This window comes from Prionailurus viverrinus, chromosome E1 (assembly GCF_022837055.1).
Source record: "Prionailurus viverrinus isolate Anna chromosome E1, UM_Priviv_1.0, whole genome shotgun sequence".
NCBI lineage: Eukaryota > Metazoa > Chordata > Mammalia > Carnivora > Felidae > Prionailurus > Prionailurus viverrinus.
Genome location: NC_062574.1, coordinates 39486947 through 39775304, shown reverse-complemented (window position 1 = coordinate 39775304; position 288358 = coordinate 39486947). Strand labels below are relative to the sequence as shown.

Sequence of the window (288358 nt, the reverse complement as noted above, 5' to 3'; positions counted from 1 at the left end):
CCGTAAAACAGGATTCATAGGGCTGCTAAGAGGCTCGAATGAGATGAGACAGTCGGAGCACTTAGATCAGCGCCCAACAAACACATCACTATTTTATTCCGATGCTCCTACTCTGGAATTCTTAGTCTTTCTCCGTCGTAACACTCAGCCAACTTGCAAGCAGATCAAGATGAGAAAATAAACTTAGCAGAGGTGCGTTAAGCATGCGAATGTGACAAGCTTTGCACTGTAGAGAAGGACACACCCCATGACTCCAAGCAGCCTCTGGGAAGAAAAACCAGTCCGAACCACGCCGACCCCTAGAAGAGCGTAAAAAGGACACACCCAGCAAAGGCGTTGGGCATCTTAGCTCTACGTCGACAGGCCACACATCGATGTGTCCTTTCCTCTAGGATTTTCAGAAGTTCTCATCATTACTCAAGCCTACTATTTGATCTGCTTGGTTAATCTGATGTCCTACATTGGAAGAAGAACAACACTGGCAATGAACCACAGAGGGGATAGAAAACCCAGTCTTAAGGCCACAGACGCCATGATTCTAGACTTCATAATGGAAGTCAGAGAGGATCAAGAGGCAGGAGTACAAGCTCCCGTTGTATGCAGAAGTCTTTCTTCTCCGTAAGAGAATAGCCTACAAGCCAGTAGAAAACCGGGCAAAGGTTTTGACCAGGAAGTTCGCTGGAGGAATACTAAATATCTCTTCAGTAAATGAAACCATTCTCATAATAGGAGAAAAACTATCTTGAGGTATCTCATATTTTACCTAGGAGACGGGCAAAGAAAGAGAAGTTTGATTGTACAGGGTTGGAGAGTGTAAGAGGAAACAGGTGTTCTTGTACATTGATGATGGGGAGGAATATGGTAGAACCTTGTATAGGTCAACTTGGCAAGATCTATCAAAATTACAAGCACACTGTCCATTATCAGCAATACCAGATTTGCACATGTGCGAAATGACGTATATACACAATCCTGAGGCATGTTTTTTTTGTTGTTGTTGGCTAAAGATTAGAAAAAACTAATCAAGGGGTGCCTGGGTGGCCCAGTCAGTTAAATGGTTGACTTCCGCTCAGGTCATGATCTCACGGTTCGTGGGTTTGAACCCCGTGTCGAGCTCTGTGCTGACAGCTCAGAGCCTGGAGCCTGCTTCCGATTCTGTGTGCGTGTCTCTCTCTCTGCCCCTCCCACACTCATGCTCTGTCTCTCTCTGTCTCTCAAAAATAAATAAAAGTTAAAAAAGATTAAGAAAAACTAATCAATAGGGACCTGGTCAATAAGTTATGATATATCTACATAACGGAGTAGTACGCAGCCATAAAAATGAAATAAGAAAGATCTTATATACAGAAATGGAATTATCTCCAAGATATACTGATAAGTTTTTTTTTTAAAGCAAGATATACAGGGGTGCCTGGGTGGCTCAGTTGGTTAAGTGTCTAACTCTTGATTTCGGCTCAGGTCATGATCTCACTGTTCATGGGTTCGAGCCACGTGTTGGGCTCCACGCTGGCAGTGCGGAGCCTGCTTGGGATTCTCTCTCTCCCTTTCTCTCTGCCCCTCCCCCAGCTCATGCTCGCTCTCTCTCTCTCTCTCTCTCAAAATAAACAAACATTTAAAAATAAATAAATAAAAGCAAGACACACCATATCACTTAGAGCATGATGTTATATAAGTGACATGGCCAGGGTCACACAGCTTGTGTGTGGCCGAGCTGGGATTTGAACTCAGGGCTGTCAAGTTCCAAGGCCTCTGCTTTCAGCCACACTGCTCAGCACCATGGCTCTGAGGCCCGGCTGTGCAGAAGTGAGGTTTCCAAGAGAGGGATGTGTTTCCAGGTCTCCGGTCCTGTGTGAAACCAAATGCATTCGGCAGAAAATTAAGTAACATTGGCTGTGGCCCTCAGTGAATTGTGAAGGTCAAAACCATGGCCTCAGACATTTTCTCCAAATTGCTGATTTGAAGCAGTGAGGGCTCTCAAAACACAGCTCCCCGAGCTTTTGAAAATGACCAGGAAGGATGTGCTAACGGGTAATGAGAGTTGGATAACAGGTCTGCAGACCAATAACTGCAGAGTAGCTATTCCGTGCCTCTATTTTAAGACCTGGTCTTAGATGACCAGACCCTATTTGGGGATGAGGAATCTCTGAGTCAGACGATGCATCCATCACGGTTTTTAGGTGCAAACACCAGGATCCACTCCAGCTAGTTTCAGGGAAAGAGAAATTTATCAGGACTATCATGTACACATCAGGCAACCAGCCTTGGAAGAGGCAGCACGTTAGTGGCTCCCAGTAAAGATAATCCTGCCACCAGCTTAGGCACCTCCGCACGGGCCAGAAATGTGCCCTGCAGCATCATCACCACCTCGACCTGTGCCACTGCTGTCCCTGAGACCTCCCCCCGCCCCACCACTGAATGATAAACTGCCAGCAGTGTCTCTGACTTGAGCAGGTGGGTCTGCAGGAATGCGGGTCACATGACACCCCCCGCAGCCGCCAGGGAGGCTGGGAAAGTGAGTTCTGCTTTCTACCCGAGGGTGGGGAGAGGGGAACTCCTAACGTGGGCAGCTCTCCAAACCTAGAAAGGGCCATCTTCAACACAACGAACGGAAGGAGTCCTCAAGGCCACACTTAACCTGACACTCTCAATCAACAGATGAGGAAACTGAGACCCAGAGAGAGGGAAGGGGACTGGCCCAGCCAATCACCCAGAGACTGACCACAAAGATCATCGATCTTCACCTTGGCTGGCCTCTGGGCTCGTGTCTTCTGGTTATTCACAAAGTCTCGTTCTTTCTTTGAGTATTTAATGAATGCCGACGCCAGGGAGGTCGCTCGAAAGCACAGCTGCGCTAAAGCAAGACGGGGATGTAGTGTCTAATGTGACCTCAGTCCTGCCTTCGAGAAGCTTACTTATGGTAGGGGAGACCCTGGGAATGAGAGCCAGCCAGTGCCATGGGCTAAGCACCATCCTCCCTGCCACCTGGCCATATCCTGTAATCGCTCAAAGTCCCCTCCTCTGGGACGCCATCCTGCACCAACTCAGCCCGCAGGCGTCACCCCCAGTGAGCAGTCCCAACGTCAACTAGCATTTACCGAATGCCAGCCATGAGCCGAGTCTGGAAACCACTGAGATGCTTAATGTATTTATAGCTGCCATGGGAGCCCAGAGAGGGACCAGAAAGGGATCCTACCCCTCAGGTCTGAAACCTTTCTCCAGAGATGCTGCTTGAGTTGGCACCGGAGAGATGGAGAAGAATTTTCTAGGCAGCTGACGTGAGAAAGAGCTTTCCAAACAATGGGACCAGCACGGACAAGGTCACGGGCATGGGAACGGCCTTTAATCAACATCAGCCACAGGACCCTGAGGCAGACACCGTCCTGGCCGCAGGCACGTCTTTCCAGACCCCTCTATGCATGTTCCAACCCGTCACTCTCCTGCACCTGGGCCTCCCAGGCCCCTGCTTGTTATCCACATGGGACACGATTTAAACCTCACAGTGCGTGGCATTTTCCTTCCCTTTCCTTTGCATGTAAAACATGTCACCACATTTCCGTAGCCCCAATTGCTCTCTGGTGAAAATAAATAGATAAATAAATAATTTTTCACAAAACTAATTAGCGGAGAGGAAGATGCTAATGTATTTTGCCAACTGTACGTCTCCCCTGCTCACTCCCAGCCGGCCTGTTTGGAGCCCGCACCGCCAGAGACGGCCGGTAGCTCCAAGCCCCGGGGGCACAGGGACTTCTCTCCACCTGCTGGCCAAGCGGTCTCTGCTTTCGGGATGAACGAGTCCTTGGGTTAGCGGAAAGGCCGGTGGTGGGGTGGACCCAGGTTCTGGAGCCAGACACACCTGGGCTGGATCTCTGCATCTGTTTACTAACCATAGGACTTTCTTAGCCTCAGTTTTCCCATCTGCAAAATGGGGTTGCTGAAGACGCCAGTCTCTCGGGGTTGCTGCCTCGAACCGATGGCTGGGAAAGCCCCAGGGGGCCGGGTAGTGTGATCTCCACAGCTAAGGACCCTGCAGCTCACAGGGGTGACGTGACTTGCCCGAGGTCACACCGTCGGTGAGCTGGAATACATCTCCACGTCTGCCCGGTCCAATCTCCGCGATCTCACACTGTGCCCCTCCTCCTGCTTGGCAGAAACCAGAACGTCCTCTGAAACAGCTCTGGGTCCAGGCCCTATGATAGCGAGCAGGAGAGAGAAAGCCAACCCCCGCCCCCCACCCCCTTCCAGGGCAGAGCATCCTGCCCTGGGACAGCTTTGAATGCAGTAACCACACGTTCCGATCAACCCTGGGAAACGGGGGCCCAGCTTCGCAATCAGGAGCTCCCAGCAACCCCTGGGCATGGGTGACACGGACGGGGCCACGTTGGAACCTGGTGAACAGCCAGCAGAGGGCTGCCTCCCTGCTCTCCCACTCGGGTGTTTCAGGATCCGGCTGCACGAGAGGGCGCCGGCATGGTGGCATGGGTAGAGATCTCCTTTGAAAACAGGCACATGCACATTTTTCAGGTCGGTAACTGCTGGAGGAAGCCTCCGACATCTGTTCACGCTGATACCTATAAAAGCACAGCAGCCCTGTGCTGAGCGTGGACACGCAACTCTAGGAGGCGGGTCCCCAGCAGTTCCCACATTCAGATCAGGAAACCGAGGTCCAGAGCCACGAAGCACCTTGCCCAGGGCCACGCAGTTCGTGACCAGCAGAACCACGTAAAGCCAGGGCGGTCCGGCTGCAAATTAGCACTGCTTCCTCAGCCAATACTTCCCTCCCAAGTATTACCCCTTCCTTGATCCCGAGACAAGTAAGCAAAAGACCCAGCAGTGACACTTCTGGGAAGGCAAGAATGGCGTGTGGACAAGGATGCCCACCGCAGCGCTTCGTGGAACAGCGAAACAAAGTAGGCCTCCATCCAAAGGTCAGATCAATCATGGCACACCCGTACCACGGAATTATAGGCACATTTATAAATAACTGGGAGGGGCGCCTGGGTGGCTCAGTCGGTTAAGCGTCCGACTTCGGCTCAGGTCATGATCTCCCAGTTCGTGAGTTCGAGCCACGCGTCGGGCTCTGGGCTGATGGCTCGGAGCCTGGAGCCTGCTTCGGATCCTGTGTCTCCCTCTCTCTCTGCCCCTCCCTTGCTCATGCTCTGTCCCTCTCCCAAAAATAAAATATTTGGAAAATAAATAAAAATAAGTAAAAATAACTGGGAAGCTATCTGTGTCGAAATGGAAGGATTTCTAGGATTTATTGTTCAATGAAAAAAAAAAAGCCAAGGGCAGAGCAGGGTGTTAATATGCTATTTTTGTTTCCAAATAGGAAAAAAAAACGATCAGCTCTGTTTGCATTTGCTTGTACGCACCAAAACAAGTTCCAGAAGGGTGAGTGAGATGCTCCAGTGGTTTCCTGGGGTGGCCGTGAGACAGGACTGTCTGTAGGTAGGCTGGTAAGGCAGAGGGAAATTTTCCTTTTTCACCCTTCTGTAATTTCCCCTTTTTTCCTTGGATTTTTTTAAAAAAAAATTTAATGTTTACTATGAGAGAGAGAGAGTGTGTGTGTGAGCAGGGGAGGGGCAGACAGAGAGGGAGACCCAGAAGCAGGCTCCAGGCTCTGAGCTGTTAGCACAGAGCCCGACGCGGGGCTCGAACCCACGAACCGTGAGATCATGACCTGAATCGAAGTCGGACGCCCAACCGACTGAGCCACCCAGGTGCCCCCCTTTTTCCTTGGATTTTTAAAAACTGTTAATTAATTTATTTATTTTGAGAGAGAGAGAGAGAGAGAAAGAGAGAGAGCAGGGAAGGGGTGGGGGGAACAGAGAGAGAGGGAGAGAGGGAATCCCAAGCAGACTCCGTGCTGTCAGCCGGGAGCCTGAAGTGGGGCTCGAACCGTCCAATGGTGAGATCATGACCTGAGCTGAAACCAAGAGTCAGACACTTAACCAACTGAACCACCCCAGTGCCCCCCTTCGATTTTTATTTTGAAATACTTATAGACTCACGAGAAATTGCAAAATTGGCTCAAAGCAATTTCACATCCCCCGTATCCAGCTTTCCAAAACGATAGCATCTTACACACAGGCAGTGCATCATCAGGAGAAGGAGATCGCACTTTTTTTTTTCCCTCTGATGATCTTTTTTTTTTTTTACACTTGATTTTTCACAATTGAGGTAAAATGCACATAACATGAAACTCACCATCTTCACCATTGTTCAGAGTTGAGTTCAGCGGCCCTAAGCACATTCACATTGTTGTCCACTCCTCGTGACTGCTCGTCCCCAGAACTCTTTTTGTCTGTGTCCCCATTAAACACGATAGCTCCCCAGTCCATCGCTGTTTGAAACCACTGTTCTATTTCTGTCTCCATGAATGTGACATATAAGGGGAACCACAGACTTTGTGTTCTTGCGACTGCTTTATCTCACTTAGCATGTCCCGAAGTCTCATCTGTGTTGTAGTATGTAACAGAATGGCCTTCCTTTAAAAAAAGAAAAAGGTTTGTTTATTTTCTTATTGAGAGAGACAGAGACGGTGGGAGCAGGGGAGGGGCAGAGAGAGAGAGAGAGAGAAGGAGAGAGAATCCCAAGCGGGCTCTGTACTGTCAGAACAGAGCCCAGCGTGGGGCTCAAACTCATGAAACTGGGAGATCACGACCCGAACTGAAACCAAGAGTCGGACACTTAGCCGACTGAGCCACCCAGGCGCTCCCATGAATGTCCTTCTTTTCTAAAACTGAGTCATATTCCTTTGTATGGATATGCTACCTTTTATGTATCCATCCGTCCACTGATAGACGCTTTGGTGGAGTCCACATTTCGGCTACTGTGACTGACGCTGCTATGAACGTGGGTGTACAAATGTGCTTTGAGTCCTTGCTTTCGATTCTTCTGGGCGTTATCTCCGGCATGGGAATGGCTGGATCACACAGAAGTTCTACACTCCCGGTGCTGAGGAGCCGCCATACTGGTTCCACAGCAGCTGCCCCGTTTTCCATTCCCACCCGCAGTCCGCAAGGGTCCCTATTCCTCCACAGCCTCGCCATTGCTTGCAGGGTTTTTTTTTGGGGGGGGGGAGAGGGGAGATTTTGATAGTAGACGTCCTAGTGGTGGGAGGGGGTATCTATCTCACTGTGACCTCCTCCATCTTGCACAGACAAGCCATTCCTGGCACATTGTTGAGCTGACCCAGGGAAAGCACAGAACCAAGGATGTCCCACAGAGGCTGGGCCACCGAGGTCCCTGGGAGGCTCAACCTCAGGGCGGACGGGAGAGCTCCGCTGAGGGCGACACGTCAATCCGCAGGGACAGAGGAAGACTCTGTGCGGGGGGAGGAAGAGGGGGAGGGGGTTCATGTTCTTTTTTTTTTTTTTTTTTAATTTTTTTTTTCAACGTTTTTATTTATTTTTGGGACAGAGAGAGACAGAGCATGAACGGGGGAGGGGCAGAGAGAGAGGGAGACACAGAATCGGAAGCAGGCTCCAGGCTCCGAGCCATCAGCCCAGAGCCCGACGCGGGGCTCGAACTCACGGACCGCGAGATCGTGACCTGGCTGACGTCGGACGCTTAACCGACTGCGCCACCCAGGCGCCCCATCATGTTCTTAAGGTCAGGAGGCACCACGTCTCCTGGACCCTGTGAACGAGTGGGGGAGAGGGGCTGCCGCTCCTCTGGCTGCTGATCCCCAGCCACTACTCAGTCCCTACTGCCCTTCATTAGGAAGGGACACTCACAGGGCCGCCTGGGTGGCTCAGTAGGTTCAGCATCTGATTCCTGATTTCGGCTCAGGTCCTGATCTCACGGTTCGCACGTTCAAGCCCCACATGGGGCTCTGTGCTAACATTGTGGAGCCTGCTTGGGGTCCTCTCCCCCCCATCTCTCTCCTTCTCTGACCCTCCCCCCGCTCATGCTCGTGCTTTCTCTCTCAAAAATAAATAAATAAACTTAAAAAAGAAATTTTCATTAAAAAAAAAAAAAAAAGGGAGGGGGGACGCTCATTACTGCCTCCCTGATAGTCAGGGGAAACCAAGGATGGGCCAAGCAGGAGGCAATTTTTTACTAACTGTTCGCCGCCTCCCCTCTCCCCTCCTCATTCTATTTCCTAAATAGCCCGGGAATCCACCCATTCCTCTCCATTTTCTTGCCACCACCTTAGCCCAAGCCACCTGTGGTCATGACAGCAACCTCCTGATAGGCCCTCTCTGCCTCCAGCCTCACCCCTGCCGATCCCAACTCCACGCATTACCCAGTACGGACCTGATACTCATTTGCTTAAAATACGTGGCTCTCGTTGCTGTCAGCATAAAACTCAAATCCCTCCCTCAACCTGATTCACAAGTACCCCCACAATCTGGCCAGCCTTCCAGAACCTTCTCTCCCAGCACCTAGAACTCCTAGGTGTCCAATTAAATGTCCTCACCCCTCTTCCTCTTGAACTCGGGTTCTGGCTGTTCTGACCTTTGTTCCGTTCATCGGGACCCCCACGCTCTGCCTCCGCTGTGCCCTCTCCACCTGGCCTAGATCGTCCTGCTAAACCACTTCCAGTCTCCCCAGACGGCAGCCTCAGGGTCCCCTCCCAAAGAGGCCACGAGGCCCGCCCGGCTGCCCGCTGCGTTGCACCACGATGCTCAAGGCCCCTGCCTGTCATTGCGTGTTTACTGCCTGTCTGCCCCGTTCGGTGCCGGCAGAGGTGAGTCCTGCCTTGTGCGTCAGCACGCCTCCTGTCACCCCTCCCTGAGTATCTGTGGAGTGGGTGGTGGTGTGGGGAGATAGTCAGAACAACCCCCATCCCCGGAGAAGAGAGCACGGCCCCGGGGCTCTGCTCGCCTGTCTTGGAAAGCACCGGAGAAGCCACGTGCAGGGATGCCCTGACTTTTGGAAAACAATGCCATGTCCCCTGACGCAAAGTCCTGGGGTTCAGCCTGCACGAGGGGCACTACCAAGCCCTGTTAACAGAGGATGTCCCCTCCCCCTGCGAGGCTGCCCCCAGAAAGAGGACAGCCGGCTGCTGAGGGGCTTGCTTCCTCGGGAGGCCGGGAAGGAGGCCGGGTTCGGCGCTCTCAGCTGGACTGGGAGCCCCTCCCCACCCCTTCTGGGAGCGGCAAACTGGGAGAAGAGGAGAGCCCCTCTGGCATTTGGGTGAGGCCTGCCCCGCTGGAGTTTGCAGGTGACAGAAAGGGAGCAAGGAGGGCAGGGTCCCCTTCCTTGGGGAGGCCGGGCTAAAGGCTTGGAGATGGGGGCTCCCTGGGAAGAAAGGGCAGGGAGGGGAAGAGGAAGCAGGAGCCTCGACAAGGCCTCCGTGGGGGGCAGAGGTGAGTCCCTCCTGTGATGCAGTCCCTGAGGTCAGTAGGCCTTCGCTGCCAAGCCCTCCTCCAGGAAACTGCTCTGAGGGACCGACCCCCGTGTGCGCCCTCTAGTCAGGCCTGATGCGGGACCCCCAGAGGGGAAGGTCAGGGCCGCTCCCGAGTCGTCTTGTGAGGGCTCCGAGAGCCGTGGCCCCGGGGACTCCCGGGCCTGGCCCCTGTCTCCCGACCATGGTGACAGAGGAGACCCACGTGGCTGGCAGTTGACATCTGAATTCCCTGATGGCTCGATAGGCTTTCAAGGAACAGCCTTCAAAACAGAAAAGCGGGGACCCCACCAGACCCAGAAGAGCAGGGAAGGGAAGGAGGGTGGGAAGAAAGAACCAGCCGAGTCTGATATCAGCCTGCCGAGCACGGAGTCCACAGGTACCCGCAGTGGGACCCGGTGAAGCACCCAGGAGCCCTGGACAAGCCACAGGGGGAGGCGGAGCTCACGGGAAGCCAGCTCGGGCTCTGAAACCGGCCTCGGGCCTCGGGACCGGCCCTGCCCTGGGGGAGCTGTGTGACTCGGGGCAAGTTGCTCGGCGCTCCTGTGCTTTGGCCTCCTGTCTCCAAAATGGGGGTGCCAGCCCTCACATAGACTTGCGGCGTTGCCGAGGAGGCTCGGAAAAACGGCTGACTCACAGGAGGCGCTCAGCGCCGCCTGCCATTGTGTCCACGCTCCAGACGCCAATGGACTCTCGGGCCTCAATTTGTTCAGCTCTAGGATCAGAGGGCTGGACCAAATGGCCTCAGAGTTGCCCTCCAGCTCTGGAACTAGTAGCCCCGCACCCATCAGTTGGGTATTTGGGTGGCAAGTGTGCGGCCTGACTCGCAACTCCGGCTGAGCTCTGCAGAAAGGGGTTATGGGATGGAGAGGGAGTGGGGTGCTCAGAGAACCGAGGACTGGAACCAGAGAGGGGTCCGAGAGCAGGGCAGCGGACGCCCCGGAAGGCCTTCTCCAGAGAACCAGCACCAGGAAGGGGTCAGGGGCTGGCACCAACCTCTGGAGCCCCCCACTCCTTAACCGGCGGAGGGCAGGGCCCCGTATCGACGAGCCTGCCCAGGTGCCTCCAAGGGAGACCAGGTCCTCAAGGGGGAGACTGGGTGCTGCCTCCAGGAAGCAGAGCAAAGCCACAGGGATAAAACCAGCTGACATCCCCTGCCTGGGCGACGTGACGAAGGTCTAGAAGCACTGACTTACGCCTCCGCTGAAGACGGCGAACGCACCTAGAAAAACCAGGCGTGGTTGCTTTTTGAGAGCTTTTGAGGTGCTGCCTTTTCCAGCTGTCACGATCCCGGGGCGTGGGTTTTCCCTCATCTCCAGAAAGTCTGGCTTGGAGGATCGCGCTCACCCGAGAGTTCCCCGAGGGCCGGGGCCAGCACTGACACAGTGTCCAGCACATAGCTGTCCTTTCAGAAGCCAACCGGCCAGGGATGGTCAAGTCACTCCGCCCCCCCCCACCCCCCGCAGGTGAAATTTCCAGACTGGTAAAGGGAGGGGGCGGTCCGTGGCCACAGAGGAGAGACGCACCTGCAAGGGAGAGGTGACGACCTCTCCAGCCACCCCCCCCCCCTCCGCCGGGGGCTCCAGGGCTCATCTCTGAGTCAAGGTGGTCAGCTCTGGCGATTTACTAACTTTTGTGACCCTCGGCTTCTTCACCTGTAAAATAGGGGTGATTATAATACCAGCTTCATCAGGGCTGTTGTGAGGTTTCATGCGTTAGTAATTCATTCCACAAAAAAATACAAATAAACAAATAAATAATAAGGGGGGGGGGGGCGCCTGGGTGGCTCAGTTGGCTCAGGTCATGATCTCACAGTTCCCGAGTTCGAGCCCCACATCAGGCTCTGTGCTGACAGCCTGGAGCTTGCTTCGGATTCTGTGTCTCCCTCTCTCTCTGCCCCTCCCTTGTTCGCACTCTGTCTCTTTCTCTCTCTCAAAAATAAATAAACATTAAAAATAATAATAATAATTCATTCCACAAATATTTGCTGAGCACCTAGTATGTGTGGGTCACTATTCTGGATGCCTGAGATTCATCAGTGGTCCAAAGAGACACCTGCCTTCGTGGAGCTTCCATTCCAGCAAACTCATGCGGGACTCTTACCACGATGCAGGTGCCCTAAACGTTACTAAAGTGTGAATGACTTTCCCCTCTTCGAGTAAGAGCTACAGCGGCAGCAGCGTGGCTGGCTGGCAGTTCCAGGCCGCCTCTGTTGGGATGCGTTCATCAGGTCTGTTCACGAAGATTCCACTTCTCCTCTTTCTGGGCACATGTGATTTGCTTTGGCCAAGGCAACGTGAGCAGAAGCAGCAGGTGACCCGGGTGGAGGCGTTAAGACCCAGCGCACGGCTTTCCGTGTTTCCTCCCCGCAGCCGTGGCACTCGTGGACGCATGTGAGCAGACAGGTCCCCGGAGGGGTAGAGGAGCAGAGCCCCCGCGTGGACTTCAAGTGCCCTCCGTGCGGGCATCTCAAGTGGGCATGTGGCATGAGTGAGAAGTGGGGTCTGTGGTCTTAACCCACTGAGCCTTGTCAGAGACACCCATCGGCTACTCTCTGTAGCTATGTCGCCGCAGATCCACAGGAAGCAAACACGCAGGCCATCAAGCAGAGAACTCACGCGTGGAAGCTCCGCCTCGTCCCCTCAGTCCACCAGTCAGGGCCCACTGGACAATGGCCATCTCGAATTCACTCTGTGCATAAACGCGGGCTGGAGCTCCACCAGCACCGGCTCCGGGATATCAGGTGACCGCAGGCCCCAGCGATGCCTGGAGGCCTCTGCTATCCCCCCACCGCCCCCCGCCGGCCCGGCTCCAGCCGTGGATCCCCTCCACCCTCTCGTCCCTGAGCACCCCAGGACGCCTCCTCTCTCTCTCCCTTTCCTCTGATCCAGCGCCCGTCCCCTGCTCTCCCTCTCTACCTCCTTTATCAGGGCCTCTTGTGACCATTCCATCAGGAAACAAACTCCTCTACCCTCCACCCCCAGACTCTTCCTAGGCAGGTGTCTCTGCTAGGGTCCAACCAGGAAAACGTAAGTCATTCTGAATATTTAACGCAGAGGTCATCTAATCCAGGAATTGGTTACCCAGGAGGTGGAATTGCTGAGAAGCCAAACCATGATAGTGAGGGAGCCCAGAGATGGGCGACATCGGGGAGCCACTGTCACTGTAGGGCCGGAGGGACGGCCAGGAAGGCCCGGGGTCAACCAGGGGAAACCGGGACGCCAGCAGGTGGGAGCCGGGCCTGGAAAGAGGAGCAGCCCCACCGCCGAGACAGAGCAGGAGGGGGGGTAGCACCCTGATTCCTCCCTCCTTCTGACCCCCTGATCTCCCCCAGTGCCTCTCCCTGGCGTAATGAGCCGGGAGCCGGGGGAACACAGACATACAGGGAGGGGGAAGGGCGAGGAGTGGGTGTCAGGCAAACAGGGCACCAGGCTCCCTCCTTCCAGCACCCACTTCCTCATCAGTCTTTTGGCCAGAGGCTGCTTCCCCCCCCCCCATCTCATTCACCCCCGCGCAAGGAGGCTGTGCTTCCCCTTTCCCTTTCCCTTTTCCCTCGTGGTTGGCAACACTGTTGACTCAATACCGCATCCCTTTCTTCCTTCCTTGCCTCCACTACTGGTGCTGGAAAGTTTAAAACTCACTTTCCCAGCCTCTTGGCAGCTATGGTTGGCCACTGACTTATAGAAAGGCTTTCTGTTTTCTTAATTGAAGAGTACAGACATGTTCGTGGCCACCTCTTTCCCCTGCTTCTTGCTTTGAATGTCTGGAGCTGCAGCAGCCATTTTGCAGTCATGAGGGGGAAGAGCCACTACATTAAGGATGAGGGAGCACAAGAAAGATCCTAGATCTTTAATGACACCATTGGGATGTTAAACCAGGCTTGGATGGCACACCACCAGACTCCTCAGTAGGTGAGGTCATTAACGCCTTAATTGCTTAAGTCACCGTTAGGTTTCTTTCCCTCGTCTGAGGAAAGCATTCCTAAACAGAGAGGGGCAACGTCACCTATCCAGCCCCCCAGCCTGGATCCCAGGAGCAAAACTCGCTGCCCCCTTCCTCCCCCTTCATGTCGCATAGGTCGCCAAGTCCCGGAGATCTTATCTCCTCGAGGTCACCTCCTCGTCTCCTTGCCGCCTTCACCGCCCGTGTCATAGGTCAGAGTCGCCTGCTCCCCCCATCTCCCTCTGCAAAGCCTCACCCCACCGCAGCCAGAGGGATCTTTCTAAAATGCAGACGGTGCACATTGGGTGGTGTCCCTGTGTGCCTTAACACCTTGCCCCGCCTCCCCGCTGCCCGCAGAATAAAGCCAGAACTGCTTAGCCAGGCAGGCACAGCCCTCGTGACTTGGCTCCCCAAGCCTCGGCCGTTCCCCTCCTTGAGTTTCTGCTAAGAGTCGCCTACCGTCACGTCCGGGGTCACACCGCGAGCCTTTGCGTCCTCCGTCCCTGTCCCCGCGCGGAGGCCGCCCGGACCCCGGGGTTCATCGCGCCCTCCTCCGTTCCCGCTTCTTCCGTGTGCGCCCCCCGCGCACCGCTCCCTCGCTGGCTTCTGGCTTGCTCTTTTCTGCCTCCCTGACCAGAAAGCCATTCCTTGACAACAGGGCCCCATGCCTTATTCATCTCCATGTCCCCAGTGCCTGACACACCACAGGGACTTGATAAATGTGTGTGGAGCGAGAGGGGTGAATGAGTGAGTGAATGAATGAGGCCGTGCATTCAGGAACGTGTGAAGTCAGCTGTGGGGAAGATGGCACAGCAATGACCTAAGTCTTTGAAAACCCGCCTAATAACCTGGCTTCCTGGAACTTTGCCCGGCCGGCTCCAGGAGAAGGAGAACACCCTGCCCGTGTGTAGACAGCGCGGAGTCTTTTCTTCCCTAAGTGAATTTTGTCTCAAGCCACCTGCCGCCGGGGGACCATCTTGAAGCGTGACTTCCCCCCGGCGTGTTACCATTTGTCCGGGGAAGCCTCGGGAAGGGTCCCCTTCCTCCTTCCCGGAGGGGGAGACGGCTCATGTGGCTCTGGGAACTGCCACGGGCGGCCTCGGGTGGGAAAGGGAGAGCGACAGGGTAAGGGCCCGGGGCGGGCGTCCTTATCACGACACAGAGCACCGTTTGTCCTGCTGGGGGATAAATGATCATCACGTGGATTACACAGGCCTCCTGTTACACAGCGACACAGTGCCAAGTCCCCCAAGGCGTAAAAGAAGGCATAATCAAGAATTATGGGACCCAGTAAGACGAATATTGGAATCAATCAGTCCCCTTCAGAGGGGAGCTGCTCATAGAACATTCATTATCTCAGCCCCGCTGCGTGGGGGCGGGGCGGGGGGTGTCGAGGGGAGACCTGCCTCCTTACAAGTGGCCATTGTCACCCTCTGACGCAGCCCACTGCTTTCTCCCACGGCCGTGCCCCCCCTCTCCCCGGGGGAGGATACAGAAGACAACAGATCAAAGGCGCAGTTATTAACTCAGGCAACGGTCCCTGCCACCCCGGGCCTCCTCCCAGCGTGCATTTGGACGGCCAGAGTAAGCGCCTCTCCGATGCAGCTGTGGCGTCAATGCAATTTTCGGTTCCATTCAGGAAACAGCAGTTCCTAGGCTGATGTATTAAATCAATTAGACGCCGGTGGCCTCAGAGGCCATGCCAGCTTCCCGAGAGCCGGTCGCCGGGGCCGTGAATCACACGGGTGTCAGGATGGCGTTGTTCAGTCAATTCTGAGTGACGCATCCTGAAAGCTCGAGACAGGGCCTGGAAGGAAAAAAGAAAAACAAACAAGCGAACGACAGCTGGTGTCTCTCGGGGACCCGAGGGACGGGGGTCGAGGAAGGGTCTGGAGCATACGCGGTCACTTTCCTTCCTCCGTTTCCTTCTTAGTTTAGTTGGGTGGAGATCTCTGTCCGAGGAAAACTCCAGTCACAGCCTCTGAATAAGCCCAGACCTGTCCCCACCCCTCCACCCCCACTGCCCGGCCCGGCCCAGCGGGCACCTTCCCTCCCGACACCGCGGCCTCCCCGCTCGGGGCCTCCCTTCCCAGGGCCTCTGCTGTGGGCTCCACACTCACGACAGCATTCTCTCTCTGAAAGGGGGTTTGCCGTGTGGCTCAGCCCCCTGCCTTTAAATTCCTTCAGTGACGCCCCACAGCCTTCAAGAAAAGACACCAACCCAGCTCGGTTCATTCCAGCCTCAGCTCTCCCCTCCCGCCGCTCCCCCAGGGCCTGCCCTCCCTCCCCCAGCGGCAGACCTGTGCGCCTGGGCTGTGCTTCTCGCCCAGAAGGCTTTTCTGTGTTGTTCCAGTCGTTTGGGGAGTTCGTGTACATGCCCCCTCCTCCAGGAAGGGTCCCTTGCTTCCCCAACACCTCAGCCCCTGCCTTGCCTCCTCACGGCACTTGTCACGGAGAATTTGTCATCACCTGCTTGCTTTGTCTGTCCCCCCTCTTAGTCTGGGAGCTTCCCGAAGGCAGACGGGCCCTTGACCCTGTCTTTAGCTCAGCGCCCAGTATGGCAAATGCTTTCCAGTGTGTGTGGGGCGGATGAGTGAAGGAACATGGGGCCCTGGCAAAGGCAGACCACGTCTTCCGGACGCGGGTGCTGGAGGGTGCAGGGGAGACAGGTAAGGGCCCGAGGGAGTTGGGAGAAAAAGACAGGGAAAGAGAGGGGCCCAGAGCCAGGACCAGGGCTCCTGCTTTCATCCACATGTTTTTCCTCAGTTTGGCAACTGCGTGAGGATGTAGGAAGCGGGGCAGGTCAGGAGACAAGCCAGCTCTGACATCAGATGGGAAACCCAGCTATGTCCCCTCTCAGATCCACTCAGGCTCGCCTAAGCAGATTGGGGACGGCCGGCTAGAGGTGGGGACAGTGGCCAGCGGCACAGAGTGGGGAGATTGGCTTGGCAGACCAAAAAGCTGGGTGTGAATTGTGACCCTGCCACTAACTAGAGACACTGCTTAACCCTTTGAGCCTCAAGCTTCTCCTATAAAATGGGAACAGCACTCACCACTGTGGGGTAGTTGGGCATGTAGACAGTACCTGGGGCCTTGGTGGGGGGCGGGAGGGGGCTTAAATCCAAAGGAATTGTCATCACGATGACCAGGAACCCAGATGACAAGACAGGATCCAGTTAGTAGAGCCGGAGAGGACAGTGGGGACTTGCTGATGACGACTGGAGCCGACGTAGGGGTCCCTGAGCTGGGTCACAGGAGGCATAAACTCGGGCTCCTCCCTCAAAGTCCACACGAAGATCCTGTGGCTTGGGCTGAGCACAGGAAGCTTCGCGGAGTGTCTGGGCTTGACCTCCACCTTCTAGAGCCCAGATTCTGGTCCTCCGCTGACCTCCCACTTGCCCAACCAGCTGCCATGCAGGTGCAGACATGAAGCCAGAGTCATCCTCAGAGCCCAGACCGTGCCCCCAGGCAGGGCCAGGGCACCACCTAGGCCTCCGCCTGCCAGGGAAGGGCTCCAGCTCAGACCCCGGGCTGGGGGCACCTGCCCGGCGGAGCCAGCTGCAGCCTGGCAGGGCCTGAGGCGCCCCAACTCCACAGGGACAGCTTTTCAGCAGGCTTGGGAAATTAATTAAATGCCCCTTTCCATTCTGGCTGATAGCCCATCACAGTGCTCATCCCTGCTTTTTTATACTAGAAAATAATGGCAATTAGGCCTTAAATAATCAATTTTTACAGTTTTACATTTAATTTATGAAGGGATGGCAGGCGTGGGGCTTCGCCTGTGACCACGGCTTTGTTTTCCATTTGACTTTATTCCTCGTGCCTTTGCCGGCTGGGAAGAGGCAAGTGTTCGGAGGCTGGGGAGACAGGGCCAGTCTGCAGAATTCTGACCACTTCTTTGAAGCAGGTCAAGAAATACCGAGGGATCCAGACTCAGCTGGGAGGGGGGGATTCAGAGGCTTGAATGGAGAAGGTACAGCTCCATGAGAAAGGTCCCACTGCCTTCCCAGGAGGGTGACCCTTCTCAGCACAGTGACTGGATAAGCTTTGATTTTGATCAACTTGGCTCTATTTTTGACATGCTCTGCTTCCGGCTGTTTTCTCTGGTCAAGTTGATCAAAATATGTCAACCCCCTGTCACAACGCTTCAGAGGCTCCCCCACAGCTCTCCAGATAAAAGTGCAGCTGTTTAGTTTAGCAGTACAGTGCTTAGCTAAGTTTGCAGTGCTTAGCTTAGTTCACAGTGCCTAACCTAATTCTACAGTACTTAGCTCATAGTGCCTAGCTTATCTCTACAGTTCTTAGCTGAGCTCATGGTGCTTAGTTCTATAGTCCTGAGTTTAGTTCTATAGTACTGAGCTTAGTTCTATAGTACTTGACTTAGTTCTATAGTCAAGTACTATATAGTCAAGTACTATAGTACTTAGTTCTATAGTCAAGTATAGCTTAGTTCTGTAGTACTTAGCTTAGTTTTATAGTACCAAGCTTTGTTCTATACTACTGAGCTTAGTTCTATAGTACTTGACTTAGTTCTGTAGTACTTAGCTTAGTTTTATAGTACCGAGCTTAGTTCTATAGTACTTGACTTAGTTCTATAGTACTTAGCTTAGTTCTATACTACTTAGCTTAGTTTTATAGCACTTAGCTTAGTTCTATAGTACTTATCTTAGTTCTATAGTACTTAGCTTAGTTCTATACTACTTAGCTCAGTTTTATAGCACTTAGCTTAGTTCTATAGTACTTAGCTTAGTTCTATACTACTTAGCTTAGTTTTATAGCACTTAGCTTAGTTCTATAGTACTTAGCTTAGTTCTATAGTACTTAGCTTAGTTCTATACTACTTAGCTCAGTTTTATAGCACTTAGCTTAGTTCTATAGTACTTAGCTTAGTTCTATAGTACTTAGCTTAGTTCTATACTACTTAGCTTAGTTTTATAGCACTTAGCTTAGTTCTATAGTACTTAGCTTAGTTCTATACTACTTAGCTTAGTTTTATAGCACTTAGCTTAGTTCTATAGTACTTAGCTTACTTCTATACTATTTAGCTTAGTTCTATACTACTTAGCTCAGTTTTATAGCACTTAGCTTAGTTCTATAGTACTTAGCTTAGTTCTATAGTACTTAGCTTAGTTCTATAGTACTTAGCTTAGTTCTATACTACTTAGCTTAGTTTTATAGCACTTAGCTTAGTTCTATAGTACTTAGCTTACTTCTATACTATTTAGCTTAGCTCTATACTACTTAGCTCAGTTTTATAGCACTTAGCTTAGTTCTATAGCACTTAGCTTAGTTCTATAGTACTTAGCTTAGTTCTATACTACTTAGCTTAGATTTATAGCACTTAGCTTAGTTTTATAGCACTTAGCTTAGTTCTATAGTACTTAGCTTAGTTCTATAGTACTTAGCTTAGTTCTATACTACTTAGCTTAGTTTTATAGCACTTAGCTTAGTTCTATAGTACTTAGCTTACTTCTATACTATTTAGCTTAGTTCTATACTACTTAGCTCAGTTTTATAGCACTTAGCTTAGTTCTATAGTACTTAGCTTAGTTCTATAGTACTTAGCTTAGTTCTATACTATTTAGCTTAGTTCTATACTACTTAGCTCAGTTTTATAGCACTTAGCTTAGTTCTATAGTACTTGGCTTAGTTCTATACTACTTAGCTCAGTTTTATAGCACTTAGCTTAGTTCTATAGTACTTAGCTTAGTTCTATAGTACTTAGCTTAGTTCTATACTACTTAGCTCAGTTTTATAGCACTTAGCTTAGTTCTATAGTACTTAGCTTACTTCTATACTATTTAGCTTAGTTCTATACTACTTAGCTTAGTTTTATAGCACTTAGCTTAGTTCTATAGTACTTAGTTTACACTGCCTAGCAGAACTCTGTGGTGCCTGGTTTAGTTAACAGTGCTGCTTCTCTCAGCAACACATTCCAAGCCCCTCCACCCCTGTTGGTCATCTCCTCCCTCCATCCTGGACATCTTTACCCCAGCCTGTCTTTCACCAGGCAATCCTTCAAGTCCATTTTTCAGAAGTTATTTCTGGCACCTTCCCTGAGCTCAGCCCTCTGCCATCTCCACAATACTCCACCACCTAACATTCCTGGGCCTCCACTGTTGACTTGCCCGGCTGGCCCCTTCTCTGGACTAGAAACCTGGTGAGGGCAGTAGCCCTGCCTCAGTGGGGTTCCTGCCCCCCCAGAACCTGGTGCAGGGGCTGGCACTTGGAAGGCAGGCTGGGGCCCTATGGCTGCTATTACAAGCGACACTTCCCAGGGGCCCAGAACCACATAAACCTCTTATCCTAGCTTTGTGTAATTCAAAAGTCCGAAACGGGTCTCCCAGGGTTAAGGTCAAGTGTCGGCAGGGCGGTGTTCCTTTCCGGAGGCTCTATGGGAAAATCCAACTCCTGGCCTTTCCAGCTTCCAGAAGCTGCATTCGGTGGCTCGTGTCCCTTCCTCCGTCTTCAAAACCAGCTGTGGTTCTCTCGTGCTGTATCACTCTGACCCCCTCTTGTGCCTTCCTCCTCCACTTGAAAGACCCTTGTGACCACCCAGATAACCCACGACAACCCCCCATCCTGAAGTCAACTGATTAGCAACCTAATTCCACTTTATAACGTGACGTGATATGTTATTCACAGGTTCCCAGGATCCGAACGTGGGCTTCTTTGGGGAGCCATTATCCAGCCTCCCGAAGACAGGATTCGATAAATGCACGTTGAACGAGATGAATGAGTCAGATGCCCTACAAACTCCATGGACTGCCACCCCGCAACGGTCTTGGGCATGAATGTTCTTTGTGCCTTTTTGCTACTAGCAAACCCCTTAAAAGTACTTCTCTGGGGCAACTGGGAGGCTCAGTTAAGTGTCTGACTCTTGATATCAGGTCAGGTCATAATCTCACAGTTGTGAGATCAAGCCCCACGTTGGGCTCAGTGTGGAGCACAGAGCCTGCTTGGGATTCTCTCTCTCTCTCTCTCTCTCTCTCTCTCTCTGCCCCTCCCCCACTTGTGCACTTGTGTGAGCACTCTCTCTCTCTCTCAAAATTAATTAATTAATTAATTACCTTAAAAAAAAAAGTGTTTCTCTAGACTCACGTGCTCAACGGATAATCCGCTCAGAGAAAACAGCCAAGGCTGGGCTGCTCGCTGACCAGGACCACCACATTTCATTTTTTTTTTTTAACGTTTATTTATTTTTGAGACAGAGAGAGACAGAGCATGAACAGGGGAGGGGCAGAGAGAGAGGGAGACACAGAATCTGAAACAGGCTCCAGGCTCCAAGCTGTCAGCACAGAGCCCGATGCGGGCCTCGAACTCACGGACCGTGAGATCATGACCTGAGCCAAAGTCGGACGCTGAACCGACCAAGCCACCCAGGCGCCCCGCCACGTTTCATTTTAAGAGCCATGCCTGCACCCACCCTCCCTCGAGCCAGCATGGTGCTCTGCTGCTGCCCTTGTCCCCCATAAGTGGGTTGCCATTCCCCATGAACCCCCAATGCACCATCGAGAATCACCTCTGCGTATTCACTCCCTGCTCTGATACCTTTGGTGAACTCTCCTGGCACAGGTGGGTGGATTCCACTCTCGAAAACCATATATAGATAAAAATCTGAATCTACAATGAGAATCTTTTGGAAGTTGATTACTCATTGCCGAAGGACCCAGAACAGGGTGTCTTTCAAGAGCAAGTATCCAAGGTCAATTTAATACAGGGGTTGGTGTGCCACGTTGAGAGGGGCAAGAGGCATTGTCTGGAGGGCATCGAACACTCTGCTGCCCGTGGGAGCCAGCCAGGAAGGCAATGGAGGTGGCGAATCAGGCTGGGGAAGGGACTCGGCCGCCCAAACCGAGGCAAGCGTGCAGACGTCCTTCTATACTGATAACATGAGACCTCTCCCAATATGGCCCAACAATTCCCATTTGGGCAGCTCCTTCTCCCAAGCTTAGACCAGAGTTAGCTGACTTCTTCCCACCCCTCTCTTCTCTTTCTGTGTTTTTCTTCTGGGGGAGAACCAGGCCTGGTTGCTAGAGCAACCAATTATTTCTGCAAGAAAATTTAACTGTTGTTGAAATGTTCCGTTTGACAGGAAGTTTTCCTTCTGGGGGTCTTGACTTTCGCAAGCACGCTCTTTACTGGGCCCACCTTCTCCTTTCCGCCATCCTAGAGGTGAAGATGATATTTACCCCCTTAAAGCACACCAAACTTTAAAAACAAGGCTTTTGGAGGAGAGAGGAAAACAAAATAATTACATTTCCAAGCCTGCCATCAAGAGATCATAAACTCAGGGTCTCATGAGAAGTTTGCCACACAAATGTGGGTTCTTCCTTACTACTCCGCTCCCCCCTATGGCTCAGAGAAGCCAGCTATTCATTTATATTTGCGTCCAACCAATATTTATTGGGCATCTCTGCATGCCAGGCCCTACGTGAGGGGGCGGGGAGTCAGAACTGAATAAACCAGAAATGGCCACTGCCCTCTTGGCGTTTGCCAAGCGTGGGAAAATCAGACGTTAAACATACCAGCCCTCAACTCACTACGTGAAGCTAAGAAGAAAGGTACATAAGAAAGAAGGAGGAGGCACTCAACACAGACTGGGCGGTCTGGAAAAGCCTCTCTGAGAAGGTGACATTGAAGCTGAGACCCCTACTCTTGCTGTGCCTGGTGACTCCATTGTCTCGCACCTTGGAGCCTTCAAATGTCCATTGTATTAGTTTTCCACGGCCGCCATGAACAAACCACCACAAACCGGGGGGCTTAAAATAATGCATATTTATGTTTTCATATTCTAGAGGATAAAAGTCTGAGATCAAGGTGCTGACATGGTCTTTTCCTTCTGGAAGCTCTGAAGAAGACTCTATTCCATGCCTCTCCCTTAACTTCCGGTGGCTGCCAGAAATCTTTGACATTCCTTGACTTATGGTTGTGTCACTCCATTCTCTGCCTATGCCTTCCATGCCTGTGGGTCTTTGCCCATTCTCTTGTAAGGACACTTGTCATGGGGCTTAGGGTTTACTTTAATTCAGGATGATCTCCTCTCAAGATCCCAAACTTGACTACATCTGCAAAGAGCCTTTTCCCAAAGGAGATCACATTCAGAGGTTCCAGGTACAAGGACATGCACTTTGGGGAGCCACGGTTCCACCCATTACATTTGCCAAATGCGTTAAATGAGTGAGTGATCTCATTTACTCTCCTAATTACTCATCAAAGAGAATTCTAGCGACCCGAGGCCAGACACTAGCGAGAACCCCATGAGTTCTGCTGGGTGGCCGAAGAACCATGTGTGATTCAGATGCTCTGCCAAAAGCCAACCGTCTGCGTTTCAGCCAGCCGGCTTTTCAGGGTGTTTGTACTTACCATCCGTTTCTCTGAGGTTGGCTGGAACTGTGGCCCGAACACAGCATTTCAGGTAGAGCTGACTCATAGTCATTATACCAGAAGAGAATTTGAGTCATAGTTAAAGACAGACTTCTCCTCCCAGGGGTAAACACGGATCCAGCCTCATGGTTGACGCCACTCTTGGGCTGCTTCCTGCCGGGAAAGGGACAGAGAAGAGACCGCCGTCTTGGGGCACGGGTTGCATGGCCCAACCCCCGTGCTCTCCTGCTCTCCACCTCCTTCCAAAAGCAGTTACTATTCCAATCTATGTGCTTGAAGAGGAGGCAGACAGTGATGGTTCATTCTGTGTGCTAACGTGATTGGGCTGAGGGATGCCCGGATACCGGCACAAGATTATTTCTGGGTGGGGCACCTGGGTGGCTCAGTCAGTTAAGCGTCCAACTTCAGCTCAGGTCATGATCTCGCAGTGAGTTCGAGCCCCACGTCGGGCTCTGTGCTGACAGCTCAGAGCCTGGAGCCTGCTCCAGATTCTGTGTCTGTCTCTCTCTCTGCCTCTCCCCTGCTCGTGCTCTGTCTCTCTCTCTCTCTCAAAAGTAAGTAAACATAAAAAAATTTAAAAAAAAAGAGATCATTTCTGGGTGCATCTGTGAGGGTGTTTCAAAGAGATGAGTATTTGCATCAGTAGACGGAGTAGAGATGGCCCTCTCCAGTGTAGGTGGGCATCACCCAATCCACTGAAGGCTTAACTACAACAAAAAGTCAGAGGAAGGGAGAATTCCCTCTCTCTCCCTCTCTCCCTCTCTTCTGGAGCTGGGACATCCATCTTTTTCTGCCCTCGGACATCAGAGCTCCTGATTCTCACACCTTTGGACTAAGACTGTGTTATACCCACCAGCTTCACCGGTTCTGCAGTTTGCAGACAGAACATCGTGGGACTTCTCGGCCTCCATAATTTTGTGAGCTGATTCCCATAATGTATCTCCTCTTCTATATCTGTTTCTCTGGAAAATGCTAATACACAGGCCAAGAAGAAATGCTGCTCCAGGGGCGCCTGGGTGGCTCAGTCGGTCAAGCGTCTGACTTCGGATCAGGTCATGATCTCATGGTTCATGCATTCGAGCCCTGCATCGGGCTGTCTGCTGTCAGCACAGAGCCCACCTTGGATCCTCTGTCTCCCTCTCTCTCTGCCCCTCCCCCGCTCTCAAAATAAATAAACATTAAAAAAAGAAAGAAAGAAGGAAAGAAAGAGAGGAAGAAAGAAAGAAAGAAAGAAAGAGAAAGAAAGAAAGAAAGAAAGAAAGAAAGAAAGAAAGAAAGAAAATGCTGCTCCCAATGTCTTGATCAAGGTCTCTGTGACCTCCCATCCCATGCCAGGGGACAGACATCTCATCCCAGCCACCATACTTCATGGGCAGCCTCCTTCTCACACTCCAACCTGTGGGGAAGGCCCCCCCCTTCTGTTGTGATGCCACCAGCTATGGAAACTGAAAAGTGTCAGCCACTAAAAAGCGGGAGGGTGGTCCGTGTACCCACCTCTCAGGGCGGAGAGGCTCTAGAGTACAGGGGACCTTCTGCAGGATATACGGGGACTTCAAGGGTCTCACGCACATCTGCCTAGTTAACCACAGGCGCCCACACTTAAACGGTCCACCCCAGGGTTTTGTCTTCTAAAGACCCTGCCCTGGCCCAGCTCCTGCTGACCATCCTCCCCCCACCCCCCGGGGACGCAGAGTCCATCTGCTGTGACCCAAGATGGGCGGGAACCAACTTTAGCCTGTGCTCTGTTCGTAATAAAGTCCCAAAGCAGTCGGGTTTAAAGACACAATTATGCATTATGGATAAAGGGCAGCTTGGCATCTGTGCGGGCCCTGTGGCTTCACTAAGCCAGCCGGACGGCTCTGTCCTCTCCCCTGAGCCGCAGGGCAAGCTGAGGGGCGCCGCGGTGCCCGCAGCCCCTGCACCGAGCCGGGGGTTCCCGGCTGCACTCCCTGGGATTGTACCACAAACCGATGCGTGTCAGTGACCCGCACCCCCGTCTGTTAGCAGTAATCACTAAGACGCTCCCAAATGCTGGAATTCGGGGCTCTTTTTTTTTTCTTTTCCTTTTTGCCGGTTTCAAATATTTATGAAGAGATTTTCCATTTATCCTGACACATCTTCTCCACCGTGGGTGTCAGCTGGGAGGGCTCAGACAACAAACTCCAGAAGGTATTTTCCCTAAAGCAGCATCTGGCTCCATTGGCAAGTGCAGCGGGCGGCTTGCTGGGAATTGGCCGAGGCAGAGGGAGGAGGAGCGTGGGGCCGAGGCAGAGGGAGGAGTGGACGGGGCTGGGGCATCCTGAGAGACCCAAGTATGTCTGCCACTTGACGTCCCCCAGTCCCAACCCCCCCGTATGAGCCAGGCCCAGGACCCTCGTGAGCACCCCCCGTCCACGTGCCATCCGTCATGCCCTCTAGTCTGATGCCAAAGCTCCCTAACTCTCCAGCTAAACCACCTGGGGGGTGACCGGCTTCCCCACAGCACATTCCAGTTACCAGTGGGGGGTAAGGTGCCGGAGAAGAAGGTGCTGGTGTGGTCCCTGCATCGCCAGGCTCTCCTGTCCCAGGAGGCCTTCTGTAAGCAGAGTCAGAGCACCCAGCCCCCGCCCCCTCCTTGCTCTCCCTGCTGGGCATCTCCTGCCTGCTGGGTGGGAAAGCAGACAAATGGCAGGACAGCAAGCCCCACGCTGGGGACAGGGCAAGTCAGCTTGGTTGCAGGGCTAGAAGTGGCACTGAAAGCCTTGTAGAATCTCCCAGATCTTAACCAGCCTAACAGCTGCCTTCCCCCACTCACCCTGGGCACAGCCAGCCAAGCTGATGCCAGGAGCCCCCAGCGCCCCCGCCCCCCCCCCCCCCCGTTATTTAGTTAGTTACCACAGAGACTGAGCTGGGCTGTGTGTCAGGAGAACTTGGGTCCAAAGGTATCATGGCTTTGTGCCCTGATTCTTTCCCAGGCTGTACATGAGGAATCACTCAGGAGCTTTAAAAAATATTGATGTTCAAACCCCATTCCAGAGTGGTCAGAATCTCTGGGAGGGGGGGTACCTAGTCTTTTTTTTTTTTTAATGTTTTATTTATTTTTGAGAGAGACAGCACGAACAGGAAGGGGCGGAGAAAGAGGGGGCCAGAAGATATGAGGCGGGCTCTGCACTGACAGCAGGAAGCCTGAGGTGGGGCTTGAGCCCAGGAACTGTGAGATCATGACCCGAGCCGAAGTCGGACGCTCAGCCAACTGAGCCACCCAGGCGCCCCGTATATTCTTAAAGTCCCCCTAGGCCGTTGTCCAGGGGCCCGGGGTTGAGAACTATTGAGCTATGGGAAGAATGTGCTCCCTGGAGACAGCCAGTCCTAGACTGGAATCCTAGTTTTTGCTATTTACTAGCCTTGACCTTGAATAAGTTACTTACCTTCTTAAAAAAAAAATATATATATATATATGTATATTTATATTTATGTATTTATTTACTTATTTTCAGGTGGGGGCAGGGAGAGGAGTAGAGAGAGCCGGGAGAGAGAGAATCCCAAGCAGGCTCCGTGCTGCCGGTACAGAAGGTGGGGCCGGGGTTCAATCTCATGGACTGTGAGACCATGACCTGAGCCGAGATCAAGAGTCAGATGTTCAACCGACTGAGCTACCCAGGTGCCCCGAGGTACTTGCCTCTTAAAGCCTATTTCGTCATCCGCAAAATGAGGGTAACAACACCTTTCTTGTTATAAAGCGCCCTGCCCCAGGTAACATTTCAATAACTGAGCCCTGCTGCTAATCCCGTGGTGTCACAAACCCATCATGTGGGACAAGAGACGGTCGGGATCCGGTGTGCAGAGGAGCCCAACGGGGCAGTGGGTCAGGGAGGCGAGCGAAGCGGTACCCGGTTCCAGGATGCTCAGAACCATTACCTGCGGAACGGCCTCAGGGTGTCCCCTCTGGGTGAGGGCTGCGGGAGGGGAGGTGGAGAGGAGGTGCCATAGCTTCCAGGTGACAGCGCTCTCTGCAGACACAGCACCAGAGAATATTTCTCCTCGGGTTTAGAAAGATCTAAAGCATTTAACTTATTTCCTCTAGGAAGTCAATTCATTTTGCCTCCCCTGTTTATCTGGAAATGGTCTGTTATCAGATGCAGCCGAGTGTGGAGCCAGATGTGAGCGTCTGAGAATTCGCTCTGCTCGGTGCTGCCTTGATCGAGGAGGGGTGGACGAGGCCCAGAGGTGCACAGAGGCCATGCCAGGGAGCAGGGACTTCCGGGCGGACACACCAGAGAAGACCCCAGAGATTCTACGGACCGCCGGAAGAGGACCCCAAAGTCCTAGATGTATCGATCATTCCTATGATAAATATTATTTCTTATTTCCTATTATGTGCATCTACCGGCGACACCTGCTGACGTCAGACCACCTTGGCTGAGTCAGCGGGGGCCACACACCCCGCCCATCACCTTCCAACCTTGCAACGGCTCTCCCAGGGCGGGTACTACTGTGCCAGGTGGTAGCTGGGCAGAACCGAGTAACCTGCCTCAGCTCTGAGTCCTACACACTGCTTGCCTCGGGCCCAGCTCTCCTCCGGCCACAAGACTTCAAAGAGAGTTCTGGCCACAGACGGCAATGATTTCAATAGTCTTTGTCGCCCAGAAGATGCACCTTCGTCGGTACGCAGAGGACAAAACGGACCAACCGAGAGGGCCCCACTGAGCAAAATTCAATGTCTCTGGACTGGAACAGATATAACAGGGACTGGCCCCTCTTGCGAAGGAGGCTCGAGTCTGCGAAGTCAGTGATGATTGGTAGATGTGGATACTGAGTCACTTAAACTTAACTGTTAGGGGGATATTAACGAGCAAGATCATGAGAGCTACCATTTATTAAGTGCATATCAAATCAAAATTGTAAGTGTGAATTCTGGAGCCTGAAAGCTGAGGTTCAAAATCGGGCCCCATACTGTACATCCCTTGGTGAGTGACTTACCTTCCCTGTGTCTCCCTTACCTCTTTGGCAGAATGAAATCGGTAATATGCTGATCTCAAAGGGTTGGTGGGAAAACCAAATGAGTTATGTGTAATATGGTAAAGCATTCAGAATGGAGCCCTGTGCTTCTGAAATGCTCAGTAAACAGCCGCTATTAGCATTGTTGGGTCAGTGTCTTCTTTAATCTGTACATCCCCGTGAGGCAGGTGTTTGGGTCCCCAGAAGTGCAGAGAGCCTCGGCCACCAGTCCGAGGCCACACAGCGGCACGACCGGAAACCTGGCTCACCCTGAAGCCAGTGACCTTGCCTTTCCTTGTTCATAAGGAAAAGCCCCGGAGAGAAAACCGGCCAAGACCCAGCAGCCCTTCCATAACAAAATGAGCAAGTAACAGCCAGCAGAGGAGACAGAGTGCAAACATTCCATTGATATCCATGATCCAGAAAGACATCTGCAGTATAAAGCAAGCCCTCCACTCAGTAGCAAGCACAGCTCCAAAGGGCCTAGAGTCGTCGGCCCCCCTCCCACAGCGGGCAGCCGAGAGAGCCGGGGAGGCAGAAGATGAAAAGCACAGCGCCCCTCAGAAGCAGAAAGTGGCCAGATCGACCCTGAACCAGACCTTGCATTCCGCACAAGGGCACTTAGCTGCAAAGTTCTGCATGAAACGCTGCCTGTTCTCCCAGCTCCGGCACAGGGCTGTTATATTTTAGGAATTAAAAGCTCCGCTTTGGCGAAAGCACAAATGATCCACGTTAGTTCCTGGATGCACAGCCGCTGACTGTCTTCCCCACCCCACCCCCCGTTTTCAAATGTTTCTGCCTTCTGTGCCACTGATTTCTTCCTTGGAGTGTTCTTCTCAATCCTTTGAGAGTCGGTTCAGTTTCAGAGGCTGGCTGTGGACAAAGGAACCTCTCGGCCTGTTTGTCCTGTCGAGTGTTTTGAAAAGAATGTTCTCAGAATAACCGGCTAACTATCAAGCGTGCTGCGCCGGAAGCTTTGGCCAAGTCAGGCCATTAATATCAATATGCTCATCAGCGGGGCCGGTTCTGGAACAAACTCGAGCAGGGGAGACGGCCCAGCCGGCAACCGAGCGCAGCTCCTGGTGGGATCCAGTTTGAAAACACACAGGTCTTGAATAAGCCCACACGGACTTCGCTCACAGTTGGCTGCTTTGTTCCCTGTGTAACAGTGACAGCAGGCCACTGCGTTTCCCTCCCCCGGACAGTAAACAGAAAACCCAGGACAGGGTGGAGCATGGGGTCTAAGAGGAACCCAGAGCAGGGGCGGCCTTCTGCCCGCCACTCGGGCCAGCACCAGACAGGCACTGGGAGTAAGAGCCAAAAAGGAGGAGTGGGGGGGTGAGGGGGAGGGGGGAGGGGAGGAGGAGGAGGAAGAGGGTGGGCAACTAAGGCTGGCTTCCAGCCCCTGACATCACCCTACCCACCCAGGAAATGGGGACTGCACTCCATCCCACCTGGGTTGCGAGATTCAGCCTCTTTCTTAACCTCCCCACCCTCCCCCGACTTTGATAGTCATTTGAACCTGCTTTCCTCCGGATAAAAACACAAAAGAGTTGCTGGGGAGGAAGCAGATGTGGGCAGAGGGACTCTGAGGACCCTGAACCTCTGCACCGTCTGTCCGGGGGAGCCAGCAGACCCTGGCTGTGCTCAGGGTTCAAACCCCAGCTCAGGCGCCTACTCTGTTCAGCTGCAAGTTCATCTTCTACAAAGTGGGGGGCAAAGGCATCTACCTTGTGGAGTCGTTGCCGTGATGAAATGAAACGATGCACACGCAGGGACTGGCGCACAGAGGGCACTCATTAAATGCTGCCTCCCTTCCCCTCTGCACTTCTAGGGGCTGGCCTGCTGTGGAGACAGTGAGCACACCACGGCTTTATTACCGCGGAGCTGAGAAAGAAGGCTGTGTATCCAGTGCCAACCACCTTGAATGGGATAGAAGTGATAAGCAAATGAAATGGAATAAACTTGAATACACAAAGCCAAGAAGCATTTTCTGATCCGCGCTCTTCCTCAAAGGAGCCTACTGAAATTGGAAGAAAAAGAAAAACGTCGTTCCGGCGGCGTGCGTAATCTGATGGAGGGGAGGTTGTCCGTACCAGGATCTGGAGGCATTCTTCTTGGATTCCGAGCAGCTTGGACGGGCCGCAGATAAGCCTCCACACTGAGCCAAGCCCCGGAACCTTCTAAGACTCATCCCCAACCTTTGGCTATAGAAACTCAAAATCACTCTTTATGTCTATTCACCGGAAATATCTCCCTGGCTCTCCAAATACCCCCCCCTCCCCCATTAAGTCTTCTGAAATCAGCAGAACCATCTGCTTTGGGCACATTACAAAAAGTGGCCACACAAAGGTCATTATTTCTGGAGGACAAAGGGGGAAAGCAAAGCTTTTAATAAAGGCTTTCGGAACCACGTCCCCCCTCCCACCCCGTCCTCGCTGGTGGAGGGCCTCTCCCTTCCTCCTTGCCCTGACCGCAAATGCAGCTTCCTCAGCAACTTTGACATGCACGTTACGCAGCGAGAGTCGTCTAATACATATTCCTCTCCCACAGCCACCGGCCGGCTGCCTCACCCTGGAGCTGGGATTGTCGGAGGGTTCTGAGCTCATTTTAAAGCTTTGTCTTCGCAGCCAAAGTAAAGTGAAAAATTGTAGTAATTGCCCACATGATCCAGTGAGAGGGAAAGACAGAGGCTTGTGCTGAAAAAGATGGCTTTGAAGGACAGGTCTAAATATCTCCACCAGCTCAGCTGTCCAGAGAGGTGGGAATATGCGTGACGACTTGTCTCCTCCCCCGACAGTAGAATTCACACTGAGTGCCTCCCTGGAAAGGATGTCAAGTGTCCAGCCTCCCCAGGACAAGACCAACCCAGAGCCTCCTCCTGAGCAAAAGACGCATGCCTTCCTCAGACCTGGAAATGTCACACAGGAGAAACTCCAGGGACCTCAGGCCGCAGTTAAATACTGCCATTCAGAGTCCTCTAATCCGGCTGAGCAGAAATTTCCAGATTTAAATTGTGCTCACCCAGGCATGATGAACGGCCCCAGACAGTCTTGAGTTTGCTCCAGCTCCCTTCACTGGCGGTCAAGTCCTTATGTGACTCCACAGTCTACACCCTCACGATCTCAGGTAGCCAGTTGGGTGTCCACGGATAGAAAGGCAAATCGCCAAGCCCCACTGGTGTCCCCTTCCCCCAAATTAGCAGGTAATACATAACAACACAATCAAGCAGCACATGACAAGGACAAAGAGGCTGGTGAGCGTCCTTGGAAAATTCTGGCCCGAAGTCATCAGGATCCGAGCTGAAGACTTTCCAGGTGTGAGAACTTCAGCAAGTGACTCAACTTCTCTGTGCCTCGGATTCCCCAGGTGTCGTAAGGCAGATAAACAGTGAGCATAACAGATGATGTAATAATATATAACTGCGAGACAGTGTCTTGCTCACCGTCTCCAAAAAAAAAGTAGAAAGGGGAGCACTTACTACTGATTCCACAAATGGTCGCTAAGTGTATACGATGTGCAAGGCTACTGTTCTTGACCCTCAAAATCACTCTGAAAGCAGGGACTGGAGAGGTGTCTTTCTCCCAGGTGGTTCCGGCTTGTCCAAGATCACCTGCTAGTTAGCGTTGGGGCCAGCATGAAATGCTGACATCTTGGCCTCCTAGTCCAGTGCTGTCTCGTCTCTCCTCTCCTCTCCTCTCCTCTCCTCTCCTCTCCTCTCCTCTCCTCTCCTCTCCAGCTCCTCTGAGAGCTGGTGGGAGCCGGTCCCACTGGGCTCTGCTGAATAAAGATTTCTGTTGTTTCCATGGGGTTAGCGTGAGGTCAGGATCGCTTGCCCCACCACCCATGTGTCACCTCCCAGACCTAAGAAAAGATTGAGGGACACTCCTCACCCACTGCTTCACACTGCGGATAAATAAGATCTATGTATCTTGGTTCCATCTGTTTCTCTCAAATTCCCTGAGGAAGACTGCAAGCGGGACGGGCTACGAGGGATGTCCCTGAGGGGCCCAGAAGCTGGCCCAGGCTGTTGGTTTTCACACCATATTTCGTGGAACCCTAGGTCCACAGGGGTGCTTTGGGGGCTGTTGGGAGTGGTGCAAGTGGGTAAGGAAGGGTACTCTGGGTCCCCTATTTAAGCAGACCAAGCCATCTCCTACCTGGTGTGTACCTCCAGGCATAATCGGACACCTGCTGTGTGCAGAACCCCAGATCAGGTGGCAGGTGAGTGCCAGGAAAATGGAGGTGACAGCTCTTGTCCTCTGAGACTTTGGAGAGGCATGGACAGACACCCCAAAGGCAGGAGAAAGGGTCACAAATATGAATCAATGCAGCCAGTCTGGTCCTTGGGCTACACTATCTTGGGTCACATTCATATGCTCTATTTCCCCCAATCAGACTATCATTTTCCAGGGGACAAGAAACACCTCTCACCCTGCAAACATTTCTTCAGCACTTACCATATATGTCAGACATGAGAAAGGCTTACAGTCTCACGGAAGAGAGACCAGCAATTCCAGGAAGAGGTCATTAATTTTCCTTGGGTAGTGGGGCCCAGGGAAGGTGTTAGTAAGGAGGTGAAATTTAAACTGCACCTTGCAAGAATAGCAACTTTGGGTATACCTCGTTGACTCTTCCTGAGGGGTCCAGGACAGCCATCAAGGATGCCAACGACACGAACTTCGGGGAGGGATGAATAAAAGGCACGCGGGACATCCAGGTGCTGGTCTCTGAGGACCTCCTGGAGGGAAGAGTTTGGAACCGGGTTTTGAAGGAGAAAGAGCCTGGATTGGCTCCGAGGAGAAGGGAGTGTGTCCAGTTTGGGATCGTGCCAGCAGCAAAGGCAATTAAGTGAAGCCAGCAGGGCTTGAGGCAGAAGCTGGCAATAAAGGGAGGTGAGGGAAAGCCAGTTAAGCTCGTGTACAGGGAAAGGCAAAAAGAAATAAAGGTATTCAAGGGGAAGCTAGAAGAAAGAGGGAAATGGCTGGGGGCTGGGTGTTTGAATCCGATCCAACTGGGGTGTTCCTGGACTCAAGGTAATAGACCATCAGAAATGTAATCATGTTGGGGATCCCTCTCTTCAATCACGACCTCATCACCCCTCTGCAAAACAGGGATCCTGCGTTCTTCCCAAATGACCTCTGACTGACACCTCTCTCTCCCCTCAACCCCAAAGTCTGGGTCCCCTGGAGGAGCTGGTGGGGGTAGGAGACACCCGGGTGGGGGAGGGAAGTGGCCGGAGGTGGGGGGGGGGGGTGCTGGCTTGGCCTGCAGTGTCTCTCAGCTGTGACCCACATCTGGGGCTTCTGGACATCTGACTTGGACACTCCCACTGCCAAATTGCGCCTACACAATCCATCACCAGGTAAAGGCACAGCTATGTACACCGGGGAAAGGGGGGCCATCACCCGCACAGTCACACTCCACAAATGCAAGAGTCCCCAGGGCCATCTAGGGGAAGGCTGGGTGTCCTGGGTTGAGTAAGCGAGGTGGCTGGCAACGCGGTTTCCCTTCCGTCCTCCCGAGGAACCCGTGCCTCGGCTTCCTTCGCTCTAATAATGTGAATGAACCCTGGGAGAGGAGGCGAGAGCGCGTGCGAGCGCGGAGAGGGGAGAGGAGTGGGGGAAGAGAAAATCCGGGCCGGGGGGTGGGGAGGGGGCGGAGAGGGGCAGAGAGGGGAGGCAAACCCGGGCGGGGGGCCGAGGCGCGAGGGGCGGCGCCGAGAGGAGCGGGGCGCGGGCCCGGAGCGCGGCGGCGGCGGGCGGCGGGCGGAGGCGCGGAGGGCGCGGGGCGGAGGCGCGGGCCGAGCCGGGAGGGCGGGCCGAGAGGGAGGAGCCCCCGGCCTCCGCCGCCAGCCCGCCCGGCGGCCCGCGCAGCCCTCACTCGCCGCCGCGCCTCGGAGTTTGAGCCCCGGCGGGGGCCCGAGCGCAGGCACGCCCGGGGCGCGGGGTCGGAGCGCGCAGCGCGGCGCCGCCCCCCGGCCCTCGGCCCCCCCACCCCAGCCCGGGCGCCCCCGGAGCGGCGCGCGGAGGGAGGAGGGCGGGCGGGCGCGGCGGGCCGGGCCGGCGGGCGGCGGACTATGAGGCGCCCACCATGGTGCGATGCGACCGCGGGCTGCAGATGCTGCTGACCACGGCCGGAGCCTTCGCCGCCTTCTCGCTCATGGCCATCGCCATCGGCACCGACTACTGGCTCTACTCCAGCGCGCACATCTGCAACGGCACCAACCTGACCATGGACGACGGGCCCGCGCCCCGCCGCGCCCGCGGCGACCTCACCCACTCGGGGCTGTGGCGGGTGTGCTGCATCGAAGGTACGTCCGGCCCGGGCACCCACCCACCCCCCAACACACAGACACACACACACACACACACACACACACACGCACACACACACACGCACGCACGCACACCCTGCCCGGGGTGCCGGCCGGGAAGGGGGTGGGCGCGGCACTGGCTCCGCGCGACACACAAAGGAGCCGGAGCGAACGGGCGGGTCCCCTCGCGGCCAGCTGTGCACCAGCTCGGGGTCCCTTCAACCGACCCCACAAACTCTCCACGCACACGCACACCCCCTCGCACGCAGGCACAATGAAACACGCCGAAACTCACACGCGCGCGCGTGCGGCCCGAGACCGGAGCGATCCCGAGGGGCCGCGCCGGAGCCCCCGGGGGAGGTGGAGGATGGCGTGGGGGCGGGAGGAGGCTGGGGTTGGGGGGAGCCGACCGGAGAGGAGGGGAGGAGGAGGGGGAGGGGTTGCTTGGCAACCGGTGTCTGTGCGATTGCTATGGGAACTGGCCATCCTGGGGCGGGGCCGGCCGGGGGCGGGGAGCGCCGGGGCCGCTCCACGCTAGCTCCAGGCCCGGGCCGAGAGGTAGGGGTGGAGGCTGGGCTCCGAGCGGCTCGGTGCGAACCGGGTCGCCGGATCTTGACGCCGCCGAGACCCTGCTCCTCCGCCTACTCTTCTACGGGGCCCCGACCCGCTCCTCCCTGCTCGGTGGGGAGGGGAGGGGTGCGTCACCGAGGCCCCCCGCCCCCCCCCCCCCCGACTAGGGGAGCAAGCTCTCGGCCCTGGTCCCTCGGCAGGGAGGCTGCGGGAGACCTCGGCCGGACACTGGAGGGTGCAGGGGCTACCCGAGGACCGAGAACTGCCTGGGAGGGGCGTGGCCACCCCGTCGGGGCAAGAGGGGCGGGGCGCTGCGCCCCTAGATGCGCGAGGAGGCCGAGGAGAAGGTGTTCTAAGGTGGGAATGCCTCTGGGGGCCGGGATTAGGTGTCCCGGGACTGTGGGGACCGCTCCCTCCGCGGGAGGGGGCCCGGACGCCTCCAATGGCGAAATGCGCCCGACTTCTGCGCCTCCCACCCGCCCCGCTGCGGGACTGGAACTAACAGGTGGCTGTGGAGGGGCGGTCTGGTCCCAGCCAGGTTGTGGACGGGTCTGCCGCTCGGGCTTGGCTTTCAGATCGGAGAAGGAGTGGGGGAAGTTGGCGGAGCGTTCCTTTCAGATATCCTTGGACAGAGTTTCCTCGTTCTTTCTCTGTAACCTTTTCCCGTGCGTTAACTCCGCCCCTCGGTTATTCGGGGAGTTCTCCCACACACCTAGGCTGCCTTACTGCAGCTACAGCCCCTGCAGATAGTTCAACGAGGTTGGATCTTGGTGGAGGTTGGTAGGGAGGTTGGTAGAGATGGCCCTTTTCCTGGCCGCGTTTGGAGTCAGCTAAAAACAGGCTTTGTAAAGCTGGGTCGGCTCGGCGAGGTTGAACTTGCTCCCTTTCCTTCCCCCTAGGCTGCACGCACAGGAATCCTGCCCACCTCCGCCCCCCACATCCTCTCCCAAGCGAGGCTGCCTTGCCCTTTGCAATTGGAGTTTAATGCCAGGGCTAAGTGGTATCTTGGAGGAGCGGGCATGTGCAATCAATAGTTTGCCAAACACAGGCACACAAAGGATCAGTGGGCCCACGATCACACCTTCCTCTTTTCTTTTGAAAAACATCATTTTGGGTGTGCAGTTGTTCAGATCACGAACACCTACTCTTCTCATCTGGAGAATGTACCCACGTCACTACCTGCCACGGCACCTGAATTAGACACAGAACAGGGGCTGCAGAGCCCCCACGTTCTACCCCACAGGCTCTGCGTGGCTCAGTGAGCCATGTCACTGTCACCACCCGGATGCACACGTGGACCCCAGGCCTTCCAGGCTCCCGGCGGAGACTGGAACTAACTCACTCCTCCTCGGTGGCAAGCCCGGCCTCTGCAGAGTGGCTGGGATGCCTCCTTTATTAATTCCTCATCCTCATTAGGATTGATGCTTCACTTAGCATCTTGCCAGCTGCCTGGAGCGTTTGCACTCGGTGTTCATCAAGAGAGCCCCAAGCTGATCTGGGCAGCTGGCTCCGCTGGCAGAGGGAGGGTGGGGAATTGCCATCTGGGGGACTTCACCGTAAGAACTGAGCTGCCTCTGTCCGCCCCCCTCCCCCAGCTCAGGGGTTCTGAGGGCCAAACCAGGCCACATCCAAAGGCTAGAACAACCCAGGGCTAGGAGAGCAGGTTCAGGATTCCTTGTTGTGGCTGGCTTTATCGTGACAGTCCCTCGACCTGGGTGGAAGCCGCCAGCTTATCTCCTAAAAGCACAGTCACCTGACGTCTGCGATGCCTCCACCTGCCAGCCGGCCGGGGTCCAGGCAGCCCAGTAAGCCCAAGCCACTCCCCGGGGGCCTGGTCACCCCAGTGTTGGCTTTGTGTGTCAAATGCATGATTTCCACCTGTTCTCTAGCAAAGTACCCCAAAGCTGTACGTGGGGAAAACAATGCAAAGATCAAACCTCTGAGCTGAAACTGGAAATGCTGCAGCAGGCAGCCCGCAAAGCCCTGGTTGTGACCGTGGGACTCCGAAGCTCTTGCTGGCAACTCACAAACAGCGGATTCAGTTTCCCGGTCGTTTCCCATAAATGATGTTGCTGGGCCAGGAGAGCCCAGGCCTCTGTGTGTTTAAGGCATCCGTGCAGTCTGACAGCCTCAGCAGGGCCGACATCGCCCCAGCCTCTCTCTGCTCCCCCAGAGCCGGGCCTCACCCCTCCGCCCGTCTATCGGACAAGTCAGAATACTCGACCGTGCTGAGCCTGTGCATGTTACCACATGGCACGTTCACAACAGCCCTGAGAGGGTGCTGTCTTCACCCCCATCTGCAGCCGAGGGTACAGAGGCTCAGAGAGGGCAAGGCACTTACCCAGAGATACCCAGGTAGGAGGCTGCTGGGCTAGATTTGAGCCTTTGTCTCACAACAAAGCTCTTCCCACCATGTCATCCTGCCCTTTCCCAAACAGCTTCTGGGTTGCCATTAAAAATAGAACCAAGTACTTGACTACCCAGTGGAGCCTAGCTCTGAGGTTGGGCTGCCAGCAGCATGAAGGCATTCAGAAGAGAAAATGTACAAGTGATGCCCAAATTGTATAACATACTCTCCCTTCCCTTCCTTTCCTTTCCTTTACTTTCCCTTCCCTTCCCTTCCCTTCCCTTCCCTTCCCTTCCCTTCCCTTCCCTTCCCTTCCTTTCCCTTCCCTCTTCTCCTCTCCCCTCCCCTTTCCTCCCCTCTTCCCCTCTCCTCTCCCCTTCCCTCCGTTTCTCTCCTCTTCTCTCTTGTTTATTTCTGTCTCTGTCTCTGTCTCTTTCTCTTCTTCCACCACATTCTGGACTAGCCCATCCTCGTCACAATCAGCCTCCTGCTCCCACCCTTCCCAAGACCCCACCTCATTCTTCCTCTGTGTCTTTGGCCACACTCAGCCCCAGGCTGGTGGACATAGGAAAGGAGTAATAAGTCTTTGCGGACTTTTCTGTCAAAAGTATCACCAGGCAGCATTTGTTCAAGCTCTAATGCGTGTTGCAATCAGGCAAGGTATAGAGTGGAAAGCAAGAGTCATGGGGCACGTACTGTGTGCTGGGAACGAAAACCTCATGGAAACACGGGAGGGGAGGTGACTGGGCCCAGAGGGCAGCAGCGAATGTCAGCATGCCCAAGCCTCCGTGCCCCCTGTTAGCTCTGGGGTGTTCGCTGGGGCCGCTGGAGGCCAGGGTCCATGAGGGACCCAGACACCGCACTGCCATCAGGACTCTGGTCCTGGCAAAATTCAGCCTCAGCCCCGCCCCTCCCCTCCCCTCCCAAGCTCCCCAGAGATGAAGCTGCCCCCCCCACCCCAGACACCCACAGCTCTGTCAGAGCCTGAAGGTGGCAGCCTTGACACCAGGCTGACCCCCGTGCCTGCTTTGTGCCAGCTCTGTCCTGGGCACTGGCTGGGGAGAAGGTGCAGAGAGATTCTCCACCTTCTCCACCCTGAGGGCGAGAGTCCTATGTCCCAGTCATGTCCACCTCCCTCACCTGGGCAGCATCTCTCACACCAGTGTACCCAGACTGAATTCATAACATGGCACACAGAGAAAAAGAAACCATGAGTACTGCGCCCTGGGGCCAGGGGAGAGATGGGACAGCCGGGGAGAGATGGGACAGCCGTAGGGGACTCCCCGGGGGGGCTCCTGCCTGCCGAGGCCCCGCCCAGTCCCCGCCCACTTGCCCAGCGGCCTGGGGGCGGGGCTTCCTCCTCCAGGGCCCTTGGAACCCTTTCAAGGCAGGTGCTGGCCTTAAACTCCCAACATAGGACCCTTCAGAGAGCTTTTGATTCAAATAACACCCTTTCCACACCCACTGCGCTCCAGGCACCAGTTTGGGAACTTTTCCTGTGTTTGCTTTCATTTTCTCTTGCGATAACCCACAGGCAGCCTGTCCAGTGAGGCCCAGGCAAGTGAGAGCAGCCAGAACAGGCCTTCCCCAGCTAGTCCCCTCTCCCCAGGGCTCCCCTTTGCCCTCCGGTGTTGATAATAACAGCCATCCCTTAGGGCTGACCTTTGGGCAGGACTACATTCGTTCCTGCAATGGTCAACGCTTCGAGGTGAATATTATCTGCCTTTCATAGATGGAGGTTATGAGGCTTAAGATGATCACAGCTCTTGAGGATCACAGAATGTCTTCTGTCTGGATCACCGTGGAGGCCGGACTGATGAGCCTGGCTTTCCACCAACCAGAGGATGTCCTTTGTTTGAACCACCCAGATTTGGGAAGGGGCAAGTAAGGGGCTGTCTTAGCTCAGGCTGCCAGAGCAAAATGCGATGAACCCAGTGACTTGAGCAACATTTATTTCTTACAGTTCTGGAGGCTAGACGCCCAAGATCAAGGTGCCGGCCGGTTTGGTCCCCGGTGAGCGCCGGCTTCCAGGATTGCAGGTGGTCCCCTAGTTACTCTGCCCTCAGGTCAGAGTGCTAGCTCTTGGGTCTCTCCTAATAAGGGTGCTAAATCCCATCATGAGGATCCCACCCTCAAGACCTCAGCTAAACCTAGTCACTCACCGCCAGAGCCCCACCTCCAAATCCCACAGGGGCAGGGGCGGGGGGCGGGGGGGTGGGGGGTTAGAGCCTCAACATATGAACGTGGAGGGGAACATGAGCATTCCTGTCCCTGCTCCCTAACAGGTGCTCACTCTCTAGTCATACAGGCAGGAGTCCTGGCAGGTCCTTCTGCTGTCTACCTTCCCTTAATGCTCTGCTTTGTTCTTCACTGCTTCCTCTCTTCTTGTAAGAGAAAACCATATCCTTTTAACTAGATCCAGCCGACCTAGCGAGACGACTTTGGGGATCTTGGTGGTCTGATTCAATGGCCTCACCACAGAGCCAGCTTCGGAGAACCCCCGTGTGAGGGGCTTCAGCAAGGCTCAGTCGAAAACCAGCAACGCTTTAAAATAAGTCTCCTGGGGCGCCTGGGTGGCTCCATTCATTGATGCATTCATTCATTCATCCATTCATTTATTCCTTTGTTCCACACATGCTCACTGAACACCCGCTCCGTGTCAGATGTGTGAGGCTCTTGACCACAGCCGCAGACGGCATAGACTCGGTCTCTGCGCTCCTGGAGCCAGCATTCCCATGAAGCTGACACTTTCGGGTACTAGGGAGGGTTAGGACGGAAACAGAGTGAGGGTGTGCTGGGAGAGGCTGGGGAGGGGTGCGGTCAGTCAAGGGGACAGGAAAGAGCTGTTGGAGGACTGCAGGAAGACCTTCCAGGGAGAGGAAAAGGCAAGCTGAGGCCCTGAGGCAGGAGACGCTGGGCAAGGCTCCATCACCTTGTGAGGGTATGGGGGTGTGGGGGCTCAGGAGAGGCTTCGAGATCAGGACTAGGATCAGTGCTCTGGGGAGTTTCGGGGAGGACAGTAAAGTGATCTGATTTATGATTTTAGAAGATCCTCCGGCTGCACATGGAGAGTGGAGATTCTGGAAGGCAGGGGAGGCCACCAGGAGACCAGTCTGGTCATGGTTGCGGAGAACCAGACTGGCGGCCTGGGGCCAAGTGGCGGCGGCAGAGATGGGGACAAGTGGAGAGAATGATGGGGAGGAGGAGGTGAGGAATCCAGGATGCCGCCTGGATCTGGGGCCACGGCAGCTGCGGGACAGTGGTGCTGCGTCCGGAGGAAAGAGGAGGGTCGGGAAGGGAAACCGAGCACGTACCCCTCGGGGTTCCACATCTGGCACTGGCCAGCAGCATGCCCACCTCCAAAAGGCATGCTGGAAAGTACCGAGGAGAGTAACTCGGGAGGACCACCATGAGTCATCACAGCCCCGAGGGTTCGGGCTCGGGTTCATCATCAGCTACCCCTCACCACGGGGGCGGGGTTTCTCAACCTCAGTACCCCGACATTTTGGGCTGGATCGTTCTCTGTTGTGGTGGCCGTCCTGCGTGGTGTGGGATGTTTAACAACCTCTCTGGCTTCTGCCTACTAGAAGCCCCGCCCCACCCCACCCCCCCTCCGCTCGCCACCAAGCTGTGACAACCACAAATACTTCCAGACGCTGCCGGATGTCCCCTGGGCATGTGTGGGGAGGGGGGGGGAAGCAAAATCAACCCCCTGCAGAGAACCACTGCTCTAAGGAAGCGTCATTTCGGAGGGGAGAAGGGAGAGACCCAGTTCCTGGCAGCCGGTAGGAGTTCCACCTGTTTCTCTTTTCTTCGAGAAAACAAATGTGGAGGGAGCCTAACCCTCCTGGCAGGGTGAGCTGGCCTCTGCCTCCGTGATGCCCACTTCCCTTCTCTTCCTAAGATAACTAGCTGCAGGTGACCCACCTTACCTTGCCTGTGACACCCCAGCATGTGTCCACACTGGGAATGGGACTGCTCAGGTGCCCCGATCCTCACACGCTGGAAGCAAAGACGCAAAGGAAGCTCGAGGCGGGAGAGGCAAAGTGACTCACCCAAGGTCACACGGCGGCTGGCTCGTTCGTTCGTAACAGCCCCCGGAGCAGGAGAGGGTGTGGGGGCGGCCCGGTTAGGGCTTCGTTGGCACAGCTCACCGGCTCCGTCACAGTTAACCCACAAACACACACTCCAATAAAGACGCGTGTGCACGGGCCAGATCCCCGGGAACAGCTTCACCAAGAGAACAGACTGGCCCTAACCCCAGGGCCAGGCCCAGGCCCCCCGCGATTCTTGTGTTTCACCCCCGTGGCGCTCCGGGAGGCGCTGCGAGAGAACATCTCTCCTGAGCGGCAAGTCAGGACATGATGCCAGATGAGAGACGTTCTTTTCCTCACGCATCAATTTCTCCGTATGAAAAACGTTTCAAAGCTGTGAAAATGACATCACGTGATTCTCCCCTGGTTAGTTCTTCTTCCTCCAACCAAAACACAGAGAAAGGAAGAAAGGGACAGGATTAAAAAAAAAAAAAAGAAAAGAAAAAGCAAAGTAGGTGAGGCACTAGGGCGGAAGTAGAGACAAGAGCAGGAAAATAAGGTGATGGTTGAGTCCGATTGAGCACACAGAGTGCCTGCTGCAAAGGCCGGCCCGTGTTGCTGGACATGGGCCACATGCTTGTCTCTGAACTTCCTGGGGCCGGGACAGAGAGGAGAGTGTGACCAACTGTAAGGTGCCAGTGTGCACATAATAAACGAAATCACTGCTGAAGGGGAGCCAGATCGTCTCTGTTACAGAGGCCTGGGACAAATGAATTCCATGTATCCTTCTGTTGCATCCTAATAGACTCTGTTGAAAAGGCAGCGTGGGGTAGAGGCAGGAGGCCAGGTTTTGGGGAGAGAAGACTTGAGTTCAAATCCCAGCTTTCCCAGGTAGCTGTGCAGCTTTGGGCAGGTTACTTAACCTCTCTGAGTCGCTCATGTGTCTGGAAAATAGGATAATGAGACAGCAGATGTGAAAGTGGCCAGTGCACACGTACGGAGTAGGCGCTCCCCGAACACGATGCTCGTCAGGACAGCCCTGGGGAGACTCGGGGCCTGCCCCTGGCCTCTGTATTCCACCAGGTTCCCGAGTGTAGGCCAGGAGCCAGATGAATGTAGTGCCAACCTCCAGTAGGGGGCTGTGGGGAGGCCTGCAGGTCATCCTTCACCTGGCAGCTGTATCTCTCGCTGGATGCTAGCCATCCCTGCCCCTTTGCATTTCGAGGGCACTCCACAGTGTCAGGACAGGGCTGGGGTCCAGACGACCCTCTGAGGGAAGCTCCAGGGATTCTGCAAAGTAGACAGCACCTCCCCTGCATGACCCCAACTCACAGACGGCAGACTGTGACTCCATACTTGGCGTCAAGTGGCCTTGGCATCAGGCCTCCTCCTGCCCTCCTGCTTCCCTGGGGCCGGGATGGGCCCTGGGAGCCGCCCTGCTGGGGTCCTTGGTCAAAAGAATCCTCTGATAGCTTCTGCTACCCTAAACATCAGGATCTCTCTGTCACCCCACTACTCTCCCCCACCCCCGACTTCTGTCCATCCTTCAAGCCAGCCTCTCCCAAGAAGCAAGCCCCAGTTCCCTCCTCGGGCTCTTTGAGCACGTATGCCCCCAGCCGCAGAGTTTGTGCACCGGCTCGTAAAGCTTCGGATTTTATAACTTGTTTTTCAATGTTTGTTTATTTCTGAGAGAGAGAGGGTGCAAGCTGGGGAGGAGCAGAGAGAGAGAGAGAGAGAGAGAGAGAGAGAGAGAGGCAGAGGATCCTAAGCAGTCTCTGCACGGTCAGTGCAGAGCCTGATGCAGGGCTCGAACCCACGAACTGTGAGATCATGACCTGAGCCGAAGTCAAACACCCACCAACTGAGCCAGCCAGGCGGCCCAGGCTTTGGATTTTAACTGCAGCCGCCCTCCCCCCTGCCCCACCTCGAAGGATTGCCGACCTGAAGGGAGGCCTGTCACACAACATCCACCCTCCTGTGCCTCTCACCACGCAGAGCCTACAGAGGTAGAGGTACTCCAGAGTGCTCTCCAGGTGTCCCTCCTCCTCCCAGGCCACTGTCCCGTCTCTGAGAGTGTGGAGTGGGCGTGGGGAATCTCTTGACTCAAGCCCAGCTCAGAGCCTGGGAGAAAACCGATTAACTACAGCTGCTCGGCCTCCCTGGCTCACCTGCCATCGTTCTTGCTCTCTGTCACCTCCTCGCCCCCCGGGGAGAGACGCAGGGCTGGACGCTCATCCCAGCTCACCCTTCAGGACCCCATTAGGCCACACGGAAGTGGCAGCATGGGACGGCCAGCCCGAAGTCACACGGACCCGGGTTTGAGCCCAGCCTCTGCCACTTGTCAGACAACCTCTAAACTAGAGTTCCTTCATGGTAAGACAGGGGCGTGGGCATATTAGCCCCTGGGATCGTTGCAAAGATCGCATGGGAAATCTTTCCAAGGGTTATGTGCAGAATTACCTTCAAGGTGCCTGGCATCTTGTAGATATTCAAGGCGGGATGGCCTTCTCCCTATCCCCATGCGTCCCGGACTTTGGAGATGTTCCCAGAAGAAAAAAGTTTGCAGCCGATTTGAGCGAGGCCCCGGGTCCGCTCAGCGGCCCCCAGGGTCTGGGAGTAGGAGACGCTGGGCCTCCCTGGGGTTGTTTGGGCCAGTGGAGAGCACGGCGTGGTGCCATCATCTCGCAGAGGCAGAACCGCTCCGAGGGGCTGCTGTGAACCATGAAATCGCAACCGGGGGGATCTCAATTAGGAGTCGACATAGGGTCTGCCGTCAAGGTGGTCCCCGTGGCGAGGATGGCAGCCTCCCAGGCCGAGCGTCCCCCCTTCCCACCTCCTGGCAGGCAATGGGGCCACGGCCGTGAACTCCAGGGTGGCGGGATCCGGGCTGTGATGCAGGAGGACAGGCTGCTGGGCTGTGGGAACACTGGAATGAGAGTCAGGAGACCCGTGGCCTGATCCCAGCTCTGTCACTGATCATCTGAGCCGTCTTCTGCTTGTCCCTTAACCTCCTAGAGCCTCACATCTGCTTGTCTGGCAAACGGGCAAATGGTACCTATCCTTCCCTCCATCTTTTCTGCCTCCCCTTCCCTCCCTTCTTTCTCCTCCTTCCCTCTTGCCTGCCTCATCCCTCTGTCTGTTCCCCTCCCTCCCAGGGTCATGTGAAGAAGAGACTTGGGAAGGTGCTGTTAACACACAGTGACGGTTCCCACAGAGGCACTGCAGAGGGGACAGGACTTCAGGCAGCCTTTCGTGGAAACATTATTGGCTTGGCCTCTTTTCACCCTGGCAACCTTGGCCAGGAGCCACATGCAGGTGGCTGCTCACGTGTCAGATGTGCTGCTGGTGGCCAGTGTGGTCTCTCCACGACTCCTCTCCCACCCTCTCGGTGCTTAGCCTGCTTTGGATTCTGGGTCTCCCTCTCTCTCTCTCTGCCCCGCCCCCGCTCACGTTCTGTCTCCGTCTCAAAAATAAAATCAACATTAAAAAAATTAAAATCTGGGGGCCCCTGAGTGGCGCAGTCGGTTAAGCGTCCAACTTCAGCCAGGTCACGATCTCGCGGTCCGTGAGTTCGAGCCCCGCGTCAGGCTCTGGGCTGATGGCTCAGAGTCTGGAGCCTGTTTCCGATTCTGTGTCTCCCTCTCTCTCTGCCCCTCCCGCGTTCATGCTCTCTCTCTGTCCCAAAAATAAATAAATGTTGAAAAAAAATTAAAAAAAAAATTAAAATCTGTAATCAGGGGCACCTGGGTGGCGCAGTCGGTTAAGCGTCCGGCTTCAGCCAGGTCACGATCTTGCGGTCCGTGAGTTCGAGCCCCGCGTCAGGCTCTGGGCTGATGGCTCAGAGCCTGGAGCCTGTTTCCGATTCTGTGTCTCCCTCTCTCTCTGCCCCTCCCGCGTTCATGCTCTGTCTCTCTCTGTCCCAAAAATAAATAAATGTTGAAAAAAAAAATTAAAAAAAAAAATTAAAATCTGTAATCAGATGACATCCTTCCCCAGCTTGCCACCTTTCAACAGGCCCGCAACCCACTTGTGGTCAAGTCATGCTTATTCCCCGATGTCCGAACCCTGCAGATATGGCCCCACTGGCCTCTCTGACAGCCCCCATCGGGAGCTTCACTGTCCAGAAGAAAACAGTGATGGAAGGTGATATCTGGACCAAGTCCACGTGATGGTTAATAGGACGGGGGCTGGCGAAGGTGGTCAAAGAGACGTGCATCCGAATCCTGCTCTACCCTGCATTCCCTGCGGCTTTGGGCAAATTCCCTAGCTTCTCGGAGCCTCAGTTTCCTCATCTGTAAAATGCGATACAATGATAGACACCCGCCCCAGGCAGTGGAGCCATTCCCCAAGACACAGAACCAAAGTGGAGGAGCCTAGGGGGACTGGAGACAGGAGAGCTGGACACGGAAGGACTGAGTGCACAGGGTGGGGGACCACCCCACTCTGCAGGGATGAGGCGGGGCGGGCCCGGAGACACAGATGTGGAAATCATCTGCTGGGTGGATGAAAACAGTGCCCCCTTGTGATGGGATGTCAGGCTGTCAATGTTGAACCTCGGTGCCTTCGGTTCCCCCACGGGACCCATGGCGCTGTGGCATTTGTATTTTCTGAACCCAAACTCGGTAAAAAGCAGGCAACAGGTTTTCTGTTGTTGTCGAGGCTGTAAGACGTAACACAGGAGGTGTTACGGAGATCCTGAAATTTCGGCACTCCTTGATTGTTTGAGGAGTTGGTGGGGCAGGGGGGAGATCCAGACCGTTTAAAATCAAGACTGTCCTAGAAAAATCCAGACCCCAGTAACAGGTCGTGTGCAAAGGATGTGAAATGACTGTTGTCACCAGGGTTGTATTCGAGGGCTGGGGACTTGGGGACTCGGAGCTCGTCTGTGTGTTCAGAGCTCTGCTGACACCCTCCTTGAATTCTTGATCACTCTTGAACAAGAGGGTCCGCATTTTTCGTTTTGCACCGGACCCCATACATGACACAGCCTCTCCCGAGTGTCCTTCTGCCCTGAGAAGAGGCTTTGATGAGAAAAACAGGACAGGGAAGCCGGTGCTGGAGGGCCCTGGGGTTGCACTGAAATTGGCAGCTGGGGTGGGGAGCGGAGGTGGGTGTTGGAACCAGACCTCACCTGTTTCTTGTCTTTTTTTCTTCCAAGGGCCACCCCCAATGCTACTCAAAGCCAGGGGCTGCCTTAGAGGGCAGTATTCCTTAAAACTCCGTCACTGTTAAGCATTTATGGGGCATATGCTGAGTGCCTGGCTTCGTGCTCGCACTGTGGGTACAGAAAGCCCTTGGGGAATTTACCCTCTGGTTCCGGGGAACCCCACAGGAGGCAAGAGGGTGGCATCATACAGGGCAGGGTGTGGGGAGCATCAGACCACACCTGGATGTGGGGTCCTCCTCCTGGGGACTCTAACCAGACCTGCCTCATGGGGTCATCAGGAGGATCCAGAGAGGAAAATACACGCGGGGTTCCACACACATCTGCTTCACAATGGACTTGAAATACCCAGCAGCTGTTATAAACGGCCTCTTGGAGAGGAAGGAGGGCATGGGGGCGGGGCAGAGGGTTCAAATCCCGGGGTGAGTGGGGTTTGAAGCCAGGCTCCGCCTCCTGCTAGCTGTGGGGCCACCAGCCGGTCATTTCACAGTGTCTGTGAGCCTCAGTTGCTTTCTCTGCAGAATGGGGTGTTAGCAACACCTTCGGTGCAGATTTGCACACAGGAGCCGGGATGAGCCAGGAATAAAGTGTGCAATGCCTGGTAGTGATTGGCATTTACTAGCCCGGAGAATGCCCTGCACATGGGGGCCACGGGAAGGGGCCCCCCCACCCCCACCAGCACCCGTGAGGATGGGTCTCAGAGGAAGAGAGTCTTTGCCGAGCCCCCACCCCAAAGCACAAGCAAGGAGAAGAACACGGATCCCTGAGGATTCCTCGGGGACATCTCAGGACACCCAGGCTCCCTTCCAGGGGCCAGACAGTCCGGCCAAGGCCGTGTCACCAGCTCATCTTTGCCACGCGATGGGGGGAGGCCGCCCCGCGCTCGCTTCCGGCCCTCGCTCTGAAAAGCCCCGATAACAAGCGCACATTGACGGCCGGGTTCCCCTGGGCGAGCGTGCTGTTCCCGGCTCGCATCTGAGCCCTCGCCCGAGACATTTTCTCGCTTCAGCAATTTGGCATGTCATACAAAGGGGCTCTGATTTTTCTGATGTCCAACTCCTCTTGCATGAAAAATAGCTTTTGTTGTCTTTCTGCCCACGGATTCCTGCGTGTGAGGCAAGGCCAGATGCCTGGTGGGCGAAGAGTCCCGTTTGCTTAACCGCGTGCAGGGTCTCTGTCCTTCCACCTTGGCGGCCCCTTGTGACCCGTGGCCCTGAGGTTCGGTCCCTCCGGGAGGTGTGCGTCCTGGCCCCTGGTCTGTCTTCCGCCTTCACATGGATCAGTTCCTCTTCCTACTTGGTGGCTGTGTCCCGGGGGTCCCTGTTTGGGTTGCAGCCACTCCCACTGTCCCCATAATCACCACACCCACCCGGCCAACCTGTGGGTCCCCTTCTCTGAGCATCCCACCCGTCCCAAGCTTTTTGTTCTTCCTAGCCCCCAACCTTCCCTCCCTCCTTCTCCCTCCTCCCACCTCTCTCCCTCCCTCTCTCCCTTCCTTGCTTTCTGCCTTGTATTTCTATTTCTTCCCCTTTCCCTTTGCAGTGTGCCATTTTTCCCCCCACATTTATTTATTTTTGAGAGAGAGAAAGAACACGAGTGGGGCAGGGGCAAAGAGAGAGGGAGACACAGAATCCGAAACAAGCTCCAGGCTCTGAGCTGTCAGCACAGAGCCCGATGCGGGGCTCCAGCCCCCAACCCACAAACTCATGACCTGAGCTGAAGTCAGAGGCTTAACGGACTGAGCCACCCAGGTGCCCCAAGAGTGTGCCATATTTAAAGCACACAAACTCTCTCCTACTTTCTGTTCAAGGCAGACTTTTGAAAGTTCTTGAGGCATTTAGTAGATAAAAATGTATTCTCTTAAGTCTGTGATTTTGGGGAGGTTTATTAAACATGGGGAGAATTCTATTAAGTAGCAAATTGAGTGAGTCAAAAACCCATAGATGTGGAACCTGGAAAGGTCATCTGGTACAGTAGATGTGAGTAGGGCTCGGTTTATTCTAGGAGGCCAGAAAAAAGATATTGGAAGGAAATTCACCAGTATGTTAACGTAGTGGTCGTGGGAACTAGGCGTGATTTCTTTTGCCTCCTTCTATCTTTTTCAAATTTTCTGTTATGTTGCAGGGGGTGGCGGGGAACATAGAAACCTGATATTTAAATTTAAAAAGCACCGGGTCCAGTCTCCAGCCCTCAGACAGATGAATGGGTACGTGGGTTCATTCGGCATTGATGCTATTTGTTCTCTTTATTCTTCAGCTCATCCAGACACACACTCCCCGCCATCATGCCCAGTCACCTTTTGTCAGTGTTTTATCACAGGCCACCCCTGACTACTAACCAAATTGATTCCTGGACGAAAGCCTCTGTGAGCTGCCCATAGTTGAGATTTTGTTTCCCACCAGCACAATTTACACACTCGCTTTCCATCCCTAGAAAGCCATCTCATACCATAAAAGTACCCGAACTGACCCCAAAAGTGAGCGAAAAGAAAATAAAACCCAGATAGATGCTTTGACAAACTTTTATCACCTATGTAAAATTAAATACTTCATATAAAAAGCTGTGTCATGCAATGTTCCTTTGGGAGAATTTTTCTGCCTGAGTCAGGCTGGCTAAGGTTTTAAAAATCTGAATCCAGGGGCACCTGGGTGGCTCAGTCGGTTAGGCGGCCAACTTCGGCTCAGGTCATGATCTCGCGCGGTCCGTGAGTTCGAGCCCCGCGTCGGGCTCTGTGCTGACAGCTCGGAGCCTGGAGCCTGTTTCAGATTCTGTGTCTCCCTCTCTCTGACCCTCCCCTGTTCATACTCTGTCTCTCTCTGTCTCAAAAATAAATAAAATGTTAAAAAAAAAATTAAAAAAAATAAAATAAAATAAAAATCTGAATCGAGTGACATTTGAACAGAATTTTCTCTTCTCTTTTCTTTTCTTTTCTTTTCTTTTCTTTTCTTTCCTTTGCTTTCTTTTCTTTTCTTTTCTCCCCTCCCCTCCTCTGTCCTCCCCTCCCTCCTCTCCCCTTCTCTTCCCTTTTCCAAAAAATCCCCCCATGGCAAGTTTAGACATGCTTCATTGCACCAAGAAGTCCTCAAAATGCTTTAAAATAAAGGGTTCTTCTGTCTCCAATATTTTCCACTGCCAATTCCGTTCGTGTAAATTCTTTAGAAAAAGTCTTTGCGCGGCAAATACTGGAGGAAAGGCGATTCCCACTGTGACCTGTACACTACCACCTTGCTCTTTGGGGCAGTGAGTCAGTTGGCCCTTCAAATGCCAGGCGATGCCTGTCAGTGCCCAGGGGTCCCTGCGGCCAGATGCTCATCAGTGATGTCTTTAGCCGTTGGCAGCGGGCTTAGCTAAGATCGCGGTGCAAGATGATGCCCAGAGGCAAACATGAGGTCCCAAGCCCAGCGGCCCAAGGCTGAGATGCCCAGTCTTAGACGGAACGATTATTCCTTGATCCTCATCAAAATCGCTGCGCCTCTGATAGTGATGTTTGTTCCTTCTCACGCAGTCTTTCCTGGAGCTGAAAACAAAGCCCTCGTCTTCCGCCCTTAAAAGTCCTTTATGCTCTTGGAAGTGGTGTTTATGTCCACCCTCAGTCCTCCCATCTCTGAAGGATCGGGAAGGAAATTCACCTGGTTTTGTTTGTTTGTTTGTTTGTTTGTTTGTTTTCTTTGTGGTTAAACCTGGTTGTTTTCTCTAGACCGTTTCTGGCTGTCAGTCAACAAGCCTTCATGGCATGGCTCCTGGTGCAGAGCGCTCTGGGAGGGGCTGGGGTCCAGAGACCCTCGGGAGACCCTCCCCACTTATCACAGGTTGCTGTGCTGCCCATGAAGTGTCAGGCCAGCATTTCCCTGCCCTGGGTGCCCTTGGGGCCCTCTCCTCTCACCTGCTTACCCACCCCACACTCTCTCTCCTACTTCTCTGCGTAGGATCCAAATTACGATTTTTTTTTTTTTTAAATAAGAGTGAACATCTAGTGAACACTTACTGTGTACCAGGCACTAAATGTATCCTTTTCAGAACTTTCCATATGTCATCTCATCTTATCATCATAACAGCTGTGGTTTAACACTATTTAAGTAGTTATTTAATGAGCCGTTGGTTAATCAGGTATATTACAGAGGAAAAGAGAGAGCACGTGTGCACAAACACTTACATGGTGCTTACTATGTGCCAGGAATTGTCCCAAGCTCTTTAGAAATTTAAAAAAAAAAATTTTTTTTTAAGTTTATTTTAGAGAGAGAGAGAGGGAGAGGGTGGGGGTGGGGGAGGGGCAGAGAGAGAGAGAGACACAGAATTTGAAGCAGGCTCCAGGCTCTGAGCTGTCAGCCCAGAGCTTGACGCAGGATTCAGACTCACAAACCATGAGATCATGACCTGAGCTGAGTTCGGACGCCTAACTGACTGAGTCACCCAGGTGCCCCTAGAAAGTTTTTTTTAAGTTTACTTATTTATTTTGAATGAGAGAGAAAGAGAAAGAGGGAGAATGAGTGGGGGAGGGGGGAGAGAGAGACAGAGAATCCCAAGCACAATCCCAGTCTGGGCAGTGTCAGCACAGAGCCCAACATGGAGCTCAGCCCCACGAACCACGGGGCTTGATCATGACCTGTGCCAAGATCAAGAGTCGGAGGCTTAACCGACCGAGCCACCCAGGCGCCCCCAAGGCACTTTCTATACGTTGTCTTAGTTACTCCTCACTGTGATGTAGGTACTGTCACTGCTTCTACTGTATTGATGGGGAAACTGAGGTGTGGAGAAATTGAGTAAGCTGCCGCAGGCCCCAGAGCCAACAGATGGTGAAAACAGAATTCAAAGTCGGGCGGTCTAGCTTCACATCCCATCCCCTTCATCGCGGAGCTGTGACAGCAGTAGCTGCGACTTCTGAGAACCTGTAATGTGTGGGCACTTTGTGGAGTCCGTCTCCTTACAGCACGCGTGCGTGTAACACTTCCCTGGCGGGGGTGGAGAGACTAAGGCAGGCTCACCGGCCTGGACGCAGGCCAACATGTGCGCCCAGCTCTCTGCCTCCCCAAACTCGCTTCCAGCTCCTTCCACGGCCCCGTGTGAAAAACTGTCCCATGCCTGCCGCATGTCGGGGCAGAGAGCAGCCTTCGTCTTCCTGAGAGGAGGCGTCGGGTGGCTCTGTGTCCTGTAAATATCCCAAACTGTCCATAAGGAGCCTGGGGGCCTAGGGGCCAAAACCCAGGCTGCTGTGCCGCTGGTGGGGAGGAGGGCTGGATGTCGAGAGAGAGCAGGACCTGTCCCCCAGCTGCAGCTCGGTGGTTCCCAGATGCTGGCTGTGAGCCGGGCTGGCACGGCAGCCTTCTCGGAAGAGGTGGGCACAGCATCGTGACCAGAACGGTGCACGATGCCGGGCTCTGAGTCTGACTCATGCAGCCTGGAGAGGAAAGATTCTGCTGTCAGACCGAAGGCGGCTCTCAAGATCGGGTGCTCTCAGCAGAGAAGCTGAAAATCATTCTGCTCAAGACAGCTCCTCTAAGGAGACATTAACCATGCGCTTCAAACCCCCACAGCCCGCGTTTCGCAGGGGATAGCACCTGTCAGCCGACTTTCACACCCAGATTCCGATTGTTGGCATTCACGTGGCAACTGCTGGCTCACAAAAAGCGGAGAGAAAACCAGTGTTGATCAGACCGGAGGCTTCCATTCATATCAAGTTCAGATGCAGGCGAAACTAATCCAGGGCAATGGAAGTCAGCGACGTGCCTCCTCATGGTGGAGAATTGACTGGGGCAGGAGGGAGCAAGAGGGAGCCCCAGGCATGTGTGTGACCACGTTCTGTATCTTGATCTGGATGGAAGTCACACGAATGTAGACACAGGTTCATCGAGCTGCGCTCAGGATCGGTCTCTGTGTATTATCCTCAATTAAAAAAACAGGGGCGCCTGGGTGGCTCCGTTGGTTAAGCAACCGACTTTGGCTCAGGCCGTGATCTCATGGTTCATGAGTTCGAGCCCCACATTGGGCTCTGTGCTGTCAGCACTAAGCCTGCTTCAGATCTTCTGTCCCCCCATCTCTCTGCTCCTCCCCCCACCATAAGAAAATAAATAAATAAATAAGCTTTAAAAAAAAAAACAAATACAGGGGTGACAAAGATCCCTCAGGTGGCCTGTCACCAGCCCTTACCTGCCACCATTGATCCCCACCTGCTGGCCTGTGTTTTCTTCAGGTCTAGTCAATCCAACAGACAAATACTCACTAGGAATCTGTGCGCCTAGCCCCTGCTACGTTCTGGAGACTCAGTGATTCATTCATTTGTTCTTTCATTCAGCAATTATGTTTGCACCCAGCCTTTCGGGAACACTGCTTGGGCCCCGCTAGACGAAAAAGATTTCCCCTATCAGGGGCTTGCGTGATTCGGAGGTGACGAGGCCTCCCACTTGTGCATGCCTCCTGATCTAGAGTCTGTCTCTCATGGAACTCTCTCAACCCTGCAGAGACATGGGCTCTGTCAGCCTCAGAAGGCAGAGCAGGGGAGGCGGAGTTTGACTTGAACTTGCATCGTGCACCGTTTGGTACACGGTGCTGTACCCACCTCCTCTGAGAAGAGTCTGCGCCCACCCCAGGGTGCCCGACTCACCCCCACACAGGCCTCATCTTTACGGAGATGTTTCCCTGAGCCCAGCACACCTGCTGAGCAAGGGCTGGTCCCAAGGGTGGCAGAAGCTTGATATGTTTTGGGTGAGGAGGGTGTGGCCCAGGGGCCAAGAGTGACTTTGCTTCTCTGAAACCGTTCTCTCTCTCGGCCAGGCAACTGGGATTCTGAGAGATCACTTGTTGCCCTGCCTGGAGGACCAGTGCTTCTGGCCCTCATCCTGCCCCATGTGCCCCCAGTGCCCCACCAGTAGTATTTCCGAGTCTCTATTCAAATCCATCAACTACTTACTGAGAATTTATTTTTTTCCTCGCCACCCCCCAATACTTACTGACAATTTAAAAACCAGACCCCAGACTGAGTGCTGGGCACTCAAAGTTTATTCATTCACTCAGCCACGTTTACTGAGTGCCTAGTACTCACCAAGCAGTGTTCTAGATGGTGGGCAAAGTTTCCTTCACAGCAGTGAGCAAAACAGCAATTCGCATGATTATATTGTCTCGGGGGACAATAAGCAAGAAAACTCAGGAGAGTGGTGGGGGAGGGCCCCACTGGCAGGAGGAAGTTGAGTAGGCCTGCAAGAGGTGAGGAGGTGAGCTCTGCAGAGGTCTCGGGGACAGTCGTTTAGGGCAGAGGGGGCAGCAAGCATCACAGCCCTGTTCAAGCCTCTCTGAGGCCTGAGTGGCTAGAACAGGGAGCAGGCGATGTTGGTCAGAGAGGGGCCTGTGGCCACCAGTAAGGATTTGACCTTTTACCCAAGCACCGGAGAGCTTGGGGCAGTGGCTTTCATCTGGGTTCCAAGAGGATACTTCTGGCCACCACGAGGACTGCGCTTGGGTTGCTCCCAAAGTGGATAGGGCTCTGCTGGGATCCCTGGCGGGGATCTATCAATCCCAGAGGGGCCTGACGCCCATCAGTCTGAGGAAGTCAGGGAAGGCTTCCCAGAGGTGGTGCCATTGGCTGTGTGTTGCAGATCATGTAGGAGTCTGCAGTCGGGGGGACCTGACCATACAGAGGCACATTCACACATTCATTTACTCCTCTGTTCATCCTTCAGCAGACATTTTATTGAGCACCTGAGTGAAAAAGAGAGTCCTGCCCGTTCCTAGGGGAAATTAGTGCCCAACAGGGAGGGGAGAGACAGAGAGGCAGCCAAATGCATTAGAATTCCTTGTGGAAGTGTGATAATCAATGCATATTCAGGGAGCTGTCACCACTCAGGATGGGGAGGGGAAGGCCCTCAGACACCTTGGGTGTGGTCATAGGAGTCTTTCTAGACGATAGGTCATCTGAGCCCGTTTTGAAAGATGAACGTGAGTTCCTTAAGAATGTGAGAGGAAGAGGGTTCTAGACAGAGTACCAGCACAGGCACACAGGCATTCCGTAGTCACCGAGTGCCTACCGTGTCCCTGGTCCTGAGCTAGGCACGGGGGGTGCACAGAACACGGGGTGTTTTCTAGAATGCTGAGGAAATTTGGGACCACTGAAACAAAAGGCCTAATATGAGAGGAAACCCAGGAGCTGGGATCGGGGTGGGGGGTGGGGTGGAGAAAGGGCCAGAAGCTAGAGCCCCGCATACCATGTTCAGGACCCGGCATTTGGCCCTCCTGGCAAGAGTTGCCCATTAAGGCTTCCACTGGGGGTGGCGTCTAGATTCTGACTTGTGTTTTGAGAGCTCACGGTGGCTCTGCTACAGGGGATGGAGTGGATGGGGTATGGCTGGAGGCAGGGAGACCTGGTAGGAAAATACTGGAAAAGTCCAGACCAGGGTGATGGTCCCTGACTTAAGATGATGGCATGGAGCAGAGATCTCGCAGATGAGATCCCGCCCATCTCGGAGACAGACTGGATGTGGGGATGCAGAGGGGAACCCATCACGGCAGGGGGTGGGGTGCTGGGCGAACAATGTGTCACCAAGGAGGACAGCACCCCTGGGAGGAAGAGCAGACTTTGTGAGCGGGGCCTCCGAGGACAGTTCCAGGCCGGAGCACGGGGACACGCGGGGAATAGCGAGGCCATTACAGGTTGGACGAGACCCTACCAAGGCTCTGGTGCCTTCGCTAATTTTTTCACCACTTGATGATCCCCGTTTTGCAGATGGGGAAACCAAGGCACAGCGAGTTGAAGTAATTGTCACAAGTGGCAGGGCCTGTAAGCGACAGGGCTGGCATTGGGATTTGCACATAGGCAGTCAGGCTCTGGATGCCACGCTCCTGCCCTCCACACTGGCAACCCCCAGCCCCTGGATGCAGGTGAGAGCCGGGAACATCTCTGGGGGGGTGAGAGGAGCCACACGGGCTGATACCTTTCCTCAGCTAGACGTGGGTAGCTCTGCACCCCAAGATCCCGTAGGTGTGGCCTCAGCTATGTTCCCTGGTGAATTCGCACATGGCAGCTGGACGCCCCCACCCTAGTCACGTCTCCGTTCTGAGCAAAGAGGACATCGCTGCCCACTTACTGTCTGGAGACCCCTCGCTATCAACACTCTCGAGCTAAGCCCGGAACACGGAGACCAGCCACGCTACAATATGGGTGAGCCCTGAAAACATTATGTGAGGTCAAAGAAGCCTGCCACGAAAGCCACAGCCCCGTACCCAAGTCCCACACACTGGGAGGCTTGAACACCAGAAATTCATCGCCTCGCAGTTCAGGGGGCTGGAGTCCAAGATCAAGGTGTCGGCCAGATTGGTTTGTCCCGACCACGTGAGGGAGAATCTGTTCCGTGGTCCCCCCTGCCCGCCCTCCCCCCCCCCCCCCCTGCCCAGCTTCTGCTGGCAATCTGTGGTGTTCCTTGGCTTGTAGATCTCGGTCTTTATCTCCCTCATGGCCCGCTCCCTATGTGCACGTGCCTGTGTCGAAATTTCCCCTTCTTATAAAGACATGAGTCATATCAAATTGGGACCCACCCTAATGGTCTCCTTAACTAGATCTGCAACCGCTCTTTCCGAACAAGGTCACATTCTGAGGTTCTGGGGCGTTGGAAGTTCAACATATGAATGTGGGGAAAGGGAGGGGGACGCAATTCAACTCTTAACGGGTTCATATTGTTATCCTTCCATTTATACAAAATGTCTAACATATGCATGGAAACAGGAAGCAGATTAATGGTTTCCAGGGACTCAGAGGAGAGGCGGAGGGATGTGACTGCTTAGTGGGTACGGAGTGAAGTTCTTCACTTGGGGTGATGACAATGTTCCAGAACTAGGAAGCAGGCGTAGAGAGACGAGCTAACTTGCCTGAGCTCAGAGAGCTCCCAAGGGGGTAAAATGATATTTGCCCCAAAGCTTGTGTTCTTTCCCTTCCAGCTGGGCCCAAATGGAGGGTTCTCCTTGGGCAAGCTAACTAACTTCTCTGAGCCTCATTTTCTTTGTCTGCAACGTGGAAGCAATAGATCATTCTTATTCTCTACCCCTGTGAGAATTCAAGGAGATAATGCACGGAAGAGTTGCTGGCACATTCTAAGTGTCTAATAAATGGTCGTTGTTGTTACTCTACCAGTCAGGGTCCGTCCAGGAGGAACCAAAGCAACTCTGTGTCTTTCAGACGGAGGAAATTTAATAAAGCGAGTCGATTTCCCAGGTGATCAAAGAGCTGAGAAGCCAAGCGGGGGGAATCAGGAGGCATCCAGATGTGAGCAACAAGGGGAAACCCCTTCCACCCCTGCGTGAAAGGAAAACACACGGAGGTGGTTTTACCGGAGGCCAGCCCGTCCAGCAAGTGCTTGGCTCCTGGGGGAAACTGGGACCACAAAGGGAAGGACTTTCCAGAAGGAACCGGACCCCCGGAGGAGATCCAGTAGCTGCCACCAACACTGTCCAAAGAAGAGAGAAAGAAGTACCCTGACTTCTTTCCTTGGACCTTCTCATGTTCCATCAGAGCCTCCTATTGGCCAAAACGACCCAGAAAACCATGGGCAAAGGAGCCTGGGAAGTGTAGTTCCCTGGAATGCAGCGGTCCTCTCAGCTGCCGGTGTAGGTGGTGAGCAGTGTTTACCGTTGGTCCACGTGTGGCACCTGCCTGCTGCGTGGACGCGCCCCGGTCTGTGCATGCCACAAGTCTGCACCGAGGGAGAGGGCAGCGTTGCAGCCCATGATGCCTGTAGCCCAGCCCCTCCCGTTGCCATGGTGGAAGAACCACGTTGGAGCACAAGCATCAGGGCTCGGAGTGACTCGGTCGGTCTGCTCATCGGAGCCGTTGGACAGATGCACCTTCCTCCTCCGCTGCCCTCAGCGCGACAGAGGGTAGAGGAGCTGGGAAGAGAGAAAGCCCCGGAATCTGCAGCGCCCGTTTTTCTTTGAGGTGAGGAAGCAGCTTTTACTGTCTTCCTCAGAAATCCATGTCCGTCGTTAGGGACTTTGTGGCATCTGCCCCTCGAGCTCGCACGTAGCCTGGCCTCCTGCCACCTCCATCACTCGTTTGGCTCTTGAATCTTGCCACTCGGACAGCAGGAGAACCGCGCATGGTCCCTGCCGCTCTCCAGACAGTCCCGAGACATACAGGACATCACCGCGGGGAGCGTCTCCCTCAGGCCAGAAGCTTGCGGAAATTTGTTGGCGGAGGCTTCCCATTTCTGGTTCCATCATAGGCAAGGCATCGAAGAGGCTGGAGAGTTGGATAAGAAGAGAGGAGGTCAAGGGCCTTTCACTCCCAGGGTCTTTAGCATCGGGGTGCGACGTGAGTCACATCGCTGGGTCCTTGGAAGAAGACGAGGCACGCAGGGAGCAGGTCCCGTGAAGCTGGAGGGAGAGACTGAGATGACAGAGCTACAAGTCAAGGTGCCCCGAGGATTGCAGGCCAATCTCCAAAAGCAAAGAGAAGGGCACGGAGCAGATTCTTCCCTTGCTCTTTCCGAGAAAGCAGAGCTCTATCAATACTTTGATTTGGGACCTCTGGCCTCCAGAACTATGAGAGAATCAATCCCCTTGGTTTTAAATCATCCTGTCTGTTGTGCTCTGTTACAGAGGGCCTCGGAAACGAAACAGGAAAACTCCTTCAGCCTTGCCGCTAACCACCGAGTCAGCCAGCCTCCCGCAATGTTCCTCGCGTCACGCTCCAAGAGTGGGTAACCTGAAATAAAAGAACTGTGACTTTGTTAGCAGCCGTGTGTCGAGAGCTCACTCTGTAGGCTAAGCATGAAGACGCATCATCTCATTGAACCCTCCCACCCCACCAACCCTATGACGTCGGCACCGTTAACTGTCCTCGTTTACAACTGGGGAAACTGACTCTCAGAGAGCTGAAATAATTTTCCAAGGCAACATGAATATTTTTATTTCTTTCTGGGTCAATGGCTATTTTCAAGACCAGACTCGGATGGGCTGCCCGGAGGATTAGATCAGTTAAACCGTCAGGCATGGCAGTTGCTAGGAGCCCAGTAAGTGCAGCTCCCCCCTTTCCCTTTGCAAAGCGTGGTTCAGTCACGGTGGAAAACACGGCACGGGCAGTATGCCTGGAGGCACCTGGTCCCGGAACCAGAAGGCGGAGCTGAGCTCCAGCCTCGTGTCAGGCCCCACGGTTTCCGCTGCCCGCCTCGCCTTCTCCTGAATGGTAGAATCATTGCAGCTTTGGAGGTGAAGATCCCCAAACCAAAAAAACGAAAAATGCTTCGGAAAGATCTTCCTCGGCCTACGGCGGGAGGGACGGTTCCCTCTGCCCAGAGGCCAGATCCCATAGGAAGGGTGCCCTCCTCTCCTGGTGCTGAGCTGAGCAGCAGGGGCTGTGCAGGTTGGGGGCAGATGTCGTTCGCCTCGTGGGGTCGCTTGTTGGTCCACCTGGCACTTTCAGCGTGTTCTGTCAGGACCCTCACAAGAATCTCGTACCGGCCAGGGTGTTGTCGCTCAGACAGGGAATGCGCCTCCGTCCGCAGCCCCCAAGTGTTAGCCCTGGCTATGACCCGTCAGCTCGAAGCACATGCTGGTGGTTCTTGTGTTGGTGAACAATCAGGAAACTGAGGACCAGGACTGGCCCTGACGTCGAAGCGTACAGAAATCAGAGGTATGGAGGCACAGATCTATAGACTGAGCTTCCTTTGCCCCTTCAGAGGAGAATTCCGGGTTGAAATTCCACTGTCTGCTCAACATTTCCAGCCTCACCTCCCGCCACGCCGGCTGGGATGCCAAGGGACCCTCCCCAGAGGGAGCCACTGCCCAGCCAACTCCATCCATCCTTCAAGAGTAACCTTGGAGGTAGTCTTCCACATGAAACCTTAACCCCATCCATCCATCCATCCATCCATCCACTCGTTTGTTCATTCATTCATGCAACCTAGCACCGGATCTCCCAGGCACAGGGGATTATGTCAAATGAGAAAGTCCCCCCAACTACACAAAAGGGACCCGGCCCTGCCCACCACCATGCCCACCATTCTCAGACAGAGAACACAGCTTGAAGCAGCCTGCCTTCCACAGGTGGAGGGGGAGGGGGTCAGATAGGAACCACCCATGGGAGCCCCTCTGAGGCATCCCAAGGCTCCCGGAGATGTAAAGGCCATCCGTCTGGCAGGAGGCTTCTTGAAAAGGCAACAAAGTGGGAGGGGGCTACGGTGTTCCCATTTCTTTCTCTGCGCAAGATCAACCCCGGGGCCTAAGACCCCTGGCCTGAGTGCGCCCCAAGGCAGACTCTTCGTGATGCTTAAGAAGCTTCAGTCCCTCCCTTGCACGGCTGCTTCCTTTGCCTCATTTTGTGTGTCCTTTTTCTTTAGGGGGGCCTGTCTCCTTGCACAAACTTCAGGGCCCAACAAAAACTGCATCTGTTCCTGATAGGACTGTAGACGTAAACATCACCCAAGCAGGACTTCTCAGGTAGAAGGGGTCCCTGTCTGGGGAGCACTGAGAGGCCCTTTATGAAAGAAAGTACAGGGGCCCAGAATGTAACGCAGACGTCTGTGGGTAGCCCGCTTCCTCCAGCAGGTCTCCCTGAATCAAGCTGTATGGGGACAGAGACAGAGAGCTTCTGGCATTGAAACAGAGCTGGTGTCTAAGGGCAGAACGGGGGATCCAGGCTAACGCCCGTCTGCTGATCCTATAACCTCACTCTCCCCAGGCCGGGGAGGGTGTCCCCCAGTAAGGACTATGAGAATGTTTCCTTTCCTTACTTTATTCTCTGGCCCCCCAGACAGCTGGAAACGCACTACTCAGGCTGACCTTTCAGCCTCCAGCCAGTCATCCTGATCCATGTCAAGCAAACACAGGCCCCCCCCCCCCAAACCTGGCTGCCTCTGGGCTCCCCCGAAGGAAATCCCAGAGGGAACGCCCACCTCCACCTCCAGCATGCCCACCGGGGCTTGGATTGGCTGTCGGGGAGCCCGTGCCCACCCACGAGGGGCCCTGTAGGCCACCTGCCTGGCCTCACTGACCCGGAGGAGGCCGGCTGGCTCCGGGTTGTGTGGACCCGAGGCCCGAGGCGGGGGTGGTCCAGCACCGCACCAGGGCTCGACATTTGCAGAGAGGTTCGCTCTCATTTATTAATGAGCCTTGGCAGTGGCCCTGTGAATTAGGGCTCAGTTGGAGATGTGGGCTCTGAGAGGCTGGCACAAAGGCAGCTGGAAGTAAAGCCTATGCATGTGGGGGCAGAAGGCAGCTTCTCACCCCTGCTGGGGCTGCTCTGGGCCCCTGTGACAGGTGCACACCTGTCCCTCCACCTTCTCCCCCGTCGCCGTCCCACCCACATGCCTGTCCACACACGCACAGGCCGACACATCCGGTCATTCAGGGACATTGGTGTCTTGAGTCGGGGGCTGAAGTTGGTACAGTGCTCCTCCCGGAGGGCAGACACGGAGAGAAGGCCCGCCAGGCACAGTGCCGAGGGCTCGTGCTTCACCTAATCCTCACCTCGGAGGCAGGTCCTGCGGTTATCCTGGCCGTTTGAAGCAGGGAAATGAGGCACAGAGGGGTTGAGCGGTTCACCAGATCTGAACAATCCATAACGGACTCAGTTAACTGCTAAATTGGCCCCCAAGTGGCCCAGTCCTGCTGACCGCTAAGCGGGGTGTCGTATAAGTAAAAAGCTTGCACTTTGGAACCAGATAAGTGAGTTCAAATCCTCGTCCTCTCCCCGGCTTCTTGGAGCCTCAGTCTCCTCCTCTGTGAAATGGGCACAAGCAATAAATATAAGGGCAGCATGGCATGGTACCCGCACAAAGTCACTCTCAGCTGCCCCTTCCCTCCCTCTTGGAGGGTGACTGGTGGGCAGGTCGCCAGTGAAAGAGTGAAACGTCCAGGGTGGGGATGGGGGTAAGGAACGGGGGGCCGTGGCATTGACGTGAGGAGGGCTGGAACAATTGGCCGCCTGGATCACCCACAAATCCGTGGCCTCGTGAACGAAGGTGGAGAGAGCCACCTTGCACAGTGCGATAGACTCCGTGCAACATTCTTTATTTCTCTTTAACAAATTTCCCCTGGGCCAACTTCGATTCAGGTTTGTTCCGGTATCTAAAGGTATAAAGCCTATAACTCAGAGCCATTAGAGGTAAAATATTCAGGCCTCCACGGACACAGTGCTGGCTCCCGGCCACGGCTTGCGCCGCTGACCCAGGTCCCGGCGCCTCGACGAGCCTCCTTTTCCAGCTGTGGTTTGAAGCCCCGGAAATGCGGTCCTGAGCTGCTGTCCGCAGACAGGGAGAGGTTCTGCCGGGGAACTGGATCTCAACAGGGAGGAAAAATGGCTTACTGAATAATGAAAGCTTTGCCATCACATGGCAGTGGCTTCCCAGGGTGCCTGAGGAAGCGCAGACTTTTTAGCTCTGGCTAAGAAAGGGGGAGGGGCGGGGGGACAAGTGTCGGAAGGGGCGGACGACAGGCTCAGACTCGTGCAGGCGTCGACCCTGCGAGGGCTCGTGAGCCCACACCTCCGCTTGCCGGCATCTTCTCTGGGATGGGCCGCACTTCTTCTGAAACATCACGACCGGGAATTTATGGCCGCGTGTGTGGTGTTGCAAAGGGGGTCCAGGCGGGCCTCTGGGTTTCTCTTTTCGTTGCTATCCCTTCAGCCTGTTTCATGAGGCAGCAATCTTTACTTTGGTTATAAGAGTTGGGTAAAATGGAACTTGTCTGACAGCCGGTCACGCTGGGTCCCCAGCTGTGGTTCTCAGACGACCGTCGCCCAAGGATTCGCCTCTAGATGGGTTGTATCTGTCATATTACAATCGGCTCCCAAGATTTGTTGACTTGGGAGAGTTGATGAGAAGGAGCAACCGTTGCTAGACCTGTCGGTGCCTTGCGGCTTCGTCATTGGGCCCTCTGTGCCCTTTCTGGGAATTTTCACCCGCTGGTGGGCAAGACAGATGGGAGGGTGGAGCAGGTGTTGTCTCCACCTTTCCCGCGTGGGCGTGGAACCAGCGGGCCAGGAGAGAGCAGTGACTCCTCCTGCCCTGTCCCCAGTCCCACAGAAACCCCCTTTGGAGGAGGAAGTTCAGTGCCATTCAGCCACCATGGATCAAGCAGACTTGAGCTTGAGATTCTCAGTCCCGTGTCACCAGGTCACCCCGGCAGGTGGCTTTGAGGGAGGCGGCAACAGGGATACCAGTTAAGAGAAAGGACACGCAAACCCGAACCAGGGCGGGTCATGTGGATGGAGGGGAGGGATGGGTCTGAAGCAAGTGGCAAGACTGGCTGCTGGCTGAAATGCAGGCAGGGGAAGAAGAGGGAGGAGCCGAGGCGCCTTCCAGCGAGGACCCCCCAGAGGGCGGGGACAACAAGACGGGGAGGAGGCAGAGGGCTACCAAGGGCGGGATGAGAGTTGAAGTGTGAGCCATGCCATCCAGATGGGGGTGTCCACTGGGTGGTTGGCCGCTGAGTCTGGAATCGGGGAAGGTGTGGCCTGGGGAGTCACAGTCTACAGAGAGTGGGAGGTCACCGGGGGTGTAGGACAGACAGGACATGGGGGCAGACAGAAGGTGGGCACCCCGTGCGGGGGCGGGGGGGGAGGTAGCAGGAGGAGCCCATGGAAGAGAGTGAGAAGGACAGTCAGAGGAAAGTTGGGAGGGTGCGTGGAGTGCCCCCCCAGTCCTGCTGCTTGCCTCGGGCTCCGTTTCCAAGTCCGTCGCTTCCGCGGGCAGTCCACACATCCTTCTCCGCCCAGGCTCTGCCTTCCCTCCCGGCCGAGCTCTTCAGCACACATTCCCAAGGAGACACAGCCATCGTGTTGGTCGGTCCATTTGGGTGCCCCGCGTGGTACGTGCAGAAGGTGGTGAGAAGGAGGTGCTCCCGAGATGGCCCAGGTAGCTCACGGAACATTCCATCAGACGGAGTAGGACTCCCTCCGCCCCTGCGTTGCCATTGCCAGCAAGTGCCGGAACGTACTTATGGTCTGGAATGGTGGTACAGCCGGGCACGGAGGCACGCGGGCTCCGAAGGATGATTGCCTGGGTTCTAATCCCAGCTCTGCTGTTACGATTCGGGCAGGCCCCAGGCAAGTCCCTTAACCTCTCAGGGCCTCGGTTTGTTTCATCTGGAAAATGGAGCGGATGAGAATAGCAGCACCCACGCAAGAGGATGACAGGAGGACTAACCGAGTTAAATCATAAAGCGCTTGGGGCAGTGAGATCCTCCGTAAGCACTGGCTGCTCGTGGTGAGTGGTCACTATTGCGGCAATGGCAGTAGTTAGCGTGGGAGCAGCTGCTGACCCCAAAGGGGCCCCCCTCTGCAGACTCTGGTCCTGTGTCCCTCGCCCATCTCCGCAGACTGGCAAGAAACCAGGGCACCTGCGCACCGTTAGGATAGAGGGGCCTCCAAGTTCAGGCTGGCAGGCGGGGCGGCCTCCGCAGAGAGGGCTTTGTTCAGAGGAATTAGGGAGAGGGCCGGCCCCTCTGCCCCAACTGACTTTCAGTGGACCTGGGAAAGGATGGTGGGCGATAGATTTAGAAGCCCCTGTAGGTGGCATGGAATTGGTGATGTGCAAACACCGAGTGTCTTCCCAATCAGGTGACGAATGTGGTTCCTCGACACCTGCCTCCACCCGGCCTCGCCCTGGGCTCCCGGCGAGCAGAAAGAATCCTGTTGCGAGCTGGGGCCTCTTCTCTCTCTTTGCGTCTTTTCCCAGCATTTCTCTTGCTTAATGGTGAGAAGCTGGGGTATGGCTTCCCATTGACTTTGATCCTCCCCATAAACGGTCTGCTTGACTCACGACGACGGTTGTTCTGTTCTCTTCCTCGAGGCGGGGTATGGGTGGGGGTGGTTTCTCCAACCTAGTGAGCACCTAGCTCACAGCAGCCCTGTCCCAGCCCACCAACACCCACCTTGTGGGCCCTGCTGTGCCTCGGAGGGAGGGAAGCTAACTTTTATATTGTATTATATGCTTTTTTTCTTTTCCATGCAAACGAAAGCCCCAGGCCTTAGCTCCCGACCTCCTGGAGGAAGCTGAGGCTGATTGAGCTGTGCCTGGGAATGAAAGGGCCCCTGCTCTGGATGGGTGTGGGCGTGGCCTCTGGGACTGACGGGGAGGACCAGTGAAGGCCGGGGGCCAAGTCTCCCAAGCCAGGGCTGTTTTCCAGAGGGGATCACTGGTTAGTCTGAAGACGGATAAGAATGGGGGCCCAGATTAGCCTTGGGGAATCCTTCTTCTCTGCCCCAAGTCAGCGGGTGACCTCGAGTGAGGCTCCTATCCCAGAGCCTGGATTCCAGCTGGCCTCCCTGCCTCCACTCTGCCCTCCAACCCTGGAGAGAGGCAGACCTCCCTCTAAAGCAACCTTATTACGTCTGATAACTGGTTGTACACTTTTCAACTGTCTCCTGCGGCCTCCAGGCCCAACCACCTGCCATCTCCTCCCCGTCACCTCCACCTCCAGCCACATATGTAAGCCTCCATGTATCTCCCCAGACATGCCCTGACCTCCCCATTGGGCCTCGGCTGTGCAGGCCCCTCTGTCTGCAGTGTCTACCCTGCCTTTCTTCTTGCTGAATCCTCCTTCAGGGCTCAGCTGCAGGGTCAGTGCCATGGGCAGCTTCCCTGACTCTGCTTCCCTGATTCTGGCTCACTCCCCGCCGTAGTCCGGTGCCCAGCCTGGCATAGGGCGGGCTCTTGGAACGTGGGTATAGACCCAAACTGAGGAGAACTGGATGGCCGTGAATACTCAGCTTCTCTTCCGGGACCTGAGGGCCCCGCACAGCGGGGATGGAATTGACATGCTCTCTCTGGCTCCAAAGAGAATGGAAGGGGCGGGGTCCAAAATTAGAGAAGCCCTTCCTGGAAAGCTGCCAGGCAGGACATCCAGTGCTCTGGGGGTTGGGGACAAAGGGACAGGCCACCACCAGCTATGCCTAATTAGCCCAGGCACTCTGAGGCCTGTCTAAGCCCACGACTTGGTGCATCCTCACCAAGTAACCTGGAAGCACCAGGGTTCCAGCAAGTGAGGGAGAATTTCAACCTGATGCCCTGGGCCACAGGTGCCGGAGGCAGTGAGACAGGTCTTAAAAACTGGGTTTCAATCTGGCTTCTGGCTGCCCAGGATGAGCTGTTCCCCCAGCACCCAGGATACTCTGTGTGCTCCCGGGAGCCTGCCCCACAAACCTGCTCACTTGCACCATCAGAAAATGCTGGTGAGGGGCGCCTGGGTGGCTCAGTCGGTTAGGCATCCGACTTTGGCTCAGGTCATTGTCTCATGATTCGTGAGTTTGAGCCCCACGTCGGCCTCTGTGCTGACAGTTCAGAGCCTGGAATCTGCTTTGGATTCTGTGTCTCCCTCTTTCTCTGCAGCCCCCCCCCACCCTGCCCCGCTCTCGCTCTCTCTCTCTCAAAAATAAATAAACATTTTAAAAAAGAAAAGAAAATTCTTGTGGCCTGGCAGCTGTGTGCCCTCCAGGACGCCGGCTCTCTCTGCCTCCCATCTTTCCTCTGTCCCTTGCCCTGTTCTCAAACAGGAGAGGGAGGCAGGGTGGCACAGTGATGGGAACTCTGGTGCCAGGGTCAGATAGGAACAGAGCCCTGGCTTGGCTGCTTGGGGCTCTGTTACCTCTGGCAGTTACTTGCCCTCTCAGAGCCTTGGCTTCCTCATCTGTTAAATGGGTTCATAGGAGTTCCTACTCCATAGGTTATTTCAAGGCTTTAATGAGAAAAAAATGGGAAACCCTTAGCACAGGGTTTTGCAGGGGGGGTGGGTGCTCAACTGAGGCCAGCCCTTTTCAGTCTGGAGACAACTTCGTTGTAATTTGGTAACGGGGCTAGGAGAAAACAGAGTCACCGAGTCAGGAAGGTTTTGTTCATTTTGAAAACTGCAATAGCATACATATATGCAGACAAGGGAGAATCCACGTGAGTCCTGATAGGAGATAAACCTGGCCCGATCCCTTCTAGTAGGGCCAGCTGTCTCTTTACCACTAGAGCAGAGCTGAGTATAATAACAGCTCACATGTTTTAAACACTGACAGTGTTCCTGGCACAGTTTGAAGACTGCATTAACTTGTTTACTCCCCCCGACAGCTCTCTGAAGATGGCCCCATTTATGATCCCATTTCACAGATGGTAACAATGAGGCACAGGGAAGTGAATGTGCACCCAGAATCACGCAGCTGTGTGACAGAGCCAGGACTAAAACCCAAGCCGAAGGATTTCATAACCTACCGTCTCTGTGGTATCTGGTCACAAGATGATCAACAGTAGGGCATGGAAGGGGCGCCTGGGTGGCTCGGTCCGTTAAGCGTCCGACTTCAGCTCAGGTCCTGATCTCACGCTCCGTGGGTTCAAGCCCTGCGTCGGGCTCCGTGCTGACAGTGCGAAGCCTGGAGCCTGCTTGGGATTCTGTGTCTCCCTCTCTCGCTGCCCCTCTCCCGTTCGTGCTCTGTCTCTGCTGCTCAAAAAGAAAGAAATGCTAAAAATTTTTAGAAAGCATTAGCAGCGCATGGAGCACTACGTTGAGAAGAATGTAGACTGTGATCAGGGGAGAAAAGTACTGTGATTGATTAGCAATGCCTGCGATGGACTTGAGAAGGGAGGACCCAGCTCTGTGCGGGCCACCTCCTCATCACGAGCCCTGGCATCGTTGACTGGGAAGGATCATTCTGTGATGCAGGGGCTGCCCTGCACATCATAACATGCCTAGTTGCCTCCCTGGCCTCCTGGAAACTACCCGCCAGTTTCCAGTGGCACTGAGCTCCCCCAAATTACAACAATCAAAGCTGTCTCCAGACATGGTCCCCTGGGGGGCAGAGTCGCTCCCGGTTGAGAACCTTTGCATTACAGCAGGCAGCGGGGGATGAGCAAAAGAGCACCGAATTCAGAGTCAAGAGAACAGAGTTCTAGGCTTGCCCATCACCAACCAGCCCATCACCATAGCAACAGCCCTTTGCCTCCTCAGGTTTCAGGTTCTTAATGTGTCCAGTGTATGGGGTGAAGTAGATGGTCCGAACGATCCCTTCTAGAAGTTTATGATTCCCCGCTCTGATTCTCCTTCCCTCTCCCAGGCCCTTCAATTAAAACCCTCAGGTTATTGGAGCATAACTTTCCAGAAATCTGCAGAGGCAAACCAACGGAAAAGCCTGGAATCCGCAGAGAGCTGTTTCACCCCCCTTGGAGCTCCGTATTTGCTCCTCATTAAAAGAAAGAAAGAAAAAAAATAAATAAACAAACAAACCCTGAACCTCGGTACTGAGATTTCATCCAGGCAGCAGTTACGAAGCAGATACGAGTAGAAAAATCACAGAGACAATAACTGAACCCCTTACTTCCCTGTGTTAGGAGAGAAAACGAGCTATTGGTTGGGGAAATCTCCCTGCCCTGTTCAATTATGAATCTCGGCAGGAAGCCTGGAAAATCCCGGCCCGCCCTGGAGCGAAGGGTTGGAGGAGGCGTGAGGCTGGCGCTTGGGTGCTTGAAGAACTCACCAAGTGACGGGAGAGATTCGGGATGGCGCGTGAGGGAGGCCAGGCTCCCATTTCCTGCCAGAGGGCCAGGGTGCGGGGGCAGGTGGAGCCTGGGGGCCCAAGAGCCATCTCTGGGGTCCTCAAAAAAGGCTTATGGGGGAGGAGACTTTGCTCAAGGGCTTGGTTTATTGGCCACCAGTAGGTAGGAGGAGGCACCACCATTTATGGGGAACCTTCTGCCTGGTGGCCTCACGTGGTCTCCTTTCCTTATTCCTCAAGGCAACTGTGTGAGGTCCATTATCCCTGCTTTATAGATGAGGAAACAGGGATGCTGTGTAATTAACTGGGCTGATGAGGGTTCTCCCAGGGGACTGAGGCCTCGAGAGGGCGAAGTTCACAGGACACACGACTTCCACCTGGCAGCATGGGGCCCGGCCTTCGGCATTCCTGTCCGCCGACACGTGTCCCTCCTGTCCCCTGGGTTCTCTGGTCTCCCAGGAGCCTGTACTCCTTTTCGTGTCTTGCCAAAGCATTGCACGCTTACCCAGAAGAATGAAGAATGACCGGAGCCCACAAAAACTGGGTTGGAATCTCTTTCCCCCGATGAAGGCTCAGTTGGCTGGGGGTTGGGATTCTCTTGGTTGCAGCCACAGAAACCAACTTCTTCCGGCTGCCTCCCCAAAGAGGACTTTATTGGATGTAGAGGGTCCAAGGGATTGAGGTGGTTTAACAGCAGGCCACTGAGGACACCCTGTTCGTGAGCTCCCTAAGGTCCCTTGGCCCCTGGGTCCCCTCGGCTTTTGATCCCAAATCCAGACTCTCAAAAGAGCTTCTCACTGGTCCGGCTCTTGGGTCAACTGTGTGCCCAGGATTTCCGGCCGGGGACAGAGCCATCCAGCGTGGCCACCGGGGAGAACTCTGTGTGAGGGACCCATCCCAGAGAAAGACACCCTCCACAGGTACTCTCCGGAGGTACATCACAGCCTCGGGATGGGCTCAGCGCCAGGCACGTGGCCCGCCCTTCCTGTCCCCATCCTCCCCCACCCCGAGTCACTGCCCAGCTGTGTAAGCCCCAAGATCCTTAGAATCCAGGTCTAAAGAGCGGCCTCAGTTTACCAGAGTAACTTTGCTCTCTGGGTCCCTGGTTTACAGAGACAGGGTGTGAGGGCAGTGGGAACCCCGCCTGGGGGAAGGAGCGTGAAGCGGAGCCCAGCAGGCACTGAACGGGAGTCTCGCCCCGTCAAAACAGGTGCCGTCTTCCTTCCGTTGTCGACGACCAGAGGGACTTCTGTCACAAATGCGCCACCGGCCCCGCTTCCACACCCTGCTGCTCCAGGGAGACACCCTTTTGGACCTCGCAGCTCACCTCGCCTGTGAGATGGAGGAAGAAGCGTCTTGGAGACAGAGCCCCACGCCCCCGCCCCTGCCCCCGCCATCTGGTTATGCACATGAGAGCCGAGGGAGGAGGCCCGTCCGGGTCCAAGTTGCTGTGCAAGCCGTTCTTCTCGGTCGGAACCCGTCACCCCTCGACGTGGCTCTCTCCTTGTGGCCCATGGTGGGCGAGGGGCGAGGCAGGCGGAGGCCGGGGTCCCCCAACGGCCTCCTGGCCTCACGCTCCTGGCAGCTGCAGGAAGCTGCAAGTTGGGGCCAGAGTTTAAATGCGTCCCTCCTCACAAGGCGTCAATGTGAGGGGAGCATGAAGGGGAGCCTGTTAACCCCGGGGGAGCGGAGCCTGCACTCCCCCAGCAGCTGGGCCCATCTGGGAGGCACAGGAGACTCCCCCTAAGGGGCCCCTGGGCCGGGGCGCAAGCCTAACAGGTCACCGTCCAGCCAGCCAGGCGGGAAATAAGATCACAGACACGCAGAGCCCCCGGGGACCCGGGCTCCCTGAATTAGTCAGGAGGAGGTCTGCTCCAGCTGCAGGAAAGCTCCCAGGGCCGCCTCGGTGCCCACGGCGTGAGACCCAGTCCCCTCACGGGGTGATGCAGACACCTCCATGACTGGAGCCCCGCCTACCCTTTTCAGCCTCAGTTTCCCCTCACCATGTGCGCTTTCTTCCAGAATCTCACTCCCCGGAGCTGTCCCAGACACCCCATCCAGCACGTCTCTTTAATCCTTTGAAACTCCATGAACTGCCCACCCCCCTCCCCAACTTCCCTCATAGCGCGTGTCACCGGCTCGCTTGCTTTCGGGTGACGTATGCACTCACCTTCCCGACTGGGCTGTAAGTTCTTGCCAGCAGGAGCCACGTCTTTGGGCTCCCACGGGGCCTGGCCTCAATCCACGAATACTGAGTTAAAAGAAAGGATGGGCAAAGGGCCGAATGGACGGACCAGGTCTCCGTCAAAGGAAAGATCCCGAACGGATCCTGTAGGTGCAAGGAGGCACCCGCGATGACTCTGAGCTAAGGCTGTGGAAAGAAGGAAGAGCATGTGTGAAATGTGCCCCAGGCACTGGTGGCAGGTGTCATGATGCCCAAAGAGACTGCCCAGGCTCTGAATCCCAAGCACTTGGCCGTGGAGAGGACACGGAAGGCTCGGGTCCGGTCTGAAGACAACCCCGAGAAACTATATATTCGCCCTCAACATCACCAGGATGTCTCCTTCTCAAAGTGCTTTGGCCCACATGGGTCTCATCGGGCCTCACTCTGGCTCTGAAAGATCATAAAAATATTTCTCCAGTTTCCAGATCAGGAAAAGCTTTCCCGACATCCAGTCGGCAGCCCAGGTCAGGTCCTCGATGAAGCGCTCTCTGGACTCCTCGTTCAGACCTCTCCCCTCAGTCGTAACTGCCGACGTTAACTGGAAAGCTCCGGGATGGCAGAGGTCACATCCGCCTTGTTCTCTTCTTGTACTGCTGTTGCAGCGACCGAAACCCACCCGAACGGGTAGTGCCTTAAACATGATCGAGGTGTATTTGTCGCTCATGTCACAGTTCAAAGTGGACAGTCCTCTTAGCTTTCCTCCACAATCGGATTCGGGGACTCGGGCCCTTTCCTACGCATGACTGGTGGGGAAGGGGGTATGGAGATGGAGGGCTGCACCCACTTCTCCAGAGATTTGTCCAGAAAGGGCACACACACGCATCACCTCCGCTCACACTCCATTCACCGGCTCGGTCACGCGACCGCATCTGACTGCAAAGGACGCCGAGGAAGACGGGGCGGCCCTGCATCCACTAAAAAGAAGACGTGAGTTTTTTGGCGAGCAGACACTCCTGCTTCCGAGGGTCCAGCACCCAGCACGTAGCAGGTGCTCACTAAACACAAGCTGGATGAAGAAACGGAAGGTCATGGTGGCTTAAGGGGGTCTCACGGAGAGCCACTCACAAGCCGGGGGGCGGGGGCACCCCCAGGAAAGTCCAGTCCAGCCCACGCTGTCTCTTCAAGCCTGCAGTTGCTCTCCGGGAGCCCATAAAGTGGTTTCCCAACAGCCCGCCTCGCTGCAGCTGGAGAGAGGCCAATGCGTGGGAGGACACCAGAGCGTGCCAAGTGGGAAATCACAGCCATCGGGAGGGTTCTCTGGAGACACAGTCGTGGAGGTGGAAGAAATCAGGAGAGAAGTTTTGGGGGGGGGGGCGGATCAAGGGAGCCGGAGGTGGGGAAAGTGAGGAGCTTGCGGGGGAGAATTCAGATTCCGATATGGAAGTCCTACCCCCAGTACGTCAGACCTTATTTGGAGGTAGGGTCTTTACAGAGATAATCGAGTTATAATGGGGTCATGAGCATAGGCCCTAAACCGTATGGCTGCCATCTTTATGAAATTTGGGGCGCCTGGGCGGTTCTGTCGGTGAAGCGTCCGACTTCAGCTCAGATCATGATCTCGTGAATCGTGGGTTCAAGCCCCGCGTCGGGCTCCGCGCTGACAGCTCAGAGCCTGGAGCCTGCTTCGGATTCCGTGTCTGCCTCTCTCTCTGTGCCCCTCCCCCCCTCAAAAATAAACAAACAAACATTAAAAACCTTTTTTTTTTTTAAGAAAAGGGTAAATTTGGAGACACACTTGCACACGGAAAAGACTGTGTGGAGCTGAAGGCAGAAATCAAGGTGATGCCTCTACAGGCTGATAACTGCCAAGATGGCTGCCAACCGCTGACGCTAGGGGGGGACCCAGAATGGATTTCCCTCAGAGCCCTCTCCTACCTTGGCCTTCTGGCTTCCAGCACTGAGAGACGGTGAACTTCTGTTGGTCGGGCCCCCCCAACTTGCGGTACTTTGTTACAGCAGCCCCGAGAATGGGAACACACTGCCCTTCCAAGCTGGCATGATGGTGCCCAAGTCACTTCCGGCCGGACCTCTGGTCCCTCCCTCATCTGCACACACATCAAAGGACAGGAAACAGGGCCTCCCCAAATGAAGTGTACTGCTTGCATTGCCCTATGCAGCCTCCTTTCTCCACCCCTCGCGACCCTCACCCCATGCGCCTCCCTTCCGGAGTGGCTGTTGCCCACGAGGGGTCACCCCCCTGGGGACCGTGCAGTAAAGCCCCATCTCCTCAGCTTTTCCAGCGAGAGCCCCACATCCAGTTCCGGCCTCTTCTGCCTCCACCTCCCCCACTGCTGCTTGCCACCCAGACCACACCGTCCGAGGTTCCAGAACCTAAGGCTGGCCTCCCTGCACACCTTTGCCCCTCTCTGTGCCTTTGGCTTATGCTGTTCACCAAAGCGTCTCCCGTGTACATATCAGTGCACCTCAAAAATCCTAGCCTTGGGGCGTCTGGGTGGCTCAGTCGGTTGAGCGACCGACTCTGGATTTTGGCTCAGGTCATGATCCCAGGGTTGTGGGATCGACAAGCCCCAAGTGAGGCTCAGTGCTGAGCGTGGAGCCTGCTTAAGACTCTCTCTCTCTCCCTCTCTCTCTCAAATAAAAAAAACCCCAAAATCCCAGCCTTAACCAAGCTCTGCCCCCCGCTACCACTGTCCTGACTGGTCTAGGGCCCTGGGTTACCCTGCCTCCAGCCCGAGCGCCCCACCCTCCGGCCTCAAGTATCGGCCGGTGCCTTTCACCCCAAAGTCTAGGAAAACAAGTTGTCTTGCCACCAGAGGGGGATGGGGACCCGCACTTTCACATCATGCTCCAACCAACCGGAACTAGTTGTAGCTCTGAGGACATACCGCTTCCTGCCTTCAGAGTGAGGGAGGCAAGGACATGGACCCTGAAGCTGGGCGGCCCTGGTTCGAATCCCAGCTAGGACACTTAGTAGCAAATGGTCTTATCCTCTCTACCTCGCGGGGTTACTCTGACAATGGACTGAGTTAATAAACGACAGGTACTTGAGTTAGTGCCTGGCACCTGATCGGGGTTAAGCAAATCCTTGCTGCTCTTCTTAAAAAAAGGATAATACTCCTTTTTTATCCGTGAGGATAATACTCTTCCCCACCTCCCCCCGCCCCATCAGCCTGGCCAAAGCCTTGCCTCCCCTCCGCTCTCCACTCCCTTCCCGAGGTCCCGGGTCCTTTCCGGAATGGCCTGTATCCTCCTGGAAACATACAGCGAATCCGTCCTACAAGCTGCTCCCGCCCCTTCCCACGGGAATTGGGGTCCCGGCTGGGGGCAGCTTGACCCAGGAAGTCAGGGGCGGCGGGGATGAGGGTGCCGTGCCATCCTGTGTTGGAGCAGCCCTGCAGGGACATCTAGGACCCCGCACTCGACCCCCCGACCCCAGCTTTGAGCCCAGCCATAACTTCAGGACAGAAGCCTATAATCTAAGCGCCTCTGATCCCCTCCCCTGCCTTCCAGCCCATTGCCACCGCCCGAAACGATACTAGTGGTCATTTCTCTTATCTTCTTGTGTCGTCGGTGCCCCAGGACCTTGCTCCGTGAGGGCGAGGACGTTGCCTCACTGAGACCTTGTGGCTCAGTGAACGCGTCCGGCACAACAGCGTCCTCGGTGAAAATACCGTTGGGGGACGAGTGGTGCAGAAAAAGCCCCACTCGGCACCCCCATCCGCGTGCCCCTTGTGCTGGATGTTCACAGCCCTCCTGTCTTTGGGCCCAAAGGGGCCTGGCCATGTCAGGCCACCTTCCCGCCTCCCCGCCGTCCCTGCCGAGCCAGAGCGGCCGTTTCCACGGCCTGGAGATCCCATCGCCTGTGGCTTGGGCGTCAGGACACCGCTTCCCTGAAGCCCACCCCGCCTTCTTGGTTGCCGTGGGGCTGCCCGTCCTCATCTGTCCCGGGGCGGCAGACCAGCGGCCCACACTGCATCAGAAGTGCCTCCCACGCTTGCTGAGGGGTCTTGGAAAGGGAGTGGCAGGGATGCGACGCCAAGGAGGTGGGTTCCAGGGGCCGCCGCTCTGCCTCGTGCACACCAGGCCTCGTCTCTAAAAGGGAGCAAAGAAGACTCACCAGCTGAGGCCGAATGCTTGGTGGCTCGGAACTGGGCATCTGCAGTGAGGCTGGCCTTCCAACATCGCTCAGCCTCTTCCTCCCGTCTTCAAAGCAGCGACGTGGCGAAGACGAAATGGGCTGATGCACAGAACGCGCTCAGCACTGAAACGTCTTCCTCCTTGCCTGAGCCCGGGGCTTGCGTGCTGGCGGCGCGCCTTGGGCGACGGTCCTAGGGAGAGGGCACGGGGGACGGCTGGGGAGGGCGGGACGGACACAGAGGGAAAGCCGGTGCCCGGGGCGTCCCTGAGCTGACCGTCACTCGGCCGGGTCCTGCGGGGAGCCGCCCCAGAAAGCAGGTGGGACGGACCCCAAGGACGCGAGACGGGCACATCCGTCCGCCAGCTCCCATCTTCCTGCTCCCAGGTTACCCTGGGCGGGGGGCTCACCCCTCGATCTTCCAGCTCTCCGTGGGGGCGTGCAGTGCAGCTCCCCCCACAGGCAGCCGACCCAGGGCCCAGGGCGAAAAGCAAGGAATAACCGGTGCGGCTGAATCGAGGTGCCAGCAGGAGACGCCTGCCCAGAGCTGGTCCCTGCCTCCATGAGTGGCCGGAGTCAGAGACGGGCGGACAAGTGGGGGGTGGGGCAAAGGGTGTCTGTGCTCTCAACAGGTGTCCGTGGCTGCTTCGAGCGTTGGCGACGATCGGATGAAGTCGGACTTCTGGAAAATGCTTTGCAAGCGATCAAGGAGCACGCGAATGATCACCGTTATCAGTGGCGCCCTCTACCATTCTTTTGTCCGGGATTCCCCTAATTACAAGAGGCCCTTGGAGTGGCCCGTGACGGAGGCTTATGTCAGATGCTAGCATTCCTGAAATGACTCATGTGGTGACCTGCGCCTCCTGCGTTGCCTGGGACTTTCTGCGGTTTCAGCGCCGAGAGTCCCCAAGTCGTGGGGGCCGGTCACCCTCGCTGCAGAGGGGGGCACACCCTGGAAGGAGGGCAGTGGGGATACTCACCGATGAGAGGCGACAATGCCTCTCGCGCCATGCCCACCCCCACGGCTCCCACCCCGCTCAACCCGCTGCCACGTCTGAGCGGATCTGTGGCCAGTTCAGGAGGGCCGTTACGTTTTCGCCAAGAATCAAAGATTCCATTTTTTTTTTCCTCCCTTCAATAAGCCCTGATGGTTCGTCCTCAGACATCGTAGGAAACTCGGGGGGCGGCGGGGGGGGAGGACGTAAAGAAGCTAGCTTTAATTCACACATAACCCTATCACCCAGAAATAAAACCCTGGACGTTTTAAGCATATTTCTTTCCAGATGTTTCCTATGCCTTTAGAAATACCTCTCACAAAAGTGGTTTATGATGCCCATAGACAAAGGGCTATGTTAACATATGCACACACCCCCATATCTTTTCTACACAAAGGAGTCCTAGGATCTCGGAGCAGGAGAGCCTCCCTCCAGCCCAATTCCTGAGTGTTACAGATGAAGAAATAACTGGGCCACGTGACTAACAAAGCCTCCTCACCCCAGTGGTTTTCCTGACCCTCAGGAGGGAGAGGGCCACCGTGTCTCTGGGAGAACAGGCCGGCGACCCCAGGAGTGGCTCGGGATTCCTGCAATGTGGCCCATTCAGGACGTCACAATTAACCACCGCAAATATCACTTAATAGCTAACATGGCAAACAGCCTGCTCACAGGGAGAGAACGCACGTGAAGTGGACTGGAAATGACTTTCTCTCTTCCCTCTCACATCAGCCATTAATTTTCTTCCTATCCGATGCCTTGGGCCAACACAAACAACACTAAACTTGACAGGGATAAATGTGAAGTCCTTAGGAATAGACACTCCACTCAGGAAAAAACAGGTTGGGGGAACGTGAGTCAGTGCTTGAGGAAAAACTCCTGGGAGCCTGAGTCGACACCAGGTCCCATCAACAGAAGCGTAGAGTCCAGAAGAGAGGAGGGGACAGCTCCACTGTGCTCTGAAACATTGGGCTTGGTGATGGGAGCTGTGCTTCTGGGCATCCAGAGTTGGAAGCTGACCCAGAGCAGGGGGCCAGGCTGGAGAAGCCTCCTGGAGACATCAGTGAAGACACGATTGAAGGAACTGAAGATGTTGGATGTGGAGAAGACGTTCATTCAGGGAAAATAACCCAAATTCTTGACTCTGGGGAAGGGAGCAATCTCTTTCACTGTCCGCGTGCCAAAGACAGGCGGCGCCTGCTTCTCCACAGCCCCCCTTCTTTAGACCGGGGGTGGGGTCAAGCTTCCTGCCTGTTAATAAGCTGGGGAAGCATCTAGTGCCAACTGTTGGCAGCTGGTAGGGCATCCCTTGTCCTCAGCTTTGGGCCTCACCTGCCCATCCTGGGCAGCTGGCAAGTAGTTTCACTTCCATCCGGTAGGACACAATTCTTCCGTTCAGTGATTTGAGGGGCCAGTGGATGGAGTTTTATGGAGGCAGGTGATCTTTCAGGAACTTCAACACTAAAGCTGTTGAAAAATGGAATGCCCTGGTGGGGCACCTGGGTGGCTCAGTCGGTTAAGCATCCTACTTCGGCTCAGGTCATGATCTTGTGGTCCATGAGTTCGAGCCCCACGTCGGGTTCTGTGCTGACAGCTCGGAGCCTGGAGCCTGCCTCGGATTCTGTGTCTCCCTCTCTCTCTGCCCCGCCCCCCCTTGAATAAATAAACATTACAAATTTTTTTTAAATGAGGTCGACAGTCGCTGGGTTCAGGGCCCCCCTCCCCCCGGATTCAGTGTGACCTCATCTTAACTTGATTACATCTTCAAGACCCTGTTTCTAACTAAAGGCACATTCACAGGTACCAGTGGTTAGTATTTCAACACATCCTTCGGGGTGGGATGGGATATAATTCAACCACAGTGATGCCCATGCCTTCAGCGTGTGCATAAGAGCTGGGTGTGGAAGGAAGGGAGGAGAGAAGAAAGGAAGGGGAAGGAGTTTATTAGTAGAAGAGTGAGACTTGCTTGCATGTATTCAATGTATCTCCCAGCACAGTTGTATGTACATGTGATCAACAGCGTGTGCAAACAGCCCCAAGAAAGGGATTGCACGGTATAGCTGAACTGATACTCCGTAACTATGGATGGCTATGCAGCCACTAAAAAGCATATGTCTTAAATAACAGGCAATATGTTGGACTACGGCTTACAATTTCTATCCAATGCAAAATATCCCTCCTAAATGTAGAGTTTGATTTCAGCAAAATTGAAGGGACATTTGGAGCCAGGGCATCTGTATGCAAGCTAACAGTTCAAAACCCGAGTTTTGCTTTCCGATGGAATATATAAGTATATTTCTTGCCTCATTTCTGCCAAAGCATATTTCTCTTCCACATTATCAGTGTTGGAGCAAGCTTTATTTCCCTAGGCTCTTTAGTATTTCTCTCTAGGGTTTTCAGCAACTGTTGGATGAGTATCAGTTTATTTTTTTTTTTATGAAAAATAGACAGAAGTTCGGGCACCTGGGCGGCTCAGCCTAGCATCCAACTTCAGCTCAGGTCATGATCTTGTGGTTGGTGGGTTCGAGCCCCGCATCGGGCTCCGTGCTGACAGCTCGGAGCCCAGAACCTGCCTCAGATTCTGGGTGTCCCTCTCTATCTCTGCCTCTCCCCGGCTTGTGCTCTGTCATAAATAAACATTAAAAAAATTTTTTTAATACACAAAAGTTTTTTTTTTTTTTTTAAGTCCAATCTATAGGCTCTGACCTGGAAAGATTTTTGTATGTGTTGTTAAATGAAAAAAGCAGGTTATGGAGTGAAGGGTGGTGAATCATTCTGTTCAAAAAATAGGGATAGAGCCATCCTTAAAATCCATTTATCGGTCCCTTATAAAACTAACCTCAGCAATTGTACCCCTGGGCATTTATCCCAGAGAAGTGAAAATGTCAGGTTCACCCCAAAACGTGTACGTGAATGTTCATAGCAACATTCTTAGAAATAGCTGAACATCACAGGCAGAATCACTAGTAACAATCAGATGTCACAAACTGTGGTACATCCGTGCTGCGCAATATTGCTGCTCAATAAAAAGAAACAAACCGTGGGGGCACCTGGTAGCTCAGTCGGTTAAGCATCTGACTCTTGATTTCGGCTCAGGTCATGATCTCACGGTTCGTGAGTTCGATCCCCGCGTCGGGCTCTGTGCTGGCAGCTCAGAGCCTGGAGCCTGCTTTGGATTCTGTGTCTCCCTCTTTCTCTGTGTCTCCCCCCCCCCACCTTCATGCTCTGTCTCTCTCTCCCTCAAAAATAAACGTTAAAAAAATTTTTTTTTAATAAAAAAAAATGGGGGAGACCCCTGGGTGGCTCACCCAGTTAAGCATCTGACTCTTGGTTTCAGCTCAGGTCGTGATTTCACACTTGGTGAGTAGGAGCCCCCCGGCTCTGTGCTGAGAAGGAGAAGCCTGCTTGAGATTCTCCCTCTCTCTCTGCCCCTCCCCCTCTCACTTGCACACTCTCTCACAAGCTCGCGCTCTCTCTCTCAAAATAAAAAAATAAACTTAGAAAAGCGGGGAGAGCCTCACATACGTGTACGCGAGTAGGTGTGCACACGGGAAGGTGTGGGAAGATACACAGCAGACTGGTTGGCCTCTGGAAAAAGGAATCCGGAAAGAGATGATTTAATTAACCTTTTCGCGTCAGTATTTGACTTGTTCCAACAGGCGTGTGTGTGACTTGGTAAATTTGTTCAGACCCACAAGGTAGCCCCCAAACGGTGTGTGGGGAGAGGGAGAAGGCGTCAAGAGCTCCGCCTGGCCCGCAGCCGTGCCTGGAAAACCCTTGCTCTGTATTTCCACGGACGTCTTGAATCGGGATCGAGGGGAGAGCGTGACTGGCCCACTCTGGCCTCCGTGTGTCCCGCTTCCCGGCCACCCTGACACCACCAGCCTACCGTCGTGCTTTTTCCTGCCCCTCACAGCCTCTCGTGGCTCTCCACCAACCCCAGGCACTCAGGGAAGAGAGCAGGGGCGGGGGGTGACTTCTGGGTCCAGCACTGGCGAACCTTCCCTGAGCCGTCACCAGGGGCCAAGAGTCATCTGAGTGCCTTTCAAGCATTGCCTCTTGCGATTCTCCGAAGAGCCCCCAGGAGAGGAAGACTGTGGTTGTACCCATTCTACAGATGAGGAGATGAGGTCGTTCTTGCTTGGCCTGGCACGGAGAACACCGTCGAAGCGTATCCCACTGGGGGCATCACCGTCCCCTGACCAAACCCGGCCCTCCCACCGATGGCCCTCGAGGCCCGCGGGCCTTCAGGAGGCAGGGGTGTTCACCCGGCACCCCTGCCCTCTGGAGGCGGCAGCTTAAGGAAATCGACAGAGCGGAACGTCTGGCCCGTTAACCGGCCAACAGGTGGGAGGGCCGTGTCCCCTGAGCCCTCTCAATCGGAAGTATGGAGAGACGGATGCCAGTCGGGCGCAGGCCCTGCTTCTGACATTGTGCTTCCAACCGGGAGGTCAGGCTGGGCTGCGGGAGGCCAGCAGGACGCTTGGCAACAGCTGCAGAGCAAGAACTGGCCCCAGTTGGAAACAGCCCCAACCCCAGCCACACAGTGTCATCAAGAAGAGCTCCTGGCCGAAGCGGAGAGGCTGAACCGGGCACGAGGGGGTTGGCCTGCGGGGCGGGGCCTGGCACCCTGTGTGCCCCGCTCTCCGCCCGTGTCCGCTTCTGTGCTGGGCGCCCCCAGACTGCAGGGGAGCAGCTGCTAGGAGAGCTGGACGATAGCTTCTGGAAGGGACGACCGGCTTCTTCTCCTGCAGTTACGAAAGTCCCCAGGACGTCCTGCCTCCCACTCTGCAGAGGCTACTTCTCAGAGTAGGGAAGGGAAACCAGGCAGGGGGGTGGTCCAGGCCTTTCTGGAAGTTTCTCTGGCTGCAGGTTCTCTTCCCTCCATCACCTTGAGTGAGTCAGCTCGGGTCATGATCTCGCGGTTTGTGGGTTCGAGCCCCGCGTTGGGCTCTGTGAGGACAGCTTCGGATTCTGTGTCTCCCTCTCTCTCTGCCCCTCCCCAGCTCGTGCTCTGTCTGTCTGTCTCTCTCTCTCTCTCTCAAAAATAAATAAACATTAAAAAAAATTAAAAAGAGAGAGAAAGGGGAAGGACACAGACACCATGGTGGCAGATTTCATCCCAACTCCCCTGACCCAGACCCATACCTGCCGCCACACGGCCCCCAGCCCCGCCCCCTCTACGGGGCCTTCTGAGTCCAGCCACCAAACTTCCCACCGCTCCCCAGGCTCTGACCCCAGCCCTGCCTTTTCTCGGCTTCCTCCTCTCCCTGGAAGTCCCCTCCACCTGTTCCCAGGGGCAAATTCTTTGTCATCTCTCAAGATGGCTCTGCAGTCGCCTTGGACAGCATGTCCTGCTTGATGCCCCTTGTCCCTGCTTGGTGACTGATGGTATGCCTATCGCTCTTACACATGGTCACACACAGACCACGGTCACCTTTGGGGCACGCCGCCCTCCATCTGGTGCTTCTCTGTGTGCCCATCCCCGCGCCAGACCAGGGATGCCAGAGCGGGGATTTCTCCTCTCTCCGTGCCCAGGGCCCGCACAGAGCCTGGCGCACATGCGGCACGTGGGGCTGGAGTCGACGGATACGTGAGCGCACGGAACACTTAGAATGTTCTTTTCCTCTCGTTGTCTCCAGGGATCTATAAAGGCCACTGCTTCCGGATCAATCACTTCCCAGAGGACAATGATTACGACCACGACAGCTCGGAGTATCTCCTCCGTAAGTGCCAAGCATCTTTCGCTTTCCTTGTATGTGTGGGAGGCAGGGGGGCAGCTGCAGGAAAGACGGGCCCTGTGAGGGCGCAGGGGTGCTGTTCTCTGGATGCTCTTTCTCTCCCTTTCCGATTCAGAATTGTTAGTTTGGAGGATGGACTTATGTCCAACGCTGCCATGGCATGCTGGGTATCCCAGCGGGGTTACTTGGCGCCCAGGCCCATGCCTGGGGAGACTGAGGCCCAGCCAGAGCAGGTGACGGTGTGGGCGCTCTGCTCGCCAGGACTGCTGGTCACGGCGAGCTGCAGAGTCGCTGATTGCTGCCATGGGGCCTGGCACAAGGAGGTTAAAGACACAGGCCTGCCCAGGCCAAGCGTCCCTAGGGGGTTGTGATACCCCAAGTACATTGCCCTCCCGGCCCTGGACCTGCCCACCCCACCCCCCCCACGTACCCAGCATTCTGTTCTTGAAAAATCAGACGGTCCGGTGGGGAGCCACCGCCTCTGCCCCTGTCCTGTGGTTGGGTTGACCCCCAGACTGGAAGTCACAGCATATACTGGACAAGGACAAACCCGTCCCACACGGGAAATCCAGATCTCATCCCTGGGCCTGTGAACACCACCCTGGGAGAAAGGATGGGGCCACAGCCACAGAAGGAGCCTGGAAATGAAAGGACAGCACCCCTTGAAGCCGTTTCTCCCTCTCCCATGAGTCAGAACACGCACACAGCTGCTCGCGGCGTCACCCTCGGGGCCCGGGGCCCGGCTTCATTGATGGAGAATCGACAGCGGCGTCCTCAGAGGGAGCGCAATTCACTCTGCACCTGCTTGTGGGCCGTTTGCTTCTAAGAGAAAGGATTTGGGTTGTGAGTCGTCTGGTCAAACAGTACAGCGTGTGGTTCCCGTGGAGCCTGGGGAAGCGTCAGGAGGCTCTGGCCAGACCCAGAACCGGAACAAACTTGGCCAGCTCTGCCTCCCTCACCTTCTCTTCTTCCTCCTGCCTCTCCTTCCTTTCTGCTTTCTGGGGCCAACGCCGAAGCAAGCAAATGAGATTCCGTAGGGCACCGCAAATGGCCGTGCGGCTTACGCACACACTCACCTACGCTGTGGTATAAACGACACCCTTCGAGTTGTACAGTGCGCGGCCTGCACAGCCATCTGGGGCGACCCCTGGTGCTCAGCCCAGCTGGGATGGCTCATGAGCGTCGGCCCAGAGGTCAGATGATGTAGCTTTCTGGGGTTCCAGCAGGAAGCAGACGGCATGCTCAGATGCGGTGAACGAAGGGTGTCTAGTGAAGGACTATTTACAAAGTGAGGTCAGGGTTAAGGAAAGCTTGCAGGGGGTGGGGAGAGCAACAGGGCTAGTGGCCACAGGAGCCCTTGCACTCCGGGGCCTGAGCAGGTGAGGAAAGCAGGCATGGGAGCCTGAAGAAGGGAAGCCGGGAGGACAGGGCTGCCCGGCAGGCGCTGGGGCTTTTAGGAAGGAAGGCAGTCACCTCACCTCACCGGAGCCTTCAGGAAGGAGGCTTGGGGAATACTGTTTCCCTGCACGCTCCTCCCAAAGCCAGAGGCAACGGAGCCCAAGTATCCCTTGCATGGTGCATGGTGCGGCCTCCCGGGGCCCAGGGCAGAACGCAGAAAGTTCGAAGGAGGACCGGAGGGGCAAGTCAGGGATGTGCAGCACACTCTCCCCTCCAGCTTCAGGCTCCCACTGTCCCCGGATTCCACCTGCGGTGCCTGAGATGGGGGGGGGGGGGGGGGGCGTGAGGGCTAGGAGGGGCCCCTCAGCGATTTTCCCAAATCGATGGGGACAGCACAGACGAAAGATCATTTGGGAAGGAAACGCCCTCCTCAAGTGTGCTCTGTGGGGGCCCGGCGGGTTCATTCACAAGCTGCTGATGGAATTGGGGCGGAGGGCAGAGCTAACCCTCCAACAAGGGGGTGTTTTTCCACTCGGGGCTGGTGGAAAAAGGAGCTGGCCCCGAAACGAGATTCGGAGTACAGGTACCTGTGAGCTTCAGCCAGAGGGAGCAGGCAACGTCCTCGAACTGGGGGGGCCAAGGTCACGGTCACCACGGCCGTCCCCCACAATTCCCAGTATTTGGCCCTCTGGGCCCCAGAGTATTGTGACCCCCAAAATATGCAGAAGCACAGGAGACAGAGAGGAGGGGTCATGAGAGTTCATTTATTCACCCATTTAACACAAAGTTATTCTTGGGCCTATTACATGCCAGATACTGCGTTAGCCACACACGTCACTGCAGTGGTGGAGCAGATGCTCCAATGGGTCAGAGAAGATCGTGGAAGGTTCCATGGTGCTTGCCTGTGGGAGTGGCAGCTTAACCATCCGGGCGAGGGGTATCGACCCTGACAGGTCCAAGGCCGTGCTTCTCACACACCCTGGCTTCCACAATTCGAGAACAAAGTCAACCTTCCGACCATGCATTCTGAAGTCTTCCCGAGAAACCAGGCTTGTGCATTGAGTTCCATCGCTGTCAGAGGGGCTCCCCCCCCAAACCCGGGGGCTCTGGCAGTGCCCCCACTGGTTTGTACATCCACAGGCAGGTGTGGGGTCTGAGCGGTCACCCCACACACAAACACACAGCTTGCCGTGTCTTTTCCACCGGCCCCTCTGGCCCGGGGGGTTCCCACCCATCCCACCCTGGTCCTGGGGTCCCTTTTCCGGGTGCCACATTTCCCATCACAGAGCCGATTTGGGTGCTAAGGCTCGCGGTATTGATGTCAGGGCTGCTGGGAGGCCCCTGTGCCTGAGGGTGAGTGAGAAGGAGGTACCCGTGCTCCAGACAAGACACGGACTCTCTCCAGGGCTTGATTTGGCCTTGAGGCACGGCCCGGACCTCAGCCTTGCTCGTCCCTCAGCTCTGTGCAAGACCCACGCTGCACCATTGTCTACGGCAACCCCAGCTGGCTTCTGCACATCCAGAGCCCTGGGATGAGCCTTTGTGGCAAGGGACAGGCACGCACATGACTGACGTGGGCAGGATGGATGGCTCTGAGCCAGGTCTGGCCTCAGCGACCTTAGAGGCACTGGGCTCCCTTCTCCCCGGCCCCTCTGACCCGTCTGCAGAACAGGGGCATCCAGGGGGAGCTGACCCCGGATTTTCTGGCCAGCATGGCTTTGAGGCATGTTTCCAAAGCCCACGGGAAACCTCCTCCCAGAGCCTGCGGCTGCAAGAAGGCAGAGGAAGGGGGAAGAGATGCTGGAGAGAAGAGCTTTATTTAATGCCCCCAACAAAGCCCCCTCTGTGAAGCGGGGCACACACTGGTGGGCTTACAGGAAAGGAGACAAATAGTGCCTTCAGAGGCTGCAAGGCCACAAACCGGCTCAGCTGGCTCAGGAGTCGGTGCCTGCCAGGGCTCCCCGACTCGCTGTCCCCCGCCGGGGCCACCAAGGGTCCATGTCGCCAGGATTTCTACTGGGCTGGGAGACCTGTAGGCGCATCAGGAAGGCTGAGCTCAGGGCTCCTCCTGAAGCCCCACTTCCCTTCCTCCTGGCGCTTCCAGCCAGATGCTAAGGAAGGGGGACCCATATCCCCTAAGCCCCTACCAAGTGCAGAAAGTGTATTCTTTTCCTAGGGCCGCACGCCGGGTGGCTTAAAACAACAGGAATTTACTGTGAATTTACTGTCTCTCGGTGCGGAGGCTGGAGTCTTCAATGGGATGTTGGCAGGGCTGGGCTCCCTCCACGGCGCCCAGGGGTCTCTTGCGACGCCTGTCGGCTCCCCACCCTCCTTGACGTGGGGGCCCCTCACTCCTATCTCTGCCTCTGCCTTCACACGACTTCTTCCCTGCCTGTGTCTCTTCCTCTGCTCACAAGAGCACTTGTCATCGGATTTAGGACCCACTCTAATGCAGGATGGTGTCCTCTTGAGATCCTTGATTTAATCACACCTGCAAAAAAACCCTTTTCTAAATAAGGTCTCATTCATAGATACCTGTGATTAGGACTTGGTCATATCTACTGGGGGGAGGGGTGCAATTCAACCCCTACAGGTAGGTATTTAATACTACTCTCCCCAGGTTACGAAACAGGAGACTTGGGGCGCCTGGGTGGCTCAGTCAGTTAAGCGGCCGACTCTTGTGTTCAGCTCAGAGCGTGATCTCACAGGTTGTGAGTTCGAGCCCCACGTCGAGCTCTGTGCTGATAGCGTGGAGCCTGTTCGGAATTCTCTGTCTCTGCCCCTCCCCAGCTCATGCTCTCGCGTTCTCTCTCTCTCTCTCTCTCTCTCCCTCAAAATAAATAAGCAAACTAAAAAAAGGGAAAGGAGACTGACGTTGTCAGAAGTTAGCCGCCCTGGTCGGTGGCAGAGCAAGTGTGCAACTCCAGCTTGGCTGGACAGCGAGGTCCACGCACGTCCCACTGTGTTTAGCCACCACACCCCCCCCGTGACCTCAGGAGGCCCCGGTCTGTCCCCGGGGGGGTGGGGAGGGGGACAGTGACAGCAATGATGGCAGTGGAGATAAAGGCTGTCACTCAGAAGTATGTGCAATGGCCAGGCCCTGTGCTAAGCCTCTTAATACACACAAAACCCACCTGCTTTTGTGGGTCCCTGCTCCCAGCTGCTTTCCGCAAACGGGGAAGCTCAGTGTTAAGTGAAGCGGCCTGACAAAATAGCCAGCATGTCCCAGAGCAGACCCAGACCCACCTGATGCCAAAGGCTGCGTCCTCAGCCACCCGTCACCACTTCCCAGCCTTCCAGAGGCTCCTTAGAGACCGCGTCCGTGAAAGGCTCAGTGTAGCGGTGAGGGTGCGGCGTCTGAATGGGAGGCAGACCAGCGTTTTCATGGCTGTTATTGGGGCTCCCAGATACCATTGAGGGGCCCTCCTGCCTTCGGGCTGGCAGGGGGAGCCTGCTGCGGGCAGATGTGACTCTGGGCCTGAGCCATCGCTTGAGTGGGGTCAGGCTGCCCCCGCCCGGCCAGCTCCCAACCCGCCGAGGTCTGCAGGGCCTGATGGGAGGGAACCTTCAAAGTCAGGAGAAGGGCCTCGAGCGTCGTCGGGGCTCCCGGCCGACGCCCGAGGCCGAGGCCGTGCCCAGAACGGCGGCCGCCCTCACCGCCCTCTGCTCTGTCTCCCGCCCCGGCCCAGGCATCGTGCGCGCCTCCAGCGTCTTCCCCATCCTCAGCACCATCCTGCTGCTGCTTGGCGGGCTCTGCATCGGCGCCGGGAGGTTCTACAGCCGCAAGAACAACATCGTCCTCAGCGCGGGCATCCTCTTCGTGGCCGCAGGTGAGCCGCCGGCTCCGTGCCGCCGGCACAGGACGCGCTCCCGGGGCGTGCGCGGGGCTGGGGGCGCCGACGCGAGGTCGTTGCTCGTTGCTCGTAATTGACTTCAAAGGTCCGGGTGCGAGGGGGCTGGCGCGGGGCGTGGGGAGCGGCTGCTCAACGGGCACGGAGTCTGCTTCTGGGGGCGACGAACACGTTCTGGAACTAGATAGAGGCATGGGGTGCACAACACTGTAAATGTACTAAATGCCGCTGAAGTGGGCACTTGAAGGGGCTCATTTGTGCCATGTGGATTTCACATCAATCACAAAAATAAATGTCTAAGTGTGCACAGTGCCACAAAGGGGCAGTGCCGGCTCCTTGTAAGCCTGGCTGCATGGGGGGGGGGGGGGCGCCAGGAGGGTACCCCGAGGGACTCACGGAAGCCAAGACCTGAAGGAGCGGAGGAGGACAGGGTGAAAGGGAGCAGAACGGGCAAGGGTGCACATCAGAGCCACCCTCCGCGACCCAGTGAAGACCCACGGAGCTGCGGGTGACAGTAACACACGCCCTCCTAACTGGTGTGACACTGGCACTCCTCCGGGCCTCGATGGAGAGACTTCAGCGCATGCCTCGCCACTGCAGACGTGGAGGCAGTCAGGCCGGAAGTGGGCTCACAGCTGGCTAGCGGCCGGCAGATGCACATACATGGTGCGGTGGAGAACTCGGGTTTTCCGGCCTGGGTCTCCGGGGGAGTCTTGACGGGGCAAAACTTGGCCGGTGGCATCCTGGAGTCTCCAGGCAGCACCTGCAGAGGTCAGATAAACTTGCAACAAGGGACCCTGTCAGGAGAAACAGGACGTGCCTGACGTCCTAGGCCTTCTAGTAAGTAAATTCGAGATAGGTTACAAAGTTCAGTAAGTCTTTCCTAAGTTGTTAACAGAGCTCCTTGCACCGCCTTATCGGTGTTTTTGCTTTCAAAGCATCCTTTGTCTTACCCCAGTCTGGTGAGGCGACCCTAGATGGGCCTGGTCTCTGCATCCTAAAGCCGTCCAGTAGTCCCATGAGGGTGATAATGAGAATCCCAGTAAAGGTGGTGGTTGGTGGTCGAGCTTCCTTTTTGAGAGTGGGGAGGGGCCTCACAGGGCCCCACCCCGTCTTGTCCTCTCCTACGGTCTCTCGGTCTCTCGGAGAGAGGGAAGGCGACTTCCCAAAGCAGTTAAGGGACTGGTTCAAAATCTTTCAGCCAGATTCTTATGGTCCTTCCTCTACATTACTTCCGCTTCTGTGTCCTTCCAGGGCAACAGATAATGTGTGAGTGTGTGTGTGTGGGGGGGGGGGGTGCTGTATGTGTGTCAAGGGTGTGTGGTGTGCGTGTGTGTGTTAGCAAGAAGCACCCGAGTGTCAGGTCTCCTTCTTGGCCACGTCCCCATCCCTTTGCTTCTTGTCCCATCCAGAGGCAGAGGTGGGAGGAAAGGGCCACACCCCATTCTCTCTCCTCCTTCGAGCCCCCAGATTTCTGAAGGTGGGGACCACTAAAGAAGTCCCGGCTGCGAGGTTTGAATCCTGTGCTCCTTCCTTTCCCGAGGAAGGGAAAGATTTGCAGAACACCAGCTACCAATATACAGCCGTGGTCCCAGGGCTCGGTGAGCACAACCACATCATCCCAGGTTGTGAGGGGGTAGCCAGGTGGCCCAGGTGGCTTCCCTGAAGTCACGTGGTGGCAAAGACACAGGCTGTGCCCACGGCCGTCGGCCTCCAAAGGCGCCCTCTGCCGCTGCCCACTTCCCCAGGGGGAGCCATACAAAGCCATATCCAGATGTCCCAGGTCACTAGAGAAGCTGTGGATTCCAGGGCCCTGGCAGAAGCAGGATTCAAGTGCAGGCAGCTTGGCTCTACTCACACTCACTTATAATAAGATGAAATTAAATAAAGACCGCAACAGGTGACTACATCCCACCTCTCAGGCTAGCAAAGGTCCGGCACGTTGATACAATAAATTGTAGGCTGTTGACACCCACAGTCGTACTCCTGCGTGTGTGGAGCGGTGTGGACGCGAGGATGTCCGTGGCAACTTTGTCCTAGCGGAGGGCCGGAAGCCACCTGACGCCCATAGCAGAGGCCTGGTTAGATATCCATGCAGTGGGTGCTACATGCACTTAGACAGACAGCTCTCCGTGGCCTGACGTGGAACCGTCTGCCAGGTGGACTGTTGAGTGACAAGGCAAGAGGACAAAGAGCATTGTGCAAGGAAAGAAAGAGATGTATGTGTGTGTGAGAGAGAGAGAGAGAGAGCAACAGAGAGGGCGGGGGGGAGAGAGACTAGATACAACGATAATATAAGAAAGAAGATAACAGGGGCGCCTGGGTGGCTCAGTCGGTTAAGCCTCCAACTTCGGCTCAGGTCACGATCTCACAGTTCGTGAGTTCAAGCCCCCTGTTGTCAGTGCAGAGCCCCCTCCGGATCCTTTGTCCCCCCCCCCCCCCCATCTCTCTCTGCCCCTCCCCCACTTGCACTTTCCCTCTCTCGCTCTCTCTCTCAAAAATAAATAAGACATTTTTTTTAAAAAAAGAAAGAAGATAACAGTAATGGCCTTCAAGAGGGGAACTAGGTAGCCAAGTACCTGTGTTTTACATCTCATCTGAACTTTTGCTTTATTACCTCAAAACCAATTACTTAAAAGAAAAGTCGGCAACCGGAATAAAGCAATACCTATCCAAGGGGGGGTGGCCACCAGCCCCTCCTCCGCCCTCCTGTCCCTCGTCCAGCTGTGGGTCTAACGTCTGCCTCCCTCCCTCCCACCCCTCTCCTGCCTCTCTTTCAGGCCTCAGTAACATCATAGGCATCATCGTCTACATCTCCAGCAACACAGGTGACCCAAGCGACAAACGCGATGAAGACAAAAAAAACCATTACAACTACGGTTGGTCTTTTTACTTTGGAGCCCTGTCCTTCATCGTGGCCGAGACCGTGGGTGTCCTGGCTGTAAACATTTACATTGAGAAAAATAAAGAGTTGAGATTTAAGACCAAACGGGAGTTCCTCAAGGCCCCCTCCTCGTCTCCCTACGCCAGGATGCCGAGCTATCGGTACCGGCGACGACGCTCACGGTCCAGCTCGAGGTCCACCGAGGCCTCTCCGTCCAGGGCGGCGTCTCCGGTGGGCCTGAAGATCACTGGGGCCATCCCCATGGGCGAGCTGTCCATGTACACGCTGTCCAGGGAGCCCCTCAAGGTGACTACCGCCGCCAGCTACAGCCCCGACCAGGAGCCCGGCTTCCTGCAGCTGCACGACCTGTTCCAGCAGGACCTACAGGAAGGCTTGCGCGTCAGCGTGCTGAACCGGCGGACGACCCCCGTGTGAGCCACCCCCCTCTCTGCACCGGCCTCTCCCCAGAACAGCTGTTTGGATCCCACAGGAGGGCATCTGACCCTTAGGCTGGACCGACCACGGACTGAAGCCAAAACCCAACCCTCCCTCGTCTCCAGAAAGTGTCACGGGCTGGCTGGGAGCGAAGCGCTGGGAGACGGGAGTTGGAAGCCGAAGGCTGACTTTGTCCCCCAGAGGGGCGTTTTGACGGCCCAGGATTCCGAGATCTCCTGAGGCTGCAAGGCCTTGACCAACCTGGGAAAACAAAATCGAGCCATTGTCTCCTCTTGGAAATAATTCTTGCCGGAAGAACGGGCTTTCAGAGCCCTCCCTCTGCCTGGGTGAGGGGCCACCGGGAGGGATTCACCGGGTACACGGGGACCTTTGGACACTGGTCAGGTGCCGTTTGACCTGAGGTTCTAGGTCTGTGAGCGGGAAACAAGGAAGCTGAAACTTGCCCCCTTCCTGTCTGTTTCTTGCTCTCTCTCTCTTTCTCTCTCTTTCTCTCTGGCAGTGGCCGGGTGTTGAAATAACAGTGATCCTGAGGAGAAAGCCCCTGTGGCCAACTGGTGCTTTGGCCTTTGTGCTATCCTGGGGCCGGCTTCCCTTGACCTGAGGAGACCAAAGCCTGTGGAAGAATCCGCAGTGGAGGAGGCCATTCGCTGGCCTGGGTGTGAGGTAAACCCAGAGTCTGTGGCTTGGCATTCTGGTCTGCTTCTAGAAGTTTCTGCCGTACACAGAAAGGGCAGGACGCTCTGACTGTACTTGAGAGTCTGGAAGATTCCACGGGTCTGAAGGAAGGTGCCCATATGGCCTCTTGCCGTGCCCCTCCCCACGGACCCTCCTCAGAGCAGCTCTGTCCCTTCTTGGGGAGCGGAGGGGGCAGACCCCCCACCACCACCGGCATTTGGCAACAGGAGCCTGAACTTCTGTTCGAGAAAGGGAGACCCGAGGGTGAACAGCGGCCAACACATCAGAACAAACATCCGTTTCCTAAGTGGTTATTGATCGTGACTGGTTGCAAATGAAGGCCAGGGGAGCAAGTGACACTCGGTTCTTCGTCCAGACAACGGCAGCAGCAGCCCCTCCCCCACACCCACTCTTGTCATTTATTCTGCCACCACCCGAAGGGCTCAGCCGAAGGAGTTCGGGCAGTTTGGATGAAAAGGCCGCGCTGTGTTTTCCTTCCTCCTCGCGGGAGGGACATCTCGGCACCCTGGAACCGAGGCGGCGGTTCCGCGTTGGACGTTTTCTTCCAACCACAACCATCTCTTCCCATCCCGAGGCAAGCGGAGAAGGCAGACGCGAGTGTGGGTTCAGAAGACAACCTTTCTGGAACAGGGAGCTCGCCCTCTTTTATATAAAACACGTGCTTTCTAAAGACAAATCCTTTCTTACTTTTTGAGACTTGGTCGTCCGATCTCGAGCGGTCGCCTGTGGTCCCGGTAGCTGTCATCCTGAGAAGTGACCAGCGAATTCTTACCTCAGCCACCTGCTCGCCGACCCCCTGGGCGGACTCAGCCCCCAGGAGTTGAGATCTGGGTCACGGTCATCGCCATCCTCCTTCACCCCCGGAGAGGAAATCTCCCCGGGGACCCCTCGCCTGACTGCCCCGGAGCGCTGGCCAGCCGAGGCGCGGTGTGCTGGGGACCCTCCGCGCTTGCCCGAAACCCCTTCCTCCCGTTGAGGTTGGCTTTGTGTGGTGGTTTGTCCAAGCATGTGCAGCCGTGAATGCTGGAGCGTCAGGGCTCGTGGCCTGCCCTGCTGGGGGCCAACCCCGTCCCGTCCTGCCCCCAACCCGACCGCCCTTGGTGCCCCACCCCCCCCCATCTGTGACCCCATCTTCCCGGGCTCGAAGGAAAGGGGGCAACATCTGGGAACCCATCACCCCGCCAGGTCCCCAGACTCTTCTGTCACTTCCCAAAGCAAGGCAGCCGTGCTGTTTCTTCCACATAAGTCACCTCCTCCCCTGCTGCCCCGGAAGTTTCTGTCATTTCATGCAGAAAGCTGTGTTCCCATGAATCCTACCTCTCGCCCAGTCCCAGGCAGAGAATGTGGGGCCCACTCTAGGGACCAAGAAAGAGTAGAAAGAAGCAACAAAGAAGGACAGAAGAGCAGGGAGCAGAACCACCTCAGAGCCCCTGGTCTTCACAGCCTTTCTCCCCACCATGCCCGGGCTCCCGGACCCTCTGCCCGGGGCCACCCTTCTGCGCACCGCCCCCCAGCCAGGGGCGCCTGGGGAAGTGGGCGGAGCTGGCTCCCTGCCACCTGTCAGGCTGAGACCTTGCGTCCCCAGAGGGGGACGCAGGGGCCTGTGCCCACCTCCTCCCATCCCACCACCCTCTCCAACCAGCCCCTGTGTGTTTCGCCCGTTAAGCACCTGTGAATCCTGTTACCTACTCCTGGTTTTGGGTTGTTAGTTCTGTCTTTTTTTTAATTAAATAAAAACCTTTTTGAAATGTTCTCTTCTTGATGTGGGGGGAAGGGGTCGAGCTCCCTTTGAGTCTTTGTGGGCACTTAGGGCAAACAGTGTCCCTCCTGGGGGACACTGTGGACCCTCCAGGAGAAGAAGGAGGGAGGCTGGGCCCTGTGCCGGCCAAGGTGGGTTTCTCAGGCTTTCATCCAGGTCACCAGCCACCTCCCTGGCAACACCAGCTGGTTTCAGACTGCTGAGTGGTATCATCAAGGTGCCTTTTAACAGATGGGCTGGGAGATGGACGGGCCACCCCTGCGTGTGGTGTGGGCATCTGGGCAGCTGAGCAAGCCAGACCCATCTTCAGAACCTGCCGGGCGGGGGCCAGCCAGCCAGAACCGCAGCCTCGGAGGCCCTAAGTTGCCTGCCAGGGTTTCTAAGAAGTCCAGCCTCCTTTCCCCCTCCAGCTTCGGAAATGATTAAAAAACAAAGGAGGCCAAGTAGCAAAATGACCCGTAAAGCTGGCTCCAACCAGAGGCCAAAAGGGACCAAGCCATCTAATCTCAGGCCCAGCCGCCTGAGTCAGAGAGAGGGACCGCCCCCCGCCACCAGGAGTCAGAGAGAGGGACCGGGTGGCCCCTCGGAGCAGGGCAATACTGACACGCTGCGACAGGCCCCCGCGGGTCACAGGGGACGCCCGCTGTAACCCAGCAGGTTCACCCCTGCAGGTGGGCACGGGCTGGATGTCAACCCTATGCTCTTGGGAGGCATGACAAGGGGAGGACTGCTGTCCTCCCCCACTTCTACCCGAGCTACCGTCCAGGGGACATGTGCATTCAATTACACATCCCCCTTTCTTTCGGGACCCAGACCTCGAGTTTTCCTCCTGAGAGTCAGGGGCTCTGCTGCTCCTCCTGGAGCCTGGAGGCACCAAACTCTGAACACCCGGAAGGTCTTTCCTGGTCCCGGCAAAGGGAGGCCGAGTGAGCCACGTCCCCGCTCTGGTGGCTGCAGGAACCATTCCCCGCACGCCTGAACTTTCTCCCCTGGCTTTTTAACCCTCTTTCCTACCACCTGAGATGGGTCTGTGCGGAAAGTGATGTCCCAGATGCGCTGAGCCACCAGGTCCCAGGGCCCGGCGAGCTCAGCTCCACAGCCCCACCCACTGACCCCCTGCTCCAGCCCGAGCCGTTGCCACCCAGCACCAGCCCCGCGTGCCAGAGGGACTCTGCCTCCCGTTTGTTCTCAGCCCTCAGGAAACTCTGGCTCAGCACAAGCTTTGCAGCCGTTCTGGGGGGATCCCGTGGCAGTCTGAATTTAGGGGCAGGGTACGGCCTCCAACGTGGGGTTCACGTGGTCCCGAATTTCCATCAAATAAAAAACTCGGTCTCCCTAGTTTGCAGAGTTAGATCCACAAGAACTGACACAGAACCGGATGTTCTCATTCCCTAACCAAAATGCGCCCCCTGAGCCCCGCTCCAGCCCTGGAGCCCCCATCCTTGCTTTCACTTACGCTACTCAGAGTAGGCGAACGGCATTACCAGCAACGCCCAGTCCTAGAGTGGCTTAATGCAACGGAAGTTTACTTCTCACTCATGTAAAGTCCAATCGACTGGGTGCGGGACGGGGGGGGGGGGGGGTGGGGGGGGTGGGGGGGGTGGCGGGGGGTCCTGTGCTCCACAGCGTCATTCAGAGTTACAGGCCCGAGCCGTGGGAGCTCATTCATCTTCAATATCGGCTGCCAAGGTTGCCCTGGCATTGACATCCAGGGGGCCGAGGGGGAAGACAGAGGGCAGGCAATTGATCATGAGAGTAGGGGAGTCTTGTGGGGAGTTTTAAGTGACTTTCCCTCCTGCTCATATGCCGTTGGCCAGAATCCAATAACACGGTCACATCTCTAAGAGCCGGGGAAGATACGAAATGTGGCCTGGCCCAGGAAAAAAGGAAAACAGTTTAGGGAACAGCTGGCCAGTCTCAGTTCCCTGGTCTATGCCTTTCAGCACCGTCCTCTTTTCCCTCCCCCATCACCCACCAATGTTCTCGGGAGAGCCTACGTGAAACCGGGACTCTGTCTGGGACTGCGTCTACCTGTGTGGCTTGAGCCCTCCTTCAGCTCCGGCGGGATGCCTGGCCTCTTCTCTGCTCCGGATGCGCCATCCGCAAAACGCGTCTACGCTCCCTTCTCTGTGGACTTGGAAGAACGGGCTTGAGCTTGTGCCTTGACCCCAACAAGAACCAGAATCGCTGGACATCGTGACCAGCAGGAGTGGTAGGTGCCGTAAGAATCATCCCATTTGATGGACTCATCCTCGAAGAGGGATAAGCCAAAAGAGGGAGGAAGGGATTAAGGAAGAATAAAAAGAAGGGAGGAAATATTTTTTGAGGATGTTCATAGCAATCATGAAAGGGAGATGCCACTAGCCCAGGGGCGATTTTGTTCTCCAAGGGCCACTTGCCAAGGTCTAGAGACATTTTTGGTTGTCACACTCGGAAGGGGGTTGTTCTTGGCATCTAGCGGGTGGAGGCTAGGGATGCTGCCGAACATACTCCACCCGCCAAGAACGATCTGGTCCCAAATGTCACTAATGCCGAGGCTGAAAAACCGTGCATTGGCCTGATTTTACGGTGAGGGAGACGAAGGCACAGTGAGGTCACTGGTGCGGGGTCACACCCGGGCTTCTGACACTTGCACCTAGGCTGTGGACATGTTAGGAACACCCAACTGTTTATTCCCAGGATTGCCTGTCCCTGCAACTCTTTCTGATTTTTGCCTTTTTCCCCTTTGCTTTTGAGCCAACAGTTTTGGAAACAGAAATTTGTCACTGCAAGAGGAAACAGGAAAATGGCCACCTGGCCTGGGTGGGCGCAGGGGTGCCTGGGTTTGGGGGCAAAAGGCTGAGTTCAACCAAACGGGTAACGGGAGATCAAGCCCAGAAACCTGGCCCGGCTTGAGGCCGGGACTCCACACCTGGGGCGTCCTCCTCTGCCCGTGCCCCTGTCGGCAGCTGCAGGGACACGGCCCAGAGCCAGAAACACCGATTCATGAGCCAGCAGCACTGGGCAAGCCCCCCAACCTCTCGGAGCCCCCGTTCCCTCCTCAGTCAGATGAGGAGGTAGCACTTCCCCAACCCCCAGGGCTGTTGGGAGAATGAATGAAACTTGAACTTGAAGGAAAGGTTCGTAAATACCTGAGCTCAGCAACGAGCATGAAGAGTGAACTTTCAGGAGTGTTCGCTGACCAGCAACACGTAAGGAGTTTCCAGATGGATGGTTCTAGAACAGCCTTGGGAGGTGGCACGCTGAGGGTGTGGTTTGGGAGAAACCTGTCATCCCGCGGATCCAACACGGGGCAGTGCTCCCCAGGGAGGGCTCCTGCCCCAGCTGCTTCTCTGGCTGAAGCCCATTCGTTTCCACCCTCTGGTCTCCAGGACACCGGGTGGCAGTGGTCACGGCTGCCCCTGTGGCTCCTGCCTTCTTAGCAGGTCCTGCAGTCCCGCGAACCTTATTCAGGCTGGAAAGGCTGCAAGAGCCCAGTCCTGACCACTTTCAGGTGCCCTGGGAGCTGGGCTGCACCGGAAGGTCTGGGTCCCTAGCGTGCGGCTGGCACAGAGGAGAGGCCTGGGGGGCGGGGAAGGGAGGGAGCTCCCTGCAGGGAGCTCAGAGGCAGCACGTGACTTCAGCTCCCTGCACTGGTTCCTAATATAGCACCCCTGGCCGCCCAGCCCTAGACCTGAGGGGTGGGGCGAGGGACGGAGGGTAGGAGAGGTGCTCAGGGAGCTCAGAATCCGAAAGGGGAGATGATGCAGGTTCACCCAATACAGGTATTTTTAAACTTGCAGCTCCCAACAAAATTGCCAGTACAACCTCAACCTCGGGAGAAGTCTGTGATGACAGAGGGTTACAGGTGCTTTTTTTTTTTCCCCTTGTGCTCACAACTGCAGGAAAGGGTCCCTGGAAGGACCTATTTCCTGACCTTTGTCCCCTGATAAGTTTTCTGAGACACACTAACCCCCGAGGGGGTCTCCAAAATCCACCAATTAAATTGCAAATAGCCAGGTCCTTTTTAAAACAAATAATACTACATTTTCCTAATTCTAAGAGTATTCCATTTTGCCTTTTTAAAAAAAAAATCTAAAAATACAGAGAAATTAAAGAAGAAAACACTATCAGCCAAAAGTCCTACCGCCCAAGGCATACACCCAGGTATAACATTTCAGGGTACCCCAGTGTAGGTTAATCCCCTGCCTCTGGTCACCACTTTTCATCATGGCAATCTTCCCATGTCTGTACATATTTCTCAAAGGCACAATCTGTAATGGCTGCATAAAACAGAGATGTGGCCATTTATCTAACCAATGTCCCCTGGCTGCACAGAGCCTATTTGCTCCCTAGATCTTCAATGGTGTCTGAATGGGACCAAAGGGCTGGGAATCTCAGGATGCGTTTGGTTACGATCCAGTGACTTCTCACCATGAACTTCTGGCTCAGCTCTATCCTAGAGGCCGATGAAAAGATAAGTTCCTTGTCCACCCTGAAACGCACTCAGGATCTTGTCTACATGCACACCTGGGTGTCTGGGCTGGGGCGATAACAGATCCCCTCCCCAGGAGCTAGTAAGCAGCTCTGTGCCAAGTTCCTCTTGAAAGGCTGGGGCTGCTTCATCCCACCAGGCTTCACGTCTAGCCGCCCTCCGCCAAGCTAAATGGAATCCCTTCCACTTTCTGAGTGTATCAGCTAGGAGGGCTGTGTAACAAATTACACCAGAACTTAGTGGCATTAAACAACTGTTAGACATGATCGTGGATTCTTATCTCTGCTTGACAGAGACAGGATCGGGATGGCTTATCTCGGCTCCACAGCATCTGTCTGGGGCCTTGGCTGGAAGACCCAAGGCGGGGGGGGGTGGGGGGGGGGCTGGAATCATCTGGAGGCTAATCTGCTCACGTCTGGCAGTTGATGTGGGCTATTGGCAAAGACTGTAGCTGCAGTTTGCAGCCTGAATGTCTACACACAGCTTCTCTGGGTGGCCTGAGGCTCCTCACAGCATGGTGGCTAGGTCCAAGGGCCAGTGTTCCCAGAGCAAGAGGGAAAGGTAGAAGCCTTAGAAGTCACATAGCATTACTTCAGCTGCACGCTGAGGGTGAAGACAGTCAAAAACCTGCTTGAGTTCAAGGAGAGAGGAAAGAGACTGCACTTGTTGATGGGGAGTGACAAGGTTCTGGAAGTAGATGGGGACACAGAAATGCTTCCATGGCCACTTTTGGAAGATGCAATCTCCCCTCCCCCACTTCCAGCCCCTGCCCACCCCACCCAGTCTCTCCAGTACCTTGTGGGGCTCTCAGCTTCTTCTCCACCCACCAATCCTCTCTTCCGTCCTCTGTATCCACGGTGCCTTCTGGAACTCCCCGAATCTCCACCTCCTGGGACACGTGAAACCATCCTCTCTCCTAAGGACACACCTTTCCCTGGCCCTCCTGGTGAAAGCTGTCCCTTCTTTCACTGGGGTTCCCTGCCCAGGTTCCCAACAAAACATTCCTGGCTGTTCCGCCCCATGACCCGTCCTGAGAGGTGTGGGGCTGCAGAGAAAAGGGATCCAAGACACCTCAGGGTCCAGAGGAGGGTTGGGGCAGGTACACTGGATGCTTGCAGCTTCCAACAAAACTGCCAGTACAACCTCAGGAACAGAAGTCTGTGATCAGAGAAGATTATGAACGCATGTCCTTGGACTTGTCTTAGCAAGGCGGGGGGCGGGGGGGGGTGGCGGTGCTGACACCTGCAAACCATTATTCCTCCACTCTCCTGGGGAGGAGCCTTCTCGGAGGGCCAGGGGTCAACCACCCCAACTCCCTGACCTCACAGCTCTCCTGCCTTCTTGCCTCCGTTGACCTTTGTCTCCAACCTGGATATTGGCATCACCCTGGTCTGCCCCCCACTGTCATCTTCAGGGACAGCGTCCTCCTCTCTGACCACAGCTGCCAGTGCTCCAGCCCCTTCACTGCCTTACCACCACTCTACCTGTTCTCAAACCTCACCAAGTCCCCCAGGGCCTTGACCTCTCCAAATTCTCCCAATACATCGACCTTCCCGGTTGTAGGACCCTCGAGAGTCATCATTTAAGCTCATCCTTGCCAATGTCTCCATTGTCTTGGTCCCTCTGCTTTCTAGCTTTTTCCTCCTGGGAGAACCCAACCCTCCTAATCTCACCTTCCATCTTCTCCTGAACCCGAGCTGCAGGATGATGCCAGAGAAAACCAAATTGTAAATCAAGGCATAATGTAGGCGGATAGTGGCCTCCAAGGATGCCCAAGTCCTAATCCCTGGAACCTGTGAGTATGTCACTTTACGTGGCAAAAGGGACTTTGCAGCTGTAATTAAAGTAAGGATCTTGAGATGGGGAGCTCTTCCTGGATTATCGGGGTGGGCCCAGAGTCATCACAAGTGTCCATAAAAAGGAAAGAGGGAGGTAGGAGAGTCAGAGAAGGAGACATGATGACAGAAGCAGAGGTCAGAATGGAGCGATCGTAGGCCTTGAAGGCAGCAGAGTTCTGGGTCCCCTGGGCTCACAGGATGGAATTGGGAGCAGCAAGCCTGATGCAACAAAGGGTCTGAGTTGAATGGCACAGGGAGGCAGATGAAGTGGGTGTAAAGAGGTTGGACCCACTGGGTGGCACCGTGCTTTTTTTTATAGTATCTTAAGATGAAACGCCCAAGGCCATTGCGCAGCCTAATTAAGGCTGCGCTCAAAATTAGATCAGCATGTTGCCAAAGAGGACTTATCCGGCCCCTCCCAGGCGTGCCCCGGCCCCAGCTCCGAATGAGGTCCACCTCTGGGGGATGTTTCCCTTCCCCTAGTCATGTCTGGTCCTTCTTGGGAAAACAGCAGTCACTTGGGACAAATGAAAACTGGTTCATCTGGACGAGTAAAAATATAGACAAAACTCCCAATTAGCTGAGTGCAGCATATCTAAGGAGTGTGGAAAATGTTGGCTTCAGGATGCTGCTTCCCTTTGAACTTGACTGCAGAGGTAGTGATGATGCCCTCCTGGGGTGTCCCGCAGCAGCTTGAGGTAAATTAGCCATTGCTCTCAGCTGTCCTGGGTCTGCCCCAGCTGCCATTTCTAATGTCCCTGTGGCCTCGAGCCACACGGAAAAGTCCTTTGGATCATCTGGTGGGGCAAGTTATTTGAGCTTCTGTCCCTTTCTTCTTTCAGTAAATCTGTCCATCCAGCCAGCCATCAGTCATTCAACAAACATCTATGACGATCCCACTCTGGGCTCAGATCTAGGGGTGTCCTCTGAGGGCACCCAGGACGAGTACATAATAGTCTCACTGTCTCTACCCTCCAGAAGTTTATAGCCCATAAGAGAAAGCTGGTCCATCTGTGCTCTGTAAATAATCGTAACAGGACTAGCCTCCCCGAATCCATTGCCTACCGTTAGCTCAGGCCACCATAACAAAATCCCATAGACTGACTTAAACAACAGAAATTGATTTTTGCAGGGTGCCTGGGTGCCAGTTAGTTGGGCGTCTGACTTCGGCTCAAGTCACGATCTCACTGTCTGTGGGTTCGAGCCCCGAGTCGGGCATTGTGCTGACAGCTTGGAGCCTGCTTTGGATTCTGTGTCTCCTTCTCTCTCTGCCCCTCCCCTGCTTCTGTGTGCGCCGTCTCTCTTCTCTCTCAAAAATAAATAAGCATGAAAAAAACAAAAACAAAAAAAGAATTTATTTTCACCTGGTTCTGGAGGCTGAAAGACTTAGAACAGGGGACTGCACGGTTGGCTTCTGGTAACAGCCCTCTTCCCGGGTTTTACCTTCTCACTGGGTCCTCACGTGGCAGAGAAAAAGAACAAGCCTTCTGGTATCCCTTCTTTGAAGGATGCTAATCCCATCAATCCCATCACGGGGGGCCCCTTCTCATGACCTCATCTAACCTAATCACTGCCCAAAGGTCCCACCTCCAAATACCGTCACATTGGGTGATGCGTCGACATGCGAATTTAGGGGGGACATAATCCTGTCCACAGCACCTAACGCGGGCTAAGCTGGTAAAGAGCGTGATCTCTGATGCCTGCCAGCTCCCCAGCCAGCTGGCGTTGCCCTCATTGATAGATGCAGCGGGACGGCTTAGAGAGGCTGATGACTCCCGGGAAGCCGGGCTCAGCAGAGCAGGCTCTGAGCCTGGGCTGGCCGCTCCATCCCCGGCAGGCTGGTGCCCACTCGCAGGAGACTCTCCTTCCCCACGCCCTGGGGAGGGGAGGGCCCGCGCAGAGGGTGCAGGTGTCTCCCAGCCCTGGCTCCCCAGCAGACACCGGCATCCACGGAGCCCCTTCCCTGGGACCGTGAGGGTTCCCGAGAGCCACACAGGCAGCGTGACTGTGGCCTCAATGAGCAGAAAATGTCTGAAGGAGCTTGGAGGCAAGGCGATGGGACCGGGAGACTCGCCCACAAACCCCTGGAGTCGCCCACATCGCGGCAGATTTACACAAAGAGGACTTCAAAAGGAAGAGGCCATCCATCTTTCATGCTCTGAGGCCGGTGGAGGACTCAGGGCCCCCCGCCCCCCGGCTGCCCAACCCCCTCCTGCCTCCCCCGTCCCCGCCGAGGGAAGGTGCAGCCCGGCCTCCGTGATGGGCCTGCTGCGTGGTCCGCGGTTGCCGGTGATGCTGAGCGTACCCCATGGGCCAGGCCCCACTCAGCACCCTTCCCAAGACCTTCGGCGGCTCCCGCACCGGAGAGCTCAGGATGCCCACCCCCACCGCACCCGGAGATTCAAAGTACATCTCTATTTCTTCAAATGACTTCCCATCTACCTGTAGTGCTGAAATTAAGTCGTAATATAGTGCTTCTTTCTAGATATTCTGTCCTAAACCACCGGAACCTTCTTCTCGCCCCCTGACTGCTGCTTTGCGGGTGTGCCTGGCACACGGTGAGTCTGCCTCGGGCTACCCCACGTCCCTCCGAGGACCCCAGGCACCTGGCACTTGAAGCTGGGCCCACGGGCCGTGTGAGGGGCTGGGGTCCTGGGCCAGGCCTCTGTTCCGGGGAGCTCCCCCTGGAGAAGGCCCGCCCGCCCGGACACAGAAAGGCACTCTCAGGGGGCCAGTCCCCTGCGGGAACACAAGCCGGGGACGGGGAGAGAAAGGGAGCACAGATGAGGGGGGATCTCTCGGGAGGTTATAACCGGAAGGGGAGGCTGGTTTGCAACACAGAGGTGAGCCCAGGCGCCCCAGTATGTGTTTCTCTTGTTACGGGAGCCCGAGCCAAGAACTTGGAAGGGTAGAGGAAAAGGAAACTTGTGCTCACCAGTAGTCACAACAGATCTTGGCCATTCCTCCTGGCTCCGACCATGGCTTCAGAGGTTGGGCTCTGGGTTCTGAGAGCTGGCTTCACCGTTTACCAGCTGTGTGACCTTGGGCAAGTTGCTTCTGTATCCGTACCTGTAAAATGGATGTGACAGTTGCACTCACCTTATGGAGCGGTGTGAAACTTAAAGACAGTGACGTGGAGAAGCTTAGCAGGGCACATGATATATAGTAAACACTCACTGGATGAGCCGTGCCTACGATCATCATTACCCTTAATGGTCTGTGACGCCTGAGTGTTTCTCGCACACAGGCAGAGAATTTTCGTTACGCTACGTCAACCTGAGGCCGGGATTTTGAAGCTCAAAAGGCCGCTCGGCTCAGGGGTCTATTCCCGGCCACACATCAGGCTCTTGGAGCGGCCCCAAAAGGGGCAACTGGTAAACCCGGAAAGGAAGAGAGGTGCAGAATGCGGGAGGGGTGTGGGGGCGCGCGGGCAGGCAGGACTCTCCGAAGGCCGGCCCGCTTTCCTCTGTCCCCTGCTGTATCCACGCACCCATCAGCCTCTTTGTAGTCACCTGTGGAACAACCTACTTCTGTCCTTTTTTACTGAAATGCATTTATCTCGTCAATGAAAACGTACGTGGCAAATCTTTAACGGAAGTAAAATGAAAACCGTAAGATAAAAGCAGAACTACAGTCAGGTCCCGCCAGATTCTTTGCCCTCTCTGGGCTTTTCTTTGGTTTGCAAGCATCAGAAAGGTGTTCGACACTTGCCAACCCTAAACAGAGCTTTCTTTCTGGACCCAGTTGGGGGGATGGGAGGAGAACCGAAAGGGAAATAGTGTTCTCACCCCGGGCACGGTGCTGGGCAATGCCAGGCCCAGGAAACACCTGAAATCTTCCTGCAGTTTGGGGATGGGCTAGGGCTTGAGGCTAATGCCTGGGAGGGCGGATCCCCAAGATGTCCCTGGGCAGGATCCTGGGTCCCCCAGACTCCCAGGACAAGGACCCATTCATCCCTTCCACTGGTGACTGGTCTGCACAGTGTGAGGGCACAAGGGTCCCCTGTGTCCCCAGGGTCCCCTGCCCTTACCCGGCAGTGTCCCCTTATCCTGCAGCCCAGAGCAAGCAGGTGCCCCCTGTGGCCTGCCCCTCACTACCTCCAACTCAGGTATCCGGAGCTGCCAATCGTGGCGATCTCTAGTCACCATCTAGAGCCTTCTTTCCTCGCCTCTCCCAAAGGTATTTCTGGTCCCAAGAGGGAAAGAAAGCCCTGAAACCTGAGCAGAAGTTATCCTTAGTGACACGCCTGAGCAGTGCATTAATAGAAGCCTCCCTCAGGCCCCTGACACGTCTGGGCAGCTGCTCAGTCCCGTCTGGTGTCCCTCAGCCCCAAGGCCAGCCCCCTCTGGCTCAGCCGGACACACTAAACTTAGCTTCCACCCCCAGCTCATAACCGCTGCCACCTCCCAGCCCGGCTGCCACCTGCCCGGGAGCCACCGCCACCAGACCGTGCCGAAGGCGCCCACTCCTCTGCCACCAACATGTCCCAGACCAAAGCGCCCAAGGTCCGCGCGACCCTCTTCTGCATCCTGGTGGGCATCGTGCTGGCCTTGGTGGCCGTGGTGACCGACCACTGGGCGGTGCTGAGCCCCGAGGTGGAGCACCACAACGCCACCTGCGAGGCGGCCCACTTCGGCCTCTGGCGGATTTGCATCAAGCGTATTGTCACGAGTGACGGCAAGGACAAGACCTGCGGACCCATCTCCCTGCCTGGGGGTAACGTACCCACTCTCTGATCCCGTGCCCGCCTCCTGCCCTCCCTCATCCCCCTGGAAAAGGTGCCTGTGGGAAAGACCAGGAATAGCGCCCAGCCCCCTGTGCCCAGGGAGGAGGATCTGGATTGCATGTGTCATCCCGGAGGCCAGAGCTGCCGGCTTGTAAAATAAGGCCGTCTGTCTCTAGCTATTTCTGTCTTGCTGGGGCCTCGGGCTGTGCGCCCAGAGCCGAGGGCTGCGCAGGTGGGACCAGAGGCTCCCGGAAGAATCCGTGGATCCGTCAGACTAGAGGCTCCCAGCCCAGCAGCGGCCACTCTTCTGGGTGTGCCCGGCCCCACTCTCTCCCCCGCACAGACAGGCTAAGCGGCCCTCCGTCCTCGGGCCGAAGGGACACGTGCGGCCGGCACGGTCGCTCCCCAGCCTCCAGGTTGGGCGTGTGACGGGATCGGCCGCGACACGTATGGGGCGTAGCGCAGAAGGAAAACGCGGGGCTCCTTGCCATTGTCTTTAAGAATCTCAAGACGGGGACAGCGAGGCCTGGAGCCAAGCGGGGGTCCCTTCTGTGTGCAGGGCCTTGGCCGACCGCGTCGGTCACACGTCCGTAAAGCGGGACCTGGGTGTAGGTGAACCACCCACTTGGTACACCCCCTCTGAGCTCAGACCCCTTCAGAGCCGGGAAGCGGCTCCTCCTGCTGTGACTTAAGCGCACTCCTCAATCTCCCACCACGTGACTGAGCCGCACGTCAAAGGCGAGCTCCTTGTGAGGATACCTGGTAGCAGGGTGACCGGTCTATTCTGCAAACGTGGAGCCTTCCACGCCCGTGGCAAACAGCACACGCCGAGGAAAGAGCCCTGTGTGCAGAATCGAAGGTCTGGGCTCCAGTCACGCGTTGCCCACGACGCCCCAGTGACTTTGGGGGCGACAAAGGATATGGTGACTTCTGCTTGGCGCTCGGGCTCAGCAACGTGAGTCCCTCCCGGGGCTCACGAACAGCACTCTGAGGTGGCAGTGGACCGGGCCGAGGGCGGTCTCCCACCTGGTTTTCTGAGGCTTTCCCTCTGCTATCAGACTGGGGGTTCCCTGCACCCTGCCCTTCAGAGAAGTCAGTGCTAAGTCCCTGGAGACCTTGCAGTCTGTGTGTGGGACAGAGGAGCCCAAAGCCCATTGCCCCCACTTCTCTTTTTCCTCCTCCTTCCCCTCCCGCTGGCTCTAGGAAGCCCCTGCCTTGCTCACACCCCCCTTGAAATGCGGAAGACTTGTCGATAGATACCCAGCTGTCCTGGAAACACCGAGTCCTGGGGCTTTAACAGACGTGGACATGTGCTTGAAGGGTATCACATGCCCACGTTCCTCAGCCACAGCCGAGCACACCCGTAAACAGATGCATCATGCAGCCAATTCCCCCCCGGCGGGGCAGGGCAGGGCAGGGCAGGGCGAGGCCGATTCTCTACGGACCGTGCATGGGAATGCACGTTACGGTCCCGTCCATCTGTCCTCAGAGGCCCTACCTTTTAAAGTCTGGGGAGTTTACAGAGCAGATGAGCGGGGAGGCGAGGCAAGTCCATACAAGGAAGAGACACACTAGCAGGGGACCAGCAGGCACGGATTGGCCTCGAGCCCGGCAAGACAGTCCATGTGTATGTCTCCTTGCTCTGGCCCAGAGGGAATCCTGCTTCCCACCCTTGCGAGCCGGGCCCTACCCCAACAAGCTTCTAAAGTATGTTCCTGCCTCCTCCCCTCTCCTCTCTCCGCAGATGCACGCACCTTTTGCCTTCCCCAGCCACCTTTCCGGTGCTCTGTGGGATTACTCTTTTCTAGAGGGAGGAACAGAGCTCATCTATGTTCTCTCATTTATTATGAATGGCAATAATAACCACCACAAACACAAACATAGTACCATCTGCCAAGTATTGTTTCAATTCCCTTCCCTATTTTAACTTTGTAAAAAAAAAAAAATGTTATGTTTATATTTGAGAGAGAGAGAGAGAGAGAGAGAGGCAAATGTGAGCGGGGGAGGGGCAGAGAGCGAGAGGGAGACACAGAATCTGAAACAGGCTCCAGGCTCTGAGCTGCGAGCACAGAGCCTGACGTGGGGCTCGAACCCACAAGATGTGAGACCATGACCTGAGCTGAAGTCGGACGCTTAACCGACTGAGCCACCCAGGCACCCCCCCCCCCACCACCCATAGTTTAATTTTGAATGACATCAGAAGAAATTACAGACCAAGAATCTCCAAAAATCCTCTTCTCCTTAAATACAATGAGAGCTCGAGGATGGTGAGCTTTGTGGCACTTTAACTTGCTCTACTCCTGTTCCCCACTCCCCAACTCTGTCATAGCCTTGAAACCCAACAGCCTGCAAATAGTGAAAATTTAGCAGCCTGGACAGGCTGGGCTGGGTCTCTTTCACAGCCTCATTCCCAGAGAACTGTCATTATTTGATCTGTCTGGTGGTTCCCTGGAAGTCCCCACTTGCAAGGCTGTCTTTATTTGACCCGACGCTGAGCTCATCCGGCGGAAACGGTCTTTTTCCAAGGGGACACTTGCCAAAAACAATTAGAAACAATTGTTTAATAGCGTAACTTCCCGAGGCAGTGGACCACGGCGAGGCAGACAATAGGCAAACCAAAAAGCTGGAGAATGAGATATCCACAGGGGGCTTGGAAAAGCTCCATCATAATCCTGAGAATTTAGAAGGCCACGTGCATGCGTAGTGCCATAGAGTACAGAGGAAATCCCTGAAGAGGTCCTAAGCTCTCACCTCGGGCTGCTCTTGAGGCTGTGGGCAAGCAGAAAGTCAAGGCTAAGGCAGAAACGTAGGCTGCTTCGTGGAGCACTTAGCTCTCTCTGCTCAGCCCCTCGGTAAAGGCTGGGAGGTGTAGGAGTTCCCAGCATTTTGCCAAATGTGAGCTGACTGCCGAGCTACCTGAGCGGAGATTTCAGTGTCCACACGTGACAAAGAGTGCAGCCTTTCCACAATTAATCAAGAGAAGTCACTAAGCAAACAACAACAGGCAGCGACAGAAGCAAACCCTGGGGAAACGGGAGGACTCTGATTTCCAGAGGCGTTCATTGTATGATGCACATTTTCCAGCTTTAAGTTTAAATTTAAAAAAAAATTTTTTTTAATGTTTATTTATTTCTGAGACAGAGAGGAACAGAGCATGAGTGGGGGAGGGGCAGAGAGAGAGGGAGACACAGAATGGGAAGCAGGCTCCAGGCTCCGAGCTGTCAGCGCAGAGCCTGACGCGGGGCTCGAACTCACGGACCGTGAGATCGTGACCTGAGCCGAAGTCGGACGCTCAACCGACTGAGCCACCCAGGCGCCCCTTATTTTATTTTTTTGATGCTTATTTATTTATTTTGGGAAAGAGAGAGAGGGAGAGGGAGAGCACAAGCAGGAACAGGGGAGGGACAGAGAGAGAGGGAGAGGGAGAGAGAGAGAGAGAGAGAGAGAGCATCCCAAGCAGACTCCTGCACTGTCAGCGCAGAGCCCAACGTGGGGCTGGAACTCACAAATCAAAGAGCTGTTGAGCTGGAATCAAGAGTTGGTCGCTTAACTGACTCAACCAACCTGGTGCCCCTAAATTTAAATTCTAAATTAAAAAAAAAAATCACAAGACATGCAAAGAAATAAAAAAGTATGGCCCATACATAAGGGAGATAAAACCAGTCAAGAGATCCTTAAGAAAGCCAGATATTGGACTTAAAGACTTTAAATCAGCTATTTTAGATACAAAGAACAACAAGCAACAAAGCCTAACGGACTAAAGATGAAAACGATGTCTCATGAAATAGAGAATATCAATAATGAGATAGAAATTATTTTAAAAGGACCCAGTAGAAATTCTGGAGTTGAGAACTACAATAATTGAAATGGAAAACTCAATAGCAGATCTGAGAAGGGACAAAAAGGAATAAGTGAACTTGAAGATAGACGAATTGAGATTAGCTAACGTGAGGAATAGACAGGGGGAAAAAAAGAATGAAGAAAAATGAACAGAGCCTCAGAGACATGTGGGATAGTAGCAAATGAAGCAATATACACATAATGCTGGTGTATATTAAGAAGGAGAGGAGACAGAAAGAGAGAGAAAGGAGCAGAAAGGATGGGTGAAAAATAATAGCTGAAAAGTTTCCAAATTTGATGAAAAACACTTAATCTACAAATCCATGAAGCTTCAGGAATTCCAGTAGGATAAATCCACCCCAAGACTCATCATAATCAGAACTGCTAAAAGATAAAGACACAGAACCTTGGAAGCAGCAAGAAATGACTCATCACATACAAGAGATCCTTAATAAGATTGACAGCTGATATTTCTCCAGAAACCATGGAGGCCAGAAGGCAGTGGGACAACAAATATAAATATATATACAGTCATCTAATTCTCACAAAATCCTCTATAAGGTCCATACTATTATCATCTTGGCTTACAGATAAAGAAAATGAGGCACAGAGAGGTTAAGTAACTTGACCAAGGTCACACAATTACCACGGGAGAGCAGTCAGAGGTCATACCCCTAAAAGTCACCTTCTTGGTCACTACAGTATACTACTTTATACCTGTCTTTCTTCAGGTGATTCGCATCCTACACGTGGGAAAACTGAGGCTCAGAGTGGCCTTCCCAATGCTAACCATCTCACAAGGAGAGCTTCAACACCCAAGCCTCAAATCCAGACCCCCCCTTCCTCTCCAGTCCACTCCCATAGGATGCCCCCCACCGTGCGTACAAACACAGCCCCTAAAAGCTGCTGATCCAGGCAAACACAGAAGAGGCCAACTTTTGACGTGGCATGGTTTAGTAGAAGCTGGACCAGGAGCTGGTTCAAGAGAGACTTTTCAAGGTCCCATGCAACCATATAGATTGCTGATGGCTCTAGAGATCGTAAATTGTCTAATTTGGTTTTTCTTCTGACCCAAAGAGTTCTAGAAGGACTGTCATGCACAAGATTGACATCTGAGGTCAATTCCAATGCCTTTAGAATGAGAGTAAGGTCTTCTTCCTTTGTGAGGAGAGGCCGACTGCCTAAAATCCCAAGTGAGTCATCCCAGAGGGGTCATCCCCTGCCCCTGGGCTAGGGAGAATGTTATTTCTCTCGGGCTCTGTCTCTTTAGGCTAAGGTAACAGACTGCCCCAGGACCCCACTGCCCTTATGGCCCATCTTCTCTTCCAGTGCTCGGTGCAGGGACTGGAACCACATGAAAGAACATGACGGTACAGACCCCAAGAATTTCAGGGGCTTTCTTTCTCCTCCACGTGAGCCCATGCTGGAGACCCAGGCTATAACTAGCCTTCCCCCACCCCCCACCATAGAACAGCAATGCTCTGACACTCTGGGGTTGGGTCTTGAGGATTTCTCCAACCCAACTGTCAAAAGTCTTCCATCAGAGGGGCGGGTACTCCATCAGAGCACAGAGAAACCACTGCCAGGAGCACCAAGAATTTCTTTTACAAAAAGGGTCAAGACAACCCTGGCATTGATGCAAGTAACAAGTAAGTGAAATGTTTTTTCCGACCCCTAAATCACTAGTTCCCTTGGTTTTGTATCAATTAACAAGGTATTTTTTTTAAATATATTAAAGTCTACATCAACCAGTAATGGGTACGCTGACACATTCTGGGTGACAACCCAGAAGCATCCCCTAATCGTGTAAGTTAGAGAATCAGAGAAAGAAATACCTGCATTAACTCAAGTTCAGGTTGGAGTTAAATGTGTCTTCTGTTCAGTTCTTTGAAATCGGCACAATTAGATACGGTTCTGTGTAGTCACTCGTTTAACCAGAGTACTTGGCGAGCCAGAATATTCCAACCCTGGTCAAGTTCAATAGCTGAGTTCACCATATTTTTTAAGGAACAGCCCACTCAACTTTTTAGTCCCAAGCAGGTTCCGTGCTGTCAGCGCAGAGCCTGATGTGGGGCTCAAACCCACGAACCGAGAGATCATGACCTGGCCGAAATCAAGAGTCACTCTCTTAACTGAGCCACCCAGGCACCCCCCAGAAATACAAATACTAACATCACCACGAGCCATTGGTGGAGACAAAGGAGGCTGGAGGACCTCGGAGTTCTTAATTATGGGTCCCGGATCATCACCCTGACACTGGATCCAAAGCACTTGCTTCTTCTGCCCCGTGAAGGGCTGTAGTCCATCAAGACGAAGCTATAAGCCCTGAGCTTTGTGTCGTTGGGATGGGAGCCGGGGAAAAGGCAGGCAGATGCCCGGCTTGGTTTTTCCTGAACGAGCATCTTGTTGGTGCTGGACGTGTCCGGAGTGACGCTTGGGTCTCATGGCGCCCCCACCCCTGCTGGAGTCATCAGGGACCACAAGGGGGCTCGTTGTCCTCCATAGACAGCCATGGGGTCCCGGAGCGGACGTTACTCCCGGGTTCAGGGCAGAAGACGTTGGCCTTCCTCGCGTGCTACGTTCAAGAGAGGGGACAAGGCCGGCCCATCCATTCTCAAGCCCTCGGTTCCACGATATCGGAGAGAAGTTGACACTTCCAGACGCCCTGAGTGGGAACCCCACTCCCTGGGGAACCTCCATCCCCCGCACGTGACATCATTTAATGGAGGAGGAGAGGGAATAGGGCAGGGTACCTGGGCCACTGAACGGGAAAATATCCCCCAGAAAATCCACAGGCTGGCTTCCCCAGACAGACAGCATCCCACTATGGGGCTGAGCTAAGACGGGTTTTACGCAGGCAGCGGTCTGTCCGGAACGGAGCCTGTTGTTGACCTGGCGGAGGCTGACACACAAACACTACCTGCGTGTAAGAGCGGCCTCAGCAGCCCAAAACGGCCAAAGAGCGACGCTTTGGCCGGGCTCTGATGGGCCTTCATCTCACGGCCCTCTACTCCGAAGGCTTTTAACTCACAGACTGCGAGCAGTCAGGGAAGCAGCTGAAATACACTTGAATTCAGTCGATTCTTTTCAGGGGGTTTTCAGTGACAACCGAAATTGGCCCTTAAGGAATGAAACAGAAATGTTCCTTTGTCCAGAGGGAGACACGCGGAGCCTTACGACATAGCCCGAGCCACTCTGAAGCGGTGATTCAAGAGAAGCTATAGCTAATAATCTAAGAAATCGAAGAGGGTTGCATTGTGCTTTAAAATAGCACTGGAAGCCGTGAGAGAGAAGAGAGCGGCATTGCTTCTGACATCACCTCCAGCAGTCAGACACCCCAGGTAACTCCGCTCGAAAGGAAAGTGATTTAAATATAGAAGCTCAAAGAGGAGGCTGTTTACCGCTCAGAACATTTACTGCTGCTAAACCAGGCACATCTCCAGGGGTCATTTCCTTTCTCAGCCAGGGAGCAGCAGTAACACTGACATTGGGGGAGGGGAAAAGAGTGCCAGGCCATGGGCTTAAGTGGCAATAAGATGATTTAGGTCAGACAGAAGAAAGCCTGAATCCCAATGAAAGCTATGACTTTGGAAACACCTCAGGTCCACTTCCACAAGAAACCAGACGCCAATAATCATCTTTTCATAATTTACAGGTAGCCCGAAAGTGAAAAATTGAATGCACACCAGTAGATGCCATCTAAGCTAGGAGTGGAGGGGTCATGGACCCACAGGAAAAAGAAATCATTGAAGGGCACCCCACAAGTAAAAAGCAACCTAATTTGATTTTTTTTTTTAAGACACAAGCGATTTTTTTTAAAAAAACCATTCACCTACTTCCTAAAGAAGGAGTAAAGAATATTAAACTGTATTCAATAAGCAATAAGAACTCGTTTGATTTTAAAGAATGTCAAGTTACAAGAGAAACTGAAGGAGAAAAACAGAAGAGGAATTATGCCTGAAATTATATTTAAAACCAGCACGAATTTCTTTGTTCTGAGTCCTTCAACTGCCCCGCCATCAAATGCAGATTTTTCGTCCCGCTGTCCACAAATCTTCCGTGGCTTTTCTGATGCTTATGATGTAGAACACACAGCTCACCACGGAGGTTTTTCTGGGCTGCCTCTTTGGTCACGGGTGCCAAGGGTCCGATGAAATGACATGATAGTCACATTTGGCCCTTGAATGGAGGTGCTCTACCCTGCACCCAAGTCCTTCCAGATGACCTACTCAGAAGAGCTCTTTGTGGGGCATTTTAAGGGAGCAGGGCTTCCCAAAGTGGCTGAGCATCAGAGTGTTCTGGAAAGCTTTTGAAAAACATCCTTCCCCATCAGTCCCAGTGCATCAGGATGGACGCAGATATTGATAGAAAACACAGCCCTAGATTTTGATGTGACCAGGCTTTCTCCACCTCAGCCCTACTGGTACATTGGGGCGGGTCAATTCTGTGTTGTGCACGGCTGTCCGTAGCCGTAGGATGTTTAGCGGTATTCCCGGCCTCTCTCTACCCACTAGATGCCAATAACACGCCTGCCAGTTGTAACACCAAAAACGTCTCCAGACTTTGCCCAACGTCTCCTGGTGGGGGGGGGGGGGGCGCAGAATGAGCCCCAGGTGAGAACAACCATTTGGCCCTTTGTTGATGGTGTTCCCTGCACCCCCTGACAAACCGGGTGCTCAGCCTCAGTTATCCCATCTGCCTAATGGGCTCAGTACCCACAGTACTATGGTGCCTGCTTGACAAGATCAGCCTTTGCTTCCTGAAGAACTCTTGGCTTCTTAAAAAAAAAAAAAAAGTAAGTTTATTTATTTATTTTAAGAGAGAGAGAGAGAGACCACACGAGCAGGGAAGGAGCAGAGAGAAAGGGAGAGAGAGAATCCCAAGCAGGCTCTGTGCTGTCCGAGGGGCTTGAATTCACCAACCGTGACATCATGACCTGAGCAGAAACCAAGAGGTGGACGCTTAACCAACTATGCCACCCAGGGGCCCCAAGATGGCTTCTTAACCCCCTTATCCTGATATTTTGGTCTAACGGTCCGAGAAAGACGTTTGTTTCAGCCCCGATTCAGGGTTTAGGGAGATGAGGGCCGGCCAGACCAGCGGGGTCACACCCACCCTCTTTTCCTGGAGCCTCTGGCCAGGCTGCAGGCCCCATCTCTCAACTCACAGGCTGCCTCCCTCCTTTGCAGAGAAAAACTGTTCCTACTTCAGGCATTTTAACCCAGGCGAGACCTCCGAGATCTTCGAAGTCACTACTCAGAAAGGTGAGCCCCTGGTGGAAAGCAGGGAGGGTCGGGGAGAGCGACCACTGTCACAGGCTGCTGAGCCAGAAAACCATCTGGCACGAACGACGCCCCTGCTTGTGCTGGAAGGGAGCTCGTCCTGGTCCTGATGCGTCGGAGCCGCGGCCCCCTCACCCTCCGAGAGCGCAGCACCCGGGCGGCCACCCTGAGCTTCCATCATCAGGGCTGGGGAGCGCTTGCAAAGACGCGGTCCCCGGTAGGCGCCACACCTGCAGAAGGAATGCGTCTTCCCCACGAGGCCGAGGGTGACCGAGGGCGGCCGCAGCGACGGGAAACAGAACAAGTTCTCAGAACCCCTGCGCTGGTTTTCAGGGCTGGTGGGTCAGCCGATTCCCTCCGTGGCCCCGCTGTCACCCGCAGGGAATCAGGAGAGCAGGGACGCGGGGGGGGGGGGGGGGGGGGGGGGCGGTGCAGGAGAAAGGGTCGCAGGAGCACGTGCGCCGCGTGGGGCCTTCCCGGAAGCACCTCGGCACGTGTGCGCAGGACCCCGTACGGGGTGTGAGCTCGCACGCTCGCTCTGAGAGATCCTCACGTGCCACACACGCACCCACACGCACACGATCGCGCGCGTGGCCCTGCAACAAGCCACACTTCCAGCGCCGCTTGGCGTCCCCGGACAGACCGCCCTCCGCCCTCTGGCCCGTGGCTCGCAGGAAGCTTTCCGTTCCAGAAAGTTCTCCGGCCACACGGCTCCGGCGGGCGTCGCAGGCCTCTGCCCCCCCCACCCCCACCCCGGGGTTAGGGCCCCACGCGGGGCGTGGGAAGGGCAGGTCTGTTGCCATCCCGGCCCCACCCCTGACCTGCCACATGACTCCGGGAGAGGGGCTTCAGCTCGGACCCTCAGTGTGCTCCGCAGTGAAATGGGCACAAGGACGCGCGGCCCTGCCCCCCCCCCCCCCCCCCCCCCCCGTTCTCCCTCGCCCCGGCCGCTGCTGAGCCGCTGCGTCGCACCTGCCCTCCTGTCCCGCAGAGTACAGCATCTCGGCCGCCGCCATCGCCATCTTCAGCCTCGGCTTCATCATCATGGGGACCATCTGCGCGCTTCTGTCCTTCAGGAAGAAGCGGGATTACCTGCTGAGGCCTGCGTCCATGTTCTATGCGTTCGCAGGTAGCGGCTGGGGCTGGGGGCCGGGCCCGCTTATCGGGCACAGGGGTGGGGGCACCGGCGACCACGCCCTTGACTAACACAGCGAGCGAGGGAAGAGGCGTGGCCGGCGGGGGGAGGGGGGACGAGCCCAGGAAGGGGGCGGTCTGGGCAGAGGGCCCTGACGGCCCCGCTCCGCCCGCAGGTCTGTGCATCTTCGTGTCGGTGGAGGTCACGCGGCAGTCGGTGAAGCGCATGATCGACAGCGAGCACACCGTCTGGATCGAGTACTACTACTCCTGGTCCTTCGCCTGCGCCTGCGCCGCCTTCGTCCTCCTCTTCCTCGGCGGCCTCGCCCTCCTGCTCTTCTCCCTGCCTCGAATGCCCCAGAACCCCTGGGAGTCCTGCATGGACGCCGAGCCCGAGCACTAGCCCTCCGGGGGCCCCCCGGCCACCCTCAGGAAGCCGAGCCTGGCCCAGAACGTTCTAGAGAGGAGGCGGGAGCTTTACCTCTCCCCGGTGCCACCTACCCCACGACAACCGCTGCTGCTTCCCTCTCTGAGCCCTTCTTTGGGCTGTGACAGGCTCCCCCTGGGAATCCAGCAAGTGGACCTGATCCAGACTTGCCCAGGTGGGAGGGAGGCAGGCAAGGCGAGCAGGTGCACAGGTGTTTGGTGAGGGAGACCTTCCCCTGGAGGTCAGAGTTGTCCCCACTGAGCCAGTTGTCTTTGATAAACTGGGTCCAGTTGTCCTCTGTTAGCCCTGTAGGGACGCCCTGTGCTCATGTACCAATTCTGGGCGTGTGCCAGAGCCAGTAGCCAACCACTCCCACCTTCTCCTGGACAAGATACACCCTTTCCAGTGAACTGAACGTTCCCTCCTTGGTTTCCAAGATGCCTGAGGAGCATTTTTTTAAACTGGGTAGAACCTGACTGTGGTTTGAAATAAAAGCTCTTTGAAAACTTTTTTTCCTTGCACCTTGCACAGAAATTGCTTGGATTCCTGGCCACGCCCCAGGGGCCCCATGACCCTGAAGAAGAAAGAATGTCCCTCCCATCACCCCCCCCCCCCCGGGAGGGGGGGTGAATGTTTAGGACTTTTGTAGAGAGCTGTAGGGAAGAGGGGGTGATGAGGTCCTGTTTACCAATAAAACTTACCAATAAAGGCTGAATTCCAGCTTGGATCTCTGGGCCCTGGGATCTTTGGGAGAAAGCAGAGACCATCTGACTAGGCAAGGGGTTCAAAATAAAGAGGAGTTATTTCCAGAGCCCCAGCTAACACAGCACTCGAGCTCCACAGCCACACGTGTCTGGTTTCAGATGCTGGATTTTTGTTACAAGGAACATCAGGAAGCAGGGCTTAGCAGTTAGACACTTAGGGCCACGCGGAATGTCATAATTTACACTCTTCTGCCTTCCAGAATCCCACCACGTCTACCCAACCCTCAGAAACGTTAAGTCAGACACAGTCGGCAGAGAGATTCTGCGCGCTCCGTGCCCCAAACACACACCAGAAGGGCCGTGTAGTGTTAATTCTTCCGTAGCAGGGCTTGCAAACCACAGCCTGCGGGCCAGACCCCGCCCACCACCCGTTGCACAGTCCGCAGGCTAAGAATGGCTTTTTAACAATTTGAAATGGCTTTTAAAAATCAAAAGAAGACGAATATTTTATGACATTTGACAAGTAGTCCAATTTCAGTGTCCATAAAGAAAGGCTTACGGGAACCGGCAAAGAAAAGCAAAGTGACTCAAGTGGCCGGGGCAGATTTTAATCAGTAATCTACTTTTTCAATAGGGGAGAGTCCAGTATGAACTGTGACAGACTGGCTCGCACTACCTGGCCCTTTGTGGCAAGAGTTGGCGGAGCCCTGTTCCGGAGGAGTTGTACGCTCATCAGGCAGCCTGTTAACCCCACACTGTTCCCACCTGTAATGTGAGAGAAGACAGACTCGTTCGTTCTGTTTAGAACAATATAAAAGAAAGCCATGTGAGTCTGGGGGCATCTGGGTGGTGGCTGTAAGTGGGGCTTGTCAAGATTCTTCTCAGGGGCACCTGGGTGGCTCCGTCGGCGGATCGACCGACTTCAGCTCAGGTCATGGTCTCACAGTTTCTGGGTTCGAGCCCCGTGTTAGGCTCTGTGCTGACAGCTCAGAGCCTGCAGCCTGCTTCAGATTCTGCGTCTCCCTCTCTCTCTGCCCCTTCCCCACTTGTTCTCTGTCTCTCTCTGTCTCTCTCTCAAAAATAAATAAAACATTTTTTAAAATTAAAAAAAAAAAAAGGTTCTTCTCTGGCATCTCAGGGGTTTGGGCTGGATTTGCAGGCGTGGCTGAGGAACCCGGGGGACAGAGAGCACAGCCCAGCCTGCTTTCCAGCCAGGAAGAGTGCAAATGTCTGGCATGTGGTTGTGAAAGCAAAAGGGTCAAAGAGAGCCGGTGACATAAACGTCATGAACCCAAAGTCTGGGAGCTGCAGAGAAGGGAGGCTGGCAGGTGGCCTCATCCCCCAAACTCCATGTTGGAAGTCAGTGCTATTGTTTATTATTATTATTATTATTATTATTACTTTGACCAGAATTGGGCTGGTATGCATTGCATATTCCCACATGGGTGCCTGTGTTTGCTGCACCAAAGACCACTTCTGAGTGCAGCAGAATCCATTTGGTTTCCCAGAGTTTGAACCCTTTCAAGAGAGGTGGGCCCGAAACTGTTTTGAAGACCAAAGGGTCGGAGGGAAGCTGCCGGAGGACCCGCTCATGATCTGCGCCAGCTTCTGCTGTGGAGAAAAACACACCACCATCAAGCAAAACAGAGCTTAATGCCAAAAGAGAAACACATCAACCAAACCAGTGAAGGAAAATACCTTTTTTTCCTCAGCCCACTGGCCTCCGCTTGCCAGGAAGGCCGTCCAGAATGGGCACTTAGTCAGTCTTGCTCTGCTTGGTGGTAGGCATTTGAGGCGTCCACCGGACCTCGGCGCTGGGGGCTCAGCCAGGCCACCCTCCAAGGGCCCGAAAATGAAACAACCACGCAGGGCTCCTGACTCCTTGCCTGGGTGGGTGTGAACTTAACGGCCATCGGACCAAGATTTCCCAACACCTTCACTGTCGCAGCTTTTTAGAGATCGCTGGATTCCACGAGGAGCCAGGGCTAGCAATTCCGTCATCCAGATAGATATTTGAGTGTGAGATTTTTTTTTTTTAATTGTGGTGAAATAGACACAGCATGAAATTTACCATCTTAACCATTTTTAAGGTCGATAACACTGAGTACATTCACGGTGTCATGCAGCCCATCTCCAGAACTCTCTTCATCGTCCCAAACTGAAACTCTGTCCCCGCTAAGCAACTCCCCATTCCCCCTTCGCCCCCCTCCCCCCTGGCAACCGCCATTCTTTCTGTCTCTATGGATTTGGCTACTCTAGGGACCTCGTGTAAGTGGAATCTTACAGTACCTGTCCTTTTCTTTTTTTCTTTTAATTTTTTTTTTAACGTTTATTTATTTTTGAGACAGAGAGAGGCAGAGCATGAAGAGGGGAGGGGCAGAGAGAGAGGGAGATGCAGAATCCGAAACAGGCTCCAGGCTCCGTGCTGTCAGCACAGAGCCCGACGCGGGGCTCGAACTCACGAACCACGAGATCGTGACCTGAGCTGGAATCAAGAGTCGGATGCTTAACCAACTGAGCCACTCAGGCGCCCCGAGTGTGACATTTTCTAAATCAAAATTATTGCAAAATATCCGCGATGAGCACAGTACCAAAATTTTACATGAAGACAGGATCTGTATTATTGATTTTTCCTATTGTGTCATGCTCCCATGGCTTGGCATGGTGGTGGAAAGTAACCACGACCATCCCCAGGGTACAAAGAAACCTGAAGGGCAGGGAAAGGCTTGCTTCCTGTGACTGAGAACCAAGACTGTCTAACCAGGGGGACCTTTACCAGTCAGTCCCCCCACTTGACCTCTGCCCAGTGACTATGGGGGCAGGGGGGCAAAGACACATCTCACCCTGTCTTTGGCTGACACACAGTGAGTAGGTCCTAGCCAATGGTTTGGTTCTTACTGGCCCCTCCTTGAGACCAAAACTTTCAAGGATCTCTGTGTAACTCCATTTTTCCTGGCTGCCTCAATAAAGATAGGTTTTCGTCACGTGCCTACGGCAATATTTCCCCCACCAGTGTGACTCGTCCCATTTTGATCAAATATTTTATTTACAAATTCATTTCTAATGTATTCCCTGCGCACTTTCAGAAAAGATCTGGAGCAGAGACAAGGTATTCATAAACCCCGTGACGTGGGACATATCTATCACACCAGTGACCGGTGATCGGGATGCATCTGCCCACAGTCCCCTCTAGCCCACATTTCGTGGTGTCACTCCTTTGCAGCCGCCGAGGCCATAAATTAGTCCCCCCGACGAGGCACGATTCCTGCATATGGTGAGGAAGGTTGCGATCATTGCCATCACAAGGGCTGATCCTCTCTCCTTTGGCCTGAACAGGAAAGACCCGACGACCTCTTGGAGATGTTTGTTGATTTGGGTTTAAGCTCGCCCACCAGTGGCGTCACCAGTGGCCCTGGTAACTCCACGAAGGAATGGAGGGTGGGGAATTTGCAACCATTTGCAGCTGAGAGTTCTGGGCTCTGAGCCTAGGGAGCTCAAAACCAAATCCCCAAGTCACTGCCTGAACAGCGGACACCCTTCCCATCCCACTGCCCCGGGGTGCTATGGCTGCGAGCAAATGCAGGCTGTATTTCGGAGGGTCTCAGGGCCACCAAGCTCTACGTGTTTCAAAGCCCTAGCGAAGCTGATGAAGTCAAGGATGCAGTTGACCTGAAGTGTTCGAGAGGCAGGGAGGCACCGGCGTATATATAATCCCCTCGGTCTAATGGGGAGGAAACTGGAGGAAACTCCAGGAACACCAGAGAACCACAGCTGTGTGGGTTTCACAGAAGTGAAATTTACCTCTGCGGGCAGACGCGGGAAAGAACACGGTTGAAAGAAGCTTCTCCTTCTCACCTTCTTCAGATAGAGGACATCTCGAGACCAGAAAGACCTGGTTCCATCCCTTCGCCCAAGGAGCCCCTGTGGCCTCGATGGCAAAGGCTCTGTTGACACACGTCACTCTTTGTCATTTCTCCGTTCAAGATCTGCTTCCAACACAGGCTGAAAGCTTGCGAAGAGCAGAGCTGGCCAGTGTATCCATTGCTGCACAGGAGGCCCAGTGCACAGTAGGCTCCTTAAAGGAGGCAGCAAGGAGGGAAGGAGGGACAATAAATTGCTTTGACAGAAGCAATGCAGGTTTGTGAGTGGGGTAAAGAACATGGGGGGGGGGGTTGCCATTTGAATCAATTCCATTTGAATCAATGAGGGCGCTGAGCCAGTTTCCCACGCCAAGGTATACCCTGAATTACCTTCATCGTTGAGACCCTACTATGTGCCAGACCTGGGGTGTGATGGTGAGTTCTAGACCAGGGCAGCTGTGAACTTTCTCAGGGCCTCAGTTTCCTCACCAGCAGTTAGACTAGCTCATGTTGGACCAGAGTCCCCTCCAGTTCTACTGTTCCCTGGGGCTACACATTATATGGTCCCTCACCTCAGGAAACATTACTTACACATTTAAAAATTCACTGTAGGGGCGCCTGGGTGGCTCAGTCGGTTAAGCTTCCATCTTCGGCTCAGGTCATGATCTCGCAGTTCTTGAGTTCGAGCCCCGCCTCGGGCCCTGTGCCGACAGCCTGCTTCCGATTCTGTGTCTCCTTTCTCTCTTTCTCCCTCGCCCACTAGCACTCAGTCTCTCTCTCTCTGTCTCAAAAATAAACATTAAAAATAATAAATAAATAAATAACTAGGGTTCTATTTAGATATGAGACCATTCCTTTCATACATTCTAATTTCAAAGGCTCGTGTTCCTCAGAATGTCATGATTGCTCTAATGAATTGATTTTACAAGAAGACGCCATTGTAAATTGTATTCACAAAAGGAATTTATAAAAGTACAATGCGGACTTTACATGTTACATATATATTCAGCTTCAACTGTAGACTGTTCGAGAAAAGGATTCTGTTGCTTAAAATGTTTGGAAACCTTCATTAGAGGATCTTTACGATTCCTTCCAGCTACATTCAATGAAGCGAATCATGCATCCATACCTTGGAAAAGTTCAAGAAAGAAGGAAAGATCTCCTTAAAATAAAGTTTCCCTGGCTCATCTTCTGGACGGCCAGGGAGCGTTTTTGAGGAAGGACGTGCTAACGAAGGCAAACCCCTAGGGGCCCCGAGGAGAGCCGTCTGAAGGGCAGGGATTGCAGACGGGGAGAGAGACAGCGTTAGGACAGCAAGCGTCCCTCCTGCCGGAATCTTCCACACCACCTTCCATCTCCTGTCAGCTCACACGTGTCCTGAAACAATTCTTCACGCGTCACTTCTCCAGCCATGGCGTCCGTCTTGCATCCTGGAGGCCACCCGTGACCTCCCCATCGCCAACCACATCCTACTAGACCCTTTCCGTAGCATTTTGTACTTCGGGTCTCTGTTCCCTCGTAAAATTCCCCATATTTTCCCTTCGTTCTCTTTCTTTTTACAACGTTCCTGTTCTTACCTGCCCCTTAAGCTTGGGTGTCTCCAAGTTCCGCCATCTTTGGTTCCTCCGTCTCACATCACGGTTTCTAAGACATATCACTCCGGGGGCGCCTGGGTGGCTCATGCGGTTAAGCGTCCGACGCCTGGTTTGGGCTCGGGTCGTGATCTCACGTTTCATGAGTTCCAGCCCCACGTTGGCTCTGTGCTGACCGTGCGGAGCCTGCCTGGGATTCTCTCTCTGCCTCTCTCTCTCTCCCTCTCTCTCTCTGCACCTCCCCTGCTCGCTTTCTCTGTTTCTCAAATAATAAATAAATAAATAAACATAAAAAATAGTTTAAAAAAAAAAAGAGAGAAGAAAAGAAGTGTCCCTCTTTTCCAGGGCTTCGGCTCCCTGTGACTCCCATCCCAGCCCGTGTCTCCAGCCCATCTCCCCTTGCAGGTGTCAGTTCCCGCAGGCACCTGCACCCGGGGTGTCCCAGGGCACCCCAGACACCTAAGTCCAGACCCGACCGACCTCTGGCTGCTTACCCAAACCTGTTCCCTCCTTTTGATGGCACCTTATCTGTCCATTCGCTCAAGCCGTAAGTTGCTGTAGGTTGGTTGACGGACTCCTCGCTTGCTCACCGAGCCCAACCTCACAGATTCTGCCTCTGAAATGACTCCCAAACCCGGGCCCTTGTCTTGCTCCCCTGCCGCCCCCTGCGCTGCCCGAGGCCAGCCTCTCTGCCACTCGTGTCCTGCTCACCGGCCACCGAGAGAAAAGGTTTTCCAAACACAACTAGCCGGTTCCCATCTTTCCCACAAGGGGTGTCCTTCGCCTAAGCAGATACGTGCTTTTGATTACATTTATTTCCTTTGGACGTAACAAATCACACAGACTTAGTGGCTAAAACTAACACAGATTTATTCCCTTACAGATCTGGAGGTCAGAGGTTTGAAATGATTCTTATAAGGCTAAGATCAAGGCGCCAGAAGAGATGGCTCCTCCCGGCGGCTCCAGATGCGAATTTCCCAGCTCCTAGAGACCGCCTACCTTCCCGGTTCGCGCGTCCTCTGACCTCTCCTTCCGTAATCACATCTATTTCTCTGACCCTCCTGCCTGCCTCTTATTAGGACCTTTGTGATGACATTGGGCTCATCCAGATAATCCGAGATAATCTCATCTCAAGACCCTTAACTTAATCACATCTGCAAAGTCCCTCTTTCCACAAAAAGTATCAGGTCCCGGGGATTCGGATGTGGGCATATTTCACAGGCTCTGAGAATGTGGACACCTTTGGGGGACCATTATTCCTTCTGCCTCACTGAGGATCAGCACTGCATCCCGGACACTGTGCTAAACCAGGGCATAACGAGGCCCTGTCCCTCAGGGACTTGCAGTTCTGTGGCGGATGATTTACAACTGAAGTGCTGTGTTGGGAGCCTGGGTGGCTCAGTCGGTTAACTGTCCGACTTCGGCTCAGGTCACGCACTCGCCTTTTGTGAGTTCGAGCCCCGCGTCGGGGCTCCGGGCAGACAGCTCGGAACGTGGAGCCTGCTTCGGGTTCTGCGTCTCCCTCTCTGTCTGCCCCTCTCCTGCTCGCACTCTGTCTCTCTCTCAAAAATAAAGATTAAAAAAAAAAAAAAACCCAAAAAACTGAAGTGCTGTGGGGTCTGGGTGGATCTTGGCATCACGGAGGGGCACGTGGCCTGCCCCCTTGCCCGAACCTGCTGAAGTCCGACTTATTCCCAGTGGAGTAAGTGGGGCCCAGCTCAGACATCACAAGGCGACATGTTCTCCAACCCCTCATGCAAAATTCATGCTTCCCTCCTTCCTGTGCCCTTGACGCTGGGCTCACGTTCCCGCTACTTACCCCACTGGGAGCAATTCATCATGTCTTCGTGCCTTGCTGGATTATAAACTCTTGGGAGGGAAGGGCTGCATTTTCTTCAGAATTATCCCAGCAGCTAGAACCTTCCCCACACCAGCCTCCTTTTTCCAAACTCTCCGCACAGCAGCCCGCACACAGTGCCCCGGGGACCCGCTGGCACGTTGAGCAGGTGCACGAGCTAGAAGGCGGTGGAGGCAGGAGATGGGCGGGGAACGACTGGGGAGAGCAGTGAGGCCTCTAGAAGCGAGAGGGGGGCTTGATAAGGGCTCCTCGGCGAGCCGGCGCCCTGGCCTTGGGTGTCCGCAGAGGGGCTCGTCCCTGCGCTCGGCCTGATTCGTGAGACCCAGCGAACTGGGCTCGCTCTAACAGAGCACGTGGTGGCAGGTCTTCTGGGTGGGGTGACTTTCGGGGCGGGAGCACACCAGCTGACAGGCCGTAAGAACAGATTTCCAGGAGTGTTTTGCTGGAAGGCTCAAAACTACTCTCAAGTGTGCTAGATCATGATGTCCCCCCCCCCCCAAATAGTTTTACCTTCCCCCCTGTTACGGAACCAGCCCAGGAGGAATCACGTGAGTCCTCAGAGGCCCAAGGAGTCGTCCTGAGGAGGGTTGATCCATCGGATCAAGCCTGTTTGCTTACCCACCTTCCAACGATTCCCCCCGTTCTGTCTCGGGGTTACGTAACCAGCTTGAAGCCTGGTCACGCAGCTCAAAGGATTGCATCCTCAAAACTTTCTCTTAGAAGAAGAGCCTCAGCCTAGAGCAGCCGTTCGGCTTCGTGAAAACCCGGGCCCGTCTAGCTTCCAAACGGATGAAAGACCTGACTGGCGGGTAGGTGAGAAGAGCAGGCACAGAGACAAAGCACCCACTCGGCGACTTCAGCCCCTTCCCTTGCGGCTCCCTTGCGCTTCTGTACATCAAGGGGACAAAACGCTAAACGCTAATTAGAACATTTCCGAGCTTCCCTCGCAAGGTCCCCAAACTTCCAGGCAGTCGGCTCACACCCAGAAGGCTGATCATCAGACGCCTCCGATTACGTTTCTGTTCAATTAGTGAGCAAACAGCACCACACCACTGGTTTCCTCTGCAGGGGAGCCTGGAGCATGCACCCTGCCCCCGCCAGCCACACCCACCTTCCAGAGTCCTTTGCTGGCTCCTCTGAGCACCTCACCAGAGCCATTTTCTTCTGGGGGATTAGCAGCGGTTTCCTGAAACAGTGCTTCCAATCAATTTGCAGAGCACCCGTTTTAATGAGCTAAGGAGTGAGATAATACCACGGATTTTGCAGGCTACAGCTTCTGTTCAATTTAATTACCTCCCTCCGTGGATTTCCAATCAACCAGAGCTGGCTTCAGACAAAGGGGCATTTCATCACTTTCCCGAAACACTGCGTGGTAGGTATGTGCCTACAGACCGGGACGTGCTGAAGTAGGCAGCATCCATCAAAATTGACATAACCATGGTGAAACTGTCAAACTACGGGCTCTAGCAGTAACACCTGGCGAGACACAAAATACCAGTAAATGCTAATGCTCTGTCACAGCTCAAGGAACTGTGTGGAGCGGGTGGGGGCGGCACCGCACAGGAGAAATTGCTGCTCCTGGAGCGCAAGGCCATCACACCCGCCCAGTTGCCATCTGGCCACACTGCACTGGCAAAGGACGTCAGTGGGAGGAAGAAGGTGAAGTTTGAAGTTCCTCTCTCAATCCAAGCTTGAGAACCGGCCAGTTCAGCAAGCATCCGGGGGCCCACTATGCAAAAGGCATAGGGCCGTAGGTTTAGAGGTCATAGGACATGATCTCTGCCACCCAGAAACTCACAAACTCCTACCTGTAATACACAGTATGCTGAAGACACACTCCAAAAAAGTCAAGGACTCATCCAGGGAAGGAAGGGCAAGCGGCCTGATTTAGTCTGCTGTGTGCAGTACTTGGGGATAAGACTTGCAGGGGGTAAGAGGGTTGCCTCCAAAGTCCAGCTAAGAAATTCAGGATGTGATGGGAAAGCACTGGGGGTGTCTCAGAAACAAAAAAAAAGTGACATGACTAGATCTGTTTCAGAAAAGGAACTCTGGCTGCAGTTGGTAGGATGAACTGAGAGGCAATGCAATCAAGATAGGGTTCCTCGGGGCGCCTGGGTGGCTCAGTCGGTTAAGCGCCCGACTTCGGCTCAGGTCACAATCTCCCGGTTTGTGAGTTCGAGCCCCGCATCGAGCTCTGTGCTGACAGCTCAGAGCCTGGAGCCTGTCTCAGATTCTGTGTCTCCCTCTCTCTCCACCCCTCCCCCACTCGCACGCGCGGGCGCACGCGCTCTCTCCCTCAAAAATAAACATTAAAAAAATTAAAAAATAAAATGATGGGGTTCCTCAAACCTGAAGAAAGGGATTTCCATCCACTAGAGAAGTGCTTTGTTTGGACAACATGAAGTCAAGCGGCAGAGTCCATTTCAGAAGGAGGGACCCTTCAGCTGCTTAATACCAACCACAGGGGTATTTGGATGCTGAAGTGTAACCAGCCCATTCCAGCTCTCCCTCCACCAAGCCAACTTTCCATCTTTGTGCCTGACCTGCACTCCACACACAACGGCCCCACTCCTATCATTCTCAGAAAAATGCTTTGGGGAGCACCGATGTGGCATGGGGATTCACACCTGAGAGTCGTTTCCAATTTCCCCAGTGAAGATGGAGCCTGGGTTACTTCATCTAGAGCAGACAGCAGCTCAGGGAGTCCTCCCAATCCATTTGATTTATATGTAAAGAAGCATTTCTCTTTCCCAAACCCAGAGATGATGTATGTCGTATTGTATCAATCCAACTCAAAGAGACACGATCCCTAGCTTAAAAACGGACTCCCTGCTATGAGGAAGGATTATGCATTGTCCTTAGGAAAGGATGATGGCCCTATCCACTTACATTTACAAACTTCAGGCACAGTATATTCAAGTTAGATTTATGGTGCCACATTAACAGGATGTTAAAAGTAAAATAGCCAGGGCACACAAAACATTCTGTGACCTGCTAATGCTTCTCAAAATCACATCATGGCAAATGCAAAGAATTATTTCCCCAACAAAACTAAGACCCTGACTCAGGGCAATTTTCTGCACAGCCAGCATTTTGGGGTTGGGGGTGGGTTGAATTAATGCCTGTCACACCACTGTGGGGTGTGTTATTATACCCACACAGTGTACTGACATAAATTAGGTTTATGAGTTCCGAAATAAATTCTGGGCTGCACAGACCCAGCATTAACAAGTGACTTTGGTGATTTTTTTCCCGATTACTTAAGTCCGTGTTGACCTGCAACTCGAGAAGGGCACGTTTTCTCACCGATCCCTTGCAGGTAACACCTTAAGCCTTTAGGCCTTTGCTACCGCTGGGGTTCAGAGATTTAAGTGAAGTTGCAAATTTCCAGAAACTAGTTTGAATGTTACAAATTAACACTGAGTTGTTACTCTGGGCTAGTTTCACTGATTAGTATCGTAGATAAAGGCAGAGTGCTGCGCCTAACTACAGTCAGACCTTTGATCATAAAAGTAAAAGGAAGCAGAGAAGTGCAATTCACACGTAATAAACAAATCTCCAAATTATTAAAAAGGCATTTTATTATAAATACATTTTAGTTGTAGCAGTAAAATACATTTTGTTACCATGAATCTTTTAAGACAAAAGAACTTCACTGAGACAATGATCACAATGTAAGAACTGTAGCCCCCCCCCCCCCCCCGCCCCGCCCCCAAATGGAAAACTTGTTCTAAGGAACCAAAGTAGCTAAAGTAATTCCAAAACCTGGTTAGAAAAGAAAACGATTGGGAAAAAAAAAAAAAAAAAAAAAGAAGAAGAAAGAAGAAGAAAGTAAAGACCCTAGAGAGTGGGTTTGGGGTTATTTTATGGTACAAAGTCATTTTTACTTTTAAGGATAAACTCTTTAGGTATTAGAACCTCTCAGATGTGAGGTATCGTTAACTGCGAAGAAAAAAAATAATTGTTAAAATTTTTCCAGAAATTATGATTATTCGACGGTTGCACAACTGGTCCTTGGAAGAGGTGGAAACAGACCATCTCATATCTAGCCTCCCTTCTGGAAGACCTGACGAAGTAAGACCCGGTATGAATTTGCTAAGTAATTGATTGTATGAAGTTAGCTGAACAAGAACTGTTATTTTTGAAGCATTAAAAAAAAAAAACAAAAACAAACAAACAAACAAAAAAAAACAAAACACCTGTCACTAATAACAGGACCCATTTAATAAAATGCAAAGCCCATTACCTTTATAATTTAGAGGAGAGGTATTTTAATCACCATCTTTACCTAGGATACAACTACTACATATAACCAGTACCTTCATGGGTTCCAAAGAATCAGGTCAGATGACTGGCACAGAAAGCGAATACAGTACAATGTCATATACATGGATTGACAGGAAGCAGGCATGGTCTGGATATATGGAAATCCAAGACCTTCCTCCATATGGTGGCGGGCGGGGGGGGGGGGGGGGGGAGGGGGAGGGAGACTGAGAAACATGTTCAGGTGGAGCCCACACATTGGGACTTCAACCTGGACACAAGAGCCCTCTGACCTACTGAAAGAAAGACAGAAAGAGGTCTTTGTAGACAAGGCATCGTGCAAAGCAAAATGTAAATAAACCGAAGCTCCCTGTGAGTTGGAAATGGACAGAGTAACCTGTGCTGAACGTAGAAACAATCCCCACTGAAGGTAATCGAGCCTTTCAAGGAGGAAGTACTGTGTTTGAAGAATTCCAAAGCTGTGCGCTCTGGGAGGCTTATCATGTGCGCTTCTACGTCTAAGCCATTCTATAATTACCTTAAAATATCTTTTCTCTTTCTAGTATCTCATTTAATTCAAAGCCAAACTAAAAACCAGAGGCAGAGCCCGATACCCCTCAAGCTGCAGTCCAGGGGGAATATTAACAACAATGACAGTAATATATGAATTTTAAAAAGACTTGTCAGATTTATTGTATCATAGACAGTTTCTTTCTCAAAAATAGCTTGTTCATACGGGTGCACCTATGGTTTATGAATAACTCATGCTGTGTAGCTGGTAGATTCCCCTAGACTGTTTTTGCAAACATATATGGATTTTTTTTTTTTTTTAAGTAGCAAAGTAATCAGAAACAATCATCAATTTTCTGCCATATACAACACTTCAGGCTCCCCTAACACCTGCCGGCATGGCAGAGAATCCAAAATAACTTTGTTAACCTGAGAAACACGTAATTTGAAACGCAAACCCTTTACCTTCATCCCCCCACCCCCAACCAAAAAAGCCATAAAAACTACGAACACATTATTTGGGGATTATCTATTGCTTCCCATGCTCCATGTCACTGCCATCCTAAGACAGGGCCTCCTGTACTCGGTGCCTCTTGTGACGTTCTGATGGCTTCCTTTTACAATTCTCATCTCCACATGTACGATCAAGAACAAGTCTAAGCACACCAAACAAATGCACAGCTTCTAGAACAAAGCCCAGGCTGCAGGGTGCACAAGACCAAACTCGCCCCAGAAATGAATGAGGGCCTGCACCTTGACGTGGGCAAGTATGCACAGACCTCTAGCGGGGTCGGCAGTGGGGGAGGGGGGGAGGTGGTGACAGCCACTCCAGAGGCTCTCCTCTCTCCTTAGAAATCTTTCTCCATGAATGTTCCACTCGCGGCATCAGAATCATTAAAATGTCTCAAGTGATCGGTTGTTTACATCGAGGAAAGAAACGCATGGTTGGAAAGACCTTCGGGCTTTCTCTAGACCAGCGACTCTCAAACTATGTGGTTCTTGGACCAGCAGCATCGCCTGAAGATTTGTTGAAAATGCAAATGATCAGGCTTCAGCCTGGGATCAGAAGCTCTGGGGTGGGGTCCAGCGATCTGGATTCCAGCAAGACCTCCAGGTAATTCTGATGCCGGCTGAAGTTTGAGAATCACTGCTCTCCCCTGCTCAAACTTCTAAAATCTTAAAATAGGATAGATATTTAAACAGATGCTATTGGGTGACTTCCGTGTTGAAACTATGTAACTTGCTACCCCCTTTTACTTCTCAAACATCAAAAAAAGTAGTAATGAAAAAATTCATTTCAAAAACCCCATTTTTTTTAAAAGTAATATTGATTTCCCCTCCTAGACATAGTTCTAAGGCAGGCAGTCACATGCTAGTATGCAAAATAAAATACAGAAGAGGCCTCCTATACGAGGTGTAGAAATAGCTAAAAAGACACCCCAAGAACATAATGAAAACTCCATAATATTGTTTAATGAACTCATAGAATTATATAAAACTTACTATGCTTTATGCTTAATATTTGTATCAAAATAAAATCTCTCTGTTGAACAAATTGCAAATAAAGTCTGGTCTAATACTCTGATTACTGAAACTATACGTATATGAATGTCTCTGGGTTTTCTTCATGCTTCAGTTTTAGAAGCTTTAGACTACTGTATAACTGGGTTTGGGATTTAACCACAGCTCACATTACTAAGTCTAGATTCTTCTATCAGGTACCTCCCCTCAAAAAAATTTAAGAAACTCCTGTGACTGTTTCCCGAAAGTTTATTCCAAAGTAGGTATTTCCCATCATTTCTAAAATTTTAAATGTTACACTAAAAATGTCTCCTTTTTAATGTCTGGTATTCTAGTTTAAAGTAGTAACATTTGCTGGATGTGTCTTAGAAGAATGTTTAACGTTAGTAAGATTCACTCCTTTTAACAATGGTCTTGAAATTGCTAATTAAGCAGATGTATGAAAGTAGTAAGTGTGAAGTTAGCAGCTTCACAATAAAATCTCAGCAAATAAACATCCAACTTCAAGTAGAAGGGACGCCTAATATAATGAGCACTTTGAAGACTAGCATGCCACTTACTCTTTCATGGCGGTCCGTATCTTTATAAAAAGACGACATCACTATGTGATATTCTGAACAAGAAATCGTAGAACATGATCCATTATTTCTAACGATTGTGGCAAAGAAGGGAGAGAAAAATCAGATCTATTAACACATTTACTTTGAGATTTAGGAAGACACATATGGCGGTGGTAGAAATTAAGGGTTTTCGTATGTTAGGGGGATGGCTCACAAGAAATAATTATAAATCATGGTAAATCATAAAGGACAAATCACTACCTTTGTGGGGCTAGAAGAAAACAAGAAGTGGATGGTAGCCTAAACAACACTTTAAGGCAGCAATCTGTATCTATCAATATATTTAAGGTTTCAATCATGTATTCTTAAACTTTTTCTGGGATTACCTTTTTAAGGACAACTCCAATATGAAACGTTATCCAAGTATAACAGGTGTCTTTTTAAACAACTAGTTCAGTCAATCTAATTTTCTTTTTATCTTGAAATTGTTTGTTCACACCCTGGATCTCAGGCATGGGTGGCTCTCTCTAGCCAAAGTAGCTAGAGATACATTCTTATATGCTTATAGTTTCGTTGCTCTCGAGATGTATATACATGAAAAATATTAAACACATAAAGTAACTACACTAGAACAAGATACTACTACATGTTACCTATCTCAAAGCGAGGAAATTCAGTTAGCTTTCTCAGCAATTTCAATGCCTCCATCAACAAAGAAACTATTTTTACAAATAGGTCTTGGAGATTGCTATGCTGAATTAGATAATGCTTATTCAGTGAGAATTCTGCGTATTTTACTTATTCTGCAATTCTTTGAACTGAAAAGACCAATTGATGTTTACACTCAACCTGAACTTATTCTAGGATCTCTCATGAAAAAGACCACACAAAGCAGTTTGTTATTTCGCATACACAAAATGACCTGGATAGAAAGCGTATCTGTCTGAGGAAAGGAACATTAAGGTCATGTTAGTTTAAATGGTCAATAATTAACTACTGATTAATCAGAAACAAAGCTCTGCTGTAACAGTTTGGCAAAGCATGTGCCAAAATGGCAACCAAAGCCCCTTTTAAAAGCAACACCAGAAAATATCCACATTACACTGAATCATGAGGTTTTTCAAATCTTAAATAAAATCATTGTTAGATCAGGAAAGGAAAAAACAAACAAACAAACTTCAGCACAGACACTCTACAAATTCTATCAGCCAAAAGAATTTCTTTAAGGTAAAAAAAAAAAAAAAGAAAAATCTCAAGCAGCACTGAAATGAAAAAGCGAGATGAATTAAAACAAAAAAGTTCTGGCAAGAAAAAGGAAACACCTCAGAGTGATACAAAGAACAAAGAAGTAGAGAGACATCATGTGAACAATTAACTTCACTTAAAAGAAATCAGTACTAGAAGAAAAGGAAGCTGGTAATATTTGGCATCATCCAAGAGCTAACATCAAGGTTTCTTCAAAAAAAAAAAAAAAAAAAAAGTTCCGTCTGAACACTAAGGATGAAACTAGCACTTAAGCTGTTTTCTCAGTCTGCTTTGTGTGCATTTGCTAACTACTACCCAAGGAATACCCAGACAGCATGAGCCACGCCTCGTTGCCACAGAAACTTACAAGGATTCCCCCGGTAAGACTCAATCAGGACCATTGCAACACTTTACATGCGCGTAAATGACAGATTCAAAGCTCAGCTGGAGAGATGGCAGTAAGTAACACTGAGGAAGAGTAAATGTGTTAGAAGACACATTCAAAACTGAATCTACAAGGGCAGTAGATGGAAACAATATCCAAATACTTGACCGGTTGTTAAGAACTATCAGGAAAGGAGGAACACTGGGACACAGCAGAGCAAGGAACTAATAAGTAGCTATTGTTTTTAGTTTTTTGGAAATAACTTCTTAGAACAGGGGTGTCACGACAACTCAGCAGCTTCCTTATCCCAAGCTTCCAACATCAGTATATTTATATAAAGTGGTGGGGTGTGCACCTGACCATTTTAAATATAAATACAAATAAGTTAAAACTGATATTTTTTAAAGGTTCAAGTATGGAAAACAGAAAATTCGGCAATGACTCCATGACAAGGGATTAACTCAAAGCCCTGACATGCCAGTTCTGTCTTCGTAATTATCAAAATGCTCTGAAACATTTATCTGACTTGCATTGTGGGGGAGAATCACGGATGAAAAAATTATTGTTCAGAGACATCCTCCCGTCAGGAAGATCGGATTTTAATTTGGGCTCTATCTTGCGTTTCGTCACTGAGTCGAAATACAAAAACTTCTTGTGACTAAAGTTACGTTGAGCAAAACGTGACACGGTTAAAGGTGGCGGTCTGACATCAGACAGAGAAAATGTGGTGCCGTAAGTTGCTGGCTCTGTTTTCCAACTGTGATTTATACTAACCATTAACACGTCTACAGTCCACAGGTCTCCATCCACTGCCTCACATGGAGACTCACAGCCCATAAACGGAAGCCGCAGATAAATGATGTGCACCCACTCTGAGCAGAAAGAGCTGAAGAAAACAGGTGTTCTCCTTTTCCTGCAGGCTCACTAACCCTTAACTAAAGGCGTTCTCTTCTCCTAAATTGTCTAAGGATTACAGGGAGTTGGAGCTGGCCAACAGCAATAAAACTCCAGTCATAGAGGAGATGTGAGGAGTTTTCTTTAACCCTGCCACCACTTTTCAACCCCATTTCAAAAATTGTACTGTGAATACAGGATGGCCTATTCAAAAGTAGTCCTCCAAAAAAACTATTTTTGAATGGATCATCAGGATTCACTGGTTCATCAGCAATGTTTCCGAACCTTACGTTATTTAAAAACAAAACCAAAACCAAACCAAACAAAAAGAACAACAACAAAAAAGTTATGTTGTAGTTTCCAGATTTCTCTGAAGTATAAAAAATAGGACTGCCCAATCAGGAAAACAAGAAGGAACATGCATTGTTTCAAGGGTGTTAGAAGACCACAACTTTTAAGAGGGTAAATGTTTTGCTTTGGATTTTACCAAAGTTCACTGAAGACAATTTTTAGACTGGAGAATATTTAAGATGGCTATTTAAATTTTATATTTTTATACAAGTTCAGTGGGATTATAAGAATCGAAAGACATGAAAAACAAGGGTAGTTTTTTGCCCCAGATTTCGATGAATTTTGATACATGTTGGACAAATATCAGATTTCTTTTTAATGATGTTCCTCAAACAAAACAGTTAGCAAAATATTTGAATTGCCATGAATAATGTCACATTTTAATGTAAACATCAAATAAGGTACCAAAATTTTTACTGGAGGGGGGGGAAAAAAAAAAAACAAACCTTAAAGCGGCACAATTCTTTATACCACTGGGGGGGGGGGGGGTAGAAAGCCAGATTACAAACATTTACACATGCATAGTGAGAAAAAAAGGATTTTACTAAATTCACGCATTTTTAAAATAGTTATCAAGTCTACTAAGCACCAACAATCCTAAAAATTTTTCAGCTTCATGATTTGTTTAAAAAAAAACACACACACACACACACACACACACACATACACACTATCAAATTAACGTTAAAAACAAGCTTGAAGTACAGCTTGTCCAAAAAATAACTAACTATGCCAATGTTTTTTCATGTTACAAAAAACAGTGGCATACAAGATACATCTGCAAAGAATGCCTTTAACTCTATCCTACAGTGGATGGAGATTACAACAGCACATCATACAGAGTCTAAAACTATAAAAGTTTTAGAATGCAGCATCTTGTCACAAAAAAAAAAAAAACTGATAAAACTTAAAGTATTTAGAAGATGCTGCCCCTTTATTTTAAAAAATTTTAAATGAATTTAAGCAAAAATAACATACATTTGTACATCAACTGGCCATTTCTGGTACAGAAACCCAGCATATGGTAATATTATTGAATAAATGTAAATGCTACTTACAATTTTTTTTCTTTTTAAATACATTTTAGACAAAGTTTTTTTTTCTTTTTTTTTTTATAGTTGCACAATTAACTCTTAGCTGCTAGCTTGATGCAAACATATGTAACAATACACAAATTTAAAAATATTTTTTATTCTACATAAAAGCTGTCAAAAGACACGTCAAAAATGCAAAATAATGGAATATACTTTTAAAAAATTAGTTGCAAGTCTAGCAGCAAAGCAATTAAGTGAGAACATATTTAATATTAAAACAAAGGGAACTGTGCATCTATAGAGGAAGTCCAACTATCTTAATTCTATTGATATAAACAGAAATCAAAACATTCGCCCCGGAGGGGGAAAAAAAAGTGATTATTTAAAATAGGAGTAAAAGCCATTGCTGCCTGATGAGCTCCCCAGGCTGAGTTCCTGGAACAGAGACAGAGGGTCGCTACTCTTCTTGGCCTGCTCAGGCTGGGGCCTGGGCTTGGGAGGGGCCCGCAAAGCGCTGGCGTAGGACATGGCGGGCTTGCTGCCCCCCGAGCTCTGCTGGCTACTGCTGCTGGCCGACTCCGCGATCTGCTTGTTGGGCATGAGTGGGGGGAACTGGCCGAGATGCTGCAGCACATTATAGTTGAAGGAACTGGACACCTCGAGGCTCTCGGACTTCAGCTGATCCTCAGGGGGTTTGACGGTCTTGGGTGGTGGAACTAGAAGCGGAGAAGAGCGACACGGCTTTAAGGGCACGCCTGGCAATGCTGACCATCTCCTTAGCTCGGCGTGTCACAACTGGCTCTCGTCCCCAGGAGCTCCGTGACGGTACAGCCCCGGGGACAGTCAAGTTCTGCCACAGAACGTTGAAGTCACAACACATCGAATCAAACTTCTAAATCTTATCAATGCTTGCAAAAGACCTGACTACGTAAACTGGGATAGCTAACGCATAAGAACGAAAGGTCAAACCTTCAGGTTTGCTTCGCAAAACTGATTTTATAATGGTACACCTTGATATTTAATATGTTAACTGCTCAACTCTGAATATGGGAACTTACACGTTCTTTCTTAAATAAAAAGGAGCTGTATATGCTGACTCCCGGTCAAAATACCTTTTATTTTTAACCTAGGTAACACTCGATTCCATTTCTTAAAAATGCTCTCTTTTCTTGTAATATATAAATAAACACAGGGTAAGGTAGGGGAGAAACAACTATAAATTTTACTTCACATTTCCTATATGTAATCTAATTTTTAACATCCTTTAAAACTTGACCCCACTCAAACAGAACTACCCTGCGACCCAGCAACTAAAACTACTAGGTATTTATCCAAGGGATACAAGAGTGCTTTTTCAAAGGGGGACGTGTACTCTGATGTTTATAGCAGCCCTATCGACAATAGCCAAATTATGGAAAGAGCCCAAATGTCTTTCCCAAATGATGAATGGATAAAGAAGATGTGGTATTTCTACAATGGAGTATTACTTGGCAATCAAAAAGAATGGAATCTTGCCATCTGCAACAACGTGGATGGAACTGGAGTATATTATGCTAGGTGAAATAAGTCAGTCAGAGAAAGATAAGTATCATATGACTTCACTCATATGTGGAATTTAAGATACAAAACAGACGAACATAAAGGAAGGGAAACAAAAATAATATAAAAACAGGGAGGGAGATAAACCATAAGAGACTCTTAAATACAGAGAACAAACTGAGAGTTGCTGGAGGGGTTGTGGGTGGGGGGATGGGCCAAATGGGCAAGGGGCATTAAGGAGGACACTTGTTGGGATGAGCATTAGGTGTTGTTATATGTGAGTGATGAATCACTAAATTCTATTCCTGAAATCATTATTAACACTTTATGCTAACAACTTGGATGTAAATTTAAAAAAACAATAATGGCGCCTGGGTGGCTTAGTCGGTTGAGCGTCTGACTTCGGCTCAGGTCAGGATCTCGCAGTCCGTGGGTTCGAGCCCCGCGTCGGGCTCTGTGCTGACAGCTCAGAGCCTGGAACCTGCTTCGGATACTGTGTCTCCCTCTCTCTCTGCCCCTGCCCTGCTTGTGCTCAGTCTCTCAAAAAGTAAATAAACATTAAAAAAATAAAATAAAATTTGACCCCACTCTTCCTAATTTTATTGTCCACTAAACCATGACTTACTCTCAAACACTGCTTTTTCCAGTCCTTTAAATGTTTAAATAATTTTCCCTCTACTCTTCTAGGTTCTTGTCTGAGACAGTCCCTACAGTAAGACAGCTGAACAGGAGAAAAACAAACAAATGTTTAATAAACATGTATACCTTCTGTATACATGAGGGAGATCCAGGAAAACCGAATAACTCCCTGAAATGGCCCAAACCAGCAACTAAAATGACATGTCCAGCTAAAGACAAAAGATCTTGGGTGTGTGAGGCAGTTACGTGAGGATACCAGGAAAAGCACAGTGAACAAGGTTGTTACGCAGGGTAAGTTAACTTAAGGGTAAATTGTTTTCTCCATTGATAGTTTCTAGAAATTTAGAACAATCCTCTTCCTGGTGCAGAGAGGGAGACATTCTTACAAATAGAGACCTCCCCTGTAAATGTAAAATGTCTCTTACCAAAGGGTAACTTTCACCCAGTTTTCAGAGCTTCTGTGTCTGTAGTTTCTTAAAAATAATCATCCTGAAATAATCTTTATGCCAAAGAGCACGTTTGGGGGCGGTAAATTCTGTTCTCCCTCACTGACATTGTACTGGATTATAATCATAATACACATTCACTGAGGATAATTTGAAAGTTACAGAAAAGGCCAAAGAGGAAAACAAGTCAGTTATACCAGAGATAAGCCTTAAGTTGGTGTTTTTTCCTAACCACATCATATAACACAGATACTTCATAACTTATTTAAGTAACCTCTCATTTTTATTTTTTATTTTTAAGTGTGTATTTATTTATTTTGAGAGAGAGAGAGAGTGAGTGAGTGAGAGAGACCAAGCAAGCACGTGTGAGCAGGGGAGAGACAGAGAGAGAGGGAGAGACAGAATCCCAAGCAGGTTTCATGCTGTCAGCACAGAGCCTGACATGGGGCTGGAACCCACAAAACTGTGAGATCGTGACCTGAGCTGAAATCGAGAGTCAGATGCTTAACCAACTAAGCCACCCAAGTGCCCCAAAGTAACCACTGTGGAGCCTGCTTGGGATTCTGTCTCCTCTCTCTCTGCTCCTCCCCTGCTGGTGCTGTCTCTGTCTCTCTCAAAATGAATAACTAAACTGAAAACACAACAAAAAACAAAACAAAACAAAAAAACCTTTAAAAATTCATAAAATTCTTCAAAATTAGTTTAAACTACCTAACATCTTTCTAGAACATTTACCACTTCTCCATCTAAATGTCACTGATTTTGGGGGGGGGGGGGGAATGCTTTTAAAAGCACGAGTTTAACAAACATACCATGATGAATCATTAAATTCTACTCCTGAAATGTACATTACACTATATGTTAACTACCTAGAATTTAAATAAAAACTTACGACATAAAAAAATAAAAACCTCACCAAATATTTCAGTATAACAGCAGACTGTACTGTCTAACACAATACATAAAATAAACATCTTATTGATTGTTCAAGAACTTACTATTTTTACTTACTTTACTAAGATTTATTATTTAACCATGTTCTCATTTTCAGGACAACAATTAAATATTTTCAACTAAATAATCCATACAAAACAGTTCTAACTTAATGCCTACATTCTTATTTAACCATGAGTTCAAGATTTTTATTAATATGACTTACCACATATATTCCAGATAAGAGAAAGTATTCTTTAAAACTATTACTAATCTGACAACCAATGATGTTATTCAACGTTGTCTATCTCATCTTAAATTTTCATCTGTACGTTAATAGGGAATGTCTGATAGAGTACTATGTACGGTCCCCAAGATAAGTGAAAAGAACTCAAACACATCCGCATGCTGGGAGAAGTGAAGCCCATCCGGCGGCCCGGTTGACATCACCAGGTGTAAAGGCTGAGCCGTGTGACTGGACCACCCACAACCTCATGGGCACAAGACCTATTTTCATTATCTCCTTAGTCAGCAGGCATTCACTGAGAACTTGGAAGTGCGATCAGTGACAAAATGGGAAATCCAACGTTCAAGAAGGTCAAAGACGTGGTTCTTTGCTCTCGGGATGAAAATTGAGAAAATACGGCCATATCGGACACAATGACCACTTTTAAATTCCTAATCAAAATGACATAAACAGTTTTCTTCAAGCAGTCTCAAGTCTCAAACTTCAGAAAAAAATTTCCCATGTGGTAATTATTCCCCTTCTGACCCACGACAGGCAATGGCTGCACTCCTCTAAAAATGAATCAGTAAATGAATCCTGATAGTTGTGCTTCAGAAGACTTGTGGTCTTGAGCTCATTTTTTTTTTTTAATTTTTTTTTTTTTTCAACGTTTATTTATTTTTGGGACAGAGAGAGACAGAGCATGAACGGGGGAGGGGCAGAGAGAGAGGGAGTCACAGAATCGGAAACAGGCTCCAGGCTCCGAGCCATCAGCCCAGAGCCCGACGCGGGGCTCGAACTCACGGACCGCGAGATCGTGACCCGGCTGAAGTCGGACGCTTAACCGACTGCGCCACCCAGGCGCCCCTTGAGCTCATTTTTTAATACTTTAACTGTTACTTTCAACAAAAGAATACTACAATTTGTCTACCAGTAATGACAAAATAGTAATTGTATATTTGTGGAAAAGATACCATAAAATGACATGCACTTTGGACAGTTATTTAGGAACTTTCTACCTTATCAGCTCAAGTCAGGTTTTCATTGATTTTGGCCAAAAGTTATCCTGAAATTTAGGTGGAAAAAAAAAAAAGAGAGAGAGAGAGAGAGAGAGAGAGAGAAAGGATGTTGTCTTTAAAGTAAGTTATAATAGGGGCGCCTGGGTGGCTCAGTTGGTTGAGCATCCAACTCAGCTCAGGTCATGATTTCAGGGTTCATGGGTCTGAGCCCCACGTCGGGTTCTGTGCTGACAGCTCGGAGCCTGGAGCCTGCTTCGGATTCTGTGTCTCCCTCTCTCTCAGCCCCTCCTCTGCTCACGCTCTGTCAGTTTCTCTCTCTCAAAAGTAAGTAAACATTCAAAAAAACTTTTTTAATAAATAAATACAACGAAGTTATAACAAAACAACCAAAAAGTAACAAGGGCCACCTGGGTGGCTCAGTCAGTTAAACGTCAGACTTCATCTTAGCTCAGGTCAGGATCTTGTGGTTCGTGGGATCCAGCATGGAGCCTACTTGGGACCCTCTCCCTCTCTCTGGCTCTCCTCTCCCCCACTTGTGCACATGCGTACACACTTTCACTCTCAAAATAAATAAATAAAACTTCAAAAAAAATTCCTTATTACTGATTTTGTAAATGAGATGTTTCTCAATTAATACACGGCAGGTATTAATGAATGTCTTAACAATTAAAATCACAATGTGTCTTTCCAGGAAACAAAACCAAAATCTTTTTAATGCTTTTGTCCTACCAAGTCTATTGTTCTAAAAATATGTTTGTATGGTACATACTCAAAAATGGGCCAGTTGCAGAAACAATAGATTCACATGCTAAGAACGAACAAAATTAAATCCCAATACAAAGATTAAGGCTACCAGGGCAGAAATTCACCCAACAAAGATCACAGGCTTATTCACAAAGATCAATGTCTACAGCCTACAAAGAGAAGGCTACAGGTTAGAGAACTCAAACAGTATCATTTGTTTCCGTACATTTAATATCTTTTAAAAAAGAGGGAACAGATAAAGGATAAAAGTGCATTTATCTGCATTCAAGGCTAAAGACTTTAGACTTCCTACCCAACAACATAAGAGCCTTGTCCATTCCAATGCCATTCTATGCCTTTTTTTTTTTTTTTCCTCTTGAAGCTTTAGATTTCTCAGTTCATTAGAATATAAGGAAATAACACAGGATTTCTAAATCTCAACATGCTGGACTTTATTGGTTTCTCTCGTGGCCAAACTCTATTGTATAGCAAACTGTCAATGACTTTACTGACAATAAATCCTTGGAAACTGATGTTGACCCAACCAACTCCCGCCCCTAATCCTGGAGAGAAAACAAGCAAGCAAACAAAAAACAAAATCCAGAAAACAAACTTTTCCCAAGCAAAGGTGATTCTATTTAGAAATTTAAATTTAGAATTTAGATTAAATTAGAATTAGAATTAAATTTAGAAATTCAAATTCCATTACTTCTTTCATTCATGCGCACAGGTAAAAATGATCCAATCGATGAGCTCCCCAGAGACAGATCTACTTCCCTTTCAGACCATAAATATGGACAACACTGTATGGCCTGAGACACACCTACGAACTCTGAGCATTAAATATGATTCAAAGATAATAATATAAATGGGGGGGGGGGGTTGGGGGCTCGGGAAGAAGAAGAAAAACTCCATAAATATCCAGGAGCCAAGTAGTCAAAAACTGCAAGTTTTAACAACGCACCAATTCTGTCTTACCTATCAACTCTCTGGGTTGAGCTGTCCTGCTGGGTCCATTACACGGAATGTTCTGATAGGGGGTAGATGAGGTGGTGTTTACCCAGGACTCCGGGGATGAAAAGTTGAAAGAAGATTGGCTACTATGGTCCTGAAGCTCTTTATACTGAGCAAGACTGTCTTGAGGAGTGCTTACTTCTTCAGAACAAGGCTGGACTGAGCTAGATGAGATTCTTCTTTGGTACAAGGGCCGACCAGGTCCTCTGGGTTCATACTACACAAAGAAAAAGGAGAGTTCATGAATTAGCGGAACTTACACCGCCTCCCCCTTCAGTACACAGCAATCCCACCGTATGAAACAGCAGTTCTCAAAGTACTCTCTTCTGTCACTATCACCCCTCCCCACCACCCTGCCCCAAAAAGCTGCCTGCACTCTGGACACAGTGTTCAGGAGACCTGGGTTTAAAACTCAGTTCGGGCCTTTAGCAGGTAGTCCCTATGATAACACACATCTAATTTCTGGTTCTGGGGGCACCTGGGTGACTCAGTCGGGGAAGCATCTGACTTTGGCTCGAGTCATGATCTCACGGTTCGTGGGTTCGAGCCCCACGTCAGGCTCGGCGCTAACCGCTCAGAGCCTGGAGCCTGCTTCCGATTCTGTCTCTGTGTCTCTCTGCCTCTCGCCTGCCCCAAATAAATACCTATTTTAAAAAGTTAAAATAATAATAATTTCTGGTCTGTAAAATACGGAGCTGAACTACTTGTCCTCAGTTCTAAAACTCTATTACCGTCTTAGGGAACATTAGATTAAGAATGAAGAAACGTATCTACTCAATATTAAATGGGGGAAACTACAGTCACAGTCAATTAAACCACGGCCACCTTGAATGGCAACCCATTCTAGATTTCTCTCTTGTGCCAAATCTTCACAGCCTCCCGATTTATTATTCCTCAGACTTAATGGCAAGACAGGACTCCTCAAGCCCAACGTGAAGTACTCCTGATCTGGCTCACTGCGTGTGTGTCCTTTCAACACAGTCTTCAATGGACACAGAACATTACTTTCTTCAAAGCAATCCTTTATAGGTTTGAAACCCAATTAACTGACTGCTGGTATTTTCTCCTCCCTGAACCGCACAACCCAGATCCCTTTAACCCTCTCAACAAGACCCACTGCCAGCCATTTCAAGACTGTTGACTGTTCCCCACGCCCTGCGACCGCTGTGACCGATATTCAATCTCCATTCTGGTGGCAAGGCTGTATGAGTGGCAGTTTTAGGTATGCAGCCTCAGCCTAGAGCCAGACTATCTGGGTTAGACCTCAGGCTGCATTTACCAGCCAGGCGTCGCCTGGGCAATTGACCTTAACTCCTGGGAGCTTTGTCTGTAAACATGGCTTCGTTACCCACAGGACCTGCCTCTCAGGATTGTGGTTAAGAATTAAATGAGTTCAGGGGCGCCTGGGTGGCGCAGTCGGTTAAGCGTCCGACTTCAGCCAGGTCACGATCTCGCGGTCTGGGAGTTCGAGCCCCGCGTCGGGCTCTGGGCTGATGGCTCAGAGCCTGGAGCCTGTTTCCGATTCTGTGTCTCCCTCTCTCTCTGCCCCTCCCCCGTTCATGCTCTGTCTCTCTCTGTCCCAAAAATAAATAAACGTTGAAAAAAAAAAATTAAAAAAAAAAAAAAAAAAAAAAAAAAGAATTAAATGAGTTCAACATGTACAGTATTGAGAACTGTTCCTGGCACACAGGAAGGGCTTGCTGTCATACAAGTGCTTTAATGTAACATATAAAGATAAGATTCCACGTAGATCTTAAATGACAGAATGAGATGGACTTTTTATTGCCCCCTCCCCCTCCTTCTCAATAGTAGTAATTTATTACTAAGTTTGTGATCATTATGCTTCTGAGGAATCTTTTATTTTTTTTTTATTTTTTTTATGTTTGTTTATTTTTGACAGAGAGAGAGACACAGAGCATGAACAGGGGAGGGGCAGAGAGAGAGGGAGACACAGAATCCGAAGCGGGCTTCAGTCTCTGAGCTGTCAGCACAGAGCCCGATGCAGGGCTCAAACTCACAGACCGTGAGATCCTGACCTGAGCTGAATGAAGTCGGACGCTCAACCGACTGAGCCACCCAGGCGCCCCTGAATCTTTCTTTTACCATTACTGTTAGCAATAACTGGAAATCAGGAACTGAAAATTAGACTACAAAGAAGAGAAAGAGATGAATTAGCACAGTAATAGCAGTTTGTTTGTTGGGAATATAAGCACAAACAGATATTGTCGGGCCAGTTAAACGCAGGAAAAGTGTGGATATAAGCACTGTGCGGAGAAAGTCTTCCTAGATGAACCACTAGAATATAAAGCAAGGGAGGGAAGGGGTCTGGACTGGCTGCCATTATTCAGAAGGGTAGGAAAGGACGGGAGGAGAGCAATTTTCTCACTATTATTAAACAATGAGCACCCAAGTCATTTCTTCATTTCCAAAGTTTTAGCTACTGAATAGAAAGGAAAGAGATCCATCTAGTTAATTCTTTTCATATATTTTTATTGTTCTTCTGTCTGTAAGTATAATATTGAAATTCACCTTCAATTTTGCTCTGCCTTAAAAGCAATTTTTTCAGGGGCACCTGGGTGGCTTAGTTAAGTGTCCAACTCTTGATTTTGGCTCAGGTCATGGTCTCATGCCCCAGCTGACAGCATGGAGTCGGCCTGGGATTCTCTGTCTCCCTCTCTTTCTGCTCCTCCTGTGTGCTCTTTCTCTCTCAAAATTAAACAATATTTATGAATCAATGAATGCATGCATGCAACTTGTATCAATGATCATTCTGAATTTGATTCTGGTTTTCTAGAATATTAGCCATCCTGTCAACTGTGAGTTTAATCAGCACATTTGAAATTTCTTTGTCTAGGTCATTGAATTACGATGCTGAGTAGAATAACCATCCTTTCTAAACTGCTTTATGTTCTCTAAGGCTAGGCAATCCCTGAATGATTGATCATTCATTGATCATGATTGATCACAACAGCGTGTGCAGTATGTCTTTTTTATCAAGGTTTGTTATGAAGATCATCAGCTCCTAGAATCAAAATGAAGTGTTTCTTTGTGTTACCATGCCTTGAGTGTTTAGTAAACAGAGCCACGATGTGTGGGAAATCACATTCTAAAGTATTTACGTGTGAATATGAAAGTAAAAACAACTAACATCTGTTATGGGCTCAGAAAGAACAGGTTATAATAAATTCCCTGGGGATACACAACATTAAGGATATTCATATGAACTTCAGGCATTAACTTTATAAGCCTTTTTTCATTAAATAATAAACATACGTGCACTGGTAGTATAAACAATACCTTTTTACAATGAATAGACACATAGACCACAAGGGGTGCCTAGGTGGCTCGGTCGGTTAAGCGTCTGACTCTTGATTTCAGCTCAGGTCTTGAGCTTGCGGTTCTTGAGTTCGAACCCCGTATCGGGCTCCCCGCTGACAGCGTGAAGTCTGCTTGGGATTCTCTCTCTCTGCCCCTCCCCCACTGTGCTGGCTCTCTTTCTCTCAAAATAAATAAACTTTAAAAATCTTAAAATAAAATGAGGAAAACTAAAAATCACAAGCCAACAGAAAGGGTGATATGAAAGGAGGCACTATTCAATTAAGGTTTTTAAAAGATGTGTATCATTTGTATCTTTCAACTGAAATTCGAAAAACAATCACACAGTTGACATGCAGAGCAGGAGTTGTGCAATACTGGGTAACATATTTATAATGGTTTCTAAGCGGCTATTGACAAAGATGAATGTGCAGATGGAATATGAAATTCAATTTCAAATCACATCATGAATATGATTGATCCTTGATGTCAGAAAAAGAACAAAAACTTAAAATTATTTTTAAAAAGCCTACTGGTACATCTATTTCATACAACATGGATGAAGATAACGTATGAAAATATGATTTGCTTCTTTGGATCTGTCCTGAAAGGAATTTGAGTAAAGGCAGAGATATCTTGATGACAACTGAAAATAAATGGCTTATATACCAAACAAATTACATTTTAGCGGTTCTGCAGTTTTCAGCATACGAATCCTGTACACGTTTTGTTAGCTTTAAACCTATTTCATTTTTCTTTGGGCTATTTGTAAATGGTATTTATTGGCTTCTACATTTTGGTTCCCAATTATACATTGCTAACATACAGAAATGACATCGATTTGTGGGTGTTGGCTGTATATCCTGTAACCCTGTAACCTTGCTATATTCATGTTAGTCACAGGATTTTTGTTGGTTTGTTTTCTGGATAGATTCCTTGGGTTTTCCCACATTGACAATCATGTCATCTTTAAACAGAGACAGTTTTATTTCTTCCTTTCTAATCCCTTTGTCTTTTATTTCTTTTTCTTGCCTTACTGCTTTGGTTAAGATTTCCAGTACAATGTCAAATAGGAGTGTTGAGAGCAAACATTTTACCTTGTTCCTAGTTTTATTTGTTTATTTATTTATTTATTTATTTATTTATTTATTTCTATTTAGATGTTTATTTATTTTTGAAAGAGAGAGACAGCGTGACCAGGGGAGGGGCAAAGAGAGAGGACACAGGGACACAGGATCCAAAGCAGGCTCCAGGCTCTGAGCTGTCAGCACAGAGCCTGACGGGGGGCCCAAGCTCACCAACCATGAGATCATGACCTGAGCCGAAGTCAGGTGCCCAGGCGCCCCTCTTGCTCCTAGTTTTAAAGAGAAAGCATTCATCTCTGCCATTAAATATGATGGTAGCTGTGGGATTTTTACAGGTGCTCTTTAACAGGTTGAGGAATTTCCCTTCAAGTTCCAGTTTGCTAAGAGCTTTTATGCATCACGGACATCAAATGTATGTGGCTTTCTGGGTTGGGGGGGGGGGGGGGTTATCTCTTGATATAATCATGTGATTTTTCGCTTTACACAGTATGGTGGATTATACTTATTTATTTTCAAATACTGAACCAGTTTTGCATTCTGGGAATAAGCCCTGAAATGGTCATACTGTATTATTCTTTTTTATTTTATTTTTATTTTTTTATTAAAAAAAATTTTTTTAATGTTTATTTTTGAGAAAGAGAGAGACACAGAGTGCAAGCGGGGGAGGGTCAGAGAGGGAGACACAGAATTTGAAGCAGGCTCCAGGCTCTGTGCTGTCAGCACAGAGCCCAACGCGGGGCTTAAACTCACAGACCACTATATCATGACCTAAGCCGAAGTCAGATGTTTAACGGACTGGGCCACCCAGGCTCCCCTGTATTATTCTTTTTTATATACTAAATTCAATACACTTAAGTTTCGTTGAGGATATCTGCATCAGTGTTCACAAATATAAGTCTAAAGTGATGCCTGGGTGGCTCAGTCTGTTGAGTGTCTGACTTCGGTGACTTCAGCCCAGGTCAAGATCTTGTGGGTCATGGGTTCAAGCCCCACATCGGGCTCTGTGCTGACAGCTCAGAGTCTGGAGTCTGCTTTGGATTCTGTGTCTCCCTCTCTCTCTGCTCCTCTCCTGCTTGTGCTCGGTCTGTCTGTCTGTCTCTCTCAAAAATAAAAAAAATTTAAGTTACATATATATATATATATTTGCATGTTTGTATATATGTATATATCTGTAGTTCTTCCCTATATGTACTGGATTTGTCTAGTTCTGGTATCAAAGTAATGCTGGCCATATAGAAGTATTTCCTTCTCTTCCATTCTCTGGAGAAGACTGTGTAAATTGGTGGTATTTCTTCTCTAACATGTTTGGAGGAATTCAAATAGTAAGCTATCTGGGCCTGAAGAATTCTTCTTTGGTAGGTTTTTAAACTACAAATTCAGGGTCTTTGATAGTCAATAAATATTTAACAAAAGAATTAAAATGTTGAAAGTTGAATACCGTATTTTCTATTTAATTTTCTCAAGATTTGAGGAAGAAATTCTGGACTTTGCACTCTTAATTAGACACTACTTACTTCAAATTAGCTCCTCATAAGGTTATCATCTTTTGTTTAAAGCAACGTGCTATTAGTTTCATAGAGAGGTACAGAGTAACCCAGAAAGAAAGAAACTAGAAAAGAGGGAGGAGAGGAGTATCCCTGTTTCAGTATCCCTGACGCCTGGGTGGCTCAGTCGGTTCAGCATGGGACTCTTGGTTTCGGCTCAGGTCATGATCTCACAGCTCGTGAGTTTGGGCTCTGTGCTGGCGGTGCGGAGCCTGCTTGGGATTCTCTCTCATATTCTCTCTCTCCCCTCCCCCCCTTACTTGGGTACACATGCTCTCTCTCAAAATAAATAAACAAACATTTAAAGGAAGAAAACAATCAATATTAGCAAGCTGGGAAAAATGTGAGGGATATGCTGTAGTTTGCAACAATGTCTATGGGTTCGTGTGATGTAAGCTATAGAAAAGTACTTGATAACTTACAAAACAGTATGTTTTTAAAAGGCATGATGTTCAGTTAGTGGTGGAAACTGGCCCGAGACCCCTCAGAAATAATAATAATAAATGAATATAAAAGACCTACAACAATCAAGACTGATGACTGGTCATCAATAAAAGACACATTTCTGGAATATATGGAGAGACTCAATGGAGGAATGGTGTCTGTGGAAGAAGGACGGAGATGCAGGACCAACTAAGATGGGAACCAATCAGCCCTGCAGACTGAGCCCTGAGGCTCAAGCCTCAGCAACACCAGCCACAATGGCAAGTGAAGCGATAAAATTGGGGGGTTAAATGAAAGTCTATGCAGGGAACAGCTGGTCTCTCCCTGTATTCCCCCCAACAACCAGAGGAATTCAAGCATTAAAAGGTCCCCAGGGAAAAAGCCTGCCAGGCAGTAAGTCCTGGGATACATACAAAACTCCCCAGTTGCTTTTTAGTGATACAGATAACTGAAGTTTACTAGGCATTTAAAAAGAATCTCCACCATAAAAGTTGGTCACAGGTAAACAAACAGGAAGGGGGGGTAACAATGATATTTTTAAAATATTTTAAAAAATTTAAAACATTGTTTTAGTTCCTACAGAAATACTAAACCTATTAGATCAAACCCTCAACTGGTTTCCTGGGGGGGGGGGGGGGGGGTGTTACATTTATAAAAATAAAAATAATCAGTTATGAAAAAGGAAAAATTTGAGAATAAAGAACTCTTGGAAATTAAGTATTTGTGGCCTCAAATCTAAAATGCAACAGAGGGGCGCCTGGGTGGCGCAGTCGGTTGAGCGTCCGACTTCAGCCAGGTCACGATCTCGCGGTCCGTGAGTTCTAGCCCCACGTCAGGCCCTGGGCTGACGGCTCGGAGCCTGGAGCCTGTTTCCGATTCTGTGTCTCCCTCTCTCTCTGCCCCTCCCCCGTTCATGCTCTGTCTCTCTCTGTCCCAAAAATAAATAAACGTTGAAAAAAAAATGTATTAAAAAAAATAAATAAATAAAATAAAATGCAACAGAAGGGTTTGTAGGCAAAATAAAAAAAAAAAAAAAAATCTTTCAGAAAGTAGGAAAATACACAAAGATATCAAAATCTGACAGGACCAAAAAAGATTTGGAGAATCCAGGAGGTCTAACAACTTATCAACAAAAGCTTTAGGAAGAGAGAAACACAGAAGAGAGATGGTACAACAGAATCAGAGAAATAATGTAAGACAATTTCAAAGAGCTAAAGGGTAGGAGTCTTTCTCCAGAGAAATGCTACCTCAAAGATCTTTCTGTGATGATGGAGATGTTCTGTACCTTCGCTGTCCAAATGAAATGTGGCTAGTGGAAATAAGAAACAATATTTTATCTCATTTCAATTATTTTTAAAATAAAATGCATGATCTTAGGCAGAACTTTAAAGATGACTTTAATGTCATATTAGGTTCAAAAGATTCAATCATAATGATAGGTAAATAAGAATTGGCCTTAATTTCCAAAACCGTGGTACATTTATTTCTGGGTTTTGTTATTGTTTTTCTTAAAAGAAGGGTATACTGAAATGAATGTGACTTTGTAGCACAGTGTATTAAAATCAATTTAGTTCTAAATAAAGAAAAATACCATTTGAAGCAGCTCGTAGGCAGGGGCACTTGCAATTTGCAAGTAGTATTTTTCCCACCGAGCAATATTATTTTCCTACATCCAAACACAAGGTAATAGAGGAGATACTAGAATGAATGCAGTATTATACCTAAGAGAGAAATGTCAGATTCACTGCTGTGACATTTTGAGCTACCCTGAATCTATCTGGCTCTCGTTTACTCTTCTTGAATGTGAAACAGCCCAGCTCCATTAGAGACCACAAAGCCTCTTACAATGAGAAAACGTCAGTTTGGGTAGGAAAGAAATATTACATGGAAGTTTGCCCTCAAGCTCCTAACTATTTGCATTCTCTCTGAAGAATCATAATTATCATAATTAAATAAATTTCCCAGCTTTAAAACACAGGTAGTGCCAGAGAATCTTTGTTTTATTTTTAAAGAACATTGAGAAATGAAGTACATTCCTTATAGTTAATTTTCTGGTATCTGAGATCTCTAAATTAATCATTTGAACAGTCGAACATTTAGCAGCTGGAACTAGACAGCTTTTAAGAATGAAGAATTCTAAAATGAACCATCAACCCCCCAGCCTCCCCGCCAAAAAGGAAAACTTTATACATCTGAAGACCTCTTTGGTCCCAGGAATATAATTTGGTTTCCCCCAATCTCCACCCCCATATCTACTTCACGTCAACTGCCATCACTTCTTGGTTTGCAGGAAGAAACCTTACTTGAGGCATAAAGAGCTGAGCAGTGTGAAACAGCGTAGGGCTGGGAGTCCGAGGTCTCAGCTCCGCTTTGATTAGTAAAACTGTGTTAAGCTGCAAGTCTCTCAACATCTTGGTGCCTCAGGCTCCTTTAAAAAGGAGGAGTGAGGGGCGCCTGGGTGGCGCAGTCGGTTAGGCGTCCGACTTCATTCAGGTCACGATCTCGCGGTCCGTGAGTTTGAGCCCCGCGTCAGGCTCTGGGCTGATGGCTCAGAGCCTGGAGCCTGTTTCCAATTCTGTGTCTCCCTCTCTCTCTGCCCCTCGCCCGTTCATGCTCTGTCTCTCTCTGTCCCAAAAATAAATAAATGTTGAAAAAAAAATTTTAAAAAAATAAAAAAATAAATAAAAAATAAATAAATAAAAAGGAGGAGTGAGAATAAATGATCTTCAAGGCCTCGACTACCTCCAAAGTTCTCGGTTTTTTAAAAGAGGCTTCAATAAATCAAAGTCTTTGTCAATGAGAATATATTTAAACTCTTTTTTATTAAAATATCCAAATATGGGAAAGGAGTAGAGGAAAGTGAGAATAGCAATACAGAGAAATATATGGGGGTAGTAGAAATGTCCAGTGTGTAGATAATGGTTATGTTTTCATGGATATCTTCCATGACCAAAACCAATATATTGCACAATTTAAATATTAATTTCAATAAAGTAGTAAAAAATTTTAAGTTAATGCTAAAAAAAATAAATAAAAAATAAAATAAAATATCCAAATATAATCCATTAACAACTTTAACAATCATCAACGATTTGCTGTATCTGCTAAAATAATTCAAATATGATACAAACCTATTTAAGTCATCTAAATTCAAAACCTATACAGCATGCTAACTGACTACAATAAAATGCGTTTCAGACAATGAGTTTAAAATTTCAGATTTTTCTTCCCACAGAGGGAAATTTCTATGAAATTTACACTGAAAGACAAGGGCCTGCAACTATAAATTTCAGAAGGTAATAAATTTCAGAGGAAGATCCCTCTATGTAAAAGAAAGCTATTTCCAACACAGAATGCCTTTTGTATTTCTACCTATACTTCAGCACTATGGACCCCTAAGCTGTTTAAAAGTATCAACTATACTTTTCTTCCCTTGTTTCCTGACCATGTTTTGTTTCCTGTTACTTTACACAGTTCTCACTTTTCTTTCACGAAGAGACTATTCCTTCCACATCTGTCGCCTGCCAATCAGATTGTCCCTTTACTTTTAGACAGCAGCCCATCAGTGTTTGACTCTCCAGTTTCATTTTGGAGCCCCCGGGTCTAAAATCATTTCGTTATTTATTGCTTAACAGCTCATTTTACTCTGTGAGAGATCCTTACTTCTAGGTTCAGTATCGACTCCACGCATGTTTGTGTGTTTATAAATATTCATTATGTTGCTAAACATACGCTCATTTTCCAAGAAATCAAGGGCTGTCTTTCTAAATATCAAAATAGAATACTAAAATTTCAAAAGCCATTTCAGGAAAAACTAATTGACTAAGTTCATATATAAATTTGTATTTGTTAAAGATGGGTTGTCAGTGTAAGCAAAAAATTCATCATCTGCTTACCATTCCCATTGTCTTATAAAGTATACCTCTGATGTATGAGGTTACCAAGCCATTTTACATGTATACGTATAAATAAGTAACGGGGGGGGGGGGGGGGGGGGGCGCCTGGGTGGCGCAGTCGGTTAAGCGTCCGACTTCAGCCAGGTCATGATCTCGAGGTCCGGGTGTTCGAGCCCCGCGTGGGGCTCTGGGCTGATGGCTCAGAGCCTGGAGCCTGTTTCCGATTCTGTGTCTCCCTCTCTCTCTGCCCCTCCCCCGTTCATGCTCTGTCTCTCTCTCTGTCCCAAAAATAAATAAACGTTGAAAAAAAAATTTTTTTTTTTAAATAAATAAGTAACTGGGGGAAAGGTCAGAAACTAAGTTAATTAGGGCTCTATTTATAATTATACTATCAAATCTAATCACTAAGGAAGAGCTAAATGCTCTACTAGAAATTTCAAGTCTCATTAACTACGGTGCCAGAAATTTTCATTAAAATAGAACACCTCATTTAAATGATTAGCTTTGACACTTTGAGCATGAACGGAGGTGCAATTTATTAATCTGTTGATCATGACCTCCGTTATGTGCATCAGATGGTTTATAAGATACCATACATCAACCATCCCTCTGCGAAGACCACCTGGCTGTACAACGTAAGTCACAAGCTCTCCTCACCCTCTTCTAAAGTAGGACAGGCAGAACATGTCAAGCAGCCAAGAATATACTCTTCAAGTTACACTCGTACAATACTTTGCACCCAAGAAGGGAGCTTGGGGGCGTGGGGTAATTAGACAAGACTCAAATCAAAACTACCAACTAACTTCAAAACTAGAGTCCTTTGAAGGGAAAAACGAAAACTAACAGATGAGTCCAAAGTGTCTTTGTTCAAAAACCAACACGTAAGACCTATTTCAAAGCAGATTCAACACAGAGGCATCTCTAAGATGCCGTCAGCAAGTGCTGCTTTGCTGAAAGCCCCTCAAGATGAGTGACTTACGGGCACCCACTCCCCCTGGAAGGCCATCGCCACAACACCACCGCTGCGACACAAGAACGTGCAGCTTCAAATTCTGAGGCTTTTCCAGTGGAGCTTTTAAAAAAGAATTTGCCGTGTATTACTCATAAGCACTTTTAATCAAACTGTTTTACGGTGAAATACATCTTAAATGGCAAAGGCTTTGTTCTGTACTAACTAGTGTCAGAATTGCTGGCTCTATGGTAACGTTTTTAACGTGGTGAAACTGTGCCCACTTCAGAAGAATGAGGATTTGTCTCTCAAGATAACATAACTGGAAAATATAATGGGAAAAGAAGGCCCCATTCAGAACAGAAAAAAACAAGGGAAAAATCAACGTAAGAGGAAATTTAACCAGTAATAAAGCTGCTACAGAATTTTTTTTTTCCAACGTTTTATTTTATTTTTGGGACAGAGAGAGACAGAGCATGAACGGGGGGGGGGGGGGGGGAGGGGCAGAGAGAGAGGGAGACACAGAATCGGAAACAGGCTCCAGGCTCTGAGCCATCAGCCCAGAGCCCCACGCGGGGCTCAAACTCACGGACCGCGAGATCGTGACCTGGCTGAAGTCGGACGCTTAACCGACTGCGCCACCCAGGCGCCCCGCTGCTACAGAATTTTACAGAGGGACATTCAGACGATAAAAAAGGAAGGGAGGGAGAGAGGCGGGGGTGGGGGGGAAGAATTAAAATATTTGCACCAATAAAAGATCGGACCGGTTCCTAAATGAGAGGTTTAATATATTGGTAAAGACAAAGTTTCTCCCAATTTAAGGTATATGTTTGATGTAATTAAAAAAACAAACAAACAAGAAATGCTTTTCTTTGGGAGTGGGGGACGGTGTGGGAGGGAGAAGAGTTCACAAAGGTATTCTAAACTTATAGTAGAAAAACCCAATGACTTTTTCCCTCGACCTCTACGAGGAGAAAAAAAGCAGTAAGGAAGACTTTATACTATCAGATTAGAATACTACAAAGGCCTCAAAAATTAAAACAGTGCAATTCTGGTACAGGAACTATACAGACAGAGGAGGAGAAAAATAGAAAGTCTGGAAACAGATCCAAGTTTACACCAAAGAACAGCATCTCACTCAGAAGTTAAATTATAAAGTTGTCATACAAAGTGGAAAATCTCATACAGAAAAAATTACCCGTGAAAAATTGCGAATCATGCCAAAATCACCAGAAACTGAGCCCTCGGAAGCTCTGAGGCCAAGAATTAACTTCTACTGTTTCTCTTCACGCTTCCTCTCTCCCCACTCCCGCAGCAGTCGTTGGAATGCAAGTATGAGACAGTGCTGCTGTAAGGAATTTAGCATTTTCGTAAGAAGGCTACTATTCTGTATGGTGATAATGCAGTAATTTAGTGAGTATGAAGACAACTGGCTAAATATTTAGAGAAAAATTACATCATAATCCCAAGCTTACCCTGAAATGTAAAATCCAATTGGAGCAACTGGTCGATCTATTTCCAACCAGGAACGGTCCGTAATGTGGCCCAGGGCAAGGATGGCACCTGTGCCATCAGCTCCCCTTCCTTGCCCCGTCATCAGAAAGAACTAGAAGTGGAAGGAGGGTGCTGGCACCACGGCCAGACCACAGTGCCCCGGCCTCATCCCAGCAGCTGAGGGCCAGGGCTTTTGCCACATTTAAGGTAGGGTAAGGAAAACCCATGGACTTCCGCCTGAAACAGCTAAATGAGAGAGAATACTCTGAACGTGGTAAGTAGCAAAAAATGTTACAGAACAGGATCAAGATCCCATTTAGGCGCCGTGACTGGTGGAAAGAAAGGTTTGATGGGGTGATATAACTGAGCACAGCAATTCGGGGCGGGGACGGTTTCAAGTTTTCCCAACAAGTAATCAACCAAATGTTCCTATTTAAGAATGCTATAAAACCACATGTTCATCTCTATGAACGCTATGAAGAGCCAAGTGTTGCAGTAGCTATCTTGGTATCGTGAAATTAGAAATAATTTCTCTAACTGCTACATTTTCCATGCTGACGGTGTACTGCATTTGTCAAAAGGAAACCAAAATTATAAAAAAAGAAAATACGAATGAAACAATATGAAAAACCATCTCTGTTCAAGTTAAGTGTTAAGCTAACACCTAGATGTTTTCACCTCACGTAAGATTAATCTACCAAGGTTTCTCACAGTAAAAGAATTCGTAGTACGGAAGGAAACAAGACATTTTTCTGTATTGTTAATGTTAAAGAAACTATTTTAAAAGGCTGGAAAGAAAAGGCAAACACAAACTATTCATTCTATGAGATGATTCATATGAAAATCATTTTGTACCACATAATGCACAAACACTATTATCCCAATGCACTGAAAATGTCAAATCTGCAATGCGGTAAAAACAAGATTTTCCCTGTCGAGGTATTTTTTCCGTTGTCGCAAGACAGTCATCATTAGTGAATCTCGTGCTTCGAGATAAAGGTGACTAAAAGTTTCTGCAAGAGTAATTTCACTCTAAGGACCCACTGACAATCGAGGGCACTTACACACAGCTTGACAGTACTGTCAAACATTAAGAGCTTGAAGGTGCAAAGAATTTAAATTCCAAGACCTAGGGATATTTAAAGGACATGAATCACTATTTGGAACTATTTAGTCAAGTGTAACTCTTCACAGAAGCTGGTAAAACCTTCGGCACACTGGTCTGTCCACATGTTATGAACTCATGTGGCAGGTTAAATCAAAAACATCACAAGAGGTACCAGTAAAGACAGTGGAGTCCATCGCTCCACAAACGCAATGAAAATACTGCCGAAAACTGTCACCATCAGCTTTCTTGAAATTCGGGAGACTAACGCCTACAGCAACCAGGGGAGCATTTCATCAAGAAAAGAGGGAAACTTCAGCAAGGATAGTGAGCTCTGCAGTATTTTAACTTACTCTATCTAGTCCCAACACCCTCCTCTCTCGGGCTCGGTGGCTCAGTGAAGACAGGATCCTGCATTTCCAGCACCAGCACCAGCACCAGAGGCAGCAGAACAGGCCCCGTTCTCAAAGAACTGTAATTATTTGTTGTGACCTGTCTGGTAGTCCCAGGAAGAGTGGCTCAAAAACGAACAAACAAAAACACCTGCCTTATCTTGTCTAATTCAGAACTTAACCAGTAATAATAAGGCCGTATCAAAAACATTCGAAGGCAAATGTTTTTTAGTCACTGCTACCTGAACCAAACAGCAGACTAACCAAAAGCTTTGGAGGCAAGTCTGAGAAATGAGATGCTTTGCGAAATAAAGGGCTTTGAGGAGCCACTGCGGGCTGATCCGGAAGTTGTGCGGCAGCAGGAAGTGAGGGCTAAGGCAGAGATGTCAACTGCCTGGCTGAGCACGGAAGGGGTGCCCAAAAGCACAAAAACTGAGCCTCTGAAAAAACTGGGCCATGGTTTTAGTCCCATGCGTTTAAGGAAATCTCCATGCAATGATTAGCTGACCATTAAGCTAACAACATAAAGACTTCAGAGGTGACACATCACAACCACAGGCTTTAAACAATTAATTCAGCATTTTACAATTAGTTTAAAATTATTTTTTAGCTGATCAGAAAAGTCACTAAACAAATGACAACAAAATAAAAAAGCAGAAGGATGAGAAAAGAGATTCCATGCAAACCGTAGTGAAGAGAGAGCTGTGGTGGCTGCACAAAGATCAGGGAAAAGAAAAAAAATATTTGAAGACAACAACTGTTACGAGAGAAAAAGAACATTATATAATGGTGAAAAGGTCAATCTGTCAAGAAGATATAACAATTATAAACATACATAAACCTAACAGCAAAGCCCCAAAGTGCATGAAGCATAAGCTGAAGAGTCAGAAGATTCAACATTAATAGTTGAGAGATTTCATTCAATACCCTACCTTCACTAAGGGATATAAAACCTAGACAGAGATCTAAAGGAAACCAAAAATTTGAACAACATATAAACCAAATAGACCTAACACTCCACCCAACAAGAACAAAGTATTCATTCTTCTCCAGTGCACTTGCAACATTCTCGAGAAAAGACCAATGTTAGGCGGCAAAACAAATCTGAGTAAATTTTAACAGATTAAAATTATACAAAGTATATTCTCTAACCACGATAGAATGGCATTAGAAATCAAAAACAAGGAAATTTTAAAAACTCACCCTAGATACACTTGCTTTTCTCTAATTTGCCAAATATTCACCTTAAACGTCATACTAGGGGTTCTGGCCAGGGCAATTAGGCAAGAAAAAGAAATAAAAGGTATCCAGGGGCCCCCCGGGTGGCTCTGTCGGTTGAGCGACTCTTGGTTTCAGCTTGGGTCACGATCTTGAAGTTTGTGAGTTCAAGCCCAACACTGAACAGAATCCCCTGCTTGGGATTTCTACCCACCCCCCCACCCCCTCCCCTGCCGCCTCTCCCCAGCTTCTTCCCTCCTTCTCTCCCCCCACCCCCACCCTCTCTCTCAAAAAATAAACACACACACACACACACACACACACACACACACACAGATTTTAAAAGGCATCCAGATTGGAAAGGAGGAACAAAAATCTATTTGTAGATGGCATTTTCTTCTATATAAAAAACCACAAGGTATCCACAAAAAATCTATTAGAGCCAATTAAGAGTTCAGTAAACTTGCAGATATATAATCACTATATTACTAACTGTATTTCTACACACTATTAATAAACAATCCAAAAATGAATTAAGAAAACAATTCCATTTACAACAGCAGGAAAAAGAATAAAATACCTTCAGGACAAATTCAACAAAAGAAGTGTGAGATTTATACCTGGAAAACTACAAAATGCTGTTGAAGAAAAATTTCAAAGGATCTACACAAAAAGAAAGATATCCCATGTTCAGGGCCAGAGGGCTTAATACTGTTAAGATAACAATACTTAACAATACCCATATTAATCTGATTTAAAGCAATCCCTTTTAAAATCCCAGCTGACATTTTTTTTGTTGTTGTTGCAGAAACTGACAAACTGATCCTAAATTTCATATGGAAATTCAGAGACCTAGAGGAGGCAAAACAATCTTGAAAAAGAAAAACAAAGAACAAAACTCACTACAAAGATACAGTGTATACAAGACAGTGTGGTAGAGACATAGACGTAATGAATAGAATTGAAAGCCTACAAGTAATCCCATACATCTATGGTCAATTGATTTTCGACAAGGTTGCCAAGACCATTCAATGGAGAAAGAAGTCTTTTCAACAAATGGCACTGAGAAAACTGGATAACCACATGCAAAATAATGAATTTGACATCGCTGCATGTAATACACAAAAATTAACTCAAAATGGATCAAAGAACTCAACGTAAAAATTAAAGCTCTTAAACTAGGATAAGTAGATATAAATCTCCATGAATTTGGATTAGACAACAGTTTCTTAGGTAGGACATCAAAAGCACAGCAACAGGAACAACAATAACAACAAAGAACAGAAAAATCGGACTTCTTCCAAATTAAATTGAAATTCCAATTTCATGCATCAAAGATACTATTAAAGTAAAAAGACACAGAGGGAGAAAATATGGTAAATCATATATGTGATAGGAATCTAGTATCCAGAATATATGTAAACACTTTTTTAAAGTTTATTTTGAGAGAGAGAGACAGAGAGCACACAAGTGGGGGAGGGGCAGAGAGAGAGGGAAAGAGAGAATCCCAAGCAGGCCCTACCCTGTCAGAGTAGAGCCTGACCCAGGGCTCAATCCCGTGAACTGTGAGATCATGACCTGAGCTGAAATGAAGAGCTGGACGCTTAACTGACTGAGCCACCCAAGGACCCCCAGAATATATTTAAAAACTCTTACAGCTCCACGACAAAAAGGTAACCAACCATGTTTCAAACTAGGCAAAGGATATGAATGGACATTTCTCCAAAGAAGATACACAAATGGCCAATAACCACATGAAGCGATGCTCAACACCGTTAGTCATTAGAGAAATGCATGGCAAAACTACAAAGAGATGCCACCATATACCCACTAAAAGGCTATTTATATTTTTTTTTAACAAAGGAGATATTGGAACCCTCATACAACAGTACTGGGAATGTAAAATAGTACAAGGCACTGGGGCAAACAGTTTAGCAGCTCCTCAAAAAGTCAAACCTAGAGTTACTAGAATGACCCAGGAATGCCAGGTCCATAACTAACCAAGAGAACAAAAAATATGCTTTCACGCGAAAACTCGTTTGGCAGAATTATTCATAATAGCAAAAATAAAAGGACACAACCCAAATGTCCACCAGTTGAGGAAGAAATCAACAAATTGTGGCATAGCCATATGATGGAATATTACTCAGCCATAAAAAGGAATAAAATACTGACACATGCTACAAAGTGCATGCACTTCGAAAACATTTCACTAACAGAAAGAAGCCAGGCCACATTCAGTACGATTCCATTTATATGAAATGTCTCCACGGAGGCAGAAAGTAGATTAGTAGTTACTAGAGACTGGAGGCATGAGGTGAGTAGGGAGCAACTACTTAATGGTTATGGGGGGGGTCTCTTAGGGTGACAACAATGTGCTGGAACTGGAGAGTGGGGGTGGTTACATGATATTGTACATATGTTAGAATCTACTAAATTGTAGTTTAAAATGATTAAAAGAGAATTTTTTGTTATATGAATTTTATCAGAAATAAATACAGGGGTGCCTGGGTGGCTCAGTCGGTTAAGCATCCGACTTCAGCTCAGGTCATATCTCAGGGTTCGTTGAGTTTGAGCCCCACATCCAGCTCTGTGCTGACAGCACGGAGCCTGCTTGGGATTCTCTCCCTCCCTCTCTTTCTGACCCTTCTCCACTCTCTCTCTCTTCCAAAATAAACTTAAAAAAAAAGAGAGAAATACATACGTAAGTACATAAAACATCACGTAACTGAAAATGACATTACTGCACAGTTGTTAAGCCTTTCCATTACATTTTGAAATAATGTCAGATATGTGTCAATTCTTTAAAGGTATGGTTCCAAATTTCTAGATCCTCACAATACATATATACAGATACCAATTCATCTTATGCTTATAATTTATATTAGGAACCTGAGATAGCAATTAAGTTGTTTTCATCACAATAATTATATGAGACAAGCCAATCAATGTATACTGGAACGATCTGAACAAATTACGTCCAAAACTCTACAAATAAGATATAGAACCATGCCTATGAAACTGGACTTTATAATCAGCATATACAGCAGAAAATTTGCAAAACATCTGAGTTAACTTCAAAGCCCTTAGAAGTCACCAAGGATGGGGTGCCTGGGTGGCTCAGTCGGTTGAGCGTCCGATTTCGGCTCAGGTCATGATCTCGCGGTTCCTGAGTTCGAGCCCCGCGTCAGGCTCTGTGCCGACAGCTCGGAGCCTGGCGCCTGCTTCGGATTCTGTGTCTCCCTCTCTCTCTGCCCCTCCCCTGCTCCCGCTCTGTCTCTGTCTCTGTCTCTCTCTCAAAAATAAACATTAAAAAAAATTAAAAGAAAATCACTGAGGAACTGCCAAAATGAAGCTATTGTCAAAAAAATATGTTTTCAGATATTAAAATAGGAAATGTTTATCCTGCTTTAATAAAAAGACATCTGTGATTGATAATGACCACAACCAGCTTTATGAATTCTTACCTTTAACCCCCACAAGCTTAAAGAGAACAGCTAGACAACGTTTTTATAGTCTACACCAATGGTACCATTTTGTAAGTTTCATAACCCGGAATTACTAAGATTTTCGCATCAGTGAAGGTCCGCAGAGATTCTTTTTGGCGATACCTAAGTATCTTAAGATAAAAACCCAGTTTGCCATAAAATGTTCGGCACTGCAGAGTCAATCCTGTACTACACGCACAGCCCAGTGACACCCGGGAACGAGCGCTGCCACGGGTCAACTGCCCCCACCCACGAAAGCACCAGGAAGGGTGACAAGAGACAGCACAGTGCTAGGAATTCACCGCTGGCTGCAAAAGCCATCATCTATGGAAAGCTTAATTAACGAATTCATAACTGACACACGTAACGTAAGTGAAAAGATGAATCACTGGAAACCATTTCCCCAGATTAGACAGAACAAAGCTGCTTGAAGGAAGGGCCTCCTCAGGTCAGTCAGGTGTGAAATGTTCCGAAACAGCAGTAACAGACTCTAAGGGCATGTTTCAACAATAACGGACATTCTACAAAGCCTGAAATAGCACATAAGAGGGGAAATTAAAAATACATTCCAGGAAAAGATTATCTTTAATGACTACTAAATTCACGAAGAGCTGTCCACCGCTCTCATCAAATCAATAAATACTAGCATTTTCCACAAAAACTTAATCCCAAAAGCAAAAAAAGGAAAAGAAAGACATTTACCTCTTCTAAGCTAGGGAGCGAAGAAGAAGATACTGTTCGAGATGACAGTGGGTGAAATGGCTCTTGACCAATAGCGTGTTGATGATTCTGTATTTGTACAAAAGGGTTCTGCGGTGGTCTGTGAGGCAAGGGAGGTAGGCCGTAGGGAAAACCCGGCCCCATTAGGTGACTCTGTTGTAAGTTAGCAAAAGTCCACGCTCCGTCAGGCGCCAGGTATTTCAAGGGAGGAGGGGCAAGGTGTTCGGATGGCAATGAGAACGGTGAGCTGAAGAGCTGGGGCGGCAGGCGCTGCGGAAATGCTGGGTTGTTGGCTACTTCGATGTCTCTGCTACTGTCATTAAAGTTAGAAAAGTGGCCACTGTGGTCCGTGCTGGACGGGGGAGGCGGGGCTGCTGGCGGGCTCCTGCTCTGCACTTGTCTATATTGCAAAAGTCTTGATTGAGGTGGTGGCATTTCAGCCAGTTCCCGTGTTTCACTTTGATCACGATTAGACAGTTCTCTGATTAAGTCTTGAAACCTACATAAAGACGATGAAATACGAGGACAAGAAAACAAAGGAAAAGCTCCATCACATCGAGGAGGGCTTAGTCAACTACATGGGTTAATTTTTACAGACAAAAATGAGAATACTTCATTAGAACTCACGGTAATTAATCTCAAAGGTGAGCATTAACACTCAACAGATGTGGAATCGAAGACACTAAATATGCCCCAAGTATCTGATTTCTTTCTTTTCCCTTGGCATTAAAACCAACTGTCCTGTCTCTACGTGTCTTCGATAACTGTCAGTTATAAAAGGTCACCTCCCCCCCGGGGGGGGGGGGCCTGGTGGCTCAGTCGGTTAAGTGTCCGACTTCAGCTCAGGTCGTGATCTCACGGTTCGTGGGTTCGAGCTCCGCGTCAGGCTCCGTGCTGACAGCTCGGAGCCTGGAGCCTGGAGCCTGCTTCAGATTCTGTGTCTTCCTCTCTCTCTCTGCCCCTCCCCTGCTCACACTCTGTCAATGTCTCTCTCAAAAAGTAGATAAACATTAAAAAAAAAAAAAAAATTTTTTTTTTTTTTTAAAAAAGGTCACCATAATGGTGGACCTTTTATTCAGAGGGATTAGGAAACACTTCGTTGCATCCACATGACACTGGCCATAAAAACAAGTTTAGAAGGAGGACTGAACCTGCATCGAGGTCCGTAGTTCAAAGCAGATAGAATTCTGTGCGGCTAGGAAAATAAACTGATGATAAATTTATAAACTTTAACTTTCCACCTAATTTACTTGTGTATTCATTCATTTCTTGCATTACTACTGAGTACGAAAAGCTGCTCACGGTGATGGTACATTTCTTTTTCAGGAGAGCCACAAAGCACGGGGCCACATTAATTTTCAATCCCCAACACAGTCCCCACCCAGATGTGCACTTCTAAATGGATTCTCCCTAGCATCTTCTACAGTTACTTCTAAATGGATTCTCTAGATTGGAGAGTCAATCCTAGCACCGTGTAGCACGTGCCTAGAAGGCCAGCATCCCATTCCTTTGGGACAGTACCGCAGCTTGAGGCTAAGAGGGCGGTATCCAAGAGAGAAGGCTGCGTGGGGGAAGGGGAGCGGTCCCGGAGCGAGGCTGTTCGTGTTCCGCGGGAATACCTGGAGTCTGCGCTTTCTGCTTCGTCCTCCGCGCTGCTGGGGAGCTTCCAGTCTGCTCTCACTGGCGGCTGAGGAAGATGCGGGAGGTGAGGATGAGGATGGCGGTGAGGGTACGGAATGCTGCCCTGACTGAGGTAGGCGTGGTGCTCATGCCACTGCTGGAGCCGCACCTGCTGCTGCCTCAGCGTCTCCAGAGCTACACTCCCATGCATCCGATCTGCAAAACATTTGGGAAAAGATTCAGCTTTCACGCATCTGGGGTTCCAAGTTAACTCTTTCAACAGTCTCCGCAACCAGATTTTCTTCCCGAAAACAAAGAAATGCCTACGCTTTGGGTTTTGGAGAAGGCAGATGTCTTCTAAATTTGCCAGCAACTAAAGTTACGGTAACGGTGCTGATGACTGTTCCTACGTCATCGTGTAAAGCGGCACCAACGGGACGCTTAACATTACAGAGCATTTGGAACAAGATTCTGACTGTTACACTAAGTGACTGACGTCTGCTGCCAGCACTTGAAGAAATGAATCGATCCTGACCCAAAAGAACACTGCACAGTACATGTCGTTTTTAAGGAAATAATCTCTGAATTTGTCACACCCAGCAGTGACAGGAGAACTTACCTAAAGCCTCCCCGATTGGCAATCCCGGGGGAGTCTCATCAGTGAAGTTATTCAGATGGGAAGGAAGGAGGGGGCCGGGCTGTGCGATGGCCCGAAGAGGGCTGTGGCCTTCCTGCAGCATGGGAGGGGGCTGCTGCTCAGGAATCACAGCCTCCGCAGGAGGGGACTGGGGCCGGTGAGAGACCGCACTATTAAAGAAAGCGCTGTTGGGCCCTGCCTGATAGGCAGGGGAAAGTTGAGGAGGTGGCTGCTGAGTCAGCTGATTCAACGGATTCTGCGGCGGGACTACCTGATTTGGTTGGGGCGGCAACTGATTTGGTTGTTCAGGCAAATTATTCTGCTGCTGATTTAACAAGGCGTGCTGCTGCGGAATTGGAAATGGTGGTCTTGGTAGCTGGGGAAGGGGATGAAAATGACGATTGGGGATTGCATACTGTGCGTGGGGAGCAGGGAGAGGAAGATTTATATGTCTCGGGTTGAGATTATCTTTGCGATGAAATTTGGTATTGGGATAAACGACACCAGGACGCGACTCAGGACTTCTGTTCTGTGGATTTGATTCCAAATCAATCTAGAAAAAAATAAGAAGTCTTTCTTAACTGCGGACGAACTGGGTCCTGTGGCTCTCCACCTTTTCCCACCCCTAGCACATCTGAAGGATATGATACATTCTTATCAATAACAGCCAATGCTACATGCCCAATCACTTTCTGATAATCAAATGAGGGAATAAACATTTTTTAGACCACGAAAGATGAAATAGAAAAACCCGTATTATATTTGAGTCATAAGAAGACATATTGCCATTTTATTAACACATCCACTTTAATTCCTTTAAAAGCGTGATTTTTAATTTCACACTTTCTTCCTCAGAAAGATAACAATTTATTTCCTTCTGATATAAATCATTATAATGTGTCCTTTCCTGCCAATTTATTGTTTTTTATACATCTCTTTCTTCAAACATATCTATATTAATTTAAAAACACTTGTCTCAATTTAAACAACTTTGAAGTGGACAAATAAATACTTTATCACCTTTGTATAACCAGTTTCGTTGTCAATTTTTGCCATTAGGTATTGATATTCCTTCTCTCAACAAACATTTACTGAGAACCTACCAAGGGTAGTGCCGGAGATTAAAGGACAGTGAGAAGACTGAGTCTGTACCCTCAAGAGCTTACAGCAAGGGCTGGCAAACTACGGTTCCCAGGCCATTTCCAGCCCACCAAACTTTGACAAACAGTTTTCCCGGAACACAGCCACCCTCATTCGTTTACGTATTGTCCACGGCTGCTTTCTGACCACAGTGGCAGAGTTGAGAGACTCCAACACAAACCATATGGCCCATTAAGCCTGAAGATTTACCATCTGACCTCTGACCTTTTGCATAAAAGGTCTGCTTAGAGGAGGCTTCGAGTCCAGCAGAAGACACAAACAAGGAAACATAAAATTAGGTGCTGTAAAAGGATGTGCTAGAAGGTCCTGGTGCCTGACAAAATTAAAGGTGGCTTCACAGAGGCTAGGACATTTGAGTTGAGTCTGGCACAAAGATCTGGAATTTTCCAGTGAGGGAAGGACATTCTAAGTAAACGTAACAGCCTAACAAGGAGGGACAGGCGGGGAGAGGAGAAAGAGTAAGGCAGATTTGAGGAGCAGGAGAAGTTCTGTGTACATACAGCTACAACACCACTTGTTTATATGTCCGTTTTCCCCTTCTTGACATCAGACAACACTGCGAGAGCCCAATTATACAAGACCCAGAATGATTCAATACTGAGTATAAACATTTTTAATCCTGTGAACTGTGTTAAGCTACCGAAGGTTTGTAAGCTATGGAGTGCTGTCATCCTTCTGCATCCTATGTTTGATCACAAATGGTGACAATGTGAAACATGAAATACAACGTGGAAAGAAGCTGTTTTTCTTTCCCCTCTCTGTCAAAACACTCAATAAGCTGCTTCGGTACATCAATCTCCTGTTAAGTTTCAATGTGGAAATAGTCACGGAGTACTGCAAAGTACTCGCCTCACCAAAGGCTCTCAAGCTAAACACAGAACCGACCACTCTTGAGAACCCAGAACAAACAGCCTGTTCCTGAATTGAAGCCGTGGGGCTCCTGGCGACCAAGCTGTTGTGACAATGTTTGTTTGCAATGTACCAATCGGGCCTCAAGTGCCTTTTCACCTCTAATCACCAGTTTAAATGGATTGCCACTTGAATTTGGCCAGTAATGTCCCTAAGATTACTGGGCGTTTGTAAATCATCTATAAAATGAATGAGAAGAATGACACCTCCATCCCAGTCTCCCAGCAGCTGCAATGCCTGCTCTTCAAATGTCCCAGAACCTGTTACCCAAAACGGCATTACAAATATGGGCGGTCTTCAATAAAGAGTTGTCATTAACTGTCTCAATCATTCAACTTTATCTGCAAAATAAAAGTTTCAGAACCTGATAAAGGCTCTTTATAAACAAACATGGTCCCGTCCCCCATGAATCTTCATCTTTTTGAGACTGATGTCACATTCAGCTGGGATATACTTTTTTCCATAAGACACTGTTGATATTCACACACAGATCGCATGAGGGAGGCCGTGATTAGATGTCAAGGTTGTTTGTGGATAAGCTGCCTCCTTCACTTCTGACTTTGACATGGACAGGAAGCTAGGCCAGTCATAGGAGCCTAATCAACACAGTGCCACTCTTTGACACTACAGTGGGCTAAGCAGGATAGAGGGAGCCGGAGAATACTATTATCAGAATGAGATCATCCCACGTCACTCTCCCCTTCATACTGAGGCACTGAATCAAGGACAGCCAGGAAACGGTTTTCCGCAAGGCCCCAGGACAAAGCATCAGAGTGGAAAGAAATGAAACGTGTCTATTAGGTTGCCTAGTTCCTGGACAGGGAAAGAACAAAAGAGAAATTTAAAAACAACTCGAGAGATGCTTCACTATCTCAGCTTCGGTTGCTCCCATAGCACCCAAGGCTCTTGCGGACGTTTTGTCCTGTGCTGCCTGTGACTGCACGGGCTGCCACGGCATCGTAGCGTGCCATTTGTTCCCTCTCGCACCCCTTTCCAAACACACAGAACTCTTATTTGCACTGCAGCTCCCTCCAGACTCAATCAGGAAGTTCCACTGGCGGCCTCATTTGCACTCCTCCAGTTGGTAGTAAGTCCTTTCAGTTGTAGAAACCGTGAGTCAGAGCTGCTTATGGAACATAAGTCACTGAGTACAGAGAACAGTTGCTTAAAGCAAGCTGAGGTTGGGAATACAGATTTGGAAGTCATTATCATGCAGCAGAGATTTAAAACGATGGAACTGACCTAGTTTGTACTAAGAAATCACAGAATGCTGAGAGGTGTAGGACAGTGACAGAACCCTGGGAAACCCCAACATTAGGACGAGGGACAGATGGGAAGGTGGGGGGGGGGGGGACACGAACTCATAAAAGAGGCAGGTCACATTAGACAGGGTTGTGAAAAGTAGAAATGTGGGGCAAAGAAACCAGAAGAACAAGATGGTCAAGAAAAATGAAGTAGAAAATAGAGCCAAATACCAGAGAAAAGACAAGTCAGACTACAACTGAAGTGTGTTCGTAAAATCTGCTCACTTGAAGTGCTACGGTTTTCAGTGAATGTCAAAGTCGAATACGAGGCTGCATTGGTTCAGGGCCAAATAAGAGATGAGGTGGAAAGGTGAACTTGGGGAAACTATAAAGGAGATGAGGGTTAAAAAGAAAGTGTCTTTTAAAAAAAACGGTCGATTGGTCAATTTATTTACTGGCTGAGAAGGAAGAACTAGCAGCTGGAAAGAATTTAAAGAATTTAAAGATGACTGAGGAGAAGGGACTAGGCCTATGAGGTGACCAGAAGAGGAGAAAGTGGTCTCAAAGGAAACTCCTTCTCTTCTACCAGACTCTTATGTGGTAATAAGAAAACAGGGTTGTTAAAGGAGAAAGGGGTAAGTCTAAGGTCTTAAGTTAACAGGGTGAAATCCTGATGTGCCAACTCTAAAGCAAGGTCATCTCCTGATCATAAGGATAACTGTAGGTGGAAGGTATCAGGCAGGAGAAGAGCTGCTGAGAAATCGGGCAAAGGGAGCTAGGTACATGTAACGAAAGGCAGCGGAGCCCCCTGGGTTCCCTGAGAGTAGAAAATATTAATTTCCACTGGCACTAATTCAACCAATGATTTGATTTTCCCTAACTGGTCCACAACCACAGAAGCAAATAAAGGAGATGAACGGGTGAGTTAAGAGTTCAGCATTAGTTACGAAATGAATAAATCATGGGGATAAAAGGCACAGCACAGAGAATACAGTCAATGGTATTGTAATAGCCTTGTATGGTGGAAGATAGTAACCGCACTGTGATAAGCATAGAACAGACAGACTCACTGAATCACTACGTTGTATACCTGAAATTAATGTAACATTGTGTGTCAACTACACTTCGATCTTAAAAAAAAGTTAAGGACTTATCCAGTAGATGTGATGAGAGAACAAGGTGAGCGACATAAGGAAGTTAAGTCTTCCCTATTCACGAGAACAGTTCTTTCCATTCTGAGATGATTTTCAATGACACGTCTATAAATGTGTCTCACTTACTACTTTATCATACAAAGATTCTAAATTCAAGTGTATCACTGACCAACAATTTGAGAAAAGTATATGGATAAAGCAAACAATAGCCAAAGAAAAGGTGAAGGGGATAACACGACCCAACAGGTCCCCATGAAACAATAAGCATAAAAGATATACATAAAAAGAGAAAATTTTCTTTAAAACATCAACATTCCAAGGTGATCAATCAGACTAAAATCCATTAGGATAATGCATTCACTACATGTAAGCAGCATACCTGTTTGGATTCCATAGGCTTTTTCTCTGGTGTTCGAATCTTACTAATTTCAGGTCCAGGATTATTTGTATCACTTTTACCTAAGAAAATATTTTTAAATTCTTATAAATTGTCTCCAATGGATGTTACATTTCCAATGACTAACCATTATTAGACAGAGCAGAATAATTTGAACATTTTTCATCTATTGTATCAATTTATATTACTGCTGGGGTTTTGTTTTTACTAAAGTTTGAGGGTTGTAGTTTCCCTGCAAGAAAGAAAATTTATAATTAAAGCAAACCTCATTATCAATAAAAAAGATTAATAAAGGAATAACCTTAAAACATGAAATAATTTCAAAGATAATTGCCCATTCTCCAGGAATCTGTAGCCTCGTTTTTCCTAAACCAGTCACAGAAAAGGTACTGAAATTCTTACTACTTATAAAGGCTCAATGTTTTGGCCATTTACAAATATAATTAAGCAAAAATGCAAATAATATATCAATCCAAATTAATAAAGAAATCTAAACTGAATAAAGATATTCTGAAAGGGGTGTACTTATACTCCTTAAAAGTAATAGATAGCAAACTAAATGTAAGTGAATGAGGAATAGCAAAGGAAACAAAATTAAAGTGTTTTTAAAAATCACAATTATAACAGAATTAAAAGATGCTATTTCACACATGTGAAAGGATTTTAATCTATAAGAATTAACTGCTGGATATTTTAAATTCCTTGAAAAAAATCCTTGATTTGGGTTCTTGTTTGAAAACACTCTTTTAGGAAAGCCACTGGAATTCTCTCTGTAAAATGAATTCTCATGCCAAAATAGCCTTACTACTAAACTTCAAGAAATGAAAACTACAATGTCTGAAGATGAAAAATACACTAGGTAGAACTAACAGATTAGACACAGCAGTATGAAAACTTAATGAATTGGAGGCATAGCAATAGAAATTACACAAAATGAAATGCAAAAAGAACAAAAGAATTTAAAAAAGGAAGTGCATCCATCAACTGTGGGAAAAATTAAATCAGCCTAATATTTGGGTTGTTGGAATTCCTGAAGAGAGGAGAGGCAAGACATAAAAATATCTTAAGAAATAAAGGTCAAAAGTTTCCAAACTTGATGAAAACTATAAAACCACAGAGATCCAAGAGCTCAACAAACTTCAAACACCAGAGGCATGAAGACAACTACACCAAGGAACAGCATAATCAATCTACTAAAACTAGCAAAAAAGAAACTCATAAAAGCAGTCAGACGGGGGGAAAAAGGCACATTACATATAGAAAAAACAAAGACAGGATGACATCAGATTTCTCACTAGAAATAATGCAAGCAAGAAAACAGGAGAGTAGTAACATCATTAAAATGCTTAAAGATAAAAATTGTCAACCTTGAATTCTATACCTTGCAAAAATATCTTCTTTCAAAAATGAAAGTGAAACAAAAATATATTCAGGCATACAGATGCTGAAATAATTCATCACCAGTAGATCTACACTATGAGGAATGTTAGAACTTCTTCAGGCAGAAGGAAAATTGTATCAGATGGAAACATGAATATACAGAAAGAAATAAAGACTACCAGAAATGCTACCTACATGGATAGATCAAAAAATTATTTTTCTTATTATTTAACACTCTTTTTTATTTATTTATTTTGAAAGAGACAGAGTGCGAACAGGGGAGGGGCAGAAAAAGAGGGAGAATCACAAGCAGGTTCCACGAAGTCAGTGACGAGCCCATACAGGGCTCAAACTCACAAAACCATGAGATCATGACCTGAACCAAAATCGAGTGTCAGACGCTTAACTGACAGAGCCATCCAGATGCCCCTAAACCTCTTTAAAAAATTATTTGGTTGTGTAAATAATAACAATGTTTGGCCTTATATGAAAAAGTATTATGTATGGCAATAATATCATAAAGGCCAGAAGAGGATAAATTGAAATACTGTAAGGTTCTTTGTACATGAAATGGTAAAATATAAATTGGAAAGGAGTCTGTGATAAAGATATATACTATAAACTCTAAAGCAAACACTAAAATAATAAAGAATTATAGCTAATAATCAAAAAAGGAGATAAACTGGAATCATAAAAAATATTCAACGAATCCAAAAGAAGACAGGAAAAAAAGGCAAGGGGAAACAAAAGAAGATTGGACAAATTCAAAATAGATAGCAAGATGATAAAATCAAGCCTAATTTATATAATTAATTATAAATGCTCTAAACACCTCAATGAAAAGGCAGAGATTGTCACACTGGATTAAAAAAAAACATCAAGGGGTGCCTGGGTGGCTCATTTGACTCTTGATTTCCATCCAACTCTTGATTTGGGCTCAGGTCATGATCTCACAGTTTGTGGGATCGAGCCCCACGTCGAGCTCCGTGCTGGCAGCACAGAGCCTGCTTAGGATATATTCTCTCCCTCTCTCCCTCTCTCTCTCTCTCTCTCTCTCTCTCTCTCTCTCTCTCTCTGCCTCCCACGCCCCCCGCTGGCTCTCTCAAAATAAATAAACTTTAAAAAAAATCAAGAGCCAACCATATGCCATCTAAAGGAAATGTGCTTTAGGGTCGCCTGGGTGGCTCAGTCGGTTGAGTGTCTGACTTCAGTTCAGGTCGTGATCTCACGGTTCATGGGTTCGAGCCCCGTGTCAGGCTCTGTACTGACAGCTCAGGGCCTGGAGCCCGCTTTGGATGCTGTGTCTACATCTCTCTCTCTACCCCTCCCCCTTCCTCCCTCCCTCCTTCTCTCTCTCTTTCTCTCAAATAAACAAACAAAAATTTAGAAAGAAATGCACTTTAAATATAAAGACACAAATCAAGGAACCTGGGTGGCTCAGTTGGTTAAGCATCCAACTTCATCTTGGGTCATGATCTCACAGTTCAAAAGTTCATGTCCCGCATCGCGCTCTGTGCTGACAGCTTGGAGCCTGGAGCCTGCTTTGATTTCTGTGTCTCCCTCTCTATCTACCCCTCTCCCTACCCCCACCTCAAAAATAAACAAACATTTTTTAAAAATTTTTTAAATAAATAAATATAAAGACACAAAAAGATTAAAAGTAATAGATCAAAAAGGAAAGAAAAAGGTCAAAACAGATATACCATGCTACCACTAGTCAAAATACAGTTAAAGTGGTTACATTAGATATTAACAAAGTAGACCTCTGAGCAAAGACTATATTGCCAGGGATAAAGAATGTCATTCAAAAAAAGACAGCAGAGTTAATTAATCAAAAGCACATAACCCTAAATGTTTACACTCCTAATAAGAGAACTTCAAAATTAACCAAGCAAAATTTAAAGGAAAAATAGACAAATACCAATTGTACTTGGAGATTTCAATATTCTCCTCCCAATACATATTTCTTTAAAAGACAGAAAATCGGCAAGAATATAGTACACGTGAACAATTCTATCAATCAACTTGACCTAAGTAACATTTATAGAGTACTCCATTCTTCTCAAGTGCACATGGAACATTCACAAAGATACACCATACCCTGGAATGTAAAACAAATCTCAGGAAGTTCAAAAGAAAAGAGTTTGAGTCATACAAAATACGTTTTCTTGACACAATGGAATCAAAGTAGAAATCCACAACATAAAAATTCTTAGAAAATCCTCAATAACTGGAAACTAAAACTCACCTTTCTAAATATTCCATGGATCCAATTTCAAGTGAAATTAGCAAGTGTACTTAAGGGGTGCCTAGGTAGCCCAGTCGGTTAAGTGTTTGACTCTTGGCTTCAGCTCAGGTCATGATCACAGTTTGTGGGTTCGAGGCCTGCACTGGGCTCTGCACTGACAGCATGAAGCCGGCTCAGGATTCTCTCTCCCTCTCTTTGCCCCTCCCTGGCTCTCTTTCTCTCTCTCTCACAGAAACATAAGTAAATAAACTTAAAAAAAAAAAAAAGTGTACTCAACTGAATGAAACAAAAATACATCAGAATGTGTGGCATGCACTACTGAGGAGGAAAATCATAAAACTAAGTAAGAGAAACTGAGAAACAGGGTGTCTGGGTGGCTCAGTCGGTTGAGCCTGCAACTCTTGGTTTCAGCTCAGGTCATGATCTCAGAGTTCATGGGTTCAAGCCCCGCACAGGGCTCTGTGCTGACAGCATGGAGCCTGCTTGGGATTTCTTTCTTTCTCTCTCAAAAACTAAACAAACATTAAAAACAATTTTTTTGAAGTGTGTCCTTAAAACAAAAAGAAACTGAGAGAGATATCCTGTTCATATAACAGAAGACTCAATATTGTTGTCAGTCCTCCCCACATCGGCCTGTAGATTCAACACAATCCCAATCAAAATCCCAGCAGGATTTTTTGTAGAAACGGACAAGCTGATTGTAAAATGCATGTGGAAAATGCAAAGGACTTGGAATAGACAGTTTTGAAAAAGAAAAACAACCTTGTACTCATAGTACCTGACGTCTAGACTTTCATGAAGCTACAGGAATCAAGACAGAACATTTGGCACACACATGAACGTGTGCATCAACAGAACAGAACACAGACTTCATGTATGTGGTCAACTGATTTTCAACAAAGGTACCGAGTTAGCTTAATGCAGGAAGGACAGTGTTTTCAAGAAATAGTGCTAAAACAAATGAACATACATAAGCAAAAAGAAAACAAAAACATTCTTACCTCATAACACATATAAAACTTAACTCAAAAAGGACCTAATGTGAGAGCTAAAAACACGACACTCCTGGGGAAAAAAACCACAGATCCTTGTGATCTTGGATCAGACAAAAATTTCGCCAACACCAAAAACATGGCTCAAAAAAGAAAAAAAAAAAAAAAAAGGATAAACTGAATTTTATCAAAAGTAGAAACTTCTAGGGGCACCGTAAGCACCTGACTTCAACTCAGGTCATGATCTCACAGTTCAAGTGCCAGGTTGGGCTCTGTGCTGACAGCTCAAAGTCTGGAGTCTGCTTCAGATTCTGTGATCCCTCTCTCTCTCTCAAAAACAAACATTACAAAAGAGAGACACAGAGAGAGAGAGAGAGAGAGCGCGCACGCAAATGACCCAATGAAAAGATATTCAACATTATTAATCATTAGGAACATGCAAACTAACACCACAATCAGATTCTATCAGATACGTCCTAGCAAAGGTAAAAGTAAAAAGACTAACAATACTAAGTGTTGATGATAACGTGCAACAGCTAGAGATCTCATACATTACTAGCTGATGAGAAAAACGCATCAGCCACTTTGGAAAACAGCACGGCAATTTATTATAAAGTTACCTATGTATTTACAACATACTCAGTAATCTTACTCCTGGGTATACACCCAAGAGAAATGAAAACATATGTTCACAGCTGCTTTATTCATAAGAGCCAAAAAAACAGAAATTACTAAGGTGCCCGTCAACTGATGGAAAGATACAAACACTGCAGTGCAACCATATAATAGAATACTAATCAACAGTAAAAAGGCATAAACTACTGACATAGACCACATAAATGAATCTCAAAAGCATTAAGTGAATGAAGCTGGACACAAGGAAGCCATATACTCTGATGCCATTTATATGACGTACTAAGTATAAAGACAAGAGTACAGAGGCAAAACGCAGATCGGTGGTTGCCCAGGGCTGGGGATTGGAGGAGAAGACAGACTACAAAGGACTATGAGAGAATATTTTGAGTTACATAAACACCCTGTGTCTTGATTCTGGTGGTGGTTAACAACTCTGTTCATTTGTCAAAATATGTCAGCTGTACATTTTAAAAGTAAATTTTACATTATATAAATTATACCTCAGTAAACCTGACTTTAAAAACCAGACTGAGTGCTGGGGCGCCTCATGGCTCAGTCGGTTGAGCATCTGGCTTTAGCTCAGGTCATGACCCCACAGTTCATGGGTTCGAGCCCCGTGATGGGCTCCGGGCTGACAGCTCAGAGCCTGGAGCCTGCTTCTGATTCTGTGTCTCCCTCTCTCTCTCTGCCCCTCCCCTGCTCACACTCTCTCAAAAATAAAAAAATGTAAAAAAAAAAAAAAAAAAAAAAAGTTTTTTTTTTCTTTTGAAAAAAACAGACTGAGTGGGGTGCCTGGGTGGCTCAGTCAGTTAAGGGTCCAACTCTTGATTTTGGTTCAGGTCATGATCTCATGGTTTGTGGGTTTGAGCCCCAAATCGAGCTCTGTGCTAATAGCACAGAGCCTACTTGGAATATTCTCTTTCTCTCTCTCTCTCTCTCTCTCTCTCTCTCTCTCTCTCTCTCTCTCCCCCGCAACCCCTCCCACTTGCGCACACGTGCTCGCTTACTCTCTCACTCTCTCTCAAAAACAAATAAATAAGGACAGGTGGCTCAGTCAGTTAAGCGTCCAACTTTGGTCACGATTTCATGGTTCATGAGTTGAAGCCCCGCATCCGGCTCTGTGCTGTTAGCAATTCTCCCTCTCCCTCCCTCTCTGTTCCTGTCCCGCTTGCGCACACGCATGCTCTCTCTCTCTCTCACTCAAAACAAATAAAACCCAAGAATCTTTAAAATATATAATAAAAAATAAAATAAACAAACAAACTTAAAGACTGTGTAATTTTTCCTTCAATTACACAGGAGATTATGATTCACAGAAGATGTAACTACTTTAGGTCAACTATTGCCACAGTAGCATCTACATTTAGTGTACCACAAAAATAATTTTGGTCAATAAATATATTTAACAGGAGAGGATTTTCTGTCTCGATTTTAAATAACTATCGTTTAAAAACACTCTAAATATTAAAATTTGGTATTTTGTCAGAAAATTGGTAATATTGATTATATCATGCATTTTCATTTGTGTACATACTTGTATCTTCTGGAGAGAAGATCCATAGTTTTTGCATCAGATTCTTTCTCAAAGGGGTCTATAATCCACGAACAATTTAACAATCATATTGTTAAAAGATACAAGCAGGTGTATCAACATTTTAGGATCTTGATAACAGCAAAGCAGCTCACCATTTCGACTTGGCTCATGTTGATCCTTCTCCTGATGCTGGCTTTGTGGCTGCCCTATGCTGACGGGTGGGTGGTGCCCAAGGCCATACGGTAGGGGAGACCCCCGTCCGTGTGTCTGTAAGAGGTTCATGTTGTAGGCCATCGCTGCTTGGTGTGTAAGGATCCGAGGATCAACTGCGAACCTGCCCTGGTACCCTGTCCATGGTACCTACGTTATCACAAGAAATGGAGTAACTGCATTAAATACATTTTAAAATGCAAACTGCTATAGTGCTACTGATTAGGAAAAAGCAAACACACACATGTCAATTTTATCAAAATAAGTAACTACAAAGTCATTGCTAGTTATAACAACTGGTAGAATTATTGCTAGAACTTAACTAGTCAAGAATTGGCTTCCAAAAGAAAAACTGGCTTCCTGAATCTTTAGTGTGTAGGGAAAATTGGTCATTTTTCAGGTTAGGAAGAAACTGAGGACATAAAATTGGTAATTATTCCTTGACGCATTAACTTATTTTATAATCCTAAATCACTTCCCTTTAATATGAATGTATATATGTCATAGATTATCAAGAAAGTTACCCTTTAAATTTATAACTGCATAGTTACATAGTTTAATAGACTAAATGAGAGAACAAGTGAAAAAGTTAAAGAATTTAGTCTAAGGAGTCTCAACATAAAATATACACACTCCAGGGTGCCTGGGTGTCTCAGCTGGTTAAGCATCTGACTTAGACTCAGGTCATGACCTCACAGTTGGTAGGTTCGAGCCCCGCATCGGGCTCTGTGCTGACAGTTCAGAGCCTGGAGCCTGCTTTCGATTCTGTGTCTCCCTCTGTCTCTGCCCCTCCCCTGCTCATGCGCGCTCTCTCTCTCTCTCTCTCTCTTTCAAAAATAAACATTAAAGTCCCTCTCTCTCTGACCCTCCCCCGCTCATGCTCTGTCTCTGTCTCTCTCTCTCAAGAATAAATAAACATTAAAAAAATTTTTTTTAAACGGTGGGTGGCGGAGGGGCCTGGGTGGCTCAGTCAGTTAAGCGTCTGACTTCGGCTTGGGTCATGATCTCATGGTTCATGATTTTGAGCCCCACATCAGGCTCTGTGCTGACAGCTCAGAGCCTGGAGCCTGCTTCAGATTCTGTGTGTGTGTGTGTGTGTGTGTGTGTGTGTGTGTGTGTGTCTGACCCTCCCCCACTAACTCTCTGTCTCTGTCTCAAGAATAAACATTTAAAAAGTTAAAAAAAAAAAAAAAAGAAATACACACACTCCAAATTTACATGAATAACCAAATCACTTAATGTTCATTGATTGTAGGCAAAATTCAGATAGGTCATTAGTTTAAATTAACTCTTTTGATTAATTCAACTCTTCCCTTAAACCACAGAAAAAAAATATTTCTTTAGGTATGTCTAAATACATAATCTCTGCATACTGACATAAAAGGATAAATACTATGACATCTGAGCTACTGCCCCTATTATCTTATTATAGTGTAACTGTTAAATGCAGACTCTTAAAAATCTTATATAATAAAAGCCTCTCTGACCTAGTAAAATGAAATATAAATCCTAAGGGACTTACTATTTAAAGAAAATGATGTATGATGTTGCCAGGCTGTCTGGGAAGAAATAAGTCAGCTAAAATTGAAAGTCTTTTGGGGAGTGGGCATGAATCACGTATTTCTTACCAACAGCTATTGGCTGTTGTAATTGTAAACTCTCATGAGCAATATGGCTGAGCAAGGTGTACAGCTGGGCATTTTTCCATTTTGGGGTGTGGAGGTGCCAAAACCCCTGGCAATAATCACTTCTGCCTGAAATTATAATATTTGCCTTAAATGCAAGAAATATTTTCTAGGATAAAATTTCCGAATTTGGAAATATTATTTAAAAAAAAATTTTTTTTTTTTTACCAAAATAGTAAAAAATCTTAAAGGAACAAAAGTGGGTTTTACACAAGATGGAAATCCTCTAAATATCTATAGTCTCAGAGAACATTTAATAATGATTTTAAGTGCCAGTAAGATTATGAAAGGATTGAAATTTCTCAGATAAATTCAGATCCAGAGAGCTAGACTAATCCAAGCTTCTTTGCCTCCTCCAAAAAACTGTATTTCCTAGGAAGGGTTAGTGAATTATGTAAGAATAAAAAAGTAACAGATAAAATAAAAGTATCACTTTACAAAACAAGAGACCAATTTACTAGCTCTGTTTAATGTTCAGGCCAATTTTCCCCAGCAAAAATATTTTTAAGGGAATACAAAGTCTTCTCAATCAAAACATCCAATATACAAATTTCTTCTTAACAACTGACAATAAACAACAATTCATATTTCTCTGGTCATTTCACATTTTGAAGGTTAAAGAAAGAGCTGCTTTAAAAGAAGTGTACAGGCATTGAAAAGTAAAACAACAACAACAACACTATTTTGGATAGTTACTAATTTAGTGAAGCCTATTTTATTTTATTCAATAAACGGTATTTCAAATGTCCACTTACAGGTAAAGGCACCGACATAACTACATTCCCTCCATAGACAGCAGGTACATAAAGAATACTTGTCCCAGTGTGAGGATCTATTCTTTGAACAGGGCTTGGAGATTTCCCCAAATTTGGGTGAGGTCCAAGGGGGGGTGGAGGAGTATATGCTCTAATAGGATTGCCAATAAGTACAGAAGGATTGGGCTGAACTGAAAAATAAACAGAGAAAGGACTCAACTTAGTAACTGTACACATTCCCCTGGACAAAAATGATTTAAATCACCAACAGCAAAACACATTTCCCAGGTTTGCCATGAGATAAGAATTATCAGTGTGGAAGAGTAAAGCATATTAAAAAACCACAACCATCTTACAACGTTCCCTAAAATTATTTTGAGTTATACAAAGTATTCTCTCTGTAAACTAGTATAATTTTAAATGTCTTCCAAGGAGGTAAAGGTGTGTCTTTCGAGAGAGAAAATCATACACACTCAATAAACATTCTTCTGAGACTAGGAAAATATACACAATATTTTTTCACAATAAAGTTTTGGCTTGCAAGATAGTCACAGACAAAATGAAGGTTAAACAATTAATATTTTAAAAGCATAATTCTGCAACATTTTAAATCATTGAAGTAAACTTTATCTTGACATTTCAATGATCCAATATTTGTAGGACATAAATATGTTCCCAAAACTTCTGTGGCATATGCTTAAATGGTTTTCTTCATAACTTATAAATACATAAACCTTGGTACCTACAAAACCATCTGTTTTCAGAAATGTCATAACAAAGCATTCACAAGACCAGATGTGCTGAATAAAAGAGGTTAAGTGAGTTCCAAAGTGTGTGTGTATCCCTCTCCCCATCTTCTAGTGATGAAATTTAGAGTAAACCTCTTATACCATAAAAGCAAATTACCACGGGGCTGATTTTCCACTTACCAATTCCATCATTCTGGAAATGATCATTCTGGGTATGATGGAGGCTTTTCCCCTTTATAGAAAAAAACAAACATATACTACTATAAATACATTTAATATGAGGAAAACATTACTTCCCTAATCCTATGCAAATTAAATATATTCAGCAACAATTACAACTTAAAGACTGCAAGTGTGTAATTAATAACCATTAGACTGCTTTGAGCCAACTTTCTTTTTAAATATTAAGTCATGGTGCTAGGCCTCCATTTTTCTCAGCCTCAAATTAAGAGTATGTAAAATTCTTTGTTTAAGTGATTTTTTAGGGGAGCCTGGGTGGCTCAGTCGGTTCGGCATCTGACTCTGGATTTTGGCTCAGGTCATGGTCTCACAGTTCATGGGATCGAGCCCCACACTGGGCTTTACACTAACAGTGCAGAGCCTGCTTGGGATTCTCTCTCTCTCTCTCTCTCTCTCTCTCTCTCCCTCCCTCCCTCCCTCCCTCCCTCCCTCCCTCCCTCTCCCTCTCCCTCTCTCCCTCTCCCTCCCTCCCTCTCCCTCTCTCCCTCTCCCTCCCCTCTTCCCCCCTCTGCTCCTCCTCTGCTCGTACTGTCATACTCTCACATGTACACTCTCTCTCTCAAAATAAACAAACATTTTAAAATATAAATAAATGATCAAAAAAAAAATACATAATCAATGTGACTGGACCCTAAATTCTATTCCTTTGCAGCTTTTCTACACATTTTCTATTAATTAAATGACAAAATGAAAAGTCGTTTTTCAAGGGAAAAACATCAGTCTTGATGGAATTGCAATTCCTGAGGACGAGGACTTTAAAACAATAATATGGATGTAAATATGGTTTGAGATTTATGTTATTTTGGGCATCTTAACATGTAAAATTTACTGGAGGAACAAGAAAAGACACTGACTGTCATAATCTGCTTCAGAAAACGTACAAATTGGGACGCCTGGGTGACTCTGTCGGTTAAGCATCCAACTCTTGGCTTTGGCTCAGGTCACGATCTTGCAGTTTGTGCAATAGAGCCCTGAGTCTGCTCTGCGCCGACAGTGCGGAGCCTGCTTGGGATTCTCTCTGTATCTCTCTCAGCTCCTTCCCTACTAGTGCCCTTTCTCTCAAAATAAATAAATAAACATTTGTTTTAAAAAGCCTGTCTCTAAAAAAAGAAAAACGTACATACTTTCTAGAAAGCAATTTGTCAATACTATCAAAAGCATCAAAAATGTACATACACTTTAACCCAATAATTACACTCCCAGGAATTAATCGAAATGAACTAATAATGGACTTGGGCACAGATGTTCATCACAGCATTGTTTATACATGTGTTAAATGTTAACAACCTCAATGTTCATCAAACGAAGATTTATTAAATAAACAATGCCAGATTCATATACCATTAAATGGGATGACTTTAGCACTGAAACAATATTTTAAGAGACAATGGTTCTGAATTTCTGGACTTCGAAAAATGTCTCTCTCTTTCTATTGGCTACATGTTAACACAAAGCCATGATACAATACAAGTAGCACATTACACAACTTACCCTTAGACACACACAAATCTGTTGTTTGTACATAATATCTGAAAACTAAAGGGGGGGAGGGGATGAGATCTACAGCAGAAAGAAAGATTTATTCTCGACCAAACCGAAAGTACAGTGATGCTTCATTTACGTCCCCGTCAGCAAGGTCACACACTCAGGTCGGCGCTAAACATCAAAGGCATGTGGTCAGGTTAGCCGTGAGCAGGCAAGGGCAACGAAGCTCCAACTCTTAAAAAGTCAGAAAAAATCGCCAAAAATGAATCGCAGTTGGTCCATTAACCAGAAGAGAATGTTCCCAGGGATTGGCACTAGCTATAAAAAACAAACTTCCGAGGAACAGAGAAGTGGTAAGGAAAGCAGGGCACAAGAAGAAAGAGTGAAACGGCGACAATGGTAGAGGGCAGAGACGCCAGAGTGGGTGGGAAGATGAGAAGCAGAAGTAATCAGAAGTGACCAGAGCGGCCGGGACACATACGCTGATGGAAGAAAGGAGAGCCAGTGACACGGACAGAAGATAAGAGCGTTCCAAGAGGGCAGCAAACTCTTTAGACTTCTTAGCCTCTAACGAGCCGTCAACCAGAGGCAATCGTGCAGAATGAGGAGAAAACAGTGATGTGGTCAGACTATGGTACGAAGAACAGCCCCTGAGAGATGTCCACACCCTGATCCCTGGAATCTGTGACTATGTCATGTTATGTGGCAAAAGGGTCTCTGCAAAATATAATCAAAGTTGTGTTTAAAATAAAGAGATTATCCTGGATTATCTGGGTGACCCACTCTAATCACATGAGCCCTAAAAGCAGAAAAGTTTCCCCAGCTGGAGTCAAACAGATGTGGCAAAAGAGAAAGTCAGACACTCCATGGGAGAGAAGGATTCACTGTACTGTTGGTGGTTCTGAGACATAAAGGTCAAATGCAAGAATGGAAGAGAAGCCTCCAGAAGCTAAGAACGCTACCCGCTGACAGCAGTCTAGGAAACAAGGACGTCGATCCTGCAACCACAGGGAACTGGATTCTGCATGAACTCAAAAGCAGATTCCTCCCAAGCTTCCAGAGAGGAGGCCAGTCAGCCAACACCCTGATTCAGGCCTTGTGAAACCCAAAGCTGACAAACCAACCAAGGCAACCTGGACGTCTGACCCAAAGAAACATGAGATAATAAATTTGTGTTGTTTAAGTCACTATGTTTGTCCCAATTTATTGCAGCAACAATAGGAAACCAATCCAAAGAGTAATCACAGTCTAGGGTAATCCAATACTGTAAAGCTGGAAGCAGGCCAGGCAATGACATCAACCCTCTGGGTTGTGGGATATGCTAAACCGAAAAGCAACTTGGGACCTATCATGTGAAAATATGGCACTTCTATAAGCGTAATTCAGCACACTGTACAGCTCAATATAGGAAACACTTTTCCAGGATGCTTGCACTTAGCATGCAGCTGTGGAGCAGTAAGGGTACTTGGTCCATACAAAATCATACAGCGTTTGGTAGCTTATAAACAAAATAATAATGTAGCCGTAAGCTAGCGCTATGCATAAAAGTCATTCCATAGTGACAAATCCCAAAGTTTGCTAATAAATCTCAGAAAGGATGTACACCTTTGGTAGAATACCAAAGGTATTTTTATAAGCAAATATAGTTCATAACACCTTTCTTTTTTAATTTGAGAGACAGAGTGAAAGGGTGAAGGCGGGGGGGAGAGAGAGCAAGTGAGTGAAAGCACGCACAAGCGGGGGAAAGGGGCAGAGGGAGACAGAGAGAATCTTAAGTGGGTTTCATTCATGCTCAGTGTGGAGTCTCATGTGGGGCGCAATCCTACGACCCTGGGATCGTGACCTGAGCCAAAACCAAGAGCGAGACATTGAACCAACTGAGCCAAACAGGTGCCCCATATCACATATTTTGTAAGGACTATTTTTTTTACTCCACTATTTGTTTCTTCAAATATTTTTTTTTTCACTCATTCTTTGTTCTCCATTTACTCATTCAACAAATGTTAACGAGGCCCAACACCTGTCCACCCCTAGCTGGGCACTGAGGCTACCAAAGGACAAAGACGGACACGTTTTCTGATGTCTGGACAGTGAGACACAACACAAGCAGCAGGAGACAGATGATAAAGACAACTCACAAACTAAATGCTACAATATAATATTACGGTCTTTCCAGAGAAACCATTTCTGAATATTATCTATCCTCTGACCAGTCTCTATAGTGCGTAATGTGTGTAAATGACTTTGTTCCATGCTGGCAAAGCTTCCAAATGTTGCTCCCAGCAAATGCCCTAGGAGGAAGCAGAATGAAGACAGGCAAACGGCTTTTCTACATGTTAATCCTGCAGGTGCCCACAAAACAGGCCCTTTGCTATAAATGATGCTTGCAGAAAATGAGGCAATGGCGGGCCAATCAGGACCACCAGCTCCTGGACCCCCTAACATTCTGTACCTTCTCTAACACCATCACAGAAGTGACCTGTTCAGAGAATAAAGTTATATGACTGCTAAACGGCACAGGGTGTTTTGTTGCCAAACACAGCCCTGAGCAAGCAGGATATAAAGTACTTTTAACTGTCGTCCAGTCTTCTGATGCTTTTATCCACAAGAAATCTCATTGGGGTTTAAATTGTAGTCTAACATTAACAATACTAATTTTTAATATTTCTTATGCACAGAATTGTGTTACAACTTAAACAGTAAGGAAAACTCTAGGAGAAATTGTACGGTTCAGTATCACATTTTCAGAAATAGTATTCTTTTCTGGCAATAAACCCCACTTCATCCAAAGGCTCTAGCACATGATATAAAATATCTGGGATTTGTTTCAAAATTTTTCAGTGTGCATATCTGGCGGGGGGCAGGGGTGGTCTGTAGATGAGACATGATTAAGATTAAGTTGCTAACTGGGGCACCTGCGTGGCTCAGTCGGTTGAGCATCCGACTCTTGGTTTCAGCTAAGGTCATGATCTCTCGGTTCATGGGATGGAGCCCTGCGTTGAGCCCTGCCCCGATTCTCTCTCCCTCTCTCTCTGTATCTCCCCCGCTCAAGATCTCCCCCTCTCTCAAAATAAGTAAATAAACATTTAAAAGAAAGAAAGAAAGAAAGAAAGAAAGAAAGAAAGAAAGAAAGAAAGAAGGAAAGAAAAAGAAACACCAGGAAGATGGCTGCTTTGGCCTTTAATTACACAATCCTCTCAATTATAAGAAAAAAGCCATGCTACACTCTACTGGATGCATCATAACCATCATTGATTTCTCAGATACTTACTGAGCACCCACTATACGCAAAGAGTGGGGTAGGCACTAGGGGCCATAAAAAGTATATAGAACAGGATTTTTGTCTTCAGGGAGTTTATGGTTTTAGAAGAGCAAGTGGAATAAACATATATTTTCTTCACCTTTCAAACGAAAACAAAAAGCAAACTGCAGGGTCTTGCTTAGGGTCCATACACATGCGGTTCCATGGCTTCAATTTAGCTGCACCTGCCGTACATAAGTTGATTCCTACATTCCCAAGTCAGTAAGAAGAGTTTACTCTACTGTAGTTACGAATGTGCAAAGGGTCTAATGATTTTGCAATGTTTTAATTAAAAAGAAAAAGAAAAAAAAAAAACGGAAAATGTAAAAGTTTCGACCTGGGTTCCCTACTCCCCACACACCCTATACTCCTTGCTGGTCCCTATAGAACCTGTTCTCTCATACCTCTGGTCTTTTCTATCAGCTCTTTCTTAAGCTTTATTAATTCATCCAAAAAATACTTATAAGCCACCTATGAGGAGCCAGACGTTGTTGCAGCACAGAGGCTAGAGCAGTAAATAATCCAGGCAAAAATCTCTGCCGTAATGGAGCTTATATTCTAGTTCTTGAAATGTCTCCCCAGTGGAGCACTACCCCCATCCACTCGGATTCCTAAAAACAAGATCTCTGTGGTGGAAAATGCCTTGAATCCACCTCTCTCCGCTCACCACTACCCTCCAACATCTTCTCCAAGAGGACTCGGGGGCTTATGTGCTTATCTATGCTTCTCCAGTACTGAACATACCAGCTGGCACACAGAAGAAACTTAACTATTTGATAAGTAAGTTGATTATTAATTTATTATAGTTTAAGCTTTAGAAACCTAGAAGATTCATTTATGCGAAATGCTTAATCCCCTGGAAATCCCAAATCACGAAAGCATTATTGCACCATAGGTCCATTTTCATTAAACTAATAATAATCAAAGTATAGTAACACAGAAGTTCTCTTCTCAGCTTAATACCTATTTAACCAAGAGAGTTTCAAGATATTAAAACATTAACTATTGTTTACTTAATTACTGTTTACATTAGGATTTACTTTTTCATTTTTTTGAAGTTTATTTATTTGAGAGAGAGCACACATGTGAGTGGGAGCAGGAGGAGGGGCAGAGAGAGGAGAGAGAGAATCCCAAGCAGTTTCTGTGCTAAAACTCACAAGCCGTGAAATCATGACCTGAGGCGAAATCAAGAGTCAGACGCTTAAATGACTGAGCCACCCAAGCGCCCCAAGGTTTTACGCTTTTCAAATGAAGCCCCAGGGGCGCCTGGGTGGCGCAGTCGGTTAAGCGTCCGACTTCGGCCAGGTCACGATCTCGCAGTCCGTGAGTTCGAGCCCCGCGTCGGGCTCTGGGCTGATGGCTCAGAGCCTGGAGCCTGTTTCCGATTCTGTGTCTCCCTCTCTCTCTGCCCCTCCCCCGTTCATGCTCTGTCTCTCTCTGTCCCAAAAATAAATAAACGTTGAAAAAAATAAATAAATAAATAAATAAATAAATAAATAAATAAATAAAATGAAGCCCCAAACTGACATGTTCTTTTAATTCATGTCAATAAATTGAATACCATGCTGATGACTGCAAATATAGCAAAACAACAGAACAAATACTAAACGTGCCGTTCTCATAACTTTCTTTTCTATGGTAAGTGCAAGCATTTTTTTTTCAGGCACTGTAGCAAATAAACCAGCTGTCTCTGCCCAAAAGAGCTATGGTTCAAAAGTAGAAATGGCCCTGGCTGACCCACCTCCATTCCCTCTGATGGACTACTTCTTACACAACAATACGGGTCGGCAGATCAGTTAAAGTAATCTTCAAGAGGCCAACCAAATCTTCTCACTGTGTCAAATAGCACTTGAACTGGTCACCCACAAAGGGTTAGAACTATTTGCTTTCTACAAACAATGTTATATAATATTATTCCTCATAAATAATATGCCCTAAGGGCATGCTTTTAATGAGCGAGACAGTCCTTTAAACTGCTTTGTTTTATTCACATCTTACTAAAATCAGCCTATCAGCAGGGAGGACCGGGAGGCTGTATTATGCACAGGACTCCAGAAGCAATGAAGTTCTTGAAAACTTCTTGAGAAGCACTGTGACATTAAGCACGGCTAACGGCCACATGTTCACTTACGTGTCCAAACTAGACAAGTTCCTTGCAGAAACTACTTGCTACCAAATATAACCTTCGTTTCCAGTACTTGAAGTAACTTGCAGCCCAACAAACCTTTACCCTTCTGTGCTGTTCTCTCCCTTTAACCTCTTCAAGTCCATTAACAGGCTTTACCTTGGGGGGTGACTGCTGCAGTTTGTTGGTATTTCCTGAATGCTGCAGTCTTAGAGCCCGGGGGATAAATTCAGGTGCCAGTGGATTCAACACGTACGTCTTCTTGAGTTCCAGAGCCTCTAGCTGAGCTTTGATCTGTTCAAAAGTGATTCCGTGTAGGCTATTATTTTCGTGACACAGGGCAATAAACCGCTCCCAAAATTTCCTACAGAAAAGATTTACAAGATCATTTTACAATTTCAGCGGATGAGATCACAGAAATGAACATAAGCAGCTAAAGAGAGCTTCAAATTCCCTCTTCCCACCCCAAATCCTCAGATCCAACGTTCACCTGGCTACGATTCAGGTATAATCTTTCCACCAGATCACAGGACTCCAGAAGTTTCATTGCAAAACTACAGTCGTGTCTAATATCGTGGAAAATACAAATTATGCTCCCAATTAATTTTGGCCGATCAATGCGAGTAATGTGGTCAATGCTCAATTATCCACACTAGTCCAAAATGACAGTCTTGTTATCCACATAATAACCAGGGATTTCAAAACTGACGCCAGCTCATTTTACAGATGATTTGTACTTCCAGACATAGTCATACATTATACACATACACAAATTCAGACACACACATAAATTAGACTAATTTGAATTATGGGGACAAAGTAGCCTGGTGTTGGATGACTAAGAAAAGCCAACTCAGGACATAAATCTGAGCCACAAAGTAGATATTCCTCATGAAGATTCTTAAGAAATAACTAGCTATTCCTATATTTTTCTCTTACTCAACAGATGCTTGTCACAAGCACAACTTACAACATTGACTACGAGAGTTAAATTAAGTATGAAAAACAGAGGAAGTTGGAATGCCAATTTTAATGTTGATTATTCATTTCCGAATCACATTAATAAATACGAAAGGAGAAAAATACACTCAAAACTTGTTGCAACTGTGTGACTATTTTCCTACAGGTTGGCAATCTGATCTCTGAATATTAAAAATAATAAATACATATTACAAAAGACAACATAATTTTTAAATTTTACATGACTATAAATATGCATACCTATCTTTAATATGAGGTTCAAATAATGTGTTATTATGCTATGAAAGATATATGATACGGTTTCTTTCCAAGCTGGTATCCTTGTGGACAGAAGTAATCAAGATGGCTTCACGAAGCACAGATGAAAAGGTTTATATTATAAAAGTCAGTATGTGAACGGGAATCGGGTTATTAATATATTCACAAAACTCTGCAGAGTTTAATTCTGGACTATGTTTCTCTTATGTATGCCCTTTCTACTTTTTTAAAGGTAAGTTTAAGAAATGGGTCCAGAAAAATTTCAGGCCTGCATGCCAACAACAGAAAAAGTACAAGTACCACAAAATATGAAGTATGTATTTTTGACAGTAAGACATAAAGGTTAAAAGACAGTCATTCATTTGCAGGAAGTATGTGTTGCTAAGAAATGCAAACCAAAAGCTACCCTTTATTTTTATTCCTAAGAACACCTCTGAAGGAATCAGAAGGCTTTTTTCTCACAGTCTAACAGCTAAGGAAGGATCTTTAACATAGCACTCAGGACCTAAAAACCCAAGAGCTAAAATCCATAAACTTTCCCACCCTTTCGATTTAAAAAGCCACAATATTCAACTCTATGAATACTTTCAACATGATTCTACATGCTACATTCAAAAGAAGTTTCTCTGATCTAATTGATAAAGTATCCGTTTCATAAAATGGCGTTTCGTCTTGGGCTGCAATTCAACACAGAGCAAAACAAGGAGTGAACGGATTGGCTTTTGCTCTCAGTTTTTAATACCAATTTTTTATAACAATCGCCATTTCCAGCTTATGTACCCAAGATGCTAGAACTCGTTCTATGTTTCAGCTCCTTTTTAAACTCCATACCCTGTTCCTTGACCACTGTCACTGACCTCAACTGCACTGAACAGGAGCTGAATTAACACTGAGTTGAGCAGAACCTTCAAATGACCCCACAGTTCACAAGAAACTAGTAGCTCAGTGAGTCTTTGCCTACAAGATCCCAGAGATCTCAAACAAACAGTCTGAGAGCTAAAGGATACCATTTCAGAATCCTAAACACTTACAATAAGCTAATCAAGTCAAAGCAGCTCCAAAAGCAGCCCGAAATCTCCACTTTAAATCTCACTCATCCTTTGACTGACATGGCAAAGTGGTCAAGCGCATGGATTCCAGAGCTAGACAGCTGGGGTTTCAGTCACGGCTCTGTCATTCAGTAGCTGTAAAGTGAGGCAATCAAATAACTTAATCTCTTTGTAGCTCAGATTCCTCATGTGTAAAACAGGGCACCAATAAAATTTATACCTCCTTCCGTTTCTCACTTTTAAACTTTGAGAGTATTTCTTCCTTCAAAAACTCTTAAAGTTAAAAAGTTTCCTTTCCTGTCTTCATGAAGGCTCTTTCAAAGACTATTGACACAGCCCTTGAACTCCCAATACTTCAGTAAAATACGAAGTATGGATGTATGAACACCTAAGTGAAAGATCACCTGAGAACTTCCAACTACTCTCAGAATGAAGAGAGAGGCTCTTGTTATTTACAGATTCCACTGATTCTTAGGCGCCTCCCTAAAATTTTCACATATTATTAACAATTTGGGTTAGAAAACCCAAATATGTCTCTATATCGTAATATAATTACAAGTATTTCAAAGAACATAACCTTACTTTAATCACTGCATGAACAAAGTATGGTTTTGTTTTTATGCTAACTTTGCTTCTAGGATCACTGATAAAAAAAAACACTGAAAAACCACTTGATATCCTCAGGTTATACAGTATGTGTACATACACCTCTACATACATATGAAATATGTTTCCATCTCACTGAGTAAATGGAATTTGTTAACGAAGTAATTTGGTTCAAAGGAAGACCTTCTCTGAACACCATGGTTTGGAGAAATGTACAAATCTTCTCTGGCTCTCCCCACTCAGTGTAGATTTATACAAGCATATTCATCACTTTCTGGGAAAGGCAGGGTAACCCACCAAGAAGAGCTTGGGTTTTGAAGTCAATGCGACATCTGTTTGAGTGAACCATTTAACAGGTATACGACCTTGGGCAGTAATTTAAACTCTGAATCAGGCAGCCCATTTAAAATGCAAATAAAATTCCCACATTGCAGGGTTGCTGGGATGACTGAACAAGGCTAAGTGTGCAAAGCACTTGACCTAGCACCTGGCAAGAGAAAGCTGTCAATAAACAGCAGCTACTATATTAATACTCATTGGTTTGGCGAGTTGGGGAAAGGGTAGTTCACTACCTTCATTTCAGGTTAATAGAGAAACTCTATTTAAAAATACAACAAAAAGGGCACTGGGGTGGCTCAGTCGGTTGAGCCTCAGATTTCAACTCAGGTCATGATCTCATGGTTCGTGGGTTCAAGCCCCAAATCGGGCTTTGTGCTGACAGTGCAGAGCCTGCTTTGAATTCTCTCTCCCTGTCTCTCCCCTGCTTGTGCTCTCTCTCTCTCAAAAATAAACATTAAATGGGGCGCCTGGGTGGCGCAGTCGGTTAAGCGTCCGACTTCAGCCAGGTCACGATCTCGCGGTCCGTGAGTTCGAGCCCCGCGTCGGGCTCTGGGCTGATGGCTCAGAGCCTGGAGCCTGCTTCCGATTCTGTGTCTCCCTCTCTCTCTGCCCCTCCCCCGTTCATGCTCTGTCTCTCTCTGTCCCAAAAATAAACGTTGAAAATAAATAAATAAATAAATAAATAAACATTAAAAAAATTTGTTAATAATTAAACAAAAATAAAAATACAACAAAAAAGATTATATAATGGTTGCCTTCTAAACTCGTATATTACACGCAATAATCATTCCTTGGAAGCTTAATCAATATTTGGAAATATCATCAGTTTTTCACAAATACTGAGTGGGACGGGGTAGGGGAAGGGAGTCCTGATTAACATAAACTACAAAGAATTCACTCCTCTGTGGTCATAGAACCTAAGAATCATCTATGTCCTCCAAGTTTACTTGTATTGTGAGATTAAATTAATTTCTAATGAAATTAGAAAGATTAAAGCTCAAATACCCATGCACTTCAACTATTAGCTCTTGGACTAGAACCGTGATTAAACTGTCCGAATAACACAGATAATCAGCAGTCCAAATTAAGTCACATGATTTTTGTCTCCCTAAACAATATACTTAACCTCTCTGAAAATATTCTGCCTAGCTTACAAATAATTTACAGTCCTTAATACACTCCAGTTGAGTAGTAAGAAATAAGCAACCAGAAGGCCTGGCTTCAAGTTAAAAACTATCTAGCCCTAGATTATTCTGACAGCCTGGCCTCAGAAAGAATTATTTACCTATCTGCTCTGAGAAAATAACAATTTATGTCAGAGAAGTGGTGAAAAATGCTGATGTCATGCAATTCACAGCATAATACAACTCTATAGAAATGGATAATGGCTTTAAAAAAATAACACTCACACTGGTAAAGGTTTGGAGGTATTTATAAAGAGAGCCCAAAACAAGTTTGGCTCAAGACTATTTTTATACCTATTTATTCCCCAACACAGTGTTTTCTTAAATACATGTTACCTTATTTTATATGTGTTTTAATCTATTAAATTCCAATCAAACTGTATGTGATTTTTTTCACATTTTTCAAATGATAAATATAAACAAAAATGGTAAAATATCACAGCAATATTCTAGCCAAATACGCTTTTAACAAATTATAAAGTAACTAAAATTCTCAGGAAAGAAGTCAAATTATTATACCCAGTTTATTCACTTGTAACTTGGAATTCATATATTATTCCCTTATCCAGCTTTTTAGTGGTTAAAAATGGATGTCAATCAAATTTTTAAATATGAAATTAAAGATACTTTACAACAGGACTGTTTAGCTATGCATAAGTAAGTCATGGACCATTCAAGTTTTGTGCCTTTTTGTAAAATAAAAGGTTATTCTTTATAACCTAACCATAAATTAAAACTACTCGATTCCTTTGTTAATAGCTTTCCCCTATAAAGTATATTAACTTCTTTGGAAGTCTTAAACTTGAATACATGCACATGATGATTATGATTATGATTATGATTATGATTAAAGGTCCCAATGGTCTCCCTTCCTATAGAGAATCCTTTTTGTTCTTTCCTGTTTGCTGAAACAGGAAAACAGACAATAAAATGCTGCCATGTCTATATCGCAGTAGAAAAGTTGGTTTAAAAAGGCCACTGCCGGGGTGCCTGGGTGGTGCAGTCAGTTAAGCCTCTGACTTCAGCCAGGTCACGATCTCGCGGTCCGTGGGTTCGAGCCCCGCGTCAGGCTCTAGGCTGATGGCTCGGAGCCTGGAGCCTGTTTCCGATTCTGTGTCTCCCTCTCTCTCTGCCCCTCCCCCGTTCATGCTCTGTCTCTCTCTGTCCCAAAAATAAATAAACGTTGGGAAAAAAAAAAAAAAAAGGCCACTGCCTAACAGCTCTACTTTAATTCTAACGCATCAAAGAGAAATAATGACCCAGGGCATAATCAGCACTGTCTATATCTCTATTGTCTGAACTCACTGTGACAGATCCCAGAGTACTTACACAACTTTAAATAATCCTTAGTATATTTCTTTTTCATAAAGTATATATTAATTTCTGTTCAACTGTTTGTTAATAGTAACATAATTTTCAATACTACAATGACAAAAGTCTTCTATTACCAGCTTCAAACAGTTAAAATTCCTATTAGCTGGTATATAACTTTTAGTTTTAATAGAAATAGTTCCTTATGACTATAAGCTAAGGACTACTAACAACACTATCTAGAGACAAGTTATAACCACTCCTAACCCCTCTAAATTTTAAGATCCTCTGGATTAACCAGACACAAAGAACATTTATACTTAGAAGGCCCGAGAGAAAATAAGTAGAGAAGGAAAATCATCAAAAAAAGTTAACACAATAACGAAGGGAAAAAAATGAAGTACCAATTTTATAAAATTCAGTTTCCATCAAAGATACATACGTACACAAAACCACCTCAGGACCCTTGCACAAGCTGCCCCCTCTTCCTGGGGCATTTTCACCCCAGATATCCCACAGAGCTCACTCCTTCGCTTCAAAGTCAGCTTCTCAGTGAGGGGTGCTCTGACCATGCCGTGTACAATCACAACCCAGCCCACCGTGGCACCCTTCTGATTTCTCTATTTTTCTTCCACTGAACTTACCATGTAAAAAACGACATGGTATTCTTACTTTATTCTCATTCTTCCTCTCCTCCCTAATGAAATGTAAGCCCCATAAAAGCAAAGATTTTTATTCATTTCGTTCACTGAATCCTCAGTGGCTAGAAGAGTGCTTAGAACATAGCAGGCGCTCAGGAAACATCTGCCGAATGACGACTAAATGAACGAATACGTAATAATGAGTACAATGAATAGACCCAGAACAATATATGTTTGTATTCCCACTGGGTATGAGGTAAGATTGAACTTGATTTTAATTAGCCAAGAGGTCAGATGAATAAATGTACACATAGGAATACAAATCACTCTACATTTCCCCCTTTAATGTCTTAATCAGGAACACGTAATTACCTGCATCTTCCGATAGAGCACAGGGCGATGGGATCACCCACCACAGCAACCAGAGATTGTGCTCTTGTGATGGCAGTATTGAGAAGCTTGTAGTTAGATAAAAAACCATAATCTAAATCCTCTGTGGAATCTTCCAGCAGTTGCTCTTTCTTTTTAATTGGTGTCTGTTTGTGTTTACAAGTATGCCTTGTACGTACTGTGCTAAGAAACAGAACTCTGAACTGCTTTCCTATAAAAAATAAATAAATAAGACGCTTAAGATTGTTATTTTCAGCCACTGATATAATAAAAGCATTTTAGTTTCTAAACGTTATTGCTAAATAACAGGTGTCGGTGAGGATGTGGAAAAACTGGGACTCTCGTGTCCTGCAGGTGAGAATGTAAAATGGGATGTAAAACACTACGGAAACCAGTACGGCAGCTCCTAAAAAAAATTAAACGTAAAATTAAAACGCAGAACTAAAATTAAACATAGAATTGACATATGACCCAACAACTCCTCTTCTGGGTATACACCCAAAAGAACTGAAAGCAGGATCTCGAAGAGATATTTCCTAACAGCATTAGTCACGGGGGCAAAAGGAAGCAGCAACCCAGGCGTCCGGCAACAGACGAATGGATAAACAAAACGTAGTATATACAGACCATGAAACACTATTCAGCCTTAAAAAGGGCGGGAATTCTGACACATGCTCCAACATGCATGAACCCTGAAGACACGACGCTAAATGAGACAGGCCGGTCACAAAAGGCCAAATACCATATGGCCACACTTATTGAAGGTACCTGGTGTAGTCAAATTCATAGACAAAGTGGAATGATGGTTGCCAGGGGCTCGAGGGAGGAGGGAGGTAGAACAGGGAGAAGGAAATAGGCCAGAATTTCAGTTTTACAAGCTGAGAAGAGTTCTGGAGACGACGGCACGGATGCCATTCACAACAATGTGAATGTACTTAATAGCAATGAACTGTGGCATTTTATGTATTTTTAAACTGGAGAGACACTTTCAGAATGAACACATAAAACATGGTTAAAATGGTACATTTTATTGAAATTTAATAAAATATTATTGCTGGAGCCAGCCTTAGTGATGATCTCATCGAAGGTGCCATTCAATACAAGGACCGTTCTTTGAAGCGGGGTCATCTAGCCTCTCACAGACCAAGGCAGACACAGCTGATGCCATAAGGAAGCCCTGTCGAGTCTAGTTTGCACAGCATTTTTTATTATGCTCTTTCTTATAGCGACGCATCTATTCCCTCATTCTGTGACAAATCTCCAAATCTCCGAATACAGATTTAATACCAATCTGTACTCTTCTCTTCTCTGGGCCAAACAACCCTAGTTCTTTCAACCATTTCTGACTCCTAAGTGGCAGTTTTTAGACCATTACCTATCCTAAGTCTCCTCTGGGTGCATCCTAGCTTACTGGTAATACTCCTTCTAAATGCACACCCAAATTCTGTGGGATTTGGACAACACATGGTATAGTGGAGCTATTTTGTCCCTAGACTCTAAAAACTGTTATTCCCATGAAACCTAAAACTGTAATTGTACTGACCTTTTCCAGCACTCATCTGATACTATTGCTTCGTATATTTCAAAGCAGAAACTCTACAGCAACTGATTACATGAAGACAATTTAAATGAGCTGCTGGTAACTATTCACTTAGGAAAGTCTACGGATAAAAACAAACTGTGCCTTGGGGCGCCCGGGTGGCTCAGACAGTAAAGCATCCGACTTCAGCTCAGGTCATGACCTCACCACTGGTGAGTTCAAGCCCCACGTCGGGCTGTTCTGACAGTTCAGAGCCTGGGGCCGGCTTCCGATTCTGTGTTTCCCTCTCTCTGTCCCTCTCCTGCTCATCCTCTGTCTCTTTCTCTCAAAAATAAAAAAATGTTTACAAAAAAACAAAAAATGGATTTAAAAATGGACGTACACAGAATGTGCTTGATGGGTACACGTTTTCAAAAATCTTTACGAACAAATCAGTCCTCCGCTACAGTATAAAGACGGTAGGTGCCACACGCTCCTGTGACTGTGACGATCACATACAGATATAGCGGGTGGCATTCACACAACTATGGCCACTGGAAATTCCATTTGTTCCTACTTCTTTTATTTGGATATGAAAATGTAATAAACATGTAAATGAGCTTGACCTTTAACTGTCAAATTTGGCATTAAAGAACTCGGTATGAAATAAATACAGTTGCTTGTCCAGAAAAGAGATCTTGGGGGTTAAAAATCAAATGTGTACACACTTTGGGATTTAAGCATCTGAATAACTTAATTCATTTCGATTAATCCTTACCTTGAACATTTAGCACCCTTTCTACATTAACATCAGATAATCTCTTTTTCCGAAGTTCAGCACGTATCCTAAACACTTGATCAGCGTACGGAGTCACCACGCCAATACTGCCATCATCCAACTTCCCCCATGCTACCGGCCACTTCCGTCTCAACTCTTCCACACGTTCCACCACTTCGAAGACCTTTAAAGAAACACACAGATGCATCTACAGCTATGAAGTGTTTGGAGGAAAGAATACAGTAACTGAAACACGTGTATAAAGGATGCCATTTTAGCGAATGTCATTTAAAAACTACCTCTAGGGGCACCTGGGTGGCTCAGTCGGTTAAGTGTCCGATTTCGGCTCAGGTCACGATCTCACAGTTCGTGAGTTCGAGCCCCGTGTAGGGCTCTGTGCTGACAGCTCAGAGCCTGGAGCCTGCTTCACATTCTGTGTCTACCTCTCTGTCTGCCCCTTCCCTACTCATGCTCTGTCTCTCTCTATCTCAAAAATAAACAAACATTAAAAATAAAAATAAATAAATAAATAAAATAAAATAAAAACTACCTCTAAACAGGAGTAATGCTTTGCGGATACGAACACAGAAAGAAAATTTTTATGTACATTTCCAACAGTAAAATTCTACAATAATGCACCCAGTGAAAACATGAATATCAGAGACAATGTAATGGATACGTGGCCTTCACCCTTCAGCCTCCATTCTTTTTTTTTTTTAGGTTTATTTTTTATTTATTTGGCGAGAGAGAAAGAGTGAGGGCACAGAGACAAGGAGAGGGAGAATCTCAAGTAGGCTCCGCACTGTCAGTGCAGAGTCCAACGCAGGGCTCAATCCTATGAACTGTGAGATCATGACCTGAGCCGAAATCAAGAGCTGGACGCTTAACCAACTGAGCCACCCAGGTGCTCTTAGCCTCCAATCTTAAATGGGGACAGGTTCTATTTCCTATGTAAACAGGAGGACAGGGATAGGGCCATGAAACTAGCAACCCATCTAGGGAATCAGAGAACCAAGTCCCGGTATTTCTCACTCCATTCACTCCAGGTCAGGTCAGTGAAATTAACAGCCAACCAGAAGATTCCTAGAGTCAGCACCACCATTAATTCTCAGCAGTACAAGACCTAGCACTGTCCCCTTCCCCCACTGATACGACTAAGCAAAGCAGTCAACAGCTAACATCAAACCACAGCTGGGACTAAGACAAATCTGGACTGAAGAGACACTTTGACAACTCACTGCCTTCCAGTAGTACAAGTTTGCCCAAGCCATTTCCTTAACCTTGCAATAAAGTAACACCACATTTTACCCAACTGAATTTTCTGGACTCTACTTATTGGATTATTAGTATGATTTTTAGTGTAATTCAGTGTATTTTAATACAACAAATTGATCAAACACATTCAATGCTTGGCAAAGTGGGAGATACCATGATTAATAAAACATGTTCCCTGCCTGCTAAGAGATTATTGTATATTTAGAAAACAGACTCCTAAAAAATATCATATATATATATATATGCGTGTGTGTGTGTGTGTGTGTGCGCGCACGCGTGTACACGCGTACGTAAATGGTAAGCTCAACAGAGGGTCAGGCAAGACTCTAGGGGCATAGAGAAGAAAGTTTTTTAATTGCCTTTTAAATACATTATTTATTTACTATTTGGTAATAATATCTATTTAAATTTACAATGTGAAATAAGCCAAATAAAATTTGACAGTTTTTACTCAAGAACTTGAGGGTATCGGCCAGGAGGCAGTCCACACTGCCACATACAAAGTCAATGAATGCCAGAGATAGAGACTAGAGTCTCCCATTGTGACAACGATTTAATAGCAAGTGCTTCAGATGTGCAGATGGTCCAAGGTTTCTGAAAAGTAAACTAGACTAAAGACCTAGACTAGACTCACTACAAGGAGTAAGAAAGGCGGGCCGGAGTCTACCGCAATAAGGAATAAGAAAAACCTAGGTTTACCCATTTGGTTAAATACGGGGGTAGATGAAAGCTGCGGAGACACGTCTACCACCCACCGCCAACCCCAAACACATACACAGAGTTCCTACCGCTGAGCAATACAGAACCATTTCCCCACTTCATCCCTCTGTGAAGGGATGCATAAAACTGCGGTCAAAATACACAGACTCGGAACGGTGATATGAGGAGCTGGGGAAACTTCTATCCCAGACAGACAGCTGTGAAGCTGGTCAAAATTAGCAGACAATCATTCATAGTCTCTGGAGACTGATTAACGAGTTTATAAGAAATTAATTGAGAAGCATTTATTCAACAAAGTCTACAGACACTAAGAGGGAGGCCAGGGCATTCAAGCTAGGGACTGCACCCAGCCCCCCACGGCTCCGTGTCACAGAAAAGGCTGTCTTAGCAGCTGAGGGGCAGTTCCCATCTCCTCTATCGAGCTCCCTGGTGTGAAAAAGCTAGTCTAGGCGGTTTTGGAGCTGGTGACCATCAGATCCCATTTGCCACAGCTCCATGCTGCAGAAGGAAGGCCTACACTGAACAGTTAACAGCAGTTGACTTTCTTGTACTGACTTCTAACTATAGACCTATGATCAATTTTTAAAAGGAAAGATGAATTACTATTACATAGTAAGACCCATTTCTGTGTAAATAAAATGAGTAAAGCATGGGACTCAACAGAAGAAAGGGAAATGGAGATCACAGACCAGAAACCATTCTTCTAATGACCAACAAGCATATGCCCTCCTCTGGGTTTCCTGAAGTCCAAGACCCTACTCCCTCGTGACAACCAGAACCTAACCCAAGGGTCCCTGGCCTGCTGGCCCTAAAAGTCTTCACCAGGTTTTAGTCTGCTGCCTGATCTGACCATATTACCCACATTCTCTCTGCACCTAAAAAGTCAGAAAACTGCAAGAGAACCATACAAGTTACATAGCACCTAATAGCTTAGCAACACTGTCATCGGGGCCTGTGTGATCTCCCTGGAGATCCTGGAGCACGTGACTCTGCAATTCAAGTCTGACTTGTTATTATTATTTTTTTTTAAGTTTATTCATTTATTTTGAAAGAGAGATTGCATGCAGGCACACGAGTCAGGGAGGGGCAGAGAGAGGAAGAAAGAGAACCCTAAGCAAGCACCAAGCTCAAGGCAGAGCCTGAGGCAAGGCTCAGTCTCACAACCTTGAGATCACAACCTGAGCCATTATCAAGAGTCAGATGCTTTTGGGGTGCCTGGGTGACTCAATCCGTTGGGTGTCCAACTTTGGCTCAGGTCATGATCTCACAGCTTGTGAGTTCAAGTCCCGTGTTAGGCTCTGCGCTAACTGCAGCCTGGAGCCTGCTTCAGATTCTGTGTCTCCCTCTCTCTCTGCCCTTCCCCGGCTTGTGCTCTGTATCTCTCTCTATCTCTCTCTCTCTCAAAAATAAATAAACATTTGGGGCGCCTGGGTGGCGCAGTCGGTTAAGCGTCCGACGTCAGCTCAGGTCACGATCTCGCGGTCCGTGAGTTCGAGCCCCGCGTCGGGCTCTGGGCTGGCTGATGGCTCGGAGCCTGGACCCTGTTTCCGATTCTGTGTCTCCCTCTCTCTCTGCCCCTCCCCCGTTCATGCTCTGTCTCTCTCTGTCCCAAAAATAAATAAACGTTGGAAAAAAAAAAAATTAAAAAGTAAATAAATAAATAAACATTAAAAAAAAATTTTTTTTTAAGTCAGACGCTTAACTGATTGAGCCACCCAGCCACCCCCAAAATGATAACTCATTTGAGAAGCAAATGGATAGCTCAGTCAGTTGAGCATCTGACTCTTGACTTCAGCTCAAGTCACGAGCCCAGAATCGTGGGATTGAGCCCCAAGTCAGGCTTTGTGCTGACAGCACAGAGCCTGCTTTGTTTGGATTCTGTCTCCCTTTCTCTCTGCTCCTCCCCTGCTCGTGCTCTCTCTCTCTCAAAAATAAAATCTCTCTCTCTCTCTCTCTCTGCCCTTCTGCCCTGCTTGCACTTACCCTCTTTCTAAAATTAAAAAATAAATAAAAAATAACGATGACTCATCTGAGTATGCACTATGAAATATAATCATAGTCTATTTGAGATGGCTAACTAATAATTATATGAAAATAATATTGGCTTTTCTTCTGAACAAAGTCATATATTTTGTATTTTGTCATAAGAAATGTAAATCAAAGGGCGCCTGGCTGGCTCAGTCAGTGGGGTACGTGAGTCTCAATCTTGATCTCTGGGTTGTGAGTTTAAGCCCCACATTGGGTATAGAGATCAGTTAAAAATAAAATCTTAAAAGAAATGTAAATCAAATGTAATCAAAATGTGAATCAGTTTTTGTTTCCCACAGGGGGTTCATCATGAACAAATCAATGTTAGACAGAAAGAATAAACGTCCTATACTACTTTCATGCAAATAACACACAATAAGATGTCAACCCCAAATCTTAAACACTCAACAAGAACGAACTATGTAATTGAGAAAACGTTAACAATCTGCAGAAGAACTTAGGTACCTCTGCATTATTATAAAAAGCTGTGCTGTTTTTTTCTTGTACATCTTCCCCTCGTGCTGTAAAGAAAGTTAGTGGGTAGAAATCCTTGTGTGCTGGTTGCTTTCCACTGGCCATCAGTTTGCCCTCATAGAAGAGCTCAGAGGTGTAACTGCAAAAAAAAAAAAAAAAAAGACCAAAATACATACATACATACATACATTCATAGTAATTTATCATCAAAATTAATTCCACCCATAAAAAAAATTATCAGTCAATTCTAATAATTTTGCTTTATGTCCATAATTAATTTAACACTTATGAGGGCAAGATTTTCTCCAAAAGTAACCACAGCAGTAACAACAGGGTAGGCTCCTGGTATACCATTGCTAAATGAATTGATCTGGCAAGGTATGAAGCCAGAATACAGAAAGAAAAGGAAGAAATGACAATAGTTCAATACTAGATGAAAAGCTTGCTCTATGAGGAAATTGCAAGCTAGTTTATTTTCTTGGTTAATACGTATTTTTATTTACATGGTTCATTTACTTACACATGCAAACACAAAGACACATAGACCCCGAAACACAGAATTGAAGGACACTCAAGTCTTCAAATGTAAAATGAATACTTTTTCCTGCTGAAGATAGCAAGTATTTGATTTATTACTGACTGAAGAAAATGACTGGCAATAATAAAAAGAGAATCACATTTTAAGACATTGATAAAAGATATACTCAAGTCTAAATTTACTTTTGTATCTTATTGTTTTCAGAGAATCCTAAAAATTGTTTTCACTGACTCAAATAATTTTATTAAACTTTAAAACACGAAGTTTTGGGTGGGGTTAATGACTGAAAAGGAACACAAAGGAGCCTTCCAGATATTCTGTTTCTTGATCTGGATGCCGGTTACATGGGTGTGTTCAGTTTGTGACTGTTCACTGAGCTGTCACTTATGATATTTTTAGTTTTATGGATGCATACTACATTTAATAGAAAACTTTAAAAACTTTATGACTAAGTTTCATGGTTTTTCCTTCCTTCCTTCCTTCCTTCCTTTTTATAACAGATTCCTTTGTATAACATAACCAGACATAAAAGCAAATCAGTATGTCAATATATCTGTTTACTACATGACATAGTTTTACATACGTATTACATATTTAGTCACAGAAAAATATCATAACTGGTAGAATTTAACGTTGTAGTTTCCAATAAGAGACTCTTAAAAACTGAGAACAAACTGAGGGTTGATGGGGGGTGGGAAGGAGGGGAGGGTGCGTAATGGGTATTGAGGAGGGCACCTGTTGGAATGAACACTGGGTGTTGTATGGAAACCAATTTGACAATACATTTCATATTTAAAAAAGAAAGAAAGAAAAGAAAAGAAAAGAAAAGAAAAGAAAAGAAAAATAAATAAATAAAATTGTAGTTTCCAGGACTGCCCTACTTTGTGAAAAACTGCAGCTGACTTTTGAGGTATTCTGGTACAGAAATAAAATTTAACATAATTTCCAACACTGGGGACACCATATAACTGTGCCGGGAATAGACGGTCCCTAGTAACGGTGCCATTTTGAGTTCTCCTCTACCACACCAGAAGAAGGGTGACACAGAAGGGGCAGTTCACACCTACTTGATGATAGCTTCATGGGAGCGGTAATTCTCACACAGGAGGATCCTACACGGAAACTCAGCAGGGTAATGCTCATAGAGTCGATCAAGTAATGACACATGAAGGTTTCTCTCCCTGGCAAACTCGCTGTAAACAAAAGGACTGAGCTGTAACAGACAAACATACAGAGAAAATTTAACTAAATACACAAGTAGTATTTGTATAACCTACTTATAAACAGTCCATTATGCTGAAACTTCTGATGTACTACATCTCAATGCTGGAATAAGCAGAATCAAAAATATTTTCTCTAAACAATTTTACTACTGTACAGAACTTGGCTAAAAATTTCTAACTTTTCACTTCATTCTATCAACAGTAGCCTATAGTCAACAAAGGGCTCCTCCAACATAATAATAAACAGCTACTACTTCTGGAACTTCAGGGGTACAACCCATTGCATCACTGGGGGGAGTCAATCAGTTATTTCACTAAAATTGATCAGCTATTTAAAATGGTGAGCTGAGGGGCGCCTGGGTGGCTCAGTCGGTTAAGCGGCCGACTTCGGCTCAGGTCATGATCTCGCGGTCCGTGAGTTCGAGCCCCGCGTCAGGCTCTGTGCTGATGGCTCAGACCCTGGAGCCTGTTTCCGATTCTGTGTCTCCCTCTCTCTCTGACCCTCCCCCGTTCATGCTCTGTCTCTCTCTGTCTCAAAAATAAATAAACGTTAAAAAAAATTTTTTTTTAATGGTGAGCTGGAAGGATACACAGCCTCTGACTAAAAGATTTTTAGTAATTAGTGAAATAACATTTTTTTATCTCATAAAGTATAAGGTTAGTCACTCTTGATCATCCCTTTGATCGCTAAAGAACAAAATTAAACTACTTTTGGCAAAGAAACAAAACAGAATTTCTTCCTCCACATTCAACTCTTTCCTGGATGTCTTCATGGCTACACCACTATATTGGTTCAATTTCAACTGCGGCAGAAGAGAAAGAACTTCAAACTGCAACTTAATAGAAAAAGTGTACTTCTCTGTCATATATAGGTATTGAAAATTAGTCACATTCTTTGAGATTGGGACTATTATTTTGAATTAGGTGTACTTTGTTCCCTATGATGGCGGGAAAAAAAAAAATCAACCCTTCATGAAAACAAATGTTAGGGACAAGAATTGGGGAACTGTAGGAAGAATCATTAAAATTTATTTTAGAAAGAAAAGAATTCTATTCTATTCTTTTCTATTCTATTCTACTCTACTCTATTCTATTCTATTCACCCTATAGAAATCTGAACTTTAAATTCAAAACATGAAAATTATAAGCACTGATAGACTCCTCCATTCCACTCCAGATCCAAAACTGTGGGATGAAGTACTTAAACTGTAATGGATGGCACAATTTCAAGGGATGTTTTAGAGAACAGAATATTAAACAGGAAATTGTAATTAGAAGTCCCTTCACGACGATGACGCAGAGGGCACGCACCTGCATGTGGTCACCAGCCAAGACAATCCGCGTATTTTTAGCTGCTAACGCTAGAGGCATAATGGTTTCACACTCCATGGCCTGGGCAGCTTCGTCTAACAGAATGTGTGTAAAAAACCCTACAAAGTACAGTATAAACACAGTAAAGCAGATTTAAAACAGCAATAAAGGTAACACGAGTTCTGTTCTTTTCTGCTAAGGAAAGACTTCAGTGTGCTGATTTCAGAGTCAGGGGTACTTTTAAGCCAATCCTGAATTTAGAAAATCGTCAATTTAAATCATTATTTAAAGAACAGAGAGGACAGGAAATAACCATTTTACCCAATAATAGATATGAAATGGTATTTGATGCTAAGGGCCCCAAGATTAACAGTTGACGGAGTATATATAAAAAAGATGTTTAAAGTACAAGATAGCAGCTTTTCACCAAAAAGAAGGACCAGCAACTAAACACTGATAGCCTTCTCACTATTTATGTGGTGAAACATCGAAACTAAAATAATGGTAGTTTGTAAGTAATTCTAGCTTTACCATGCATATTAAACATTAAAATAAAGAAATCATACCTAAAATCTAATATAAGGGAGAAAGTTATAATCTATCCTTTACTGAAACAAAGGGGAGGGGGTAACTGATTAGCAGATTCACTAATGTGATTATTTAGGTTTGTTTCATGTGTTTACATATGTGGCTAGACAGACTGATAAAATTGTTTAGTCTTAAGAGCCTACCCTGGCTGGGGAGGGGGAATCACTAGTGTGCAAAAAGTGAAAGGTGAATGTCAAAAACATATGTTATCTAATGTCCCCCAGATGCAAACCCCACAGTAGGAGACATCCCACGTCTTGACTGCCACCGCCACTCACACTGGGGCACAGGATTCCAGTGCAGAAAGGAAGAGAAGTCCTGTTGCCCCTAAGGACGGAAAGAGGCAAAAATCTCCTCACGGTCTCAACGTGGAGAAGGAAAATGTTCTGCCCCACTGTCAACACACCGAGGCAGGAAGAAGGGGGTCTTCTTTTTATCAGCATAGCAAAGAAACAAAATGGTTTCTCAACAAAATGACAAGTTATAAAACTCGCTGGGTTAATTAGCTAGCTGCCTGTGAGGAGGGCCCAAGAACCTAACCTCTATTTCTATGTACACCAGCAAGTTCCAAAGTATCTTTTTATGCAACTTTCTAACGCAACTTGCTTTTAGGTTGGGAACTTTCTAAATCGTACTGACCGGCGGTAATAGCCACCCGTATCAACCACTCATACAAACGGCTATGGTTGCTAGTGTATGTATCAATCATTGTTGTCTATTTCCTGACAGTGGCCTAAACATGGATACAGGGCCCTGTTAAGGAGACTTTGTGCTTTTTTGTCCTACAAAACTAATTACTTGAAAACTACTGTTTTCATTAGATAACGTTTTAATTAAACAGAGGTAGGCTTGAATCAGCAACGGGATAAATCATGAAACTGTTATAGCTATTGCTAAAAGCTAGTAGAGGTAACTTGAATTAATCAAATTAATTGAGCCAGAGCCTTATCTATAGAAGAACCCACCCTCCACGGGGCTGAATGAAATGAAATCAGGTATAAACACCCAGAACAAAGCACACAGGCAACTTGTAAGCGTTCTTCTACATTCTTGCTCTTCAAAGCCTTTCTTAACTTTCTCACAAAACTCTACTGCCTCAGAGGTTTGGGCATTTCATCTAGGCGGCACACAGGCAGAGTAGAACCATAAAGTAATGAGACTGATTGTTAAATAAACATACCAAAATTTACATTTCAAATAAGTGTTGTTCCATTCAAAGAAGTCAGTTGGGAGGAAATAGAACCATTCCAATGATGCAGTCACTTTTCAAAACATTTTTGAAACTCTGCTTTTGTAACTGCCCTCACCAGCCAGCTATGAGCTGCGTGCACAAGAAAATAAGTCTCATTACATGAGAGGCACGTCTCTCTCTCTTTTTTTTTTTTTTTTACCCCTAATGGTATTGCTCAGTTTGATCACCTACCTTATTTACCAAACATGTCTCAGAAAGATTTTGAAGCTCTTCTAAAATTAAATCTACCCTCAAAAAAAAATAAATAAATAAATAAAGTCTGGCCACCATTCATTCACTTTAGATAAACAGAGGTTTATCAAGGGCCTCCAGGTGTCTATACCCTGGGCCAGATGCCAGGAATTCAAGGTGAAGAGAACAGTATCTACTTTCCAGGGACTTGAAGGTTCATAAGAATCTGTCACTGGCTCTGAAAGCAATTCCAAAAGGAGAGAGCAAAAAAGTGTTGAGCAATGTCGACCATGATAATATGGCAGCAATAAATGAATATCCTTCCAAAGCAAATACCTTAAGGTGGTACCACTTTTTGATGGTTAAGTTCTGCCATATGTATCAGAATTACTTGTCACCTTGTATCTGTACTTCATATAATATTAGCTTGACTTTACAGATTCCTGTACTTCAATATAATCTTAATAGTATGTCTAAAAAAAAAATCTATCATGATTGCTGTCTCTACACTACGAAAGTATTTTACAACAAAAACTTGAGAAAATTGTAAAAAGCACTACTATCCAAGTTTGAATTTTTCACATGACTGGAAGTAAGTAAATGCCATCTGATCAGAGAACAAATAAAACAGTAGTCACTCAAAAGTCTAAACTAGGGGTTGACTTTTTTTTTTCCTTTGTAAAGGGCCAAACAGTATATATTTTAGGTTTTGTTGGCCATACAATCTGTTTCATCTACTCAATTCAGCTGCTGTGGCACAAAGGCACCCATAGGTAATACACAGTTAAACAGGCATGGCTGTGTTCCATCCAATGAAACTTTATTTACAAAAACAGACGACAGGCCAGATTTGGCCCACAGGCTATCGTCTGCCAACCCCTGGTCTAAACTGAATGCAGAGGCCCCAAGCATTCAGGGACACCCTATCTGTGTCTTGAGTCAGCATACCAGGTTCAAGGTCCAACTGACAGAGGTACTGGGAAGTATTCAATGTAACAACCACCACTCGGTGTTTAAGAATATCTTCTTTCTGTGGCATCTGAAAGGTGGAATGTGCGCTTGAGATCAAACAGTACTGATGCACAACTGGGTGGACAGTCTTAACCCAGCGATTTCTGAAATATACCCTATAAAAGAAGACAATATTTCCTATTTATATTTATTAACATCTTACCAGCATTATAAAAAAAATGACATTATTATGTGAAGACTATGGTATCTGGAAATTCACAAATAAATCCGATAACCATTAACGCTCTACTGAATTAAAATTTAACATACAACTGTGACTTTGCCCTACCAAAAAAGGATTCAAGAAGAAAGCATATGCACGATCACAAAATAAGTATTTATTTTTAAGCGTTCAGATTAACCTTACAGCAGAATGATATACAGTTTCATAAGCACTACAGTTTTTAAAATTCGAAACATTCCACCTTGGGAGTTACTTTTTTTCTAGAATATTCTTATAAAAATATACTTAACTCATATTGCAATTATCTATGCTAACAAAAAACAGTGAGCTGTGCACCTACAGTTATCTGCATTTCCCATCAGAATATATTCTTACACCTATATGTAAACAGACCACTATCTAAAGTTCTAAAGGACATTTAAAAATAAATTTAAATTATGGACAACCGGAAAATCTTAAGAAAGATTATCTCGGGGCACCTGGGTGGCTCAGCTCAGGTCATGTCTCAGTTTGTGAGTTTGAGCCCTACGTCGGGCTCTGTGCTGACAGCATGAAGCCTGCTTGGGTTCCTCTCTCCCTCTCTCTTTGCCCCTCCCCCTGCTCCCTCTCTCAAAATAATAAAACAGTAAAAAAAAAAAAAAAAGAGTATCTCTTCCATTAATTGCAAAAGAAAAATAATGGGCCTCATGCAACAGACTACTTAAATGGTACAGAAACGACTCATCCATCCATCCATCCATCCACCCACCTCCCACCACCCATCTCTAACCGACTCACATACAACAAAGATCTATTGGTGTCTACCATGCTGGAAGCACAGAGGCAAATCACATGATTTGCAAGCTTTCATAAAAGCTTTGATTTACTGTGATTTTAATGGAAAGCTATCAGAGAGTTCTGACAGGGCAGTCACATAATCTGACTTATGTTGTTAAAGGACCACTCTATTGCTCTATACGGAATATGTTGTTTGGGGGGGTAGTTTGTAGGCCAGACAGTGGGGTGCTCATAAACGCTGAACAGCCAGCTTGGAGGGTGGGGTGGAGCTGACGTGTAGTGTTTGCTGACTTTTGTGGTATAAAATCTACTACCATGGCCAATTTCAAGCTAGCAACATGATGTCACTGAACATGAACTTGGGAAGGCACATACATGACTGGCTCTCACAAGCCACTACAAGCGGGCTGCAATACACCACTGACCGGGGCAGAGACACGGGCAGGGGAGAGAATCAGGGAAACCAGTTAAGAGGTTGTTGCAAGGGTCCGGAAGAGAAAAGAGGGCAGCCTGGCCCACGATGATAACAGTGAAGATGTGTAAATGGCTGGATTCACTATACACTTTGAAGGTAATGCTGACAGGACTTGACTGGTGAACCAGATGTGCAATTTAAAAGACAGTATGATTCTGTGCCTTTGAAACTGGATGAATGACAGTGGTGTTTACAAAGATGGTGAAAGCTGAGGAACAGATTTGAAGCGGGAACTGAGAATTTGGTTTTGGACAAATTCAGTAGCAGGCATCCACAGGGGATGTCCAATAAGCAGGGGGATATAGAAGTCTGAAGTTCAGAAGAATATCTGGGACAAGACCTATACAATTGGGATACTATTTCAACCACGGGACTACATGAGATCAGTTGGAGAGGAAGTGTACCTAAAAAAGAAACTAGTTGGGAGAATTACTGATGGGAAAAGGAGAGGGATACGGCAAAGGAAACTGGCAAGAAGCAGTCAAAGAAGTAGGAAAGAACTCAGGAGAGTGTGGGGTCTGATCAAGGGACATAAATGTCCATGTCACTAAATCTTCCGGACACTCTCCAGGCCCATCAAGGTACTTGATGTGTTAGCAGCAGCCAGCTCTGTGCTCCTTCCCTCCCCACAACACTCTCTTCCCTCAGCTTCCATGACTCAACCTTTCCTTGCCTTTCTTCTTCCTCTCCGGGTTAGGGCTCCTCCAGGCTTAGTCTTCACATACTCCTCTTCTTGGCCTCTGTTCTCCCCCTGACGATCTCAGGCCAATGGTTTTGATCACCACCAATAAATACTCTAATAACTCACATTTTTCTCTCTCCAGCCACGACCTCATCTCTGAGCTCCAGGATGCTATCCAACATTTTATTTAACACTTGTCTCCTTTAGGATATTTCAAAGGCAGCTCAAATGTAATATGCACAAATCCTAATCTCAGGATCTTCTAAAAGGTGTTCTTTATGAAACACTTAGAACTGGTTATTGCTTTTAAGCAAAGCAAAGCCCCCCCCCCAAAAAAAAAGGTATTTAATAAATATCCTAAGTATAAATTATAAGAGAAAAGTAAAGAAATATATTTTGGGACGCCTGAGTAGCTCAGTCAGTTGTGCATCTGACTTGATTCTGGATCAGGTCATGATCCCAGGGTCATGGGCTCGAGTCCCACACTGAGCTCCACGCTGAGCATGGATCCTGCTTAAGATCCTCTCTCTCCCACTGCCCCCCTCCCCTGCTCATGTGCTATAAATGAAATATATATATATATACTCATTATATATATATATAAATGAAATATATAAATATTTCTATAAATAAAAAAAAAAAGAAATGTATTTTAAAAACATTACTCTGGGGGCACCTGGGTAGTTCAGTCAGTTAAGCATCAACTCTTGGTTTTATTTAGCTCAGGTCATCATCACACAGTTCATGGGTTCAAGCCTCACATCAGGCTCTGCAATGACAGTGCAGAACTTGCTAGAGATTTTCTCTCTCTCTCCCTCTCCCTCTCTCTCTCTCTCTGCCCCACCCCAACGCACGTGCGTTCTCGCTCTCAAAATAAATAAATAAACTTAAAACAACAACAACACATTACTTGGATAGGAAGGACTACAAACTTGGTAAGAGTAACCAATATCACTTCTAAAATATGCAAAAATGTCCAACAACATATTTTAGGTATTAATAAAAAATGTTTAATCAGATCAACAAAGCAGAATTTACTTTTAAATATATGAAAAATCTCATTTTACAAATTATATAAAAAAATCATTTACAAATTCAGATTCCATTAATATTAACTAAAATACGTGTTTAAACACATAAATTACTAGAAACTAAACTCCAAAATGTTATTAGTATTTATCTCTGTGTGGTGAGAGTATAGATAATTTTTATTTTCTTCCTTATTTTCTAGATTTTCCATACTTTCCATGGTAAAATTGGAAAAATGGTTTTTCAAATTATTCATCAAAACTCATGCCAAGTACCACTTCTCCCTCAAAGAAAAAATAAAAATTGAAGTTCTAAGTCTCACTACTGACTTTTTTTGCAGTTACCTTGGAAAGCCACCTCATGTTGAAGCTAATAAAAAGACAAAGTTTGATCATTAGGCCTGTATTTCCTTAAAAGTACAATATTCTAGTGCTGACTTCAAGACGATTTAAACATTTTCTTGGTACTTTCATTTTGCGCAACAGTTAAGGTGGACACTGTCTATAGGATTATCTAAAACACACCTAACAGGGGCGCCCAGGTAGCTCAGCTGGTTAAGCATATGACTCTTGGTTTCAGCTTAGGTCATGATCTCACGGTTTGTGAGTTCGAGGCCTGCGTCGGGCTCCACACTGACAGTGCAGCACCTGCTTGGGATTCTCTCTCTCTCTCTGCCCCTTGCCTGCTTGCATCCTCTGTCTCTCTCTCTCTCTCTCAAAATGACTAAACAAACTTTAAAAAAATACACCCAACATTTTCAAAACTGGAGAATAGTCACAAGTGACATATTCAAGCTCACAGTATGCAATATGACACCAATTAAGTAATTTACAGACTTCTAGAAACAAACCATCCAGAGATCCCACATGAATTATGTGCAGCAGGAGACTGTCTGGTAATACATAATCTTAATTCACTGAAATTTTATTCATGTTTTAAATTCATATGCAATAAACAACCCAGCAAAATGTTATTACTCAAGACACTACAGAATCAGAAAGACTTGATCCCAGAATAAAATCTATTACTTTGAAAATCTATATAAAACAATAAATACCTTCCACTTGCCCAGAAAGCAATAAATATACACTTTCCATACAGGACCTCGATCTACTAAGTAATCTGCCAGAACCAGATACTGATCAGCAGAACCACACACAGACACTGTGTTTTCCTCTCTCTCTTCCATCTTAAAGTCTATTAATTCTAATGAAGTAGGAAATAAAAACCAAAACAAAATGTAATCTAAAATGGTTTCTAAAACCTCCATCCCCAAATATCTTAAGCTCAACTCCTGGCACGTAATACTGAATTTTATACATTTCAACCATAAAAGTGTGTTATACTTAAACATACTGACTGAATTAAACGATTTAATGCTTATGACTATTTCCACACCTCATGGCATTTACCAGGGCCCACTCTAGACTACACAGTGCAGAAGACAAACTCTTACATCATAGAGACAGCACATCTTCCAAGTCACACACAGACACTTGGTGCCCTCTTGTGTTCTTTCCCCTGCATCCTGGGACAATTCAGATAAAGCTAATCTCCCCAGAGCGCTCAGCCATTCTAATGCCCTCTATCCCATCTCCCAAAGCCCTCGTGTTTGAGGTCTAGCAGGGCAATTGTAAACTAATCTGAGTTAATGTAGTAACAGATGGCACTAATAAATTTTAATTATTCAATGCATTAACCTCCTAGGAACTACATTTACAAGTTAACACCTTTCCCAAAGAGAAAAACTATGGTAAAAATGTAGGGCCACAAAAAGAAACTATTAGGAAAGTCAAGACTTTTCTTATTTTATCCCATTTACTAAATAAAATAATTTGAAATTTATATTTAGATATTTTTCAAGCTTTTTGACTGAACCACTCTTGAGATGTGTGGAGAGGTGAGATTTTCTGCTAGAGGCGAGTTTCTGTTTGTGGACCACTACAACTATACAGACCCTATTGAAACAGAATTTCTTATTCTACAGATTTCAAGGCACTCTGTGGATTATAACCTCCAAAACATTACTTTACATGAGAAAAGCTAAACACAATGCTAGTCACATGGTGGGGCTCTTCTGCCCCAAATATCAAATGACCTATCCTAGGTCAATCAAGATTCCAGGGGGCTTTCCTCCACTGTTTCTAAGTCAAGTACACCATGATAATTGAGGTTGTCACCATCCTCATATAGCACATACATACACAAACATAAACAGACACACACACCAACAATAAAAGCAAACAAAACAAACACCTCCATTAAAGTAAGGACACTCAGAGCAAAACTGCTACTCACTACTGAGTTTTCACTTATGACTAAAAAAGATTCGAATCTGAAACAAAATAGGTACTGATGAACTTATCCACTGATAAAGACCACATTTTCATTTTCATTTACAGTGATTATATATAGGTGATGTTTTCTTATTAAATACAACCGGGTTCTACTGGATTATTTCTGCTCTAATTTATCTTCCAGAGTTGAAACAAAGTATGGCATAAGACCCTGTGTTAGCAGGTCACACCACATTTTTCTCTTTTGTTCTTTTTTATGCAATTGTAAAATCTTTCAAATGGCTTTGGTTGTGCTTATTAAGAATTAAATAGCATAATCTCATTTTTCCATCCCTGGACTCAACTAGAAATAAAAAGTTAGTGGATTATGGTTCAAAAGTGTGGTTAGAAATTAACTGATAAACAATAATTGTATTCAAACAACACAGGGCATGACATATTAGTTTGTAAAATGGCAAAACTAAACATTAATTCATATAACAATGAAAGCAAATGGTGTAATAAACAACCATTTAATGATTCTTTATTGTTTTCTGAAGAAAAGGATTTTATTCCCCCACAATCTGTGTTTAAGTACATTTTATATCCATATACGCTCAAAAGGACCTTTCTATATCAACGTAAACGTTTCTTCTACACTTTGTCTCTTACATGATAGCAAAAAGTTGTAAATACCAGTCAGTTACATTTTGTTACAGAGATCATTTCAGTATTTCATGCGTCTCTAATGGGTAGTTCCTGTGAAATTACCTGCATGATCACAGTCAAAATCTTATGACCACTGCATGACTACTCTGCCATGCAAACTATGCTAGAATTTTAATTTGATTTAAACAAATCATATTTATATTATTTCATCATAGTAGCTTTTAGAGGTACACATCAAAATCTGCTCAACATTTTTACATACAAAACTTAAAAAAGGATGTCTTTCTCTTTGCTTAATGTTTACGAAATGAATGGTCGAAGATTTTTAAATTTTTCCTTAATTTTAAATGGCTTCTTCAAAAGGCATAACCTCCAAATGCCAATACACAGTTCAAGATTTTGTATTCTCGAAGTTACTAAAATCTTTACAGACACCTTTTCTTAAGAATAACAAAGTATGATACAGATACATAATAAGCCTTAAAAAAATACCTGAGAGGTCTTGCCTGGGGATTGCCTGCTTCTACATATGGATGTAAATAATCCTTTATGTAGAGATCAGCAGCACTATTAGAATGGGTGCAAATGAGAATCCTGCTGAAATAAACGGTGCAAATAAAAAGAATGATAAAACACAAAGCTATTCAAGCAGTAGAATACCAAACAAAAGCAGCGGCCATCTTAACATTACACATTCCCCTCAGCCTACTCAGTCTTGTCTACGTATCATTCAGTGATGTTTTTAGGAAACTGTACTACTCTTTAAGCTGTCAAGGAAACTGGTTCCCCCAAATCATTTTTTAAATCTATCACACAAAATGTTTTTTATATGCCCAACTCTTCTGGCTCTAACATATATCACAATTCCTTAGCAGTCTTGGAGCTCTGATGGCTATTTAAAAGCTATCATTCTCTATATTGCCAATTTTTAAAAACAGTATATTTTGAAAGAATTCAAATTTTAGTCCTTTGGGGGTTTGGTGTGGGTCTTTTTTTTTTTTTTTTTTTTTTTTTTTTTAAATTTTCCAAGCTGAATTAAAAATTGTCTTAGCTTTGCATTCACAACAAGAACAGAGGTCGTGCCCTCCTAATGAAATCGGAGCACACATAGCACCATCTCACCTCGTCTCCTGCTGCTGGAGTATGTGCTTGACGGCCTGAGCTAGAGTGAACGTTTTGCCTGTCCCGTAGGGTCCAATGATGAGGACGGGAGGCAGCTGGATTGAAAGAGGAGTTGTGATGGCCAGAACAGCCTCTTTCTGTTTTGCATTCAGCCGAGGATCCAATTGTTCGTCCCACTGTCTATAGGAAATAAAAATTTATTTTAAACACATGCATCTTTTAATAAACAAAACACAAGAGGATGCTTAATTTTATGGAACCACTAAAAATACTAAAGAAACAGAGGCGCCTGGGTGGCTCAGTCAGTGAAGTGTCCAACTCCAACTCAGGTCACGATCTCACAGTCCGTGAGTTGGGAGCCCTGCATCGGGCTCTGTGGTGACAGATCAGAGCCTGGAGCCTGCTTTGGGTGTGTGTGTGTGTGTGTGTGTGTGTCCCTCTCTCTGCTCCTCTCCCACACATGCTCTGTCTCTCAAAAATAAACATTAAAAAAACAACTTTTTTCTAATACTCAAGAAACAGTGTCTGTAACAACAAATGCTTATTCTATAACTTCTTTTTAGAAAATTACCCAACAGAGTTGGCACAGGCTGTTGATCAAAACTCGCTTTAATTACTTTGTCCTATTCCAAGTGCAGAAAGATTCTGATAACTTTAGAAAGCACACAAGTCTAGCTGCTGCCATGTCTATAAATAGTAATGGCAATGGCTCAAAAATGTAATTTCCCTGTTACATAAAGGTATCCGAAAACGTTTCTGGTAATAAAGAAGTATTAGTTTCTTCACATTAGCAAGTAAAATGCAAAAGGGAGACGAACCGAATTTCAAATTCTAGTTCACGGAAAGATTTCTTTAGTGAAGTTTAAAACAAGAGGCAAAGAAAAAACTTCTACGTCCTTGGTTGAGAGATACTCAAATGTCACAAAGTTCCGAATTCAGAAAATAGCAGTTTTTTAAAAAAAGATATCAAAAGCCAAACAATACGAATTGTTTTCTAATATTTTCCCACATAATATACATATGTCCTACTTTGCAGGGTAGAGAACACCTGTCATGGTAGCACAAATGGCTGCTGTAATGAGATCTATCTTATGAGCGTCCCTTCTACGACTTGGCTAAGTTTCGAAGATTTAAATGGACAGCAGATGCTGAAAGGGATCAAACCAAGTAGAGAATCAACAGCATTCTCTCTCACAACTACAATGAAAATACTAAATATTGCAACAACTATGGTAAAAATGTTAGGGATGTGAACCAAAATAGGACGGGCATGTAAAGAGACTCTTAGGAAATTTACAATCAAAGTGCCTCCAAAATAATCCTGCAATAGGAGACCATGGTTTAGAGGAAAATTCCTTCTCTCAGAGGCTATACTCCACTTATATCAGAACCGAGTTATTCATGGAAAATCTTAATACTTTCAGTTTTAAAAAATTGTAACATGCTCTATTCAGACAGATAATTTCAAACAAATGAAGGTCTCCTAGGAAATGTAAAACCTTAGGAAATAAACGTTGACTATATAAACACATCACTACTTACTTTTCCGGAATTTAAATTTTTTAAGTAAAAACAAAAGAACTCTGACCAGTGGCACTAGTTTTCCTGGCAACTGTCCACTAAAGCTCAAGCTTTTTACTCCAAAGAATCTCTCATCATTAAACAGCTTAGTGACTCAAAATTCTGCCAGAACATAGCAGTGTTCCATTTTCTGTAAAGAGGAAATTACTTTTGGTGATCATTAAGCCCAGATCCAATCTAGAGAGAGAACTGTGCAATGGTTACCCCAAACCATCCATGGCATCCCCTCTGCCTTCCTCTACTGCTGAGCCTAGACAGCGAGGACACTCCATTCCTCAGCCTCCTCTGCTCAATATCCAATTCTGCCCAATGAGATATAGGAAGAGGTACCTCAGAAGGGCTTCTGTACTCAATAGAACACAAACAAAGCCTCACCAGAAGAAAGCGCTTCTTGCTCCTCTGCCTTCCTCCTTCACCTGGCTGGAATGAGCTCGTGGTAAGTAAAACTGCAGCTGCCATCTCATAATCAAGAGGTAATGGACATCAAGAAGGAAACCAACATGCTCTATGGTGCAGAGGAGGTGAGACCTGGGTCCCTGACGGTACTGCAGAGTCCTTGCAAGCAAGTCCTAGACCACCTACCTCTGGGCCTCTATCTCTACTTGTTTAAGCCACGGTTAGTTCAGTAAGCTGTTACTTGCATTCACACCTGACCCCAATGGCTCCGTTATCTATACAGGGAAATAATGACATGTGCACCAGATGGTCATTCTAAGATCAAATGAGAATACGTGCAAGCTGTTTAGGGAAATAACTGAGCAGTGAGCGCTCAATTAACGTTAGATTCTATTACTACGTTTACTGAGAGATGTTACTTGGCTAATACACACTTTCAAAAACAAACAAAAATTTTAAAAACACCCTCCAGTTCTTCATATTTGATGACTTCAATGACCTTATAAATGAGACAAACAGTAGGTTAAATAAAAAAGTATAAATCTGGGGCGCCTGGGTGGCTCAGTTGGTTGAGCGTCCGACTTCGGCTCAGGTCACGATCTCACGGTCCATGAGTTCGAGCCCCGCATCAGGCTCTGGGCTGATGGCTCAGAGCCTGGAGCCTGCTTCCGATTCTGTGTCTCCCTCTCTCTCTGCCCCTCCCCCGCTCATGCTCTGTCTCTCTCTCTCTCTCTCTCTCTCTCTCTCTCTCTCTAAGCATTAAAAAAAAAAAAAAAAAAAAGAGGGGCGCCTGGGTGGCGCAGTCGGTTAAGCGTCCGACTTCAGCCAGGTCACGATCTCGCGGTCCGTGAGTTCGAGCCCCGCGTCAGGCTCTGGGCTGATGGCTCAGAGCCTGGAGCCTGTTTCCGATTCTGTGTCTCCCTCTCTCTCTGCCCCTCCCCCGCTCATGCTCTGTCTCTCTCTGTCCCAAAAATAAACAAACATTTAAAAAAAAAAAGTAAAAAAAAAAAAAAGTATAAATCTAAGGGATTAATGACAGATTTATGGGTACAGTTCTCAAATACAATTCCTCTGTATTTTATTTACATAGCCCATTCTACTCATCAACTGCTTTAGTGTAAACAAATGCTTCGTGTCAGATAAGAAACCATCAATGTCAGTCCCTTCTACAGTTTCTGGTCATGAATGAAGAAGGCCCATGAGTCCAACAAGTTGTCTTTATTACACCACCTGCTCAATAAAGGGAAGAGGACTTACAATACACATGCCAATTATCTCTGATTTTCACAGTTTAAAGGAAGACAGTCTGTTCAAGTTTATTCTCAATAAAAAATATTTAATCCCTGAACCAAATTAGTCCAATGTCCTTTTCCCCCTGGCCTAATGCATTGTTACATTTACTTCAGAGACCACATGCTCAAGAATAATTTCTCAACTTCATTTATCTATATTCCACCTTATCCCAGAAAAGATTTTAAATGGCTAATGGCTTCTGAGTATGTTCCTACCCTCAGTTACCGTTTAGTTACTATTTAAATTACAGTGGTATGGGGGCGGGGGGGCCGCCTGGGTGGCTCAGTCGGTTAAACGTCTAACTCTTGATCTCGACTCAGGTCATGATCTCAGGGTTGTGGGATCCAGCCCTGCATCAGGCTCCATGCTAAGCATGGAGCCTGCTGAAGATTCATATTCTCTCTCTCTCTCTCTCCCCCCCCCCACCCCACTTGTGCGATGTATCTCTATCCTCTATCTCTCCCCCTAAAAGTTAAAAAAAAAAAAAAAAAGTCTAGAGAGCAAGTTTTGTGTTATGTAACTTTTACAATTTTTTTTTAATTTGTAAGAAATTAAGCATAGGGCCAATTAAACAAACTTCAAGGTGATTCAATCCAGCTAGAACATGGGGGTTTAGAGGGAGAAAGGAGGTGTCAAGTAGAAAAAATAAAAGAAATCTGAAGCTACTGTTGGAAAACCCTGCCAATGGAACCACATAAAGGGTTGGTGTTCAGCTGCTCAAACTATCAACATAACAAGGAGATGCCTTCAGAGATTTGTAAGCAGTGAAACGAAATGATTATTTTAGCAAACTAACTGGAAGAAACGTGTGGGCTGGACCAGAGAGAACGGAAACACAGCCAGCAGGACAGAAGACCGACTAGAAGGCTACTGACATAGTCCAGCTCTAAATTATACACTGACTGTAAGAATGGATGGAGGGGGAAGGGTAGAGAAAAGATGAATCAAATGGGAATTGAGAAGACTGGATTTTTACAATTAGTAGATCACTGATGGCTTTCAGGAGAGTGAGGAAGGGAAAAACAGAGATTACAGGGTAAGTATATAAGAATAGCAGAAACATATAAACGACTCCTGCTTGAGAATTTTGGCAGTAAAAAAAAAGAATGGGAAAGGGATAGTGAAGGTAAGCAAAACAAGGGAGAAATGATTTTGTGTGTGTGCTGTGTGGCATGGTGTGCTTTGTTCTGTTTTTAGAATCAGAAGAAATGGAACGTGAGGGGAAGAGATATATGCCACTTCTAGGCCTGGCCCATAAAAATGTCCCACATGATCCTGTGCTCATTCTTTCCCTGCCTGTCAGCTGGACGTCAACATGCAGGGTAAAACCTTGGAAACCACGTACTGAAGAGACCAGATCCTCCATCAGTGATGGAACCGGGCTGCCCAACCATGACTGGAGTGACATGAGTGGTAAATAAATACACTTCTATTGTGGAGAGCCACTGAGATTAAAAAAGAAAGAAAAGGGAAAGAAAGGTAGAATGAATAGGGCATCAGCAGGGGCCAGGAGGATAAAAATCCAAGGAAAAGGACGAAGAGAAAGATGCAGTCATACATCTGTCACTGTTCGTATGGAAACAAATTAGAACTATCGCTATAAAGATATTTATGAAGGGGCACCCAGGTGGCTCAGTTGGTTAAGCATTCAACTTTTGATTTTGGCTCTGGTCATGATCTCACGGTTCATGAGTTTGAGTCGTGCATCGGGCTCCACGCTAATGGTGCAGAGCCTGCTTGAGATTCTCTCTCTACCTCTCTCTTGCTCCTTTAGTTCTTTTGCGCTCTCTGCTCTCTCTCTCTCTCTCTCTCTCTCTCAAGTAAATAAAAAGATACTCGTGAAGATGCACCAAAGTGAATTTAAGCAGGAAAATATTTACACAACCATTAACCTGAGAGCAGTTTCAGAAATATTATCTTCTGTGATACTTTCTCCATTTTCTTAAATTATAAAAAGGCCTCCTATGTGAAAAAATCATTTTAAATCAACTGCTTGAACCACTTTTTAAAAAGTCCTAATATTCCCATTCAACTTCTACTCAAAAATATTCCTGAATTGCTTGGCATTCTGTCAAATTAAGGTTGTTGAGAAAAACGATAGAACTCATTTAGACACTGAGAAAAAGTGAAGAAAATACATGACCAATCCCAAATGTTTCCTTCTAAGGACTCTTTTACTCTCCTTTCTCAACTAGAACACGGTGCCTGGAGATTATAGCAAATTCTCTTATAAAACTATATTGACATTATTTGATACAGATGTTCAACATAAGATTAACATAACTTCCTTTAAGGAGGCATCTCCTTTTTTATACCTGTTGGGACTCCAAGGTATGGTTGGAGTCATAGTGATGTCTGGAAACAAAACCCCATTGTCCTTGATCCTGTCTAGCGCATAATGCATTTCACAGAGGGGTAATCGATTTAATTGAAACTGAAGTTCAACCTGAAACACAAAATAAAATAAAAAAAAAAAACAAAACACATTAACACAAACAAACAACCATTAACACAAACATCAATACTTGCACCCTGCTTGCTAGAAAACTTTGTGGAGATAACCTTTAAAGGGAAGCCAAGTTTAGAGATTCTTTTAAATGTAATGAGACTTCAATAAATTATTATGGCTAATATTTGCTTTACTATGCACTTTACATAAATGATCTCATTTAGTAGTACCAATGATGTATATATCATTAACCTCATTTTAACCTCTAAAGTGAAGTGCTTGTGAATTACTTCATATCTAAATAAAGGTTATCTGATTCCACCATATTCCTATTAATAACATATTTGATAAAATCAGTAGAACATATGTGAAATATCAGCTTTCAAGTGATAAAAACCAAGCATAGGACACTATCAATTTACTACAAATAAATAACATTCACCAAATTTTATGTTTTAAAAGAAAAAGGGGTTGCTTGAGTGGCTCAGTCAGTTGAGCATCCGACCTCGGCTCAGGTCGTGATCTCATGGTTCATGCCGCGTTCGGCTCCATGCTGACAACTCAGAGCCTGGAGCCTGCTTCGGATTCCGTGTCTCCTCCTCTCTCTGCCCCTCCCCTGCTTGCGCTCTCTCTCTGGCTCTCATAAATAAGTAAATGTAAAAAATAAATAAATAAATAAATAAATAAATAAATAAATAAATAAATAAATAAATAAAATTTAAAAAAGGAAAAGAAAAGAAAAGAAAGAAAGAAAATTTTAAAAAAGAGGGGCGCCCGGGTGGCTCAGGCGGTTAAGCATCGGACTCTTCACCTCAGCTCAGGTCCTGATATCAAACTCTTGAGTTCAAGCCCCGTGTTGGGTTCCACACTAGGCATGGAGCCTACTTACATAAAAAAATAAATGAACAAATGAATGAGTGAATGATTAGCTTTCTGGTTAACTAGGGCAGAGTGAAAACATGTTCACCAAAAAAACCATACAGAGAAGAGAATATGAACCACCTCAGGTGAGAACTGTCCTCAGAAACCACCTCAGGTGAGAACTGTCTCTGGATGTAGCTTAGCTTCCTTTAATTTGTTCTTCTGCTGATTTAAAATTCCAGGGTTGCCTGGCTGGCTTAGTTGGTAGAGCGTGTAACTCTTGATCTCGGGGGTTGTGAGTTCGAGCCCCACACTGGGTGTAGAGATTACTTAAAAATAAAATACCCATTAAAAAAAAAGAAATACATAAAATACAATTCAGGGTGCCTGGGTGGCTCAGTCGATTAAGCGTCCAACACTTGATTTCCATGCAGGCCACGATCTCACAGTTCATAAGCTGAAGCCCCACGTTGGGCTACACGATGACAGTGTGAAGTTTGCTTGGGATTCTCTCTCTCAATCTCTCTCTCTCTCTCTCTCTCTCTCTCTCTCTCTCTCAAAATAAATAAACTTAAAAAAACATATAAAATAAAACAAAACTCTAATCAGAAAGTTTGGCCTTGTATAAGACTGGAACATTGTAGATGTTACTTAGATAAAGACAACTGGTTTTAAGGTCCGATTCTCCACCCGCCACTATAACACTTCAAAGCCAACTGCACTTCTCATTACGGCAGAGGAATGAAAACAAGGACACTAAGACAACCACAGTTAAGTCGCCCCACATCAAAACACACCTGTGTGTCATAATCAGGCCGAAGATTAAGTTCTTCACAGCATTCCCTGGATATCCTTAAAAATATATATTCTTTTGTTTTCTCTTCAATAGTAGCTTCATAAACCTTCTCTTTGGTTCCCTGGGTCTGTACTAACTTCTCTTTAGGGACTGGTAATAAATAAACAGCATTGACTTTGGTCATCACCAGCCGTCCAGCCAAAGTATCTTCAGAAAGTGTTTCAGTAAGCTTAAAGCGACCAAAAAGTTGTCCATTCTGAGCATACTTTGCGCCTCCAGAAACTCCCGTGAGCATGAAGCTTGCTAGAATCTGCAATTGCACTTTAAGGTTGAACCTAAAGCATAAGTAGAAAAGGAGTTTGAATATTTTATATATCAAAAACATAAAAACTAAAAGAGTAGAATAAATCAAATTTAAACACACAAAAACGTAAAACTTCATCATTATCAATTCCACTCCATCAAGCTACAAATTATATACATATACTACTTATCTGCCTTTAATCCGTGCTGGAAACAAAACTTTCTTTAAGCGAATAAACTCTCACCCAAGTAAATAAAGACACGTACTTAGTTGAAGAATACGAACATTCTTAACACCTGAACATTTAAGATAAAGCTAACCATATTTTAATAAAATGAAGTATTTTATATTAATATGAAAATCTACTTAAACATACCATACGGACCACTGAAACTAAAATCACCTAAAGCCAGTAAGAAATGTGCTATGTGGAAACTACAATGGACTTTTTTTCTTTCAGTGCTATTAACAAATACAATCCAGAAGAAACTTTCTGTTCATGACCACATTGAGACAGTTGTCAGGCAGGAATTATGGGAGGAGAGGGTAAAGCCTAGCTTATTACACAACGGCGAGCACACTCGCTTGCACTCCCACGTCTGCACGTGAGCGTGAGAGAGAATATGTGTGTCAAATAAGGGCAGGGAATCAAGATCTACATGGTCAAGAAATAATTGAAAGAAAGATCTGAACTGACAGCTTCCTCCCTTGCCATTTTGAAACAGTGCTGTGAGAGAGAAGACAAAGCAGCAAAAGAGGGAAGGACATTTCCTACTTATTCTTAGGAAAGTTTAAAATATGTGAATAAAAAAATTGTTCTAAAATCTATACATCCATTTTTGGAAAACGCTACTTTTTAATGGTACTGCTGAACTGTTTTCTTTTCAAATCTTCTTTTGAATACATGATGCCGAGAATGTCTTATAAATTCTTAAGGAAAAAAGGAAAAAGAAACTTTTTAAAAATATTGAACATCTCCTTAATGGAAACATCTGCTTACAATATTAGGAAAACAAATCTAATTAAAACACTGTATTAAAAATTTGAATAGTGGGCCGCCTGACTGGCTCAGTCACTTAACGTCTGACTTTGGCTCAGATCATGATCTCCCAGTTCCTGGGTTCGGGCCCCGCCTCAGGCTCTGTGCTGACAGCTCAGAGCCCGGAGCCTGCTTTGGATTCTTTCTCTCCCTCTCTCTCTGCCCCTCCCCACTCATGTTCTGTCTCTTAAAAATGAATAAATGTTAAAAAATTATTTAAAAAATTTGAATATCCATTTACATACTTTAAAGTTCCAAAGTATAAGGGAAGAGAAATATTGTTAGAGAAATCTTTAAGAAAAATAACACATATGAATAGCTATTTGTGCATGTAATAAATAATAGGAGTTTACAAGTTCCAATAGTAATTTAAAAATAAAAAACATAAGAGGAGGCTGGCTGGCTCAGTCAATTAACGTCCGACTTCGGCTCAGGTCATGATCTCACAGTCCGTGAGTTCCAGCCCCGTGTCGGGCTCTGTGCTGACAGCTCGGAGCCTGGAGTCTGCTTCAAATTCTATGTCTCCCTCTCTCTCTGCTCCTCCCCTGCTCATGCTCTCTCTCTCCTTCAAAAGTAAATAAAAACATTTATGTGCTCGCTTCGGCAGCACATATACTAAAAATTGGAACGATACAGAGAAGATTAGCATGGCCCCTGCGCAAGGATGACACGCAAATTCGTGAAGCGTTCCATATTTTTTGAAAATTAAAAATAGACCTACCCTATGACCCAGCAATAGCACTGCTAGGAATTTATCCAAGGGATACAGGAGCACTGATGCATAGGGCCACTTGTACCCCAATGTTCATAGCAGCGCTCTCAACAATAGCCAAATTATGGAAAGAGCCTAAATGTCCATCAACTGATGAATGGATAAAGAAATTGTGGTTTATATACACAATGGAATATTACATGGCAATGAGAAAAAATGAAATATGGCCTTTTGTAGCAACGTGGATGGAACTGGAGAGTGTGATGCTAAGTGAAATAAGCCATACAGAGAAAGACAGATACCATATGGTTTCACTCTTATGTGGATCCTGAGAAACTTAAGCAGGAACCCATGGGGGAGGGGAAGGAAAAAAAAAAAAAAAAGAGGTTAGAATGGGAGAGAGCCAAAGCATAAGAGACTGTTAAAAACTGAGAACAAACTGAGGGTTGATGGGGGGTGGGAGGGAGGAGAGGGTGGGTGATGGGTATTGAGGAGGGCACCTTTTGGGATGAGCACTGGGTGTTGTATGGAAACCAATTTGTCAATAAATTTCATTAAAAAAAAAAAGGAAAAAAAATAAATAAATAGTTCTCTACTAAAAAAAAAAAGAGTGTTTAAAAAAAAACAAAAGTAAATAAAAACATTTAAAAAAAATTTTTTTTAAATAGAACACATAAGACTACACAAACATACGTAACTACATACTAAAGTTAGTATTCAAAAATGTGGCTTTATATGAATAACAAATGAATTCTAGCAGAATTTGCCATGTGCATGTGTGGAATTATTAAAAATTACATTATATTTTTCTCATTCTCTACACATATTTCACTAGATGCAAACTAGAAAAGTAGAGTGATAACTTAAAGAAATACAGTTTGTATGTTAACTAGTTACATTTGGCTCCTTAAAGACTAGACCATGCACTAAGATTCACATAAAAATCAGTCCTAAAATAAAAATAAAAGTATACTACACTCTCTAGTTTACATAAAATCTATGTTCACCTGTTCTTTTTTTCTTTTTATTAACAAAACAGGTTAATATAACAACCATAATATAATATGGCAGACTGGGAAAGTATCCTTAACAGAACCCAGAAAACAGTGCGTGTTTGTTCCTCCTTACCTTTTTTTAAATCGGCTCTCTGGAAAATAAAAGTACTAAGAAATATAGCTCTTCCCACAGAAGGTACATCATATGTTCAATTTTTTTTAATGTTTGTTTATTTTTGAGAGAGAGAGACAGACAGACAGAGCATGAGCAGTGGAGGGGCAGAGAGAGGGAGACAGAATCTGAAGCAGGCTCCAAGCTCTGAGCTTTCAGCACAGAGCCCAATGTGGGACTCGAACTCACGAACCGTGAGATCATGACCTGAGTGAAGCCAGATGCTCAACCCACTAGCCACCCACGCGCCTCCCTGTTCTATTTTAAAGCATATATCTCTCTAAAACGACATAGACTTTCTAGTAGAAGTTACAGCTAGTAAGGTTTAATTTTCTAAAAAATTAACAGGCTAGGGGCACCTGGGTGGCTCAATCGGTTAAGCTTCCGACTTCGCCTCAGGTCATGATCCCAGGGTTCATGAGTTCGAGCCCCGCATCATAGTCTCTGCTGTCAGCACGGAGCCCGATTCGGATCCTCTGTCCCCCTCTCTCTGCCCTTCCCCCACTTGTGCCCACTCTCTCAAAAAAAAACAAAAACAAAAACAAAAAACATTTAAAAATAAAATTAAATAAAATATCAAAAATGGGTTTTATTATTTTAATAAAATGTATTTTGATGAAGTTATGATAGTAAGCTTTCTTAGGTATTTAAAATAACGTATTTTTAAGATTGAATAATTCAGAAACACCATAAAAACAAAATATATCCTACAATTTAAAAAGATATTTCTTAATAAAAAGAAAACCCATCTTGCCATTAATGCTTGCCACATTTTGAAATCCGCCTTAAAGCTTACACACTTCCTCGCCTTTTGGGAAATGGCAGAAGAGCAGGCATGCAAATTTTGACCAATTTCCCATCATACCTAGCTACAAGATATACGGCTCGATCAATCTTAGCAACAGTTCTCTCTCTTGAAAAGAAACAGCTGAAAAGAACAGTTCTCTCTCTTTAAAAGAATTTCAGTGCTATACAGAGAATTTCACTTTACACGATTTCCGACTAAATGAATGATAACAAAAATCAACCAAGGTAATAAGCCAATACCTGGGTTTGCTGAGGCGAACCCAACAGGCGCCTCGCCTCATCCATCTGAACGATGAAATGTGCGTCCACACACCAGGCCTGTCGTGCCAGCTGCCAGCACTGAGAAGCCACAACAACCTGATCAGGCTGGGCCCGCACACACTTTAATGGGCACAATTACGTTAGCCAAAGCCAATTTCTTTTGAAAATGTTTATCTAAGAATCAAGTGGATTCCACTTCAAGGCAGAATCATAACTCAATGAATGCATATCAACACGGAGCTGAAGACAAGAGAAATACTTTGTTTTTAATCTCGCAGGAACTCAGAAGCATCTTCCAAAACTTAACTGAAATGAAGTATTATCCTTACCACCTCCACACAACTCACACTAAAACTTAACATTAAAAGAAATCTTAATTTCTGGACTGCTTTGAAAAACCATCCCTTTCTTTAAAGTAAAGAAAATAAAAAGATAAACTTGATTACTACATCCAAACGCAAGCCAAAATATATCCTGTCTAATTTTGAGAGGCTTCATTCAATCCTTTTTCAAGGAAGGAATGTTAAGGCGACCATGTAGAAGTATAGTCCAATCTTTACAATTAAAATGTACACTATCGGTGTGAAGTCCCTCGACACTGCTTTCATGATTAGCACTATTCTGCTTAAACTGTCAAAGTTCGCATACGACCAATCTATTCTCGGTGACCTTAGGAAATATTCTATCCATCATGTGCTAGGTCTGACTACATCTAAAGAGGCACGTTCCTGTGCATACCTAATACATTATTACCATCAATACACATCCAGGGTATTTAGAGGGAGTCTATTTACCCAAACCATTGTGTTCTGGCTTTAAGGGGAGTCTCAATTCACAATAAAACATTCTTCACCATTCTAATGGTGACTTGGGTTTGCTTTGATGACTGGTACTGATCGAACCGACAAGTAAAATGACCCAATCAGACACACTAGAGCATGGCCCAAGGATCAAATCCAACCTTCAACCTGTTTTCTGGATGGTCCTTGACTAAGAACGATTTACAAAAACAAAACAGAGAAGCTATGCAACAAAGACTGCATGAAGTCCACAAAGCCTTTAATATTTACTTGCTGGCCCTTTACAGAAAAAGTGTGCTGATAACCTATGCTACAACAGAGTTTAGTAGCTGCATACAGACCTCCCCCAAATCCATTTTTTAAATATATCTGTCATGTTATTTGTGCTTAAAGAATTATCAAAATGTGAATTAAATTCAAGGCAACATGAAAACATAAATAAATGTTACGTTTAAAGGGGAAAGAAGGAAAAAACAGAAAATAAGCTTTCGGAAGCACCATATACAAAACTTTCTCAAAGATTCTTGAAAATCCTTCATTTATGTCTGTTATGTGGCCCTTGTCCATCTGCTTACAGATACCCGCTGAGAACTCCATCTACTAGTAGGATTTGCTTCTTTGTATGTGTACCAATGCTATGCTGTACTTCACAAAATTTTACAAGCCTGTCAAATTCAGAAGTGTAATTTACCAGCCTTCATATCCAGGGTTACCTGTGGGTGAGAGAATCACTGAAAATTTTCCAGAATTCTCTGACGCGGTAACTATCTACTTGTCACATTAGACGTGTAGCAATAAATTCTCATCTCTGTCTTTAAGATCCTTCAAACTCTTGTGCAGTTAGCATATGTAACACATAAAAAGTGACCCTACAGACTTACATTCAGGTTGTAAACATTGCTATCTGAGTCAATAACTATTTTAAAGATCTAATTTTTAAGACTAAAAAAAAGAAAGCTCAGATGTTCCTATAAAAAGACTACTGTATACAGTCTTACCGCGGTCTTACCACGTTGTCTACATTCTGTCTTAACTACAATCTTTCTTGTCATACCTGAGGGCGATTTTACACCTTGATCATCAAGAGCTGCAACTGACATCATTCTAGCTTCCTTCCCATTTCTTTGCTTTTTTCTTAGTATAGTAGTAATAGGAGGTCATGGCACAACATTTCAAAATTAGAGAGAACATTTCAAAAATAGAGAGAACCACATCAGAACATAAAACTCACTTGTAATTTCACCAGCCAGAACACTTTGCTTTAACTCTTCAGTATTTTTATATACAAATATATTCATACATGTGTTTGTACATACAAAATCAGAACTGCAGTGGCTCCTTTCGTAACTAACATATCTTCCCCTTTATATTGTATCATGAGCATATTTACTGACTCAAAAATTCTTTGAGAACATAATTTCAATACAGTAGTCCCCCCCTTATCTCCAGCACATATGTCCCAAGCCCCCTAGCAACTGCTTGAAGCCATGAATAGTGCCAAACCCTACACACACACTGTTTTTCCCTACACGTACACACCTATGATAAAATTTTATATGTTCACATAGTAAAAGATTAACAATAGCTAATAATGTAACAGTTATAACAATATACTGTAATAAAAGCTATGTGCGTGGGGTATCTCCCTCAAAATATCTGATTGTACTGCACTCATGCTTCTTGTGATGATGTGAGATGATCAAAGGCCTAGGTGATGACATGAAGTGAGTGAGGTGAAGTGAAATGAAGTGAGGAGACATAAGCATAGTGTCGCAGCATTAGGCTATCGCTGACCTGATGATGTATCTCAAGCAGGATCATCAACTGGACCACAGCTGACCACAGTAAGTGAAACCTCAGAAAGTGAACCGTGGACAAGGGAGAACTACTGCAGTTTCGGATCATATGGCTATTAATTTACTTAACGTGCTCTTCACTACTCTTGAAAGACATTTGTTTACAAGCATCTTTAATTTAAGAATCTCCTATTCTTTCTTCAGGATGATTCCTCATAATTACCACACCAAAAGGATCAAACCTTCTAAAGACCTTTAAAACAAACTGCCAAAAAACAGATCTACCCTATGACCCAGCAACAGCACTGCTAGGAATTTACCCAAGGGATACAGGAGTGCTGATGCAGAGGGGCACTTGTACCCCAATGTTCATAGCAGCGCTCTCAACAATAGCCAAATTATGGAAAGAGCCTAAATGTCCATCAACTGATGAATGGATAAAGAAATTGTGGTTTACATACACAATGGAGTACTACATGGCAATGACAAAGAATGAAATAGGGCCTTTTATAGCAACGTGGATGGAACTGGAGAGTGTTATGCTAAGTGAAATAACTCATAGGGAGAAAGACAGATACCATATGTTTTCACTCTTATGTGGATCCTGAGAAACTTAACAGAAACCCATGGGGAGGGGAAGGAAAAAAAAAATGGTTAGAGAGGGAGGGAGCCAAAACATAAGAGACTCTTAAAAACTGAGAACAAACTGAGGGTTGATGGGGGGTGGGAAGAAGGAAGAGGGTGGGTGATGGGCATTGAGGAGGGCACCTTTTGGGATGAGCACTGGGTGTTGTATGAAAATCAATCTGACAATAAACTTCATATTGAAATTAAAAAATAATAATAATAAAATAAAATAAAAACAAACTGCCAAATAAGTAACTTTCCTCCAGAAATATACCAACTTAGTTTGCCACCAGTGTTCATTTCATGTTGCAGATATTTTCAAGCCTCTCTTCTATGGGTTTTAGAAGCCTTTGCAAGGTGCTCTCAGAGTGAACTTTCATCCACTTAGTTTCTTGATCAGAATCTGACCTCCACAATTTTGTAGGGTTTATTCTTTTATCTAATCAAATTTCCATTAAAAAAAATTATTTTTAATGTAATAATCCACAAGTTTATTGGTCTTTAGTTATAAGTTCTGAGATAATATATATGGAATGATTTTTAAACCTGAATATTAAACAAATAATTTTTTCTGAATTTCTATTATGGTACTCCAAAATAGTCTCTTAAGATTCTGGTAAGCTTCTAAACTCTATTTCATCCCGGGGCACCTGGGTGGCTCAGTCGGTTGAGCAACTGACTCTTGATTTCCACTCGGGTGGTGATCCCAGGGTCATGGGATCAAGCCCCACATCAGGCTCCACACTGAGTGTGGAACCTGCTTGAGATTCTCTTTCTCCCTGTGCCCCTCTCCTTCATTCGCACATTCTCTCTCTCTCTCTACAATAAAATTAACAGGGGCCTGGGCTCAGTCAGTTGAGAGTCCGACTTCAGCTCAGATCATGATCTCCTAATTTGTGGGTTCAAGCCGCATACTGGGCAGGGCTCTGTGCTGACAGCTCAGAGCCTGGCACCTGCTTCGGATTCAGTATCTTCCCCTCCTTCTCTGCCCCTCCCCTGCTCATGCTCTATCTCTCAAAAATGAATAAATGTTAAAAAAATTCTTTTAATAAAAAATGAGCTATTCCATCCCAAACTTTATGATTTTATCAAAGTGTTCTTTACTAAGGAAAAGGAATCTATGACCATGTAAATAACATATATGCACAGTAATAATGTGAAAATACATGTTACAAGCCACTGTCCTTGTTATTTAATAAGTGACTATTTCATTAGAACTGTATATAGACAGTCAGTGAAAGTCTTGTAAGAGGGACACCTGGGTGGCCCAGTTGATTAAGCAACCTACTCTTGATTTCAGCTCAGGTCATTTCATGTTTCATCAGTTAGACCCCCGCATCGAGGTCTGTGCTGACAGTGTGGAGCCTGCTTGGGATCCTCTGTCTATCTCTCTGCCATCCCCTACTCATACCTGCTCTCTCAAAAATAAATAAAGATTTTAAAAAAAGGAGAAAAAAAGTCTTGTAAGAGCCCATCAATGGCCATGATTTGAAGTCTTTTTTTCTTTTATGTTTATTTATTTATTGTGGGAGGGGAAGACAGAGAGAGAGGTAGAGAGGGACTCCCAAGCAGGTTCCATGCTCATATGAAGCCCAATCGTGCAAGGCTCAATCCCAGGAACCGTGAGATCACACCCTGAGCCAATATCAAGAGTTGGATGCTTAATCAACTGAGCCACCCAGGCACCCCAGCCATGATTTAAAGCCTTAAGGGTAACAAAAATACACTCTGACTTTGTAAATTTTACATGCGTGTAATTTGAAATTAGATCTGTTCCAAAAGTCAGATCATATTTAATCTATAAATAGAGTAACACAAGGTATCTTTAAGTTATTACTTTTCCTTTTCTAAATATATACCTTAGTAAGGGTTCAGTATCTATTAATAATTAATGTTAAGGTACCAATAAGGCAGCCCGGAAAAAAAAAAAATAGATTGGTTAGGCTATATTCAAAGGGAAAACTGCTTACAAAAATATACTCATGTATCATAACTGTGGTTCACTGTTTAAAGCTTGTTCCCATTTCATCTAAAAAGTGGAATGCTACTACCAAACATACCAACCATTTCATTAATATCTGCCTTCATTCAAACTTTAATTTGTAGGATTACTTTTCCTATAATGATTCAAATAAGCTTTGGGATTTATGCTTGGACTTAACTTGTGGCATATGGATAAAACGCAAAATATGTTAAAGCTTTTGTAAGTGGCTATAGAGGTATTTCCATTATTATCAAATAGTTTCCATGAAGATTTAAATCATTTCATTCTTAAAATTGCATTCCAAGATATGTAGTAGTCTCTTTCAGTTTCTGTACATTTATTCAACCAATATTTACTCAATGCTCGCTCTGACTACCATTCACAGAAACCTCCGGTACGGCAGGGACCACATGTTTACACACCTAGTACGTGGCAGAGTCTTATGGAAATGAAATACATACTAAACACTAGGGATGCCGAGATGAACAGGACACGGCACAGAAAGACAGCTACTGAATAACAATCTTTACTACCTGTCTTCACTTTGGCAAACCTCCATTTTCATTTAAAAATGAAAAATACCACTGAAAGGGGAGTTTGTTTAAAAAAAAAAAAAAAGTATTCCTAACGTAACTTACTTGCTGACTTCTTTATACTGGGCTATCTCCTCAATATAAAGAAGGTCATGCAGCCGTGACTGATAGTTGGTCTTGGTCAATGATTTGTCTAAAACCGACTGGGTAAACAGCTGGTCAGCAGAGAGAGGAATTTGGTATCTGATAAGAAGGCTCTTCTCCAAATCAGTAGTTTCATTAGGTTCAAAATCTATAATAGTCTTAGAAGAAGAATCCCAACGCTTAGCTGTGGTTACTAGCTGTTGTTTTGCATGCATCAGGTATTCAAGATCTAAATGGAAACAAAAAACACGTTTATAAAGAGCACAACATTAAAATTCTCAAATACATTACACATTTTGGCAGGAGCATCTTATATGCTTGAGCTAACAATTCTTAAAAACAATCCAAAAACCCATGTAACAAAGAATTTTTCCCATATCAGAAATGTGTTGTCTAGGTTAACAAAAGAACATAAATAGGAACCCATGTAAAAGGAAAAAAAAATGCCTCCTTTTTAACACCAGGCTAAGACATACCAGAAATAGTTATTAACATTTTAAAATGCAGATTAACATTTAGAACTTAACTCTTTAGTCCAAAGAAATCTGAACTGCAAGAAAATACAATAAATTCCTCATAAGATAAAATCTATTGGATGATAAACACTTTTCTCCTCCTACTAACAATACCTGCCCATTATAGAAAAAAGACGATCAGAACACTATGAAAGGTTAACCTTTTCGCATGTGGTAAAGCACAGTGAAACTCTCTGAAAGTCAATTTATGACAAACAAAAATCTTTTAGAAAATACTCATGGAAAAACACTGCTAATTCCTCGTTAAAATGTGATACAATGTGCCATTCAAATGCCCTATCAGAAAAATCCAGTTCAGCCTCAGTTAAATTATACTGTAAGTAGGGCACAATGTCAAAATGAATGACTGTTCAAGTTCTGACATCTCTGAAAAAAAAAAAGGTAGGACAGTACCAGCACAGGGTGAAATATATCAGAACATGAATTCTTTTTTTTTTTTTTAATTTTTTTTTAATGTTTATTTATTTCTGAGACAGAGAGAGACAGAGCATAAGTGGGGGAGGAGCAGAGAGAGATGGAGACACAGGGTCAGAAGCAGGCTCCAGGCTCCGAGCTGTCAACACAGAGTCCGATGCGGGGCTCGAACTCACCAATCGCAAGATCATGACCTGAGCCAAAGTCGGTCACTCAACCAACTGAGCCACCCAGGCGCCCCCGGAACATGAATTCTGAGTGCTGGGTAGGCTTGCTCTATTTGCAGGACATACTACTTTTCTATTGGGTGGAGCATACATAGACCTATAAATATGAAACTTAACCAAAAGTGGGGGGGGGGGGGGGGGAGTTGCTTGACTGACTCATTAGGCTGATATCCAGTTTTAATGTAATGTAACTGAAAAGATGGCTTCACAACTCAGGTTACAATTTGGGGAAGAAATAATAAAAAGTTTAAACAGAGATGAGTTAAGTGTCCAAAGTACAAAAATAAGTTACCCTGTACTATCTTTATAATGAGAGAACAATGCATAATTGCCATGTAATGCTTAGTGAGAGATTTGCCTACATTTAAATGTTACATATAAATTATAAACACCTAAGTATAGTCATCCAAAAGACATTCTCAATACTAGAAAATAGTTTATTCTAATGTCTTATTAAAGATTCAAATGCAAAGGGCCTAATTTAAACGTTTCAAAAAATTAAAAAAGGAAAGGCCCTAATTTCTTGCCGTTGCTCCTTGAAAAGGTATTTTTACATGCCAGTTCTACTATTTCTCCAATGGAGAAACAAATACACCTATAATCATCAAGGTATAAGGCTGGTCTGCATTCTTTTTTTTTTTTTAATTTTTTTTTCAACGTTTATTTATTTTTGAGACAGAGAGAGACAGAGCATGAACAGGGGAGGGGCAGAGACAGAGGGAGACACAGAATCTGAAACAGGCTGCAGGCTCTGAGCGGTCAGCACAGAGCCCGACGTGGGGCTCGAACTCACGGGCCGTGAGATCATGACCTGAGCCGAAGTCCCGAAGTCGGACGCTTAACCGACCAAGCCACCCAGGCGCCCCCGGGCTGGTCTGCATTCTTATAATACTCTGGATTAGGCAGGGATGGACTGGCTTTGCAATAGCTTCGAAAGGATAAGTTTCATAAAGTAAAGTAACCAGATTTTCTGCCTCAATCATCCTAAATTGGGCCATGCCTTTTCATTCATTAAATCATAGCTACAAAGAATATTTAAATTACACACACTCCAACATTTCTAAAGCAGATTATACCATCGCTAAAAGTCAGATGACAAACATTATCAAAATAACAAGGATGCACATAAATTTTTCTCTTAATTCAAAAGTCAAGAGAAACAGCAATAGTATAGTGACAAACCAAATAACCCAACTCTTTAAAAATAAAAAAAAACTAGGGGCGCCTGGGTGGCTGAGTCGGTTAAGCGTCCAACTTTGGCTCAGGTCATGATCTCACACCTCGTGAGTTCAAGCCCTGCATTGGGCTCTGTGCTGACAGCTCAGAGCCTGGAGCCTGCTTCGGATTCTGTGTCTCCCTCGCTCTCTGCCCCACCCCCACTCACACTCGGTCTCTCTCTCTCTCTCAAAAATAAACATGAAAAGAAATGAAAATGAAAAAAAAAAAAAAAGTCTACATAATATCAAAGAATCTCTGTAATATATAATAAAAGGATGTCTCTTCTTTGGAAGTAGGAGAGTTATATTTCATAGTTTTATTTAAATAAGAAATTCAATCAGACTATGCCTAGATCAATATTATGTTCACATTCTTTAAAAAGTCACTAATTGGGGCATCTGGATGCTCAGTCAGTTGAGCGCCTGACTCCTGAACCTGGCTCAGGTCAGGGTCCCACGGTTGTGGGATCGAGCCCCACGACGGGCTCGGTGCTGAGCATGGAGTCTGCTTGTGCATTCTCTTCCTCTCTCTCTACCCTTCTCCCCTGCTCGTGCACTCTCACTCTCCCTTTAAAATAAACATAAACAAACAGTCACTAATTCTTCCCAACCAATATTTATGTAACTGGGATAGTAAGAAACCTGAAAACAATAGACCTTTCCATTTAAAAAGATTTTTGTTCACCTATTTAATGTGCAAAGCAAATTATACAGAAAGTCACTCTGGGAAAAGCGGCATGAGAAACAGTATTTGTTTTTCTCGTCTATATAGTGCCATGACTGCCACCCTGGTTTTATGAAATTATTAAAATTAGTGTCTTCAGCAGGTAGCACAATTTCCAAACAATGTTAAATTTTATTCCACTGTGGTTTCTTTAAATGACTATAAACACAGTACAGGAGGGGCATCTGGGTGGCTTAGTCGGTTCAGTGTCCAACTCTTGATTTCAGCTTAGGTCATGATCTCATGGTTTGTGGGTTCAAGTCTCATGTCAGGCTCCACCCTGACAGAGGGGAGCCTACCTGGGATTCTCTGTCTCCCCCTTTCTGCCCCTTCTCCACTCTCTCTCAAAATAAATAAACTAAAACGGGGGGGTGGGGGGGCTACGTTGTGGGGGATGGGCTAAATGGAGGATGGACATTAAGGAAGGCACTTGTTGGGAGGCACACGGGCTGTTACATGTAAGTGATGCATCACTAAATTCTATTCCTGAAATCATTATTACACTATACGTTAACTAACTTGGATTTAAATTAAAAAGCTAGGGGTGCCTGGGTGGCTCAGTCGATTAAGTGTCCGACTTCAGCACATGATCTCAAGGCTCGTGAGTTTGAGCCCTGAGTTGGGCTCTGTGCTAACAGCTTAAAACCAGGAGCCTGCTTCGGATTCTATGTCTCCCTCCCTCTCTCTCTCTCTCCTCTCAAAAATAAATAAACATTAAAAAAAATTAAAACAGAAAAACTCAGACTCAAACACAAAGAATAAACAAATGGTTTCTGGAGGGGAGCAGGGGTGGGGGTGGGGGTGGGGGTAGGGGTGGGGGGGGCGGATGAGTTATACAGGTGAAAGGGATTATGAGTACATGTATCATGATGAACAACTGGGCAAAGTATAGAATTGTTAAGGGGCGCCTAAGTGGCTCGGTTGGTTAAGCGTCTGACTCTTGATTTTGGCTCAGGTCATGACCTCACAGAGCATGTGAGTTCAAGCCCCACATCAGGCTCTGCACTGACAGTGTGGAGCCTGCTTGGGATTCTCTCTCTCTCCCTCTATTTCTGCCCTTCCCCTGCTCGCTCACTCTCTCTCTCAAAATAAATAAATATTAAAAAATAATAAAACAGGGGTGCCTGGGTGGCTCAGTCGGTTGGGCGTCTGACTTTGGCTCAGGTTTTGTGAGTTCCAACCCCCGCGTCAGGCTCTGTGCTGGCGGCTCAGAGCCTGGAGCCTGCTTCAGATTCTGTGTGTGTGTCTCTCTCCCCTTCCCCTTCTCACACTCTGTCTCTCTCTCTCTCAAAGATAAACATTAAAAAAAAATTTTTTTTTAATAAGATAAAACAAAGAAACAAGAAACCACAGTACAGGAGAAGGGAGAGCTGGGGGAACAGAAAAAAGAAAACTTAAAAAAAAAAAAAATCCATGTGTGCCAACACCAGAAACTCTGCAAATTACTGATCTCAGTCGTCAACTCAGGCATCAAAAATGAACCGTGGCCAGTGGCTACCGAGGACATAATTTGCCAAAACCACTTCTCTTTCCCTGCTTCATCTGAACTTGAGACAAGCGTCTGCTTCCAATCCTCTCTTACAATAAGCAGCTGATTAAGCCTATTCAAATTCCCACCTAATTTACAGTTGGCAGGTCTGCAGAGTCGCTGTTCAATGGAGGAGGGCGGGGAGGTCCCCGTGGGGACCTGACTACCACTGGGCCTCATCCCCCCGCCTTCCCCCAGCACATGTTAGCACCTGCTAACATCTAAACCACACACGTATGCTACTCGGGGCAGCTGAGCCACCTCGTCCCCGGTACGCACTTCTCTTCAACCTAGAATAGGCTAGAATGAAATACACTCCGGAAAGACTGGAAGTGAATAGGTTGGGATCAATACTCACAAAACCATACAGGGAGAGTTTATTAACCAACTCTTAGAATAACAAATCTCCAATCTGTCAAATCTGACAGGAACTGTAAACCTATAAATGTTACCCGGAGATGTGGTACGCAGAAGCTATAAACATATTTTAAGAGAAATTCACAAGAAACAAATTAAAGGTCATTAGAATGCACCTAATTTCTTTAAGATAACGTAAGGGAAGAGCTGCTACTTCCTTCCACAGAGTTCAAGGTTGGAATAACTAGTCGGACACAAGATATGCTTCCCAACCTCCCTGGCCCTGTGACTGAGGACAGCGGTGGCCTTGGCGTTCAGCCACACGGTTACCAGTCTAACAAAGCATCCAAAGGGTTGGTTTGTTTGATGAAGAATACAATATGGCAGACTGGGAAAGTATCCTTAACAGAACCCAGAGAGCAGATTTAAAAAAAGGTAACGAGGAACAAACATCCAGCGTTGTGCGTGTCTAGCGGAAGGGTGGACACAGCACCAGCACACGATACACGCATGCTACATGTGGAACATATTTACAACAGCTCCGTCTATCTAGGAGTTGAAGAGAAGGAGATGAAACGAGCCTCAGTTCCGAAATCGGACACACCACACTCTTCCTGATGAAGCATTCTGGTCGGCGCCTTTACACGTCTGGACTGCCCAAATTAACAATAAAATTACAAATCTGAAAGTAATCCTAAACCACCATTTCGGCTATTCATTTCAGTACCATTCCCGTCCCCAAAACTGCCAACATGGAATCAAGATGAACATCTCTCAGTTTACCCATATTGTCAATCCCAATTTTCAACCTCTTAGAAAGGATAATAAAAAGTTAAAACAGCGAAATAACAGCATAGGAATGTCTCACTATTTACATGCTTCCATTCAATTATATTCTTTATTAACAAAGGCATTATTTTTTAAATCTATTTTTCTAGTACTTTTCTGATCACATAATATCAAATATTTTATATACCCTTAATTTACCAACAACCCTGGAATTTGGAGATAATTAAGTCACACTAAATTTTAATGTTAATGTTAACATACACTGCTAGACTCAAAGTAATGGAAAGTATCGAGTTTTCAAATTAAACACATAAGAAATAATTTTCAACATGTAACTTCCAGATACTCAGACTTCAGCTCAGGTCATGATCTCATGATCTCATGGTCTCATGGTCTCATGGTTCATGAGTTCAAGTCCCATATCCGGCCCGCTGCTGTCACAAAGAGCCCACTTCAGATCCTCTGTCCCTCTGCCACTCCCTCGCTCATGCCCACTCGCTCTCTCTCAAAAAGAAACATTAAAAAAATTTTTTTTTCATTAATCAAAGCTGTGGGGTAAAGTGTATAATGAATACAGTTTGTTTCCTAAGCAAAGGGCAACTCACTAATTTTGTTCTTTTGTAGATATCTTTTGCCACACATTTTTAAAAGGCACAACTCTTAGGGCGTCTGGGTGGTTCAGTCAGTTAAGCGTCCGACTTTGGCTCAGGTCATGACCTCACGGTTTGTGGGTTCGAGCCCCATGTCTGACTCTGTGCTGACAGCTGGGAGCCTGGAGCCTGCTTTGGATTCTGTCTCCCTCTCTCTCTACCCCTCCCCCACTCATTCTCATTCTCATTCTCTCTCTCTCTCTCAAAAATAAACATTGTAAAAAAAAAGAGAAAGCAAGACCAGAGGCACATCTTTAACCCAAAATTTCTTAGTGCATACAGTGTCTCTTGTTGAACCTGAACCTCACCAACAAGGGAAAAGAATTGAAAACAGCAAAATTATTAAAGTTATACCTATTTCCTAACACTCTGCAGAACTGCCATATGACTACTAGAGGGAAAAAAATTCATTCATGGTCTGCAAATAGAAAAGGTTTGAATGCTTTACATATCATAAAAATATTTTTTAAAAATGTGGGAATTTTCCCCCAGTTCAAACTGAATTAATTAAAGTAGAATTTTTAATTTGATCCTGAACAATGAAGTAGAAAAGCAAATGTCTGCTGTGTAACTTGATTTTAAGTTCTAAGGAGTAAAGCACTAATATAATTAAGTTCCAGGATCAAATCAGTTTGACAGACACTGAGCCTTTAATTACTGAGGTGCACTGTGAATCTCTAAGGGAAAAAAAAAAGCATGCACCATTTCCAAACATATTTTCAGATGGGATTCTTTACCTATTATTAACATAACACCTATTCATTTCAGTAGAACACAGTCCAGCATGGTCCAAATATGTGACTTTATGGAAAAGAAATGTATGTTGCCAGCATTAATTTCAGGACAAAAACTTGCTTAAACAATGAACAGCCAATCACATGGAAGAAGTGTTGAAGATATTTTCTATTCAAATTCTAGTTTCATACCATCACTACATTTCTTTGTGTGTGCAGAAACCAAATTATATTATGGTATCATTTATACTGTTATCAAAACTATACAGAAATATGATAAGGTTCAGATCTAATTCAACCACCCAATTCCCAACCGCATTTGGCCAACTTAAATCTGAAAGGTTTTCTCCTAATTCTAGAATAAGGAAGATCAAATAGTGAACTGGCTGCGGCTGGGGGTAAAATCAGCCAGGATGTAACACTGTGTGTCCCCAATTTAACAAAGAAGTTCTCTTGCTCTCAGTGTCTCTGAATGTTATCCACACAATATGCCAGAAACAGATACAAGTAAGAAACTGACATTTTTACATTTTTATTTTTGAGAATCTTTTATAAAACTGTGATTTCACATAAATAAATCTTTTCCCCTCAATTTTTTTTGCTGACAAACATCTGCTGTAATAATCAAAAACACTAACCAGCACTAAGACAGAAGCAGGAAACAAACACACTATTTACATCCTGCTTTCATTTCTCCAAAATTCTTTTGAGGTCCTGTACACAGTCACAATGAAACAAGCACAGTCATGCAATAAAAACTTAAGAACTTAACAAAAGCGTCAAGATATTGAATGACATCAATTTTACGAGTAGGGAAAATACCAAAGAACTAAAAATCAGCACAACAGGTCAGCTCATTTCAGTAATGGACCAAAAAAAAAAAAAAAAAAAAAAAAAAAAAGGTCAGCCAAACGTCACCTGGCTTGCCTAAACCTAGCTTTTAAGTTTTTCTGTTTATACTATTTCAAAATCTCCTATCACAAAATACATTTTATAATGGTCTCTTTTATATTTATTTTTCTTGCCCTTGAAAAATTTCACTATGTGAAATTGTCTTAATGTTTCCAAGTTAGTTCAAGAAAATGCTTAACTTTTATTATTTTCTACAACGTAACAGCTTAGAGGTAAAACTTTATAAAGAAAAATAAGCAAAGATAACAAACTGCAAAGTGGTCAGCAAAAAGAAAAAGACATAAAGAACAAAGGGGGAAGGCATTTTATTAGTTCCAAATCAGAGGATATCCTTGACTGTATTAATTCCATCTACTATACCTCAATGAATACAAAATTCATTATATTTTCAAACTAGTATATTAGAAACTTAATAAATGAAACACTGGGGTGCCTGCCTGGATGGCTGAGTTGGTGAAGCATGTGACTCGTCATCTTGGGGTTGTGAGTTCAATCCCCCCACACTGGGGGTAGAGTTTGGTAGGTAAGTAGTTAGGTAGGTAGGTAGGTAGGTAGGTAGGTAGGAAGGAAGGAAGGAAGGAAGGAAGGAAGGAAGGGAGGGAGGGAGGGAGGGAATTCTATTTCTTCCAGTGACCACACTTAAAATATCAATCATCTCAGACAACTTGTCTTCCACCAACTTCTCTTGCCTTCTCTTGTCAAGATTCGCAGGTGCTGTGGCTTTAAGGGCTCAGGTCTTTATCTCAGCTTCTTAGCCCCTCTTCCTGCATGCACCCTAGAGCCCCTGGTCCACACTTTTTAAAATAAATTCTCCTTCTCTCTTCCTACTTTCTTCATTCTATTTGTAAGTCAGAAGTTATTCTAACCATGGCTCATGGTAAAAACAACGGCTACCATTTACTAAGTGCTTACTATGTGCCAGAAACCACACAATGCTTATTTTGGTTCCCACAATGATCCTCTGAAATAGATATTACTAGCCCCATTTTACACATGAAGTTCAGAAATGTCACACGAGTAATGAGAAAATTGAGGCTCAAATCCAATCCTATTTGACTGTGAAGTCTGTTCACTGCTCTTTTTCTCCCACTAGAAAAGTAACACATGCCTGAGGCAAAAGTGGTCAAAGTACCCTCAATCTCTCAAGCCCATGTGAGGGTGCCCTAAAATCTACATCATCACCTCCTTCCCGCATCAGTCTTAATTAGCATCATTTTCTCTTCTTTTTTTTTTTTTTTTTTTTTAAATTTTTTTTTTTTTTTTCAACGTTTATTTATTTTTGGGACAGAGAGAGACAGAGCATGAACGGGGGAGGGGCAGAGAGAGAGGGAGACACAGAATCGGAAACAGGCTCCAGGCTCTGAGCCATCAGCCCAGAGCCCGACGCGGGGCTCGAACTCACGGACCGCGAGATCGTGACCTGGCTGAAGTCGGACGCTTAACCGACTGCGCCACCCAGGCGCCCCTCATTTTCTCTTCTTAACGCAGACATGTAACATTTTATATTAATAAAATAGGCTTTCATTAACTAGTACAGATTTTTGACAACCCTTAAAAACTTACTTCTTTTTTTTTTCTTTTTAAAAACTTATTTCTATGGGGAAATGAGTTGTGAGTTACAAACCATCCATCTAAAAGCAAACTTTTAAAATATAACCCACATGTGGGGCACCTGGATGGCTCAGTCAGTTAAGCATCCAACCTGATTTCGGCTCAGATGGAGCCCTGCTTCGGGCTCGGCACTGGGTATGGAGCCTGCCTGGGGTTCTCTCTCTCTCCCTCTCCTTCTTCCCCTCCCCCATGCACACAGTCTCTCCCTCCCTCCCTCCCTCTCTCAAAAAAAAACAACTTAAAAAAAATACATATTTCTATATGTACGTACACGTACACACACACACACACACACACACCACACTTAAGCCCAGAACATTCTATGAAAATTATACTTGCAAGTGGGAAATACGTGGTGGTCTCTCTTCATGATTTACAAAAGGTGCCTCCTAATAGTTCTCAAGTTCTAGTCTCTAAAAGCAACTCACTAGGACAGGGGCAGGCAAACCACAGCATGCAGGCTACTTCCAGCCCGCAGTTTTTGAAAATAAAGTGTGACTGGAACACAGTCATGCCCTTTCGCTTCCATATGGTCTCTAGCTCCTTTAGCATCACAGCCCAGAGCAGCGCTGTCCCAGCAAACACCATCTGCCCGGCAGCACCTGAAGGAATCACTCTCTGGCTCTTAGCAGGAAAACGACTGCCAAAGAACTCCTACAGCGGCAAATATAAATTAAGTATTCTTACTCTGTCAACTGTATCTACTTGGCTATCGGATTTAACATACTCTTTTTTTTTTTTAATGTTTATTTATTTTTGAGACAGAGAGAGACAGAGCATGAATGGGGGAGGGTCAGAGAGAGGGAGACACAGAATCCGAAGCAGGCTCCAGGCTCTGAGCTGTCAGCACAGAGCCCGACGCGGGGCTCGAACTCACCCACCGTGAGATCATGACCTGAGCCGAAGTCAGAAGCTCAACCGACTGAGCCACCCAAGTGCCCCAGGATTTAACATATTCTAATTCCAAAGAGTACGGAGAAGATGAAAATCCAAAATACAAAAGAATAAAAACAGGTAACAGAGATCAAAGTAAGTGAGAAATAAGCCTCAACTGAGGTCTAAGGAAGTCTGGGTGACAATGGCACACACACAAGAAGGTAATGCCTAACTGTTCAATCTGGGCCCAAATGTTGCTTTAACCTTCCCAGCAGATAAAGTAAAGGAGACAGAACAATTCCACCTGTCACTGCATCCAAAAAAATCAAACCCTAGCATTTGCTCATGAACCAGACTTTAGGTCTCACAAATGGGACACTGTGGCACAGAGCAAAAAACATACTCCACAATAGGGTCAGTTATAGTCAATACAATAGGAAGTTTCACATGAAGTCCCTCTTAAATAAATATTTAGTGCTCATTAAATAAAACAAAGCACCTATAAAAATCCAACCAAGAGCCAAGAAAATACAGGGTAATGTGCCCCTTCCTTGTCCTGTTGGATCTCGGCATAAAATTTAGCAATAGGCAGTAATGTAACAACATGCAAAGTAATTATCATCTTCTGCAGGTGCTCACACGTTGAAACCAGGGACCTCTTTCCCAGGAACACAGAGCAGATCCTATTAAAGAAAGGCACCCTAGGGGCACCTGGGTGGCTCGGTCGGTTGAGCGTCCGACTTAGGCTCGGGTCATGATCTTGCGGTCTGTGAGTTCGAGCCCCGGGCAGGGCTCTGTGCTGACAGCTCAGAGCCTGGAGCCTGCTTCAGATTCTGTGTCTCGCTCTCTCTCTGCCCCTCCCCTGCTCATGCTCTGTCGCTGTCTCAAAAATGAATGAAACATTTAAAAAAAAAAAAACCAGAAACCAAGCTAAGAGACCCAAACAGACCTGATCGTCTACTCAGACAAGTTTGGGGAAGCTCAAAGCAAGTTTGCCTAATGACTCCATAAAGAGACCAGAGCATAATATGAACCATTCTCATCTCATTACCCAATAAATGAGTCAATTGCTTTGGGATTTTTTTTTTTTTTTCCTTATCGTTCATTCCCTCTCCAGGAAATATTTAGAGGCTAATACGTATCTTTTAATACTGCCATTATAGTGCCTTTTAATACATTGTATCGGGGGGGGGGGGGATCTAAATATTACCTTCTGTAGAAGCCGCATCAATCATTACTCTTTGCATGAGTACCGGTTCCAATCCAAAGTCGAAAACTATGGTTTGGCGAAAAGTTCCAAAGATTTCTGTGTTAAATGCTATCCCGACTTTATACACGTAATGATCTAATCCATTTTGGGCCATCTTCCCTCCTATCCATTCTTGACAGTTCTCTGGGACTTCCTGCGATACCTGGGTAGTACTATCTCCGGCAGATATTGCAATGATACTAAAATGAGGACGATGTGCATCATAGAGCAACGCTACCCGACACAGCATTCTTGCAGGCTGCAAGGAAGGCAAAGGAATTCATTGAGTACAAGCGGGTGAAAAGTCCAACTGTCACTGGGTTCTTCAATGAAAATATTCCCATCAGGGACTTTTACTTTCCCACGCTTCTAAGAGACTATGTTAAAAATACAAACTGTACTCACAAGCCATTTAAGAAAAAATCAGAACGGTTTAAAACAAAAATCCGTTGTTAAAATCACATATTTATGATGTCACTGATACCTCAGCAAAGCTGAAATTTTTAAAAACGACAGATTTATCCGACATCTCTAACCACCCTGCTCTTTCCATGACACACTCATCTTTCTTTGCGGTGAAAGCTATCACCCTGTATGACCACCGAACTCCAACTTTCCATACCTTTGGCCTAAAAAAGTTTTATCTAGCTTTAAGTAGCAAGTCTTCACAGGAGGGCAGTTACCTCTGAAGGCAACGGATTGGGTTCAAGGCCGAAGCTAAATGTTCCCAGATTTTTCATCCCAAGATGCGGATGCTACAGTAAAAGAAATGCCACCAAAAAGCACACAAAACTTTTCCACTGCACATATTCACAGAAAAGTTTGACTTTGCTTTATTCTAAAACTTTGAGTACTATATTCAAGATGGAAAGCACTGCAGAAAACGTCTCATATTAAAAACCCATTATTACAGAATCCATGATTTCATCAAATCAATTATACAAACAAGTTGCTACTGTTTAAATATCTTAGAACTGCCAGATTAAACAATTCGATTTTTAAATAGTTAATTCTGAGCCACGAACCCCATCCTATGTTCCGACTTTGGAAGACGATGTATCAAAAACCTCTTGATCAAATTAATAAATTAGCAAGCATCTAAATATCTACAAAGACCTTTATCTCAAAATCTAAAAAAATTACACCTTTAAGGGAATACAGAAATACACTTTAGCACAATACATAACCTACTTAAGAATGTATTTAGATGAAAACATTTTCAATGGTCTCACACAGGGATTTAAAGGTCAGGGAAGCTTTAAGAACATCGAAAAAAAATTACATTCTTCAATTAACACAAAATTCATACCTTACAAGTAAGAGCAAAGGTCCATGTCTGGTGAGACTTTTTGGTGTTGACAGTAACCGACAGATCAGGATTATGCTCAACTTTCACTCCCTCTATACATTCGCTAAGCTGAAAATAGACAACAATTGGTGTTACGTTTTTATTCCTAAAAGCACAAACAAAACTTTTGGCATGGTAAATAAATAAATATCAACGGTGAAGATGTGGATGGAACTGTTGACAAAGCAAGACATTTTACACATTAATTTTATAAGAACAAGATATAATAAAGCTTAGACAAGACATAAAAAAATTAAGGACAACAAAATGACAGTAAACGCTCCCTGAACGAAGGTTCATACAATACCTGCAAATCTCCAAACAAATGCCTTGGCTCTGCTCTTTATTTTAGCAAGAGTCTGATTTTGCTACAAAAACACTTCATCAAGAATCGAGTTCTTCATATAGAAGATAAGGAAATAAACCAAAATATAGCACAAAATAAAGTCAAGACTCAAACAAAGTCATTGTTTCAAACAAAACAAAACAATACAGTTTATTTTCCTCACCACTTTCTCAGGAGATAATGAATTCATCCACTTTTCTATCAAGGTCTCCATGTAACTGCCTGAGAGCTGTTTATTCTCGTTTTGCTGTTTCAATTTTATCAGCCGCGAGGCGTATCGTTTCTGCCATTCTGCTAGTTCTTCCTGGGAGTGCGCTGAAGTACACTGGGCACCGTACCTACAGATGCCTTGTTCTAAAAATCTAAGTAAAATAGGAAAGACTGTTTCATCATACACTTTGTTGGACCATTTAGAATACAAACTTCCATCATTTGCCCTTCGACTCTTCAATAACAAAAACAAAACTTTATCTCCTGAAAGGCCATATTTATCACACTGACTTGCATGGAGGAGGGAGAAGAGGGTTCACGAACATTTACAACAGTTAATCGCTACGGCAACTTCCCAGACTCAGTGATCCCTGTTTTGGCATAAGGGGGTGCTAAAGCGAAACATAATCAGTCATAACCACCCCACACCCACAAAACCAACATCGAAACGGCAGTTTCCTTCATGATGTAACAACTCTATTTAGACAATTCTTCTTAGAGCAGAATTTTCCTAAAGCAACACTGACATCAAGTGGATCGGTGCATCAAACACAGGAATGCCCTACTTCCCAAAATGATATTCTCCTCAAGAAAAATGCTCCACATACTAAGAATTTCATTCGGAAAAAAATGTTAATGTATCATTAAAGTATAACCTTAAGGGTTCTATTCCTCACCTTCGAACGTTAAGCCTTTACCCTTTTCTCTATGACCATTAACCTATATTTCATTGAAAATACTGGACTCTATTCATTTGCCTCAAGTTTTGAATAAATTAAGAATAAAAGTTTTATATTAGAATCACAATTAATTCAATAGATTAAATTCTTCAACGATAAATTCATAAACGTTCACTTTAAAGGACAAGAGTTAATGGTTTCCCAGTGTTTATGACTCTGAAAATTCAACTGACAATAATTCGGTGGTCAAAACACATAAAAAGGCAAAACTCTGATTATTAGTATTTTTTTAAAGTTTTAAATATCGTGCAAAATTCGGGGCCTAGCCAATTTTTAAACCATTGAAACGTCAAAAAATTTAAAAAAGATCTTCTGAGAGAAAAAATGAAAATTAAACTATAAAGAGCAAAGTAGAGATGAGAGGTGTTATATTATGGATAACTCTTCAACTGAAAAAAATACAGGCCATAAGAAATACAAAATGAACCACAGCACAATGTAAATTATCAAACGGTTCACCCTATTTGAAAAGATGACTGTATTTAAAGCTTTTCTTGATGATACATCAAGTTCTTGAACTTAAATTATACTATTAAGTTCTTACGTTTTTTAAGATACATTTAAAATCATGCATTTGTTTCTCTTAAGTAGATCTTAATAAGCCAAATATTTGTCTTTCTATTGCTTTGTTTTAAATTATTTCTTTAAATATATTAGAGGCTGATAGTCTCTCCTAGCCTTAAATTTTCTCCCATTTCCTCTGCATACGACTGTGTTTTTCCTCTCCTACGACAGGATGCCACCAGGATTTCTGCAATTTACTACTTCGTTTCTTTATTTCTACATAAAATCATATCTGATATCTTAACTATTCAATCATCAAAACTACATATCTAGTTTTCTTCATTACCAAAAACAATCTATAGTAATGAGACTATTTCTAAAATATCACTAGTTACTAGTTCTTACAAAAAGAACCTTTCGAAACGTGACTGCAATAATTCTGTCCAGCTTAATAACTATTTTGAAAGGTTAGCCCTTCAAATAGAAATTACTCATAAATTATATAGAAGGATAACATGGATATTTTTTAGAAAAGTTATTAAAATAATTTAAAATTTGTTCATCTACTTTATGCTCTGCTTCAGTTTGTATCATTTCAATTTCAATCACCAAAAGTTAGGTAAATTTCACATAAATAAGAGACCAGAATTAAATTCAGTCCTAATAATTCAACTGGTTTTATAAAAGATTTCTACACAAAGTCTTAACAATCCCCATTTAGATCATTGTTGTTTGTAATTAATAGAAGGCTCATTGGTCTGGCTTTGACTTTTCTTATTTAATGATAATGACCATTATGGCTTCTGTTTCCAGTTGAAAATAAACCACTTAACTCAATCATTATACTTCTTCCTTCACATATTATCTTCTTTAGATTGGAATTACTACTTTTCAGAAAGTGAAGGAAAATTATCTATCCTTTGAATAAAGACATGTCATTGGTTTAAAAAAAAAATTCACGTTACCTTTTACACAAAGTATATTCCTCGCTGCTTGTGATTCCCCTAGGTGGTGGGCGGAAATGCCAACCATTACAAGATCCTAGAGAGTAATCAGGATATAGTCGTATCATTTGAGGCTTGCTAATAATTCTGATATTTTAATGTGTAAGAAATACTATAAACCCTCCACACACATCATCCCAGATGATGTAAAAAGGACATGACATACTTGCCTCTACCAATCAAATGAGTGAAATTCAATTAACCACATGAAACTTCAAATCACTGAAGTAGTTACCCAACAGCGAAATCAAGTCGATGACCCTGACTCTCTCCTAGCAACTGGTGGACATGTTTCCAACGCAGTCTCTTCCCTAACAACTGACAGGGGAAAGGTTGGCATGCTTGTCATTTCTTAAGTCATTTCTTAAGATGCATCTCTATCAGGAATTATTTCAGGAATGAGAAAATTACTGCATCCTGGAAGGAAATTTTTAGAGCAAATTCAATACTGCATACTGGGTAAAAAGTTACCCATTATCACCCATGCTCCTTAGGGTTTGTCTGACACATGTAATCATATAAAGTAAGCCTTTTTTACAAGCGAAATCAAGTTCAAAAAGTTGAATTCTGAGGTAGGAGCTAAAAAATAACATTTGTTTACTTCTGAAGACAATGAGGTTTGATTCGTTTGGGTAAAAGATTCCAAATAAGCCAAGGAAATAAGGCTTAAGAGAGAAAAGGCTAGAGCAGTAGAGGTTGAGCAGCAGCAAAATTTGAAGGACCTTACAGCCATTTTCTATTCCCTCACAAATCACTGTGCCCACACGCCAACAACAGCAACAACAAAGATATTCAGCCAGGCTGAGTTTAAAGCTGCGTTTCATCCCTTTCCAGCTGTGTGACTGGGAAAATCACTGAACTTTAGTAAACACCAGTCTCATCACCTCTCAAAATGATGGGAGAAGCCAAAACATGTTTTTGTGAAAGCCACCGAGTACGTAGTACCCAGCAAGCGCTCGATGAATGTTGGTCCCCTTCCCCTTCTGTGGGGCAAGAGAAGAGCAGGTCATGGATTTTAACTGTGGCTGGAACAACTCAGCATACCGATCGGGACTTCCAAAAAGTAAGAACTGGACTGGCCTGGGACAGAGAGAGAGAGAAGGCTTCCCTCTAGCGCAGAATGTAGCAACTCGGCATTGCTAACGATGAGGTTTACGTTTGGAGCTACGTGGAGGCAAGAAAAGATACCTCCTGCCTCTATTACTCCACGCCGCTACAGAAAGGGGCCAGTAAAACAACTGCTTCATCCGCACCTACTTCTTAGAATTAAATTTTTATATCCTCTCCTGACACCTCCACTTACATGTACCATAACTCCGTAAATGTCCTCCCAGTAATCAATAAAAAAGTAATGCCTGGAATTACAGCTAGCAGAAGTAACACAGAATTTGGTACTTACCCCCTTCCAGGCCTTCCACGTGATATCCAGACAGGACGTTACTAGTTGCTGTCTGAAATTTTTCAAACGAAAATGTTCTTATAATAAGAAATACCCAACTGAGTTGTATTAAACTTGGACATTTTCAACATTTCTCAAAAAGGCTGAGTTTGAATACTTAGAAATGTTAATGTTAATAAACAATATCTTGTGCTTCCATCTCTGCTCTACATTAAACTACGTTTAAATATGGAAAAGAAGTACTTATGTGGCCCTCATCAAGGAAACTGGTAAGAGATTCCCTATACAAAAATTACCTGGTAGCAAAACAAAAAAGTGTACGTCCCCAGTTCTGAACCCAAAGGAGGAGCACCCCCATCCCACTTATTCATTTCACTCTCCTCTTGCTAACACCCAGAGAAAGACTAGCTAGCGAGGGGCCCTTTCTCCTGCATGGGGTACAGTGCCACCACTCTGGGGCCTGGGGCACATCCTGCCAAGTCCCCCTCACTCCAGGATGAGCCTTCCTCCCATGATGGAGCTGAGGACCCATCACGCTGATTTCCTGGATTTCCTGACTCCCTTGGTGCACGTAACTCCCCAGTCTGCTCCTCTGGCTCTAATTTGCCTCTAAATTCTACACCCCCCATTTCAAGTTAAATGCCAGCCATAGCACATTTTCTTATTTTTCTTAACTATTCGACAGCATTTTATGTGCTGGATCATTCTGTCAGCCACATACAGACCCACTGCCAACAGCCTACAAGTGCCTTTCTGCATTCCCACACCTCACAGAGGACTGGGAACATCATGGGTGCCCAGTAAGCACGGGATGGAGGAGATGGGGGGATGCACAGATGATCATCCAAGCACTTTAAACAAATATATCCAAACCAAATGCATCATCTTTATCCCAAATCTCATCCTCCTTCAGTTGCTCCTCAAGTTAATGGATCCACATCCACAAAGAAAGCAAGGCTCAAATTCCAAAAGCCGTCTTGGACTGCCTTCTGTCCCACTGAGTAGTCTCCAAATCTTGACCAACTAGGTCTAGAACGACTGTCCTACGTGTCTCCTACTCTACTCCCACTGCCACTGTCCTGGTTAAGGCCCTCATCTGCCCCTGAACCAAATGACCACCAATCTTACCCTGTACCAAATCACCTCTGGGTCTTTACCCAACACCCCCATCCTTTAATCTCAGCCCCCATATTCCTGCCTTCCTGGTCTCCCCGCAGACTGCTCATCTCGTTTTCCTGCTTGCACTTCCGCTCCAGCACTTCCTGACCACAGGCAGCCCGCCCTGCAGGTACATTAGCTACGTGCATCTCGGACTGGCCCCAACAGATTGCTTTCCATAGCTATCTCAGCTTTCCAAAACCCAGAAAACCTTGAACAGCACAGGTGCTCAGTAAATGTTGAGCTGAATCAGAGGACATGGTATCCCAAGATGAAATCTGGAATGTTTTGTACCATACAAAGAATGTCGTCTAAATGCTAATTAGATATAACCAAAACGGTATCACTATAGCCTATATGTCGTTAATTAAATTGGACCTTTTAGGTTGGACTGGAACTAAGTCACTATGATACTGTTTCTACAGGAAGGTAGAAACTTGATTCTCAAACAACTTACTAAAAAGTTTTTAAAGACAACCCATTCTTTTTGCAAAATGAGGTCTGAATATCAGAATATATAAGCTAAATTGGAAGTAATTGTTCACATTGTAAAGATTCTATGCTCACAAAGAAGATACATTAAAAGATCTCTTTACATTCTACAAGCCAGATCTAAGTGCCATAATCCCACACTAGCTTTTAATATGATTTCATCTACATCAAATTTACAAATATAAAACCTAAAAATTCACTTCAATCATAAATTTAAAATACCTCCTCTAAAATATTTATTAAAATAAAATTTACCAGATATGCAAGGAAAAAAACGGCAATAAAATGTTTTAGTCCTATAATAAAGCTGAAAGCATTTCTAAATGTTAGAAGGGAAAAATACATGGTGTGTTTCACAAGTCAGCACCTGCCATGATGTGCAAATGAGCGGGCGCGTCTGTGCTGACACCCCAGCTCTCAGGCTGGCAGGGTCTAGCGAAAGACACATCTGCTGGCACAGAAGCTCAGCCTGGGCTGCGTATCTGGCCACCAAAGCTCTCAGGTTCCAACGTGTTGTGTTTGGGTTGGGTTTTTTTACTTGTTTTTCCTTTTATTATTTTAGACAGAAAGAGCATGAGAGCAAGGGAGAGGGGCAAATGGGGAGAGACCGAGAGAGAGAGAGAGAGAGAGAGAGAGAGAGAGAGAGAAAGAGGGAGAGAGTGAGAGAGAATCCCACACAGGCTCCACTCTCTGCACAGAGCCCAAAGCGGGGCTCAATCCCACAACCCCTTGAGCCAAAATCACGAGTTGGATGCCCAACAGCCTGAGCCACTCAGGTGCCCCGGGTTGTTTGGTTTTTTTCTGAACACCTTTTTATTTGCTCAGACCCAAAGCGAAGGCCAATGTCAATTAGCTTATGATCTGCACGCAGTTTGTACTGGCACCTTCAGGGAAAGCAGACAAATTTCATATTGCTACAACTTCTATAAATTTACAATCAAATCTATTGATTTTTGACATTTTAAATCTTACTAGAAACATACTCTTTTTGTTCCCATTAGTCAGCCTTGAGCTCCATGCCTTTATCCTCATCCACTAGCACTTCAAGTTCAATACCAGCTAAGCCCAATCTTTAAATAACAAATTGTTTCTATTTTTAAATATGTCATGCACAATCATAAATAAGGGTCCTTTGTTTGTTAGCTTTTCTTAGATGGATTTTTTTTTAATAATATCAGTTCATTAGTCAAAAAGAATACTACTTTGGTTACCTAGGAAAGTTGATTAGAAACAACATTTAGGTCACTTCTTTCAAAAGTACAGTCGCAAAACAAGACCCAAAGTGATGTTTGTGGCCTTACATGTGACAGGATTATAAATATTAAAAATAAAAATTCATATATATATAAATACATAACATATATATCTCTGTGCGTGATTATCAGGTATAAAGCTAGTAATTCAATTAAGGCAATAAAAAACAAGAAAGCCAAAACTTAATAAAATGATTAAAGTCATCTTATTTTACATTCTCATGTTAAAAGTCTAAAACACTTTAACTGTCTTCCTTTAAGCCTTAGAAATTCACAAGGCTACATATACACGAGAAAGGAAATGGCTTTCAAGTTAATCAGAGGTTACTGATTCTCAGTTAATTCACAATAAGACAAAGAAAATAACATTTTCTTTAAAGCCTATCTGTAGCAAAACAAATAGTATCTTTATTCAGCTTATGCGAATCATGACGGTCTTCTCTGCTTATTTGTTGGTATGTGTGACATGTTACTAGATTTGGAACAGGAAAGTAATCTACAGGAGGTCAAGGTTTACACCTGCGCTTCTGCTCATCTTCCGACTGTCTGGAGCACCCTCCGTCTCAATCTCCATGACACTGGCACCTTCTTAATCCTCAATTCCTTGCTCAGCTGTCTCGGCCTCAGACCACCCAATCCAGTTATTTTTCCATCACAAAAGGCTTATTTCTTTCCCTCATACCACTTTCCTCAATGTGAATTATACCTATAGCTGTTTAATTAACTTATTTGATCTCTGTCTCCTACCCTAGACTTTAACCTCCCAGACCACAGGTGTCTGTATTCCTAGCACCAAGCACAGGACCTCACACATAGTACATGCCAATTTTTTTGAATAAATAAGCCAATCAATCACTTTACATGGCTTCCATTTAAGATAAAAGCTGACAAAAATGGCTGGTTTTAAAATGAGACATCTAAGGGGAGCCAGGGTGGCTCAGTCAATTGAGCATCCGACTTCAGCTCAGGTCATGATCTCATGGTTTGTGAGTTCGAGCCTAGCATTGAGCTCACTGCTGTCAGCACAGAGCCTGATTGGAATTTTCTGTCTCCCTCTCTCTCTGACCATCCCCTGTTTGTTTTTAAATAAACATTTTTAAAATAATGATAAATATGGGGCGCCTGGGTGGCTAAGTCGGTTAAGCGGCCGACTTCGGCTCAGGTCACAATCTCACGGTCCATGAATTCGAGCCCCGCGTCGGGCTCTGTGCTGATGGCTCAGAGCCTGGAGCCTGTTCCGGATTCTGTGTCTCCCTCTCTCTGACCCTCCCCCGTTCATGCTTTGTCTCTCGCTGTCTCAAAAATAAATAAACGTTAAAAAAAAAAAAATTTTTTTTTAAATAATGATAAATAAAATGAGACATCTAAATAAAAATACTTTTATGTGTCTATATGAGGAAGAGAAATTTGAGACTTACAAAGCTATAGGCCTAATACATACCCCTGCTGTCCCCTGGCCTTCCACATGCCCTTCAAGTGCTTCATCAGAGCACATTTTTGTTCACCATTTACCCTGATACACATTATTTCCATCTCCTAACCTCCATTCCCCCAAAACAGTCCTTAAATCACACACTTCTTAAGTTGGTTAAAAAAAAAGGGGGGGGGGGTGCTTGAGGGGCGCCTGGGTACCTCAGTTGGTAAAGTGTCCAATGCTTGGCTTCACCTCAGGTCATGATCTTGAGGTTCACAAGTTCGACCCCTGCATCAATCTCTGCACTGGCAGCATGGAGCCTGCTTGGGATTCTCTCTCTCTCTCTCTCTCTCTGCCCCTCCCCTACTCCCTCTCTCTCCCTCAAAATAAATGAACTTAAAAAAAAAAAAGGAAACTTATAAAAAAAAAAAAAAAGAAAAAAAAGGCTTGACATTTTTAATGACAGTGTTTTCTTAACAGCCAGACATATTTAAGCGCTAAAATTTCCCAACCATCCTTCCATTTGTTGGCCACAGACTACTAACAAGAATTAGGAATGGAAGACCCGAGGTTCAGAGGAAACATGAGAAGCAGCAGGGTTCCTGGGATGTGACCAAGCTGGGCTACAGAAGAAGGCCAAGGGGATCCACTACCCCACCTGTAGCCTTGTTCTTGGCCGATGCCCAAAGATTTTCCAATGTTAATACAGAACACTTACTAGCCAGATTGAGTTAAACTCTTTTCAAAGAAATCCACTGAAATAGTCTTACCTCTGTTTCTGTGAGAAGTGTTTTCAGTCTTGTCAAATCTTTTGTTACCATCCCATTCTGAAAAAGATGAATGAAAAAGGCAAATCCTAGTTAGTATATTAGTTCTTTGCTCTGAGGGCGTAAGTCAATTCCTCCGCTGTTTCTAAGGTTTATCTGTAAAAAGACAACATTATCCTCATCTGCCAACCCACTACCATTAGTTATAATAAAGCTAACCAGCTACAAGGAAGGTTAAAAAAAGTTAACAGGACAAAATATACAGTGTGGCTAATAAAACACTGTATTCACCTTGTATGAGTTTAAAATCAATTCAATAAAGTATTCATAATGGGCATCACCAGAAAGCAAGATTCCATGAGCAAAGAGAAAAATAACCTAAACTTTTTTTGAGCTTTTTACCCCCTAAAACTAATGGACTTGTATTTAAAAAATGGTGAACTCGATCAGTTACCCGTGACTCAGATTCACATAAAATGACCACAGCACTTTAAAAATAGTTCATTAATAAAGCAGTTGAAGAAAAACAGGCAAAATATTCACTCTTCTGAAGTTCAAATTTCACTTAGATACAAAAGCAAATACTTCTACCCACAGGTTAAACTGTGTAATATGCTAAACTTATACAGAAAACTTCCTTAAGGATAGAATTACCTTAGATGAACATAAGGGAAGGGAAGAAAAAAGAATATAAAAACAAGAAGGGGGACAAAACATAAGAGACTCTTAAATACAGAAAACAAGCAGAGGGTTACCGGAGGGGTTGTGGGAGGGGGGATGGGCTAAATGGGTCGGGGGCATTAAGGAAACTACTCCTGAAACCACTGTTGCACTATATGCTAACTAACTTGGATGTAAATTAAAAAGTAAATAAATAAAAACTAAATAAAAAATGTTTTTAAAAGGATAGAATTACCTTAATAATAAGAGATATATTCTTTATCATCTATTTAGAACTAAATACCTACACAATTTTGCTGGATTAGTAATACAGTTTAGCTTTATATCCACTTGTAAATTTGGTGAAATCAAAAACCAATGTTAAACCAATTAAACAATTCACTGCACAGTAATCCCTCAGAAAAAAACTCTATTACCTCCTGAGATGGGTCATTACATTATACTCAGCAGTATACCAACTACTTTCCTAATTTCTTTTTTTTCCCAGCCAAATATATTTATTTGCAGTGAAAACACAACTTTGCTCCAGGTTTTCACAATATATATCGATTCAGATGACTAAATGAGGTACAGAGAATTCATGCTGACTTTCACTGTTTTGCACTGATTTCTCAGAAATATCCACAAATTTTATAACAGTAACCAACTGATGAAAAAAAGTTTTAAAATATTTCTTCCAATTTCTATACATTGGGAGCTCTAAAGTTCCAAAATGCTGTCTTTCAATTATCTCAACCAAAACCAAACAAAAACTCTAGAAAATGCTACATAAAAAATTTATCCTGAGTGGCTGGGTGGCTCCATTTGTTAAGCATCAGACTCTTGATTTTGGCTCAGGTCATGATCTCACCATCTGTGAGATCAAGCCCCGTGTCAGGCTTTGTGCTGATAGCATGGAGCCTGCTTGGGATTATATGTGTCTCCCTCTCTCTCTGCCCCTCCCCTGCTCATGTGTGAGCTCTTTCTTTCAAAATAAACTTAAAAATAAAATTTATCCCAAAGTCTGAATAGAATTAGATCATTCCATCAGAATGGTCAGAGTGGAATATTAACTTACACACATGAACATCTTCAGAAATAGAATTATTACTTTAGATAAATTTAAACATTTTATAAAACAAATGACTGGATTTAAGAACCCTGTATAATCACAAGTTGACAGAAGCATTTTAAAACCCCAAAATAAGGGGTGAGCCTGGCTGACTCAATCCATACAGCACATGACTCTTGATCTCACAGTTCAAGCCCCACATTGAGCCTAGGGCTTACTTAAAAAATGAAATGAAATGGAATGGAATGGAATGGAATGGAATGGAATGGAATGGAATGGAATGGAATGGAATGAAATGAATCGAATCATCCCCCAAATATTCCCAGGTTTTATTAAATTACATCTCTAAAGAAAATCATCTGGGGGTGCCTAGCTGGCTTGCTCAGTGCAGCAGGTGACTTTTGATCTTGGGGTTATGAGTTGGAGCCCAATACTGGATACAGAAATTATTTAAAAATAAAAAAAATCTGGGGCGCCTGGGTGGCTCAGTTGGTTAAGCATCTGACTTCAGCTCAAGTCATGATCTCATGGTTCATGAGTTCGAGCCCTATATTGGGCTCTGTGCTCTGTGCTCAGAGCCTGGAGCCTACTTAGGATTCTATGTCTCCCCTTCTCTCTGCCTTCCCCTGCTCACGCTCTCTCTCTCTCAAAAATAAACATTAAAAAACAATAACTATCTTAAAAAAAAATAAATCTTTAAAGAAAATCATTATCTTATAGTTCCACAGTTTTAAAAAGTACCTGCAATTCTTATATATAGTATCACAAATTACTACAAGAATACAATGATTAAGCATCAGTTTGTTGAACAGAAACTTTGATTTCCAATAGGAGGAAGTAAGAGGAAAGCACAGACTGAACTGCTTCTTCCCACCACACGCCTTAGGAGTTAAATAAATGGATCCGTTTCGGACATTCAGGATCGGAGCTCATCAACGTACCAGGGACTCTCCTGTCAGCGACTTGGCAAGAATGTTGGATACAGGCTGGAGCTTTCCTTTCAGCTGCATGCAGCAAAGCACTGCCTGGAAGGCACCATCTCCAGTGGCCAGGCCTTCCCCCAGCACTGTCAGGAAGAAATAGCCAGCATTAACCACATAACATTCGATACATACATTTTCCTGATTATAATGTTAGCACACTATCACAAGGATGACTACTTCTATGCTAAAAGAACAACTTCAAGGGGCGCCTGGGTGGCTCAGTCAGTTAAGCGTCCAACTCTTGATTTCAGCTCAGGTCATGATCTTGTGCTCGTGGGTTTGAGCCCCACGTTGGGCTTCGTGCTGAGAGCTCAGGGTCTGCTTGGGATTCTCTCTCTCCTTTTCTCTCTGCCCCTTGCCTGCTCTCTTTCAAAATAAACAAAAACTTAAAAAAAAAAAAAAAATTCAAGTACTAGAGGAAAGCAGTGATGTTTCTGTTCTGTCCAAGACATGCATAAAGAGAAGAACAGAGGGACCTGGGTGGCTCAGTCGGTTAGGCATCCAACTCCTGATTTTGGTTCAAGTCATGATCTCACAGTTCATGGGATCAAGGCCCATGTCAGGCTCAGAGCTGAGAGCATGGAGCCTGCTTGGGATTCTCTCTCCCTCTCTCTCTCTGCCCCTCCTCTGCTCGTGTGCCCTATCTCTCTAAAAATAAATAAATAATTTTCTTAAAAAAAATTAATTAATGAAAGAACATAAGACAGTCCACATATCTAACTCACTCCAGCCTACAATCAGTAGGATCACACCAAGAATCACAGGCAGAATTAACCTCAAAGCTCTCTCTAGAGTGAAAAATACCATTCAACCTATGACAGCTGGGTAAATGAGGGATATTAAATGGTAGAAACATTCTCTGAATAAAATTTCCACATTTTCCACAGTGACACTTAAAATGCATTAAGAACAGAAACTACAAAACTCAACAGGTGGTATTCCTAAGCAGGTAAGAATTCGCTTTCATCAAAACCAGCAAGATTAACTAAGAACCCAAATGTCACATGGCCATAGCAAATGCTAATCAAATTGCTTGCAAGTGTTTGCAGATTTAATACAATCACAAGAGCACATATTTAGAACAATACAGAATATACTCATTTTTATGCCACGTCATTTGAGATGATTTCTCACAGCAACTGTAATGGCTCAACTAGTAAAACAATCTGTATCTTTCTCTTCACTGCTAAGTCCAAGACTCTATTTTTAGTTTGTACACACTTTAGCTTCCTTTGCAAGAAAATAATTTGCTGGAATAAAATATTTTGGAAACTGCATTTTTTTCTAATTATTTCCAAGGAAATGTTTAAGTATCAGTATAATATACTACATATTTAAAGTCTATCAGGTCTGCTCATAATGTATTTATTTTGGTTGTACTGAACATATCTTTTCGTTATATTGTTCAATTTTTCCATTATGACAAATAACATTATAACAACACTAATAAAACTCTACATAAAAATTCCCCACAGGTCCATCACTCAACTAAACAGACTGTGTTCACTTACTTACGTTCTCTTCCAATTTTTATCAATATTTACATAATTTTTTACATGATTATAACTGATATAAACATAACAGTCTGTATTCTGCTTTATCTCCCCTTCACATATTCAAGATCTTCCATGTTCTGAGGGTTTGTGTTTATCATATTATTGTCCATCCAGTGTTCCATCAAGTAGATTTATCAATTTATTTCACTACTCCCTGGCTCCAGAACAATTCCAATTTTTAACTATTGAAACTAACACTGCAGGGGCGCCTGGGTGGCGCAGTCGGTTAAGCGTCCGACTTCAGCTAGGTCACGATCTCGCGCTCCGTGAGTTCGAGCCCCGCGTCGGGCTCTGGGCTGATGGCTCAGAGCCTGGAGCCTGTTTCCGATTCTGTGTCTCCCTCTCTCTCTGCCCCTCCCCCGTTCATGCTCTCTCTCTCTCTCTGTCCCAAAAATAAATAAACGCTGAAGACAGACTGCCCGGATCCTACCGGGGCTCCAACATTAAAAAAAAAAAAAAAAAAAAAAAAGAAACTAACACTGCAATAAACATCCTTATGCCTATACTTTTATTAAAGCAGATTACTAAATTGAAAGTTGCAGTCTCTCTGTAGTTAAGCTTTCATTCAATTACTTTTAGTGCGGGCCAACCTGTCGTCTTGCTCCCTCCACATTACAGATCTACTCAACTGTCCCTGGGTAATTCCTGTAAGTGGTGAACTCCAACAGAGTATCGTAAAGAATATCTTGAACATCTTGTAAGATTCCCCAGTAAGTCTATGTCTCCCTCAGCTCTTACTATTCCTAAAACTATTCAATTAGGACCACTGGGAGTGAGGGAGGCAAACCACAAGACACCCTTAAATACAGAAAACAAACTGAGGGTGGACAGTGGCGGGGGGCGGGGGAAGGGAGGAATGGGCACTGAGGAGGGCACTTGTTGGGCTGAGCCCTGGGTGCTGTATGACAATTGGACAATAAATTATATTTGAAAACGAATAGGACCGTTGGCAAAGGCACTTTAGCTCTCTGGCCCTCAGTGTGATCACTTGTAAAACAGAAACGGGTAAGTTTGTTGTAAGGATCAAATAATACACTGCAAATATAATGCTCTGAAGAAAAGTCAGTCCTACTAAGGGCTGAACTATTTACCTTCGCTAAGCCTGCTTCCTCCCCTGTAAAATGGAGGTGACGGGAGCTACCTAATAAGGCTACAGTAAAGATGAACTGTGTTAATTATGTCAAGTAGGAGACTAGCAGTCTCCTCGTAAGAGTCCCCTAGATGTTACCCTCCCCTTGTAAAAATTATAAAGCAGTACTGAGTGCTGCTAAGGAAATATCGTAGTTCCTTTCCAGTAATTGGGTCCTAAGAAACTAGTTGTCAAAAGCTGAAGAATGTTTCAGGAAAACGAAAAATCTGTAAGAATATTTCAACCTCAGGTGATTATGTCATGTTTAAAAAATATTAAATCACATGATATTTTACAAAGCCTTTTATAGATATTTAATTTCATACAAGGTATTTGCTGAATTTTACTGTGCAAAAGCTCTTGCATTGCACTCATGTTTGAAGGCCTCAATATTTATCAAAATTACGTTTCCTTTTTTTCTTTCTCTCCCTTTTTTAGACAAGAATCAGTACTGATGTACTTTTTTCTAACCGTTGCCCTAAAATGCAATGCAGTTTGTCTTGCAGGATCCCACATAAAGAACTGTCGCAAAAAAACAGTCAACAATTATACATAAAAAACTCTCCTGCTTTTGTATCATATAACGAGATTAAACTGCAATATGCCAACCTGGTCCCTTATTATCTGTAATATCTTGAAAAGGCTTGAAAGAAAACAAAATACAGCCTCATGTATTATTAAACTTGCCTTAGCTATAATAATTGAACTTGCCAAAAGAGAGAACATTAAGAATGTAATCTAGGGGCACCTGGGTGGCTCAGTCAGTTGCATGTCCACATTCAGCTCAGGTCATGATCTCACAGTTCGTAAATTTGAGCCCCACATCAGGCTCATTGCTGTCACCCGCTTCGGATCCTCTGTCCCCCTCTCTTTCTGCCCCTCCCCCGCTTGCGCTTTCTCTCTCAAAAATACATAAAAATTTCTTAAGTAAAATTCATTTTTAAAAAGTGTAATCGGGACGCCTGGGTGGTTCAGTCAGTTGAGTGTCCGACTCTTGATCTCAGCTCAGGTCATGATCTTGTGGTCCGTGGGTTCGAGCCCCGCATTAGGCTCTTTGCTGACAGTGCAGATCCTGCTTGAGATTCTGTCTCTCCTTCTCTCTGCCCCTCCCCTGCCTGTGCTCGCTCTCTCTCAAAATAAATAAATAAACTAAGAAAAGATTAAAAAAAAAAAGTGTAATCTAATCTTGAGCAATTGTAAATATGTTACAACGCCTTGCAGAAAAATTCTCTTCCCACCAACTATCTGTAAGATTTTACTGTAAGCACACAACTGTTCCCAAACTGGACCACTCCTTCCTGTCTACTGAGTTACCAAGGAGGAGACCTGAAAGTCTTACCTCTGCTGCTATACTCAGGTCTCTACCCCCTTCTCTATCTTTAGTTTCTGTAATATGTATTACTTGAAATATTTTAGACCAGAAACTAATATTAAAGGAACAGTCATTCAACTGTTTCCACAAAATAGCCTCTGGCTGTCAAAAGGAGACAATCAACAATTAAAATGTAATTCCCCTTCTTTAAATTACATACAGAGAGAAAGGTGATTTAAAATAAGCCTTAAGTACAGTAAGTGGTATGATTCTGTATGTTTTCAGTCACATCACCATATCAGGGTGTTTCATCAAGTCCTTAGTTATTTTTAAAATCTTTGGGTGGCTGGGTCAGTTGTCAGTTGAGTGTCCGTCCGACTTTGGCTCAGGTCATGATCTCAGGGTTCGTGAGTTCAAGCCCCGCAGTGACCTCGCGACTGTCAGCACAGAGCCCACTTTGGATCCTCTGTCTCCTCTCTGCCCCTCCCTGCTCACACTCTCTCTTTCAAAAATAAACATTAACTAATTAAATCTGTTACTGAAATGCTAGGCCTAATCAAGGTATTTTTCTAAAATGTTCAAGGTATACCAAAGGAGGCAAGAATATACAATGGGGAAAACAGAGTCTCTTCAGTAAATGGTGTTGGGAAAACTGGACAGCTACATGCAAAAGAATGAAACTGGACCACTGTCTTATACCACACACAAAAACAAACTCAAAAGGGATTAAATACCTAAAAGAAGTGAAACCATGAAACTGTTGGAAGAAAACACAGGCAGTAATCTCTTTGACATCGGCCTCAGCAACATTTTTCTAGGTCTGTCTCTTCAGGCGAGGGAAACAAAAGCAAAAGTAAACTATTGGGACCACACCAAAATAAAAAGCTTTTGCACCGCAAAGGAAATCATCAATAAAAAGAAAAGGCAGGGCACCTGGGTGCCTCAGTCAGTTAAGCACCCCACTCTTGATTTCGGATCAGGTCACGATTTCACGGTTCGTGAGATCAAGCCTTACATCAGGCTCTGCGCTGACAGCACAAAGCCTGCTTGGGATTCTCTCTCCCACTCCGTCCTTCCCTCGCCAGGTTGGATGTGCTCACACTCTCCCTCAAAATAAGTCAACTTAAAAAAAAAAAAATTATGATTCTAATTTAGTTCTTGGCTTGGAGATAAATCAGCCATAAAAAATATTTTGGGGACAACCAAGTAAATTTGATTAGAGAGCGGGTTTTAGGTAATATTAGGGAATTACTGTCAATTTTTTAAAATTTATTTATTTTGAGAGAGACAAAGACAACATGAGGGGAAGGGCAGAGAGAGAGAGGGAGAGAGAGAATCCCAAACAGGCTCTGCACTGCCAGCACAGAGCCCAAAGCGAGGCTCAGCCTCACAAAACCACAGGGAATTACTGCCCATTTTATTTGTTAATAGTAACATTATGGTTATGCATTTATGGCCTTATTTTTTAGAGATGAATACTAACTTGGCTAGGGGTAAATATCACGATGCCTAGCATTTTTTTTTTTCAACGTTTATTTATTTTTGGGACAGAGAGAGACAGAGCATGAACGGGGGAGGGGCAGAGAGAGAGGGAGACACAGAATCGGAAACAGGCTCCAGGCTCCGAGCCGTCAGCCCAGAGCCCGACGCGGGGCTCGAACTCCGGGACCGCGAGATCGTGACCTGGCTGAAGTCGGACGCTTAACCGACTGCGCCACCCAGGCGCCCCATGTTTTTATTTATTTTTGAGACAGAGAGAGACAGAGCATGAACGGGGGGAGGGTCAGAGAGAAGGAGACACAGAATCGGAAACAGGCTCCAGGCTCTGAGCCATCAGCCCAGCGCCCGACGCGGGGCTCAAACTCACGGACCGCGAGATCGTGACCTGGCTGAAGTCGGACGCTTAACCGACTGCGCCACCCAGGCGCCCCAACCTAGCATTATTTTTAAATATGTCAGAAAAAAGTGAATATGGTCAAATGTTACAATCTGAGAATATGAATGCTTATTAAACTATCTGTTCTATTTTCCTATGTATTTTAATTTCTTCATAATACAAAACAACTTTTCATGTTTTTTAATTCTATAACCAAGACTGCCTGCCTGCTTTCCTAACCCTGTCTGAGAAAGTGAAATCAGAAGGTCAGAAGCAGCAAATGGAAAGGGGGAGGAGGTAGTTACAACAGGGCACGTTGAGAGTTGCAAGGAATGCAAACTGACAGCCTCACGGTAAGGGAACAGATGTCAAAACAATATGGCTCAGTCAGTTAGGTGTCCGACTCTTATTTCAGCTCAGGTCAGGATCTCCCAGTTCATGGCATAGAGTCTCGCATGGGGCTCTACACTGTCCGCTTGGGATCCTCTGTCTCCCTCTCTCTCTCTCTCTGCCCTTCCTCTGCCCGTGCTCTCTCAAAATAGATAAATAAACTTAAAAAAAAAAAAAAAAAGATATACTGTATTACGTAATACTTACGACGGCAAACGTAAGGTTGGGGCCGCTAGGATACGAACAGTTCTCCGGCATTACAAAGTAGTGTAATAATTAACAGACTGAGGTTCTTGACTTGCTTTTTATTACTAACTCACTGCCTGACCATGGTATTTTATTTTACATAATGTTACCAAAAGTTGAAAAAGAAAAAAAAAATTCATCTAATAGCAGAACTCTACAACTAGCAACACATACATATAAACTTGGCTAATCTTCCCGAATGTCTGTTTCAAGTGAACAACTATATACACTGCTCTGGCATCTCAGCAAGCATTTTCCATGTGCTTCCGTATCACATAGATGCTAACAAGGAATGCATAGAATTTCATTAAAAGAACTCCTCCATTACTGGAAGCTAACTGATTTTTCACTTTTACACACAGCACTGCAATGAACACCATTCCACACACAATTTCTTCTTTCTTTTGGATTATTTACTTGGGATAGCATCCCAGAAATGAGATTAGTGGGTCGAAGGGTATAAGCATATTACCAAGCTGCATTCTGCTTCACACTCCACCAACACAAGAGTATATTTATTTCATTACTTTATCCTAGACATTGGTTAAACTTTTTTCCCCCAACATCATAGAGGTGTGACTGGTATATAAAAACTGCATATAATTAACGTATACAATCTGGTGAGTTTGTATATATGTATTCACGCATGTTATTATCATCACAATGCAGGTAGTAAACATATAAACATATCCATCACCTCCAAAAGATTGCTGGTTAAACACTCATTTTAGTAATTCAGTACTTGTAAAGTAGTATCTAACTTTAAAACTGCTAAATGAGGGGCGCCTGGGTGGCTCAGTCGGTTAAGCGTCCGACTTCAGCTCAGGTCATGATCTCGCAGTCCGTGAGTTCGAGCCCCGCGTCAGGCTCTGTGCTGATGGCTCAGAGCCTGGAGCCTGCTTCCGATTCTGTGTGTGTCTCTCTCTCTCTCTCTCTCTCTCTCTCTCTCTCTCTCTCTGCCCCTCCCCCATTCATGTTCTGTCTCTCTCTGTCTCAAAAATAAATAAACGTTAAAAAAAATTTTTTTTTTAAACCTGCTAAATGAAACAGAAAAATGCAACCTTTTCCATATGCTCCTTCACCAATAGCATTTACTCTCCTGTGACTTCTCACAAACCATTTAACCTTCTGGGACTTTGTACATCTCCAAGAGGAGAAGACTGTATTCCACCTCGCTAATCCTCAAGGGAGCGAAAATTAAAGAAAGAGTGTCCATTTCTTACACGTGAGGTTGGCAAAACATCAAGACTGGCAGGTTCCAGTGTCCGTGTGATTACACGGCAGGGCCATACGCATGTGCTGCTGGTGGGTGTGTGCACCTGAACTAATTCTGACAGCGTCTGTTAAAACTGTAAGTATACAATTTTAACCCAGACATCCAACTTTTAAGACTCCTTTACCCAGACATCCAACTTTTAAGACTATCCTACAGAAACTAGCAACACTAAAGAAGAATATGTTTTTATTACAGGATGGATTATAACGACAAACAAGGACACAAGAACCACCTGAACGCCTACCGATATGAGAAGTTTTGAGGAAATAGGAAAACATTTATAGTATGGAATATTAAGCAGTAATTGGAACTGGAGAAACTTAGAAAGATATCCATGACAGGTACCCAGGTGGCTCAGTCAGTCCAGTGTCCGACTCTTGATCTTGGCTCACATCATAATCTCACGGTTCATGAGTTCGAGCAACACATCAGGCTCTGCACTGACAGTACGGAGGCTGCTTGGGATCCTCTCTCCCTCTCTCTCTCTCTCTGCCCCTTCCCCGCTCGCTATGTCTCTCTCTCTCTCTCAAAATAAATAAATAAATAAATAAATAAATAAATAAATAAATACATACATACATACATACATACATACATAAATAAATAAATAAATAAAAACAGAAATTAAAAAAAAGAAAGACACCTATCTATGATCTGTTGGTATGTAAGAAAGCAATCTGCTTTGTACTGATCACATGAATCTTTTTTAATTTTTAAAGGAAAACCCCTATCTACGTATTTTAGGCATTTGTGTTTATCACTATAGAGAAAGATACCAAAGATACAGCAAGGTAATAACCATGATTTCTGCAGATGGGATAAAAAGGGGAAATGATTCCCTTCTTCATATTCCCCTATATTATCTGACTTATTGTTATTTGGCTCCCTGGTAATTTTATCTTTTGTTGTTGTTGTGGGTAATTTTAAATGTCCAGAGATAGTAAAGGTTTTGTGAAAGGGCGTTCACATTCTTCAGTGAATGGTTAAATTATGTCCAATATGCCACAGGAGTATGTCAGATAGTTTTTAAGGTTTACAACAAGAACAGTTAATACTTTTAAAAGTTTTGATACAAAGGAGTAATAAAAAAAATTAACTGTTTTTTTATTTTTTAACACCTCAGCACCCCTCCCCCAAATTCTGGATAAACGAAACATTCTATTATTCAAATCACAGCTGTGACTGAAGCAAAACTTCCCACCACACACTGTACCCCTTCTCCCACTCACTCAGAGATTCATTCCAGTGAACTGGCAGGAATCACGAAGAAAAGCATTCCTATTCTACGAGTACCCAAAGAGCAAAAATCTTTCTAGTTAATTTCTCGCCCAAAGAAAACAGAAATAAAGCACTAACGAGCATGCCAGTCAGGCTCTCTTCTCTAAGGGACATCTACTGAAGGGAAAAAAACATTCTAAGATGGACAGACAAGCCTCTCAATTTATCCAAGCTTAACATCTTAATCTATGTGTGTTACAGGTCTTAAAATTTGGCTCTTATTGACTAAAAATACTCACACAAACTTTAAAAGGACACTATCAGTGTTCCCACTCATGACGATGAACAACGTTCAGATGTACATCCATCAGAGCAGGAAAGTCGTCATCCACATTAGTTACTAGTAACCACAGTGAGGGGGTTTCAAATGTTTTAATCTCTCTTGAAATCAGCATATAAAAAAATCAAATCTTAAACTGCTCAATTTAAATAACTCAAAATTTTCAAAGCAGAAAACAGTCCCATTCTTAAACATACCATGCCTACAATCTTCATCAGCTTGCCCATAGTTTTTCTGCAAAATAAAAGATACAAGATAAAATTAAGTCGTTCAAGGGCAGCTTAAAACAGATTTTATCAAAAACAAAAACTCAACTTTGTTTCAAAGTGTGATTATTAATGTTTGGAATTTAATATTCACAGAGCAAAACTAACTCATGTGCTCTACCAACAATATAATGTCCTTCCCTGTCCATTACTCACACTCCTCCGCACCTTCTCTACTTCCAAACCACCAGAACCTCCACCCTCACGATCACGCTCAGCTAACGACTCCCCTGAGAAAACAGAGCCCTGAGAAGAGAGTTCCCGAGGACTGTCACCCCATGTCTGCCCACTTCCCAGCGCACTCTCTGCCTTCCGCCTGTTACCAGGCCAGCCTCCAGGGCCCTTTCTAGCGTACCGCTGGGGCAGACCTGCTCTATAACCCGCTCAAGAACATCGCTCCGGCAAGCCGCCTCTACTCCTACATCACTGACTTTTTTGCTTTCCATTGATTCAGTCCTTTAAACAAACATGGGGCTACTTCACCCATCTTAAAAAAATCCTTCTTGTGACCTCACCTCTCCCACCAGTTACCACTCTCACTTTTTTGTGCCTCTTTGGGACAAAACTCCCCGAGAACTGTCTCTACTCATGTACTTCAATTCCTTCCCGGTGACTCTCGAACCGTCTTTAGTCAGATGGGCACCGCCACTCCACGGAGGCTGCTCTCGTGCTGGTCTCCAGTGACCTCCACTGCATCCAGCCAGACACGCGGTCTACACTGACTCGTTCCCATTCAGATGTACTGTCACATCTCCGTCGCCTCTCAATTCTCACTACTACATTCACGGCAACAGACACTGCTGACCACTCTCTCACTTGGATCCACTTTCTTTACTTGGCTACGGGTTCACGGCCCTCCCTTAGTTTTCCTTTACGTCAAGGGTTGCTCTTCAGGCTGCTTTGCTGGTTCCTCTTCTTCTCCTGCACCTCTTCACACTGTAGTGCCATTAAGACTAAGTCCTCGGTCCTCTCCTCTTCTCTATGTACATTCGTTCATTCCCTTGGTGATCTCACCCAGGCTCAAGACTTTAGATGTCATCTACAGGCCCCCAACTCTTAAGTCAGTATCTTTGACCCAGACCTCTCTCCCAAACTCCACACCTGCCTGACTGCTTCCTCAACATCTCCAGCCGGCTATCTAAATGACATCTCAAACTCAGGATGTCCAAAACTGAACTCCCAACTTGCCCCACAAAACCTGTGCACCACCGACAGCCTTGTCATCTCAGTTGAGGAAACTCCACTTTCCAATTGCTCAGACAAAGCAACATCGAAGTAAGTAATCTGTGACCGCTCTCTCTCTCTCTCTCACTCCCTGCATTCAATGTATTAGGAAATCATACTAGTCCGACCTTCAACTTAGAACCAGAATCAAACCACTCCTCAGTCTCTCTGCTGCGGCCGCCATTTTGCCTGAGTCACTATCATGTCTGGCCTGGATTATTCCAACAGCTTCCCAACTAGTCCCCCTGCCTCACTTACCCCTCCAGAGTCTACCCTCAATATAAAAGCCAAAGAATCCCTGCCAAATCAGATCATGCCATTCCTCTGCTCAAAACCTAACAAGAGCTCCCCAACTTAAGTAGAAGAAAACCAGGTCCTTATAGGGACCTGGAGGGCCCCACAGGATTCAGCCCCATTGCCCACTCCCCCTCACATACTTTTCTCCAGCACACTGGTCTTCTAGCTATTTCTCAAATATGCCAGGCAGGCTTCTGCCTCAGAACCTTCGCACTGACTGTTGCCTCTGCCCGTAATGTTCTTCCTCCAGATTTTGACATGGCTCGCTCCCTTGCCTCCTTCATATCACCTTATCAGCAAAGCCGACCCTGACCACTCAATTTCAAATTGCAGACCCAACCCTAACCCTATATCCCCAAATCTCCCTTGCCATGACTTTTTTTTCCAGCAGACTGCTACCTTCTAACACTCTCAAGTGTCTACTTATGTGTAATATGTACTGTTTAGGGTCTGTCCCCCAGCTAGAAAAAATACCGTGAAGATCATTTTTTTCCACCAATGTCTATCAAGTACCTAGACCAGTGTCCGGTACATAGTATACACTCAATAAATATTTGCTGAATGAGTGGATAACCCAAAATGCTATACAACAAGTTGTATTAAACAATTTTAAAGGTGTAAAACCAGTTGTTGCTGTCAAACATGTTCAGCAATCACTAGCCACATCAGCCCGGACTTAGGTGATTGTGGCCAACGATTTTCCCCACTCAATGAAAAAGTCCATTTTTCACGGCTTAGCATTGGCTTATTGACAGTGTTTACCCACCAGTTGCAAAAACGAGGCGATTCTGTAAAGAAGACTCTCAATTTTGATGCTTTCTATCTCCAGTGGACATGGCCCTGTGAAGTCGGCCATGGAGTACTGGCCAAGAGAAAGGAGGGCCTCTGTGCAGTGCTTGAGGGTCATTTCATAGTCCTGCCTCTTAAGTGATTCGCACGCTTGTTCACATGACTTCTCAGCTCTTCTGTCTTCCATGACTCAGGGACAAAAATCCTGAAGACAGAAAGAAAGGACAGGTCAGAGAAGGTTTTAAAATCTCACTCGTTTTCAATTCTAGTCTCATTCCTACCTCCGTTGGTTTAATTATCTCTCGGAATAGTTACTCTCAACCAGCCTTCTGATCAAGGTCACAGCTGAGCCTTGTGATGCTACAAAATCTATACTTCTCTTTTACATTTTATGAAGTCTTTACTAAGATCCAAGCATAACGTCAACCGTAAGTCGAGATCACACAACCAACCACCAAATGTAGAAATGAGTCAAACTGATAAAGGAAACATGACTTTGAGGACTGCAAGGTGCAACAAACCATGAAGGCTGTTTTGTGTGTTTTTAAACCAGAAGGTACAGAAATGCTTCATATCCGAACCTCCCAATTTCAGTATTGTAATTCCGTAACTGGGATCGCAGAGAATCAAGACCTATACCGTGCAGGATTTTTCCCATCAACATAAAAACCTGGCTAAAATGCCAGTTTGAACCGCCTATTCATTCAATTCGGCAAACATTCCCCGAGGCCGGGCCCTGTGCTAGCAGCCCCGAAGTCCACGATGGAGCACAGCACGGCTGCTCTCAGGCAACTCCGATTCTGGCAAGAGCAGCAATTCCGAGAAAGACTTATTCCATCTGCCACAAGGCATGAGCTGGCCTCGAACGGTGAACGGGAGATCCCTACACAGAGATGACAGGGAGAGCGTACGTGGGATTTTCAGAGAGAAGAGTTCAAGTGAAACCACCAAGAGGAACAACCGCGTGACCTAAACTCCAGGTGTGTCAGGGAAAGCGGAGGAGCCGCGAATGACCTCAAGGGCCGCAAGAAGGGAGGGCTTTATTCCACAGGCGCTGGGGCGTGATGGGCTGTCACAGGAAGAAGGAGGCTCTCCCACAGAAGTGCCGTAAGAACAGGCGAGAAGCGGGCACGGCCATCAGGAAGACACCACCACGGCGGTCCGAGGAGGAGAGTCTGCGAATGCAAGCCCGGCCTCGCCCCAGCTGGATGGCTCACGGCGAGAGCACGACGCCTGGGCAGAGAGGACCTCAACCCCGTGGACTGCCCATCACGACACTGCGTCGCGGGAGCACTCTCGCGGACCGCCCGTCACCAGCTCGGTCAGGCACGGAGAGTGCGTTTCCTGCCCCCCCCCACCTAGCTTGCCGGCCCTCCTCCTCTTCCCCACCTTCCACCTGACCCACCGGCCCCAGGTGCTCATCGGTCCCTCTCGCCTCCTCTCCTGTCGCAGCCCCGGTGAGCCTCCTGCCGCCTCTCCAGCTCTGACGGCAACCTGGCCCCAGGCTCCCCTGCTCTTCTTCTGCCATGCACCGCACACAGCAAGAGCTCAGGGGAGAAAGCCGTGGACGGGCACCCAGAACACAGTGGCAGTGAGTTGGGCATGATGACAGACGTCTGCAGAGGTCCGTCCGGGCCCCTTCAACTTGGAGATACTCGTAGGTCAAAAAGTGCAGGGGCACCTGAGTGGCTCAGTCGGGTAAGCACGGGACCCCTGATTTCAGCTCAGGGCATGGTCTCGCAGCTTCTGAGATCGAGCCCCACACTGGGCTCATGCTGACAGTAGGGAGCCCGCTGAGGATTCTGTCTGTCTGTCTGTCTCTCTCTCTCTCTCTCAAAATGAATAAGTAAAATTTGCAAAGTGAATGACTTGCTTTAAAGAAAGGAAGACAAAATAGCGACATTACAAGATAATAACTGATTATAGAGACCTCAGATGATGCTACTGACACTTTGGTCCGAGTAGGTCTTTGCCGAGGAAGAGCTGTCCTGGGTGCTGTAAGATATTTAGCAGCATCTCTGGCCAGTGGCACCTCCCAACTTGTGACAACCGAAAGTATCTCCAGACCGGAGCAAATGTCCCCTGGGGGGGGGAAACTCATTCCTGATTGACAACTACTGATACAAACGAGCTTCTCGCGTTGGCTTGCCAGACAATAGCAAAAGTAGATGCATAAACCCATGGACGCCAAAGGCCTCAGAATTGGCAAATCTTTCCTGTAAAACTCTCAGCCGCATCTAGAAAATATTACAAAAGAAGTGAAAAGAAAAGAAAAACTAAGAATGCACAAGCTAAAATCTTTCTTAGGGACAGAACAGAGCACAGGGAGCCAGAGCACAGACGCAGAGCCAGAGGCCTTGCATTCAAAATTCCCCGGCCCCCTCACCCACCGGCCCCCTCACTCAGATACTCACGAGCTGCACAGCCTGGGGCGAGTGACTTAACCTCCAGTATCCCACCCAACTTGCTCACCTCAAAACTGGCAAACAACTACTACCTACCTCCTATGGTTAATGTAGGATCAGGTGAAGTATCGTGTGTACAACACTTACGAGAATGCCTAGCACACAGTAAGTGCTCAGGAAGCGTCAGCTATGGCTATTTCCCTAAAATTCCAAATTTTCAGTTTACATAAAGTAGAATCACTTCACTGATCTCAACATACAATACTATATTTACAGTAAACAAAATAACACTCTGCGTAACTACCTAGTTAACAGAGCAATTATTTTCATCCATTTTACCCATCTCAATAAACTGATAATGATTACCCAAGAACGGCCACTGGAGAAATAAGTACATTTGTATGTCACTGATATACACAAGACAACCCCTAAAACTGGCTACAAAGGGAGATCACAAAGACTCCTGTCAACATCAGCCACCAAGCATACTCCCCAGGGATATCTCAAAACATTAATATATCAGCAGATTGGGGACAGAACTATTAACTTCAGCAGCTCCAGGGGGAATTAACTTGAAGAGTTAATGTCTGATTCATTAGGTTCAAGTGCCTATCTCAGAAGAGGATGTGAAGGTTTCTACCACACTTACCTTTGTTAATCAGGTCTTAATAATTAGTTTCTCCCTAAGTCCTACCTGAACCTCACCAGGGGTACTTAGCTGTAGTGTGGACCTCAGTACAAAGCAGGTCTTATTCAACCATTTTCTCTGGTTTTTCAGAAAACAGAAGGACCTAGCTACACATCCTCCTTCTGAAGAAGTTAAAAAAGCTTTCTCATGGGTAAAATAAAAACTGCCAGTCAAAGTGAGACAATGTCTCAGCCATGCTAAAATGGACTATAGAAAATACACAGTAAGAGATCTGGAACTACTACTCCTGGAAGAGGCCAGCACCCAGATACACCTCACTGTGTGGCTGACACTCTTGTCGAGGATACAGACACAGCTGTATCAACACCATACAATCCTACCGCCTGCCCAGAACAGCCTGATCCAAGGGCAAACAGTGACCAAGCTCTAAGAGTCTCTCCCATGGGGACAGGGAGGCCCAGGGAATGGAGATGAGTCCCGTGAATCACATCGATACAGGAAGAAGCATCACATCCGCCCATTGTGAGATCTACCCCCTATCAGCCTTGATTCTTTCTCTTCCTGTTAAAAACAACCAACTTGCATAAAAAGAATATAAAACACTGTATGTAACTTTCTACAAACTCCTCCACCTGTGGGGAACATGGGCTTGGGAGTGTGTGACTTCACAGGCAAGGGAAACCAAGATTCCAACCCAAATCCATTAACTCCTGCAATCTGCTGCTGACCTAAAAAAGAGACTAATATCATTAGTTGTTTGGCCACCCAGTATCCATTCCTTTTCCTGCTAACAAAAGCCTACATTTTCCCTTTGAGAATTCACCTCACCCCTACTCTCGGTCCATATGGTTCCTGAAGAGCAGACCGCATCAAGGAATCCAAGGGTGTCATGTGACCACAACTGGCTCATAGCCCCAAACACAAAGACTGGCTCAGGCAAGACATGTGACCCCATAAGAACCAATGAGACACGAGACTTCTGCTGAGGCTTCTGGGAAAAAGACAGGTGTTCTTTCCCACTAAACCTAAAGTGTGAGAGGCTCCCGGGGTTGAATATGCTGCGGCCACTTTTCTAACATATGGCCCCTACAACTGAAGTCTGTACAGGAAAAGGCAGAGTTGATCCATAGGGAGAAACAGTCCTGATGACATCACTTGAGCCCCAACTCCAGCTAACTATGCCTGGACTTTGCAGTTAAGTGAGCCAAGAAATTTCTTTCTAGTTTAACCCAGGCAGTTGGGGCTAATTGATATACATGTATGTCTGATTAGCACCTCCCAGGATGTGAAAAACTGAATGAGCTGATAATTGTCTTATAATATATATACACACGCTTATTAGTAACACTGGCCACAGTTATTGATTGCTAATAACGGTAAATATAAAGAAGAAAAAAGTGGGCTTGGGAGAGAAATGGCTTAATGTGATACTTGGTTATTCTGCCTGTTAAAAATACAATTCTAGGAGCGCCTGGCTGGCTTAGTCAGTGAAGCACACAACTCTTGATCTCCGGGTTGTGAGTTCGAGCCCCACGTTGGGTGTAGAGATTACTTAAAAATAAAATCTTAAAGGGGCGCATGGGTGTCTCAGTCCATTAAGCTCAGGTGAGTTTGAGCCCAGCATCCAGCTCTGCGCTGACAGAGCAGAGCCTAGTTTCCATCTCTCTGCCCATCCCTTGCACTCGCTGTCTCTCAAAAAATAAATAAACATTTAATAAAAATAAAAAGAAAAGAAAGTGTGAAAGTCTTCACAAACCTAAGCCAATCATCTCCTTTGGTGAAGCAAAAGTCCCGTGCGTCCCTAAGACTAAGGATAAGGAGTATTTTAATTAGCACCACCTTTCCAAGAAATGATAACATTTGGACTTTCCACAAGTCAACTTTATAAGAACATCGCTATCACTAAGTTAGTTTTCACTACTTTTATAGAAAAGAAATTTGTTTTAAAATCTATCCATCTTAGTACAATAAAAAAAAAAAAGGAAAGACACTGATAAATTGGACTTCATCAAAATTACACTTTGGCTCTTTGAAGGACACTGTTAAGAGAACGAAAACTAAAGACTAAGAAAAAATTATCTGCACATCACATGTCTGAAAGAGGATTTGTGTCTGAACACAGAAAGAAGTCTCAAAACTCAACAATAAGCAAACAACCAAATTAAAAGCTGGATAAAAGATTTCCACACACACTCCAAAGAGGGCATAATGATGGCAAATTAGCACATGAAAAGATGAGGCTTTAGTCATCAGAGAAATGCAAATTAAAACCATGATTAGACACTACTACATACTATTAGAGTGGCTACATTACAAACATTGATAACATCGGCGATGCGGAAGAACTGGAACACTCAAGACATTGCTGGTGGGAATATAAAATGGTACAGCTACTCCAGAAAAAGGGCTGACAATTTCTTAAAAAAGTTAAACACATACTCACTACATGACCCAGCAATCCCCTCTCCCCAGACAGCTACCCTGGAGAAATGAAAAGACACGTTCACACAAAAATCTATACACAAACGTTTACAGCAGCTCTATTCATAACTGCTAAAAACGGAGATATATCCAAATGCCCCTTAATAAGTGACCATGGAAAACTACTCAGCAATAAAAAAAGAATACGTTTGCAATATATGCAATACCTTACATGACTGAAAAAGTAAAAGAGCCCAGTCTTAAAAGCTTACATATTGTATGATCCCATTTGTATTATATTTTCGAAAAGCCAAGACTAAAGGGATGGAAAAAGGTCAGTGGCGGGAGGGGTTATGGGGGGGGGGGATGGGTGACTATGAAAGAAGAGGGTGAGGACACTGCTCTGTATCCTGACTGCGGTGCTAGGTGCACAAACTATACATGTAGGAAATTAATAGAAGTATACACCAAAAGACAAAAGCCAACTTTTACCGTATGATAATTTTAAGAATAAACTTTTAAATTGCTTTTAAAATAGGAATCGGTGTCATAATTAATATGGTTTTTGTTTTTTAAAGTTTATTTATTTTGAGAGAGAGAGAGAGCGCGCGAGCACGCGCACATGCACATCCAAGCAGGGGAGGGGCAGAGAAAGGAGGACAGAGAAATGCCCCAGCAGGCTCCATGCTGACAGCACAGAACCCAACACAGGGCTCGAACCCACAAATCATGAGATCATCACCTGAGACGAAATCAAGAGGTGGATGCTCAACCGACCAAGCCACCCAGGGGCCCCTAACATAGTTTTTATTTTTAAATTTTTTTTTTTATTTGACGTTTATTTATTTTTGAGACATAGAGAGACAGAGCATGAACGGAGGAGGGTCAGAGAGAGAGGGAGACACAGAATCTGAAACAGGCTCCAGGCTCCGAGCCGTCAGCACAGAGCCCGATGCAGGGCTCGAACTCAAGGAGTGTGAGATCATGACCTGAGCCGAAGTCAGTCGCCCAACCAACTGAGCCACCCAGGCGCCCCTAACATAGTTTTTAAAAATTGAAAAGAAACAGATACAGAAGGATAAGCGTGTTGTTAATAAATGGAAAACCTATACATTTCCTCTTCCGTGCATGTAGGTTTTAGAGGCAAGAATGGAGCCTTCAGAAAGAATGTCTCCAAATAGAGCAATCATTGAGTTCACTTGGCACAAAATATAGAATATTTTTGAAGAATTCCATCATCACTAGGTAATTTGTCTAGAACCAAAAGTAAATATTGGAAGAAAAATGAAATCAATAGTGCACCACAGAGGCGGTAGGTAGACAGGCCTGGACTAAGATATTTTCAGTAACAGATGAAAAAAAGGAAGGTGATTTTTAAAAGTATCATTCTTTGCCCACTGGGGACTTCTTTCTAAAACAGTATGAGAATAACCATCAGACCACCATGAAATCAAGGCATGAAATGTATTTTATTGTTTAAAAAAAATCAGTTATGGGGCGCCTGGGTGGCTCGGTTAGGCGTCCGACTTCGGCTCAGGTCATGATCTCACAGTTTGTGAGTTCAAGCCCCGCTGACAGCTCAGGGCCTGGAGCCTGCTTGGGATTCTGTGTCTCCCTCTCTCTCTCCCCCTCCCCTGCTCGTGCTCTCTCTCTCCCTCTCTCAAAAATAAATACACATTAAAAAAAATTTTTTTTAATCAGTTATCTTCCTTAAATTAATTTTTCTTATTAATGTAGGCATGGCCCCCCCTTTATTTCAAAAGAGCTAAAAATCTTATTGGATTAAAGACAGACGTCAAAGAACAAAAATAAACTGTGATCAAACAGCAGGAGCCCACAGTAGCAAATAAAATTTCTTCCATCTAAACCGAAGATGATTTCTGGATCTCTGTCTTAGACGTTTGTCTCCATCAGAAACAAAAAAAAAATTATCTCCCTCATGATTGACTTGGGTGGAATGAATCAGACTGCATTTGTAAAGATCTCGTAAGACTGAAGAGCTGTGCTAAACATTACCACTATCCACTTTGACAGCAATTACTAAGAGCCATAATCAGGACTTGATTGGACTCCAAGTTATCCTCAATTATTAAGCTATATAACAATAAAACCATAGGAAAACTTAAAAGACAAATACAATAAAATACACAAGTTTCTTTAAACAACTAACAAAACAAAAATGTAAACAAAGGAAGAACTGCCAGAAAAAAGTTGTGATTCACTTTTTTTTTTTAATTATTTGCCTTTAATCTGCCTAATGCATTATTTTTTTCCCTGTGGAAATTCTATTATTCTGAAAACAAGACTCTACTGGAAAGTAAATGTTGTGACAAAAGAAAAGCCAGATTGATACATTAAAATAAGCCCCATGACCTAGCCCCATGGGGGAAGGACACACCCCCTTCTCCCTCCTGAGCTAGGGAGTCAGGCTTCCTCAAGGGGCAGAGCATGAAGGGCCACGCCTCTGGAGGTGGCAAGGAGCTTCGGTACTAAATATCCAGGCCACCCACAGTCTGGCTACCACCTAACTAACTTTCCCACCACAACCCACGGGCAGTCGGGCTTCCCAGTCTCTGACACCATGCCCGTCCCTCTGCCTGCAGTCCCTGCCCTCCTCTCTCTCTGAACCTAACTCCTACTCACCTTTAAATGAAGGCTTCCATACCTACTTCCCTAAGATGCTCTCCCCAAACCAGTACTCCCTACAGAATCATCTATTATTTTGGATTAATCATCTATTATTTTGGATTAAATATATCATATAAGATGCCCTATCTGCCCGACACAACCATCTTATAAATCGGGGTCATATTTTATATCATTTATATCCCGAGACAACCATTCAATTCACTAAAGCCATTCAAGAAAGACTTTAATTGAACTTCCCAAAGAGATGGCCTAAAATAACCTGAATGCCAAGCATTCCAAGAACTGTCCTGTACCAAATTAAATACTCATTAGAATTCCAAGTCATAAGGAGGAATGTTGTGTTATCTTTAAACTTATCTGCTTTTATCCAAAACTGGAATCTGCGATGGTTCTATGAGATACACAGGCAAAATATTCTGCAAAGCGAAAGTTTTATTCATTCTACTGTGTTTAATCTTCACCCAGTCTTGCTCGCACTTTTCTCTAAAACTCTTATAAAATCTCTGAGCATGCAAGAAGCATTAGAAGAGAGACTAAGCCTATTGAGAAGAAAACTAGAAACTAAGATCATCAATCATATTCCATTTTGAATAATTTCTTTCATAAAGAGGTAAATTCTCCTAAATTCCAGAATGAATGGAATCACATAGCAAAGTAAAATGTTTTAAATACATAAAAGAAATACCCTAATGGACCTTCCACCATCTGTTTTAGTAATTAAAATGATAAAAACAAGAAAAACTTTTAATTTTTTTAAGTTTATGTATTTATTTGGTGGCGGGGGGGGGGGGGGGGGGGAGAGAAAGGGAGAGAGAGAATCCTGAGCAGGCTTCACACTGTCAGCAGAGAGCCCAATGAGATAATGACCTGGGCTGAAACCAAGAGTCGGACGTTCAACCGACTGAGCCACCCAGGTGCCCCAAGAAAAACTAAATTTTAAAAGCTGTATCAGCAGCTAAAACGAGGGGTTTTCTTCCATCTACTAGCTTGGCTTTTCCTGACCCATATTTTAGAATTGCTAGCAATTCTGGCAATAGTCTTCTTTCAATAATTCCAAATTATTTCTTGAAAAGTTTGAGCCTCCTCCCAAATCATTTAACATGCTTACTAATCATTAAAAGTACACATATTTAAAAACCCACATTTATGAAGCAATCAAATTACATTAAAAGACTGACTTTCTAGAAAAGGTTGCTGCTTGCCAAGAAAACTTTATGACTACAAAAATTTTCTATTTGCATTTCTTCATTTTCCCTTTTAGATTATCTGTGTAGACTTGTAAACACATAATCTCAAACAGTTGAGCTTTTTATATAAAACATAAATCGATTTTTAAAAAGCCAACTGCATAATTAAAACAGTACCACCAACCACCATCATCCCTCTTAAAAGCTGTCTTTAATTTACCAACAATCTATGTTCTAAAAATATTTTTTCAAATCAGCGTTTGAAACTCAGTACAGAGTTTCCTGCTCCCATTTGGTTAAGTAAAAACAAGTTGATTATAAAACAATACAGTATAGGGGCGTCTGGGTGGCTCAGTTGGTTGAGTATCCGACTTCAACTCAGGTCATGATCTCCCAGTTTGTGGGTTCGAGCCCCGCACTGGTCTCAATGCTGTCAGCCTATCAGCACAGTGTCAACTTTGGATCCTATGTCCCCCTCTCTCTGCCCCTTCCCTGCTTTCACTCTTCTCAAAAATAAACAAACATTGGGGTGCCCGAGTGGCTCAGTTGGTTAAGCGTCCGATTCGACTCAAGTCATGATCTTCCCCGTTCATGGGTTCGGGCCCTGTGTCGGGCTCTGTGCTGACAGCTTGGAGCCTGGAACCTGCTTCAGATTCTGTGTCTCCCTCGCCTTCTGCCCCTCCCCCACTCGCACTCTATTGCTCTCTCTCAAAAATAAACAAAACACTTTAAAAATTTTTAATAAATATTTTTTAAAATCTTAATTTTAAAAAAACTGTATTTCATGTACCCTAGTACACACATAGCTCATCTTGAGCCTAAGATCCAGTATAGACACATTTGCCCAAAACGCCACTCTCTGGTTGAGAAAGAAATGTAAATGCTAAGGCATAGAACATCCTTTGCTGTCAACTGCTAATTGGATTAGAAATCCTTAATATCATTTCTAGTGCTGAAATTCTATTATTCTATATAAAACAACCTTCAAATAGATATACATTTGTGGCGCCTGGCTGGCTCAGTGAGTGGAGCATGTGACTCAATCTCAGGGTTGTAGGTTCGAGCCCCATGTTGAGTACAGAGACTGCTTAAAAATCTTAAAAAATAAATAAGTTTAGGGGCGCCTGGGTGGCTCAGTCGGTTAAGCGTCCGACTTCAGCTCAGGTCATGATCTCACAGTTAGTGAGTTCAACCCCGCATCGGACTCTGTGCTGACAACTTAGAGCCTGGAGCCTGCTTCCAATTCTGTGTCTCCCTCTCTCTCTGTTCCTCCCCCGCTCATGCTCTGTGCCTCTTTCTCCCTTTCTCTCTCCTTCAAAAATCAATGAAAACATTTGAAAAAAAATTTTTTTAATAACTAAGTTTACATTATCATTTCACACCCATTAGGATGGCTACTATAAAAAAAAAAAAAAAAAAAAAGCCCAGAAAATAACAAGTGTTGGTGAGGATGTGAACAAATTGGACTCCTTGTACACTGCTGGTGGGACATACGATGGTGTTACTACTTTGGAAAACATTAAGTACAGAATTACCACAAGATGCAACAATTCTACTTCTGGGTTAATATCCAAAAGAATTAAAAGCAGGGACTGGAACAAATATTTGTACACCATGTTCACAGCAGCATTATGTCTAACAGCCAAAAGGTGGAAACAACCCAAGTGTCCATCCGCAGATGAATGGATTAAAAATGTGGCATTTACATACAATGGCATATTATTTAGCCTTAAGAAGGAAGGAAATGCTGACACGTGCCACAACATAGGTGAGCCCTGAAGACACCATGGTAGGTGAAAAAAGCCAGGCACAAAGGACAATGTATGACTGCACTTATATGAGGGACCTAGAATGGCAAATTCATAGAGACAGAAAATAGAATGCTGGTTGCCAGAGGCTTGCAGGAGGGGGAAATGGAGAGTTGTTTAACAGGTACACAGTTTCGGTTCAGGGCAATGAGAGTTTTAGAGACAGATGGTGGAGGCAGTTCAACAACACGATTGTACTTACTGCCACTGAAATGAATACAAAAATGGCTAAAATGGTAAATTTCTTGTCATGCATATTTAACCAAAATTCTAAAAACTACAAGTACACAAGCCTTAATAACCTCCTTATAAGCAGTGAGGCCCATGGCTTAATCCAGAAGCAAACTTAAGGACTCCTCATGGTCCATTTCCCAGTATGCCCTACCCATGAAGAAGGACCAAGAGCAGGGGCGCCTGGGTGGCTCAGTTGGTTAAGCATCCGACTTAGGCTCAGGTCATGATCTTGCAGTTCGTGAGTTCGAGCCCCGCGTTGGGCTCTGTGCTGACAGCTCAGAGCCTGGAGCCTGCTTTGGATTCTGTGTCTCCCTCTCTCTCTGCCCCTTCCCTGCTTGTGCTCTGTCTCTCAAAAATAAATGAACATTTAAAAAAAAATTTTTTTAAATAAAAAAAGAAGGACCAAGAGCCAGAGTCAAAGGTGAGAAATGAGTCCCACTAAATAAACTCAGAAAAGCCAAAACACAGGACCGAGTCCAAGGTGGTTGGCGAACGGCAAGCTAGGAAAGAGAAGGCGGGGGGGGGGGGGGGGGGGGCCTGGGTGGCGCAGTCGGTTAAGTGTCCAACTTCAGCCAGGTCACGATCTCGCGGTCCGTGAGTTCGAGCCCCGCGTCGGGCTCTGGGCTAATGGCTCAGAGCCTGGAGACTGCTTCGGATTCTGTGTCTCCCTCTCTCTCTGACCCTCCCCCGTTCATGCTCTGTCTCTCTTTGTCTCAAAAATAAATAAACGTTAAAAAAAAAAAAAGGACAGAGAAGGCGGGAGGCAGGCACTCTCTCAGGACATGGCCAGCTGATGAGACTGGTGAGGACAGAAGAGCGGTGAGAACAAGAAAGAACAGAGAGCAGGAGAGATCGGAGAAGGGAATTGCCCCTACGATAACAAAAGGGAGGGGAGTGGAGGCAAAGGTAAAAAAGGTAAAAAATCAAGAAGGGGATTCATTCAAGAAGAGATTCTGTCCAAGTGTCAGCAGAAAAATTACTTCCTTCCATTGACACGGCCATTTGTATCTAAAGAAACCAAAAAAGTTGATAAAGCCTATGAAAAGTTAGGGAGAAAAATTTTTTTCTAAGAAAGACTACTACTGTGTCACCATCCCCAGAGAACTAACATCATTTTTCATGAGTTTTTGTTTTGTTTTGTATACAAGAAAAACTTATTTGCTTAGAATTAATTTCGATGTGGGCCTACCTTTTCTGTTATTAAACATTAGTATACCATGAATGAATTTAAAATGTTCTACAGAACAGGAGTTAAGAGTATGCAAGCTTGAGGGGGTGCCTGGGTGGCTCAGTCGGTTAAGCACCCAACTTCAGCTTAGGTCATGATCTCGTGGCTTGTGGGTTCAAGCCCCACATCGGGTTCTCTGCTGTCAGCATCGAGCCCGCTTTGGATCCTCCGTCCCCCCCTCTCTCTGCCCTTCCCCAGCTCATGCTCTCTCCTCCCTCTCTCTCAAAAATAAACATTAAAAATTTAAGAAAAAAAAAAAAAAAGAGTTTACAAGCTTGAAACCAGATCTGCCTGAATTTCAATCTTGGCATGGCAACCTGAGACAACCTACATAACTCTGCCTCAATCTCCCAATCTGCAAAATAGGGATAATAACGGTATCTACCTTGCAAGCCTCTTGCAAGAATTAAATAGGTTAAATTATAAAAGTACTTAGAACAGTGTCTCGCCACTGTTATAAAAGCATCAGCTCACTATTACCCCCCAGGTCTAGAATATGAACTCCATGGGAGGTGGGATTTTGTCTGCTTTGTTCACTATTGAAGCCCCAGGTTCCTGACCTAAGTATGTGCTGAAAAATAAAAATTTGTTGAATCAGGTACACTTTATGCCAGCAACACAGAACCCTGAAGTTGAAGAGCACGACTTTTTTGTTACTACTGACAACTAAAACCCGCTAGTAATTTAGCCCGAAAGTTTAGAGTTCATAGAGGGTTTTGACATACCTTGTCTCAAGGGATTTTACAAAGCTGATTATTTATCTCCATCTCACAAACTAAGAAGACTTCAGGGGTTTGCCCAAAACACAAAGTCTGAGGCAGAACAGGAATTCTAAGCATGGAGTCTGCTGGGGATTCTCTCTCTCTTTCTCTCTCTCTTTCCCTCTCCCCTGCTCGCTCATTCTCTAAAATAAAATAAATAAAAAATAATAAAATAATTTTTTAAAGTTAAAAATAAAAAAAGCAAGTCCTCATTCCCCAACGTAAACTCCGCCACTCCCAACTTTCTACTGAGTACACCTGAATGTGAGGACAACAGCCAGATGACAACCTTCAGCTCTTGGCAGTGAGGGAGGGAAGGGGACACTGGACTGGGAGTCAGGAAGCTTCATGTGTGCTTGGTTTTAGTAAGTACGAGACCTCTCTGGCTCCTCTAATGCCTCTGGGCCCTGAACTTCCTCATCTGTTCCTTCTAGGACTAAAATTCTGACTTCGGCTTTCTCCTAGCTTCTGGAACTCAACAAACAAAACCAAATTCATCTTTTCTCTATTCCAAACCCCTAGGACATGTTCTTGCTTCTGATGTCCCTATTCCCGATGCCCATTCTGCCAGCCACCCAAGCATAAACACCTCAACATCACCTCTGACTTAGAACTGACTGTTTCCTTCCCCTCCTGCCTAATCAGTCACCACAACCCTGTTCAACCTCCAAAATATCTTCTGAATCTGTCACCTCCTTTCCATCCCCAAGGCCATCGACTCAATTCAGGCCCTCGCCTGAACTACTGCCATGAGCACAACTAAGTCCCTCTCTGTGTCTCCTCACGGCCAATCCATCATACTCATCCTCGGTTTGGCACTCAACACCCTCCAAGACCCAGTCCTGAACTCTCTGCGGCCTCATCTTCCACCGCGTTCCGTTATGTCTCCCAGGGTCCAACGAGTTTAGACGCACAGTTTCCTGGCACCCACCTCATTCTGGCACCAACCCCAGCCTCTGCCCAAGCTATCCTTCCCTCCAGAATGCCTCCTTCCATCGCTTCTCCTCTTCGGGGGGGTCAATTTAAATGCTGCTTCTTCAACTGAAGTGTTCCCTGATATCCCCAAGGGGACAGTATCACTCCCTCTACTTAACCCCTAAGCACCTTGGTGGAACCTCTTTTAGAGCACCTATCAAACTCCTAGTGGTCCTTTCATTTTCTGGTGCCCCTGTTCTCCCTACGAGCGGATTCGTTCCTTGTGAGTAGGAAATAGGTTTTATTCATCTTCGTATTCCTCACAAGACAGTTTCTCAAAGACTGTGTGAAGACATGATGGTATGCCATGAATGAGCTACAGATATTCCACACGGTGATCCCCTCGGCCCTCCAAGCAGCCACAAAGGGACTTCGGCAGCCAGAGTCCCCACTGGTCAAGTCTCAAGCATTCTCAAGTAGCCTCCGCCTCCAACCAGGCAGATGCCGAGACGACGACTTGAGAAGCACTCAGAGGACGCACGTGGCACACTGTATAAAGTGGATGCCCAGGAAACATTTGCTGAATTGAATCTTGGAATAATCCATCTGTTCCCCCTCAACCACTGTCCCCAAGATCCCTGACCATCTAGACCTCTTTGAACGTTTTCACTGAATTGGTTCTGGTTATCTTTTTATTAACTACCTATCATCACCTGGTTATACTCGCCTTACTATCCAAAGCTTACATCGATACTGTATTGCGCAAAATAGCAGAGGATACGCACAATTTACCATGAAGAGATTTCAAAGAATGAAATTCAACGCTATAGAACAAAGAAAAGCAAATGTCATTTTACACTACCAAATGAGCAAAACCTTTTTTAAAAATTTTTTTTAGGGGCGCCTGGGTGGCTCAGTCGGTTAGGTGTCCGACTTCGGCTCAGGTCATGATCTCACGGTCCGTGAGTTCGAGCCCCGCATCGGGCTCTGTGCTGACAGCTCAGAGCCTGGAGCCTGCTTCGGATTCTGTGTCTCCCCCTCTCTCTGACCCTCCCCCGTTCATGTTCTGCCTCTCCATGTCTCAAAAATAAACATTAAAAAAAAATTTTTTTTTAATATTTTTTAATGCTTATTTATTTTTGAGAGAGGGAGAGAGACGGAGCATGAGCAGGGGGCAGAGGTGCAGAGAGAGAGGGAGACACAGAATCTGAAGCAGGCTCCAGGCTCTGAGCTGTCAGCACAGAGCCCGATGCCGGGCTCGAACCCGCAAACTGTGAGATCATGACCGGAGCCGAAGTCAGATGCCCAACTGACTGAGCCACCCAGGCGCCCCAGTGAGCAAAAACTTTTAAGGAAAAAATGTATTTCTGTCCAGTTATGGTAAAACAGGTACATCCGTGTTTCTGCTAATAGTACAAACTGGTACAACATTCTTGAAAAACAGCGTGGCAACACATATCAAAAGTCATAATAACATTCATTCCATTTAACACAATACACTCAGGGGGAGCCTGGGTGGCTCAGTCAGTTAAGCAACCTACTTCAGCTCAGGTCATGATCTCATGGTTTGTGGGTTCGGGCCCCACATCAGGCTCCGGGTGGACAGCTCAGAGCCCGGAGCCGGCTTTGGATTCTGTCTCCCTCTCTCTGCCCCTTCCCTGCTCACACCCTGTCTCTCTCTCTCAAAAAATAAACATTTAAAAAAAAAAAAAGTATAACACAACACTCAGAAATGTGTCCTAGAACTATAATTAGTCAAAAAATAATAAACATCTACAATAATGTAGATTAAAGTATTAAGTGAAAACCAGGGAGCAACATGTTTAACCTAACATTAAAAAATTTAAGTAAATTATGGGAGCATGACTTGATGAAATATTTTGCGCCCTTTCAAAATGTAAGCATATAAATTAAAATTGTGACACCTATAACATGAAAATGTTCCATGATCTAACAAGCAGAAAAAAATCCAATTACATGCACTATAATTAGACATGAATAAAATATATATATGTACACACATATATACATGTAAATGCTTGTATGTGTACACATGTATACATACATATATAGTTTTTGATGGAACACCAAAAAGAAAATCAACGATTTTATGGTAATAATCTAAATATTTAACAATTTAATATCCATTCCTCTTAACTTAAAAAAGAAAGTCCCCCCATACTCAAGAAAGAGGGGTTCCAGGATACAAGCTTGACAGAACCTCAGAAAAGGTCCAACCTATCACTGAGCATTCTGGCCTTACCAGAGAACTCACACATTCCTTATCACAATGACCTCTATATGACAACCCCAGACCACAGCTTTCCAAGGACCAACGAACCATCTCGAATGGTCTTCAGATCACACCCATGAACCCATGAATCATGCAAAACAAGCACAGCCTCAAAAACAAAGACAATCAGCAAAGAGCCAAGCCCACATTCAGTTATAAAACCTGAAAAGATACAGTAGCGTCACATTCAAGTTTCGGGTATTCTCAAAGCCAACTTGCTGCCTCAGTGAGGGACTGTATCACATTTAAAAAGCAGTCTGAAATCATGGACAAATCAAAGAACTAAGGGCCAAGAGACCAAGGTACAGTGAAAGGGAAAAAGAAAAGTTATTCCAGCTACAAAGAACAGAAAACTGGAAACTCCAGCTGAAAGCAGATGGGTAAAAAGTAGCTGGCCATGTCTTATAAACCAGAGGCCAGAGGCCATAAGGCAGGATGGCAAGATATTTTATCAACAGATGAAGCTTCCTTGAGCTGGTGAGGTTTAAAAAAGACTAGCACTGAAAAATGTATCAAAACATAATTTTAGTACTGATGCCCCACAAGGACAGTATCAAAACAGTCTTCTAATTGTTTTTGCTGTAGTATCACCATTGTCCAAATTTAAAATGAAGACCAAGATGCTATCATGGACCAAGAAAATTAGTTCTTGTGAATTACAAATAATGAAGATTAAATGGCCTTTCTTAGCAGGGCATTTCAGCAAAAGACAACAAATATGAAGGACTAATTAAAACAACCATTAGGAAAGAAAGTTTAACCTTTTGTTTCTATTGCTGTGTTCTCACTATCTAGATGCACAAAAATGCAGATATATACAGTCATTCGTGACAACACACACACAGCAGATAACGGGAAAAACAAAACTATTCGATACTTCCCCAAGTTCATGGGAGCACAGGGGGATTACCACTCCAGAATGCTGACTCAGAAACTGAAGGGCCTCTCAAGTTCTAATCATATGCAGATAGGAGTCGTCTCTGTGCAGTTACTCAATCAGAACGTAAGTAGAAGATTAACCTACCCTGGCTTCTCTTCAAACAAACTCTGGCAGAGCGGCCCCGGGCTCCTCAGAGTATGTTCATCCTCATCCAGTCTGTTCCAGAAGCAGCCAATTCAGTCAGGACCCGCATCTTCAGGTTTCCACAGCTTCCCTACCATCCAGCATCACTGCACCTTGTCCCAGCTTATGCTTCCTGGCCAGACACTCTACATTTAAAGGCTCTCCTCTCTTCCTCAGGCATCACCAAGTTCTAGTTTTCTAAATAAAGCTCTCCTAAACCTTACTCACCTGCAGTTCACTGCACTGGGTATCACCCAAATAGCCCATCAGAGCTCTTTATAATTTCTGAAAGAGAGAAAAGGAAGCTTTTCAATACATAGTAGAAAACACCTTTGCTGATGTATCAGTTCTGAAGCGTTTGTATCCAATATTCACAGCGTATGGTCTTCTGGTCCATAGTATTTCAGTAAAATGTAGCCTGATCAGCCAGGACCAAAAGTCCTGAGATAAGAGACCAGAGATAAAAGTTTGGTTTATTGTTGCTATTACTTAGCTGTGTGACCTTGGGCAAGTCACTTGACTTCTGCAGGCCTAAATCTCCTCATCTGGAAAATCAGACAGACCAGGGATGAGCAGCAGAGCACACTGCAGTGGGAAGAGCACAGGCCTTCCAAGACAGGCCAGCACCACAAGCTACTAGTCATCATGACATCTGTTAGCTAGTTGTTCACATTTGGCCTAAATCTCCTCCTAGGCAAAACAGAAATAACAACCAGTATCTTCGGGTTGTTCCGAGAATTAAAGGAGAGATGATGAGTTATAAAGAGACTATAGTAAACACACTGTGTGGTTTATCATAAAATTCTACAGGTGGTAATTACCACCATTACCCCCAGCCCTAAGGTTATATAAATTCAATTCACAAATATTTTTTTTTTTTCCTTACGGGATCAACAAATCAAAAGTGTACCATCCCGACCATGGAATTAACCGGGTGTCTCACTAACAATTCAATTACAGTTATCTTAAACTGATGGTAGTTTACGATTATCAGTATTACTTAACATCAGCAGGAAAGAGATGTTAGCCCCTGCATAACATCTGAACTGGTTCAGTGGCCACGCCTTCCGTGACTTCTCCCTCTGCTTTCCCTACTACTAGTATAAATACCCAGTAACAGGTCTTCCAAAAGCCAAATGGCACCAACTGCTTTCCATGGTCAGCTCAAGGGAATACAACTAAAGATGGAGGAAAAGGAACAAAGGCTTTTTTTTTTTTCCATCTTTTTTACTTTACACACTTAAGTACTGTTCAAATTTGTTTACCACAGCATGCGTCAGTTTTGCATAAAAACAACTGTTTAAAACTATGTTACTTATACATTTTGCCTAGTGACAGGAAGCTTCCCCTTACAGGAATATTGTCACCACAAGGAGAATTTCCACAGAAGAAAGCAAAAAGGCAAATTCAGATGTGCTGAGAACACCTAAAACATGGCACCAAAATGACAAAAATCACAAACATTCACACTTCAGAATGGTTCAGTCAAAAAAGATGCCATGCATTCTCTGAAGATCTAATGATGAATCGGGGGTTTTTTTGGTTCAAAGCAGGATGAATATATAAACGTTGGTTTTACCAGACAACTTCCTGCTCTTAGAGAAATGACCCAGTACAATTTATACAAGTAAACAAGTTAGTATGACTCTGAAAAACTGTCAGCTAGTTTTAGACAACTGACAGCTTTTAAAAATTATATTACATATAGAAATTAAAAGTCTTCACACAACATCTACAATTTGTTAAAAAAAGGAATAATAACTCTATTAAAATTCAGGATTACTCAAAAGTATTACCCCAGCCACTCCTGAAGTGACAAACCACTGTGTTTTATGTTGCTTCTAGCCAATGCTACATAAATCCTGACTACACCCATCAATTTAAATGAACTGTAAGCTGGTGTGTCCACATTCTCCACACATAACATAGTTCTTTCCCAGAAAACATTTCAAAATATTACTTAGAAATCAAACTGCATTTGCAGGCACACTTATCTACGTTTATGAGAATAAACAACCATAACAATTTGCTCGTAATTTTTAAGTAGCCCCTCCCCCTACCTTGTTTATCAACAAGTTAATAAACTTGGCCCAAAATCTTCTATGCATTTGAAACAAGAGGCCAAGGATGTGATTTCTTGTGCTGAGCCCGTATTTGGATCTTAAATATAGTCAGACAATTATAGACTAACTTGCATTTAATATTAATACCAAGCCTACCTCTTAAACAGGGGATAAAAATGCATGTACAAGATCTGGTCTACTTATTTGTAGGTCCCTCTGCAATATTCTTAGCCTTTCATGAATATGCTGTGTATTTTTAAACTACACAAGGCCCTCTGCCTGATGATCTGTCCTGTTGTTTTAGCATCCCTCCCCTCTCCAGTAAAACACTGGCCAGTCCATAAATGTATACAGACTTTATAATGATGCAGACTGAATATTTTTGATATTAGAAAACGAAAAATCTTGCTAACAGTGGCAAAAAACAAGTCTGCCACCTGACAGAGAGGTACTTAATGACTCCCCAAAACTACAGCCTCACCTAAAAATAGTGTCCTAGCTTCTCAGCCAAAAGGATAGACGAAAAAAGCTGCCTTTATGCAGCTAAAAGACAGACTTCTACTTTGCCTCAACCTTTAAGACGAAGGTACTTCTTATTTTAGAATACTTTGTGTAACAACTTGTTTGATGGCCAACCACTAACTTCACTTTGAAGTGACTACTGACAATTTACATGGTCTACACGTATGAAAATTGTGGAAAATGTCTTGACACAATGCAGGCCAAACAACACTAGCCACAAGAGACTACCTATGTCTAAATACTCAATTTTTTTTAAGTTTTTCCTTATTTATTTTTTTAGCATTCTCTACACCCAACATAAGGCTCAAACTCATGACCCCAGAGATCAAGAGTCTCATGCTCTTCCAACTGAACCAGGCAGGTGTCCTAAATATTCAATTTTTCAGACCACAAACAAACATCTCCATCGGCCAAGACAGAGATCACTGGTTCCTTTCCACAAAGTAATCTGCAAAATTAAATAGATAAATAAATAAAAATAAAAGGTCTTGATTGGGAGGTCTAAGGCATGAATATGCCTCTATCTGTAAGCTGAAAATAAATTTTAAAATCCACATTTGCTCAGCAAAGAATAAAAATAAAAATCTATGGGGGCTCCTGGGTGGCTCAGTCAGTTAAACGTCCGGCTTCAGCTCAGGTCATGATCTCTCGGTTTGTGAGTTCGAGCCTGGCATCAGGCTGTGAGCAGACAGCTCAGAGCCTGGAGCCTGCTTCGGATTCTGTGTCTCCCTCTCTCTCTACCCCTTGCCCTCTCACACTGTCTGTCTCTCAAAAATAAACATTAAAAAAAACTTTTTTAATAAAAAATAAAAAATTAATAAAAATCTATGTAATACACACAAGTTTCCAAACGCAAGCAAATGTGGCCTGTGCACTGACAGAAGGATGATTGATTTATGTCCACCTTCCCCTCCCAGGTTTTTGTGTGTACGGTTTTGTTTTGTTTTTGTTGTTTTGGGGGTTTCCTTTTTTTTTTTTTTTTTTTGGTAAAGCAAAATGTCAATAGTATGCCTCAATCTGGAAAAAAAATAAAGCACAGCTTATTCTTCTTAAATAGATATTGTGACAGATAGGAAGTTTGTGACAGGATCTCAAAATCCAAAAGCTACCCAGATGTGTTGGGGAAAAAACACACACACAGACACAAACAATGACCAATTTCCCAAGATAACTGTACATTTTCTCAATAAACCGTAACAAAATATTTTTAAAGTTGAGAAAAGTGCTTGTGAAAAATGTAAAATTAGCAAACTTCTCTCCTCCTCCTTACTGAATTATAACTGTTCACGAACACTCTATCAATGTCCTTTAAATCCAAAGCATTCTAAGTTAGATTAAAGCAACACTTCCAATTCACATATCACATATGACCCAAAATTGACAGACCAGTCTTAGCCCTAGTAAGCTAAAATCTCAACACCCTTGTTTTTTTATTTCAAAATAACCACGTGACAAGTATTATTCCAGTTTTTATAAAACAAAAGGAGAGACTGATGCCTAAAATAAATCTTTCCAAAGGAAAGGTTATATTTGACAAGAGTCCCAGGAACTGTGGACACACAAAATCCACATAAACACAATCACTAACGCTCAATGTGGAGTATGTGATGGCTCCCAATACACACAAGAAATTAAGACATCCAACTGAAATTACACAAGGAAATTTAAATATAATGACCCCTGGTGAAGATACTGATCAAGGAGAGCTGCAAATAACATTTGGCTGTGGATACGCTCCACTATAGCTGAGGATGTTCGACAACTGGAAAGTTTGGTCCATAGGACACATTTCTCCTTTCTAAATGGAGCCCTGCCTATACACCCATGTGATTGATTGAGATGTTTGGAAAATAAAGATGGTTATTATGGTCAATTTAGTTTCAGCCTCACCCTTATGCATTAGTTAAAATAAAGAAGGGGGGAAAAAAGATAAATCATTCTTAACTCCAGTCTCACCTTACACATCTCACCAGCACTGTAGTTCTTTAGTGATCAATTACTTCATCCAATTCCTGAGGCAAATAGAAAAGTAAAATGCGTCTGTACACCACCAATAACAGGCATCACCAGTAGCAAAGAACTTTATCAGCCCCAAGTAAAAGGGCTTCTAAAATTTAAATGGAAAAAGTTACCAAAATGGTACAGTAAGCAGTTTTGTAAATGATTGTTTTAGTTTAAAATAAAAGCACTTCTCCTTTCTGTGTGATGGCAGAATAGACTATAAAATTCTCTTAAGATCCAAATTGTTAAAAAAAAAAACAAAAGTCATCTCTTTCAACACTGACTGATTTTACTTTCAAAGAAGGAAAAAAAAGAAATAAAGGACAAGAAACCTCATTAATGTAAGTTTAAGACAGGGCAAAATTAAGAACAAACTAGCCAGAACAACTCCTCCCTCCCCACCCCACCTCCCACCCACACCCGGCATCCACTGTCTCTGGAATTATACATATTAACGATTTGCCCGAAAAGTCTAAGTTGTGAAGGAGAAGGAATAACAATTTTGAGTTTCAAACAAAACCGGAGGATCCCAATCCAAGAATCCTAAGACCCTTGGCTTCCAGCCCTGTCTGAAGGATCCTCAGCTAAGGGTAGGGTGCAGAAAGCTCAAATAATTTGAGGAGAGAGGAATCAAAGTTCCCTAAATAAAACTGCAGTCCTTACCCCGAGGAAAGGGGAGTCTTAAAAGAATCTCCAGGAAAAGATAGTCTTTTTTTTTTTTTTTGATAGTTTTTATTTTTGTTGATGCGCTTGTGGGCCAATGAGAATTTCCGAGGAGGGGGCGGAGAAAGGGGGGGGAGAAAAGTGAAGCTCGGGCAACAGCCCCGGGCGGGGGAGGAAGGGGGCGCACCCCTGACCCACTTTTGCCGACGCCCACCCTCGGCCCCCGCCCCACCGCTGCAAGTCCGAGCCCAGAGGGGGCGATCGAGCGGGGCGTGGGAGGCCCGCACGCTCCCCACCCCCAGCCGCGACCCGGAGGAGGGCAGCGTGCAAGGCGGCTCGACCCCCCCCCCCCACCCGAGTGCCCGCGGCTGGAGAAACCTCCCACAGGCTCGCGGCCCAGGTCTGCAAAGCCCCCTCCACCGCCTGGGCCCCGGGCGCCGCGGCCCCCAGCGGAGGGGAAGGGGACCGAGGAGGGGAAGAAGCTGTAAACAGCCCCAGCGTCCGGGCCTCGCCTCGAAGAGCCCCGCTTCCCAGGCCCCGCCGCGGCCGCCTGAGTCCCCAGCCCGTCCGAGGGACGCCCCTTCCGGGGCCTCGGGGACCGGAGGGGAGTCAGGTCTCCTCCCCAGAGGGCTCCGGCAGCTCCCGGAGCAGTCCCAGCAGCAGAGAAGGGGGAAGTCAGGACTTACCTGTCATTACTTTCTACGCCATCTTGGATCCACTTGTCAACGTCCCCACAAAGCATTATGGGTAAGAAAGAGCCTTTAAAGTGACTCCCCCCCTCGGCCCCCGACTCCCGCCTCCCGCCGCCGGCGCCGCCCCTCCGGCCGCACCTCCCGCCCGGAAAGTTGCCCCGGCAGGCGGGCCGGCCCGGGCGCCTGCAGACCGGCCCCCTCCCCTCCTCCGGGCTGTTTGCATTTAAAATTCACCCCCATTTTAAAAATGTGGCTTTGGGTTTTCCTCTTTGCTCCTGCCTCTGGGCTCCCTTCCCCCCACCCCTCGTCTCCACGCCTGTTCCCTTTGCCCCGCCGCCCTCCTGCCCTGGCAGACACCCCACGTCTGCATTTAATCAGCCCGAGGTTTCCCTGCTGCTGGCAGCAGAGAGCTGCTCATTGATTTATTTATGCGCATTTATGCGTCTGTTACTGCTCTAGATCCTCGGTGCCCGGCGGCGGGCTCGTGGCCGGCTCCCTG

The 288358-nt window shown here is 46.4% G+C and overlaps 3 protein-coding genes and 1 non-coding gene across 10 annotated transcripts; 3 read left to right on the top strand and 1 right to left on the bottom strand.

Moving 5' to 3' along the window:
* The first annotated feature begins 33751 nt into the window (after positions 1-33751).
* CACNG4 (calcium voltage-gated channel auxiliary subunit gamma 4) lies at positions 33752-91578 on the top strand. The gene is made up of 4 exons (XM_047831615.1): positions 33752-33971; positions 80489-80572; positions 85675-85815; positions 88617-91578. The coding sequence occupies exons 1-4, from the start codon at positions 33752-33754 to the stop codon at positions 89153-89155; spliced, it is 984 nt and encodes a 327-aa protein (XP_047687571.1). The 3' UTR covers positions 89156-91578.
* A 10846-nt stretch (positions 91579-102424) lies between these two features.
* CACNG1 (calcium voltage-gated channel auxiliary subunit gamma 1) lies at positions 102425-113328 on the top strand. The gene is made up of 4 exons (XM_047834066.1): positions 102425-102659; positions 111699-111773; positions 112783-112920; positions 113102-113328. Exons 1-4 carry the CDS (start codon positions 102425-102427, stop codon positions 113326-113328), a joined length of 675 nt encoding a protein of 224 aa, XP_047690022.1.
* Positions 113329-124929: 11601 nt separating this feature from the next.
* Positions 124930-287899, bottom strand: HELZ (helicase with zinc finger). Of its 7 annotated transcripts, none has more exons than XM_047831645.1 (33): positions 287854-287899; positions 286460-286515; positions 282147-282203; positions 264283-264510; positions 261927-261963; positions 252345-252469; positions 249675-249731; positions 244588-244639; positions 243150-243225; positions 240894-241092; positions 240346-240453; positions 238998-239295; positions 227174-227441; positions 217040-217373; positions 215248-215378; positions 209663-209842; positions 209033-209137; positions 202386-202564; positions 199427-199545; positions 197960-198105; positions 196346-196493; positions 191858-192041; positions 189543-189771; positions 182961-183165; positions 175831-175882; positions 174902-175092; positions 172404-172611; positions 165444-165523; positions 160579-161149; positions 159959-160175; positions 158322-158838; positions 138654-138906; positions 124930-132845 (listed from the first exon to the last, which is right to left on the bottom strand). In XM_047831645.1, the coding sequence occupies exons 4-33, from the start codon at positions 264490-264492 to the stop codon at positions 132508-132510; spliced, it is 5817 nt and encodes a 1938-aa protein (XP_047687601.1). In that variant the 5' UTR covers positions 264493-264510; positions 282147-282203; positions 286460-286515; positions 287854-287899; the 3' UTR covers positions 124930-132507. The 7 variants fall into 7 exon arrangements, with proteins under 7 accessions (XP_047687601.1, XP_047687606.1, XP_047687604.1 ...); XM_047831650.1 differs by having other exon boundaries at positions 209033-209134; positions 287854-287895; XM_047831648.1 differs by lacking the exon at positions 282147-282203.
* On the top strand, positions 218973-219080 carry LOC125152287 (U6 spliceosomal RNA). The gene has a single exon (XR_007147136.1). It is a non-coding gene; the product is annotated as a U6 spliceosomal RNA (small nuclear RNA).
* Positions 287900-288358: the final 459 nt, after the last annotated feature.

Excerpts from the sequence above, each read along its gene's own strand:
- CACNG1 (XM_047834066.1), top strand. The coding sequence starts at position 102,425 with ATGTCCCAGACCAAAGCGCCCAAGGTCCGCGCGACCCTCTTCTGCATC. Across the intron at positions 111,774-112,782 it reads CGAAGTCACTACTCAGAAAG|AGTACAGCATCTCGGCCGCC; the intron begins GTGAGCCCCTGG and ends CCTGTCCCGCAG. Across the intron at positions 112,921-113,101 it reads CATGTTCTATGCGTTCGCAG|GTCTGTGCATCTTCGTGTCG; the intron begins GTAGCGGCTGGG and ends CTCCGCCCGCAG.
- HELZ (XM_047831645.1), bottom strand. The coding sequence starts at position 264,492 with ATGGAAGACAGAAGAGCTGAGAAGTCATGTGAACAAGCGTGCGAATCA. Across the intron at positions 215,379-217,039 it reads GGCCTGATTATGACACACAG|GTTGAACTTCAGTTTCAATT; the intron begins GTGTGTTTTGAT and ends TTTGTGTTTCAG. Across the intron at positions 209,138-209,662 it reads CTCCAGCAGCAGGAGACGAG|CAGGATTCTCATTTGCACCC; the intron begins GTGAGATGGTGC and ends CGTTTATTTCAG.
- CACNG4 (XM_047831615.1), top strand. The coding sequence starts at position 33,752 with ATGGTGCGATGCGACCGCGGGCTGCAGATGCTGCTGACCACGGCCGGA. Across the intron at positions 80,573-85,674 it reads CAGCTCGGAGTATCTCCTCC|GCATCGTGCGCGCCTCCAGC; the intron begins GTAAGTGCCAAG and ends GCCCCGGCCCAG. Across the intron at positions 85,816-88,616 it reads CATCCTCTTCGTGGCCGCAG|GCCTCAGTAACATCATAGGC; the intron begins GTGAGCCGCCGG and ends CCTCTCTTTCAG.